Source organism: Oenanthe melanoleuca, chromosome 4A (genome assembly GCF_029582105.1).
Source record: "Oenanthe melanoleuca isolate GR-GAL-2019-014 chromosome 4A, OMel1.0, whole genome shotgun sequence".
NCBI classification, from domain to species: domain Eukaryota; kingdom Metazoa; phylum Chordata; class Aves; order Passeriformes; family Muscicapidae; genus Oenanthe; species Oenanthe melanoleuca.
The window spans coordinates 8,533,078-8,821,435 of record NC_079338.1 but is presented as its reverse complement, the minus strand read 5'-3'; the positions used below and the strand labels follow the sequence as shown (position 1 = coordinate 8,821,435).

The window sequence follows — 288,358 nt, the reverse complement described above, 5'->3', positions numbered from 1 at the left end:
GAAAGTTCCTCCCGAGGTATGTTACCAGCTCTGATCCCATCCGCCTCCCAGATAGCAAAATGCTGCACAGTAACCTACCAGCCATGCTGGGCTGGGCACTTACCAGTGAACCTGTCAGTATTTCTAGTATGTTTTCTATTCTGGCGATTGTTTAATGTCTCTGGATATGCATTACCTTCATTAAAAAACATGCAGTTCATTAAAACCCTCCAGATTTTCACTGGCCTCAGATTTTCACTAAGAAACTTGGATCCATATAAATAAAATACTATGTGAAAGTAATAAATATTCAGCTTTTCTCTTGCAAATGTACTGCCTCATGTTCATTCCAATAGAATATAATAACAGTAAGTACAGTAAGTCTGGGAAATGCATTGTTACATCTGCCAGATATGCAGGTGTATGAACTCCATGTGCTAAAGAGTATAACGGTCTTCTCTTGGAATACAAATTAAATTAGGCCGTTATCTCAGTAAAATTCTGATCCATAAATATGACTATTCTGGTAGCAAATATCACCACAGAAATAGTAAAAGCTGAAGACATGCCTAACTGTTCTAGACTAGAGCCTAAATTAGATTTCCAGATAGAATAACATATGCATTGAATGTTAAGTTCCCCCTGAAGTCAACACTATCTTTATGGACCACTTCGTTTCAGACTTCGCATCTTTTTAAGTAAATCAGAATTTAACACAACACAATCTCTCTTTTAGTCATTAAAACTTACAACCAAAAAAAAGAGCCCTAAAAATGAGTAAGCCTTGTGCCTTTCAATCACGAACTACTATTATCTCCAATTCATCCAGATGTTACTAATAATTTTCCCCATATGAAAAATATGTGTACATGGTAAGCACAAATATATTCTAGGACTACTTATCTCCATGATGTTTGATGCTCACAAAAAACTTGTAAGTGGTGAGGTCTCTGCAAAAGTCAGGAAGGCTACATAACAGGTTAGACTAAATTTGGACAGTTTACATGCAGAAAGAAGCCTGAAAAACATGAAGTGTATGTCTATAAAAAGAAATAGACCACATTTTATTGAAACTCTCTTCATAGTGAATAGTTGCAGACAGGACATCCCAGTGGACTTAACTTCTCCAGAATATATAGAAAGATATATTTACAATTGACTATGTCTACTTTCTTTTACATGCCTCTTTAGCTGGAGTAGAATCTAATTTATGCTATTGAGTGTTTGATCAAACATCACAATGTTTTCAGTTCCTTTCCTTCTCTGTTTTGTCTGAAAGGTGGAGTTCACCACTGTCCTAAGATAAAAATGGACCAGCTCTTCATCCAGCCTGTTAGTGCCCTGCAGACCAGTGAGCTAACTGAGAGCATTCAAACACAGACACAACTGCTTCTCTGCATTAACTTGGTAAGAAACAATATTAAAAAAAAAACCCCAAACATTTGTTGGTGGGAATGTGGAGGGTGAGAAGGACCAGCAACTTCAACAGGGGAAAGGGCAGTGCAGTAGGAACAAGGCACAGCCTCTGCTTGAGACTCCTATTCTCTCTCCTACTCCATTCTTCTCCCTTTCTGAGTGTAAGGAAGGAATGAGCCACAATCCTTCCATGCATGAACAACATTCAACTCATAGCTGGAAAAATCCATTGTAGTCCTTCAGTGTTTCAAGGAGAGAAAGCACAGAACATGAAAGGATGAATACATGCTAACAGAGAAATCTACAAAGTCACAAATGTAAGGTTTTTATTGACTTTTTAAAAGCATATTAATTTTTAAAAGCACACTGTAGATGAAAGATGCTAGCGACATGTTTCATTTTCAATAAACAAAATTAATTATCATTAAGTGAAATAATAAAAAATTGATTAATTTTGCACATCTCTAAAAAACCTTTTCTATTTTCAACTGTGTTTAAGTTTACAAGGACAAATCAGACCTTTGAAACCAACAATTTCATTTTTAAGGGCGTCCTTGAAAGACTGCAGCCACCTATAAGTTACAAGATACAAAAAAAAAAAGAGCCCAGTAAATAACAAAAACTCAGGTTGAATGTCAGAAATGGAAAACATACATGCAAGTGCTGCAAAATAAATTACTATAGTCAAAGCTGCTCCTTACACTCAAGAGCTCATATGGCAGTCTTTTAAAGGTCAACATTGAAGGCAGTCACATTAAAAATGAAGTTGAAGAATATGAAATCCAGTGTTCAAATGATTTCTTTGCCCAGGGTCCTTATTAGAAAGGTAATCTCTTTTCTATCACTGTTTAACAACATATCATTACTATGTGAAGTGTTTTAAATTACCTGGAGTACAAAAGATTATATTTAAAACAAATTCATTCTATTACATCCCAAACAATACATAAAAATGGGAAAGAAATTATAAAGATGTTAATTACTGATAATTTTGTAACACTACTTGAGAGAGAGAGAGAGAGCATACAGCCCTAACTCCAAAAATTACATTGCAACTAAAGGTCATTTTGCAGTGTGAAAATTACCAAGGGATGACTCTCTCATTGTCCTTCCCACTCTTTTTGCTATTAAAAACAACCTGTGAAGTTACCTCTCAGGTGAATTTTTCCAAATGCATGTCATTCCAGTGTTAGAACCATGCCTTGCATAACAGCAAGTTTACATGAAAAGTAAAGGTTTTGATGAATGTCACACTTGAAAGCCAATTAACTGGGCTGAAAGGAAGACACAGTTTCCCATTGTCTAATTGCCTCACAGCACCTTCAAGGTAATAAATTTGTCACATTGAATTATTAATGAGGAACGAATATTTGACTTGAAGCCTTGAATAGAAAGTAGTTCATTATCAGTTGGTGTTGTTCCTTCCAAATAAAAGAGGGGCACTGTGGGAGTTAAAGAAGGTTGTCAGAGAAAGCTTTCCCTCACATCACTGTCTCACACACAGAATGCACCTTTTACCTCCTGTTAACGTACCAATGAGGGGGAAAAATTATGATGCACTTAATTAGTAATTCTCTTTGGCCTTTGCAGCCTGACACATCAACTTCCATGGATTCCCCAAAACACACCATGGCGGTCATGGGAGTCAGAGAGACGACACGACATGCAGCAGAGAGAGCTTTAATGGCATGCACAGCTCTCATATCTGCTATTCAAAAGACTCCACATTCAAACCTGTTGGGCTATGATTTGGTTTTATGGTCACCACCCAGCTCACTGGCCAATAGCTACCTGCTTGGCTGGCTCTCTGTAGCCAATCTCATCTCAGTGCCCTCTCTAAGCTTATCAGGTTAAAGTCAGGAGTTTATGAGGCTCACAGCCCAGCTGTTCCCCATCATAACATGCATTAACTGTATAACTTCAGACACAGAAGTCAGAAAATTTTTAGAATTGGCCACATAAAAGTACAAGCAGCACAATAAAGCAGAGGCCAGTTTTAAGTTTATGTGGCTCTTACAGGCTTTCTGTTTTATCTCCTCTGTTCATACACCTGCTGAAGCTGGGGAGACAGGTAGATCAGTATATTTATCCTTAATCCACAGTTTCTAAAGCAAAGATGATGCACTTGAAAAGCATTCATTTCAGCACAGACCTTTCTAATGGAGAAGGAATCTCTTCTACACATCTTATGAACAATGAGAGAAGTCATAGAAAAAACCGAATACAGGTCCTTGGTTTGGTAATTTAACAAATTATGAAATTGAGTTCATTTGAGCATATCTTGGCTTTCTCAACAGGCCCGACTGGCCATGCAGTGTCTGGGACCCTGCCCTCCCCAAACCACATGGCTGTCAGCTCCTGGAAGGGTACACCCCACAGGCAACATCCGCCTTTGCTGCTGTAAATTGCAGCATCCTTCACTACATTCTTGGTGCTTCAGAACTTTATCATGGGGCACAGAAGAGCAATGGAGAAACCAAATGCCTGTTACCGAGCTTGCAGGGGAGCAGCTTTGGGCATTAACACTTGTGTGGGGGTGGCTTGTCTTCAGTAATGTATAAAGACCAAATCTCGTTCTCCTTGGGCAAAAGCTAAAGTGCTGTTAAGACTCTTCTGAGATGCAACATTTGCCAGAGAATTTTGTTGATCTAAAGAGGTGCTTAAAAGGCCTATTCCAAATACTAGTTTGAGTCCCTAGCAAGAAATCTCTCAGACACGGCATTTCTGGCACTCTATCAGGACTCTGCAGAGATGAGGATGCCTTGGGGCTTCAACAGCTTTAATTTTGCAATGAATCTGACTTGGTGTCTTTTGTGTATGTACCAGTAAGACCTGCAGTAGAGACCTTAGAAGTTAATGAATAAGATAAGGAGATTTAGGCATATAATTACTATAGCAACATGTGCTCGTTCTTGCACTTCCCCATAAGATCTATTAGGCATGCTACAGTAAACCAAATAAATCACAGGTCACAAAACACAGCAATAAATCCTACCCATATATAGTTGCAAAGTAATTAAAACTGGTATGATATTTACATTACAAATTCACTAATAAGATCAGAAAAAAATTTTGATTACAAGTGCTCCAAAGCAACCTCTGTAGTATTTCTTCAACTACTAACATGAAGCCCTGCTTTTTCCAGCAGGGCAGACATACTAAAGTTTTTAGATATGAAAATGTGCCACAGACTCTTCCTAAGGCTTCCTTTCTTGGTTAAATCCCTAATACCACTGAAATAATCTTATTCTAAAAGTAAATTCTACAAGAACACAACAAAATGGGCAACTTCAGCCAATTAAGATTTTGTAGAACACTGAACAGTACTATTTAAACTGCTTAATGACAGCTTGGGTTTCCATGTCCCAGTCTCACCTCCACCCAGGGTCAATTCAACAAACAACAACAAAAAGAAAAACAGATGCAGCCCTTAGTGCTCCAGTACAAGTATTGTTGAAGGGCCTGAGTGGAGCCTGACCTCTTGTTTCCACGTGCCTTGCAAATAGAGGATCTCAACCCTCAAAGGCCCCCAGGCCAGAACCTTTCAATAGTGCTGAAACAAGAGGCAAAACAAATGAATTCACTCATATAAAATCCGACAACAGTGTAACACTCACTATTACCCCTGACTTACAGGGCAAGTCAAGCCCTTAGTCATCCTGGTCAATATACTGCTACAGATAGCTAACAGTTTTCATCCCTTTTCGGAATAAAGCACCTACTGCAGACCATACTCTGAAATTAAATTCAAACTTTCATTATCCATGTGGTGGATTTTATTATTACTTTTTTTTTTTTCATTTTGGTCACCTGGCAGTAGTTACATGTCCTCCTGAGGATGTGGCAATTAGACATCTTGTGCTAGACACTGATATTGCTCAGTCCTGGGCTTGCACTCCATGCAGTGACTCCCAGTACATCATAAAGTCACTATAAACAGCAGCCAACACCTCCTGGCAACCTATGAATAATGTTCTATTCTGAAACAATTTTGCCTCTGCGTGATGTATGTTCTGTTTTTCCTTTCCCTTGCTCTTCATTACTAAGAACATTTGCATGAAAAATAGCATCTTTCTTTTTCAAAAAGTTCAGTTGTTCCTGCTGCTGCTATTTTTTTCCCTGCGCTTGAACTCATAATCTGCTCTTGGTGTAGCTACAGTGGAATGTCATGAAAATTACTGTGGTATCAGCAAAAAGAATAAAATGTAGCTCCTGATGAGTTCTCAGAAGGAAGACTGAGTGCTGATGTTGCCCTCAGTACTCAGCACAGAAACCAAATGGGCAGATGCCAACATCTAAAATTTTGCCACCTTCAGTAGCAGTTCTCTGACTGTCAGCCCTCACAGCTGTAAGTGGGGCTGTAATTTCTGCAAGCATGCAGCACATTCATCTCCACGGTGTGGCACACCACCTGGAGCCAGACAACCTCTGCCTCTTCCCTTCTACTTCCCTCCCAGGGACAGCACAGACAGCCAAAGTCTCTGGAGATGTCCCTCTGAAGTCACATGCAAGCAGGAAGCATCACAGATGTATGAGATAACCCTTGAAACACCTTTTCTTTTGCATCTTGGCTCAAATCCACTCAGCAGACTACAGCAGCAAGCATTTTCCTAACCCACTGCTTTCAGTCTGCAGAGGTTACTGACACTCAGCTCTCACCCCTTTCCTCTCTGTGTCACAGGCCACGTGCTACCGAAGACCTTCCTCCCATGCTGACCCTTGCACTCTGAAGGAACTCCCTGGAAAGCCATCCCAGAGCCCGCCTTGCTCTTGCCATCCATTTTTTAAGTACTCAGTGGCAACAAAGAACCTCACCACAAGCAAGTCACTTCTCCTGGCTCATCTCAGCTTGGGCTTCCCCTGTGCTGTGAGGACTGCATCCATCAGTTGGTTCATGCTCCAGCCTGTGTCTTCTCCCAGGAAAATCCAATCACTTTGTCCACTGGGATTTGGTGCATGGATAATGCTCCAGTTTGCTCTGGCACAAAAAACAGTACATGTACATAATAAGCAAGGATGTAATATGAAAAGCACAGGCATATTCTCATTTCACCCATTTTGCACGGGTTTGCTTCCTAAACATCAAGCCAAACAATGAAATAATGTTTATGGTGAAATAAGATCTATTGGACTCTGTCCAGTCATTTTTCCTGGTACAAAACTAAAACACAAAATGTTTTCTAGTTTAGAGCTGGAACATTCATTTCCAGGGAGAATATTTCTGCAAGAATGCAGCCAAGGAAATTTACCCTAGCAGAGAGGGAGCAAGAGCCACCTACGTGTGGGAGAAAATGAGGCCAGAGCAATGTAAGTGGTACACAGACATTGTGCTGGCCCTCCACAGGGCCTGAATTTTTCCCTGCATGCCTATTCCCATGCAAAGATACAAATCACATTGTTATCAAAGAGCCTGCCCCAGAGGGGGTTTTCACTGCAGCTGTCAAATTGCTACTTTCTACTTTCCTTTTCCAGGATGAAATTACTCAGATTACATTATGGCTCTAGAAGAAAATGAGGGGGGAAAGAAGTCAACAAGAGCTACCACATGCTGTAATTCCTCAAAAGATGCCTTCATCAGTCACACTGCACCTTTTCCTTTCTCAGGAGGAGTCAGTTGCTGACTGGTAACTTTTCTGTCCCTCCCACATTCTTATCAGGATTACTATAATCATTTGATTATTCCTTTCTATGCAGTGGACAAAAGCATCAATCACTTTAACCAAATGTTTTAGGAAGTTAAGTTTCACTTTCAAAAGGTGGCTATGGCTATCTGTATACTTAGTATTCATAATGCCTTTAAACAGAATCTGTTTTCTCTAAGTGCCTGAATACTAGTTGAGAGCTCTGTCATCTTCTGGTGATCACTGATTTTATTTTTTAAATGCATGGTGGCTATATTCATCCAATCTGAAAATAAAAGAGATTCATACATGATGAACCCAATTTACAGAGCAAGCGTAGTCTCCTCAAATCCAGTAAGAGATGAACACAGAGGTGCAGGGTAGAAAAGGGCAGCAGCTGAAAGCTAACCACCAGAAAAAGGTAAAATACTGCAAAGGCGGAGAGATGAAATGGCGGAAAGCCACAGTTCCACACATCTCTGTGGAAAGTAATTCAAAAAACTCTCCTTGCTTTGACAAAACCAGCTGGGATGGTGGGGGATGAAACTCCAATTCTGACCATGCCTTCCTACTAGTTTTCCTCTCCCTGGTTGATAATGCAATAGACACAAAGGCAGAAAAGATACTTTTAGGAAAATCAATGTTTTTAAGATGAAATATCATTGTAATTCAAACAGCCCAAGTCAACTGCCTATAGTAAATTAAGTTTAAAATTTTAACAAACTGTCATGTAAAACTGGTGGTGTCTGACAAATTCAATTACAATAGTAATATATCACTCACAAAAGTATTATTGATAGCAACAGGAAGATATTGAATTTAAATTATTCATTTTTATTGATTAAACAGTATCTCTTCACCAAGAATGGGGCAAAACATCTGACAAACATTCAAGATTCATATTTTAGCTCCTAAAATAAATAGCTGTCAATCCACCCATGCTGGGCTTTTGCATATTCCCCTGCAGTGGATCAAGTCAGCATTTAAACTTCATGCATGGAGAGCAATTGACCCACTCTTCTTGTAGCTAACACTGAGCTTCAAAACACTCTTTCCCCTCCCAGATGCCACTTTAAAAGCTGTTTCTGTGAAAATGCACACACTTGTGTGTCCCTGCAAGCAGCTGCCTTACCCACCTGCATTTTAGAGTAGACATCCCAGGCAGGTGGGACACTGTCTCAATACCAGCCACAAAATGCCATCCCTACTGCTAATTCTCTTGCCCAGGACCAGTCAGTAGACTTCAGCTGAAGTCTGGACCTTCAATTCATTCAATACAGCCAGTTTGAACTTCATTCCTTGCCAACAGCAGCAATATCCCAAACGAAATGAAAGGAGTAAGTACTTTCTGAGTTTAAAGACTGAACTGAGTCACACTGAGAATGCTGACCCTATGCAGCTCTAACACACGTACTCCAAGAAGAAAAATAATCAGGGAACAGAAAGTTGGGTTGCCTTCAATAACCAGTGTGCACTTCTTCTCCTCAAACTAGTACCTGTGAAAAGTCCTAGGGATTGTTATTTCATTTAAGTTCCTCGTTCCTTGCCCAAATCCTGTCCTTCGAGGTTTTCACTCTGATGGCACTGAACATCATACATATAATGGGAAAATAAGTCTACACCAGGAAAGTAGGTGGAAGTAAAAGAAAAAGAATTTTAAAACACCGAGCCCTAAACTAAATAACAATCTCATATGGGAAGGAGGCCCCTTGCATCCAGACCACATGCATTTAACTTTTTTTAGAGACTTTTGGCCATGGGAGCTCTGACACATCCATAAAATCCCAAGCTGTCTCCTACCATAAGTGAGGGAATGTCAGGCTGAGAGTTTGGATATTTTTGTGCTGTTAATATTTTTACTTATCTGCACAATCTAAGGGCTGAAGGAAAATAAATGAGCATGAGTGTACATTTGGATGATCTTCATGCACAATCAGGGTGGCAGAACTGGTGGATACAGTCTTCAGCTTCCTGTAGCAGCTCACTCTCACATTAAAGCATGTGGAATAAACAATTTTCCACATGAAGGGACAGGGTAACCCACTCAGGGACTGTGTACATCATTAACATGTACATGGAATGTCAATTAACCTTTCATCACCATAATGCATTTCTGGTGGATTTTTAGGAGAATATGAAGTTCTATTGCCTTTATCTATATCCAAATGTACTAATACGATACAATGCTACACTTTGGTCTGAGTAATCTTACTTGTTTATATCTGACTAGTTTTCTCTTGGAACATTAAATTTGAATCCTCATAGCTGAGCACTGTTATCAACGTAAGATAACTAACATTGATACTAACATAAGATTGCCATAAGAATATCATAAGATTAACCAGCCAATTAAAAAAAGTATATTGTTATTCCAGACTGGCAAAATTTGTGTGCCAGTGCCAAGGAAAACTTTGCACTCTCACAATGTTGGGTCTGTTTGATAAGTTCACACAGCAGACTGCACACGGTAGAGTTCAAGGCATGGGCAATTGATTAACTGGTCCCAGGACACACAGCCTAACATGGCCAAAACAAGCCTGAGCTCTCCCAATGGGAGAGCCACCATTGGCCAGTGGCTCTCCCGATGTTTAATGTTAGATTTTTAGTTCCAAAGGAGGTATTCATTCCTGCTCTGAATTTTCAAGAGGGAATGGAAAGGTAGTGCCACAGCTCTATGTCAATGAACATTGAAGTAGTTCAATTGAGTAGTACAATTTATTCTTTTCCCTGGTCTACAGAACAAGAGAGAAGTAAATAAGATTATACTAAAGAAAATTTCTACACAGTTAATAATCAAATTTATTTAGATAATAGGTTTATTTTTATAGGGTTTGGAGGTTTTTCAGAAAAAAAATTCCTCTCCCACCTCCAACTGACATTTTTATTTCTTTTATGTGAAGAAAAAGCCTTTCTTGTCTTTTGCTACAAGAAAATTCAGCCTAATACCTGTATTATTTCTGTCTACTTGAAATGAAAAGGAATTTGTTTTATATATTTGACCTTTGATAAACTACTAACCAGCAAATCCTTTTCATTTTCCTCTCCTTGCTGATGAGTTTTTGGTCCAGTGTAAATACAGCACCTTTTGGCTGCTCTGAGAAACTTCAACAAGGGACCATGGAAAATTAGTTTGTTCCTAGCATTACTATGCCCTTGTTTAAAAGCCCCGTGTGATCTATCAGAAAAATACATCAAATAAAGAACTTCAATGTTTAAGTGATTCACAGCCAGTCTACCAAAAAGTGGTGAATCCTAGATGTTTCAATATCTCTTAACACCTTAACATCTAATTTAAATGCCTATTTCATAAATGTCCTAGGTTTAACACATTTCAGCTACTCAACAGAAATATCCTGAACTGTTAAATGAAATGGAACTTTTCAATCCTAATTCCTTACTCGTATTTTCCAACTCATCCCCTTCATACCAAATACACAGTGGAAACCTATAGGAGAGGCTTTGGATCAATCCCCAAAGGTCTTCAACACTGGAATAAAAACTGGACATGATTTCTTGGTACCTATTTAAATCCAGAGGCTAGACTCTCTGTTTTTTGGGGAACACTGAATGAAATCTGAATCCCACTGACGTCCAGTCACGGCTGACTCCCATTAGAGAGCCTCCCACCAGAGAACTCACCACACACACCTGAGTTGCACCATCCTGTTGGCCATGGCACAATAGAACATGGACAGATAAGATGTTTTTCTGCTAACAGGTGAATAAGAGCCTGTAACTGCCAAGAGGGCTGCACAAAAAAACAGCTGGGATTTGGAAGGAAAACAAAAGTTTCTAACCATGCTTTTGACTGAGAGAAATCTTTATTTCCACATGGAAGAGTTTACAGGCCGTTCTCAATGATTTTCAGTAAACAAATTTTAAAAAGGAATCTATAATGTTAATAACCTCTCTTTTATCTTCTGCCTAGCCCAGAACTACCTTGTGCCAAGTCTCTGAGAAAAAAATTAGCGAGTTCTTCGTCTGCAAGATCATTTTGCTACTTGCTAGTTAGTATTTCTGGAATCTTTGTTCTTCAATGAAAAACAATGACTCTCACTAAAGAGACTAGCGGAAAAAGTTAAACAATTTTAAATAATTTTCTTAACTATTCAATAAACTCTGCTTTCCTTGTTTAGCTTTACTATTCTGCACATCTGTCCTATTATTCAGCAATTAATGCTAAAAGTAAAAGCTGCTTTTCAAATCCTCAGGAAGTAAGTCCTATGCCAAAAAACACCATTAAAAAGCCATAAAACTACTGGGTGCAGCTCTGAGATGTAGAAATCTCCAGCTGAAAACATTCAGATAGCCCAACTACTTCAGTGAGCCTCTAAATACACCAGTATAGACAAAATTTCTGAAACAATCTTGTGTTCAAATAAGTGGAAAAAGCATGTCATCATTGACCATGATTATTTCTGTGATGCTTTTCTTATGTACTATATGCTGTCCAGCCTCTGCAATAATAATCACATAGTTTTATCCATTTGCATATTAATAACAGGTGTAAGTTAAAGCAGAAAAAAAATGCAGCATATGATTTTGAAATGCAAATACCTAAATAGGCAGACTCTAATTGTAACAGCAGCATTTTGGTTTGCTCTGCCTTACCCCCTCAAGTTTCTTTAGTATAATCTGTTCTTTCTACATTTTTTTCCCCTGTTGATTAAAGGTTTTCCATCACACAGAGCTATTCCCTAGGCAGCAGCAGAGGCTCTGTCTTGCACTATGTGCTCTCTGCAAGGTCACCAGGAGCTGCAGGTCTCTGCATCAACTGGGGATTCATTTTCACCGGAAACCCCAGAGCTGCTTCTAGGCTACAACTCCATTTCTGTGGAGACTAGACCTGTCATTTGATCATAAGGAAAACTTAAAGGAGGGTGGACACAGCACTGGCCTCTCCCAACAAAGAGCAACCCCACCATGTCTCCATTAGGATGTTACAGCAGAGCAGCTGACACAAAGACAATGTGCCAGGGCACAGGTAAAGTAGGCAGCTGCCAGGATGCTGCCTGCAGGAAAGGCAGCCTGTTTGCTCTGCATTTGCCAGAAGATGCTGGGATGGATTGTTTCAAACCACTACAGCCTCCTGCTCTGGGAGAAGATGAAGACATGCAGGGTTGTCAGAGGAGGCAGCTCTGTCCTGTTACAGCCATCACATCCTACCCCAGCCCCTGGGACCCTTCTCACTAGAGTCCTCACCAGGGGGCCCAGTGCAGGTGGTGGGTACAGAGTGCCAGGGGTGCACATGGAGAGGATGGATTTACCAGCACACAACACTGGGGAACTGGGTTTGCTTTATAATTTCATCCTCAACAGCTGTGTTACAAAACATGTATTTCACCTGTAAGATAAAAGAAACCTGCATTCCAAATCACCATGAGCAGTCTGAGCTGGTGAAGTTGCAACACCCATTTTGCCAAACCAAGGGGAAGGACAATCACCGACAATGTCACCCCAGCCATGGTGGCCCCGCAGCACACCCTCGAATCCGTGGCAATGGTCTGTTCTGAGGCTGAGCAGCGCAGCCCAAACTGCTTCCTAGGTGAGCCTGCAACAATCCCACCAACTCTAGGGCTTCAGATTCAACTCAGCACAAAGACAAGAAAATCTTACAGTTTAGGCAAGTAGAAAAGTGTCTTTGCCTGAGTAGAAACAAAACTTAGTATTGTCTGGCCACAAGCTGGGTTTTGGCAATTAATAATTGGGAAAGTATAGTAAAATGCTTTGAAAGATAAAGTTTCTAAAGATTCCTCTTATTCTTTCGAAAACATCATGTGAAATTGCTCTTGATTCCACTCAGGTCTAAAGACAAAAGAATACCAAGCACTGCTAAGAAAACTAAAGGACAGCTCATGCACCTATAGCAGATTCTCACTGTTAATGGAGATACTCATGAATTTAATGAAAGTTATTTGCATATAATGTCTGTTTCAGAGGTTGTGGTGTTCACCATTGTCTCTCTTAATTATTTCTGACATACTCCATATTATTTATGGCCTTCAGTGACACTGAGAAATTAACTCTCAGTCTTCTTAAAAGCATATGTGCCAAGAAACAGAATTAAATGCTGCACATGTGTATTACAGCATTCAAGCATCTGAAATAATCAAGCCAGTGCATGCAATGACATTGTGGAAATAATGCTCATATAAATGCCTGTGAGGGCATCTATAGGCAGATTTTTGGTCTCTCCAGTGTCTTGTCTAAACTTGGTTGTTCAGGGAAATCCTTCCAAGAAGCTTAATCAGCCCGTGCTGATAGAAGACCAGTCCCAGCATGGCCTGCATGAGGGACTTACAGAGAGGAACAGAAACACTTCTCAAGGAACACTCACCCCAGAAATATCTATCAGCCTGGAGGTGTATGAAAGACGCAGCTCTCCCAAAATAGGAACACAAGATGCCAACCCTCATTCATCCTTCCCCCAGTATTTGTCCACACTCCCTGCAGCACAATGGCTACACAAAGTACTTTTTGGCCTATGAAAGAATTCTGTTTATGCAATCAGTAGCCTCTGAGAGGAGCATCCATGATGTACTTTGGAAAGTTAATGAAATCTGCCCACCAGAAAGGCTGAAAATTGTTGTCCTTCAGCTGTGTCTTATTAACTTTCCAGGGCTATTTCCTTTTCAAAACAGTATATGGGCAGAAATAGTTTTCCTTCTTGTGGCAGGTGCAGGTAAAAACTTACGATCTATGGGCAAATTTATAGCAGGAGTTTGGTACCAAAAGATAGAAACTGAAGATTAACTCTTACTGCCTTCAAATCCATTAAGTTCCTGGCTGCTCCTTCAGGTCTCTAAATCTTCTCATGATCTGCCCCTGGGGACCAGCCTGGGTTGGATGTGACAGTCTCTGCAGGGGAAAACAATAATAAAAGTTTGCTACTTAAGCCTTAACATTTTACTAGAGCTTAACATCAGCTGGGCAGCTTCTTTAGAGGTCCATCTTTACCCACAGAGAGCGGTAAAAAGATCAGTCAGAGCAGGATCCTAAAATACAGTAACTCTTCATGAGCATTTGAAGTCAGACTCTCTGATCCATTGTCTTATCTCCCTGTTTTATCTGCAGCTTGCAAATCTTTCCACGAGCAGATTCGTATGCTCACAGACGTCTGTGAAATAGTTGCTCTTCAGATGAATTTGGATGAAAACAAGGCAATATCATGCACAGATCAGAGTCTGAGTTCCTATTATCACTACGTAGGAAACTGCGGACAGACACACACGATGACAGTGCTGCAGGGCCAGAGCTGCACCACCACAATGGAGAGTGCACAGTGGGTATCTTGTGCTCTGCATCACGTGGTGAGACACAAGTAGTGGTTGGAGCAGGTTGGAGAAGGGTACAACATAAATGCAACACTGATATACTAATAAATCATTTTTAAAGATGTTATAACTAATGAAAATTAAAAGCGCTAAAGTCACAGAATGTTATGAATTGGTCTGATAGCACTTGAGGATACTAAACAAGCAAACTGGCCACATTAAAAAAAGATGAAGTCACTGTCAGAGAATTATAGAATTAGGTTGGAAAAGACCTCTAAGATTGTTGAGTCCAACTGTTATATCAGCACTGCCAAGCCTGTCAGAAAACCATATCCCCAAGTGCTGCATCAACACATCTTTTAAACCCCACCAGGACTAGTGACTCCACCACTGCCCTGCAGAGCCTGCTCAATGCTTGACAACCTTTTCAAGTGAAGAAATTGTCGTAATATCCAATCTGAACCTCTTCTGACACGTTTCCTTGTTATTTGAGGGAAACTCACCTGGCTACAGCCTCCTGTCAGGCAGTTATGGAGAGTGATGAGGTCCTCCTTGAGCCTCCTTTTCTCCAGGCTGAGCACCCCCAGCTCAGGTCCTCCTCATCAGCCTTGTGCTCCAGACCCTTCCCCAGCTCCATTCTCTTCTCTGGACATGCTCCAGCCCCACAATGTCCTTCTTGACATGAGGGGCCCAGAGCTGGACACAGGTTTTGAGGTGTGGCCTCAGCAGTGCCCAGCACGGGGGGATGGTCACTGCCCTGGTTCTGCTGCCACCATGGCTGGAACAGGCCAGGTGCCAGTGGCCTCTTGGCCACCTGGGCACACCTGGCTCATGTTCAGCCACTGCCAACCAGCACACCTAGGTCCTTCCCAGTCCCCTGCCCCAGCCTGGAGCACTGTTGTGACCCAAGGGCAGGACCCAGAACTTGCCCTTGTTGAACCTCATCCACCTCAGCCCATGGACCCAGCCTGTCCAGGTCCCTCTGCAGAGCCTTCCTACCCCCAGCAGATCAACACTCCCACACAACTTGGTATCATCTGCAAACTGACTGAGGGTGGCTTCAATCCCCTCATCCAGATCATCAGTCAAGATATTAAATTCCAGGACCCCAGTACTAAGCCCTGGAGAAGACCACTTGTGACCAACTGCCAAGTGGATTTAATTCTGTTCACCATTACTCTCTGGGATTGGACATCCAGATGTTTGTTCTCCCAGCAGCAACTGTTAAAGCAGATGATGTGGCAAGAGAATTCATGTTGATAACACTTCCATTTTCCATTATTAACTTGATGTTTTGATGTCCAGATCAAACCTATAAATGAGAGTCCTGACATGATTAACACAGCCAAGAAAAGATTAAGGGCTGCTTAATTATTTTACAATTCAGCTCAAGATTTAAGGGAAAAGTGTCACATATGAAAGATAGAAATTTGAAGATAGATGGAGTAAGGGTTAAGCTGAGCTTTTAATCAATATATCAGGCCCCAAAGACAAAGACTAGGTGCAGACATGAATCAGACACAGAAGCTTTCTGAGAAGATGAGATCCATAAGGGCCCTCCATAACCACTCTCCTATTAACTTTTATCTTTTTCATCTGGTTCTACATATGCAGTATTAAGGAGACAATTCCTTATCTACCTTTCCAATGCATTATTACCAAATTACCAAATGCAAACAACCACACAACCCTCAGGTAGGAGATGGCAGCAAACATCTCCAAAATATGAGTAACGGGCAAAATAAAGGCAGAGATTTTAGCAGTTTTAATTTATTGACTAGCAGGGAATGATCTTATGGGTGTCTGATGGCAGATGAAAAAGCTGCTCCAATTCATTGGTGTGAGTGTCAGCACTGAACCCAGGCAAAGCAGAAAATGTGACACCTTTCAACCAAACCTAATGGGAATATATATGGGCTGGAAAAGCATTGCAGTCAGATCTGCAATTGAAATGTTGAGGTGCTTAGAAAAAATTACTTATTGTAATAACAAAATAAGTGTTAAATGAATGAATAAGTCACTAAAATTGTCACTGCTTAGGAGATAATTTAAAAATACCGAGCTTTGCAGTTGTTAGAAAGTATATCATAGATTTTTTTTAATACACAATAGCCCGTACTTTGTGTAGACTCAGAGGAATTTGACATTTGCTTCTGACTCATTATCCGAAATAAATGAAAAGTATCATGCTGTTTATGTATCTAATGAGGAAGAGTGTGCATGTAAAATAAAAGACCAAATTGTACTTCAACAAATCAGCAATTGTTTTCTCTCTCTTGGTTTGAGTGAAAGCTTTCTACTGAATTATGATAAATCATAACATGATTATGTTAAATCATTAACAACATACCTGAAAATGAAAAAAATTTTTCCCCTCTGCAGAAGATCTTAGCACAGAGAAATTTCTTCAAATCAGGAGGGACACAACAAGCAGTAAAGCTAGAACGCACCTGAAATTAGTCATGTCTAACCCCTCATCCTTATCATAGAACCAACTAGAACATAATCATTCCTGACTCAACTTTGCCAAAATTTTATCCTAAAAAATCCTTCAGCATGTAGATTTCTTACCTAAGCAACCTGTTCCAATGATGTGCCAAAAAGTTTACCCCAGGTTGCCCAATTCAAATACTTGGAAGTCTTATGTCAAGCTTTAAGATTACTTTCCTTGAGTTCTTATACTTTTCAACTTGGTTTTTGAACCTTCAAAGTTTGCATTAGCCACTCTGAAATTTTTTTTTTTTTCCAGAAACTGATAGCTTTTCATAATCATTTGAGTCTAGATTCTGAAACTTGGGAAGCAAAAATATATACTTCTTCCAAGTGCTGACAGTATTAATTTAATTTCTTTCGACCAGGGTAGAGAGAATAATAGTTCATTGGCCTTTAACCTCCGAGGGCTCAAAAACTGCCAGACATGCTGCTCTTTGCACAGCAGTCATCTGGGCTCTGCTGAATGCCAAGGGAAGGTGCCTCTGGGTGCCCTGTGCCCCTCATCTTGTGCCCCCATGGCCCCCAGCCCTTGTTATCATCATCCCCTTGGCTCCCAGGGGCCACGCTGCAGCTGTTCTGCTCTTCTCTCTCCCTCCTGTCCTGTCACTTCCTCTAAGCATATTGATCCAGCAAGTATTTGTCTGGTTCTTTGCTCCATCTGCTGCTCAAACATTAAATGTAAAATAAGGCAGAGACTAAATCAGAAATGCTGTTTAGGTTATGATGCTACTGCAATTCACTTGCATATCAATTTGCAATAAAAGCAATATGTATTGCAGGGGATTTCAGATACTGGAGATTTAGCTTCCTTACATTTGGACAAAGAAAAGAAAAAAGAAAAAAGAAAAAAGAAAGAAAAAAGAAAAAAGAAAAAAGAAAAAAAAAAAAAGAAAAAAAAAAAAGAAAAAAAAAAGAAAAAAAGAAAAAAGAAAAAAAGAAAAAAGATACCCAAAAATAAAATTTCCTTTTACCATCTCCCAATTTTCCAGAAATTCTTTAATTCTAGCTAGACTACCTGTTATAGATTTACATTTATGGGGATATTTTTTCCTCTGCTTTGGATATATTTATTTTCTTCATTGATTCAAGAAATGAAATAGGAGCAAAACAAGACAGAAGAGATTTGCCTTTTCCTTTCCCGAATACAACCACAGTACCCACTGATCACTGGACATTTGGTTCAACATTGTTTGTGCAAGCCAACTTTATTTTTCCTAAGAAAATCTTAGGGATATTGCTTTGGTACTTATGGAAAGAAGGAGCTCTGTGCATGTACCACTTTTTTGTTTAACATGGTCCCAGAACACAGATTAATTTTAGCACTTTTGGGCACATGAATTTTAGTCGGAATTTTTGGACACATATGCTTCTTCTGCATGAAAGTCAATAACAATTTAGTCAGAGCCTCATTCTTCACTGGCCTGATCCAACTTAAACTGAAATCTGTGGGCACATCGCCACAAAACTGGACCCACATACCCAACAATTCTCCTCTGACCAGGCTAAAAATAACAGAGGTCTTGTATGAAGCTAGATACAAATGGATGCCAGACAATAAATCACTCTAATAAATAATATCAAGAGAAGAAAATGGGGATTTAAGTCAAGCTCTAGATTTATATACTTGAGAGGTAAAAGATCTAGCAGCTGCAACTAAAACAAATGGGTATGATTGACTGGTTTGTTCTGTTTGCAGATCAACTCTACAATTGCAGCTCCAGTTCGTAATCATACAGGAATCCTTAGCTGTAAGCACAAAGAGAACAATAAAACACCAAAACTCCAAAGTAATAATGTACAATAGAAGATGGAAGTTGATGCAGCAGGGCTTTGCCCTCCTCCTTCCTTTGGCAGTACTGTCAAAGTGGCATAATGACTCAGAAAATAAAGAATACATAACTAAAATTATGTCAGAATAAGCAAGAAGGGGAAAACCAGGGTTTGCTACCAGTCTCTCTCACTACTAATTGCTGGTTTTGATAGTTTTGTGCTTCTTAGCGGGCAACACACAGAAGGAGAGGGGGGAAATATTTTATTCATTGCTCAATAAATGCACTGCAGCTTCATACTGACATGGCACTCAAGACGAAAGTTTTTCATTGTACCATCATGCAGCTGAACTTCTAGTCCCGCCTGGCCTAAAAAAAGTGAGATGCCCCTTCTCCCAGTCAGATGACACATTAGTTGCTGTCGCTGCTGTCAAGCCTGAGTTATAGTGATAGCATTACTGCTCATATAGCCTGCAGGCAAACCAAACAGCATCAGACAGGAGGGCTGCCAGGAAGGTGCAATCACCACCTCATCTGCCTAGTGAGAGGAATTATGTTCTATGTGCAGCAGTGATCCTTGCAAACTACTCTGAGGAACACTCACACCTTTCTGACCAGCCTCCTTTTCATTCTATAGATACAATAAATCAACCTTCACATCCACAGCTGATAACAGTATTTTTCCTCATCAAGTTGAGACTCTTTCTGTCATACTCAGTCCCTAGCAGACCATCCTCCTGGTGTTGTATTTGGACACAGGTTTTGTGGAAGGTTTCTGACTTCCTCATGCTGCAATCCAGCTCTGATTATATGGCTGAAATGCGTGAGAGCTGCAATGTAGAAATTAGCACATGGCACAAAACAGTGACCTTTCAACCCAAACAAAGGCAGGGTTATGACCAAAAGGATTATTGGCCTGCCACGCATCTATCCTTGTGAAGAGTTTCATTTAAAGAGAGATAATTTAAAATTTTCACCTGAGAAGATAAAGAATTGGACACTTCACGTTTCAATATGAATCAAGCAAATGCCGCTTTATTACTCTCTTCTAACCCTAATATACAATTTCTCTATCCCTACAGTCTATCATGCAACTTATTATTGGTAGAAACCTTCTTGCATGAGGCGAACCTGGACTTTTCTACTTTTCATTGGCTTCAGTTTCTTGGCATTCACCTATCACCTTCAGCTCTTGTCTCGCCCCTTGTTTTCGCATTAAGCCGCAGCTGTTCTTCTTATCTCTCTTTTGCGGGAGGATGGTTTGTAAGGATAGTCCTGAAGGCAATTTTCCTCAATGAATTACAGCTGTACTGATTAGCAAGGAGTGGAAACAGCCTTGCCTGTCCAATGAGAATGGGTGTTATAAAAGAGTGGGCTAGCTGGTCATCGGAGAATTGGAGTCTGCTAGCTGCCTTGTGAAGAGGAAGGAACATGTGGTCGTGCAACAGACAGACAGGGTTAGGTGGCTGGGTAAGGGTTAGAATGGAGTTAACCTTTCATGCAGAAGGAAGAAGGAAACTTACAGAGAGAATAGGAAAAGGAGTCAGTGCTGTGTGGAGCTGCCTGTGAGAAGTCCACAGAGAAAAGGCATGAGAAGTTTTTAAGATAATAAGGGACTGATGATGGTGTCAGTTGTGTCCATTGTGATACAGTATATGCACTTTGTTCATTAAAACTCCTAGTAAGGAATAATGAATTTCAGCAGGAGGTGAGATGGGTGTGGACTTTGATCATGTAGTTTCAAATCACTGAGCATGGTATGCATAACTTATGCTAAAACCAGCGGCTGTTTAACCAGTTTTTAAGAGTTCTTCCATAGGTTAGGAGGAACTAGCAAGAGAGAATCTGGCGCCTCCCCCCGCTGCAACCATCAGGAGACAGATTACGCCCCCCCAGCAACAGGCCGCAGAGTACTCCAAGGAAGGACACGTCAGCTGAATAGAGCTGCATAAAAATGTGTGGGAGAGGGAACTGTTTGTGGAGCAGAGACTCCCCGGCCGCCCAGCGCTGTTTGCTTACTGTCGCTTGCTGAATAAACTCTAATTGATTAAGACTGACTTGATTTGGTTTTCATTCTCAGTCTACAACATCCATCTCAACTTTGACACTCTTTCAGGGTGATTTCAAGGGCAAAGCTACAGGCCTTGCTCAGGTTCATAGAAGCATTGACATCCTTTTCTGGGCTCGTTCACTACATGTCCATTTTCCTCTAAAAACATTCTCACATTCACCTGCTTCCCAACACTTGAAATTTCACCCAGCATTTACAATTCTTCCAGACTGTACTTCTGTTCGTGGGCTTCAATTTGTCTCCCCACTGCCAGGCAATGCACTCTCATTGATTGTTTGCTGACAAACTGGAGCTTGCCCTGGGGTTTCTGTGCCCCTAGCAAACAGCTGCACAGGTTCTGTCTCACCACCCATGAGCCAGTAGGTGTGGAACAGGCAGGGACCAGCCTCATATCTCAACATCACACTGAGCTGCTGCTGCAGCAACAACTCCTCGTCAGAGCATCTGTCCTACTAAAGCTCATTAGGGGGAAATAAGCAAGGAGTGCTGGGGAAGGATCTTGTCATCGTTAATAATGTCAGACCATTTTCTGCCTTGTCTTCTCATGTTAAAATTTTCAGAAGAACATGGGGAAGCCACACTTGACAGGTCCTAGAGTACCTTTGACACCCGGATCAAACTTGATACCTACTGCTTTATGTTGGGAGTAAATGATCTTTGGGGCTTGTGTACATGTCACGTACTAGCATACGTAGCTTTTTTTATACCTATTTGATATGTATTATTCTGTTTAGCTGCATATGGATATACAGCTACCTATTCCTTGGCCTATTCTGATATCCAAAGGGATTCTCAGGCAAATTCCCATTAGGCTGGCCTCAAGGATCATAATTTTCTGAACTGCACAGAGTCACAGCAGTCTGAACAGCTCATCAATCAAAGAAACATGTGACTCCTGATAGCCAGCTGCACAGACTGACTATTTTCCCTTTCCCCTTCTGACAGATAAATTATAGAACATATAACATGAAAATTTTCCTTTAATTCATTAACAGTTCATCCACACACTACAACAAGCTGTTATATTTGGATACCTTTCTCTCATAAGCCTCAGGCTGACTTCTCTTTCTTAAAAATCATTTCCCAGTGGATACCAACATCATTATGGTGGTGTATAATCTCCTCCCAAGCACAGTTCCCTGTGTTTTATCCCCAGTTCACATCTCTGGTCCAGTATGAGAAGCACCAAGCTCCTGAAAGATTCCAGAAGGCTCCTACCCTTGCTATTTTTACCCCAGACTCCCTGTGAGCCACATTAACTTCCTTATAGTTTGAAATTACACCTGTCTGACCCCACAATCTCACTGAATGCAGCAGCATGGTGACTGAAGCATGCCTTGCTCCAGCTGCAAACACCTAGCTGGGAATCTGTCTGCACCAGCCTGCAGCAGGTTTCTGATGAAGCACATGAAAGAAGTTCTTCAACAAAAACAGACAGCAAACCCTGCCTCACGGGTGCTAGCAATTCTAGCAGGTGCCACAGGTAGTCCCAGGTGTAACAACCTTCTTTCCCTCTCTAGGATGCCTGTACTCACCCTGACAAGCTGTTCTGCATCCCACGGCACACTATAAACAGACCTTCTATCTATCGTGCCAAGCATAAGAGAGAAGTTTTGGTGTCAATCTCCCATTATTTTTGCTGCAGATGTAAGGAAAGGTGGCCTGGTTTATTTAATGAGCAATACCAAAAGGCACCAGCCCTGCAGCCCCTGTCTCTCTGCAACAGCCCAGGCCAGTGGGGCACTGGAGGAGGTGCCTGCTCCCACAGCCACTGGAAGAGCTGTAACTGCTGCTTTTCTGGTGCTTTCCGTGACCCGACCTACACGAAGTTTCACTTCGGGATGTGCATTTCCTCAGCTTTGTCACTGGAGCTATCAAAACCTGCTGCACAGCGTTTTCCCTTGATGAAACTAATTGCCCACAGGGAATTCATCTGAAATTTTCTCCCAGACCCAAAACACCACGTAGCACCAGAGCTAGATTTAATTCAAAAGCCAAGAACTTCCTATGGCATAACCTGGGGGCTGGCAGCCCTTGCTGCTTCCCACACCCTCCCCCTCCAGCTGTCTCACCCTTGCTTGTTCTTTAACTATCAAGAATCCATAATTTCTAGCTGTCCAAAGTCTCACATAGAGAGGAACCATCTCCCCATCTTGCTTATATTACAAAACAAATTAGAGATATTGAAGTGTGTTAATCCTGTAATTATCATGGTTATAATGAGGCAGTTTAATGATCTTGCTAATTGTCTGTTCAGCAAGACTGGATTGGAAAACATTCCTTACCCCATCCACTCTTTTAATTCTGCTTAGATCAGATGTTTCCTGTAAGTGAACAGTTGTAGCTATGTTTATCACCACACCAACACCCCCAACACCAAATAAATGTTTAAAAATTGCTTCAGGTCTAACCAAAGGCCAAGTGCTATATTGTAAGCAATGTCTATGTGGCCACAGTCAATATCTATTCAGCTATATATTAGTTCATACAAGATTCCCAGAGGAAGCAAAAAGATAAATAATGCATCTCTGTGAGGGCTAAAATTTTGCTTATGGATTGCCTGTTAAATGCCTTAAAATTATCAGCTGAAATAAGCTGCCTGAAAGTTGTTTCTGCCTAATCAACTGCTTTCTTGTTTATTCTGCTGCAACAACACACGCTCAACCTGTGGCTGTGGCTAAATACAGGTGCTGTCCCAGAAATCACTTGCAATGTCCTAGGAAACCTTCTCCAACTCTTGCACACCTTGGGAGAAATTCAGGACCCCCTATGTGGGTCATCACAGACATTAAAAATCACTTTTACAAAAGAAAACAATCAAGAATGAGTACACAAGAAAGTGTTCACTGTCACATCCTGAGGTGTTTCCTTAGACTTGAGATCACCTCTGGTGGACATGCAGGTGGTTTGGAACCCAGCTCTTTCCAATGCCCGCCGATGAGAGACTGCAGGAGGCTGTTCTTAGAGCTTTTCATGGTTGTTTATTGTTGCTTATCTCAGGAATGCTTTGTCCAGCGAACAGCGGTCTGCTCGCCAGACGTCCATGGCAGAATCCGCCTGGCAGAGGCAGGACTTATCTTTTATAGTCTAAACTACGTACTAGGTATTTACAAATGACCCCCAATACAATACAATCTTGTTACATGGTCCAGATCTGTTCTCATCCAATCTAAAAGTGCCAGCGTGTCACCCAGCATGGATGACACGGAGGAGAAGGAGGAAGAGGTATCCACACCCCCAATTCTCCATCTTGGCCACGTGTCCCTTATCACAAACATTTTAGAAATCTGCTAATTCTACATTCTAACAGTCTAATTTACACTCTATTTATTTTTGTGGCTTGCATTTCTTCTCTCAATGTTGGTAAATTGTTCCAAGGAGCCAAATGCAGCCCCCGAGACACCTGGGTCCCATTCCAGGATCCTTGGGGACCCCGCCAGGGGGGTCTTAAACCTTCCAGGGAAGCCAGAGGAATACTTTGGACTCCCACAGTTCACTACTACAAAAAAACACACATGATTCCAGCACATCAGCTTCTCTGCAGGAGTTGTCATGCATATGCTAATCCTGGACTAAACTGCAAGTAATTCCAAGCAATGAAGCAGTAATTTACCCCATGTAAACAGCTGATATAGCCCTGCATTCCCTGTTACACCTTTTCAAAATCCCACATCTCATCCTTCCAGCTCTCTCAGCTGTAAAAAAGGTGAGCTAAGTGTTCCTGTAATAGGTGAAAGTTACCAAGCATCTCAATGTAGAACTCCCATTTTGAGACTGATACCTGTGTTTCCCCATCAAATGATTGCAGAAGAATTTAAAAAGAATGAAGAGTCTGTCCATTTAGCCAAACACACACCTCTGAGCTACAGAGATAATTGGAGAACTTTTTCTGAGTAACAACCACCTCTCTGAGATCCCTGCCTTACCTGCTGCTACAAAACAAAGGTAACTTGTCATCAAGCCTGGTAATAACAGTGCTGTGAGCAGCCACCCAAAACTCAGAGGTCAGATTTAAACTGATATTAAAACAGCAAAACTCCACCAGTCAGAAAATACAGTGATTCACAAGCAGCTGGGGACCCAACCTTTGTACCCAGCAATCTTCACATCACGTTGCACAGGCAAACATCCCAGCACACCTAGGCCAAGATGCCCAGAGCAGCAGAGAACAGACAAAAATCAGGAGTTATCTCTTACTGCAGCCAGATAGTAATGCTCAGCACCTACGAGATTTTGCTTCTAGTAAATTTGACACACTAGAGAAATAATGAATAGTAATTTGTATTAATCTTTGCAAGTTCCATTGCAATTAACAACAGTGGTTAGCATGCTAATTATTTATGAATACTGAAATGACATATGGATCAGCCCAAATGTTAAACTAACCCACTGTCCCATTTCCAACCTCTGTCGGTGGCAAATGCCTGCAAATGCATTTGAAAGGGCAAGGTAGGCATCAAAGCTTTCCCTGAACATTCTCCCAATCTCCAATGATTCATAGCTGAGAAATTTCCTGAGCCAAAGACTCCTGCCAGAGCTGTGCATCTGAGCAGCAGGCACCCAAGAGCACCCATAAACTCCTTTTGCTCTGCAGAACATCTCTGCCTCTGCCTCAAAGGCCAAGCCCCAGAGGGTATAGGCAAGTTCTGCACGTAGCACTATTTCTTTGCTTACTTGAGGCACAATTCTCTTAGCATCACTGCATGAGCTCAGGGTGTGCTAGGACTAGAGCACTCCTTTATCCAAGTGCTGACTGTTGCTTTGCTGAGAAAAGGGCTCACAACTGAGACAACAGCAGGCAATGCATCTACTACAGTCTAATGATTTCCCATAATTTTAAAAAACACAGTCACTGCAGCATTTGGCCATGATAACCAAAGGATGCAATCAGGAGATGATTTGTAGATAAGCATTAGATTTCATTAAAACCAACCAGCAGACACTAAAAATGAAAACAAGACAAGCTTATCAAGACACAAGTCCTCAGATCTATCAGCCCTCCTATTAAACTGTATCATCTCTCCCCAGAGACCTGCCTTGACTGAGCAGTACTCGGTGCAGGAACAACAGGGAGCAGGTCAGTTTAGTGCCATTGCCCCTGCTCCCCACCCTGCAGTAGCCACAGAAAGGATGGGCCTCATATGCCAAGCAAGACCTGGGAATTAAAGTTCATTTACCAGCAATGGGAAAAATATTCCCTCGGTGGGAAAAGGAGGGGTCAAGTTACAGTGGAATCTATTAAATGAGTCTGTTTCTCATCACTCTTCAGGAAATAGAGTGGAAACAGCAGAGTGATGGCATTAGGTGGAATCACCAGCAAGATGAGAATCAAGCACCAGGAAGACGGGTAGAAAAACCAAGGAGATATGGCTGAACTCATTTCTTTCAGACCTACACAGACATTTTTATTCTGTGCTTCACATTCCTGATAGCACAGACACAGCCACCCACAGGGGGTCGAACTGTGGGGTCCTCAAGTCATAGAAAAGTTATTTGATAACTTCAGGCAGGTTTTGGTGTAAGCTCCAAAAGCCCTTCCAATTCAGCTGGGCAGTAGCTGTGTGCAAGTCAGCTGTTGCACCTGAAAAAAATAGCCTAGTGTGAAATTTTAAATAAAATACATAATGGTTTTCAGACATGTTACAGTAAGGAAACCACTAGAGATAATGGAGAGCCTTGCCTGTTTTTTTGTCTTTTGGTTTTGTTCTGAAACAATTTTGCAATAACACCACTTCAAAACAAGCTGCTATATATGAAGTGGCAGAGTCAATATTACATTTTAAATAAAACACTCATTTCTCATCGCACCTTCAAAATTATAAGCTTCTTTATTGCAAACGTCTTTCTCAGAAAACCTCAGATTAAGAGGTATGGTGCTAGCAGCCAGGATTGTTACCAGTTTTGTATGATCCTCAGCAATACAGCCACAACTACAAATGAATTTGCATACCAGAGATATTTGGGGCCAAATATAGCAAAACTGCTCATTATTCCTGAGCTGTAACATGGCTCAAAACCATCCCTCTATCCATTTACCCCAGTCCATTAACCATTCCTATATTTATTGATCCAGCTCCAATATGAACCACTGGTGAAAAGTTTGGGGTAAAAACTCTGCAAAGATGAATTTAATCCAGAACCAATATTTATTCCAAGATTGTTTCTCTGTCCATTCTATCTACTCCCCAGCTCACCACAATAAATCACTTGGGCTCCCCATATACTGGAGCACATCAGATCTCAACAGCATAGATTAGAGTACACAGCTGTGTTTATGTGAAAGAGAAACCAATAAATGAAAAATTATGAGTGGAGATTGAATCTGCTAGACAAATGCTCAGCAATAGATTAACATATGCTGCATTTGCAAAAAAAAAAAAAAATACTTTAACTCCAGCTTATATTAAATATTGAAATCACCAAGTTTTCTTCAATATCTTGATATATTGTAAGCAAGCATATTTCATTAGTTGCATATATCCATATCTCTCTAATAACTTTCAAACTCCTGGACTCCTGTCATTTGGACTTATATTTGAAGAGACATTTGGGACCTATAAAAGAAGGGGAAAAACCCAAAACCCAATACTAAAAGCAATGTTTTTTCACTGTTTTTGTCAGTGGAAACTTTCTTTTGGGCTGCATAACTGAAAAACAGTGCAGTAGCACAAAATATTACATGAGATGAGGAATATTACAGTGGCAGCCTTGCAGTCCACAAATCAAAACATAATGCACTGTTTATCACAGATAATTGCAGACTTTCCATCCCATTTTAATCTTTCTGTTAGCTTTTAAACAAATACTCTGTTCCAATTTTAGAGACAGGAGTAAGAAAAAACATTTGCATTCACATCTGAAGAATATTCATTATTCAGGGTAACAGAGAGAATAAACTGGATTTTCTGCAGAATATACTACCCTGCTCATGGTAGCTACTCTTTGCATGATAAGATACAAGCCAGTGAACCATCACAACACATTTTCTTTATTTAACTTTTCAGAAGCTGTAACTATGCTGTAAGCTTCTCTGTTTCTATTCCTTGGATTTGAATTAATTTTCTCCCTTATTTTAATATTTTCTAAATTAAAAAAAAAAATCCCACCAAAGTAAAACTTTTTTCATGCAGATGAGGATGATTCATGCAGATGAGGAAATAATTCAGTAGCAGATTTATCTCTGAGAACATGAACACATTTAAAAAGTCATATCTCCATTTTTAATCATTTTTACAATTTAAGAGGGTGCATTTTTGTGAGATATTTTTCCTCCTGCCTGGACTGCTCTGAGGAGCAGCCACAGTCTGTGTTACATCTGAGGTGCTGAAAAATCCATGAGAAGGTCAAAAAATGTAATTGTGACACCAGTTAAATTCAGCATAATTCAGGCAAAGTCATTTAAGGGAGGGAAAACACTTAGTGGTCAATATGTAAAGTGAACTTTAGCCCACCCCTATGTTACCACCAATGTTGACGACTATTCTCATTTTCCTTACACATCTATCCACAGCCTGAATACTTGATGTATAACTGATACAACTCATCTCATGGAAGTCAGCAGAACTCCTAATGCTCACCCACTACTGCTGAATTAAAGCTCACTGCCTACCACTTGTTGATATCAGCTTCTCTCCTCAGGTGAACCAGATTGAACTCAATACCCATATTTTACAAAAACCCAGCTCCCTTCCAATGAGATACCAGTGTGCTATGTTAGTCATATCCTTCAAGGACAAGGGCCAACTAATACAGAAAAAACTGTGCAAAGTCAGGTCAGTTTGCTGACACCACCCAAATGTTGCTCATACCAGGTGCCTCCTCTAACAAGATGTGCAGCACATTTTTAAATAGAACACTTGGTTAAATTAGTATCTGCAAACTACAGTGCCACACATGCATAATGCAGTGTGGCAGCTCTGAAGATTTAGTAAGGCTGTACAGAGAAGCATCCATAGCGATAAATAAAAAATACAGGTTTTCACAATAACAAACTTTATGTCTCAAGATACCTGTTACTTGCTCAGAGAATGAATGGTAAACTACCAGAAATAAGAATATGTGTTCTCATTAGGCTGCTCATAATTTACTACTCTATTCTGCGTTGTCAGCCAACCAGACCTCTCTGGTTGGGCCAAAACTATTGCTGTCCCAAATTCAGTTAGTGGGAGAAAGCCAAGCAGACAGCAAAACCTGGAACCAATTCTTAACTTGGTCAAGGTGTAGGGATGTTTGAAGGATAGCTCAGAAGGTGATAAAGGACATTAAGTGTCTGAGTCACTGATGTGGCATTAAGGATAGTGCAAGGTGTAATGAAGTAAATTGGAATGCAGTGTTGGTCTCTAAAATCACTGCAGAAGTAGGAGGATTGAACTCACACCCTTGTTTTTAAAAAGGATGAAACTCCTGCTGCTGAAATGTTCTGCAGTTCTTAGTAATACTTAATGTAGCAAATTCTTCAAAAAGACCGAAAAGCAAAGAAAATAGCAATGCAGGAACACAGCAGGGTATGAAGGCACAGATTAATAGATTTCAGTATTAATCAAATTAAGGTAGAGCTTGCTATCAAGAGACTATTGCTCTTGAAGTTTTTTCTGTTCATATATTTATTAATTTGGATATTTTTACACATTTTCTGTGCAGGAAAAAAAAACATATAAATTGATTTTCGATTTCTGAACGCTGTTCTGTCCTACTTCACTATTTCCACGGAGTTCCGGAGTGAGTCTGCTCAAAATGTTAAGTAGGCATTTTGGCAATGAAGACCAATAAAAATGCACAACCAAGAATTCTACCTTGGTAACTAATAGACATTATGTGCTTCTGATTTGCATCTTGCTGTCTGGGAGCCCAAGGAAACAGCCCTGCCATCACTGGCGCTACAATACAGAGCCCTCTCCATAGCCCTTTCCCTAAGGCTCCCTATCTGCGTCACACAGGTGAATATTGTTCCCTCACACCAACTCTCTCACCCAGTTGACAATTCCCAAAAAAGGAGCATTTGAATAATCAACCAGCCATTTGCACAGCTGAAATAGAAATAAGTCAATATCAGCATCATAAACAACTATTCCAAGTTCTTTTTTATGATAAATTGCTTGCAAACATTTCTACTGGCTCTAGCATTGTGAGGTTGCAAGTCATGAGTGAGAAGAACAATTCCCACTGCAGTTGGAAAAACCCACCCTTCCCAATCTGTTACAGCTGCAACAAGATATACGTGGAGAAATAGTGTTGATCTAGGTGGAATAATATTTAGAGCAGAATGTCAGGTTCAGCCACAAATAGATTTGCTTGTGGAAGCAGCTGCTACACCCATCAGAATCTTTTAATAAACTGTTACGAAGATTGACACCTGGGAAGTAATTAAGTATAAGAATTTTTAAGTAATTACTGCAGCAATAACATAAGTTGTGCTCATTTTCAGAATGAGGAATTATCTGTAGCTCCCATTGCTGTGCTCCTTTTAAATTCATAATGGTTTGACACCAATGATTATTACTCCAGCTTTCCAACTTCCCAAACAAACTAATAGGAGCAAAAGAAACTGTTTACAGTCCAGGGGAAATCCCACAAATTTAACACAAGCTGGTTATATGGGACTTCTAGAGGAAAGCACACAGAAGGCATGATGCCAATGCACTGACAAACAGCAAAAGATCTACATGTAAATCAAATACCACTAAGTGAAGGTGCTGTGTAGAGTGACAGAAAAAATAGTACAGCAGCAAAAGTAGCCATGAGAAAATGATGTCTCATTAACAGACATGCTGCCACATTTGTAAGGACACTCACATGCTGACTGTGATCAGGAAGGGATGTTCTCATACAGTCTGTGCTCTTGGACCACCATCCAAACCATGCTCTCCACTTTCTCTTTTCCACTGACACCTGAACTTAGACTTGTTCCCCAAGCCCTTTAAAGGGCACAAGTTCATCCTGGATGTCAAATCACCTGCTTTTGCCAAGTGAGAAACTCTCTCATCAGAAACTCTCCTGGACCCACGCTCGTTCCATGTTCACACAGACAGCATATCTTCACAACTTCACAACAGAGCCAGACTCAGGCTTACGCTGCTTCCAAGCAGCATTTTATCTGCTAATTGCAAAAAATACAAGGCCAAAACTTCCCATAGGCACACTTGTTATTTTTGCTATGAATTGCCCAGTTAAACCACAACATGTTTCCTGTGTGGTAGTATTGATAGGATCTCAACATTCAAATGGGTTTTCTCAGTGCAGAAAAACTTAAGTGTGTTCCTTCTGCAGAGGAAGTGTGCCTATCCTGAAGCTCATTTTAAGAGCAGAGTGACCAGGCCAGACTTCAGTGCTGTCCCCCTCCTGCACAGTCACCACTCCAGAATTCAGTGTCCAGAATTCAGCAGTGTCCTTGATCCACCCAGTGCCAGTAGGCTGGTGTGACATTCTTCAGACCGTGACAGGTTGAGAAGAAACTGCTCTGCCATCCTAAAAGAAATTTTGAGAATGAAAAAGTAAATAAATACAGATACACATCACTTAGACAAGAAGGCCAAACCCTAGAAAATGTTAGTGAGTTAATAAAAAGATAGAACCAATAAAGATTAAAACAAAATGGTCTTATCGATAAAAAGTGCTTCAGTTGTTTTAAAACTACTTAAGAGTGGCTTTGGCCTTGTTACTTTCAGTAAATCTGGAGGTTTGTTTTGTATTTTAACTTAAATGTCAAGTTATAAATGCACTTTGAACTGAAAATACATTTTTTAAAAACCTTTTCAAAATGGGACATTCACTAATACTAACCATTTTCCCATAAACCGGCTTGGCTTTTACAGAAGAACATCAGCATAAAATATACCCACAACTCCATTCTGAACTGTGTGGCCCCTAATGAGAGGATATTTCTAATCTGGCCATCTGAAAACATCTCTCAGTGCCCTACCACCCAGGCATTCCTATACAGCCTTTTCCTACAGCATGGTCAGACCTGGTGCTGCTTCATCAGGATTTTTAGCTGCTGCCTCACTCTGCCCTCCTAGCAGAGGTGCTCATCAGGAAAGCTCAGAGTCCTTCTTTGCAAAGATGGGGATTGGGATGGATAGATATGGTTAGATTAACCCCCACTTCATCTTCATTTGCTCCCATCATAGCAAAGACAGAAGTATCTGGCACATACACAGATTCTGCCCAACCCCATTAACATTTGGTTAAAAGAGCCACCAAAGGAGAGATTAACAGCTCCTCATTTATTTTTAAGTGTTTCCTGGTTTGTTTTTGAAATGCACCATCTGTGCTTCTACCACTATGTGTTAATGATACCTGGCTCTTGGTTCTTTTAGGGCAGTGATTTTAAATGCACCAGTAGAACTTGAACCCAGAAGTTGCAGCTGTGACTGTGAGTTGAGTGTGGTAATGGCACATCCACCTTTCCACCTGGAAAAGCTCATCCCCACAGTTGCCAGGAGCTGTCTGAAGAAGGTTGTGAAAAACCCACCAGAAACATCCAGCTTCTCGCAATTCAGATGCAATGAGGCCAAAGAGATTCTAGCATCCATAAATTTCAAGTAATGATCAGATTCAAACAGCTGGAATTGAGACAGACTCTCACAGATGGTTGCTATGTTTGCTTTTGTTGTGGTTTAGCCAGTAGACATTGGGATAACTGTCTTCAGGATCCCAAAGCTCTAATAAAGTTTCATTTCCCATCAGCTCTATTTTTATTTGCATTGCTACAAGAGGCACCTTGGCATCTGCAAGACAAAACAGAAAGGCTTACAAAGTGGATCAAAGTGTGGATAAGGGCACAAATTGACTCCAGATAAATATACAAAACTTGCAACTAAACTGTCCTTTGAAGGGGAATTTTGAATTCTATCAAATCTATTTGGTGCTCTCTGACTGTGTACTCAAGACAGACACCCAAGACTTTTATCAAGCAGTAGTTAAATTCCATACAAATTCTCTCAGACCCCAAAGCACATTTCCACAGCAGATAACTCAGATTATGCCAACAAAGCAACAGATTAACTTTTTCTCTCTCAGATGGTAATGCTGTTAAAACACAAAGCCAAGTGACACTGTCCTGCCTAGAAAAAGCCCATGAGTTTTGTGCAAAGATTACTCTTATTAAATAGTAATATCTCCATCTGCTCAGAAATTACCATTGGCTGGGGGAGACAGAGAAGGAAGGAAAGGAGGAGGAGGAGGAAATAACAGAGGAACAGAGGTGTTAACCTCTGCCTTAAAGACATTGTTCTGTTTGGTAAAAGTAACATAGCTATGTTTCTAAAGAGATTAAAATCTGAGCCTAATATCAACTGTCTGCCTTTTCCTGAGGAACAACACCACAAATTTCAACATCTTGTACCCACAAGGTGAAGTGGTACCAGTTACCATGGGAGAAAAATAAATCATGTTTCATATCCAGACCAAAAATTAGGTAAACTCTGGAAAAGCGACAGTAAACCCTGAAAACAAAGTTTTATTCAGCATTAAATATTAAGCAAATCTACTAAAAATTGAGAAATTAAAAAAAAAAGTTTGAATTATGCCTGAAGAGACCTTGTCCATATGTGCTTCCATATTCAGATATTTCTTTCCAGGTTACTATGCCACTGTTCCATTTGTTAAATTATTTTAACGTTAGCTAGAATGATCAGGTTTCTTGTGCAGTTATTGGGACCCGAAAGGCAACTTTATTTACCTCATTTATCATATACAGCAGCATTCAGCTGAAGTGTAGAGGTAAACAATTTTAAATAGCAATATTCTTGCTAGAATGCAGTCATCTTGACCTCAGGAGCTTTGTAAAAATGCAGATTTAAATTGTTCACGTTACTATTTTATCTGCATTTCAGTCTGAATTACTAACTTATCATCAAGCTCAGCAATAAAGAAACATGGAGGGAAGATATTAAATATTTATGCCTACAGTACCTTACAAGTTTTCATTGAAATATTAATTGTAAAACAAAAGCACAACCGTTCCAGCTACCAGGAGTGGTAAAGGCAATACTTAAAGCCAGCTAACAGTACCATAGCCAATTTAGTTTGGTGTGCTGAAAGAATTGTTACCTCAATTTAAATTTGGCAAGGGAAATACTTTGAAAAGATATATTCAAATTATTTGTCAGTCACTTTGCAATCAGCACCTGCTGGAACTGTTAAATCGCTTGCATGTTACAGGATAACCATAACGTAGGGAAATATCTCCCTACCCTGACTCCCCAGGTTATGCTGAATTTCTGCCACAGGATTTCCTGCAGCTTTGCACACTCACGTGCTAGTCCTGGTCTCCAGAGCCTGGCATAGCCACGATGGTTATGGCAAAGCAGGTGCCACTTCATACCAGCCACAGGCAGCCTTTTGTCATGCCATTTTCTTAAAAGGTGGTCTCTTCAAACAGAGGATGTCTTTTACAGCAAGTTTCAATTATTTTTTACAACAAATAAAAGCTTTCTGCAATCTGAAAGAAATGAAATCTGGTCTTTGCTGAAAGAGCTTATTACAATAGGCAACCTGTGTGGGTGAGGAAAAAGCCAGCTAAAATGGCCTGAAGAGAAAAATGAAAGAGTAGTTGGGATAAATGAAAAGAAACTTCTTCTTCTCAGAGATTAAATTGTTAATTATCCTGTAGAAAGCCCTATGTTTGCCTCACACACATTCAGTGCCTTAACAAGGGCCACTATCAGCGCTACCTTGTAACAGCACAACACACACTGAGTGCTCAGCTTATTGCACTGCAGTGGATTTTAAACACTGCTGCTCCTCAACAGCAATGATATGGGGTCAAGAACATAATACCCATTGCAGAGAAATCTAATTCCAAAGCTGGGAAAGTAGTTTCCCACCCCAAAATGGCTTTAGGTATTGAAATGAATCCTGTATTACAGATAAGCTTTGGTCAAAGCAGAAATTCTGACGGATTTATTACTATGTTATCAAGTAACTTCATGGTTTCAAAAAATACATATATTCTTCTAAAATCCATTTATCTAGGCAGAATTTAATAATTGCAAGAAGTATGCTCATTTAATTGAAATTTGCTTCTAGCATGTTATTCTAGAGTCTCTCCATCTACAGCACCCCACCACAGCGTGCGTCTTTTTATTCCTGCTGTCTATCTCCCACATTCAGAGGCCCACCTAAAATCATGCTAAGGCACTTTCCTTTATGCCTTTGCATTTTCAGAAAATTGCTTTTTAACTTGGGTCAGCTTCAATATTAACTTTATTTTTTAGGAAATGTTTTTTAATCTGCAGCAGCTCAGCATTTATATACCTCATTTTACAGTGCTGCTCTGGAAGTGGCCTCATCACCCTAAAGCAGTGCACTGTGTTCATCAAATGTGCTGTGAGGCTCTGGGGGAGACAGGAAAAATAGGCTGTAATTCTGGCTCAGGCCCTCCCTGGCCTCCAGCATGAGGTAAAATCACTGCTGGGTGATGCTGGATGAAAGGACGTGCTCTGTGGCACGCACATATTCATGAGCAAATTGGACCATTACTATCTCAAAGCATTTCACTTCTACAAATTTGCTGATGAATGAAAAAATCTAAAAGCCCTTCCAAGAGCTAAGGACAGCCCTGGAGAACGGTAAGCAGAAATTATCACTCAGCTAAAAGCTTGCAGTTGCATTAGTACACATCTGGTATAACTTTTCAATTCAGGACCCCTCAAAACAAGCTGTCAGGATGCATGGAAGCCCCAGGTGAGCCTGCAGTCCTTGAGGAAGCTTTGCATGATCCCTCTCCAGCCACAGGAATGGTAACACTGGGGCTCTGGGAGCACTCACAGACAGCACAGACAGAAGAGAAAGTCAGAAGGGAAAGCAGAGAATGGTTGTAAATTAGAAACTAGGAAGATATTCTGGACTGTGGGGGAGGTGAGGCCCTGGCACAGGCTGTCCAGAGAAACTGTGGCCACCCCATCCAAGTGTTCAAGGCCAGGCTGGATGGGGCCCTGAGCAACCTGGTCTAGTGGAAGGTATCTATTCCCATGGCAGAGGGGTGGGACTAGGGGATCTTCAAAGTCCCTTCCACCCAAACCATTCTATGATTCTGTGATATTAGGAAAGCAGTGTTCCATATAATTGAGACTGTAAACATAAAACAAATTTTTGACTAATGCATATTAGAAAAGAAACTCCTAACCAATTAATGGATGTAGGCTACACACCGAGCTTCAAAAAGTTAACAAAGAAGCATTTCAAATACATATTCTACTGGGTTTGATTCCCATAATAAATTCTTAATGTAGAGGAGTTGATGCTTCATATTTCCTTTAGTCCACTTCCAGTCACAATGCCAAGTGCACTTATCTGAAAGACATTATTTTAATGAAGTCATTTGTGCCCTTAAAAATTAATATGTCAGAGCAGTTAAAGTCTAGTAACTGTAACCAAACCAAATAATGTATAATGGAGAAATGCAGTGAGAAAAGAATACAGCCTGAAATCAAGGTTAAAGTAGTTAACCTTAGGAAAAAGAGGGGAAACAAAAGCCAACACCAATTATATGTTCCCTTGAGACACCATAAAGAATACCATTACATTGTCATCACCCTACTGCATACAGTTGTGAATTGAGATTATTAACCATCACTGTGCTGTACAATGAAGGCACCATGAAATTTACCGTCATTTGAGGAGATAAAAATTATATTCTTGTGGTCTAGAGACACTTGATCTACGAGAAGCCCCTTTAGTGGCACGGTACCAGAGCTTCTCAGAGAGCCATGACTAAAGTAGTCATTTTGTTGTAAAGAGCTTCATGCAAGCCAAATACATTGCAAAAATATGATGCAAAATTCACTCTTCCAGTTCTTTAAGCCAAGTTATACAGAAACTGCCATCAGTTCAGGAAAATACTTCCCTCATTTTTGCATAAAGCCATGACAGACTGTATTGGCAGCAGCTCCTTAGATTAGAACAGCTCCAACTCAGGGTTTCCTGTCTTTAAATAATTCAGCTTTTCCCACATTCAGGTGAAAGTCAACCATGTACTATCTAAAATGCCAACAACATACAAGAAAACAAAGTGCACCTGTTGATGAGCTACTACTTCATCACTTTTCTTACCATAATATTTTCTCCAGTGAATGCCATCATTCCAATAAATATTGACAGAAGTAGAGCTGGTCCCCTGTGAAATGACAGGAAGTGTTCACATACAGAACTGAGGCTCCTTCCTTCAACATCCCAACAGATGTGCCACCCACAAATTCACTGCCCTTTAGGTGGTAGAAGGGGAGGATTTCTAGCTAAGCACACAGGGAGTTTAAACACATGAAGAGTTAATCCTCTGTCCAAGTTGCCTGATACCCAACACCCCCACCACACTTTTAACAAATGGACAGTTTTTCTCTTCTGCAGAGAAAGGCATGGCCACTGGAACTCAGCAATCTAACACCACAACAGTTCACTTAAACTGCTACTCACATAGGGGTTTTCTTCATTATTAGCTGCAAATGTTTCCAGAGAAGAAAAGCACAATCACATTTCCAGAACCCATCACAGATATTTATGTGTTCTTCTTCTTGGCCCATGGAATTTACCAGTTTGATAAACTCCCTCCTCCTTTTAACACAGCTTAGCAGTCTCCAAGGTGCACCTCCAAACTAGATTAATGTACCTCCAGAACATTCATAAGATAAAGAAATATAATTTAATTTGTGATTGCATAAACCAGTCACGGAAGCCTCCCAAGAAGCCCGAGTTTTCATTTCTTTCATAGTAGACATTTAATTATATGATAATTACTTACAGCTTGCAGCTCTGCTTCTACTTTTATGAAATATAAATTGCTCTTCACTCAAAAGTGCAGGATGAGCATTTTAAAGGCTTCATTAAGTAGGTTTTAAGATTTTTTTTTTGACGACTTTCTTTAAACTGTGGAATGGAAAGTAGATGTACCTGTAAACTGAAACTTGCTTCACAGAAGAACAAAGTAGAATTGCTAATGTAATACCAGGATGGATGAGCCTTTAAAAGAAAAAAAATATAAACTTTTAACAAACACATTTTTTTAAATAACGAACAAAACAGTTCTGTCAAGCTGCATGATAAAAGAGACCAGAAGGGAATAAGCAGCATTTCCAGATCTCAGACATGAACAACAAGGCTCTTTATTCTAAATTTCCAGAGCTTGGAAACCTGAGGTTGCCTCAGACTCACACCATTATTAAAGCAGCCTGAGCGAAAGCCCACCAACTCATTTGTGGCTTCCTAGAAGCCTAGAAAACAGGAATTATGAAAGCAGAAAGAGGATGACAAGAAAAATAACTTCACATGAATTTATGTATTGTAATTCTGTGACTGTTTTGACCTTGATTTTGATTTTGGACTGTTAGGAGATAGTGGTGCTGGTACTTCTGCCCTCTCATACCTTCACAGTGCTGCAAGACCAGAACTAGGAACAAACATACGAGGACACAAAATCACCAAAGGCTGAAGTCCTGGCTGCTGCAAAACATTGTGCAGGTGTTAGTGCTATCTGGTGGCCACACAAATATCTCACAGTGGTGGTAGAAAGATGCTGTTAGCTGCAAATCCTGAGGGAAATATGACCCAGGCAGGCAGCATGTTCTTCTGCCACAGGGTTGTTGCTCCCTCATCTCAGGCAGAAAAGGGGAGCTGAGAAAGGTTCTAAGGTGTGAACTCTACCTTTTGAGACTCCAACAGATAAGTTTTTCTGATTTTAGATTAGCAGTTGAGTATGTCCATACTATTAATTACATCTGAATTCATTCAACATGTATATACAAAATGGGACAATAAAACTAACACACACAACCTGCCTGTAAATTCTGCTTTGGCAGCTGTTATCTGCCACCCTCCAAGTCAGTACCTCAGAAAAGAAATTCTCTCTGAAGCAGAGGAACACATAACTTGAGATTTGCCAAGACCAGTGCACTGTTAAGGAAACTAAGCAGATCTAAAAAACACAGATTGAAAGGCTCAGTTAAACTGCATTAAGTTTTTGTATGGACACTATCACTCAGAATTAAACAGTACCCCTGATTCAAATGAGGCTTATTAATTCCCAAGGGAAAACAAAGCTTATTATGATTTTTTGACAATTTAATGCTGAAGTAACAAGTATACTGAGAATTTGATTATTTGGTTTAAAAGGTACTTTGGAATAATTTTCCTAAGGGCTCCCATCTAGAGCAGCATTTGCAGACTGCAGTGTCTTTTCAGACACTTTACAGACACGGCAGCACTGAGCACTCACATAACCCCTGAGCCACCTCTTTGCAGCTAGTGAATTCAGTTTACTCTTTTTCCTTCTTCTGGAGATGACACACCCCAAAGCAACACTTTTAATTGTGCCCATGGGCAAGCAGTCCCCCAGATATTGGTCTTTACACAGAGGCTGTGAACAATGCTCCTAACACACAGCTGGCTGGAGTCAGCCATGATCCAGGGTAAAATAAAGAGCCAACACCTTACAGCAAGCTGTGTCTTGGCTGAAACAAGTAGAAAAGTTCATCTTTATTTTATATAGTTTACAAAAGGGCAGAAAATGCCATGCCATTTCATTCTGAACAGCTTCTTCCATTACCTAGTGCAGCACAGCACTTAGCAGCTAAATAACAGCATAGGAAGGAAATTAAGAAGTATAAAGGAGCAAAAGGAGTTGTATTTCCAGCTGAGACGTGGAGAGAATTGAGAGATGGTGAGAGGCCGCTTTGTGTGTAAGACTGAACATATCTTCTGTACCCTTACTCACACCAGCACAATCTGCTGGGGTCAGGCTCTCAAATACTCTCATATTGATCAGCAATGTCTCAACCTGTGGAAATCAGCTAATGCTGAAACAAAAGCTACCTGGCAACACATAAAAAATTTAAGAGCAGTTTTTGAGCACAAGTTCTGAATGAAGGTGTGCCTGTGGGCTGCCCAGTGTAGAAGGGTCTCTCCCAAAGGGAAAAGGCTACTTAGAGCTACTGTGAGACCTGACAGGCTTTTGGACACACATTTTGCCTTGAAAGGGGACAATATTTTTTACAGCTGCTTTTCTGAAACTCATCTCATGTCCAGAGAGGGAAGAGGAGGGTTGGGAGACAAGGAGACATCACTGCCTTCTCTGTCCTAGCCTCTCTGTACTACACTTATTTCCATACTACACCAGGAGGATCATTCAGTGAAATGGTTTGAAGGCAATAGATAGGTAAGAAGAACACCTGATCACACAGTCATATAAAAAATAAAAGGTTTCTCTTTAAAGTTCCATTAAATCTGGCTGAAATTTTGCATTTGCAGGAACTGCACAATTAAGACTGCAAGAGATAAAGTTGTAATTTAAACCAATAATTAAAACAAAACTTCTAAAGAATAATCTTTTATTCTTTCCAATCTGTTCTTTTAACATTTTATCAGTTTAAGGCACTTTTAAAGCCACAGCAAGATTTAACACCATTCTCTTCCCAGAAAGTGAAGTAGCAGGGCCCTAGAAAACATCCACCATCAGGCAGGTGCACTTTGTACTTCAAGGAAGAATGTCCCATTTTTCATAGCTGGATACTGCTGGGAAACCTCATTAGAAACCAAATTACTACCTGCATCAGGTTTACACTAATGTATTGACATCTACAGCACTTGTTAAATGAACCATAAATCCAATACACTGAAGTCATTTTCAAGCGAATCAAATCACATTTCAGTCAAAAGGATTACAATTGTCATATATTTAAAGCTTTGCACTTTCCTGGTGTCTCCAGCTAGATCATTTCAGACAGAGAGAGAAAATTGTGAACCTATGAAAGAGCACAAGCTAAATTTGACACACAGCAAGCATACTAAACACAAGGTGAGGAGTTTAAGGATGATAATTGACTCTAATTGTCTACTTGGTAAAGCTACCCAGGCATCCACAGGCACACTCCTTACTAATCTGTTTTCAACAGATGCTATTTTCTTCTCCTTAGTTAATTTATACTTTCTTATTATAAACCAATTGTTTGTATTTCAGAGAATCTTTTCATTTTAAATCTTGACCTCCTAGTTCTCCTCTGAAGTAATGGCTTTGTGGGACTATGGGCCCTGCTGCAGTATGTAAGGACCAGGCAGCAGCACTATGCATAGCCCTTCTCAAAGTTCTTTCTTAAAAGGAAGAAAATACCTTCCAAGCCTAGGGAAGCAAATTCACTCATATGCTGTTTCTTCCCGTCACAGCCCCATCACTGGTGTTCGTTTAGTACTGGTCTAAAAAGCCTTGACCCACATGTGAGTGAGGACAGCATTAACTCCTGACTTTCTTTTCCCTTGGGATCGATGACTTCCCAGTAAATCCAGGTCTGTCATCCAGTGCCTGACCATGTGCACAGTACAAAAGGTGATGACAGCAGAGAGGACAAAGCCAGTTTCCCCCGTCCTGCTCCTCCAGATTACCTTTTCAGCTTTTTTAAACCAAGATATTTGTAAGGCCTAATTCAAATTCAGTACAGCTACAAATTTGAACTAGCAGATTTGTCCAGCCAGATTTTCCTCCAGCCTCACACAGACACTTTCCCTAAGTGGCGTTAGTTCTGCTTAGTTCATTTCCCAGAAACAGAAAAGAGCAAAATGTAAATTAAAAAGGAAATATATATGAGCCAACTCCTCTATCAACATAAATTGAACCTGGTACCAGTGAATTACTCTGACACTTAGTATCTGAGGAACTAGCTCCTTATCAAGAGTTTATATAGATTAAATTCATTTACTAGGCCCAACTGTAAACAATCTTTTTTGGCCTCTGCTATCTAAACCCCAGGCTATCTGTGCAAGACCTCCTCCTCCTCCCCTTTCCTTGGAGCAGTGCTGTTTCCATGATCTGTGCCAACAATAAAGAGATGCCCCTTGGAAGAAGTAGCCACAGAACAGAAGGCCACATCAAATTTATGCAGCCTGGAAGAAATTCTGCTGATCAGTCAAAAATAATTGGTGACATTCTAATATTAGAAGAAACCTCAGTAGAAGGGATGGAAACAACTAGCTTCCATTCATGCACAAAGCTGGAATGTTTGGAGAGCTGAGGCTGTCCAGTTGGATGGTACTCTCACTCCTTTGGCCACTTTCCATCCCCATTTACCATTTTCTACAGTCCCTGTGGTGTTTTCAGCTTGTTGCTGGAGGACTGTGGCAGGAAGTCATCCTGCTAAGTATTCAAGTGTATTTTGCAACACACTGTTACTCACCTGACATATTTATAGGCTGATGGTGAAAGTGAGGATCACCCACACAGTGCATCTCATTCCCATATTGTTGCTGAAATGCTGGATCTGGCCCTAGAACAGTGCTTTTGAACCTCTCAAGTCAGCCAGTTGGCAGGGAGTCAGCCTGTCCCCCGAACCCAGCACACAGGCAGGTCTTGGACCAGGACAAGCTGGCACAGCTCAGCAGAAGGCATTGGGCCATTTGCTCAGTGTGTTCGCTATCAAGTGAAAGGTCAGCAACTCATTGCAGAAAAACACAGGAAATGCTGGTAAACTGAGGTGAAAACACAGTCTCAAGCAGAGTGAAGATGGTTAGAGTGAAGATCACACCTTGGAACAGATTTATTTTCAGTTGCTTCTTCCTCCCAATTCTCAAATTCTTTTTTGTCCCATTCAGTTTTCTAGTATATTTTTGTTTCTTACTCCCTTGTGAACAAGCACCTTGCACACAAGTTTTATATAGGTGCAACTCCTTTCCATTGCTTCCTTGGACTGCTCTGTTTGTGTCAGTGTCCATCAGGAGATGGATGAGGATGCCATGCTGCTGGCATCAATTCACCTCAGCCATTTCTGCAGTGAGATGGGAAGGCTGCACCCTCCTTACCACATCAGTCCACTGTCAACTCTCCTACACTTTAACTACAGTCACTTTATCCCCCTCCACCCTGCAAAATAAGAGAGTAGGTATTAATTTAGCAGCTGTAAGGTTGCTTTACATCCTACAGAGCCAGCTGCCATGGGATATCTTCACTGGATGCTCACCAGACAACCAAAATACTGGTGAGGTAACCAGCACTGTGCCTGATGCAGGAGCTACAAACTGGAGATCTCTGTTACAAAATACATGAGAAAGAATAAAGTCTATCATTTCAATGTAGCTGAGTCTATAACACACACCCTCTGTGAACCACATATTCTTCAGGGGATTAGGGGACCACATGACTGCTCTGGGCTTCCCTTTATAGAAGACAAAAAACCTGCAGGGCAAGCAGGGAACAGAGTCAAAGAAAAGCCTGGTCCATTGGGTAAAGGGAAAGAGGTTCGAAATATGTACCAATGAAAGGGCAATACCAAGAAATTGAGGTTAGTTCAGAGCCACTTACAAAAGCTCAGAACAAAGAGTGACTACATGAGCCTTTAAAAACTAGTCGCAGATCCAGAAATAAAAGCCAATCTTAAAGTGAGTTGTAAAGGAGATATATGAAATCCCCAACATAGTAACAGGTCAGAAAGGTTGTTTCACTGTAGAGCTCTCTAAACACAACACAACAAACAAGCTTGCTAATGCTGAGAGAGTCAGGATAATTTTCTTTTAGTACAGAGTATGTGTGCAACTGTAGTGCAAACCAGACAGAGACAGTGCATCAAGTCACATAATCAGCATAGAAAGATCAAAACACCTTCCTCAGACATCTTTGATGAAGGCTTCTGACTCTTGAATTACCTGCTATGCTTCAATTTATTATTTTTGATGACAGTATTTTGTTTTCATTCAAACTAATTATGCCCAAATCAATGCTAATGATAGATTTGGCATCAATTATCCCTGTAGATGCTCTCAACTTAAATCATCCTTTTGCATACAGATAATTCCCTTGGCTACCTCAAGCCAGAGCATTGACACCTGAGTATTTATTTCACTAATTATTTTTATGCACATCACTGGCATTTGTTTTAAACTACAGGAATATAAACAGCTTCCCCTTCCTGTGCTGTCCAGAGACACCAGAAGATGGGCTACCTCAGCCCATCTGCTCAGAAACTGCACTGAAACTGAGCTGTGTTCACAAAATCTTCCTCAGTCACAGACTCCGTACCAGACAAGGTGTCCAAGCAGGTCATTTGTGGAGTCTTATCAGTACAAGACCAGATTAATTGACATTTTTTTCTGACATTCTGACTCAGAATGTAAAAATCATCTCAAATAGCCTATCTACACTTGAAAATTGTGTTTACTTCTGAGACAAGTAGGATTAGTCTCAGTGACAGATTAATTTGCTTTTTGATACAGAACCAGTTCTCTGTGGGACGAACACAAACACTGCAGGCTCCAGAAGATTCTAGGAGAGCATTCCACCTCAAAGTCACTGGTTCAGGTTCCATCTAGAGGTCGGGACAGAAGATTTTTCTAATGTATGATGTTCAATGGTCTACATGAAATGAGTTTTGTTGTTGTGCCTCCACTTCAAGTTGACACTACTAACTGCCTTAGTGGTGAGGCCAAGGACTGGGCAAGTGCAGGCAGCAGTGAACCCTCCTGAGTTTCCTTTCCATAAAGGAAAGTCTGTCCTTCAGCTGGCTGTAATGCAGTTGTTCAGTAACAAAACACAGGATTTCTTGACACTGGGGCTTATTAGCTCACTTCTTGTCACCAGAATTAAAATTGTTCCAAGTGAATGCTGAAGGCAGCATTTATAACCCAAAAGAACCAGTTAAAACTCAGATCTGATTCAGAGATGAATAGGCTGCTCTCCTCCAGAACTTCCTCCTTTTCTTCCTATTTGCAGATATGTTGCTTTCTCTAAAAGAAATATATACAGTCCCAAAAACCAGGAGAATGCAGTTTTGGAGCATTTCCAGAAGCACCAGATAAAACACTGTCCTGGTTTGAAGGACAAGTGTCTGCCAATAAAGGCAGAAGTTTTCCTTTGAAATAAAGACTTTAATTCCACTCCCTCCAAGTATTATAATTGTTTGAATCAAGGACTCTGAGGCAGAGATAAGGGGGTAGGAATAACAGCTCTTTTACTAATATATCTAACCGTACAAGCAGAAACAACAGCAGTTGTTAAAATGACCAACAAAACAGAACAGATAACTCGGTCCCAGTCCTTTCTTTAGCTGCAGGCAGGCTCTCTCTGCACTCGGTCCCGATGCTGCAGCCGGAGCAAAGCCCAGCAGCTGCAGAGAGCAGGTGGGAGCGGAGGCGGGAGGGGGCGGCAGCGGCCACGGCGGTCTCACAGGGGAGCGGCTGGAGGGGGCAGCTCCTCGCTCACCGTTTGTGTCCGGGTGATTCGCTGTGTCTGCAGAGGCAGGAGGCTGTAGCGGGGCAGATGCAGGGCAGGTGATCGCAGAGGGTCTGGCTCTCCTGCGTTCGGCTGCGTGGCTCCAGACGGGGGGTGTCCTCCGAGTTCCCAGAAACATGAGTCCCCTCCGGAAGCACAAGAGCCCCTCCTGAAGCCATTCCCACCTACCCCTTTTGTCTAGAGTCGTCAAAGGTCCTGGGTGTAACCGTCCAGCTCCATTGGCATGATAATGGGAAAAATTCTTTAAATTGAGACAGTAATAGAAAAACACTCAACCCCCAACAAACATATTGCACCTGGAAAGGTCTGCTGTGGACAAATGGAAATAAGCCATAAACCATTTTTACTTTATGTAATCCCACACCACCATAATACTGCCCAGAAGCCTCATTCCCTACCTGATATGCATAATGAGTTACTTTCACTCCTGTGACATAACACACTTAATGTATTTTAAGAGCAAAAGGCTACTTGAGATTTCCCAAATTGAAACACTATTTTAAAGGCCAGAACTTGAGACACTTTGCTTCAGGGAGAAGAGGACTGCGCCCAGGAAGGCTGCTCTGCTGGCCTCAGCAGAGCCACAGCAGCAATAAAAGCACTGCAGACTGTCACTGAGAACAGCTGCACTGAACACGGTGTCTGCGGGAAGGGGAGACACTGGAGAGGGAACGCAGAAAGGCTGCTGCATCCTCCCAGCCTCAGGGCCTCTTAAACCCACGCTGCAGATACCAATGTGATCCTGAAAGAATCAAGAGCTGCTCTGACAGCTGTTCCAGTCACCTTCTCCCACAAAGTGCATCCTTTCAGGATAGTTCTAGCCACACCTCTTCCCCCAGTCTATGCACATGAGATAGGAGAGCGGAAGATAAAGGCAACCTTGCACTTTGCCTGGAATGAGTAGGGGAAGCAAGAAATCAACTAATGTGTTTTCCAGATCTTGCTATGATGGTCTATAAAATAAAAACAGGTTCTTGCACCAGCTAGCCACCCACAACAATTTATAGCACCTGATTTGGGGGCATTAACCTGTGCACACAAAACGTGTCAGTTCTTATTATTCACTGTAAATATGTCATCAGCATGGAAATATGCTCCGAAAGGCTACTGAGGTTGGTCCTGAAATTGTAAACAGCCCATTAAATAGGAGCAGTAAATACTCCAAAGTGCTGTAGATCTTGGTCAGTTAAAAAGCACTAGACAGAATTTAAACCAGAAAAAAAAAATACTTGGCTCCATCTAAATCCCTTTCTTGCAATCCAACCTAATGCTCCACTGCAGAAAATTGAGGAGAAAGAAAGGGAGCAGGTAAAACCCACACAAGGACAAAAAATACAGGAGCACTTCATAGCTGCTGGCTGCTAGAACACCAACACCAGCATGACAAACACTTCTCTTAAAGAGAGGGATGAAACAGAGGCAGGGGATGCCTATGAGCACACATCCTTGTTCAGATCAAAGGTGCATCTGAGCCATGTCAGGCAACAGAAACAAGAACAGGCTGCACTGGTGGTAACTGGTGATTTTGCACCAGAACACAGAACTGTGGAGGAAGCAGAAACAAGATGTGGTATTTAGTTTACAGGAATATTTTTGCTAAGACAAAAACATCTAATGCAGCTGGTCCTATGTAACCTGGTCCCTGAATCGGTGCAGACACTGGACAGGATGGGGACCTGTGTCTTACCACCACAGAGGAAACACCTGAACTGATTTTTGCAGGGCTGGAACTCAGCTGATCCTCACAGCAATTTACACCGTTCTCAAGGATAGAAACCACACACTTCTTTCTTTTCCAAAGACCACAAAACTTAATTTACTCCCCTGATTGTGTTAACCAATATGAAACAAAGTAATTTTTAATAAAGTGTGCCATGGCAGAGAAAAATTGATACAATCACAGAGCTGGTATAATAGGATTTAATTCTGCTTCAGATGTGCTAGTTTTAATAAAAAAGGATTGAGCAAATCTAAAATAAATTACACTGAAAGGTCAGGCTTATTGCTTGTACAGTTATGTTAACTCTTCCACAGACATTTTTACAGACTGTATTTATGAGACCTTTTGATTTTTGGAAGAGGTATAAAATACATCTGCAATTTTCTCATTATTTGCAGCAATGTTTCTTCTACAAGTGTCATTTCTTGGTACTTCAATATAGATTTATTTAATGGACATCTATAAAAAATGATGAGTTATTTATCAGGTGGTTTTGTTGAATTAGTGGAACTGTAAGTCCCAACGGAAACTTTAAACCAACTAGAAAAAAATTTGTTAAGGGAATGATGATTTCCATTTGTGTGCCAGTGACATTCATGATTTCTTATTCATTAATCATTCCACTGGCATGTCATTTATTCAGTAGAAAGCAAATAAATTAATTATTTTTATATAGCTAAGGCCCTGATGCTGTGAACTACTCAGAACAGACATGAATTGGAAAGAACTGTAGACATTGAATCTTATTACAAGGCTCTTATTAATATTTCAGCAGCTCCTTGAAACCCAAATCACTTAGTGCTACTATAACCCAGAGATAAATATCCACCGTAAAGTAAATACACAGCATATACAGACTTTAACAGAGGATACAACAGAGAGTCTGCAGAGAAAGGAGCTTGCTGCAGTCCCAGAGGAGACACAGAACAGCTCAGAGTCCCAGGCATGCCGCCCTCCTGCACTGCTGATACAAATCCTGCAGACACAACCAGGGACTCCAACAAGCTGCAATTACACCATTTAATTCTTACCCAGTTCCTTGCCACTGCCATGGTTGCCCAAGTCCATAATGTATGAGCACAGATGTACTTGGCTGCTTCTCGGTGGTTTTACCCAACTTAGGTGAACATGAGACCTCACATTTGGAAAAAGAACTGTCAATCTTGATATAATATATAGACATAATAAGATCAATTCTCGACAGCCACACCTGAGAAATCCTGCTGAATTTGACCAAAGAAACTATTGGAAAGAAGAGAAAATCCAAGCCAGTCTTGGTATCTGTCTGTATCCACAATTTCAGGGAACCTAGGCACTAGACCACCAGCAGTGAGCACGGACAAAGTGGCCTGGACTGCATTACCACATTTAAAAGTAAAAGTAAAACCATGAGTTCTCTGTGAAGTTTTACTTAACACACACACCAGTAAAGAGTCTTTCCAGTATCAAGAAACTGCGCATAACCACCTCTGACAGCAGCAGGATAATAAAGACCTGACAGAGCAGCCAAGGACTTTCCCAGGGGGTCTTAGGTTATAAAAGCCACTTCAATTCCAAAACACTGATTTTTATTTCATTCTAATGAAATTAATAGCTACTAGGTGACTATGAAACTGGAAGAGAGTGTTGTCTTCATTTTTCTATTTGGAAAACACAGCAAAACTTAGAGATACCTCCACAAATCTGTCTCAACAGCTAAAACATCTAAAACATTAGAGCACCTTCCAAGCTCTAATATATCAGTTCATATACACTTTTCCTTCTGATACGACTTACTCTGTCAAGATATCTGTATCTATTTCCACCCATATAAGATAGACACAAACTATAGTGTTTCTACAAGCCCTGCTACATAAAACCTGCAGTTTCTGCTGCTGTGATTGATATAAATCATCTTATGTCCCACAAGAATGTGGTCTCCATTGGACAAAACTACCTATTTTGTCTTTTATTTTAATAGGTTTCCTGCCAGCTGGGGTCTGTAACCACTTGATCAAGTGAACTATGTCCTCAATCAATTCTTCTTAATTTTTTTCCTATTTTTAAAAGCAACAGCCCAAGATCATGAAAGCAGTCAAAAATATTGCTGTTTCTCAACTTTTATTACTGATTACTAACTTTTATTAATAACCTCTGATGAGAAAAACATTTCTATAGCAACCATTAAACAAAACCCTCAAAGTCCTTTAAATTAAAAATAATTTATTAATGCGGAGAAACTGGCAAGGTTGCTGATCTCAGGTCTTAGGCACCTTTGTTTAACCAAGAGCAACTCAGAATACCAAGGTACATAATCTACTACCAGAGTCTGGGCAACACACTCATCCTGCTGCACTGATTACCAAGGAGCCTCCTCTCAGGTCTCCCGCACACACGGGCAGGCTTGGACTGACAGCCTTCCCACACTGCTTCATCTGGCCCACGCCAGAACATCTAGTTCTGAGACAGGAATGGCACATCCACTCCAAACAGTGCAATCAATGGTTTCATTCCAATCCAGAAGACAGTACTGATTTGCATGGGGTGTATTAATAGGGTTGTGCTGGCTTTGCATGGAGGGGGATCGCCTGAGGAGCACGGGGCATGGAAACACAAGAGGGCTTTTTCCTCTGTCGGAGCTTCCTGTCTGGGATGCAGGGACCAATCGGAGGGCAGATTTGGTGGTTGACAGCCCGGGTAACCAATTAAAAAGTTATTTTGCTTTCATAAATTACACTGGTAAAGTTAATCTGCCTCTTTTTACTTCTGTCGAAGAAGACGGTAACAATCGTCCGTGTGTCCCCCCCCAGTGCGGCCTGGCCGGGCAGGGGTGGGGGAGCCCACCGAGGCTGGGGGCCCTGGTGGCCAGGGGAAAGGGAAACCTTTGCTGTCGTCCTAGGCCCTCCCCAGTATGGCCACAGCTCAGCCGGGGCTCTGCTGCCTTTTGGAAGCAGCTAGGGGGAGGAGAAGCCCCCCCAGCTGCCCACTCAGCGTGGGAAGTGCAGCTGGGCTTTGCATTTTCATCTCCTCTACCCAGCCTGTGCAGCCTGATAAGCCCTGGCATGTTTTCCAGCATGGCCTGGCCCAGCTCCTGGGTGCAATTTTAACCCTTCTAATGCGTGGATAAGACTGCAGCTCCCCTGAATGAGAGGAATAAAGCAGGGAATCTACTGAAGTCAGTGAAGTGAAAGCTAAGTTTCTAAACGGGAAGAGACGCTACTGATTAAGTTAGCTGAAAAACCTTTTTTTGTGGGCTGTGAGGGGACTGGACTACACTGAAATTCCTTTAAATTGTGGGAAACTACTTGTGGGGGGGGATTGAAGAGCTGGAGGATAAAGATCCTTTGTCTCACGGGAATGGGGCTCTATCTTCTGGAAACTGGAAAGATGGACAAAGACATTTGATGGGAAAAAAAAAAAAAGATAATTTTTTGTCTTTGAACAGCTTGCCCTTAAAAGTAATACCCCCATGTGTGTGACATAACCCGTAACACAGCTCTGGAAAGACTGTGAAGATGGGAGGAGGTTCACGATTTGTAGATTTTCCCCAGGCAGATGCAAATTGTGAAAGTGAAGACACCCCCTATTACCTAAACCAAAAACCTAAAAAAATTACCTAAACTTTTCTCCCTAGAGCGAATTGAAATTATTATTTAAGTAGAAAACTGAATGAAGTGTTCTATGTTGTTGATAGGAAATATGGAAGTTGGTGGGGAGTAGGGAATGATCTGGAAATCTTATTCTGAATTTCTTTTTTTTTTTTCTGTGTTATTAATATTTCTTCTAAATACCATTTTAAGTTTTAGGCCTGTCTTGTCTTTGCTCCTAAATCCTATCTCTAAAAGAAAGTGAATATATTAGAATTGGCAAACCCAAATCAAACCAAGACAAGCTGTTATTACTTAGCTCGGTTATTACTTTTAATTTTCTCTGCTGAGGAAAACTTTCTGCCTACCTCCAGATACACTGAACACTGCAAGGAGCCTTCTGTGCACAGACGTCGATATCTGAAGGGTGATGGGTGTGCCTGTGTACAGTATTCATGGATGGACACTGGGACCTGGGATCAGACAGCCAACCAATCCTTGCACCCTAGGTTTCTAAACAAACTTTTAAACCAGGATGCCCAACAGCCAGCATTTTAAGAAATTCCTGCACCACCCAAGAAATAAATAGACTAACATTACTCTTGTGTTTCTGATCTGCCTCAGGTTCACTACAAAGTAACTTCCAGCTCAATAAACTTTGACATGTTTTCATACCATAAAAACAAAGACAAAAATTTATTTATTCAGTTTTTACCTCATACATCCCAAATCAATAATTACATCTATTGATCAATGACAAATTCAAAACTTTTATTTACATTGAGAACCGTAACCTAATAAGACGGCAACAACTGAATTTGTTGAAACCGATTTTTATTTCTAACAGAAAATCTTCAGGTCCGTAGCATAATAAGATGCAGTACATGGAGCAGTTAATTACCAGTGAGCATCACAAAAAGCTAAAATTAAATTTCTTTTTGAATACTGAAAGAAAATGCTGAGTCTCCAAGGCTGACACTTAAGAAAAAGAAATTTCTTGTACCTCTTCCACATGTTCAGTCACATAACATTAATCAATCCTTTGTTAAATAAGTAATATTATTTCAGAGATGTGTATATAGAAGCCATAAATTAATGCTGACACATTTTGAAAGGTAAAGGGTAGGGGATTTTGTCTTTTTTTTTTTTTTTTTTTTTTTTTAATTACAGCAACATAATTATAATAGTAAGTCCATGAAGAGAAGTCGTACTTTTTGTGGTGTGGACATGCCTGCCTTCAAGCAGTCATTGAATGAGCTCTAATACAAAGCCAACACAGACCTTGCTGGCTGGCTCTGAACGTCACATCGAGTGCCACATTAACTATAGCTTAGTTTAAACTTAGTAGAGGCCTTTTAAGTTTAACATAATGGAATTTCTTGATGGGAAAACATCCTCAAATTACCTCCTACATGGCAACTAACCAGCCAGCCAGGCAGTTTGCATGTATGTTTGGAAAGGAATGGCAACTCTGAGGAGACAGCTGACTACAGCTCTGTCAACACAGAAACAAAGGAATTGCCTTGTTCACAGTGAATGGAGCTTCTCCATCTTCACTTTTCCTCCTTTCAGATCCAACACCACCACCTGGGGTCTGAATGGGTAACAACATGGGGGCACTGCAGGCAGGAAAGCCAGAGAGGAGCAAAGCCCAACCAACAGTGCCTTCACAAGCTGTGCTCCAGACAAGGCACATGGACAGCTCCAGTGCCTTTTTAAGTCCACTCACTCAGCAACAAGTTAGTGGCTTTACTTGCAATTTCCATTTAGTAGCAATAAATATAGATACATTCAGTCATCAATATCCAGTTAATTATACACAGATTTTCCCAGCCCAGCTCTCACCACTGCCGAATACAGTCAAAGGCTTAGTCCCAACAAAGAGTGCATCACTCTTTGTGATGTGCATCTTCCTGCTCCTTATTTCACAACCCTTCCATCCCAACACCAGTCAGAATTTAAAGCAGGTCATAATAACTGGCAACTTCTTGCCTCTCCTCCGTTTTCCAGCCTCGTGAGCACTGCTTAGCACCAGGCTCCAGGATGGTCCAATTAGTGTGTCCAGAGGACAGGCAGACTCTCCACAGCACAGCAACAAGTGCCTGGGTTTGCAGCCTCCAGCCAGGACACGGTAATCAAAGGCAGTCTCATACGGAGCAGAAGGCAACATCAGACAAGCCACAGCTCCCTTCATGCCGTGATACAGGACACTTAGTGAAAATAACAATCCATGTTTGTGTAATATTACAGGGCACTCAAGGCTTCCAAGCTAATAAATGGTCTTGTTCAGCTTAAGGACCAGGCACAAGTGTCACCTCCCAACAGAGAGAGACAGACGAACATCCCTGCCACCCAGAGCAGAAATTAGGCAAGGACAAAGCCATGTTAGGTTGAGGTTTTTTGAGAGGAATTGACTGAAGCAAGGGGAAGTGGGACAGACTAGGCAGGCAACACACAAGTGCTTGCACCAACACCTAGGCTAAAAAGGCCCTGTAGCATCAGGGCTCCTGAAGTGGACATCATCCCACACCTTCACCTAGGTTACACTTCCAGCTAAAACACCCTTCTAAGTCGATTAAAACAACAACAACAAAAAAATCCTGACCAACAGTCCTCCATGAACAAAGACATGAAAATCAAGGCATGTAGAAAATCAGGTCACTTTCAGAAAATGCAAGTGCTACAGTTGTAAGGAAACGGAAGTAACAAAAGCCTTACTGGACTCTAAACCCTCAATGTAAAGTCATCTCTCGAATAATATCCACCTGTTAAGCTAAAAAAAGAAAACACATAACAAATGCCAATTATCAAACTGATGGGTGGTACTTAATATTTTGTGGCCTTCAGCACTGTCTATGTAATTAACAAATATAATATATAAATGAAGATGACTTTTTAGTCTGTCTTCTTACAGCAAGAAACTGCCAGGAATCTACAGCCTGACCTTCCCCAAAACAGACTGCATGAGAACAATCATCCTGTGTCAACACCAAACCTCACAGCCACTGCGTAGCTCTGCAGACAGGATCACTGCTCCCATCCAAAAGTTCTGTTGTATGAACAGAGCATCTCCTCCAGGAGGGTTGGCAAGTACTGCTTCTAAGAAAATCCTGGAAATAGTAGACTTTGTTCTCGTAAGCCATCCATGAGACTATGCAAAAAGTAGAAACTAGTTATGGAATCCTGCTTAGCCTGACAGGAAGCAAATCTGTCTGGAAGAACTACAGCTCTTGTACTGAACCCAAAAATTATTTTGGCTGCTACTGAGGACCAGGTAAGGTAGTACCACATGTCTTTTCTCAGCTTCTCCATCCTGGTCTAGGTGCCTCACCTGAAAAAGAGTGAGGTCTATCAAAAGTTCACTGTGGAGCAGACAGAATTGCTACCAACCAACACCAGAAAAGCTGGTCCTCCAGCCTGTCTTTTTTTTTTTTCAGGTTATCCTGAGGAAAAAAAACATAGGAAACTAAGCATTCATTTAGGGCATGCACCTCTCTAAGCGCAGTATCTAGCAAGACTACTAGTGATCAAGTACAACAAAAAAATTCACGGCTCCTACCATTGTGTCAGTTGGACTTAAGATTAAAAGTATTTCATTTTAGGAACACGCCAGAGGTATGAAACAAAAGGGAACCAGCAATACACGTTAATATAGAATCAACATACATTGTGTAACGCTGTACTATGAGACAACACAGGCAAGGCTGTCACAAAAACATAGACAGTATAGCTTTAGATTACAAGAAACTAATTTGAAAGCAGACGTGGAAGAGCTACACACCCCCTTACATTCAGCACCATGGCCTGAAGGTTATGGGAGGCACAAGAGCAACAAAACCAAATCCAACTATCTTGAAAGTATCCAAGTAACAGACCCCTGTGTGTACCAGAATGACCAGAAGACATCAGATTCATATTAACTTTTATTTTCCTATATGTATAACTTAAGAAACAAATCCCAGATTGAAAAAGTTCAGAAGTTATCTTGAACAACACAACACTGACATACCTTTTGAGGCAGCAAATATTACTCCTTTTCTCATGAAAGGATGGATACCATGCAAATGCAATTAAAGAGTACACTACATTGCAAAATATGCAAACCAAGTTCAATTTGTAAGTCTTTCAGAAAAAGAACATATCAAACATTTGAACTATGAGCCATGAATGCATTTACATACATGCTTGAAGTTAAATGTGTGGACCAGATAAAATTAAGTAAAACGTAACAACTGCCAACCTCTCTTTAGTCAGATCAGAACTACAGTTGGTGATCAATCCCTTCCAGCATCACAAATGCCAATGTGTGCACCAACCTCATCATTTTGCATTTACATAAACCGGTATTGACTGCAAAATTCCATCTTTTTAAAACCTGCAATGCTTTGGCATTTATTTTTCATCACTGAAAATACTTAATCCCCCTACTGAATGTGGGCAGGAGACATGTACAGAGAGTGCCTGTAACACAGAAGCACACAGCAGGAACTGTAGGCACTGTACAATAAAGTTACTTCCATTGATGCCAAACTAATTTTTTCTGTTATAAATCCTTCATATAGCTACAAATATATATGAAAAATATATAAAAGCAAAAATCAGTTCAGCATCACCATCAGGCACTTAGATTCTGATAAATTTCTGTATACTGTACTCCTTGCTCATCATCTCAAAGAGTGATAGCTGCTTTTTTTTTTAAACCCTAACCAGCATTAGCACTAAATCAAACAAGCAATGCTAATCTACAAGAAAAAAAATTTTTAATGTTTTAGTACAGTAACACCACTTGTGCAAACCAGCATCTAAAGATGATCTAGTATTACCAGCAAGAACAAAGTTCATTTCTTCTCTGTGTCATTGTAATAAACTGAAATGACAAACAGTGAATGTGGCTAGCAGCATTACTTTTTTGGTGTCACCACTAACATAACTCAAAAACAAAAGAACTAATATCTGGAAATTATGAATAAGTAAAAAGGAAACCACCACAATTGCCATGACCTTTTCCAGGATGTTATGTGCACTGCCTGGTTAGTCAAAGGTGCTGGGTGACTTTCTTCAAGTCTCACGTTTGCACAATCAAATTTTACTTGTCCATTGAAAAGGAACTAAATTAATTTTCAAACTGTTTTATCTTGCAGCATTTTTGACAACTCTAAAATTGCCTAAAAGCCCAAACTTTTCAGAAGCTTTCTATCACATAACATTCAGCGCTTACTAATTTTTTACAAATAGTATTCCTCACCTAAGAAAACAGCAGTTAAAAGTAGGAAGATTCCTTCATTTCTGTCACCTAATTCTGAGTCAATGTAAGATGCTGCTAGGCACACACTGTGGATATATGCAACTGGAAGAATGAAAAAGGGAAAAGAAAGATTCATTTTCCTTTAATCCTGACTAGCAGCTGTTAGCAATTTTCCTTAGTTATCACTGTAGGACATGATGGATGGGAAGGCTCAATCCACTAGGAACTGGTTTATAGTGTCCAAATGCTCTCAAGGACTGTTCAACAGCACATTCAGTTTAACTAGGGACTACAGACTGCAAGAGGTAACAGAAAATTCCTGGGAGAATCTATCACTTTTCAGAGAAGCTGTCTGATCAAAGGATAATATCTGAAAGAACAACTGCATGATCTTTTGCTATATGGTTTGTGTATGATGTCAATGAGAAGAATGAACATTAACTTAAGTGGTTAACTCAAGAAATCTGCATAAAACAACATGTTGAGATACTACCATTTAAAGATATTCCATACACTTTGCAAGACAGAGAATCTGGATACACAAAAACATGCAAGTCAAACAAAGCTAATCCACAATAAACAAAACCAGAATACACTTATTTCAACACTTAAAACATTAAAATATTCATCCAATGCTAAATAGGACCAATAGAATAAGCTCTAAACCTAGCCATGTAATTCCATAAACATTTCAACTGGCTCTTTCAGCCTTTACTTCCCATCTCTTTTAACTTGTTCTTATCATTTCAGGCCATAAACTTAGTGAGTGGCACATGAGCTAAAATGCAAATGTAAATAAGGCATCTTCCTCTCTCTATTAATAGCAATGCTCCAGGGATTTGTGGTTATGTATACATGTAGCTGCACAACCTTTTTCCATAATTGCATGGGATGTCCTCCCAAGGATAATGCAGGATGTTAACTGCCCCAATATCAGAACTACATTCTGAGGAGACATGCGTCTTTCCTGAGCACACCTATACCTACATGGGCTGCACATACATTAAAAATCATGCACTGACTCCTATGACCAATCTCCTGCCTGGAAGCTGTGCCCCATCATTATCAGATGTACCCCTCAACTCATCAGATGAAGTTCGACAGACGAATATCAAGTCTTACAAATATAAGCCCAGTTAAATAATTAACATGGTCCCTGGACAAAAGCTACATTCCAAAATACAGAATCTAATCTTTTGAATTATCTTTTGAAATTCTCAATCACGACATCTGTTTTGCCTCAAACCTTTAACTACAAAAAAAAACTGGAAACTCCTCATCAAACTTAGAGATACTAATCTCAGAAAACTTCAAAGACATACCAATATATTTTAAATGATATAGAAGATATGCACAGAGCTCAAGAATTTTATTTTATAAAGTCCTATATTTTACAAACACAGAAGAAGATAGCCAATGCAAAGCACAAAATACAAAGAGTAAAGAGGTTTCTTTATCTCAAAACACCTCAAACCACTGAAGGAAGCAAACTGCACTAGAAGAAGTTTACAAGTAGTCTTCAAGGGAAGTACCAAGTAAAGCACACTGCATTAATCTAGACATTATAAGGGCAAGTCTCACTGTAGCAAGGTCTGTACTAAACACCAGATCAGAGACAGAACATTAAAGCAAAACATCAGATGTCACAGTCACTGTTCTACTGATCTGGGAAAGGCAGAGACTCCAAAGTGAGCAGGAACTGTGAACCTGCTTAATAAAGGCCATTCTTGCAAAGTCAAAAAATCATACATCCAACACTTTCATCCCTTCATTAAAATAGAAATACTAAAAAGGAGCACTCCATAACATATCCCCATTGCTTCTGACTGACATGTTGAATAAATAGTAAAAGGTAAAAGAAGAACTTTTGCAGAAATAATTAGAGCAACAAAGATCTTTCAGCATAAGGCAGCAGAGCTGAGGAGCCTACCAACCAGAAAAAGAATTATTTTGTTTGCTACTTAAACAACCAGAAGCTGTGAGCTGACTACTTCCTTTTATGAGGCACAGAAAAGTTTTCATCTAGAGGCCATTCTGAAAAACACCTCACCCTGTATTTAAGTGTGATGCCCAGCAGAAATCACTGATAAAGAAAAACAAAAAGTGTGTACTTGCTGGCTTTCCTTTTGAACATTTCAGAGAATATGTCCATTTTATGCAGAGAGCAAACAAGGATGTCAGTCTAATTAGATTTTGTTCTGTCATGCGACTGATCCGGTCCAAGTACTCCTCCAAAAAAAATCTGATTGATGATGAAGGCACAATTAGACAAACCTTAACATTCTCTCTAAATGTAGCTATGCAAAAAATGGGGAGAGGGTAGGGAAAACACAGGTGAAGTATATTTCTTTTCAAATAATTAAGTCAGTTTATTTTCCAACAGCCATATAAATTTAAAATATGAAACAACAATAATACAGCTATAGAATCTAGGTTTTCTTTCAAAGCAGCAGCATATAAAACATATAAAACCAAGGACTGAGTGAATTTTGCCAAAGACATGAAACTCACAAAATACAGTACCCAAAATACTGGAATGCATAAGACATAAAGCTACACATTTTAGGTAAAGAAAAGCATTGTAAAGGATACAAAATTTGCAAAATTAAAGCATGGGACTTGGGGAAGAATACCATGAATACGAAGAAGTTGGCAATTAATACATATAGATGGAGTGAAGAAAGTGGCAGCTTAATATTTAGCGTTCAGTTTTCAGGTTCATGACTTCACTTTCTTAGCATCTTTTTTTCCAGAGTTCTCAGCAGCCAAATCTGCTTTTCTCTTCTGTGACTAAAGTGAAAAAAAAAAGTATAAATTTAACAAGATGGTGCACTATCAAAAAAACCAAAATGTAACTATTCAAAAGGGAATGTATGACACCAGTGCATTCTGGATTTCAGTTCACCTTCACAGGACATAATGGAAAGGCAAACATTATTCCCTGATGTACATACTTAATTCTCCTACCCTTTTTATATTCTTAAATTCATTACATGGTCTCAGTGGTGCAGGCACCACACATACAATAAGTTGGGTGAAAAGACCAGGACCTTGACTTACACACAGTTCTGTTCTAAAGATGACAACCCTTCAAACTAGAAGAAGCACTTTCATTTCTTCTTCCAACAACTACTATGGAGGGGAGGAAAAAAAATCTCTGAGAAGAAATTGAAGCAAAATGTAATGTACATAAGTAGGCAGAAAGTAGGCAGTGCAACTTTCTAAAAAGAGTCTTCAGAGTCTTCCTCTGCTACTTAAAGAAAAGACTTCTCAAAAAAAAAAAAAAAAAAAAAAAAGACCCAAAACACTATGAATTACCTAAGCAAATATAGGAGAGCTGTAAATAGACAAATATTTCAGTTTAATCTCTCATCTCATGGTTTCTACTAATGCAATCAGTGCCTACAATTATCTTTTACATTTTCCAAAAAATTATATAATTGAATTCTACCCCACTGGAAGTAAAGTAAGTGCTGCTAAACATACTGCTGTAACTTTTGCTCCTCTTTTCTTCTTTTCAGCTCTTTCCTTTTCTTCAATTTCCATATTTTCTTTTTCTATTAATGATATGAGAGTATTGCAGCGTCTCTGAAACTCCTAAGGAAAGAGAACATATCCAATTCTTAAGTAATATATACAACTTCTCTTGCTTACATAAGTATGCTCAAAATTCTTTAATTTCAAAGCACTTACATTTTCCTAAAATATTCAGTAATACTAATCATTAACTAAGTTACTATTATCTGTCTTTCCCTCAGTGTAACCTTTAGAAGGATTTACAGTCCTCCTGACAAGGGGTTTTCAGGATTGTCTTCTAAACTGATATCACAAAGACTGATGTGATCTTTCATCTTGGTTAATGATGGAAATTACAGCCTGCCAGCATAGTATGCCAGATTTTAAGAAAGAGGCCTTAAGTAGATCTTTAAAGTAGAGAGAAAAGTAAGCAAAGTTACCTTAAGCAGTACTTTCCTGTGGCAAGCAGACTAGGGTGGTTTATTTTTGTGAAAGACACAGAGCTGCAAAATTGGCCAAAAATCTGTTCAGTCCCAAATTGTGAACTCATTTCTGTATTTTTATTCAAACAGGAACCAAGAGACAGTAGGTCCTAAATGCTCTTGGCATCAAGACTTGCAAGCCATCTGAAAGCTATCAGGACTAAATGCCATAGGGTTGTTTACACAGAAAAAAGTATTTCCAATAGAACTCAAAGTATTTGCATTGCTGTTACTAAAAGCTGGCTTGCTTAATAGAACACACTTGATTTGGACAGTTTCTTGTACCCCATATAAAAGAAAAAGGTCTCTTACAAAACACCTAACAGTGCCTATTTTCATTTTAATTATTCAGTATATTCTATGTACTGTTGAGAACACGATTCCATCGGCTTTTCTTTCCAACTCAAAATAGGAAGCTCTCTTCTGAGGAAAAAAAAAAAAAGTCCAAAAAACATGCCTCATCTCTGCTAAACTCAGTGAAGCCATTTTTGAAACATAGGCTATCCTAGAATTACCTAGTAGCATGTATCTTAACCAACAATGGGTCCATTTGCAATGAAGTGAACAGGTAACCTTTTTGCCCAGAAATTAAGTCTCTATTTTCTCAGCATCTGTAAATTGGATATTGCCTCAGCTATCATGGTCCATCATGGCAATGGATAAGCTGGCCTCTGTGCTTTCCTGATCCTGAATCTTCTCAAACAGGCAGACATGTGACTCATCTTTGAGACATTCAAACCCTCAAGCTTAACCACATTATTTAAATTCTACAGTTTCCACAGATCACTCTACACAGGATGCTCCATGGCCTTGGGTAAAAACTGTGTAATCAGAATGGACAGAGAAAATCCTACTACCACCTGAATTCTTTTTATCAGGCACGCACACAAAAAAAATCCTCAGGACATTTTTCTTTACAACCCCCTTCCAGAAATGTTCCAGTGTCATGCTTGTAGCTTCAAAACAGAGTAATGCAGTAAGTCACTTTTATCACATCCCTGTACCAATAACACCCTCCAGTAAAGGTTAAGTCATGAATTAGGGTGCCATGCTTGTGCCCTGGTATGTGACAGTCCTTCTGGAGCTAAAATACTCTCACTTTAATCAATAAACTCCCTCAATTTCCACCCAAACAACAACTTTTAGACAAAAAAGCAACAACTCTGAACAAATTTGAGTTCAAGCCATCCCAAAAGATATTGCAACCCCAAAGACAAGACAAAAAAGAGCTTCCCAAAAACCTACAATCTACAGATGAACAGAGATAAAAAAAGACCAAATTAGAATGATGATTGTCAATATGACAGAAGTATTTTACAACATTTAAATTTTTGTATATTTCACTCAGACTTCGGAGCTGAGGTAAAGACTGATGACAAGCTGCTTCATCATAAACATCAAAATCTGGATTTTTTTCTAGCATATGAGAAATGGGATTGTGTTAAACTCAAAACAAGCAACTAATCAGAAAAGACTAAGAAACAACCTTGATCCACTTGCCTAAGGCATTCAGAAAGATCCTCCTCTTTTCTGGGGACAAATGCTTGCGTAAGTACATACATTTATAAAGTGTTCATGTTCATGGTTAGACTTTCCAGATGGACTACTGCTCCAAAGCATCTGCTTTGGACAGAGGATGGACTAAAGAAAAATTTTCTCTGGAGAACCACAGAATCAGTTGACAGTAAGATGTGACACGCACACAGATTTATTGTACACCTACCATGAAAAAGAATCTGAGCGATAAATCCTGGACTAAGCTACTGAAATTTCAATATGAACTACTGCATTCCATTTTAGTACTACAAAAATGCACTTACTTAAAACGCCTTGCACTTTCAGAGATGAGTTTTTATTCTGTGTGGCCTGATACTTTTCTCTTTTGAATGGAAAGAGGGAAGATGTACTTTGTTCATCCTCTAACAGCTATAAAGACCTGGATTGCAATAAATAAGATGAGAGCACTGAACCATTGCCTTCCACATGGCTGGAGGCAGAGATGCTGACTTGGGAGCAAAGGCAGCCCTCAGTTCTGTCCATAGGCCTGGGTATTCCTGCATTTACTAAAGAGTAATTTGTCTTATGCTGGGGAGTGTTTGCAGAAAGCTAAAAGAGAATATGCATAATTTATTACTTCAGAGAATAGATACATGCTTCACTACTGGCATGATATTTTACATTCTTCCCACATGGACAGAAATTGAACCAAAAAAACAAACCTGTGCTCAATCTAAAAAGCAAAAAAGAAAAATTACTATCTTAGGCACAAATCTTTAAGAACTTACTTTTTGGGTAAACCATTTGATTTTGAAATAATTAAATGAAGCAGAAGAATTTGTTTTTCAACAAGAAATCTTCAGGAAAACAAATGGAAATAATGGAAGATAAATTAGCTATTTATATGGAATTCAAGAGACATCTAGTGGTTAGAACAAAAAACTCTCAAAGAGACTGCTAAGCACTTTTTCAGAATTATGCTCCCCTTTTTATCTTGTTTCATATGAGTTTAAATGACCATGTGAATTTCAGCATTTCAGGAAGCCTTCTCCACTTTCACTGAACTTATTTATTTCTCTACAAATATTTGTATTTACACTTCATTCGTTATTATTATAATGTGATTTCTCCAGCACATTTCTTTACCAAAAAAATTTAAAAAATCACGGAACTAGTGCAAAATGGACCCATAGAAATTAATACCTCCACAAATGTCAGGATATTAGACTATATCAGCTATATTACTAAACCATATAGAGAATTTAGAACATTTCAGAAAATTAAATGCACATTGAAAGTGAAAGATAAAGTGTGTATTTCCATAATAGTCTTTTTCAATCATGAAGAAGAATTTAGCAGGAAAACTAAAATTATTAATGGATAGGATTTTAAAAGAAAATCTAAACCAAAAGATTCACTATATTCCCAGTTTCATCATTAAGACACCACAGAACATTTTTCTACACTTGAGCTAATGATTTCTATCCCCTTTAAAAAAAGTATACTGAACATGAGGATCTGCAAGACTTAAACCAAGTATTTAACTCTACCCCTGACAACTATATATCAACTAATATTAAACGCTGAGCTACATTTTTAATTTCTAATACCCATTTCTATGATTTATTTAAATGGATTCCTGCATAGACAATTGAAAAGAAACTTCTTAATGTACTAAATATTGCATGCTTCTCTCTTTATGGACGTAATTTTAAAATCCAGTATTTCTTCAAACAGACATTTTAACAAGAAACGCTTGTAATACTTTTAAATTAAGGGCTAACTGCTGCTCTATCCAGAAACACTTCAATTGCTGAAATATCAAGTAAAAAATTTATTGCATAATTATAAGTAGTACTGAGAAAAGCAAATATACCTACCTGTTCAAATACACATTTTAAATATTTTATCCTATGTTTTATTTAATCTTAGTATAGTACTGAGAACTCTGAAAAGAACATTCTTTCAGATAAACAAATCCTAAAGTCAGGAAATGAAGACAAACAACAAGTAGAAAGAACTGAACAAAAATTTTGGGGCAGATCCAGCAGCTTTTTATCATTGAAAGAGTCCTGTATTGTGATGTTGGTACCTACATACCTTAATATTTGCAACCACCTAAGCTTCTTTTAGTGTTATCAACTCCTGCTTAATGATTAAATTAAAAATTAATGGCTCTGCTCTAAAATTCTGAGTACTAGTCTACTTGCTATTAACCTTGTATTATATTCTCTACATACAAACAGAATTTTCAGTAATGTATACCTACAGAAATTTAAGCACTTGTATGGGATAATCTATATTCACAACTACAAAGTGCATTTTAAACCTATTGCTTCAATGATAAATTTCTATGTGAATCACTAACTTTCTTCATGCTGTTAGAAATTAAATACTGTATTAGAAAAGTTGCTCCCTTCTCCAAGCATATTATTCAGATGTTTTCAGTCTTTAATATCATCCAACAACTCTAAAAAAGTCGTATTTTAAGAGACATTATTTGGTGAAACACTCATGTTGCAATAAAAGTAACAGGGATATTTGTAAACCTAGTCTACCTTTGCATTAATCCCTTTGGCTAACACAGGACTTCAGTTTGGCAGGTTTTCTAATCTGTTTCAGTTGTATTGTGTTTTTTCTGTACGAAGGAAAAAGGTTATTTTAAAAAAATAGAAATGAAAATAAAACCCAAAGTTATTCTTACAGCATTTGTTTCCTAAACAGATTTTATGTGGTGGTGCTTAAAAAAAGGAACATGATACCCCATGTCATGCCCTAGTCCCTGTAAGTGGTACCTACCATCGCAGTTCTGGATTTGATAAACCAGTCGAACCTGAACTGAGGAGCGTTGCGCACGCACTGCCTCAGCTCCTCATACACATTCTCCTTGTCAAAGCCCATTTTGTGTAACATACAGATCAAAAATCTGTCTTCTTCTTCCGTGTAATTTTTCCCTTTGTTCGTTCCATACTGAATACGCAGCTGATGAAAAGGTGCTTTGTACCTTGCAATCTGAACAAAAAACAAAAATATGGACTAATAAACATACAATGCTGCATCAAGGAATTATTACATGATACTGTAGATCACTGCTAGAATGTATACTACCTGCATAAAAAGACAGAACTCTCATCTCCAAATATTCCTTTTCTGAAGGAATTTTTGGAAGAAGTCAGCTGCAGAAAACAAAAAACCTGGAATAATTACTTTGGCATCAAGGGCTTTCTTGATACTGATCCTCCGCTGAATTCTTGCCTCTCCTCGTTCAATCTGAGCCATAATCCTCTCAATGTCCTGTAGTTCATTACAACGTTCCCAGAAAACAGCTAAAAATACAAAACATATTTGTTGAATACAATCTTTTCCTTTGCTCTTACAACTTTATTCTCAAGATACTCTGGCAAAAAAAAAAATAATTTAGCTTGTAGCCCATTAAATCTTGAACAGTGAGCTAATGCTCTCCAGCTTAGTATGCTAGCCAAAATATAAGGTTGCACTGACTCTTTAATTCAGTATCTTTAAAAGTTAACTGTAAGTAAAGGCTTAGTAAAAATTATAAAAATATTTACATGCAACATAATTAATTGCAAAATAAATTCAACACTTTGAAGGGAACTCTTGTGGAGCTCTCCTTTTTAACCACAAGAAGAACATCGCAAAGTTAATTTTATGAAGGTGTTTAGTAAAATTACATCCAAGGGTGAAAGAGGAAGAAATCTCAAGAGCACTGTGTAAATACAAAAGACAAAGATACAGTGTACTAGGTAAGATAGTAGAGATCCAGCATAAATAATTTCTATAAGGCAATAAATAGTTGGCACTATGAGGCAGATTCACAATTTCACAAGTCCATGTTTTCAGTGAGAATTAACTATGTCAAACTAAATCTTGACTAAGGAGGGCTAAAGGCAGCTGGAGTTATAGCATTAGTTATATCCTGCAAAATCAACCTTTTTAATAGAATTAAGTCTGCTGAAAAAAAGAAAATTGCATACTTTAACAAAAAAAATTCATAAATGCATCCAAATTCTCTAACTTGTAATTTTAAAAGCAAAAATCATGGTAATACTCTGGTATTAGAAAATAAGTACATTTCAAAATATCACAAACCTGAGTACTCAATGACCTCCTCAGGTGACTTTCCTTCCACCTCACGGGCAATATTGTCTATGTCATCACGACCATATTTCTCATTAGCTTTAATAAATTGGTTAAAATCTCTTTTATTCCAGTTTGTAAAACCCTGTAAGCAGCAAGAGATCAAAAAGGCATTATCAGGTCAAAGGGAAGAATTTTCCAAAATTTTGATTTATGTATGTACCATCTGCCTCTCTGCAACACCACATAATTACAGTGGCTAATGTCTTTCAGGATTGCCATAAACTTGCATTATCCAGGGCTTATTACTGAATCATTAAAAGTCTAAAGAGTTATTTTTGGGCATGACTCCATGTGCATTAGTAAGAGCTTTTTATCCTTCCTTTTAAAAGTTTTTGTGGTATTTCTCCGAAGAAACAAACTCAGTGACAGTCGTACTTCTGCAGGTACAAGCACCACACTTCAGAGGACTACAAGGTGCAGCAATGGAAATGTCATCACAAGTTCTCAGAGCAATGTAAAGTACCTAAAGCAAGAGCTCCTAATTCAGACATTTACAAACCTGGAACCAGACAAACAGCTGGATGAAAGCATAAGTATGTCAAGAAAAAAATCTCTAGTCTAAAAATATGCAATCAAATGGAAACTCCAAAGCACTGTCAAACAGAGAACTTGTTATGTACCAAAGAAATCAATCCAAAACTGAACAATCCAAAAATGCACAAAAAATTATCCAAGAAAGAGACATTACAATTTAAAGACAAGGAAAGCAGAAAATGCCAAGAACAAACAAGACAATCACATGCCTGGGCAATAATCTATATTGCACTGAGTTTCTTTCATCATAGAAATGTATTTTCAAGGAACTTTGTCAGTTTGCCAGCTGAATAAGTTCACTTCACAATTTGCATGTTCAGAGTGAGTCTAACATACACAACAATTGTGACCTTTTTGTCCCCAATTCTTTTACTGAAAATTTTCTGAATCAAAAAATCCTGTTACTTTATACCTTTCTCCTTAACAATCAGCTTTTAATAAGCCCACTCAGTAGAATAATCAGCCAAAAGGTCAAGAAACTAGTCAGTGACAGAAATTCAGTCCCAGTATAGAAAGAATATGCGTAACAACTCGACTGGGACAAAATTAACAGATGTGACATGCCTTAGACAACTGCATAAACACCATGTATGTTGACACAGGCTTGTCCTGATTCAAACCCTTTTTGATTAAAAAAAACCACACAAATGTTATGCATGTACAAGAAACCCACTCATTGGATTTCTGCATGTATTGCTGGGAAGTACATCTACTATACAAGCTGTTCCTCAGATATTTCAAGGACTTTGAAGGAAACAGTAGATGACGTAAACTTGTTCAAGGACAGAAAAGGTCCCTCAAAGCAAAACCAATCAAAATCTGTGCTTTCTTCTTTCAATAGCATCAGCACAGCTTTCCTGCGTGTATTTACTATTACTTATATTCCATACCAGCAATGTATGGAACTAACATGATGAAATAAACTAACTAATGATGAAATACTTCAGCTGATTTTATTATACCTGTGTTAGAAGCTTTTCTTTCTCTTCACTTTCCTCAGTATTCAGAGGCATAGAGTCATCTATCTTCTTCTGTTCCTCCTTTTGTACCTGAGCTGCATTTGGAAGGTCAGGATTCCTGGGGACCTAAAATCATGGGCATCAAAAAACAGTAGCACAGCAATGTTATTTCAAAGACGGCATTTTAAAAGCACTAATCTGTACAAGTTACCAAATGTGTTCTACCTAGATTCAGATCTTATTGTCTAAACCCCTCCTCACAAAAATAGGACTAGATTTATCTTGTAAGTTTATTATGCCCTGAATCCACCTCTCCTGCACACAATGACTTTTGGATATTGTGAAAGGCATAGCTGTCATAGATCACTGATTCTTACTAACAAAAACTGGCTTTCCTACATCCATTGATTTAGAATGTTTTATAACGACAGTGAAACACTAAGTCCTGCCAGGTTTACTGTAAAGCCACGCACGCTGCCCAAGTACCAGACACACCACAGGATGTAGACAAGAGTAAGCAACATTTTATCTGTCCCTCTCCACACTGATCAATTTAGTATTTGTGACCTTTAAACTGTACTCCAGTTCCACTGCACACAATAACAAACAAGCCAGAAATCTAGTAAAGGTTTAACAGACTTTACTTATTCCTGCAGCAAAAGGCAGTGTGTCTTGGGTTGCAATAGAAATGTGGATTCTATCACCATCTGTTGAAGCTGGGTGGGGCAGTGATCCTTATCTCTATGGGACATATTATCTTCTAATGGGCAATCTTTAAAACCAGGTGGGGCAGTCATCTTTATCTTTTCCACAACCCATCCTCCCTCCCTCCAGGAAGATATCACCTGCTGCTGGCCCATTAAGTCCCACTGTATGACTGATAAAGTTACATCATCCCATTGGGAGATGCTCCTGCCAGGGGGAGGAGCCAAGCCTTTCCTACTTAGGTGAAAACCAAGATTTTGTACACCAAGACAGTCTTCTTTCCACTGGATTCCAGAGGAAAGCTGGACCTCTCCACATCATCACTGGACCTTCAGATGAAAACTTCAGAGGCACCCTTCTACAGGAACACTGCTTCAACTGAACCACATCTGCCTCTGCAGGAGGACTGTAGCCACCATTTAACTGTACTGTTACCAACACCTTGACTGACGGGTGTCAGGTTGTATTCTGACTCTCTCAGTGTTTTACTGTATTTCTATTTTAATTTTCCCAGTAAAGAACTGTTATTCCTATTTCCCATATCTTTGCTCGAGAGCCCCTGAATTTCAAAATTATAATTTAGAGGGAGGGAGTTTACATTCTCCATTTCAAAGAGAAGCTCCTGCCTTTCTTGGCAGATGCCTGTCCTCCAAACCAGGACACAGTAGAAGAAATAAACTGTTAAGCTGGTTTTAATATGTAAGAAATCTTCTTGACTCTACTGGTTTAAATTAAGACTACCACATAAAGCTTGGTTTCTGCCTATTGGTTACCATCTGATATCGTTTATGGCAATTTTCAGTTTTAATAATAAATTCTCTTCAGATTGAAGTTATACTTCCATTTCAAAGCTAAACAAATTTAATTGTATTTATCACCTTCACCACCAATAAACAGTCATATTAACCTTTTAACATAAAACTATTCATGTTCAACCTTTCCAAGCTGACAGGTTTCCATAAAAGGTCTGAAAGACCTCTTTTTACATGCATATTGTCAACATTAACAATTCTCTCATCCTTTTTTGTTGGGAGCATTAATTAAGTAAGTTCTTTTCCTAACTAATTGCATACTTATCAAAATTCTATCCTGACATCCCCATGAAATTCTTTTGGCTGCAAGCAAGATTCTAAAAATCCTTCTGCTTTTTCTTAAAAATACATTTTGCTAATATTACTTCTACTACCTGGCAGCACCAATTTTCTATCTGTAGCTTTGTATGACAATTTTATGTTCTCCAACACATTTTATAGGTGCTTGTTTTTTTTTCTTGCTGCAACCTGCCATGAAACCCTTTTAAAGCAAGTTACTTTTTAAAGCAAGTTACAGACATGTCTGGCTGAAAGTAGAGAATCCATTTGGTTTACTCAATCAATACTGATCCAAGTAAGGATAATCAACATTAAAACAGAATCTGTTCACTGCTTGTCCAGTAATGTCAGCAGGGAAAAGGGAGACATTCAGCTAAGGCACAGAAGGAAGAAAAAAATAAAAGGAAAAGAGACAAGTCTGTTGTCTGGTTTCCTTTTTGTAGTAGTAATGCATTCAGACTTCTCCACACCTTTAACCCTTTTTAAATCCCACACAAATCCAAGGAAAGTTGATGTCATTTTACTTACCTTCATACGAACACAAAAAATATCTTAAGTTATTTCCTAAACAAGACACACCAAATTTTTACGAAAAAAATAATATTCTGGAAGGTGACTTTATATTAGCCGAATTTTCCTCACCTTAGACCACATGTCATACCTTTGGTTTTGAGTATAAGAAGCATCAGAACGGTCTTTTTTCTACTCTATTTTATTGTTATGAATCCACCACAAAACACAAAGCTACACAGATACAGAACTTCTAGTGAAGGAAAGAATGACAGATTATTTTTTCTGCTCCTCAGTGGAACAGAAACAGAAGAATAGAGGCTTTGAGCCATTTCTTTCACTAAAACTTAACAAGTCAAGGTTGCAGGTTGCAACAAACTTACAAACAGGAATACAATACATTACACTGATATGAAAAGAAAAAAAAAAAGCATTACCTTATATCCTATAGTTTTGCGGTAATACAGTATTTCTTTTTCCAGAAGTTCAAATAACCGTGGTGGGAAAAACTGAAAATCCTGAATATTCGGTTGTTTTGGAGGTCGTGGAGCCTTCAAAAATATACAGATATATCAACATCATAGAAGCTTAACTTTTCTGCAAGTAAGCTACCATAATTCAGCAACAGTGGCAATCTTTGACTTTGTAAATATACAGGGGTAGAGCAGGGGATGCAACATGGGAGAAGAGGAGAAAAAGAACAACATAAAATCCTTCCATACTTGCCAACTTGTTACCTTTGGGACTTTTGGTTCACTGACACGTAGGGCTTCTCTGAAATAAGCATCCACTGCATAATTGGCTTTGCGTTCTCTTTTTGGAGGCTCAATCCATTCCATCATGCTCAGCTATACACAGAACAGAATAAAAAAGCTACTTAAAGTAACTGTTTGCTTCCCTAAAGTCACAAGAATAGTGACTAATATGGCACTGCAAAACAGGAATGTATTTTTGCACAGCAAATCTAATGATTGTGCTCAATAATTTGGATACTACAATAGAGCTCAAAAATAAGCTAGAAATTATAGCTGATTGCAACATTTAAGTACTTAAAAGATAATACACAAGTAAGGCAGTTCAGTGGCAAGAACAGATTCTTTTACAGTATTCTAAGTATTTCAGACACCTGAGTAGGGTTATGATTCCATCCACCAAAACACAATGGAAGGGCTGAGGACTTGGGCTCTAAATTCTCTATTTTCTTGTGATATGCATAAATTGCTTCTCCTCTAAATCCCAATGAATTACCTTCATAAAGGCAGACACAGACAAAAAGTCCATTAGCTATCAATTAATCTTAACTAAATCCTTGAAGTTATTTCATACTATGCACTATTTAACTCACTTTTTGTAATGAAATTACCAATGCAAAGAATTTTATGTGTATACCCACACACTGTACTATATTCTCATCAAACTAATTATTTTTCTAAATGTTTCTTCAAAATCAATTAAAAAAACTGAGTTAGAAGGGTATTTTGTAGTTAACAAGTAAAAATTTACATATCTGATTCCAGGTATGACCTTAAGGATATCTTCACTATTCATCTCATACAAAACAGAGATCTAGAGGCTATACTGTGGGACTGAGTAATACCTCTCCATATGGATGATCCTTCTATTATTAGGTAAAATCAATGCGCAAACTAAAACCTTGTTAGGAGTTAGGTTTATTTCCTTTTCTTCCTTTTTACTTAGAGGATTTTATTCCCCATAAGTTGCTAGGAAACATTAAAGACTGGATACTTAAGAAAAACAAACTGGGAAGCTCACGGGAGAAAGGCATCTGGTTGCACTTCTCTTATCTGTGAGTTTCTCAGAGGAGCAAAGATACCTTGAGAATTGGGCTGTGGCAGCTGCTGGTGCTCTCTCATTCTCTCAGCCTTGGAGGAAGACAGTCAGAGATGCTGCTTGGGGAAAGGGAATTCACTGCTGCCAGAGGCCAGTCCAGAGCTGCTTCTTCTGCCTTGGGGTGAATCTCTGCTTGTGAGAGCAGCCACTGAACTGGGGCACCTACCTCACTAAAGGAGGGAGCTATAGCTATCACCATCTGCTCGGGTGCCCGGGATCCTGAGCTTGCCTCTTCCTGCCCTGCTGTGAGCCAGGCTGCCATTGCCCTGCCCTTGCTGCTTCTTCAGCACTGCTCCAAGTTTTCTCTGCACTGTAGCCCCGCACCCCGTGCCTGCCAATATATCTTGCTGGCCCAGCTTGCTGCTTCTGAGAGTCCTGCTGGGACACTGGGATTGACTGTCCCAGGGTTTTGGGAAGTGAAACCTCTTTTCCATCCCTTCCTGCCTTGGATACAGCTGCCATCACTGAGTGCTCCCCGAGCCCACGCCACAGCGCCCCCTGCAGCCGCGGGGGAATCATCGCACCTGCCCTGCCCACCGGGAGCCACCAGCGCCCCTGCTGGCTGTGACGGGAACTGCACCAGAGGGGAAAGTGCCTGTGGCACTGGGTTTGTGGCTTGGTTTGTCGTTAATACTGTAGTTGTTGTTTGTTTACTTTATTATACATACTAGTAAAGAACTCTTATTCCTATTCTCATATCTTTGCCTGAGAGCCCCTTAATTTCAAATTATAATAATTCCGAAAGAAGGGGTTTACATTTTCCATTCCAAGGGAGGCTCCTGCATTCACACAAAATCACTAGGTTGGAAGAGACCTTCAACATCATCGAGTCCAACCCATGCCCTAACGCCTCAACTAAACCATGGCACTGAGTGCCATATCCAGTCTTTTTTTAAACACATCTAAGGATGGTTTCTCTGCCACCTCCCCAGGCAGACAATTCCAGTACTTGATCATTCTCTCCATAAAACGCTTTTTCCTAATATCCAACCAATATGCAATCCTTGGCGCAGATTAAGACTGTCCTCTCATTCCGTCAGTTGCTGCCTGGTGAGATACCAACTCCCAGCTGACTAAAGCCACCTTTCAGGAAGTTGTAGAGAATGATAAGGTAACCACTAAGTCTCCTTTTCTCCAGGCTAAACAAACCCAGCTCCCTCAGTCATTCCTTAGCAAACATCTGTCTTTCAAACTAAGACAAACCTTCACTGCAAAAAGACTCAAGTCCAAAATCCATATAAAAACATCATTATCAGGCCTGCTTTTTCCCCTCAGTTATGCAACAGCAAAATAATACTGAGTGCAGCAGTAGCATGCAACACAGTGCTGCAGATTTTGCTGCAGAAGGGATACCATCTGAGCAATATTATGGGATTTTATCATGATAAAAACAGTGGGGCTGAAAGTTTGACAAAAATTCAGAATTTTAATGCTCAAGCAGAGTCAAATTAATTTTTCAATAGTTCCTTACTTCTCTAGAACCTAGAAACCTTCAGTCATAACATTTATAGTGTGGCTTTTATGCTTGCACCTCTAAACTGAAGTCTTAAATGCTATGAAAAATTACCTTTTGTTTTTCTCTATAATCTTCACCTTCAAAATTATATAAGCTCATCTCTGTGTCCATTGTGAAATTTCGTAGGGAGCTCTCTCCCATCTTCTGCAAACGTTCATTCATTTCAGCTGTCTAAAAAGAGAAGAAGATATTTTTAGGCTCACTCAAGCTATTTTATCTTGTCTGAAAAAACAGCTTTCATACTACAACATTTTCAACATCTTTTTCTGATTTTAACTTTTACTTACATTTTCTTCTAAAGAGAGATACCCATTGTCCTTTTCAGTTTAGAGCAATTTGACTTCAAGACTCTCCATTAAACTAAATTTATTATGCTGGGATGTAGTCCTACAACTGAAGAATTTAACTCTAAAATTTAAATTAAATTTATGCCCATCTCCCTGGAGCTGAAATAGCAGTTCATTTTTTCACAGAGCTATCTATTACCTAATGAAGTTCCATAAAGACTTTGCCTCTATCAGAATTGTTGGCATTCAACTCACATTTTTCTAAAAGACCACAAAATAAGCAGTGCTTAAGATATGATGCACATAGCATGAACCTTGAAAATAATTACAATCACTAATTCTACATCTTCAAAACTTACATAATATTTAAAATCTGCACAAATAGTAGAGTAAGGACAGGTTTATGTAATCAGTTTTCGATCCATTTTGTACATATGTATTTTGAATTCCGTATTAAACAGTTCTCTTACCTTCTTTTCACCTCTTTCTAAAATAGTGGTTATATCTTCCTCTGTCAGCTCACTATCTTTGGAAGCAAATACATGTGTGGCTCCGTGCCGGATCATCTGCAGCATTTCATCTTTTGCCAGTTTGTTGGACTGTTGGTCTATAAGCCTTCCTACAATCAACAAGGAATGTGTTGGAAGTTATAATATGGGAGTTCTAGTAGGACAATGCAAGCAGTGGGTTTTTTTACTTCACTGACCAAACAAGAAAAGAAAAACAGAACAACTATACAGAAAAACACATTTCACTTCAGATGAGAATAAATGGAAGTCAGGAACTTTGGTGGAAATTAAAAAAACAACTTTGACTCAATCCATAATAAAAAACGTTTCACATTCAGAAAATCTGAATTATATGTTCAAGATCTTATTCTTACAAAGTTAGCTGAACTTTTAAGATCACAATCTTATCTCAAGACAAAAGGTTACAAAGTATTTTATAACCACTAAGAAGTGCTTGACATTTTTAACATTCACATCCCTGATTTCAGCCCAATTTTCTAATTATTTTTCCCAAAATTCGAATTTCTGTCCCAAAATTTCACTTACCCTATCTCTTCTCATGCTATCAAAATTTTGAGCATCATCCTTTCAGTAGTCCACCCTTTAGTAAATACAACCAACCCTAAAACTTAGCTTGAGTACCTTAGTTTTGACAAACTATTCCCCTAAGTGCTTCTAATCAAAAATAGACAAAGGTGTTTATTGTTCAGTTAACTCTTTATGTGGTAAGAAGCATATGTATATAATTATTTCAACTGCCACGGAATATATCTGATTTTCTTTTTTTTCTTTTTAACATATCGCAAAACTAAGTAACATCTATTCAGCTGTAGTTTACTTTCCTCATTAAGACTCACTGTAAGTCTACGTCTACATTAACCAGGAAAACAATTCAAAAATAATTCAGCTGAACAAGTGAATACCTTGAACGTCACGTTGATTTAGTACACTGCTATTATACACAAGGCCTGCTTTCTCTTAACACTGTACATTTGTACAGTTATTTAACCATACATTAAGGGACTGAACAATTCTGTTGCAGACAAACATATATAGCAGTTGATACCTTGTTGTATAACTATAGAGTCCAGTCTCAGTTTTATTTCAGCTCTTTCTACAATCCTCTCTTCAACAGTATTATCAGTGATAAGTCGAAACACCCGTACTGGTTTCTTTTGACCAATACGATGCGCACGATCCTAACAAACATAAATCAATGAGTGTTCAGCAAGAAGAACTCACAAGCAATAGACAGTTAGCTTGCAGATATATAGCAGCCTCAAACTAGCATTGTACTTCTTGGTCCCTATTGGTCCCTATTCAAGAGCACAGATCACTATAAAACCAGTATTCTAATATTGACTTATACCTGGCTGTTACACTTTTGAGTCATTCCACAGCAATAAATGCATCTCCCTCGTTGTAAATGAAGATAACTGAACATCTGTCCAGACTGCAGCTGGGAAGTGGACATACAATAGTACATACATGCATACACTTGCATTGCTTTCAAATCAATTCTCTCACTTAACACAGGTATTAATATTCTGCATCCCTGGCTTAAGCACATTAATTCCATGTGCAGAATTTCTGCAGCCACAGCTCCAATAGCGTGCTTGTCCCAAGCACAAGCAAATGAGGTTTATGACTGACACACTATACTCATTTGTAACAAAACTTGTGCTTATCCTCTCTGGAAAACATGTCCTTCCAAAAAAAAAAAAAAATTTAACAGCTGTTGACACCAGAATTTTTTGACTGTCTTTAAACACAAGTTGTTAAATCTTTTACTCTCCTGCATAATATTCATTTCTTCCTGAAAACCCTACTGAAGTTCACAAATCACACTTACAGTCTCCAGGAAGTTGGTCAACTATTGGCAGTCAACATGCATATCTAAAGGATGAGCTATTCATATTAAATATTTGATGTGTTGAAGTGCATTATAAAAAAATTAAGAATTACAAACCACTGAACAAATACCCACCCTCCTAATCATGCAAGAAGGATCACATGAGTTTATTCCACATGAAACAAATTACATATTTGTAATTTGCATATTTTTTTTACATTCAGAACTCAGAAACAAAAGATTTTATTAAGTTTAACCCAAAGGTAACCCCTGGCATCACCATCAAATGCCTTTCTTCTTATGTAGAAACAAGAAGTAAAAGCATAAACTTTCCAAATGAGAGGAATCTAAGGCTGCTTGTTTTTAATCTGTTATTATTTTGGAAACAGTCCTCTATTTTTCATTTACTGTTCTCTTCTGAAAAGACAGAATTAAGAACATACTTCTATTAACAGTATTGACACAGTATTTTGATAGAAGTAATTTCCCATTATGAAAAGAATTAAGACAAATATTTACAGACAAAAATCTACAATTTTCTCCACAAATTCTGTTCATGCCCTTTTATTCAATTCCTTTGTTTCTTGGTATTGTCTTTGTGTATAAAAAAAATGAAGAAAAATAACAAAAACCCAAGTTCCGAAAGTTAACTCACCATGGCTTGCAGATCTACTTGAGGGTTCCAATCTGAATCATAGAGAATAACCACATCAGCAGTTGCCAAATTAATTCCAAGACCTCCAGCTCTGGTACTCAGCATGAAAATGAATTTACTGCTGTTGGGAGCATTAAATGTGTCAATTGCTTCCTGAAAGAAAAAAAAAAAAAAAAGGTGTCGCTAAAGTATCATATCTTTCAAACAAGTTTCCAGTATGTTGGTGACTTTGCAATTAATTTTTTTTTTAATTTCTGTAAAATTTACACAATTTTCGTATAAAAAATTATTGAAGTAAGAAACTGTTTTGGACAGGTGCGAGAATCTGTACCGACTCCACAATACACTGTATTTTTCATTTAGCTGAGGATCAAAGAAAACATGCTGTGGACTTTGGTTGGGAAAAACTTACCCTTAGCAGTCTTTTAAAAACTGTAGCATTTCTGCTTTACTTTAAACAATGATCTGGCTACATACATATATGTAAATAATAATGTACTAACTTAAATCAAAGGCTTTTCTCATTTGCATACATCCTTCCCACCTCTCTTTCCTCATGTGGTGTCTGCCCATCAAGCCTGCAGTACTCATAACCACGCCACATGCAATAGTCTTCCAAAATATCCAGCAAGCGAGTCATCTGACTGAAAAGCAGAACTCTGGAACCTGACAGAACACAGAAGGTTTTGACATTCATTTTATGTTTTCACATTGATCTTATCACAAAGCTACTACAGAAAATTTATGTGAAATACTCTGTATTATGTCTAACTTAAGTAAGTCTTTCTTCTGAAGCTACTTTTCTGGTAGTGATTTAGCCACTCAAGAATATTATTTGATAAATTGTACAAGAGAAACAGACAACCAAAGAAACAGAACACTTCAAGCCATTGTAAGGAAATCTCGTGCTGACTGACGTGCATAGATGAAGTAACCCCAACATCAGAAATTTTCTTACAGAAAGGAGAAGGGAGGCTCTACCCTTCCTTTCCTTCTGCTTTTCCATATCTTTAGTTTTACTTACCATTCCCATAAGATTTATTTCCCTTCATGTGTTAAGATCTACAGAAAATTAATTTTCAACAGAAACTTTACAGAAAGTGATGAATACATTTGCTGCAGGAAAGGTTAAACCTGTGTTATTTTTGAAAGCTACCTTAACTTACAAAGAGTATTCACATTACTGCTGTCCATAAAGAGTACTCACCCTGCTCTCTGAGTTTTGCCAGCAGTTTATCCAATACTAACATTTTACCACTGTTGGTGATGAGATGAGTATCAGTGGTGTAAGGAGGGCCTGGCTCAGCACCATCAAACAGGTAAGGATGGTTACAGCACTTCCGCAGCTGCATCAGAATATTCAGCAGACGCATCTTATCCATTTTGCCAGCTGAATTCAGGATATCAATATCTTTCATCAGGATTCTGGTATACCTGAGGTTTTAAGGGCAGTTTTGAACAACTTTCTGGTTTTTATTTGAATGAATGAATGAATGAATGAATGAATGAATGAATGAATGAATGAATGAAACCCTGCAGTATCCCAATTTCCAGATGTGGGAGATGGCTTTGTTTATATAACAATGAGCTGTACTATTATGACACTTGACAAAAACATCTGACTGATAATAAGGATTTCTAAATTCATACTTAAATATGACAGAAAGAGAATCTTTCTGCAAGTGACAACCATCTGTCATTCACTGGATTATTTTACACTTTCATTTTAGTAGTACAAAGTGGATTAAAAATACCACTTATTTGACAGAAACTGCTATACTGACCTGGCTCCTTGTCTCACATCTCTTTTGGGTATGTAGTTCCTCAAGGTTTTATTCTAATTTCAGGTAAGACTTTTTGCATACTTATTTGGATCAAAGGAAGAAGCTTAGGAGGCATTTGTTCTTTCAAATAAATTTAAGGAAGGAAAAAAGCTTTCTTCCTCCCAGCTCCTTTCATTACCCTTCCTGAGCTCCCTGAAAGTTGTGTATTTTTTACAAAAGCCCTAAGACAGCTATAATTAAGTTTCTATATCTAACTGTCTCAACATGCAACTGTAAGGGAAAAAACTAACAGAGTGAAGAGATATAGTGTTTATCAAAAAAGAATCTTACTTTGATGAAAATAACTCACCATTCTCTCTGCATTTTGCTGAGCCCAAGATAAATTTTTACTTCCTTCTTTGGAGGCAAACTCTTTTCTACTTCACCTTTTATGCGACGTAAGAGAAATGGCTTCAAAACCTACACAAATTAAGATGTTTCACACAGATAAATGTATAAAATTGTCTGCCACAAATACAAAATTAACAGATTCAATTATCTGATATTTATTCAGAACTGAACTATTGCTGTCATGGTGATTCCATGAGAATAATTCTGCTAAATTCTGCAAAACAAAGTTGTCCAGCAATGACTAAATTCACACAAAAATACGTGTATCCCTATATAAGGATTGCCATAATCATCTCAGGTGTTATCTTAAGGGGCCAAACCCGTAAGTTTATAAAATCTGATCCTCTTTAGCATAAGCCCTGTTTCATTTCCACTAGCAAGGACAAAACACACCAACATTTCAAGTACAAGCAATGCATGTTATAATTTCTCTGACCTCCTTCACTACTGCAAAAAAATGTCTTATCTCATGCACAGTAAAACAAAGGTAAAAGCATGCCTGTATTCAGACTAGGATTATGTGTATCAGTGTACTATCCACAATGACAAACAGTTTCAAAAAGATCTCAAAATTCTTCATTTTTATATTTTATGTTCAGATTTTGTCTGCTTCAAACAGTAACACACAAAAAGTAGTACCTATGATAGGAAGCTTAATTCATGAAACCTCTGCTAGGCATTCCTGTAACTAAATACCTTCAAGTTCATCTTTTCAGCTTTGAGATGAAGGGGAAAATAATCTGGTTTTCTTCTTTACAGCATGCATGCTAATGATGACATGTGATTACAGCTTTAATTACTTACAGCATGAAGTCTTTCTACAAGTTTCTGATCACCAAGACAATTTTTAGTGTCAAACCATGAGTCAAAATCCTGTGGTGAGAAACAGCACAATTGGTATGAAGTTTATCAACTGTACTTTTAACAAAAACATATTGACTCTCTCTCATCCCAGCTGAGAGTGGCATAAATCTTGAGACAAATTACTTCTGTGAAAGCAAAATCAGTCTGTAATTCTATGCCATCTCCCCTGGTATGTTGTAACATTCAAGTCAACTGCATCACTCTGCAGACTATTATGCTCTGCTTAATATAAAACAACTTTCCATGCTCATCACTACAGTGTCCAAGAGCTTCCCTTCAGTGCTTATGTGATGATAGGGCAAGAAGGTAAAAAAAATCAGCTTGAATCCTTGAGAAAATTAGATGGACAGCAGAGCAAAATAACCTAAGCACATAATACAAGCACAAAGAAACATTAACAGTAAAAGTGAAGAAAGATCACTTAAGTTCTAAATTTAAAATAAAAAAAAAAAGCTTATGCCTATTTGGATGCTTCATATTCTTGATATTTCATTGCTTTTTCAAATTTTGCATAATTTTTGAACTATTTAAAGTATTACATTTGCTATTTATCGTCTGAGGCCTCATCCACACCACCAGAATGCACAGTTTTAACTAGGCAGAGCAAAAGATGTAGTCTACAGTAAGCCACAGAGCTTTCCCTGAACCTGGTCATGCACAGTGTCCATCTCCTACTAGGCTGGTCATTCTTCTCCTCTACTGACAGCAGCCTGGGATCAAAATACTGTACTTCTAACCATCAACTTACATCTGCAGAATTGAAGACATCAGGTAAAAGGAAATTGAGTAATGCCCACAGCTCATGGAGGTTATTCTGTAAAGGAGTTCCTGTAAGCAGCAATCGATTTGTTGTCTTGAACTCACGTACAATCTCTGACAGCTGGAAACACAACAGAGTTATCAATACTATCTACACAAGGAATCAGTTTTTGAAACCTAAAACAATGTCAATTAAACTTAGAGACAGTGAGCTACCTATGAAATTCATATTAACCACCCAATAGCTTATTGCTTCTATTTCAAAAAACACCACACCTAATACTTAAAACCTGCTCAAATCAGATGCCTCTTTTTGTATCCAACTAACTTCAAAGTATCAAACAATTTAAAATTTACCTTAGACTTCTCATTCTTTATTCTGTGGGCTTCATCGATTACCAGGTATCTCCAGTTAAATTTCTTGAACACTGATTTCTCTTTAATTACCATTTCATATGATGTAACACAAACATCCCATTCACCAGGCATCATAACATCACGGATAAATGCAGCCTAAAGCAGAAGAACTGGATTAGTAAATATTCATAAATATGAACAATTTTTATGGCATTCAGGGAAAGCTATCTCTACCACCATAACCACCACTAAACTAGTATACAAAAGACAGAAACATCTTCTCAGTAACTGAAAGTTACTGTAACAAAAGCTTTCCATCCTTTGTACCTTCAGCACAGAGAAGGCTGGAGTTAAGCAAAACACAAATTAGTTTCTACTCAAAATTAATTATTTGCTCTTCAGCTTCATTTCTCTGTGATTCAAATAGAGTACATACAACCAAAAGGGGAAAAACTTTCTAAATTAACTTGTCCAAAGATACACTTTTGTGGATTGTATCAAAACAACTCACATAGCCCATTCCCAACTAACTTCTCTCTTCCCCAAATACCTCTCTCCTCTGTCCCATCTCTGTTTTGCAAGGCACACATCAAGGCATATAAATATTTCACATGAAATAACATCATCCCATAGGAAAGCCATGCAGACAGGTCTCCCCTGGTTAACCTGAGGCCATTTCCTCTTGTTCTACCACTTACAAAAACAAGTTCCCTCAGCTGCTCCTCCTAAGCTCTGTTCCCTTCTCTGAACACACTCCAGCACCATGTCACCAGTGCCCAGTACAGGGAGACAGTCACTGCCCTGGTCCTGCTGGGCAAGGATGCCACTGGCCATCCAGGCCACACTGGCAGCCCCTATTCCCTTTCTACACTTAAGCAATAACAGGCAGCCACGCAATCCATATGAGTAACCACAGAATTTGCAGAAACATCCTACTCGTTCATCCCCTTTGGTTAGAAAAACATTCCATATCTATTTTAAAGCCTTCACAATGAAATACGGAAAGCTCTACAACAGAATCCTAGTTACAAGGCCAGGCAGGCTTGTAAAATACAAGAGTGGGAAAAGTCACCTGAAAAAAGGTGAAGAAAAAGGTAAAAAAGTAAGTGCAACAAAGAAAAAGAGTACACACTGTCACATTACAAATATGGAAGAGAGATAAAAAATAAGTGCAAAAATCAAAAAGAAAGACAACAGAAAAACAGACAACTCAAAGAGCTGCACTTTTATCTCAGTCTATTATTTTATCTACTGATTTTCAATTTTCCTCATAGTCACAAGCACAACATTTTGCATTTTCAACATTAATATAGTTAAAGATTACTAAAATACACTGTAATTATGGAAATAGCTTAGGGAGAAATCCATGTACCCAACTGATATTTTTTGCCAAATAATGCATATATTTCAGACATGTAAAACACTTACTCTGGCATCTTTATCTCCAATAAGGCAAACAGCACGTAAAGATGGAACCCAGCGCTTAAATTCATTCATCCAGTTATGCAAAGTTGATTTTGGTACCAGTACCATGTGTGGCCCAGGAATGTTTCGGTAGTGCTTCAGATAGCCTAATAAAGCTATTGTTTGCAGAGTCTTACCAAGCCCCTGCATTGACAAAGGGGGGGGGAGGGGGAGGAAAGAAACTTACCATAAAGAAATACTTTCAAACTGTTTTCTTACTATATAATTCTGCCATTTGTTTAAAGCAAGTTACACAAAAAATGTCTGCGAGAGAATTTTTTTCATTACAATTTCTGATTTGAAAATCAGACTGCTGTAGAAAGGAGCATAATACTGCATATACATTAAATACTTCAATGCACTTCAATGTTGTATTTTGCTCAATAACTGTCACAAAAAAAATCCAAAAGATTACTGCTCACCATTTCATCTGCCAGAATGCCATTAACTCCATTTTCATACAATGAGATCATCCAGTTCAAACCTCTAACCTGATAATCTCTTAGTGTTCCTCCTTTCACATCTGTAAATGTAAGATTCCTCTAAGTAGAAATTTTAATTGTGATCTGCCCAGAACTTAATTACATCAAACCAATCAGAGAACTGTTAACTCCATACTTACATGAAGGAGACTCCTCAAACCGAATACACACATTGGACGTTTTCCGACTCTCAGACAAGAGCTCTTCATCCTCCTCCTGCTCTGTGCGCCGGTGGCGGTACCTAAAGAAAGGACCCAACACTGATGTGTGAAGAAAATCACTTCAAAACACTGCTACAAACTCCAAAGACAAATTACAACAGAAGCAATCACTGACCCACAGTGTGAATGTTCTGGTATCCTGACCAAACTCTCATCCTATTAATACATTACTCCAGCTTTAATTACAAAGGCTGATATGAAGCCCTCTCTTTCAGAGCCACAACTACAATCTGACAATATCTCTGAGGCATTTTTTAATGAGCAACACACAAATGTAAGACACATCACTGGTGGACTTAGACTCAATTACTTGGTAATTGCAAAGTTCAGAAAAATCACATATTCAAAATTCTAAAAAACTAAAATTTCTAAAATAGAATGTCATTTTGCAAACATTAAAAAGAATAGTTTGCTTTTTTTATTATTTGTTTTTTTATTTCAACACCTCTCAGAAGCACCACAGTCAGGCTCTGCTGCAATACCAACACAAGACAGACCGGTGGAGAGAGTTAGTTGGTGCTGAAGATCCAACATCCCCACTACATGGACACTGCCTTGCCATAATCTGGTCTTGCCCAACCCTGGTCCCAGTGACTGGTCCACTACCAGCTGGGTCACATCAACTGGACTTCTGGCGTACCCTTCAGCATCATGTAAAAGAAATTCAATTTGTGTGCTCCAAAGTCACCACACAATACAGACCAAAGCCTTTTTTACATAGCAAGAAACAGGCAACTTGCTTTAAAAGTGTATTTCTGATCCAAGGTCACACTTACGCAGATGTTTTCAAACCAACCAGATTTTAAAGAAATTGATACACCACTAATAGGAAATTATCTGGATTTACTGAAAGTACAATTTCTATGTACAATCTCTAAACAGATTATGTTAAAAAGTCTGAGTTGTTTGAATGTGTAAGAAGTTGGAAATAAGAATAAAACATACTCCCCAGCTGAAATCAAACTCTGTTTTTCATCTTTCTTCATCCGTGGCCGTCCCAGCTTGACTTTCAGTGGAGACGTTGGTGATTTTTGTGCTGCAGGTTGAATAAAATGTGCAAAAAGTTCTGTCTGCTTCAGGAGGAATTCAAACCTTTTTGCTCGATCTGCTTTCTAGTTTCCAAAGTGGAGAAAAGAATTAAAAAAAAAAAAAAAAAAAAGAAAAGAAAAGAAAAGTACATAACTTTTCATTAAAAAAAACAGTTTTTTTAAGAAACAAAATTGAGACACTCATGAGAACAACTTATATGAGCAAAGACTGACAAGACTATCTGTTAGACAACTCAGAGGGCTACAAGCATTGTAAAACAGAGCTGGAGCTGCTTCATGGCACACCAGCAGTGGTGAAGGGATGCTTTAATCTTTGTCTACAAAAGATAAAGACAAAACTAAAGTTATGACTTACAGTAAGGTATGAAATTGTAACCTTGTTCATTAGTGGCAGAACTTTTATCAGCTTCAAAGCTATCAAGATTTGATCAAAGACAACAATGTAGTAGCTTTGCTTTTAGAACTATTTCTGAAGTGATAGTTCTGTAGTATTTCTGCTTTCACTCAAGTTTGTGAATTTTCCTGCCAGATTTCAAATTCCAAGCATTTCAGTTTTGCCATCTCACGGCAATGGGGCATGTGCACTTCACTATGTCACCCAGCAAAACATGGCCTTCCTTATATTTAGAAAATAACATGCTAAAATATTTTTAAGAAAAATATGATAAAATCCAAATTCTATCTGAGAGACTACAATTGTTATCAGTTTCTCTATGAGAAATCTAAGCATCATGTAACACTGTATCATATAAGGCAATTTCCATGTGATCTCATTTACATACCATGATATAAACGACAGAAGTGAAATTGTAGTTCTGCACTACAACCTTTCCAAGAAATACTCGACCCTCAGAAAGCCTTTCTGCAGGTCACTTACAATAAGCAAGTCTCCCACAACAGCAAAACGGCCAACCAAAGAGAAGGGCAGCAAAAACGAACCTGACGTGCAATGCATGATCTCGCCACACGAGGGCACTGCGTTGCTTTAACAGCATCCCACTTACCAGCAAAGGAACATCTTTACTAAGATCTCATGCAAAAAAAAATTACCACTTTTTCCGCCCTTGAATTATTATACCATTTCTGTAAATAACTTGACACCGAATAAAATGTAAATATCAAGGAAAACCTTTATGAAACAGAAATGGGGAAGTAGAGATTGATGTTTATGATCATTGGTATAAAATCCATTCTGAGGATTCATAGTTAACACATAATACATGATCATTTTGGCAAAATAATCATTCTTGGTAAGGACCTATGTTTGATGACAAATATATTTGATGACACATTTGATTACCTACACTGAATGATACAATATAATTTTCTGCCTGCAATATTATTGGCTTAGTATAAGCAGTATGTTTTGATAAAACTGTAAAGGTCTAGCTCACAACTGCACAATTGATAAAAGGTGGATTTTTTGATATCTAATCCCTTTGTCTCTTAGGACAACTGAAATAACACTGTAATTTAGAAAAGCTGTAAAAGAAGTTTAGCTGTTTACTCAATTCATTCTTGAAAAACACATTCTCTGTGGCTCTTCTCTTTGGCTAAAAATTAGGTAGGCATACATGTAGGTACCAATTTTTCTATGTCTAACAGTTATATTCTTCCCTGACTTCTGTGATATCCAGACCTTTCAGATTCTATTGCAATTATCAGGTGTACAGTTAACTTTAAAGCTTTTAAAAGCAATACAAGATAGAGGTACCACCTTAAACCAAGAACTTACTAGAAATGTCATTCAAGGAGTCTTATAATGCCCTCCTGGCTTTTGTCTCTCTGTAACACAGAAGTTACATCTCCTCTCCAGCACTACAAGCTCCCAACACTGGTGTCATGATCCTCTTTTGTATTGTTATGGCACACATATTATACAGCATTTAAATATTTAAAACCTTTATGTTTTCATATGAGAGAAAATGGCAGCTTCAGTATTTCAGTTAAGTAAGAAGTTGCTTAAAGGTGCCTCTGATGACTCAAGGAGTCATCAAATAAAACTGGCAGAGACAGATTCAAAACGAAATGGGGAGTTCTAAATACAACATGTCATTGAATAGTAACTCCTCACCACAGATGGGTGTGGATAACTAAAAAAGAAACCACAAAACCAAAAATCCACTGACAACTACTGAGTATAAAAAACAGAGGTTACAACTCCAAAAATCATGCAAATGAAAATACTTGGAAGAATGGGACTATTTAACAGAACTACCACTACCCGACCTGTTAGTCACTGTGAGAAATACAAGATGGGCCTAGACATATAAATGAATCTACATTTGTTTTTCTTTTCTGACACATCCAGGCTGCAATAACTCCTTGTAACTGTGCTGATCCTGTTCCAACAATCAAGTGTCATAAAAAGCTGGAGTATGTTTTGTTGTGAAAGCACTTACCATCTTCTCTTCATATTCTGGGTCAACTTCTTTTTCAGGTCTAGCTGCCTTCGGAGGAAGCTTGAGTTGAAACGGGGGATCATTTTTCTGGAATTCAAAAGTTAAACATTTTATGAGTACCAGCTTATTTACTTCTTTAGCAAAGTGTATCAAACTGAACAAACCTTGAAACAGCAAGACAAGCATGCTACTTTTAAAAAATAATTATTTCAAAAGAAATGAGTCCATTAATCACATTATTTCACCCAAAGCAAAACCTCATGTCCACAATGAAACTGAAGATCCTCATATTTATGTCCAGAAACAGCACCCAAATTGAAAGAAATTACTAAAAGAGCACAAAGTTTAATCTTTCAGAGATCTCACTGTAAATGCATAATTAAGTTTAATATCTTGAAAATATATTTTTTAAAATTTAAAATTTTTGGTTTCTAAATGTCAAATGTCAAACTGTAAGTTCCTGACACTTGCATTTTGGTTGGTTTTTGTCTGTTTCCGCTTCTAGATGAATAGTCACAAGTTCAATTGGAAACACAGTTTAACTACTCTTAACCATAAACCTAGGAATCTACACAACCATCCAATTCAATCCATGCAGCAACAACTCCATGGTACACTCTCAGACAGCTGATTTACCTTATTTACTATATATGAAAGAAATCTAAGGAATTGTAACTAAAATGGCTGACTTTTTGTAGTTTTATGAGATTGATATCTGTCTTCAATTGTAAAGCTCAAAGCAGGTTTTCCACAACTATACTGTTAAAATGATTCCCCCTAATTTAGGAAAATTTTCCTAATTGGTCTTTGAAATATGCCAATAAAAAATAAATCTGTTTTGAAATGCATTAAATTATAAAAATGCTTTTGAAAAGCTCTGAATAAACTGAAAGGAGCTGCCAGAGTGCATGTCTGCATAAAATGTAAAAGTGCAGAGTATTAATCTACTTTAAGTACTTTGAGTTTCAGACTACTATTAAATACATTAAATTAAAATAATAATTACCCTACACTATTCAGGGTCCAGTAGCAAAACCAGGCCAAAATGGTACCATTTAAAAATCTGTCAAGCAACATTACATTTAAATTTTCGATCTGCTACTGATAAATACACATGCCAGCTTCTTCTTGAAGCACACTCATATAAATGGGAGGAATATTTTCTGAAGTCAGAGATCACTGTTCCAAGCCTGGCCCAAAGCCATAATTCTCTGCAGAGACAAACAGTACTAAGTGTATAATGGAATTGCTTGACAGCTTAACAATTTTATAAATGCTCCAGCTCTCCTTTGTAAGGCCAAATGTTGCAAATAGGTAGCATAAGAAATATTCTATTCACTTAAATGTTCTTCAATTATACAGGAAATCAGCCCATCTCAGAAAGCAAAGTTACTCCAACATGCCAAAGAGCAGGTAATACATATGTGTATATTCACACCTCCATTGTGTTACTATACAACGTACACTCCAAAAAGAGAGACTGACATTGTCAATATCAGCTTCAATCCTTCAACTGAAGTATCAAATTATTAAATGAAAACAAATTAACAGTAGACAATATCAGACATCTCCCTCACTTGCCCTAGAAAGAAATTAGATAGATATGTGTTACTGGAAAAAAGCTGTCTATCTCAGGTAAGTATGTTTCTTCAAGAAAAGCAACTCAACATTATGAGAATCCCTTAAAACTGAAAGTTTTCCAAGTAAATTGCAATGCAATATTATCTTTATAAGCCCCAAGGCAGATAGCTGCAATGCTAGTTCTGTTGTCACTCAGACTTTACCATAAGGATAAAACTTATGGTGGCATAGAAATCAAATTTATTCTGAAATAAGTATTTCTGAACACTCTGAGTTAAAATAGTAAATGAGCTGACACATTACTGCAGCCACAGCACAATAAAATCATACCATACAACTTACCCTTCAAAACACACAGTCCCTGCCCCTCCCCCCCACTTCTTATTGCAGTGTTTCTGTTGAATATTCATGGCTCAATAGTACCAGAAATAACAAACAGGAAATTATCAAAAGCCAGTGAATGAGACAAACAAGACACATGCATCCCTGTGTCCCTTCTCTTCCTCACAATTCACTATGGGGAAAATATGCTGCAAGTTCACTAAAATACTACTCTGTCCCAGTGGTACAGGCAGGCAGGGACAGGCATCATACCAAACTTGCTTCTGCATAATGCTCTGAATTACAAAAATCTACACCCTGACAATTACTAGATTTTTATATGAGTAAGAATACTTCCCCTTAACAACTGGACCATGTAACTTTATACAACACAGAAATATAAAATACTTCAGAAGTCTGAGAATTTTTCCCTAGAAACTTTACACAATGTATCTTCGACACTTAAAGGGCTGGCTTGTCAGGGACCATGGAAGTCTCAGTGCAATTCAGCACCACAAAAGTACTTTCATTTTTAACTCAGGAAACTCACCAGTAACAATTTGCCTCTACTCTAGAAACTATTTCCATTATAGATTAAACAGTCCCCTAAAAACTGGTGCCATTTAAACACCTTACAACATCCAGGAAGCACTTTCAAAAGATCCTGAGTATTCAAAGGATACAAAATACTCCCCTTAAAATATCTAATAACTACCCTAAACAGAGTTCCAGGCTGAGAGATTTCTATGCAGAAAGCATTTAACAGTCCCAAAGTAAGAAGGCCCCACGAAGACCTAAATAAACAAATGGGAACAAGAACTGCAGCTGCTTTAGTTGACTTTAATATTGCAACTTGTTCTACTGAAAACTCTGAACAGATGCACTAAGAATAATTAGGATTCCTTCTATGTTTAAGTCACATATACAAGGTAGAAATACATTTCCAAATAGTCACTAACACAGTTTTGGTAGTAAAACATAGACTATTTTTAAAGTAAAACACTGCGCAGAGCACAAGGCTGCATGACTGCCACTGTCATGCACACGCTGTAACTGTACAGATGACATGCATAAAATTTTGCAGAGTAAGTTGTGTACAATAGAGAAAGAGCCTTTAAACATTTTCCCTTGAGCAACCAAGTGAAGTTCAGGATTACACTGCACTGTGTCCCATAATTGGATACACAATAAAGCTTCAAGCATTCTTTATAGGCAAAATGGACTGTTAGTAACTGGGATAAAATATCTGACTACACTGTTATCAGCAGTTCCGCAATTTTCTCCAGTATCATAAATATATGATGCACGGTCCTCATTCTTACTAAGCTTTTATTAAGATTAATTTTTCGGGTTAAATCTTGTTCTGTTTCCAAAGATACCTGAATACGTCACTTTTTACATGCCTTGTGTCTTCTTCCCAAAAAACTAAGGAGAGGCGGCTGGCAGCCGGGAGTGTATTCTGCATCAGCACACAGTTCGAGCTGGGCGGGGGGGGCCCTGACCCCTGTCAGTCGCGAACTCTCCAGGCCGCCCCCCCGACAATACCACCCCGAGCACTCGGAGCTCCCGACTCCGGGATACCTTTCCCCGGGGCACGGGAAAGGAAACAGCAGGGCGGGGGGCTCCGGAAGACGGGCCCTGCAGGAGCGCGCAGGTCGCGAGGCTGGCAAGGTCCGCACGGGCTAAACGGCCGCAGCAGCAGGGCCGGGCCGGGGGCACCGCAGAGCCGCGCGGACGGCGGCCGCTGCCAGGGCGATGCCGAAGGGCTGGCACGGGAGGGGGGGTGTGACCGGGCGAGGCCGGACCGCAGGGGTCCTCGCGGGCCGCGGCGGAGGGGCCTGGACGGCCTCAGGGCCGAGGCGGCGCGGGCCGAGCAGCGGCTGCAGGAAGGGGCGACTAGGCCAAGCGCCACCACCCGCTGAGGCCCCCCGCAGCGGAGCGGTACCTCCTCAGCGCCGGGCTCCTGCGCAGCGGCCGTGGCGGAGGATGTGGAGGCGCGAGGCTCCTCGCCGGGGCCGGGGCCCGGGTCCATGTTGAGATCGGCGGGTGCCGGAGTCGGGGGGGCGGGGGCGGTACCACAGCCCCTCGCGCCGGGCGGCCCCGCCCCTCCGCCCGGCCCGCCCAGTACGGCTCTCGCGATACGTCTCGCGCCACCTGGACGGGCGGGAAAGGCTCGGCGAGCGGCCTCCGCTTGGTCGTACCCAGCGCCGCCGGGCGGTCAACGGAGCTCGGTGGATCTGGTACTCCCCTCCTCCCGAGTGACACCGCAGCTTTCAAGAGAGCGCGGCCAGGCCACTGCATAGCGCCACAGACTAGACCTTAAAGATAATCTTATTCCACCCCTCTGCTATGGGCAGAGACACTACACTATCCCAGGTTGCTCCATGCTCTAAACAGACTGGCCTTGAACACTTCTCGGGATTCAGGGGCAGCCACAGCTTCTCTGGGAAACCTGTGGCAGTTCTTCACCACCCTCACATTAAAGAATTTCTTACTAATAGTTAATCCAAATCTCTTCTCTTAGTTTGAAACCGTTTCTCCTCGTCCTATCTCCCCATGTAAAAATTTGCTGTCTCATGTTCATGAGCCCCGTTTAAGAACTGAAAGGCTACAAGGTCTTCCCCAGAGCCTTCTCTTCAGGCTGAGCAGCCTCATCTCAGCCTTCCCCCACATCAAAGGTGCTCCAGCCTCTGGACCTTCTCTCTGGAATTATGTTCAAGTCCATGCTGGGGACCCCCGAGCTGGGTGGGCATCTCACCACAGCAGGGCAGAGTGGCAGGACCTCACCTACTGCCCTCAGCACTTTGGATTCAGCCCAGCAGTTCCAAGCCGTGTTGCAAACAGCAAGTGTGTTTTCCTAAACTGTCCCAGGCAATACCAGAGAGAAAATAATCTGTTAACATCTGCAAGTCTAAGAGGTGCCAGTGGAGCTCTCTAAGCAAAAATAGCTTACAGAATTTTTTTTTTCCTGAGCGATTTTAAATTCATCCGTGTTTGCCTGTGTTGGGGGTTGGGTTTTCTTTTCATTGTTACCTGTGGAATTTTTCCCCTTGAGTTGCTAAGAAGTACTGACAGCTGGCTCCTTAAGATGGGGGAGGGGGAACTCCTCTGATTTTTGGAAGTTTCACTCAGAAGAACAGAGGCACCGCAAGATTAGAAGCAGGTAAAAGGAGCGCGGGGGGCAGTTGCTCTCTTGCTCGTTCTTGCCTTCAGAGGAGGAGGGTCGCCGCTACCACCGCCATAACCCAGCCAGAAGCTGCCTCTTCTGCTGCCGCTGGAATCTGCACGCTGTTGGGACGCCCTGCCATTTCAGTTTGCTGTTTCCGAGCATCCTGCTGGAGCACCGGGACCGACACTGCCCCGGGGTTCCTGAAGCAAAGCCTCTCTTTTCCATCCCCTCCAGTCTCAGACACAGCCGCCATCACCGCGTGCTCCCCGAGCCCGCGCCACAGCGCCCCCTGCAGCCGCGGGGGAATCATCGCACCTGCCCTGCCCACCGGGAGCCACCAGCGCCCCTGCTGGCTGTGACGGGAACTGCACCAGAGGGGAAAGTGCCTGCGGCCGAGAGGAGCGTTACTGGGTCCCTGTTCTGTTTGTTATTAATTCCATAGTTGTTGTTTTGCTTGCCTTGTTATACATACTAGTAAAGAACTGTTATTCCTGTCCTCATATCTTTGCCTGAAAGTCCCTTAATTTCAAAATTACAATAATTCAGAGGTCCAGGGGAGGTTTCTGCCTTCCCTAGCAGACACCTGTCTTTCAAATTGAGATAGATTTGTTTTGAAAATTGCAATAATGAAGCCACTCAGTTTAGTTACTGGCAATGCACATATTTCAGACTGTCTGTGCAAGACATTCAGATTTTCAGCTGCTGAGCTGTAACTTTGCTCATACTGCTAAAGAATCCCAAAACAGTCCTTGAGCTGTAGACTTTAAAAACATAGCTCCAAATTAGCTATGTTACCTGGTGATTACTTACAGAGGCAGTATCATGAGCATTTTGTTCAGTGGCAGAAATGAAACGTTAGCACAGTGGGCAGAATGAGCAAAAAATGCTACTTCAGTCCAGTAAAAAGCTCAGCAGCTATTTTTAAAATATTTTTGCATATCTCAACAACTAAGCTGAGCAAATGGGTTATTGCAGATCTCATATGCTACATTTAGAAAAACTTCTGAGACCTCTTTTACATCTATACATTGGTTCCATTGAAATGCCAGTAACATGTGTCTGAACTGTTTACATGACTGCCTGATTACTCTATGGTCCATCACAGAAGATTTGAGCTCCAAACTCCCCTTTTTCATGTTGTGAAAGAGCTGCAAAGTAGTAATAGTGCTGTTCCAAATTATTTAGCACCTTCTGTGTGTGCTACATGGTCCACAAAAAAATAGCAAGGCCCACAGCATCTGCAGTAGCACTTCCACGTGATTTATTTTTAAAAGCCTTGGGAAGTACATTTTTCATAGAGCAGTCGAGAAGAGTGGTGTGGCTGGTTTTGAAAGAGTACTCCAAATAGCTTTTCCAAGCAGCACTCTGTAGAAAATGAAGTTTACCGTTAGCTATGATAAAGTCTCTAAGGTGGAAAAATTCCAGTCCATGACGTGGTTGTTCTTAACCTTTAGAGCAAATAGCACACTAACCATTTTTAATATCTGACTTTCCTTCTCCACTTTCAAATGCTTGAAGCTTCTGTTCATGCAAAACACTCTCAAGTGTTTGTCACAGCTTGTTTTTTCCTTGAAATTCACAGGAACATTGCATGCTATACAAAACAATCGAGTTGCTGCTTTGATGAAATATCTCCTTTGGCTATTTTTTGCTTGTGTGCTTCACACTTGCATTTGACACTGCAGAGATGCTCTTAGCTGCTTCTCTTAGATTATGCTATGGATTCTTATGGGTTTACAGCAGTGGCTGAAAACAACAATACTACAACAGTAATATTATGTGATAATCTAATTAATTATTTTTAAAAAGTAGGAAGTGCTTTTTTGTACTTAGTTTATATAGATTTTGTAGTCACATTTGAAAAATTCTACTGAATGTATCCAATTGGTTTGGGTGTTTTTTTCATTGTTGGGATGCAAGGGGCTAGTTGTCCTGCTAACATTGTAGATTTAGCTCCTTGTTTTCCCAGGTTTATTACTCCATATTTTACGGTCTGCCAGATATAATCACCAGGGCTGAATGTGTGGTCTCCTGCAGACCAATTTAGCAGGCCTCCTCTGCCCCACTTAGAAAGATGCCACTTAACATACTGTATGATGAGAATTATGTTTTCTTGTCAGATTTAAAAAAAGAAATTGCATGCTCACTGTTATCCACTTGTATGTTTTAAACACCTGCTGAAATATGTAAAGAGCTGATAAGATATGGATCCAGTGATATTTCTATATACTATCCAGGAAATTCCATAAGATTTTAAAATTTTGGACAGTGATTATTCAACCTTTTCCAAACAGGAGACTAATTGTAGCAGTTTTCATTTCTCTAGCACAGATATAACTGGGTTTGGGTAACTTCTTAAATAAATCTTTGTGGAATTACTTTCTAGGTCAAGTTGCTATACAAGCCCCTTTGTGTGAGTTGGTAAGCACTGGACCAGTAAGCAGGCTGCTAAATTCACGAGAACAAATAAACTCAACACACCAAGAATCTGTCAAATCCATGCAAGGCCACCAGTAGCAACAGGCTTGTCACTCAGACCGCAGCTGAAGAGCAGTGGCTGTGGCTGCTGAAGTGAGAGGATTATGTAGGCACCTGCTGAAAAAAGAGAAGCCTTCAAAGACCTTCTGAGCCCTTTTGTAAGTAGGTGGGGTTTGCCTCCCAGCTGTCACACCAGCCAAGTAACTTACTGTTGGTGAAATGGAACCATGAGAATGCACCGTGGGGATGGTGATCTGCTGTCAGCAGTAAAACCTGGATTTTATAGAAAGCAACAGCTTAAATAATAAAATGTGCCTTAGATATCTGTTGTGATGTGTATCTGCTGACTTGAAAATCCGATCTCCGAGTGGCAGTGCCGCTGTCACATGCCACCAGGTGGCAACACCGACCTACATTCGTCCGCGGGATCCTGACTGGGGGATCCAGCAGCCTGAGGACTATTTGATGTGAATGCTGCTCGGCCTTGTAACTAATTTTATCAACAATAGAAAAAAATAATGAAAATTACTTTGTAAACCGTATTTTTCTTGCTGTTGTTTAATTAACTCTGTAATTGTATTGCGTACATATAGTACTTCCTCTTAGAATGGCGAAAGGGTTTTGTTAAGAAGGGCCTTGGGAAGGTAATATCCTGTTACTCTGGGATCTGTTCACTCCCACGTGCACATTCAGGAGGCTCTCTATTGAATGCCAGAGTCCAAAATCCATTTCTAGGACACTGGTCATTTCTAGCTTAATCGTAACAGCAATGAACTTAAACCACAGCTGTGCAATGCATGTTAACTGTAAGCAATAAACAGCTTTATAATTCAGAAACCAGCAGGATTGGAAGTAACACAGCTCTCTCTGGGATATTTGCAAGTTGTCTTGAATAGTTGCCACCTTTGTCTCCATGCCCACATCAGCTTCCAAGTGTGATCAACCACAGTAACCACGTTGCCCTGACTGCAGCAGTGTTACCATCTTGCTTACAATGCTTATATCTAGTGTTGCTATTTTTATATCGCTGTTACTAACAAGTTATTTCTCTACAAGTAGCCTCAGCTATGTCCAATACCACAGTTTTATGCATTCTTGTGCAGCCCTCTTTCATTCAGTTCCTTATTTCACAGGTTCCCTTCCAAGTTTACAGACTTCAAGGTTCCAGATTATTTTCTTGTTCATACGACTAGAAAGAAGCCTAGGACTCCTCCTCTAGATCTTACAGTAAAGAAGGTACTTCAAAACTGTGCTCTTGGCTTATGCGCCACTCATTTGTAAACTGGGATTTGCTGAAGATACCATTTCCAAGGATGTTCATGGCTGCAGGGCTTTGCAGCAGCCAAGCCGATGAGGGCAGCCCAGTTCATGGCTACAAATGCTTCCTAATTCTGCATCAGTAACAGGCAACAATATGCCCTAATAGACTTGACATTGAGCATTCTTATAGAAAACGGTTTGCTTTTTTTGTTGCTGTTGCTTGGGGGTTTTGTGAGGGTTGTTTGTTTGGGGTTTTTTTGCTTGCTTTTTTTTTTTTTTTCCTCTTGTTTGTAGGGGTTTCCAATTTTCTGTATCAAGTTTTCATTTCACCCAACAGAGAGTCTCTGGCATTACCAATAGGGTTTCCACATGCAAGACCACATTCACCATTGGGAACTATAACAAAATAGCTAATGTGTCCTTTGTATCTGGTTTAAAGAGTTGATAGCTGTACAAATACTCTTTGTTTTTACAGCTTTATCAAAATATTGCATTTTTAGTCCAGGCTTTAGTAGCCAGAGGTTTATTGTGGTACCAGAAAATGTTTCAATATCCCTGTATTTCCCAAACATGCAGGCTTTTTTTCTTTTTTTTTTTTTTTTCTTTTTTTTTTTTTTTTTTTTTTTCTTTATGGCTGTGAGTTCATTTTCATACTGGGACAGCCAGAAACTCTCACAGTTTGTGTTCCTGACCCCTTGCACTGTTACTGGGATTTCTGCAGTTGGGCAATGGGTTAGTTCAAGATTCTAAAAAATAAAATTGATCCTAATAAAGAGAGTGATCAGCACAGCAAAACAACTCAAATGCCCATTCACACAAGGGCTGGGGCCAATACAGCAGAAAAACAGATATAAGGCAAGATGAAGGGTGGGATTGCAGCCACACTAATTTGTATCAGTTTAAGCTACCACAACAATGCTTTAATAAACACAGTTTTACAGCTGCGTATTCTGTCCTGAGTGCCAGATTTTGCCCACCTACAAACAATGATGTCATCCAGATATAACAGTTATTGGTGATTCCTTTGGAGGTCGTAAAATATTTCCTGCTGTAATAAGCTACTACTTTGCCAAAATCTGAGCATTGTCTCAAGAAGATAGTCCCTGACCAAAAGAACATTTAGAAGGGATTTTAGATCAAAGCAAAAGCTGTCAAAAGTTTCCTCCAACTGAAATAAAGCTGAAGCATAATTTGCTACTCCCTGCAATGGCATCTTCTTCTCCCCTGACCTATGCAGTCATTTTGCAATATTGAAAACCTGTAAACAAGCTGCTTGTAACAACATATGTTATAAAATTTGGAATATCTGTGAGAATTCAGTGAGCAGGCTGGTGTAGTACAGCCTTTAACTCTCTTAAATGATGGTTGAGATTCTTTTTTCACAAAGAATTCTCTTACTTCTTTGCCCAAAACAAATTACCTCTCTCTTAACCAAAAGCCTGTGGTTTGGATTTCACACTGATCACAGATTATTTGTAAACACAACAGTTCTTGTTTAAAGGTTTTAGCACGTACCAGGATTTCCTTTAAATACAGGAAATGCACAAAAGGATGCTGCAAAGTACTGCCTGCCTTAGCTTTGCAAAAATGGCAGATTCATTCCATAAGCCAAAAGCCATCACTTCAGTTACCACAGACTTTACCCTGCTGTGAAAATACTTGTAAGCTTGTCATATTTTTACTTGTAAGCATTTCCACACTGTGAAAAACTAGACTGAAGGTATTATATTTTCCAGAGTATTATCCATTTCTGCTGAGGGGTCTGTTAGACAAAAGTAGTTTAGTTTATCCTAGTCCACATAGGATGTGTATCTGTTTTTCCCTTTGCTGTCCTTTTTTTAAATTTTTTTTTAAATTTTTTTTCTGTTATTTTGCTTCCCTGACTGCCTGGGCTTTCTTTCTTCCTCATCCTGTACTGATTCTTCATTTTTTGCAACAGCCTCAAACATACAGCTGCCATCAAAACAATCCCTCTTTTCCTGCATTTACATTCTTCACACAGAGCAACCTTTTACACAGAGTTCAGAAATCTGGTCTGTTTGCTGTATTTTGGTGTATTGCTTTATGCTCTACTTGCTGTATTTTGCTCTATTCAATAATAATTAAATGTAGTTAATTGCCTAGAAGGGGAATGTTCTGCCATCAGCATGAAAATTTCTCCCAATTAGCAAATAGGGTTCCTATTTATTCTTAGGCATTTTAGGGTAATCTAGAAAACAGAGGCAGGCAGTGTCCTCCATTAATTTTCCTGGGTTCATTTTCTTGTCACTCCACAGTGTTCTCTGGTCTCAGCAGGACTATTGGGGGGAAGATGAGACCCATCCTGCACTTCATGGTAAGTCTTCCACATTTATGAGTCTGAAAATAGCTAGATAGATTTTTTTTTCATCTAAAATAAAACTGCAGACTTCTTTTTCCATCTGTTCCTTCAGGCCTACCTGAGACCCTTCTTTAAGCTTTACATCCAAACTTCAGGCTGCTCCAGATAGTCTAGAGTAAACTGGTTTCAGCAAATACTCACTTTCAGGGTACTAAAATTGAAATAATGATTTGTTATTTCTGATCTGGAAGAGGCATAGCATAATCTAGATGTCAAATAGATTATTTTAGATTCCTTTAATAAAGAAAGTAAACTCCTCCAAAGTTCTGTATAAAGTAGACTTCACAAGTGAGGTGAGTACTGATCATTGTTGTGTATGAAAAATGAAGTAGATTTTTCTTAACTCATAAAATTAATTAGGACAATTAAGATATAAATTTTGGATCTATAAAAAAGCATTTTTATCTCATCCCTAAACTGCAAGGATTATTTGCTGACTTTAAAGGGCCAGTAATATCATTACCCCATGAGGAAATCCTCACAAAATGTTTGCTACTGATTCACATGTAGGAAGGAACAGCCATGACTTACTTCATCACCTATGTAGACATCATAAAATTCTTTACTAGTCTGCAAACAGAAGCTGAAAATTAGCAAATACACAATTTTTAGTGCATGCTTTTGTGGATGACAGAGAAGAGTGAATCCTCTCATCTGGCAAAAGAGCCAGGACAGAGGTTTGAACCAAAGTGAACCTGTTTGTTGCCACTCCCACTTCAGAAAAAGACAGTTTTACATTTGCAAATAAATGCACTATTCAGCAGAATTCCAGTCTTCCCCCAGTTGCTTTCCTAAACAGGAGAATTTCCTATGAGATGCTATATGTCTGCTGCTGTTTTGCAGAGGAGGTTAGTGCCAGAGGGCGTTGGTCTGTTTTCTGAAAGGGATTGACAGGGTTCTTCCTATGTGTCATGAGAGCTTTTGGTAAAATTAGATTCTGCCCTGTCCACAACAATAAAGGCCGTACTCACATGCAGCTTACATAGTTCAACGCTTCCTGGAGTAAAACCACAGCAACGTTCATCTGTTTTCTTTTTTTATTTTCACAATGGCTCCTGCTCTGAAATCGGGTGTCTGCCCATGGGGTGTCACTGCCACCAAGGTTTGGGAGTGATAGAGCATGAACCAGGCAGAATATAATCATCAATCAAACAGCCAATGCAGATGGGTCGGTATCACCCTGGGCCTGTGGTCAGGCTCCAATTCTGCTGGTTAATTGTTTAAACAACAGCAACAAATCATGTCTCTCTGAGGATCTGAGTGCATTCCTCCATTAGACCTGATTTGTATGGTGAGGACAGGCTGTTGAAAGGAAGAGCAGGGGCTGAATTATCCCATGACTTTGCTAAATTTGTCCTTGTGAATGGAGAGAGAGAGAGAGTGAAATGCTTTTCTGCAGGGGAGAGACGGGTGGTAACTGTCAGGAACAGCTGGAACGTATATACTGTGTCATGCCTTTTTGTAGAACTGGGCTTTTCTGTGTGCTGAGAGAATGCTGCAGAGGCATGTTAGCATTCTGCTGAGTAAGTGTGGTGTGAGTTCCATGCGTAAACAGGGATCAGTTGCTAGATGAGAGAAAAAGGCTGTTCTCCCAGGGCTATGGCTGTCTCTTGCATGCACCTCAACCTTCACAATGCCTGTGTGGTGTTATAAATTAAATGTGAGCCTAGATTCTCAGAAAACTGTCTGCTTGTGGAAATGTCAATTGAGATGACTGTGCCATCTCTTTCTCCTTCTATACCTATAAATTTGTGAATTAAATAAATCCCTCTGATTTTTTCCATCATCTCCACCAGGATTATCCATTCGTGCCCAAGGAAATAAGAACTTTCACTACTCTCAATATTAATAACAACATCACCAGTTGCTGTGCAACATGAAATGGATAAGCTTAAACAGCAGATTTGATTTCTATCAATGGTCTTCAAGTCATGAAGGAGTTTCCCATCAATGCGAGTAGCCATTTTGTTCTCTTCTGCTTTATTAGTAGTCAAGTGTTGTTTTCCTCTGAAACATAAGTAGCCTAAGTTAGGATATGAAAGGAGTACACCAGTACTTCTATGACAAGCAGAGAATTCTCCTAGGGTTCTGGCTGATATGAATTGCACACACATCCGGGGTCAAACTAATCATGGTTGCTCTGATCTTTGCTCGTGGCACATCTGAGGTTAGTCTGGTGAGGGCGGTTTGTGTGGCAAGGTTTTGACAGCAGCAGGGCTGCAGGGGTGGCATCTGTGAGAAGCTGCCAGATGCTTCCTCCATGTCTAACAGAGCCAAGACCAGCTGGCTCCAAGATGGACATGCAACTAACTGGCCAAGGCCAAGCTGATCCGTGACAATGGTAGTGCCTCTGGGATAATGTACTTAGGAAGGGGAAAACCTGTTCAGCAATAGAAGAGAGAAATGAGAATTTTCCATTCACCCTCTACATTTGTCTTCAACTAATTTTGTTGAAAAAATATAAGATTTTTAAAACAAAGATGCTGTCATTCACCATCATGATGATGGATTTAAGAAAATAATTTTGATTTAAATGTGGCTGAAAAATTTGTGCGTGGATCAGGACAAAAGTGAAATCGCACATCTTCCATCAGGATGAGATACCATTAATTTTTAAGCCTGTTATTTTCAAACATGTGTTAATGATACATTATCAGTACGATTAAAGTTGTCAGTGTAAGAAAATAACTTTATTTGCTCTTTTAATATTTGGAGCACAAATACCAAGAGGGCACAGCAGCTTTCATAACAAACACGTTAACCCCCACATGCTCTGCTTAATTATAGCTTCCTGTATTTCTCCTCAGGCTACTGGCACCATAAGTAAGCTGGCACAGATTTTATTTATTCTGGGTGTGCTCGGTGCAAGTGGCTGGGCAGGTGCTTCACAGGCAGCTGAGCCATTGCAGCAGTTCCAGAGGACAGGAACTGTCTGACAGAGGAGTGACACATCGAGCAGGGAACAGAATCACTGCACCCCTCTCTGTCACCATGGCTACCACTCAGCAGGCGTGTTTTGGGCAGAAGTGCCAGTTCAAGCAACTGCTGATTTCTTCTTATTGCCCCTGCATCGCCCCCTCCCTTGATAAGGTACATGCTATTGAAGGCCACAGCATTTATCAGATCAGGAAACTAGTCCTGATACAGCTGGAAAATAATGTCCCTCTTTTTTTGACTCATTCTTTTCCAAACAGTCGGGTTTGTGATTCAGTTCCTCATGCAGACACACAAATACACCATGTCTGCACAGTGGAGGAGATGGCAGAAGTGCAGGGACAAGGATGGGGACTGCTGGTGAATTAAGCAGTGTTATCACTGACCATAGCACTGACCATAGCAAAGACAGATCAAGAGCTCTCCTTAAGGCTTCTATTCAGAGTTTAAATTAATTTGGTAGCCCAGACTCCTTTTTCGCCTGTCCTGTCCCCTCCCCCATTCTCTCTGCTGCCTTTCTGCAAGTGGTTATACAGCTGCACAAGGGAAGCCATCTGTCTGAAGCATAATCCAGTAAAAAATGGATGTTGTTAGGACAGTGCAGGGATAGCACATGAAGTGTATCACAACTCATTTTATTTTGACATTTGGACTTTTTAAAGCCTTTAGTTTAAGGCTACTGTATCTGTCCGGGTGACACACGCAAGTCACACTTTCCTTCCCTAAATAAGTTCCATGGCTGGATATATCTCTCCAAGAAGTGTTGCAAAGCATTGTTCACAAACCTGCAATTAAACATGTGAAGTTGATAAAACATCACTGTGGATAAATGGAGCTGAGTGAAGGTGGTAGTAGAAGAGAAGGTTTGGAATTAAATAATACTGCAAGACTGCATGGAAACCATTCTCAAACAAAAATATATCTAGCAAAGTCAGAGCACATTTGAAATATGTTTATAGTTTATTCATCACAGTTTTCATTTATTATAGGATTCTTTTGAGACCAGTGAAAATGTAAAGCACTAGAAACAGGAATCTATTAGGTTGTACAGATTTATTTATATTTTTATCTTAGTTTGCATAGGGCCTATATTTATACCGTTATGCCTTTTATAGTTCATATTTTATTAAATATAATAAATGCATATTGCAATCATGTTTTTGCTTAAAAACTTGAAAAACACGTTTCTAGTTTGTGGGATTCCGGAAGTGATACTGCAAGCTGTATCTCTACCCTGCCAAAGAGTGCCAGCAGAGACCTGGAAAATTCTGTGAAAACATTAAACTCTTCCATGGGCCTGCTGGTGCTGATCACACCTTGCAGAGTCAGGCTGCACTGCGAGTGCTGTGCCTGGCCAGGGACACGTGGGGTTACTTCAGAGGAGTAACAGACTCGTGAAATCAGTGAAGAACTGCTGTGCCCACTTTAAATAAGTCAGAGTTTTAAAAGTCTTCTGAAAAATGAATGCAGATTGCCCTGTCCTTGAAAAGGCAAGAGTTTCCCACCCTAGAAAGAGGCACAAACTGCAAGGATATCAGCAATATTATGCACTCTGTGGGCATATTTTTAAGTTGTTACAGTGGAGTGGCAGAGTCCTTGAAGTCACTTTCTGAAAAAGTATGCTTCTAAAAAATCTGTGATGATGTGAGCAGAAAAATCAAGTTAATTCCTATTAAATTCATACAGGCAGCTAAATGCTACTGGAAAACCAATAACGAAGTTTATTAGATGTTGGAACCTGTAGTAGAGGTTTCAGTGGGGACTGACCCCACCAGCGCTGGTTTTGCCTCCCGCTCCGGCCAGAGCCGTTCTCGTCCCCACTGCACTTCACAGGGACCTCCGCTGTCACCGCTGCCTCCGGCTCTCCCACGGCTGAGCCGCGGTGCTCCCCCACCTCGCTCCGGCGGTGAGGGGCTGCCACCATCCGCCGGGCTCCGGGCAGGGATAGCCGGCATCCCCAAGGTGCGGGGCCGGGCTGTCCGGGGCGACGCGCGGCCGGGAGCGGGAGCCGCTGCCGCTGCCGCGTGTCGCAGCCGGCGGCGGCGAGACCCGGCCGCCCATCACGTGCTCGGTGTGTTGCATTGTGCTGGCAGCGGAGGGAGGGCTGGCCATGTCAGTGATCAATGTCATGACTTCTTCCGCGGGCTGGAGCCGCAGCAGAACGCAGCTGAAGGAAGCTGATTGCTGCGGGTGCGAACAGGCTGGGAACAATACACAAAGACGCACACCCGCACGGGCGGACACACGCCCGCACACACCGGCGCACACACGGGCGGACACGGCACGCACACACGCACATCCAGGCACACGCGTCCCAGCACGCACACACTCACGTCCCAGCACACACACGCTCGCGTCCCAGCACACATACACACACACACACATCCCAGCACACACAAGAGCACACACACACGGACGGACACACATCCGCGCACACACGCACATAACAAACAAACACGCACAGGCAGCCCGCACCCTGGCTCCCGCTCCGCCGCTCCGCGCCCGGGGGGAAGATGAGCTCGGGGGACGTGGTTTGCACTGGATGGCTCATCAAATCACCCCCCGAGAAGAAACTCAAGAGATACGTAAGTGCAGAGGCTTTTCTGATGTTTTTTTTCTCGCTAAAGGCATTTCGGCATGTGGTCGCTGTCTGGCTCTTCCTTTGAAATGTCTCGCAAGTTTCGACTTAACCTTGGACCAAAACAAAAAGACTTCCAAGTCCATGCGCTTATGGAGTATTTTAGTTTTCACCGACATTCTTGTGCCCTCTGGAATCTGAATTTCCCGGCTCGTAAGATTATAGTACTTCAGCTGTTATGCAACGTATTTTAGGTTAAAAACCACATTTCGGTTTTAGTTAACGTTGCCGTAACTAACAGAATTGTTGTAATAGAATTGCGGATGTCACTTTTCCAGGGACAGACAAGAACATCCTAAAAAGAAAGGGGGAAAAAAAAACCAAACCCACACAGCCAAAATTCTAATAATTTAAATTCTGAGGATTGGCTTTGTTAAGATGCTGTGTAATTTCTGTGACACTTGCTAAAGACAGCATGTACAATAGTTTTATTTACCAATGCCAGATGCAGTTGTTAGCAGAAAGCTTCAGAAAGCTTTTTGGTCTGTGATAAAGAGGTGCTGGAATATGCTGTGCTGTAAGGTTCCTGATAGCTGAAAGGTGAAGGGGGCTGGGGAGGAGAAGCAAGCCCTGCATGGAGATCTGCAACTGCACTATGGGCCCCCTTGTTTCATTCTCGATCTGCTTGCCTGTTTGTCTAAAAAAAAGCACTCCGGGTAGGAATAAATAAATAACCCTTAAAAATTTGCTTGGGATAGCATTAAAAATGTAAGACCCTCGTGGGCCATTTTGCATATTCATTTGTGATGGTTCTTCATTACGTACGTATATTGTATGTTGTTATGTTCTGCTGTGACACTTCTGGAATCGGTAATACCCGTTGAGTCATGCCCTTCTAACCTGACTTCCCCTATAGCTCTGCAACGTACTCGAAGGATGCCACTGGCCGTGTCTCTGGCTCTCCGAGCCTTATGCACAGCTTACATCATTTGTCGTATTCACTTCTGTTTATCAGCATTTTCTCTGGAGTGCTGATGTTAGCTTTTCCCAGTAAAATGAGGCATAACTGTCTTGTGGAAGAATATGGAGGATATCATTTGGTAGTGTGTTTTTTCTTTGGCTAAAAACTAGCAGAAATTATAATTTACTGATGTTGGAATTATTTTTAACTTTTATTGTAAATTAAGGTCTTACTGTAGACCACAGTATTTCATTGAAGTGGCTGAATATTTGCCTAGTTCAGTAGCATTTTCCAGTTCTGAAATAACCACTATGATGTGTCTCACTGAAGCTGCAAATAAATTTTGTGCATCTCATTTTTGCTATATTTTGTAATGAGTGTACTAATTAGCACTGTATGGCAGGCACAGTGTAAGAGCCACTGATTCACCTGGTATCATTAGTAACTCTGTCACTGAAGCTACTTTTGATGACTCAGTATTCAAAAAAGGGGAAAGTAGAGAAAACAGAATGTGATAAAGCTGGGGTTTGAAAAGCCCCCATTATACACTCAAGATAGTAGTCACAACAGGGGCTCTGATCAGCTCACAAGGCTACTTGCAGTGTGCTCTGCTCAGATTTTGCACTACAAAACCAGGAGAAATGCAGTCTTCATTATTATCCAAACATCAACCACTAGATTAGCCAGATCTATGCAGATTAAGCTTTGTTTTCTGCTTAGGAGGATAAGGTAGTCCTTTGTCCATAATAAAGCAGAAAGAAATCTGGTGCATGTACAGCAAAGCTTAATGTCCCTTCTTACATGACTGGTTACACAGTGGATGCTATAAATCAAATGGAGTGTTTCTCTCACCTTTTGCAAACTACTTTCCTCCTATTTTTCGTAGAATTTCTCCGGCATGGCAACTCGTGCATCTTGCTCTGGGGTAGCTGATAACTCAGGCTGAACCACAGTGATTGCTTAAAAACAACAGTTTTAAAACAGTGGCTGTTCAAACTGACTTCAGTAGGTGTCAAGTGTCAACCGCTTACAGGAGGATGGTGTTGGCTCTGGTTCTGAACTGACAACATACATAAATCCCCGAGTTCAACACCACCCTTTGTGCTCAGCTGGAAAAGCCCATGGTCTGAGCCGAGCTTCCAGGGAGCTTCAAGTGCCAGCTTGGCCTGCTGCTCACGGGACCTCTTGGACACTGCCCAGCCTCATTTGCTCTCATGCGGTTGTCTCCCAGTTTACATTTTCCTGAGTTCAGCATCTGGCTTTTGTAGGATTTGACTGGAGGGTCCAGTGTTTTTCACACAGATAAATTCTTAATCCTTCATCTATTAAATCTATCACTAAGAAAATCCATTTAATTTCAATGGAATGTGTGGTTAAACAATCAGACAAAGCAATGAATTCAGGTTGTGAGATTGGGAGCTGCAATAATTCTGCTGAAGCCACTGGGAATATTTACAGTGTTTATAAAATTAAACAAATTAATCTTTCCAAGACTAGAGCCTAAAGACCAAAGTATACCTTCATTTATATTTGTTCTCTGATGAAAGCAATTAGGTTTTCTATGCATAAACAAATCAGAATTTGCCTGTAGGTAAGCAGAACATTATTTTCAAAACTTTGAAAGTGAAAAGCAGGTGTTCACAGTCTATATTTTTCCTGTAATGTCTCACAAAGCCGATGCTCTTAGTAACACTATTCTTAGAAGTGTCTTATCATTCCCTAACAAAGGCTGCTCTCATGCATGTGCAGGAAACGAACATGAGATTAATTACCCAAGTGTAACTTTCTGTAAAAACAGAGAGCTTAATGCTAAACACAAAGAATTAATTAGAAAGCACAGGGAGCTTTGCTACAGCAGGAAAATAATAGTGATTTAATGGCAGGGACAATGCTTTTCTCTCAATATGATACTTGAACCATGAAACCACCACGTCAGCCTATCTATAGAGGCAGTTGTGCAAGGAGTCTCCCAGGAGAGTATTTGGTGTGTATTGCAGTTCTTTGTCCTCTAAGTGTGACCCGAAAGCTGTGCTGCTTTCATTTCCCCACTTGGTTCCAGCTTTTCTCACCAACCAGGTCTGCGTGGGCCTGAGGGGTGCCAGGGAACAGCCAGAGCTGGGGGGAAGCTGGGTATGGGGCAGGAGACAGAGAGGAAGAAGCTGCTAACAAAAACTAAGAAGTGGTGGTGATGGAGGTAAAGTCCATCCTGCTCTCGACCAAAAATATGAAAGTATCAGTCATAACTTGACATTCAGCCCCACAGGAGGAAAACCTACTGAAGATTTTTGCTGTTGATATTAGTGGATCAGTGAATGCCTCTGTTGGAAATTAGATGTAATGGGGGAATCTGCTTCAAATTTGATGGCTTTCACAGTTCCTTATATTGGTGGTGAGTGCATGCATCCCAATACTGTAATCTGGCATTGAATAGCTGTATCCTTGAGAGTTTTCATGTGGAAATATATCTGATCACAGACTGTTATTATTTGTTTATTTATTGGGGGAGGTGGAAGGAGGGAATGATTTCATGGCCTTGAAACAAAGGACTTAATACAGACAGTGCAAGAAGTCACAATGAAAGGAAAAACAATATAGAAGACAGCCCTGAAAATGTCTAAATAAATAAGAGACCAGTGCTGTCGAGAAGACACATTGCTCAGGGGCTGACAAGGAGGAGGAGATGGGACTTTTAGCACACAGCTAATTGCAACATCTCCTCAAATCCCTGTCCCATTGTTTGTCACACAAGTGTGGAACAGCAGCAGTAGCTCCTCTGAATGTCCTGCTGGTGTTTACTTGCTGTTAGTGTTAGGTTATGTGGTTTGCAGTAGTAAAGGGCCATACAGAGATGCTTGCTTGCAGTGAGTCACTGCAGCTCCATTTAAATCAACACTATGCAGCTGTACCCCAGCTGAAAAGCTATTTTTAAACTTCAGTACTATACAAATTGATTAGGGAAGACCACTTGCTCAAAAAAAAGCAAGTTTCCCACTTTACTTGAGTGACTGATTTCTTCAAGCATTGTTGGAAATCAAAATTCCTTGTCAGCATTTCTAGAACAAGAGTCCCAAAAGGACCCCATATTAGAAAATGTAGCTTTGTGCTTCCTACCGCACTTCTTCTTGGAATGTCTGGTCTAGGAAGACAAACAGAGGTGTAAATTAATGTATCCTATGGCAAAAGCTGGTGGAGCAGTGTTCTTTGCTGCTGTGTCTGTGTGTGGGGCAGGAAGTGCTGCCAGAAGGGTACAGCTGAGCCCAGCCCAGCATCTCTGACCGTTGGAGGATCTGCCAGGACCCAACCGCAGCACACCAAGGCTGGGGGTTTAGAAGATAAGAGAATCTAGACGACTTCTCCATTTTTAGCTGAAGTTCTGGTATTTATCAGGAGAACAAACAGGAAGTTACTAAGAAGAAAAAGTAAAGTAGAATTATGGAAGAGTTTGCTCAAGTAATACGAACAGGAGTCACAGAGCACTGCGATGGGCGTGTGAGATGGATAGCATCTGCACTCTGATCCAGCGTTGGGCTGTGGTCACCAGAGGACACTGCCACCTCCCCTGGAAGAAATACCCAAGTGCTTTGTGAGGTCAAGTACTTCTGCTGGTTTGGGGTTTGGGGGAAGTTTCTGAAAAATATTATCCAGAAGAAACCCGAATTTAATTTTTCTCTTTAAGTCTTTTTATTTCCAAACGCTTCTTAGAAAGCCTCACCTCTTGAGTGCTGTCCGTTTTGAGCAGAGAATTCTGACCACCTTTTATACTTTCCTGGGATAAATATCCAGAGTTCCCTGAGTTTATTTAACCAATTTGCACAGGTTTTGTAACTGTGGTTTGCAGGCTGGGTGGAAGTAGGAGTCACGTGGGGTGCAGAAAGTTGTCAGAGCCTTTAGCTAATTCCAGTTGTAAGTTTTGTTCCTATATTTTTTCCTGCTGTTTCTTCATTTTAAAATTCAGTGTATATTCTATCTGTCTGGTTTTTATATTGAAAAATAACTGAATTTTGAGAAAATTAAGGCTTTCAAACAGAAGCTCCTGTGTGGCAGCCTTCATGTTCCCTTCTTTGTGAAATAATGTAAAAATTGATACAATTGATCTCAAGGGAGGAGTTTCCATCACTGAAAATAAACATTTGTAATTAGCTATGTGCAAATCAGACCTTGTTTTGATAGGGTAAATGTGATGTTTATTCTAGACTGTTTTCTTCCATTTTAACAATGTTTTGATAGTTTAAATGCAATTTTTGAAGAGATAGGTTGACTTCTAAGAAAGAAATAATTTCCAAAAAACACTGCTATACTTGGCAGCCTGTGTATCAGAATAATTTCCCTTGAACTGTTTATTTGGGTGGAGCCATAATAGTTCTGAAGCCCCAGCTTAATCTTTGACTGCATGTTTTCAGTACAGAGAAATGTCCAGCTATTGGTTTCTATTCAAAACAGAAACCCACAAGTTATCAGGTCTTTGCATTCAAAAATAGAGCCTAAAGAAAATGCTAGTTTGAAATAGAGAAGGAAATGTTAACTCAAGTGGTAATTAAACAAGTGAGGCAGTCAAACATGGCTCAGAGGAAAATGCATTACAAGTCATACATTGGTGAAGTCATTGTTGTAGCATGAAATCTATGGAAATATGGATAAACACATTACTTCTACCAATGATGCATTAAAATGTTATGAGTATTTGTTATGAAATTTGATAGGTTTTTAAGGAAAGGGACAAATTTATGCCTAAAATGTTACTTGTTAGAAAAACAGTAATTTTATTTGGTTTTTTGTCCTTTTTATTTGATTTGGAAATGAATTAGTAATGTGATAAGACAAGGAAAAAATGCCGGTTTTGAAATAAAATTTGCATGTTAAAACATTACTTCCAGCCAGATAAAATACATTTTCTTCTCTCTCATTTAATTGTTAAATAAAATATAATACTTAAATTTTTTAATTGTTTTTCTGCTTTACAATAAGGTCCTTGACTTGTTTCAGTTTGTGTTACATCAGAAAAATAAACAAACAAACAAGGTAACAAACGCATATCCATGCAAAACTCAGTTTTAAAATGTGCTGCAGCTTAGTATTTGTTCTAAATAAACCCAAACTGGTGCCTAGTCTTTGTGCCAGAAGAATACTCCCTTTCTGAGGCTACTTCATTTATAGCTTTGTAATTGTTAGAATGAGACAACTGTTCTTAGAGATTTTGTTATTCCCTTCCCTCCTGATGCCAAAAACCCTACCTGACCCCTGCAGTCAAAACTGCATTGTAGCTTTCCACAAAAGCCCTGAACAGCACATTTCAATTATGCAGGATCCCTTTTCATAGAGTGTTTTACAAAAAGGCAGTAAAGTGTTGTTTTTAGTATGAATTTGAAATTACTTAAATGAGAGTGTTAATTTAAACTGAGCTTAGAATGTCATATGAAAGTTTTTGGCTCATTTTTGCCAATACTTTTTTTTTAAAAGACCATACTTTCTGTAAAGCCTGTTAGTGATAAATATCCATCCTGTGACTCTCAAGTCTTGAGACAGTGGGTTATGTATTCATATTTCTGTTGGACAGAATAATGGGTATAAGGGAATCCTTTCTAACTTTGCTACTGTTGTAATGTCAGCAGAGCACACAGTTAGTGAACAATCTATTTTTACATACAGACTTGCAAACTGTACAAGTTCAAGGTTTTTACAGTTGTGAAGCCATTTTTTCAAGCTGACACAAACTGGTCATGCCAAGGAGAAGCCAATAGCTCAGAACAAGCATGAACTGTGTTTTATTTGCAGATTTTACAAACCAGTAAAGCCGCAAACCTTTCCAAAGTCCTGGGTTTGTAAGCACTGGGAAAGCTGGCTTTGTGTGCCTGCTGTAAAGCTGCACTTCCAGGGGCTGCTGCCCGTTCCACAGAGAAGCCCCCAGCATTCAGAGGCGGCTGTGAGCTGATCAGATCACTATGGGAGGAGAAGAAACATCTGAAGAGATGCCAGCTGAGTTTACAGTAGCAGTGAAGAAACAGTTTCAGGAGAAGTGATACACTCCTTCACTAAGTGTTCGCTGCTGTTCCAGCTACGTCATCTGGATTTATAGTGGAAGCTCTGCAAGCTTAAGTTTTATTTTTGATAAGTTCAAAATTTTGAACGCATTCTAACAAAATAATTGCATTCTCACTGAGGCCTTAGGTTTAAAAATAAGAAGCACTCAAGTAGCTCAGGGAATTGGATTTTTTGAGATTTTTAAGTGCTTTGCTCCCACTGAAAAGTTTGCAACATGTTTTCACTGGGTCCTTCCCTGACTCCAGAGTTACTTTCACAGGTCTTCGCCAGTTTTCTTCACTTTTCCCAGTAAAACAGTGAGATTTAGAGTGTCAGCTGAAAATGGGACTGTTACTCCCATTACTCCTGTTACTGTTACACTTTATACTTTTTTCAAATATTCGTTATGGACACATAAATGAGTGCCACACTAGTCATAAAATAATGGTGAACTGTTTTTGAAAAGTGATGGAAAACCACTGGCAAAACCCCATCATTATTTCAGAATCCTCCCCAAACTCCTGCTTTCATCTGCTCTGAGCCTGATAAATAGCTAAAATGAAACATCATTAAGACAAACAAAGAGAAAGGTTAGGGGACAATCAGATTGGGATAGGAAAAGCAGGCTTCGTGGTGGTGGCTCTGCTTTGGTTCCCATGTGCATCCCTCTCCTTTGGATTTGGAGACTGGAAGCTTAATAATTCTGCTATTTAAGGGGAAAGAAACAAAACAAACATTTATTGAAGCGTTACTAGATGCCATGCTTTAAGAGTTTTAATATGTTCATATGTTCTTTTTGTTGCTTTGCTTTTTTTCAAAATTCACAACTGAAAGTACTGTTGCTATGTTACTGTTATGATGTGTGGGCTACTAAATAAATAGAAGGAGTTTAGTCCATGCCAGAAATAGAAAACCAGGTCAAAGGTGACATTTGGGACATGTTGGGGGAAAAAAAAAAAAAAAAAAAAAAAAAAAGAGGAGGCTAAATAATTATTTATTTTCTTCCTATTATTCTCTTCAGTCTTATTAACCCTCGACTACATAGAAGGAAATTACAATAGAATTTCTGAGCATTCCAGAGTGTAAAAAAAGACACCTTGGGAGTTCTAAGTCTGTTGGCTTTGTTCTTTGCAAGATCAAATTCACACAGTAAAACGGTGGCACCTCACACCACAGTGAACTGAGGAGGTATCAAAGGACACAGGGACTGCTGAAAATTCACTCTGCAAAGGCACACATGGAAGGGAAAATCTGTCAGAAGGAGCAAGCTTTAAGGGAAAAACAACAGGAAATTTGAGTCCATTGTCCTTTTTGGGGTAGTCTGGCAGGTTCCCAAAGACCAGATATACAAAATGTGCTGAGGCTCTTTGTGAGTAGCCCCAGGTACCTGCCTGGACCTTCAACTGCCTGAACATCTTTGTGAGCCTGTCTTGTGAACCTGTACAAGAGCAGGGTCATTTCATCTTCCTCTGGTGCCTCTGTGTGCTCCTGCTATACCTTGGCACCACGAGCTCTTGTTCAAGCTCCAGGGGCTGATTCAGTAAATGGGGCACACTGCAAATCACTTAGGTGAAAAGTAGAGCCCAGCCCTCCCTCCACCCATGTGAGCTCAGGCAGAAGCACCCTTGTCCCAGGAATGAGCCCAGCAGCCTATTTACTTGCAGAGGGAGGCCTCTGACTTTATTCCCAAGATGTTATGGCAGATGCTAGAAGCTCAGGGCTGTGTTCCTTGAGCACTAAACCCCTCACCCCTCCCAGCACTGCCATGGGCAGGCACTGTGCCCTAATGGGCTTTGCCTTGCCCTTGGCCCCACAGCTCCCAGGAGCATCAGTAGCTCTGAGCCCACAGCAGAGCAGCTGGAAGCTGCCAGACCTTCCTCTGGCAGGAGGTGGGACATGGAATGGCACTGAGCCATGAGTTAATTTAGCAGATTTGTAATTAATCTGGAAGAACTTTTTTTTTAAATATATATGTTTACTTATAAACAAATTATTCATGTGACACATGAATGTGACATATGTGGCCTCTAATTTCTTTGTGTGTTAGGGAAGAAGCCCACAGCAACAACCTCAACCAGTTCAGTGCATGCAATCTTATTAGAGATTTCTTGGTGTTATTTTTGTAGTTCCACAAATCTGTTACTTTTCTGCAAACAGACAAGTTCCCCCTACGCATGAGACCTTTGGATTTGAAGCATTCCAGAAAATTCCACATTTAGCAGAAAATTTATAGAAGAGGATTAAATTAGAGGTACAAAGAGAGCCAAAGATGCAGCAAGTCTTGATCCTAAATTGCACAAGGTTTAAAATTTTCTTTGTTAGCCCTCCTTGAATGAAGGCACGGACCTTGAATGACTAAGAGCATTTCCTAATACGATGGATATGAATAGCTGGTTTAATAAGATACTTTCCTAATTTTCAGCCCCAAGCCAGCCCTCTAGTGCCTTAGACCTTGGGGCGTGTCTGACTTTCTGTGTCAGAAAGCAAACAAATATTTTAGGACTCATCTGGATTGTTTATTTACTTTCACCACAAGTTTGCTGCTGCAATTGGTTGTTTTCTACCACAACCAGCATTCAGCCTCACACTGAAGGAGAGGGTGTTAGAGGATTTCTTGTCCCCTGTGGAGTTCAAACTCTCATTTGGACTCTGTCAAATTCTTTACCCTTGCCAGAGATTACATTTATCTCAAATCCTTAAGTGCAATTACTATGATTAATCTTTCTTTGGAGTGAATAAGATTTTAACAGGCATTTTCTCCACAGAAGTCTGCAGCTGGGAGAAGAGCAACCTACAGCCTGTCCTTTCCAGGGCAGTGTTGCATATGCTCAGCAAACTGCCCAGTTTTAACCAGCAACAGCAGCATTGCTAACTGGAATGAAGGATGAATTATGCCCTCTGCAGTTCCTCCTAAGGGACCTATTTGTGTTTCATAATATTTCCAGGTCCTTGAAATGATCTTCTAAAACTTCTAAGTAAGCTCATTTTGCTGGTTGGTAGATTAAAGCAGTTTACCCATTGAAGTAGTCCAGATGGGCTGCAGAGCTGTTTGCCTGTGCTCTTTGTTGGGGCAAACAGCTTGATTGTTAAACTGGATGAAATTATGCCAAGGCACAGAAGCTCCCAGAAGCTGCGAGACATGGACAGCTTTCAGATAAGATGTAGCTAGCTGGATGAAAATTAAGCATATTTACATTGCTTCTCTCAGACATTACGAACTCCCCTCACTGTAGCACTTACCTTGTTGTGGAGTCAGAGATGCTTTAGTGAAATTTGCCATTTGAGAACTGACGACACAAGTTTGGGAGGTGAAGAGTCAAGGGGAGCTTGTGCGAAGCTGTAGCTGTGCAGTCCTTTCCAGAACATAGTGATGGAGAGGGGTAGTCATAGAGATGCACTCCAGTGACAGGTCTAAGGAACGACTTGCCTGTAGTTTAGCAACCTCAGCTGTGTGAAGACATCAGCAGTGGTGGTTCTAATTTTAATATGCTCAGAATTCACCATGCAAACACAGACAGATTTCATTTTGACTTGTTTCTCAGGTTTACTGGATTCAGAAATGGAACTGGGATCTCTGTATGAGCATATTGTTGTAGATCTTAGTTCAGAGACGGGTTTTTTAAAGAAAGCAGGTATTTTATATGTCATCTCTGCATATGAATAAAAGATAAGGAGCAAATGAAAGCACTCAGATATAAGACCTTTTACTATTAATGGGCATAAAGCCTAAGATCAGTTTGTTGTAGGGCAGCTGGTCACTTCTGACTTCCAGCTCGGGTTGCTGCAGTCAGAGTACCTGTTTTGAGTGGAAACACGGTTGTGCAGAATCACTCCAGATTCAGATAGCGCACAATCTTCATGGCTCCTTGCTGGGATAACAAGAAAAGGCACATAAACCTGCACAGGAACAGCAGCAACGAAATATGGTGTTGTAGCACAACTGAGTCTGTACCATCTAGCATGGAACTTTTCCCTTCCAGAGTCAAGTGCACCTATAAAGAACAGAAAAGGCCAAGTAAGCACAGGCTTTAATAAGCTGCTGGAATTGGGCAGTTGCACAGTGGTACTGGAGGGTTACATGTGAAGGTTTCATTTGCCTTTATGAGTTTGCACAAATCTGTTTGGAATGTGTCTTTGTCCTCTCTGAAAAGGTTTCATGTACAAAGTACTTAGACTCATCAGAAAAAAAAACCCCTTGAAATAGAAATGGCACCTCATGTTCTTTAGTAAAACAGGAGCTTAGGAGAAACCAGCAGCTAAAAAAATGTAGTCTCAAATTCTAACCCATTATGACTATATTTATGGGGAACATTTAAATTATCTGTTTTCCTACATATTCCTTATTCCTGACTAGTAACAACAGTACCTTGTGACTGATGATGTTTCATTGCCTTTAAACACTGAACTTGAATGTAGGTTGAGCTCAAGGCTTTTTTTCTTTAGCTTTTCTATGAATTGGCTGAATGCAGATCAAGCACAGAGCCATGGTCCTCAGCAACAAGGGAGTGGGAAGAGAAAACCAGGTAGGAGGATTTTGCATCCCAGTGGAAATCCCCAGATCTGCCAGTATTATTAGAGCTCCTGGTAGCTCCAGTGACACTGGGAGAGATGGTACGTGGTACAGGAACTGCAGCATTTACCAGCTTGTGATTGGAAACTGGTGACAATGAATGGATATGAATATGTTCAAATGCACAGTTTCAGTTCGTCTTGTATTACATCTCACTCACAAAAAGATATTTCAGCCAGATAGAATTATGGTGAGAAATAAAAGCAGAGTTGCAGAGAAATTGGTAGCTTCTTAAAAAGAATAAATTCACTGAAATATCTCACTTTCTATTTGAGAGATTAAATCTAAGGATGGTGCAGCCATTTTTGCTTTGCCTGGCATAAGATTTGCATGACTCATGGCCAACAGTATGCTGGGACCTAGAAATATAGAATGCAAAAGCAACTGGCTGCTGGCTGCTGGCTGGGGGATTCCTGCACCATCTCCAAAATGATGACTCTTTTTGATGGGGTGTTGTAACCCAATAGGGCAGCACACAGAGTGAAGCCAAGTGCATGTAATGCTTCTCCCCAGGTGAGGGTATTGATCTGAGGGGTAAGGGACAATGCAAAGGCTGCCAAATGCCTTGTGTCCTAGCAGGCAGTCCCAGCTGATGAGGATGGATGATGGAATGGATCAAGCAGGACAAGAAGGTTTGCAGTGAAGAGGGTGTAAGATTTGAAAGGCTGCACATAGGAATGAGGAGTTGCAGTCCTAATTCTAGTACCAGGCAGCTCAGCAGATGGCCCAGCAGATGAGTTGCTATGCACCATGGCATGTGTGAGAACATAGAATCACAGAATGGCTTGGGCTGGAAGGGACCTTAAAGATCATCTCGTTCCAGCCCCCTGCCAGGATGTCACCCACTAGATCAGGTTGCTCAGGACCCCATCCAACTTGCCCTTGAACATTTCCAGAGAAGAGGCAGCCACAGCTCTCTGGGCAGCCTGTTCCAGTGCCTCACCACCCCCTGAGTAAAGAAATTCTTCCTAAAATCTAATCCTAACATGAGAGTGGTGGTGAGGCACCAGCAGACACAGAGCCCTGCCCTGTGCATGGTACAGGATACCATCAGATGTCAGATGTCATACTGTGCCCTCCATCCCCCATCAGGGTGCTTTCCTGGCTTGCACATCGAGCTTCCCACAACAGTATTTCATTTTTCTGTTCTGCATTACAGCCATTTCCTCCACAATGCGTTGTCTTCCCTCTCCAAACAGAGCAGAGCCCATCTCCAGCAGTGGAGGTCCTTGCCAGCCACAATGACACCATACTCACATCACTGACTTCTCCTGCCTGAGGCAGCAGCTCTCTTGCTGAGCTGGCACTTCTTGAGGAGGAAAACCTCATGCTTTGGGCTACAGAACAGCCTTGCTAGCATGTTTTGGGTTTTTTTCCTTCAATTCCAGTTCTTCCAGCAGTGAGGTCTAGCGGTCAGAGATATTTCATGTGCATCCTATGCGGCTTGCACCTTCCCTAACAACTTCAACTCTTTGGGAGTTTTAGGAAAAAACTTCAGAAAATCTTGAAAAATCTCTAAATCTCTTTGTTTAAGAACTGGACAGTTTCCAACTGACTTTCTCCAGAGGATCTGTTTTGCTATTTGCTGTTTGTGAGTCCTTAGGGCTCCATTTGCAAATCACCTAAGGACTTATGGCTAGATCTAGGAAAAAGCATCTTTACCCCTAATAGCTTAGAGTGGCCACATTGTGATCACATTGTGATGCCACTCAGCACACCAGTGTTAGAAGCTTCTTTTTTTTCAGACTGTTAATTCAGAGCAATATATTCCTGTGGGAAATTCCAATAATCCATGTTTAGTGATACAGCAAAAATCTACTTCAATAACCAGTTTGTGCGTAACATTGATAAAATTATTGTCACTGACTTGTTCTAAGAAACTCCATTTCCAATGTAATCTGCAGGAAACCCACATAGATGTATCATGATGCATAAATTCAAATCACTATAATTAGGCTGATAAACATCTTCTTGGATATTCTTGGGGTGAGCGACATCTTTTTCCTTTAACTGTTTCTAGAGCAATATAAACTAAACTGGAAACAATGTTCTTTTTATCAGTATCAGGGCATTCCCATGGCATACTTGCGCTAGCAGATACATGGCAGCTCAGCTATGCCAGTAAAAATGCAGACAGCCCTTTGATTCAAGCAGCAGCAACACAAGCAGTGGTAATCCCTGATTTCCCACACGCTATCCTGTCAGGTTCCTTTTGCTATCTCCAAGTCTTAAGTTCAGGTTTTGTGTCTCCTTTGCCCTTGGTGTATTTACTCAAATTGCAAACAAAGAGATTCTTTATTCCCTCCTATTTTTACTATGGTCCCTTGGAGCCTGCACTTAGACTTCCCAATTTACTAAGCTCATCCAAGGGTACTGTCGGCCCACCATTGGGACAGTAATTTTGTGAGTCCCCAGTGAAAATTCTTTGGACCAGGTGGTGGACTAGGTTTCTTGGTCGATGATATTTCCCTACTGGACCTGTAGAGAGTGTTTAGCAAAGAGAATGCTCTGATTTTCCATAATTAAATTCTGTATATACACAAGCCAACCAACAACAAAAAATCCAGGTCTCTATTCAGTGCTTGTACAATCGAACTCTCTGAAGTATCTCACCATAAGGACTATGAGATAAAGTAGAAAGTTTTAAACTAGTAAAGGGAAAACTTAAACATCATGATCATCTCTCTTATTATAAAGAAGCAGAAGGATATTAAAATCTATGCTATGCTGGCTCATTTTTTTTCAACAAAAATTATTTCTGGGGGCATTGTACATGCTTACAATAAAACTGTTAAATAAGAAAAAGTGAAATCCACTATGAGTTTTGCTAACTTTTTTGTTCATAACATGCTTGTGCAATAGTGTAGTCAGAATTCAATAATCAAACTATGTTTCGTCCATGCTTGACCATTAGTGGCTGTCTGGAAAACTGTACGTTCCTTGTATTCTCTCAGATCCAGAGCTGCCTGACTCATCCAGGGGCTGTCTACAAATAGCAATGGTGGAAGCAGGCCTGGCAGTCATGTTTCTGCTAAGGACATAGGAGGACCCTCCAGAGCAGCAAAGGGAAATGACGAAGGGCTGGAAAAAAATCTTATCCTTTTGTGGAAAGATCTTGTAGAAAGCACAAACTGCTTGTGGCAAGGGCTCTGCCAGTGCAGATACACTTTCTGCCTGTAGCAACTTAATTGAAAAACTGTTTAAAACCACCAGTTATCACTCTGCTGGTTCAGGGTGCTGCCTTATCTGTTCCCAGTAACAACTCTGAGCTGTGGCTGGGGTCTGTTCTGGGAACAGCTACAGGCACTCTCCTTCGTCAGCAAATACCAGAGCCCCAGGGCAGGGACTCCACATCAAGGAACAGGGAAACGGGGACATATCCAATGCCTGTTGGTAATCCAGTTGTTAAAAATAAATGTTGACTTGATGAACTTCTAACCAAGCACCTGTTAAGTCAGAAGGGAAGACTGACATGATAATTTACCTGTAGTAAATGCTGGGGAGATTTCAGCTGAGTGGAAAGAAGAGCTGAGGTAGTTATCTAAAAACAGGAGGCCTTGGCAACTTTGGTCCCTGTTCTTTTGAAATCCATGTCTCATAATGTAATACATTTGACTTACTGTTATTACTGTATTCGCTCTTTTTTTTTTGGTGAAAATACCATTAATTACTAATTTAGTTCAGTGGAATAGTCCAACCGTGTGTGTGTAGTGCATTTAGTGATTTCAATCCTGAGCCTGAAATTGCTCTTTCCTCTATATAATGCTGTTGGGAAAAATTCTTAGTTTCACAGTGTCAAGCCCTTAATTGATCCAGGACCAAGCCAGAAGCAGAGAACTCTGGAGAAGATTGTTAGGCATCAGTTAGGCATCACTGGTAGTAAATCTCTGTGGAAACAGTGCTCAGCTGCAGCTGGGGAACTTCCAGTTGCACCATCCCATGGTTGTAAATGCAGAACTGGTACTTTTTGCCTGTGCAAAGGCGAGGCAAAGCCACCAAATCTATGCTCAGGTACAATCCATACTCAGTTGTGTTTGACACAGGGAACTCTGGAGCTGTCAGGATAGAGGCAGCAGCTTTGTGGTATGGGAATGCAAGACACATACATGCAAAAAAAAAACCCAAAAGAGCCTTACGCTCAGTGCAGCCCAGGACTTGAATGTCTCTTCAGAGGCCTATGGCTCTCCTGCTTTTGACTCTATCCAGCCACCTCCACCCCTCCCACATTCCTCCTTTGGTGGTTTTCATGGCTAACCCTCAGCATCCATGGAAATACTTCCCTGGCCCCCTCGGGTGGCATGCTAGTGGCCCATGCTAGTCCACATAAAAGTGAAGTAGCTACAGGCTTAGGAAATGGCAAACAAGCAAAAAGATCTCTTCTTGCTGCTTCTGTCCCTTGAATGGCAGCTTCTTTAATCAGGGCTGTTAAGGGGGTCTTGGAACACGGTCCTATTCCTGTGAGTAGGCTGTGGTCCTGAAGCTCTAGAAGAGCTGAGCTGTCTCTCTCAGGAGGTTTTCTGAAACAAAGAGCACGTGACACATGTCACATAATGCTGTGAGAAAACAGTGTTTCTACCTCAGAGCTGAAGAAATGTGTGAAATTAATCATAGGTATATGTCATGGGTTCTGATTTAAATGTGGATTAGAAAGCATGCAAGCAACAGTCTGTCTCTAGAGACATTGATTCTTTGCAGCAAAAGAATGAAAGTGAAAATACCCTGAAAAACAATAAAGCATGCTCTGGCCTGCAAAAATACCTATTTTTCAAACTGGACGCAAGAAGTGGTACAGGGAAGGGACATGAGATGATTTCAGTACTTCATTCATCTTCAGCTTTAGTTGTACATTATGGGTCTGATTTTGTGCCCAAGAAAAGCTTTTGTCAAATAGGAAGAAACACAAAATGGAGAAGGAGCCTTGGATTAAACAAACACAAAGTCCTAATCCAGCTGGATTCAAGGCAATTGGATTGTTCTGCCTGATTTTAGTAAAAATTGAAATAAACCATTGTGGGGAGGAGACTGAAGTTACAGGATCAATATTAGTATTCAAAGAGATAGACAGAAATGTCCTATGGCATATCTAAAATATTTATTTTGGATTTATTGAAAGATGACTACTCAAAATTCCTAGATTGACTTTAAATTCTATTTTCACTTTTTTCAAAATCATTGTTTAAATTATGTATATTATAATCTCATGACAGCAGCAATGCAATAATATTAGTAAGCACTATCATTCTCAAATTTATTTTAAGTAATAAGGAAGTAACAGAATAAAATATGGACATCTGTGATGGGTTTAAAAATTAATTCAAACAATCGTTAAGACTAGAAGCTCTTTAAGTGCCAAATTATCGTTGCAGAAGTATTCTTTTTATCTATGGGTAATGATTTCCAAGAAACAAGTGATAAATGTAAACATTTCCAAGCATTTGTCCCTTTAGGCAGAGGGTGTATTAAAAAAATAACAAAAAATACTTCAGGGACTGAAAAGAAATGCTGGCCAGTGTGTTGTAGAAAGAAACCAATAATGCCTAACCTGGTGAACAAGGAGGAAAAAAAGCTTGCAAATGGTTTTATTATCTGATTCATGGAAGGTCTCCATTCAGCTGAGTTTTAAAATTAAGTTCCCTTTAAGTTTAAGGAAACTCATAGGAAGCCGTCTTCTGTACGAGAATTCAAAGCAGGAGATGGTTGTGGTAATTACTGGCAAGCAAATAGTAGATAGTCTCAGAGGTGAAAAACCACAGAGCTGGAAATTGTGCCTCTGCTAAGTTGGGTCAGATTCTATGCTTAATTACATTGCATGAATAAATTATTGGAAGACAGTTCAAACTCTTTTTCAGAAGTGAAAAGGATAATGCAAATTGTTACTTTTGCAAAGCAGGGTGAAGTGTGCAAAAGAGTGTAGCATCGTGACTCTGTTGCATTATTGGTTTAGAGGTGCCCCTTTGTGTAATATGGGCACAAATATGCCATTGCTCCCAGGCTAGGCTGTATAAGTTATTTAAGCATCTAAATTTTTAAATTTTTGTTTCCTGTGTGGGTTCCTTTGATGGTGATTTGATCCACAATAAAAAGGTAGTAGGAGTATCAAAGATAGTCTGAGTATCCATGCTGAGAGAAAGAAAGAAAATCAGCATCACACAGTCTTAATGTTCAATAATGTGAACATTAAATAATGGCACTAGCACTGTTTCATCTGAAACAAAAAGCACTTTGAAATTCCATAAAAGCCAGTATGGTGGATTTTTCTTAAAAATCTCCTGGAACCCAGGTGAGCAAATACTGTAAGTTTTGGAGCTGCCTGGGAAAATTAATGCTATGTATTTCTCCTCAAGTCTTCATCTGTCCACCTTCTCTGACTGCACACAAAAATAGCTATGGCAGCATCACAGGGAGGGCCCAAGTCAGAGCAAAATTCTTTGGGTTGTACTTTGCATAGATCATACTCATCAGAAACCACCAATTTCAGATAGTGTTGAGTGCAAAATCAGAAAGTGACCACTGTCTGAAATTTTTCTGTCTGTTGCAATCCTTGAAAATTCCCCAAACTTGTCATCAAAATCTTCCTTGCTTTCTTTGGAAGCTTTTTCATTATTCTTCTGTATCTTATAGTCAACCCATCAGCTTTCAGGGGTTAGATTGCTTTTCAACAAACTTCCCTGGTTTGAGACATCACATTGTATTCCTTATTTTTACCATGCACAGGACACATGACTTTTGTGTGCATGTGATTATTCTTGTAACCTGCTGAAGTCAGAAAAGAATTTTTTCTCCGTGTTTCTCTAAGACCAGGATGCCATTCATTTTCCCATGTGATACTGTTTTCTCTCTTTATGGTCTTCCCTCTAAATCAGAGTCTTTACTAATGGAAGAGGCACTTCCCTTGGCATATCCCTGGAAAGTAGCTCCCTGGATTCTGCAATGACTTTTAACATAGACATCAAGACAGCATCACCATATGATTCTTCCTGGGCATTGTAAAATAATAAAAAATATATTTTCTGCTGAGAAAAGGCTTTTCTATCAGAGAGGACTAAATCAATCATTAAATGCTCACAAGTTCACATTTATGCTTGTTTTGTGCCACTCTCTTAGCCTGCTTTTTAAAGCCTCCAAAAACCACCAGTTTTGGGCCAGTGCTCTCTGAATGGGCACATCGGCACTACAGCCACTTTTAACTTTGTGGCTGAGAAACCTCCATAATGTTAGGGTTTAGAATCCACTCACTTCTGTCTGGCTTAGCATCACTGTTGCTGTAACACAGATCTTTATCCTGACTGGGGGGTATTTACCCCCTAGCAGGCTTCAGTTATATCTATATCTATATCTATATCATCTATATCTATATCTATATCTATATCTATATCTATATCTATATCTACATCTATATCTATATCTATATCTATATCTATATCTATATCTATATCTATATCTATATCTATATCTATTTGCTTTAAATCTATATCATTAGTCTTAACTGTCAGTCACCACATCAGCAACACGCAGCCAGGTGGGGCTTCTGCCTACAGCACACACCACACATGCTTCTTCTTGAGCTGGACCCTCACAAGGAACATTTACAATCTCCTTCGCTGAAAAACATGGTGAGGAAAAGTCATAAGTGAAGGAGAAGAGTAGGAGTAATTCCGCATTCAGTTCTAAATTTGTGTCAAGTGTGGGATGAGGTTTAAAATAAGAAAAGATAATAGTTGGGGTTCTGTTGTTTCTTTCCACCTCTTAGTAAAGACCTTTTTCATCATACTCTTCACTTCTTTAAGAACGTAAAATCATGTGATGGATCTTCGCTAAAGTGTTTCATGAGTTAAAATTAAACTTGAAAGTTAGCAGGAGGTGTTACTTGCTCTTGCATTTATTTCTACATTATTTTTTTCATGTCTGACCAGAAAAGGGTAATATGCAAATGTCCCTTAGTGGTTTAAACAAATAAGCATGAAATCTAAAAAAGGAAAGCAGTTACTGCTTTCTGTGTACACCACTGCTTTCATAAGTCTCTTTTATATGTGCTGCCTGTGACTATGACTCCATTTTTACTCAACAATATTCTGCATTGTTGGAGTAGGAGAGATCAGGGGAAGGGATTTTACTGGCTTGGTTTTCTCCTTGAAGAGAACTCCTGGAAAACAACAAGGGCATGGGGAACGGCACAAGGGTAAACCTTGTCTTTCCCTATAGAATTCAAAACATTTATTATTCAAAATGTCAGTTAATGCACAGTAGAAATTTGTAAAGGTTCCACAGTGCCCACCCCTGAATGCTCCTGACAGCACCCATGGTTTTACAGTGTCTTTTCTGTGTACTGTTCCCTGCACTGTTTCCGTGAGCAGCACCCAGGCAACAAGGGCAACACCTTAAAAGAAAATCTCTCTTCTCATTCAGGGCCACACTTTTTGGGTATCGTGTGCAAGAATTATTTCAGCCTACGCAGAATTTCCCTCCTCTGTGCAACTCTGCCTTCATGTCTGTAGACAGTATTTTGCATTGGTGTGTTTTAATGAAAGCCAGAAGAAGAAACAAACACTTCATTATATTTTCCCCTTTTCCTCTCTAGTATATTAGGTTTGGGGTTTTTTTTAACCTTGAGATTTTGGATTTAATTTAATTTAGATCATGTTTGGTTAAGATGAGGCACACAGTTTTAGAGAACTAGGAGCTGTCTGCAAGTTAGCTTGGATGTTCCTGTTACACATTTTATTGCATTTGTTCTGCTGGAAGATTTGATGCTTCCAGAGTAGTGGTTTCTTCCTCATGGTTTACCAGTGAATCATAAGGTCTTGCTCCATTGTATTCTGATCTTTTTTATTTGCTGATAATAGATAATAATTTTCTGAGAATAATGATGCTTCATGGCCCTCCAGTTAACAAAATTTATTTTAAAGAAAATAAATAGAAGCACAACTGAAGGATCAATGACCATTGTCTATATTTAAAATATTTATTATCTTCTATAATATCCTAAATAATCAAAATAGATAGTAAATTTTGACTTGTATTAGAGAGGGAGAGGAGTTGAAGACCCCATTGTGGTGAAGCAGCAACACAATGCAGCCTTGCATCAGCAAATGCATTTTTGGTTAAAAATAAAATGTGATATTTTTGAGATGCAAGGTAATTAATTTGACTACATTATAGCTTCTTCTAGAAGGGGCCCTAGTCCTTCCAACATGAAGTTGCTAATTACTGACACAGCTGGGAGTGAACTGACCATTGTTGCAGGAACAGGAAGAACTGAAAGTGTAAAGGAGGTCTAGAGCTTGAACAGTCTTTCTCCTAACTTCAGAGCTCTGATCTTCAGAGCTCTCTGAAACATATAGATTGTGAATACCCAGAAGAAGAAAGATCACCCTCAGCCTCCAGTGGGTTTACAAAGTGTGTCTGATGAAGTTCTGCTTGGGGGCTACCTGTTGGTCAGGGAAGCTGTGCAGCACCCACCTCTCTGCATCTCCCATGGAGGGGATGAGCAGTCACAGCATCTGTGCTGAGCTTGTCTGGCTGAGCATCCCTGAGGTGGCTAGGAAATGAACTGCCCTGTTGTCCAGTTTATATTCCTTTTCATAACTATAGGTAAAAAATAAGTGTGTGATTCAGAGTTTGGCTTCAGCTGACCCATGGGTCAACTGCTGTTGTTTGTTTTTGTAATTACTATAGTTACCCTGGAAGCACTCTGGCCATTTAGGTATTTTGACTGCCAAAAGCCAGAAATAACTAGCTGGAATAAAAGTGTTAATAGTCTGATGGCTGTGTGTGGGTCAGAGCCACATTGGCCTTTAGACAAAAGAAAGATTGCTCTGAGTGCAGCAGCAGAGAAAGCCCTTCCTCTCTGCAGCCTTACACACTCATTTCAGGTCATATTTAAACTTCCTCACTTAGAGCACAAACAGCTCTTCCATTTACACAGTTTGAGCTCCCATAGGCCAAGATCCCTTATCACAGAACTACAGAATCATTTAACTTGGACAAAAACCTCCCAAATCATGGAGTCCAACCAGTTAACCCAGCACTTCCAAGCCCACCACTAAACCATGTCTCCAAGTACCACATCTACATGTCTTTTAAATACCTCCAGGGATAGTGACTCCACCACTTCCAAATACTTAAGGGATCATTGCAAGCCTTGCAGAAGCAAACTCTGCCTCTCTCTCTCTACTGAACCGGAAGACTTCTCCCAGAGGTTAATTGTGCTGCTGGTTTTGTATAGCCCATTTCCAAATCAAAATTATTAGATGTCAGACATTCAATACCCAAGAAGACTTTTGCATCCCTCTCATGCACATGTTCATGCATGGTGCTTGCTTTCCTCTTGGTACATGGCTTTTGCTTTAGAAGAGGAAGTGTCCCTTCAGTTTCCTACCATAAAAAATGTGTATGTGTTAAATACATCCTGTGAATAGCATTTTTCTGAATGCAAATCTTAACTCTAAAGAGAGAAGATGATTAAATAGGAGAACTTCACTTAATTGGAGTCAAGATACTCCTTTAATCTTGCCGGGTGCTGTTCACACTTTGGGCAGTGAAAATGGCAGGGAAAACTTGGAAAATGGCAAAAAAATAAGCAGGCTCAACTCCTCAAATTTTAGTTTAAATGAGATCCTGACTATTCCTGAGCTTGCTGTGAGGTATGTGCTAAGCACTTTCTGGAACAGGCACCTAAACTTGAAGGGTAAATTATTTGGTCATGCATGAGCGGACGTTTTTTGGTACCCTCAGAAAACAGCCTTTGACAAAAGAATTTCTGCCAGGCTGAATTTCAGAAGTTATCTTTTGGATGTGAGAGAAAGAGACTCTTCTAGATGTGCTAAGCTCACTGGAGTTGCAGGATCTATGTAGCGTGTTTGTTTGCTCTGTGCTCAAACAACCTTTATCTCACATCACTTTTTATGGGATTCAGTTAGCACTGTGAACTTCACACTTCTGCTTACAGCTCCTGCCACCATCTCTGCTCTGCAGGCAGGGCAGATCGTGTGGAGTTTGATTGTCAGGTGATAATACAGAGCTTCCTGCTCTGGGAACTGGGTCAGAAAATGACAGCAAGAGGTTGGTGAAGTATTAGAAGACATCTACCTTCAAGAATGGGCAGGAAGTTCTCAGCTCTGTAGCCAACCTGCTTTTTGCAAAGAATTCCAGAAACTTCATGAGAATGCACACAGACATTCAGGATGATGTAACATATTCTCTGATGTGAAATTTGTTTGTTACTTTGAGAGAGCCTCTCAGTGTAGAACCATGCAGGGCCATGGTGTGGGACACCATCTGGGTTTGTGTTGCAGTGCACAATGTATATCAGGATTGCTGTCAGTGGCCTAAGAGCAGTGGATGGAAAAACACTTGCTTTGTGATGGGTTGCAAAACTGTGAAGATCAAGATCTGCAGTCAGAACAGTCTGAGTAACAGGCATTCTCTTCTGGGTTTTGTTTCCCTGGTGTAGTAGAGAAAAGCCTAAGCTTACAGGAAGCTGAGCCACAGAGTTTTACACCTTTTTGTAGTGTTGTTTATTTGGGGGATTTCTTGTTGTTTTAGTTATGGTAGGACTTCTCTCACTTCTACACAGTTCATTCAGTCGTGCCTGGAAGACACCCTCAGTGATGACTTACTTCACATGTGCTCCTCAATGTGTGACCCGGTCTTTTTAATGATAAAGTGGCATCAGGCATATCTGCATGTTTGTTCTGGGATGAAACTCTAGGTGTGTCTGAATTGTGGCTGTAGTCACCAGCTCAGAGTCTGTGAACACTGAGACCCTGGAGAAAACCCACATGTATGAGAAGCTCCAAAGACTGTGAATGTGTATTATTCTCAGAGTCCTTGTGAAAACATGTGGTAGCTGCCTGCTGTACCGAAAAATAAAATAACTGAGTTCAATTGTTGGAAATAAGGTGTGGTGAGCCCTCAGTTACCTTTTAATCTGTGGGTTAACAGATGCCCTGTGTTGTGACAGTCCATCACTGTCTTTGTGTCATACATGATTGAGGGTAGAAAAAGAGCACTGCATGCAGCACCATGGCTCACAGGCTGCAAGTTTTGTTCAGTCTGGGAGCACTAGTACTTTTATTTTTAATTTCAACAACTCCCCCTCATGATACTTCCGCAATCTAGTCCAGTCATCCAGAGGAAACTTCCTTATAAAGAGCATTAATTCACATAGAGTAGCGTTAACACAGATTTTTAAAATAACTTAAATGAGAAGGTATAAATCTTTGAATTAAATTGTACTTGCTTAGTTTCATTTTTTGCCACAGGTATTTTTCCATTTATTTTCTTGAAATATAGTTTCATTAGTTGATGTGCAATGATTTACCACTAAGTGGAGTTTTTAGGATAAATGTAGTGCTTATTTCTGCTAACAGGCGTACTTTATCTTCATCCATAAATATCAAGGCATTGGTGTAGCTTAATACACAATTACTCATGTTCTTTATGTTACAATTTTTGTGTTAAAGAGGTATCACTGTGAAAAGCTTGCTTTCCCCAGCAAGAATTATTTTATGTGATTTGAAACAAGCTGCATTTGAATAGAATGGGGGAAATATACGTAAGCATTTAAACACTTTTTAAAAGGATTTAAAATTAATGAATTACACTAAATTACCTACAAATAAACTAGTGGGTTTTCTTTGTTAATTTATCACTGTTTGGGTTGCAGATTTTTTAAATAAAAACTTATTCAAAATTCCAGTTTGTTTGACACTTCCTATTTAGAAAGCAGTAAGTGATATGTTTGAGCCAGAATATGATGCAAACAGATAAACAATGCAGTCCAGCACTGCTTCCTCCTGCTGCCTAAGAGACCTGCTGTGCACTGAGGCTCAAAGGCTCAAGTGTTACCCTCTTACTGTATTATACAATTACATTATAAATCACTTTTGCTGATAGATATCACTAACACCCTGAATTCCCCTGAGGCTGAAAACTGTGAATGATGTTTTAGCACAGAAGTGTTAAGTATGTTGAACTTCTGTGCTAGGACTTATTTGCAACAGAAATGTGACTTGACTTTGGGACAGCTGTGCTTTTGCTGAGCAGGGAGATCCAAATTTTTATTTCTTATTCACTGTGAAACACTCATGCTTGGGAACAGCACAGATCCAACCACCAGCTGCAGAGGTGGGGAGAGCAGTTTTCCCTGTCCTGTCCAAGCAATATCAAGGAGGGAGGGCAGACACCTCCAGCAAGTGTCTGCGGAGACTGAGTCCAGGAGGAGAGGGGGCTTAGAGTTGGGCTGGGCTGAATATAGCCTGAGTGTTCCTTAGTATATGCCGGGAGATCTCCAGCTGGCATTGCTGTTGGACAGAAGAATACAAAATTACCATTTTTCAGTCAAGGATCCTGCCCACCAGGTGCTCTATGTTCAGTTGTTCAAAGGAGTATCAGTAAAGGGCCAAGACCATTCCTTACTCCAAACTTTAAGAAAGAGGAGTCAGAGGCAGCGACGCTGTGAGTGAGTCACACAGGAATACACTAGCACACATCCTGTACATAGTGATTTTGAATACTGATGAGTAAAATATAAGAAACAACTAAAAGCTTGCTTAGAAAAGGCTTTATTTGAAGAACATTTTCTTAATTCTTTGGGAATTAGTAAGATCTGTTGACTGTTGTGCTGAAAACATCTAACCTGTCAATGTCATCTGTAAAAGCTGCTAGAAGCCAATTTAAGACAGAACAAAAGAGATGCAGAAGGGCATCAAAAGATGCAGAAAACTTAGAGCAGCCCACACCTCAGATTCAGTGCTTGCCCCGTGTCACTGCCTGTGCTGGCAGCAGAGGCAGAGGAATGGTGGAGGAGGAGGGGGAGGCTTGCACAACTATTGCTTGCTCTCATCATCCAAAGGATCAATTTTCAGACCATTACCTAGTTTCCCACACATGCAGACACCATATATCACTGGTCCAGAGAGGATTTATAAGTTAACATCTGAGGAATCACTATCAAAACACAGACACCATTTGCTTTAGAGCTGTTTGTGGTTCTCCAGTAATGGCTAATGCCCGAACCCAGAAACAGCCCCGGCCCAGTTGTCCTACTGGGGACAATGTATAGTGCTCTCAGCTTATTTTTCTCTAAGGCACAGCTGTGTCTTTGGGCTCCTTTAAATCTGTCTTCAGCTTAGTCACGGAGCAGAGGCTTTCTTCATTTCTGAGCCAGCCCCGACAGACACAGCTATCTAGCAAGCCAGACTAGCCCTCTCCAGCACAATCGCAGGAAGTTATTCCAAGCCTCAGACAAATCCCATTTCTATCTCTGGAAGAGTAAAAGGTCAAAAAACATGAGGCTGTACCTCTGCCAGCAACACCAGCCCAGCCATGACAGCCCACGGCGGGGCTGAGCAGGGGGGACGCGAGCGCAGCGGCTGCCGCTCGGCGCAGCTCTGCCCGCCTGCAAGGACCCTGGATCCTGCCCACACGCCTCCAGAACGTGCGGGGGGCTCCGAAAGGGTTCACAGGTTGCGCCATTCCACAGGCAGCCCCAGGAGAGGGAAGAAAGAATGCATAAGGACCAGGTTAGCTAAGCAGACTTTCCCTAGGAGTCAGCGGAGCCCTCTGGTCCCGCCTACCATATTACTCTTGGCATACAGCCACATCCCCGTCCTCTCTCTAAGCAGGCAGCTTAATTAGCACAAGTCCTGAATAGCTCTTGCCCTCTGCTTGCAGGGTACTAGCGAAACAGGAGGTTTCTAGGGCTCTCTGCAATTCTTTAGTAGCAGCCAGAGGTGGCAGCTCTCTCAGCTGCCCTGGCCAGCCGTGCCTGTCGCACCATCCTGTGGACACTGTGCTGGGGCACCGGCAGCTCCTGCAGTGGAAGCAGGGACGTGAGGCAGTGTCTATCATCATTCATCGTTGTTCTCATAGGATTTCAGTAACGGCCTCCTCCCTCCTGTTGCGTTGCTGGCTTTTCTGCTTGGCTTTAGCGAAGGAGATACCTCATAACAACGCATACAATGGCCGGCCCACTGCCCGATAATTCAGAATATGATGTGGCTACTCCACCCCTAATAAAAACTAGGTCTAGTTTTGAGAAGCCCTTGCTGGAGGAGCTATGCCTTCTTCATGCCGGGACCAGGGGTCTGCTATCAGCCTTCTACAGGTTGTGCCGTGTGTGAGCTGCTGGGCATGAAGCTGCTCCTCTGTGACATTCTTCCTGTAGAGCTGCAGCACCCAGTCGTTTCTCTGCATGGTCCTCACAGTTCTTTTTTTAATTTGTCTGTCTTCCTTCAGCTTTCCTGCTCCTCCCATTCCTGTCTTTCCAATTTTCTTGCCCATTTGGGACTCCCCTACTCTCCCTTTTTAGCTCTTTTTTTAACTCTGCCTTTGAAAACACTTATTATTCTGTAGTCTTGCTTTGCTCCTAGAATATAAACACCCTTGAAATTACCTCTCTAAACAAAGCCTGCATGCCTTCTCCCATCACTACCTATAAGCACCAACAGGCCTGTTGATACCAACATGCTGTTGCTCCTAAAATAGCATCAGGCCAGAGCCTAAATGGCAGAGCCAAGGAGCAAAACATTGCCTGCTAAACAGGCAAGTGGATTTGAGACCTGTTATAAAAAGAATAATCTGCATGGCTCCCAAGCACCACATTTCAACTGAAGGTAGCCACAGGGAAAGTCTGCTTTGTTTTTCTGTAATAGGCTGAGCACTGTAGCTTCAGTGCAGGGTTGAGGATGTTGTACAGGATTTCTTTGTTGTGAATGTGCCCGTGTCCACACCCTCCCTAAGGTAAATGCTCTGAGCATGGCTTTCCTAGCCAGTGTGAAGGCACTGACTGTCCAAGATTTGCAGTCTTTCTAACTAGCCGAAAGCACATTGCTGGGCACAAACCTTCAGTTATTTAACTATTCCGTGTCTGGCCATCACTGGGAGGGGAGTGCAATTCCTCAGCACGGGAGAACCCTGTTTATCAACTCTGCTTGCACATTCAGCTGATCAGGAAACGGTCATATCTGTTAAGAGTTTTGAATTTTTATGTGTCTGCACTTTGGTTGCAGCAGATCTTAGCATGTAATGCTGTCTTGGCATTTCTGCTGCTACCTTCTCTGTCCTCATTAATCTTTCCTATAGGGTTAGAAGCCATAAAACCTACTTCAAAACTGAAAATTATTTCAAAATTCAGCAGAGGAATTCCAAAGCAGCTGGAATTTTACTTCAACTCCTGTTTTGCAATTCAAGTTGACAACATTCAAGCAGTTCAAGTATTAGCATCAACCACACTTATATTTGCTTCCTTCAGAAGGATCTGCAAGCACTGTAGACTATGCAGATGACTGTATACTTTTGGCTTTGAAGATTTATAGAATTTGGGCTGGTTTTAAAGCTGACAAGTCTTCCCATCAGAGGAAAGCAGAACACATCTTGGTCGTTTCCAAGGTCAGGTGGGGGTCTTTCATCCCAACATAGCAGCATGTTGGGATTGCATCATCCTGGGCAGCCCTCACTGCAGCCTCACTAGGGCTAGAGCCAGATGTGCTTCAGGTGCCCCAGATGTAATTCAGGTGCTCCCCAGACATCAGGATGCAGGGGGAACAAGTGTACAGATATTTCCTTCAGGGCAGAAGGTGCATAGGTAACTGTGCTCAAAGGTGGTGTCACTGACCTGCCATGACCAGCTGGGAGGGGCTGGGAGGGCACAGGTGCCCTGTGAATCAGGGGGAATGGTCAGTAAAGGGAATGGCCAAGGAGCTTGTGCAGTTCTTCATATTCCCCATTTGCTTGCAGCCTTGGCAAAGGAGAGGGTGGCTGGGTGGAGGTATGACAGACCCTTACAGCCACATGTTCATGGGACACAGCAGCCTATATGTGAGGGGTCCCTCATTCTTTAACTGCAGACATCAGGAGGGCACAAGAGGGCACCTCTCCATGAAGACATTCCATCTGTCTCTGCTGTTCCCCAGTGTCTGTTCAAACAGGACCAGCAGCAGAGGAAGTGGCACAACATCACACAGAATCAGTCCAGTCTCGATGCTTTCTCCTCCTTCCTTGTCCTTTCTCTGGCTGCTTCCAGGGAGCCCTGGTAAGACAGCCAGCAGCATGCACAGAGCAAATGATGCAGACAGAGTGTGAATCCACATCCTTACTGCTCCCTGGTGACCTCATTTTCTGGGTGTAGCTCAGAGTGTATAAACCACAAAAAAAAAAAAAAAAAAAGAAAAAAAAAAAAAAAGTGGGGGTATAAGGAAGAGAGAAGAGATAGAGAAGAAGTTGCAGAAAAGCAGAAATAAACATTGTAGTTTTGAAAATGCCTGTGGAAAAACCCAGCTGGATCATTGTCCTCACTTTTGTAACAGCAACATTGATACTACTTCACCATCTCACAAGCACATACTCTTCTGATAGCTTTAGTGTTTTAAAAAAACATAGACACAGATAGGCTGCACAGTATCACTGCCTTCAACCACATTTACCAGTTTACATTACTAAGAATCTGGATTTTGGTGTTTCATAGATTAGTGTGCTGACAGGTGGAAAAATGATAAAAAGGAAGCTATTATCCTTTTCCTACATTGCTCATATTTAAGACATTCCTGAGCACATTAATTGCAAAGTACATCAAGCTGAACTTTCATTTCTGAAATCTGTCTTTGCTCCAAATTGTTCCACTATTTGTGGAGTTTAGCAGTGAGTTTTACTCCTGCTGTACTCACAGAAAATCTGCATTACAAATTCCTGACAACTTGCTGAACATAACCCTAAAGAAAAGGAACCTGCTCAGGAAAGCAAGCCTGTCCTCTTGCTAGTGGCATCTTCATAATCTTGCAGCAATGAACCCTTCTGGGTGTGAAATCCATGGGGTTCTGCAGAAATGAGCACTTTTATTTCTCAGTCTTTCTTTCCTTTCTGTTTGGGGAGGCCCTGTTGCTCTCCCTGGCACCAGCAGCCCTCCCAGGATTTCACATGTGGGATCTGGCCTTCCACAGCACAGGGAGGACCACAGCCAGCTGGTGAGGAGCAGCCCAGCTCCTGCTCTTCCCCTTCCCCATGGCCAGAGTGGGGAAGCTCAGGTGTTCACACAGGGTAAAGCAGTGGGGAGGCAGAGGTGGGTACACAGTCAGGCAGGGCAACCCATGCATTACACCTCATCCTTTTAGTGCCACAATTAATTTGGGCCTTCTACACCACAGAAACAGCAGGACATTGCCCAGTACTGGGTTAGGCACATTCCTGAGTAGCACCAATCTGCTGCCCACTGGCCAGCAGTAGGAAGTTAATTTGGGGCATCCTGAAGTTACTGCCTGCATGTGTGGTCTAAAATCCTCAATGTCCAGGCAAAGCTGGGTTCGGCAAGTCTAGGGCATTTTCTATGAAATAAATCATGGTCCATAGCTGTTTTAATGCTGCTGTGATCAGAGTGCAAGCCTGTAAATATGCCAGGATACCAGAATTTGGAGTGCTAAAGTGCGCAGCATGCCAGAAGTAATTGTTTTCCTTCTAAAGCCTGTTATATTCAGATGTTGAGGAAATGATTTAATATTTCTGAACATGTTGTGATTTCATCATTTGGTTCAGCAAGGGAAGTTTGAGAAGTCATGGAAATGAAGATAAACTTTACATATGCTCTTAGGACCTTATTTGCCATGCTGAGTTTTTTCAATAGTAGTGCTATACAGCATATGCCAGCCCTGGCCACTTTCATGTCTCCACATCCAGGTAAAAGCTTCAGCAATAACAGGGGGCTGAAAAAGCTTAATCTATATGTGATTTGCCATGGGAAGGACTAGTCTTAGAAGATGAGAAGAGAAAGGGCTGATGATGAGGATGCTTCCTCATGAGGGGAAAAAGAGATGCAGACACTGATCTCCTACACTGATCTCCTGTCTGGTAACCAGTAAGAGGACAAAAGAACAACATGAAACTGTGTCAGGGTAGGTTTTGGCTGGATATCAGGAAAGACTTCTTCACCCAGAGGGTGGCTGGGCACTGTAACAGGCTCCCTAGGGAAGTGGTCACAGCACCAAGCCTGACAGAGATCAGGAAATGTTTGGACAACTCAGGCATAAGGTGTAACTTTTGGGGGTGGTGCTGTGCAGGGCAAGGAGCTGGACTCAATGATCCTTGTAGGACCTCTCTCCAGTGCTGGGTGTTCTGTGATTTTGTGAGCAGCACAGCTCAGGACCCAGGTGCAGTCCCAAGTCCATGCCAGAAACCATGGGTTTGTGTCCAGCTGCTCATTCCCAGTTCCACTGGAGCATTATGCTCCATGGGCCAGTGTGAAGTAGGCAGAGCACTGAGAAAAAAGTGCAGGTCTGCAGAATTTCACAGGCAGCATTGCCTTCCCAGAGAGGAGGAGAGGAACGCGCAGTTATCTCCTAAGCATGGGAAGTTTACACAAGCAATGTTTGGATACTTGAGCTGACTTTAACCAGCTGACTTTTTGAAACACACTTAAAACGTAAAGGAAAGCGGAGCTCACAGGGTACTGTTTCTTCAAACCCTTCATCCTGAAACCCTCTTTTCTTGGATGACACACAGGGCTCAAACAGCAACAGAAAAAGAAAGTTCTGACAACTCAGAGAGAATTCTTAAACAAAAAAAAAAAAAGGAAAACCTGGCACAAGAAGCATTGTTTATATGTTTCCTAACTTTTATGTATTTTAAAATAAAAAATGAGAGGCAGTGGATGCTGCATATTATGAGCCATGTGAGTGATGACCACTTCTACATGAACTAAGGAGAACAAAAAAATAAGTCTAAAAATATTTAAAAACTAGTTCTGCCTCCTGTCAAGTGTAAAGCAGATACTAATTTAAGACAGCTTTTAAAGAAATAAACCCAGGTCTGGAGATGTAACATGGCCTAGAGCATAATAAAAGGTTGAGCATCACAGTTTAGTTGATGAGAATACAGGTGAAAACTACATAACTTCAATTAAAATAGAATTATAAATTCCATAGCGTAGCTGGTTTTCTAGTAATGTACTTTGAAATGAACAAATGGGTGTAAAACCAGCTATTGAGTACTTTCAGCCACCTCCAGTGTTGTTGAGGTTCAGCTCAACTCACTGTAAAGGAAGCATGGGCCACCTAAATATACCCCCTTTAAAAAACATCAGTACTTGTATATATGCAATGTAAGGACTTCACCCAGCACATTCCACCGTCTGTTTTGGTTTGTGCCTTGCCCACACACTTGGTGTGCTCTTAAATACAATTATAATATTTACTAAGTAAGTATGACAAATAACTCTTAGTTTATAATTTGGTTTGTTTTCTGTAAATATTCACCAAGGGAATCTGGCCAGTGATGACTGGCTTTGACTGAGCATCTGAGTCACACAGCACTGATTCCTGTTGGAGGCTGCAGAGACCTGATTGCTCAAACCACATTTCTGGGACAAATACAGACCTTTCCAAACTTCACTTTATTCGTTTGTGTTCTGGTTGCATTCCAACAGCTCTCCCAGTGCACCAGATATCTCTGCTCCCGCAGGAGCCCTGGCAGCCCAGCGTGGTAGCTGGCTTGCCAGTCTGCCCGCGCTGCTGTAAGAGCTGGGTGCTTGTGCTGCACAGTGCCTTCCCTGTCCAGGTATGGCCAGGGTAAGACCTATGGGGGCAGCCTGCCTTCCCCTTAAGAGGGACTTTTACCATGCCTGAAGTCACCAGCAGATATTTGCACTTTGGCTGGAAAAAATCAGTTGAGGGCAGCCTGTGTGCCACCCACAGAACGCAGGCTAGACCCATGAAAGGACAGGTAATCTTCTGATGTGTTTTGTAGAAATGCTTCTCATGAGTCCAGAGGCAGATTTCCTTTATTCAGATAATTTCTTCATATCATGTTTCCATTTTTGGGAATCTCTGAATTTCTCAAAGTTTCCTGTCGAGAGGAGGACCTGGCCCCCTCAGAGCAAATGGGAGCTTTGCCATTTACATCAGTGGAGTTTAAATGTCACTGCAAAGGCCGGGTGGTTCCCACAGGACTGATTTCAAGCCAATGCATAGATCCCAGGGGAGATGTCTGAGTCTGTATACCTTGGAGCATGCAATTAAATCAATGCCCCCCTCCACATGCCTAAAACCAGAACTCATCTGGATACTATCTAGCTGCTGTTGTGAGATTGGACCAATTCCTATTTCTCTTTCTATCTTTGTCCATATGTGCGGAAAGGTTGATACTTATTTTCAACAAAAGTGACCTGTTCTCTATGGCAAGTCCTCCCACACATACGTGCCTCCTCCCTGTTTTTCTGCCTGTCTCCCGCACACTTCCTTTCTCCAGACAATTTCAGGAGTGAAATGAAGTGCAAAGGTCAAAGTCTTTGCAGCATGTAGCCATGAAGTCAATAAGGATGTAAAAAAGATCAGCCCAGATTTGGACCAAAGGGGATGTGGAGGATACAGCTCTTTACTCCATGTGTGCCCAGATCAGCTCAGCAGGACACTGAACATGGGGGCATTTCTTGAACCTCATTGTTATGATCAGGCAAAAGTGCTACAGCCTAAACATGTGCAGCTTTTATTCTGCTCCTGCCGGCTACTCTGCTTTTCTTCATTAGGTTTGAGAGCATGCCATTGAAGACCTTTTTTTAAAAAAAGGTGGTGGTGTGGTCCCCTACTAAAAGAGTCACTTTGCCCAATTTCCTGTTTATGCTGGAGCTGCAGCATCATGTGAGCACAGACAGTTGTAGATAGGCTGGTGGCTGTTGCTGACCTCACACCACATGTTCAGTTAACTAGGTGAAACAGCAAAATTTGCTCTGTTTGTGTAAAGAATACTGAGAAAACTGCGAGTTCCAAGTAAAACAGAGGGAGAGGGACTCCCGATAGCTTGAGGCAGGGTGCAATCTCCAGGCAGTTTTTTCTAGTTTTTAACTGCTTGGCACATCTGTATTCACAAGAAAGGGGATTAGCCCCCACTCCTTTCCTTAGCCCCTACTCCTTTCCCTACTCCTTTCCTCCTGACAAGAAAGGGGATTAGCCCCTACTCCTTTCTTTAGCAAAGCAGGTTTGGAGTCCTTCCATAAAAGCTATTAGCTTAGCAAATTTGCTCAAAATGTCCAAACTTCAGTCCCTTTGGTATATTCATTTTCCTATACTTGTTTCCAAAAATGACTGAAGACTCCTGTGACTTATCTAGATTCAGTTATTCGGCAGATGCTTATATCCAGAATTTTCAGAACTGCTGCTTCTTAAGCAACCTGGGGACAACTTATTCTTCATTAAGATCTCAAAGATCCATGCAGAGTCTTCTAAAAATCCTTTAATACTGTGCAAGGCCTTTTGAATAAAGCCATTCTAAGAAATCAAAATTTACCTCAGTTCAAGATTATGTCTTATTACTGAAGTTAGTATTAAAGATTTTATTGTGAACAAGTCAGGGGGATCTTAAGAGTTTTACACAAGCACTTTTTATGTAAAAGTAGGAATTCCTGTCAGGCAACTTAAAGCTTCAGCAGCATTTTTTCCACTTACAGAAAACAAAGTTAATGGCTAAATCCAGGAAGACCTGTGTCAGTGTATTAAGTTTCTCCTTTCTCTCTGTTTTCAACTTGTTCCTGTAAAAAGGCCAATCCTGCATCCTGAGAAATACAAATTTTGGTTTTTAACTGACCAGAGGTGTGTCATCAAGCCAGACCAGCAATTCTCTGTCCATCAACCTCTGCCACATTATGCAGCTAAAAAATGCAAAAGTGTAACTGCAGATGGGCTGAAGCCAAACACACAGATGGGAGTGCATCCTTGAGGGTGTGTGGAGAAGCAGCCCAATTATCAGGAACACAGTATAACTTCAGAGACAGGTGTATCCTGTGACAGATGAACAAATCACAACATATGGAGGCAGTAACCATGATGCACCAGTTGTCAAGTGCTTTAGGATTCAAAGGTGAAAAAAAGCACTCCAGAAACTTAAACTGCATTCAGGATGATAACAATGTCATTTTTAATGCTACATATAAACATGCTGTGAGGGAATATGGAACTAAAACTCTTGGCTAGAGTGTAAGGCTGTAAACATCCTCATGTAAAGAGTCCTGCCTGTAAGTCTTCACTGTCAGAGAGCTTAAATGCTTGCAAAATTGTAGCAGCAGTTAGAAGGTGTTTGAGGGACAGCTTAAAGGAATTACTTTATCACATTGCCTGCACTTGGGAAGGAAAATTGTCCTGGAGGAGTGGAGAGCTCTGGGTGGGAGGAGGTCCTTGAATGGCAATAATCACTGCAGTGCTGTCTTCTGCTGCTGGGAACCCTGCTCTGAGCTGTGACCTATTTTACATCCCCACTAAAAGTGAAAAAGGAAGACAAAATGAAACAGAAGATATGAGAAGGCTTATGAGTGTGCTCATGATGTGAGTCAAGATGCCCCAATATATTGATAATGTATGCTGCAGCATGCAGGGATACAAGTGGGACAGGGTCCACCTACCTGCCCAGGCAAGGTCAGCTGGCCAAAATCAGCTTCCCTCCACCCCAGGCTTTTGTTCACCCATTGCAGCATCCTCTTGATGAGAGCTGGAGGTGCATTAGAAGTGCTGGCAGCCCAGATGGAAGGTGGCCATCCTGAGGCCAAGACTGTTCCCAGACCTGTGGAGATATCATACTATAGCTGGCTTTCTTTTCCTTAGCCTGATTTTACATCAATTCTCCAGACCGCTTTGGGCACAGCTTTACATTGATGCTGAGTCACAAAAATTCCAGTTGTTCCCTGAAAGCGAGTGAGATCTTTACCATCTTGTTAGTCCCAATGAACAACAGCCAAGTACAGCTGGGGAGTTACTTCATTTTTTATTAATACCAACTGTGTCTTTTCCTGGTGCCCCACAGCTGTTGTCAGGTTTGTCAGCTGGCCCTGGTCCCTTGGTGATCCTGACAAATCCCTCTTGGCCACAAGCCTCTCCCTGGGAGGTGCAGCCCTCAGGGAACAGCTGGGCTTCTGTCCTGGGGTGGCAGCACTAATTTCATATTGATTGATCCTTATACTTTCTGTAAATGAGCTCAAAGTGGCCTGCATATGTTTGCAGGACAGCTGCTCACAAGGGAAGCTCCAAGCTTTCAACACCACTGCTGTCAAAATAGGAGGAAGAATAGAAGTGTGATGCTCTGCACTGGCAGTGGGGGAGGGAAGATCATTGACTCCATGCCTGTTGCAGGATGTCACTGTTAAAGAGATACACTGAAAATGAATTGCCATCCTGCCACCACCTCTCAGGTGTTTTGCTGCTGTAGGCAAGGCTTTATCAGCCCAGAGCCATCTCCATAGCCTCGGGACAGTGGTGAGCAGTGAGATCTGTCAAGCTTTGGGGCAACAGTGAGGTCCTGCCTGCCCTACAGATCTCAGGACAGGACCCTGTGAAGGCATTTGACATATTTCAGCCCCCTGGGTGAGGTGGAGCTGTGGTGGTTTTCTGCTGTGGCAGTGTTTGGTATAGCTGGGATCAGTCAGTAAGCTTTTCCCCACAGCAAGATCTTGTGGGATAAGATACTCCATCAGCATCTTCCCCTGCAAACTCCAGGGACCCATTTGGGAAGCATGACCACAGCACACCCATTTCTTCTCTGTGGGAGAGCCCCTTGACACCCACCTACCAGAAGCCATGGAGAAGTGAGTAGGGCACAGCACTGCTGATCCCCTTCAGCTCGCAGGGTCCTGTAAGCAATTCCTACCTGCATGAGGAGCAAATGGATGCTGTACCACCTTGCCAGTGTCCTCAAGGAAAACCTCTCATCAAAATGACTATGAGGAGCACAGTTTTTTATTGCTTTTATTGGAGAACAGGGCACATGAGTGAAATGATATTTCTTCATCCAAATGTCTGGTTTCTTTCTCCCTCTGCAAAATGAAGTGAATTTATTATTGATTTTACCGTCAGAACTTGTTTTCTTATTTCATGCAAGTATTTAAAGAACTTAAAATTCTCAAACTTTTGGGTCTCTAAGTCTTTGACCTTCCATGCCCGAACAAATCCATTAAAATAACAAGGAATCTTCATGTTTATTCGATATCAGTGACTCACTCCGATGCATTTTTGTTTATGTAAAGCACCATAAATATTATGGATTAGGATGCTGTCACAGTGTGACTTGGGTTTGTCAGTTTTAATATATTTAGTTTCCTTTAGAGATAGGATTCAGGAGCAGAGGCAAGGCAGGCTTAAAACTTAAAAGGGTATAAGAAGAAATTTATTAATAACACAAAAAGAATTCAGAATAAGATTTCTAGATTATTCCCTCCTCCCCCTCCCTTCATTCCACACTTCTTTGGTGCCTCCCCGATCTCCCTGCTCGGCCACGCCACGTGGAGAGGAGAGCTGAGCCGAGCGGGGCCGGGGCCACACGGAGGCGGGGGCCACCAGGCCAGGGCCAAGTCCGAGCCGTGGCCCCGCCGAGCCAAGCCGGGGCCGGGCCAGGGGTTTCCCGCAGAGCCGGTGCTGGGCCGGGCCCCCCGCCGAGCCAGGGCCGGGGTGCCGGGACGGAGGCCGGGCCGGGGTCCGGGGCCCTGGCCAGAGGCCACCGCACCTCCAGGGAGGCCGGAAGCCGAAAGAGCGGCCCCCTCCCCACCAATGTGATTTATGAAAACGAAACAACTCTCTCATTGGCCACCTGGGATGCCGACCACCAAATCTGCCCTCCGACTGGTCCCCGCATCCCAGAGGGGAAGCTCCCAGAGAGGGAACAGCCCCTGCGTTCCTCCCGGCAGCTCCGCCCCCCACCCTTCCACGTGGAACCAGCACAGATGTCCAGCAGGCAATGGGAATATGTGTAGGTTAGCAGGCAGCATATGACTGGGAGACTTTTTTCTACTTTTTAAAAATGTGTGTCATCTTTTCTTCACAAACGACAGATTTCTTCATGTAAAGAAATAGAAAAAAGGACACCTCTCTGCTTCTACAAGATATCCTCTAATGTGCTTTATGACAAAGCTCTCATTGCACTTAAAGTGCAGGAAATTTTCTGACTGGTGCTTTTAATCAATTAACTTATCTATATCACCTTGAAAGGAAGAAGGTATTTCCCCTTGCACTATGCGCCCATCACATCTCCTCCGAGGGCTCGTGCTGACTTTCTTGAAGCAAGGTTCATTTAGACTCATTCTGAAACTATCATGGTCAGAATGTAGCAGATGGAATTGTTAGGCTGTAGCCTGTCCTGAACTCGTGGTGTGATAGTCCTTTGCACAGGATGAGCCAGACCATTTGTGCCAGTCTGTGTGGAAAGTGGTTTCGTATAGAAACACTGGTTGGCTCAGAGCTTTTTCCCACCAGAGCTGAGCCCCAGCCTTGAGAAAGCAGAGGTGAAGTGGGCAAGAACAGGCAGGGAAAGGGAGGGTGAATACCCTTCCAGCACAATCGAGAATGCCCCTCAACTTCCAGGCAAGCAAGCAAAGGGAGAAAAATTACTGCAAAAAAATATCTTATTCTATTTTCTAGATTAAATAGAAGTACTTGCCTGTGGAGGCAGAGGAAGGGCCTAAGGAAGGAGTATCCCTGTCTGAAATTGATTTATCGATTTTCCTTTCCCAGTCATAAACCATGAGTTTCAGCCGCTCACTGCTGAAGACATTTGTGAGAGCTGAGTGGAAAATAAGGGAGACAAAATCCAAGAGAAGCATTAAACCAGTAAGAGATGGACAGTGATCTCATCCCTCTCAGAGTGCTCCACAGGGACAAACTGGAAGGGACAAGCATGCAGCCTCATCAGGGAGAGATTAATTATGGAGAGCTGGTAGGTGCTGCAGACCAACTGGCACAACTGAAACAGTAAAACCATAACTTCAATTGAGGGACAGACTGGGTGCTCTAAGACCACTTTTTCATCTGATTTCTGTGAGTAAATCAAGTGTTATAACCGAGCACTGCAGGCTGCCAAGGTGTGAGCCCTTCTGCAAGGGTCTGGCAGTCTGAGGAGCATGTGCTGGATGGCACTGGCCCTTTGCTCTGAAAAGAGTGTCATGAAGAGCTCCCAACAGTGTCCTCTTTGACCATGAGGACATTGTTTGCTGGGAGCTGGCCCTGATTCCTTGCCAATGCCCAAATACCTCTTGCAGGGATTGTGCTCTGCAGCCCCAACACCTCCTGCTCTGTGCAAGCAGGGAACCTCTGTTAACATACATGGTCTTAGTGGGCTTAGAATCAGCTACTTAAAAACCTGACTACATATAAATTTCAACTTCCTCTTTTGGGCTTTTTATAGGAAATGCTATGAAGTTCTGCTTAACTTCTTTTTTCCACAGGAATATATTTAAAAACTGTTCTTTAAAAAAGACTAGCTGTGAAAACTTGTCTCAAGTGCTGGCACTCCTCTGGGACTACCATCCTGCAGCTCTGCTAGTTCTCTTGCTCCAAGGGTGGTGACTTAAGTTGTGAACCCACAGTGAATGGCAGAAGGAGCACAGTGCACTGAAGATCCCAGCCCTCAAACAGCTGTGGGAGAGAAGCCAAGACAAAGCCTTCAATGATGGGATTTGCTGCTTTCTCCTCTGCGAGGGATTTTGTGGGATGAGAACAATTCCAAATAGTCAAGCCTTTTGCAGTCATCCCTATCAGTGAGCTCTCAAACTTTTCTTTGAGTGCTAGTGCCCCTGCGGCAGGTGTGGGGATCAGCACATGTCCTGTGCCATAAGCACAGCTGCAAGGCCACCAGGCAGGCAACAAACCAGCACACAACCACCCTTCTTTCTGCTTTGCCCTGCCATCTCCTTTGCTGCATTCTGTAAAATGAAGATTACCCTCAGTTGTAAGCATTAATATTGTTGGTCAAGAATTTCACATTTGTTGGTTTGTTGGTGGTTCTGTGTTTGGTTGTTAAAATCAGAAGAAAATCAAAACCCACAGGGCAAATTACATTTCAGGCCAATTTACCGCATTGAGCTTGTATGTCCTCTAATAAATTATTTAGATCTCACATGGTGGATATATGGTACAAACAAATGAGAACATGGTCCTCAGACAGAAGGTAAGTGATTAAGGCCCTTGGCTAAACCTTTTCAGCTTTCACTCTGCCTTGTTCACTAGCCAGTTGTTTTTCAGCTCAGAATAGATTTGCTCGAGTCTTGTTTTGTCTGACAGTGCTGAGGTAGATCAAATGCTCACATGTAAGAGCAGCCCTCTAAACCTCACACCACTCACTCAGCAGAAGCTGAGACGTCAGATTGTGGAAGGAGCAGCCTCTTTCTTAGAAACCCTACTGAGATAGAAACAGAGCTGTTCCTCTTTCTTTCAGATGTGACTCTGGAATTCCCAAAGTCAAAAATTCAGGAGCAAGACAAAAACACTGATAGCATGTGTTACACAAAGGAATGTGCTGGCAGCCAACCAATGCTAGTGCAAATTCTTTCTTTCTTTTGGTATCGAACTGTTTCACTTATGAAGGGCAGATGAAAATTGTTCTAGATTGATGTTGGTTCTTGTCTGATGGTAGTTGTGTTTCTCTGATACAGCCTTCTCTCTAGTGCCCACAAAGCTTTGGAGGACATGTAAACTTCTAATCATCCAATCACTCCCTCATCAAGAAAATAATAATTTGAGGAGGCCCCAAAATAAATGTAATAGTTTGGATGCAATAGCCTGGATGCATAGAGCCTTTCCATAGTGTGATTGAGGAGCCTAAGCTGAGTGCCAGGAATCAGTACCTATTGAAATACGTACTTCATCTCAGCCATCAGAGTGCAGTCCTTCACCCTTAAATTGATCCACATTCTCTTGTAAATTTGGCAGCATGTACGGCTGTAGACTAAATATTGGCAGATATTATTGGCTCTGACCAGCTGAAATAAATCTCTCCTCACCACGGCCCAGCCACTCTGGATTGCTGTCTCCTTGAGTGTCCCTGCTGGCCTCAAGCCACTGCAGGGGCTCACAGGGGCTCTCTTAGCCTGCTTCCAACACCCTCAGCAGACACAGGGACAGTCCTGTATCAAAGGAGGAGGCAGTCTTGTGACTGGTAAATGGCAAAAAGGAAACTACCGAGGATGAACAGCTGTGTATAACCCACCATGCTCTGCTGTGGGGTTGGGGTGGGCAATGGAGAGAGGCACAAGTCCCTGCCCTGTGGATGGGGACTATGAGGGGCCAAGCACCCTCTGCACCAGGGTGTATGAGCTGCTGAGGCCCTGAGAGATAGTAGCTGCTGCTGGTGACTGATCTGACCAGGGTTTGTCACTGCTGGGCTTCCAGTGACGCCAGTGTGCTGCATCCCCTTCCCCTGGGGAAAGGAGGTGTACAGCAGATTGCAGGCAAATACCAGGAAAATGAAGAGAGGATATTTGACTCAGAGATAAGAGACTCCTGCTGAAAGGTGTGCCAGAACCAAAACGCCTGCTTTGCCTATGCCATGGAACAGAGCAAGTCCTGTGTATTGACAATGGCAAAACTGTTCCAGTCCACTTGCAGGCACGCTGCAAGTAGCTTAAAAACCCTGTGCACTGTCACTCAACACTGCAGCATAAGAAAAAGGGTTTTGGAGCCAACATTTGTGGGTACAGGCATGTATAGGGGAAAGTTTTAGACTGGGGATACAGTGATGGGACTGGATATGTTAAATGTGAGTGATGTGCAAAAGATGGTCCTTCAACCCCACCCACACAGGTAACTGTGTCATATCAGCAGCTGGTGCCACTTTTTCCATAGAAAGTGGAGGAGAGAAAAAGGAGCCTAAAGAGCTGAAGTGTGTACAGATGCAGTTTGATGGTACAATGAAGCTGATGTTAAGAGCAAGCACCCAGGGAAGAGTTGGTCCCATCTCCTCCCACCCTTCTACACGCTCCCTGGTGCTGGCCTGCCTGTGTCCAGCCAAGACTGGGTGCAGGGGCACTGGGCTGGCTCCCATTGACTCCCCATTTCCCAGTGTTGGATGAAATGGTGTCTGCTGGTTTTGCTCTCTCAAATGACTGGTGTCAGGCATAGAACATCCCTGGCACAAGGCAATAGGTGAGCTCACCAGGCAGACTCCCTGTCATCCCATGCCACTGCCACTCTGCCATGGCACCGGATTTCAAGAGGGCTTGAGTACTTAAATATCTACGAAGATCTGAGTGTGCAAATGTTGATTCACCTGCACTGCTGGGTCAGGCTGCTGTCCCTCAGTGCCTCTGCCTCCCCTGTACTCCAGACTCAGCAGTGGATTGGCAGCACAGGCCGGTATTCACTTTGGTCCCTGTAGCTCCATGAGGCTGAAAGCACATTAATATTTGGGGCACTCCACAGTGGCAGCCAAGGCTGTTGACTTGTTTGAGCTCATGATATCACTAAAGGGCAGTTCCTCTGTCCATTCCACCCCCTCCCCTTTTCTGCATGTTTTTATAGTCTCTGTGTAACCCCCTCAAGAAAAATCTTGTTTTTCAGCTGGCCAGAGGCTGCCTGGCTGCATGGGCCCCACCACGGGCCTGGGGGAGGTGCTGAGGGCCACCCTGAAGGAGATGGAGCTGGGGGCCCACCCTTCCCAGGGGCAGTGCAGATTTGGGCAGCTATCTGGCATTGTTTCCCCTCAGCCTTGTTCTCACGGCTGCTCAGCTATGATAGCCAGTGTTTACTCTCAAAGACTCAGCCCTTCTCTCCTCTCCCATCATGAGCCACTCTGACTGGGCACCTCTCAATCTCCAGTCTTGCAGAGCCAGCCCGAAAGATAAACCTGATCAAATTCTGTATCCAAAGGGAAACAGGTTAGCAGGCAGCTTCTCAGAGACAGACCCAAACCAACAGAGCCACAGCCCCTCACAACACACAGCCAGCCTTTGCCTCCTAAATGTACACACCATGGCTTTTCCACAAAGCACAGCAGCAGTTTTCTCTCACCAGCTGCCCAGGTTGCGTTAAACACAACCTACACACTCCTTTAGAATCATGAAAATCAAAATGCTTGGATATGAAATCAGGTACTGACTGGGCTGTCCTGCCTCAGGGTGTTGTAGCAACCAGCAGGTAGCCCCGAGCTTCCACTTTTCCCCAGCTGACAGCTAGGGTAGGCAGACAATTGCTCCCCCATCCCCTCCCTCCTCAGCTTGCTCAGATACAAGGATTTCTATCTAATTTCCATCAGCAAGAGCCAGGTGTATTTAAGCTTCAAGGTTAGTAGCTTGGGGAGGGGAAAAGGGTTGTGTAGTAAAGTTGGTGAGGATGGCACCTTACTGCCTTAGTAGCCTGCTTCTCTGGGAGGTGAAGGAACAGCTCTTGTCTCATGCCTTCTGAAGCATATCTCTTTAGCTGTTTAGGAGTGAGAGCGTGTTAGGAGATGGGACCTTTCTGTCCTGATTTGTCTGTGGGGAGTACATTGAGCCTAAGTGGGACTTGAGTAGCAGGTGACAGAGGTTTGGGCTCCTTTTGGTAGTATACATGAGGTACTGCTGGTCTGTGTTCTAGTGTTGTATCTAGCAAGTCTAAAAGTTCCTTCTCCATTAAACATTTTTCTTTTGTTTCTATTTCCTGTGTATGTTTCTCCTTTTCCCTGGCTTCCACAAAATTATGCTTGTCTAAGATGTGTCAGTAATCTGTTATCTCTAGCTACTAGAGAACAAATCTAATAGGTCAAGCTGAGCAAGACTTAGTTTTCTTTGTGCAGTACACTTTGCACCTTGTCTCTGCTTCCTGTTTATTCCTGATGTAATGCCCCAGTCTGTAAGCCCCTCCTGTAAACAGGCTTGCTCAGCCTTGCAAGAGCTTTCTCCATGATATTTTGTTCTCTGTATATGAAGAATAATTTGCTTTCAAAATAGGCTGAGGTACTGCCAGGCTGAACAGACCCACTTCTTAAATAAATTTTTGGGTGAATTTTGACAGACTGTGAAAAGCTGGCTGCGCTGCAAAAAAAAAACCTAAAAAAATTTGTTTGGAGAACAAAAAAAAGAATGCTTTTTCCTGACATAATGATTGTTGATTTTTTTTATTGCTCATTTTTACTATCACCATGCCTGTGGGAACTCAGGATCAGCAAAATCTATAGTATCTTAAACTGTGCCAGTAAGGACACTTGCATCTTATTGAAAACAGCCTGCACTCAGTTATTTTGTCTTAAAATTGATTGGTTGTCTGTCTTTAAACTGACAGATCCACTATTTGCAAAATAAGTATGACTTTTACCTCAAGCAAAAGCTACCACCCAGATTTACATCATTGTGACAAAGTCCTCTTGCAAAGCATTCTTGGGTAAGATTCAGGTTGGAAGGTTGTAGTAATGGTTGTTCAGATGTTTCTTTCAATTCATTTGACTCAAATGAAGGTAGATAAAGCAGCCAGTGTCTGTGCAGTTGTTAGAGGTCTCTGGACAGTATGTGAGCCCCTGCAGCTTTCCCAGGTTTCCACTGGAGCTGAGGCAGCTGCAGCCTTAGCTTTGTCTGCTCCCTGACCTGGCTGGTTTGGCCATGACATATCCAAGAGTTTTTATGGAGTTTGGCAAGGGTGAAGGTTCTACTGTCTTATTTTGGCTTTTCTTTGTGGGACAGAGATCGGGACTGATTTCTTCTGGCCTTCAGAGTAGGTGTTGGTGACAAATATAACCAACACAGAAGTGCTTATACTGTTGATGAACAAAAACAGCTGCTGAAAAAAAAAAAAAAAAAAAAAAGGAAAGTATATTATTTTGCACCCAGAAACAGGGATGTGGCTTTATAGAGTGATGCTGCATCTGATGCTGTCAGAACTTCATTTAAGGCTTTATGGGACCTGTACCTTCAGTCACAAGGGTCAGAAAACATCAGTGCTTGCAAGGTTTGCTTTAGGTTGACAGTGCCTGTGTAAATAATTGTCCTTTTGTAAGATGGTGAAGTTTTCTGTTTAATTTTTAGCACTACAACTGCCTTAGGGTTTGTTCTAGGCTTTCAGAAGTACCTGGCAGCTCAATAACAGCCTTGTAATAGCACTGAAAACCATAGGAGGGAAGCTGCACAGGATATCTGGAGCCCTGGGCTTTGCAAAAGGCACTTGTTTCCAGGTATGTGCAGTTCTTGGTATTTTTGGTTTAGAAAGGAAAATGTGTTCTCTCCTCTATGGATGAGGTAGTGATGTATTGGATCATTTTGATTGCATCACATTGGCAGGGTGAGGGGAAGGGAGAATATTCATCTTGACCTCCCAGGGACAACCCTCTGCCTGTTTTCCTATCTCCAATGGAAGTTGATAGCAAGTACATAAAGTAAAAATCACAATTTGGCTAGCTTATCAAAACAGCTATAAAACCTGAAAGAAAATAAGCATGGAGCACAAGTCATATGAGGAGCAGCTAAAGGAACTCACGTTGTTCAGCCTGGAGAAGAGAGGCCTGAGGGAGGACCTTATTACTCTAGAACTACCTGAAATAAGGTTGTGGCCAGGTGGTGTTTGGGCTCTTCTCCTAGGTAATAATCAACAGGACAAGAGAAAACAGCCTCAGGCTGTTTCAGGGGAGGTTTCATTTGGACATTAGGAAAAATTTCTTCACTGAAAAGCATTGGAACAGGCTGCCCAGGGAATTGGCGGACTCACCATCCCTGGAATTCTTGAAAAAACATGCAGATGTGGTGTTTAGGGAGGTGGTTTAGTAATGGGCTTTGGCAGTGCTGAGTTGATGACTGGATTCAATGAGCTGAGGGGTCTTTTCAAACCCTGATGATTCTGTGTGTGGGCTGGTTGCTGCGGTAGGTGTTTGGCACTAAAGGCTGTGCTTGTGCCCCTTGCAGGCCTGGCGGAAGCGCTGGTTTGTGCTGCGTAGGGGCCGCATGAGTGGGAATCCGGACGTGCTGGAATACTACAGGAACAACCACTCCAAAAAGCCCATCCGCATCATAGACCTCAATGAATGTGAAGTGCTGAAGCACTCAGGGCCCAACTTCATCAAGAAGGAATTTCAGAACAACTTTGTGTTCATCGTGAGAACCACCTACCGCACCTTCTACCTGGTAGCCAAGACTGAGGAGGAGATGCAGATCTGGGTGCACAATATCAGCCAGATCTGTAACTTTGGACATCTAGAAGATGGCACAGGTAGGATCATGTTCATCTTGGAGGCTGGGAGAATGCCATGGGATGACAGGAGTCATGGACCTTGCTGTCAGGCTGGGCAGGTGGAAGAGGACTGTAGTTCCTTGTACTGGTTTGAAAGGCAGGTGCCTGCTAAGAAAGGCAGGAGACTCTTTGAAATACAGAGTGTAAACTCCCTCCCTCCAAATTGTTATAATTTTGAAATTAAGGGGCTCTCAGGCAAAGATATGGGAAATAGGAATAACAGTTCTTTACCAGGAAAATTAAAATAGAAATACAGTATTACAAAAAACTGACATAGTCAGAATACAACCTGACACCCCATCAGTCAGGGTGTTGGTAGCAGTCCAATTAAATTGTGGCTGCAGTGCTCCAGCAGAGGCAGATGTGGTTCTTTTGAAGCAGTGCTCCTGTAGAAGGGTGCAGTTTTCCTCTGAAAATCCAGTGATGATGTGGAAACTTCCAGTTTTCCTCTGGAATCCAGTGATGATATGGTAACGTCCAGTTTTCCTCTGGAATCCAGTGGAAAAAGGCTGCTTTTGTGTTCCAAATCTCAGGTTTTTTATCTAGGCAGGATAAAAACCTACCTCCCCCTGGTGGGAGCATCTCCCAATGGGATGATGTAATTTTATCAGTCATACAGTGAGACTCAATGGCCCATTAACAGAAGATATCTTCCTGGAGGCAGGATGGGTTGTGGAAAAGCTGCCCCACCCGGTTTTAACAGATTGCCCATTAGCAGAGGACATCTCCCACGGAGATGAGGATCACTGCCCCACCTGGTTTTAACAGATGATGATAGAACACAAACTTTTGGTCATATCCTGTATTGCAACCTAAGACTTTCCTGTATCCTTCCTGGTTGGAAATACTCAACTGTTTGGTCTCCCTGTGATGAAGCAATTCCTGCTTGAGCAAACAGCAGGTCCTTAATAAGAAAAGGTGCTGTTTATGTGAAAAGCTGACTATTCTCTTCTGGGGCCATTTACTTCATTACATGTCATGTATTTATTTAGTTAAATTTAATGTAAGACACCTGCTCCAGGAAAATATCCTGCACAACTCCCATTTTCTCAGGCTTTGTGGGATGTGGAGTGTGCACAGACTTGGGTGTATATGCATGTACATAAATCAATGACAGAAATAATATGCTGCCTTAGTCTGTTAATAAGAGAAAATAAATAAAAGGCAAAGGATAGTAGTGTTACAAGTGTGTGTATAGACTTGAGATGGTCCTGCCACTGAAGCATAAAGGCAGCTCTTTCGCCAGGCCCTACACCTGTATATACTCCTCAGAGTGAATTTCTTGAAAATCTGCCAAGAATTAACCACCCCAAGATGGATGTAGCTAGTAATTAAAATGGGGACCTGTACCATCATTAACTTACCTTTTAAATGAGACAATCAGGCCCAGATAACAGCAATCTGTCTTTCCCTTGACAATTCCAAGGGGCAGATACAGCAGCAATTTGAGCATTTCAGAGGAAGTGAGTCAGAACAAAGCCTTTCAATGTGATAAAAGGCAGTGCAAGAGTACAAAAGGGAGGCCATGGAGGGACATGAGCCCTAGAGCAGTAATGTGTTTTGGGGTATCGTAGTGTGGCCAGGCAGTTTATCCTTCCACTGTCTTTGTGCTGCTACACACAGAGTTCTGCTGGGGTCTGCAAGTGTTGCATGGCCACACCATTACCAAGCAACTTGATAGGAAACGAAAGGCTATGGGACAGGTTTTATTTTAATCTATCACTGTTCCTGGCATTGCTTAGCTGCCTTTTGAGTAGTGCCTTCTGAGGGAAATGGTAGTGGTAAGAACACTGTAGTGGTCCAGTTACAAATGTGATGTCTGTTATTTTCCCATTCTCTTCAGAAACTACCAGAAAACTTGCTGACAGATTGTGTCAGTACAAGCTGCCCATGAATACAAATTTCAAAGTAGGTCTGGTAGGCATTGGAGTTTACTGCTCTTTGGAGCTTGGATGGAATTAAGGATATTCAGTAACCACCTTCCTACTGTTCTGCCCTTGTTGAAGCTGAGTTGTTGCTCTTGGATTGTTATTTCTGGTGGAGGATTATTTTAGATATAGTTTTACCAATTACTCTGAAATTAAGATAAACACTTCTATGCAAAAGAGAAAAATACTTTTTGCCTCTAAAATGTGTAGGCAGCCTTCTCCTGGCACTGTGTGAGGATGTTCACAGGGGATGTGATCTCTGGCAGAGGAGCTAAGACAGTGGTTGTCCCAGACAAATCCATTTATAGTGGTAAATGCCTTGTCTGTTTTGCTGGTGCAGGGCACTATTGCTTGTAAGACTTGCACAATATGGACAATACTTGGAGTACTGCGTGTTGGTGTTTCTCTCCCAGCAAAGATTGCCTGTGTGGGCACTGATGGATGAGAAATGACAGCTCTTGCAGCAGCAGTTGGGAAAGCTGACACTCCAGCTTTCCAAGGTGGATATTACCTCCCAAGAAGTTCAGCAGTGCTGATCATTTGCCTTGGTTCAGTACCAAGTCTGGCACCTGAACTTGCAGCCCTCATCATGGGAGATGTGAGCTAATCCTCCAGACATGCACTTACTGTGTCTCTAAAGCCAAATAGCTCCTAAGAGCTTCTATTTATCCTGCAGCTCCTGCCAGTGAGCTCAGGTCTGGGGTGTATCCAGGTCAGGCTGCCAAGCACATCCAGATCCTCTGATTTAAATCTGCATAGGTCCAGAAGTTGCACATCACATTTCAAACACTTGCTAATTACTACAGCTTTTCAGGATTTCCTAAATTCTCAAAGAGCCGGTAGGGTTCAACTAATTACCCTTAAAATTAACATTAGAAGAGAAAAGCCCTGTTAAATGCCACATGCTTTTTTAACTTGAATGCTGCTGGTTTAAAAAAATACTAGTCCCTGCTATGAATCATATCACTCTTAATCTGTACATCACTGAAAATTTGCTGTGACAGAGGCCAAAACACAATCTGTTGCTTTCTCTGCTTAGTGCCCCAAATGTAGCCATAGGTTTATGCAGTGACTCAGCTTTAAGCACTGTCCTGTGGTTCCCACTTAGTCCCTTCCAGCAGCAAAGAAGCTGGATGGACAGCCAGGTCCACACACCAGAGGTGTCGGCAGCCAGATGTGAAGTTATGAAAGCCATGGCTCCTGTGAGCACAGCCCTGTAGTCAACAAGAAAGGGGACAGCTGAGAGGCAGAGATGACACGGCAGCTTCAGGCAGATGTCAGGAAGCACCTGGGAGGGCGGCTGTCAGGAAGGACTTGCCAGCAGCACTCATACACTGCTGCCACAAGAAAGTGCTGCTGGCTGTGCTGGAAATGACTGGGGAGCTGGCACCTTTGGGGACTCAGCTGGAGGAGAGAGGAAGAGGCCTTGCTCCTGGTTTTCCTGCTCTATCTAAACAAAATCCTGCTTCCATCTTTGGTGAAATATCCCAAAGAGCCATCATTCCCTAGCCCCATGGGACCCGTGGACACACAGGGGATTGAGAGGATGCTTGGCCCAAGTGTCTGGAGAAGGGGAGGGGATGAAATGAAGTGGCTGTGAGACATCAGGGACACAGTTTATTCCATGTGCAAGCTGAAGCCATGACTAATCGACACAGTCCAATGTAACAGCTTTTCACTGGAGAAAATAGTGGGAAGGTTGTTTAATCATTTTCATTAGGAAGCCTTACTTGGTATGTCAATGCACCATTGGGGGTGGTTGATGTAAGAATACCCCTATTCTGCCATGTCCCAGCTCTGCTGTTGCACCATAACAATTCTTGGGGAGGGGGTTGGGGTCTGTAGCAGAAGGGAAAAGCCCTCTGTTTCTCCAAGCAATGGTCCTTCATTAATGGGAGAAGTCACTGTGGAAGATGCTGCGCAGTCTCTGTGGTGACTTTCTCCATAATTGCAGGGCAGAAATGTTTTGTGTTAATACTCACCAAAGCAGTTATTTTGGCAGCTGAAGCCTCCTGCTGTCTCTCTGGCAAAGAGGATGGCAGGCACCAAACCTACTCTCTGCCTTCTTACTGTTGAAAGTACCCATGCATAATTTATTCTGCTCAGCTGCTGTTGTGATAGTTTTAATGCACATTATTTTGTTACCAGCAGAGCTGGCAGGGACAGGAACAGTCTGTGAGGAGCTGGTTGCAGGTCCCTGAGCCCCTGAAGGTCAGAAAAGGGCAGGTCTGCGCTGCCCCCATCCCTCCCTCCTGCTCACAACTGTTGCCATGTGGTCTGCAGCTCATAGCCTTTCCTGATGGGATAATCCGTGGCTAAACCCTCTGAGCACCAGACGGAGTTCAGGCCTGTTCATTCTCTGTGTTAATAACCCAGAATATCATTAATTTCTTATGCATTGTGGCAGTTCTAGTTATTGGTTTGTTGGGATTTTTTTTTTTTAATGTAGTCAGATGGTAAAGTGAACGTGCTTTTCTGAGATCCCTAGGGAGCTAGCCCAGTGTATATTTGATCATTGTCAACTTGCAAGACAGCTCTGAGTCCAAGATTTAAAAGCAGAATTACTGTCTGAGCCAGCATGATGAACAAAAGTTATTTTTCAGATGGGAAGGCTGCGGCCCTCAGCTCTGCTTTGCAAATGCGAAACCCTATAAAAGCCATTCCTTCCAGATGATCCCTGATGAAACCCTGCTGCTATAACCACCTGCTCAAAATTAAAGCAAATCCTTTGCTTGCATTTGAATTTAAGCATGTTCTTATATGCTTTGCTGACCTGAGGCCTACCACTGCCGAGATCTCTGAAGCTAATTGGAGAAAGCAGCAGGGAGTCTATACTGGTAGATGGGAAGGAAAGAGGCAGCTCCCTCCCAGGCTGAAAGGGATGAGATGAAGGATAGTGCAGGAGTGGGGTGGCAGCAGGGGGTGGGTAGATCAGCTGTTTTATTCTTCTGCTGCTATCAGTTGGAAGGGACCTGCAAGGATCATCAAGGCCTGGCCCTGTACAGGGTGGCCCCAAAAATTGCACCCTGTGCTTGAAAGGGTTTAGTTTGTGTTTAGTGATGTTGCTGTCTAACCACTCAAGTTTTGGCAGCCCTCTTCATCCCTCCTGGTCTGCTTGTGCATTTACCCACACCCCCCAGGACTGAGAAGTGACTGCAGCAACCTGGTACAGTGCCAAGCCTTGTGGCTCTGTTGGGGTTGGGACTAGATTGCACCTGCTGGAGGGTCTCAGGACCACATCACACAGTGCAGGACCTGGGCCACAGGATGCATGTAGCAGGTCAGAGGTTGGTTCCCAGCACTTCCATCAAGTTCTGGATACCAGCATTAGAGAAATCTGCTATCTTGCTGCACTTTGAAGGCATGTTAATTCTCAGTGAGGTTTTATCAGCAGTTGCTGGTTTCTTGTGTTTGTTTTGCTGTGGGGTTTTTCATTTTGGAGAAGGGTTTTGCAGCTTTGACTCAGGCAGTATCTGAGCCAGAGAGATGGGCATCTCCTTCTAAGCCCTGCAGGTGTCAGGGACCCAGTGATCACTGCCCCATCCCCAGAGAGCTCTGGTGAGGGAACTGCCATGCAGCAACCTGAAACTTCATTAGAAAAATATTCCCTTACTGAGGACTTGTGCTCTTGGTGCCACTGTTTGAGCTTGCTGCCAGGAGCAGATGCTTTTGGAGAGCTACTCTGTAAAGATATCCTTCCCATTCCACAGCTGCCCATTGTGGGATGTCTGGCTTGCACTTGACTTTTTGAGTTGAAATGTCCCAAAAGCTTTATTTTGTTTGACTCTGTGTGGCTCAGCCATCACTCCTTCTTCCCTTCTGTCCAGCTATCCAGCTGGGACAGAGTTTGGGAGAAGAACAGAACCAGACTTCTCTGCTGCCTGGTAGTGCTCAGGCCAGATGGTCTGAGTGTCACAGCTACACGCTGCCACTGAAGGGTGGCCTTGTGGTGTGAGCAGGCAGCCAGCTGTGGTGCAGCCCCACTGCCTGCAGCCCAGAGCCCCTCCTATCCCACTCCCATCCCACTCTGGGTTGGGGACATTGAAGTGTTATGCCCAGAGAAGGTGTCACTGAGCTGAGGCTCCCCATGCCTTGTGGCCTCCAGAAAAGTAGTGACACTTTTCTCAGCAAAGCCAAGAGCCCTCCAGCTGGGCAGTAGCAGCCACATCACTGCTCTTGTCATTTGGTGTCCAGCTGAGAGAGGCATAAAAATCTTGCAGACAAGTTCAGAGCTTGTCTGGCTACTCCATGAGCTGGAAAGCTGTTTTGTCTTCTGAGATCTAGAAAGTGGCAAGAAATCAATTCCTTTCCTTGTCACCATTAATTTGAGTTTTGGAGATGAATAATTAATTATTTGCATTAGATACTTTAAACATACTTGATAAAACAGGCTGCTGTGCTTTAGGTCTTCCTTCAGCAGAGTCTGTTCTTCATTGCTGGCTGCAGGATGGATGCCTTGGTCCTGCAGGAGAGGGGGACACAAGAGCAAGGGTGTAGCCTGGAGGACTTTCACAGCCTGGGCAGGGGGAATAAAATCAGGCTTCCCTCTACCCAGAACCAGTGTTTGCCTTGACTCACTGCTGCTCTGGTGTAAAACATCCCTGGTGCAAGAGCAAGGTGGTGACAGCCAGGACAATCAGAGGCCTCAGCCGTGCCATCCATTGCCATTGCAGGTTCTGTGGAGAGCCTGTCTCACACGACCTCGTCCCCACAGCCCTCGCCGGCTGCCTCCACCCACACCTCCCGCATCGCCGACCCCTCCTTCTCAGTCGATCACACAGCTGCTGATGCTGTCGCCGAGGAGACCCCCAGCGAGTCTGAGTCAGTCTTCCTCCCTGACTACCTGTTCCTGTCCAACTGTGAGTCAGGCAAGCTCAGCCACAGCAGGTGAGTCTAGGGTCTGCCAGATGTGTCAGACTGGGGCTCCCTCTGCCTGTCCAGGCATGAAACTGGGCACACATAGTCCCAGCGAGCTCTGCCACTCAGGGCTAGCTCCCAAACACAACAGGGGACCACCACCCTAATCCAATTTACAGGGCACTGATCTGTGCTATTTTCATAGCACAGGTCAGTGGCTGAGCATCATATGTTGGTCCTGTCCCTCTCCGAGGTGGGTGGCTGAGCATCTGACACACAACCTCCCTCCAGACACCTGCTGTTGCCCAAGGTGCTTTGCAAAGTGCCCCAACCTCCAGTCCACCTCAGAGGGAAGGGACAGATCTTGTCCCAAACTGTGTGGTTGGGTTTTTTTGTTTTCTATGTTCTTACAGCCAGGAGAAAAGGAAAGCTCAGGTACTGACCTCTGTCTCCTTGCAGGTGTGACAGCTGGTCAAATTCCGACAGATCTCTGGAGCAAACATCATCAGACGAGGTTTTTGTTGACTCCTTGCAATCCCAGCCCTCCTTGTACCTTGTACAGCCAACCAGTGCTGGCTCTGTGCACCAGGTTGGAGCGCCAGTGACAAATCCCAGCATTGTCTCCAGGAACATAGACATTGGTAGGCCATCCAGTGACGTTTCCTCCTCTTCTCCACTGCTGGGGATGCCACTAACACCAACATTTCAGATTGACAAGAGCCAAAATCCACTGCCCTATGGTGTAATGCAGCTGGATGTGCTGTCCAACACTCCCCCACCACGGCCACCCAAGCCAACCCACTTTTCAGACAGGAGAGGAGATGAGGTGGCCCTCCAGAATGGGCACACAGAGATCTGCCAGGCTCAGGGTGCTCTGGTGCCCAGAAGGATCTCATTGTCCAGCTTGGACAACATGAGGAACTGGAAAGGTGAGTGTACTTCCAATAGCCAGCAAAGCAGCACCAGTGGGAGGGGTGGAGCTGCCTGCACACAGTTTTGACTTCCTGTTGTGCTTCTCTGTCCTCCCCTCTGAAATCTTGCACTACACAGTGTAACACAAAATGCTGCTTTCAAATGAATTAGCAAGCAGGATTTCAGCCTGCCCCTTTGGTTCAGTTCCTGCAGTGTAGAAGCCTCTCAGTATGTGTACAGATGGGCAGCAATTTGGCTCTGATCCCTTCAAGGTGCCTCATGACTTGCTAATTTTCTCCCTCCCTCTTCAGAAGAGAAAGCAGTAGAAAACCCAAAATGAGGAGTCAGCCATTGAATTGGGCAATGCCAAAATCTTTATACAGGTCAAAGTGTGGGCTTTTATGTGGGAAATGCCTCTGGAGCTGTGCTGCTTTGCTACACCCAGTCCACTACAAGAGCTGTGTGTCTTTTTACAGCTTAGAGTAAAGACCAGGAAGTCAGGGAGACACTGGGGGTAGGATGTAATCCTGGTTGAACTAGGGGCTCTGCATGTCCTTGAACAAATTCCACTCTGTCCTTGCACTTCTGTCAGGGCAGTCTGAAAACCTGCTGATACAGAGCAAGGCAAGGCTGCAAAGCAAATTCCACTCTGAGCTGAGGTGGCTTTTCCACTTGCTCCTGAAATGCCATCATCACAAATAAGAGCAACAGTTAAAACCCAGAACATCATGGTGTCAGAAAAAAGCATAAGCAGTATGAGAGCTTTGATATGTGGAGCCACAGAACAGAGGAAGGCAGCTGGAATACCTGGCTAGAATCATCAAGTATATTGTAGCGATGTGAAAACCTTAATTTTTGGTGAAGAAAAAAAGTGTAGATTTTTAAGGATAAGCATCCTTTAGACTCCTACAGTTTGAATGACCAGACAATGTGTGGGGCTGTTAGATATTGCTCTTAAAGTTCAGAAGCTAAAGCAAGGAGCTCTCTGCTCAGACTGTTTATCAGTGTACAGACAATTCTTGGAAGGCTTCTGGAGAAACACCCATCAGTGGAATTGCTATTCTTAATTATCAGCTACATTTGGTTGCTCCCTGAGAGGTGCTGCTCTTGCTTCTGCACGTGTGGCTCCAATGCAGCTGGTTCATGATCCTACAACTTAATTTGCACCAAAATGTCGCTAAGATGATTAAGTGGCCAAATGTCATGTTGTGCTGCTGTGCTGCAGGGTTGTCTCTGCCTGATGGGGGCAGCAATGAATTAAGTGCTGCTAATTTTTCCTACTCTGAGTGTAGCTGAAACCATTTGAAGGGTTAAATCCTGAATTAAAATATGTTTAACAGGAAAGATCAGAAAAATCAACAGGGAGAAAGCAGCAGTTCCTCACCAGCTTCCCCAGTGACTGCACTCAAGTTGTAAACTTAATGTTCTGCCCTTGCTAACCTGCAAAAGGTGCACAGATGTAATTAGCCCAGGGCAAAAGCAGCATGAGCTGGTGGAAGTGCCATGAAGGAGGATGAACTGTAAGGCACCTGTATCCTGGCATCTGCCACAGCATTGTGCCTTAATGTCTTTTTGCCATTAAAAAAATGTAGCTGTCCCAGGACAGTGACTGTGTCTATCCAAATATGTATCTGCACTAACAGAATTGCTTTGCTCTTGTTTACCAAAAATGCCTCGAGTTGCAGTACTGACATCTCCACCATAAGAGTGGGTAATGGATTAACATGGTTGCAGGGATTTCAGGCATTCCTACAGAGAAGCCATTTTTTGCACAGAAAATCCTTTTTCAGAAAAGGATGGTGGTTGTAAGCATCTCTCACAGCTGATCTTCTTTGTGCTAAATGCTGGATTTTAGCGGGTTTTGGCTTTTGCTTGGAAAATAAAATTGACCTATACTAAGACAAAGGCCCACCTGCACAAGGAGACATGGAGACTTGTGGTTGTGTCTCTGGCTGTTCCTCCCCCATCGCCTTGAGCCTCTTGCACCACATCAGCACTTTTGGATGACAAAGCAAAGAATTTTTCTGCTGCCATTTAGTTCTCCCATGCACCACTTTCTGTACAATAACATATAATAAGTGCTTTGCCAGCACCTTAAAAGGCTCCTAAATAAATTTCCAAGAAATAATATTATCTGTAATAGTCCCTTTACATATAATTTACCCAGTTTGACAGACGGGAAAACAGAGAACAACTAGAGAAGGAATTGCATTTAAATTCTTGCTTGTTTGCTCCCACACCAGTCTTTTTTCCCCAATTGCTTATGTTACAGGAAGTGTAAGTTATAGCTGGATTAGACATGAACAGGTTCCTTGGTATCATCATACTTAAAACAGATGTAATCACTCTTGAAGTGCTGCTGAGTTTGATCTGGTTTTATGTGTCATTGTATTTCTTTATCATTATAAAACTCTAATTATTTTAGAGCCATATGTTTTACTCCAGAATTATCTCTTTAAGGTTGTACTGCCTTATCCCATTTTTAATCACTTTTTTTTTCCTTGCAGCAGACATGGAAGGCAGTTCCCTAAGAAGTCGAGATAAGAGGCTTAGCTTGAATTTGGTAAGTACTCTGTTTGCACAAATTTAAAATACTGGCACATAAACTTCAGAGTGAATCATTTCACATCCTGATATTTAATCACTCCCTTCCTCTGTTCAGCAGAAGAATTTTAAAAATTGAAAAAGTGCTTGGCTTTGAGGAACTTCTGTGCTGGCTGCTTTGTGGCCTCAGGCAGCCTTTGAGAGAAGAGGGAGGGTGAGGCCTCAATACTAAGCACCCTGTTTTTAAAGAAGATGAAGCTGGGTCTGTTATGAAAAAGGTTACCTGCAGCCTTAAGAATTAAACTATTGACCAAGAGCTCAGCCAGAGCAAATGGCTTATTCCTTGGAAAAAGGGTCTAAAGAAGCCTATCACTTCGTGGTGCTGAGTGATATCTCTTCTTTAGGACATTGTAAGATGTCTGCTCTCAAAGTGTCTGTGCTTGAAGGCTCTATCAGTCCACAGCTTCCTGCCTCAGCCTTTGACAGACACAGTTCTAAACAGCACCATCTCACACCACATAGACAGTCTTCTGCCTGATACTGAATGCTGTCTTCTGTGGGAGAGCCTTTGCTGGTGGTGGGCAACTTATATTTTTCTCCTTTTTGAAAGCTTGCAAGGGTTGTAATCATTCCTTCTCATCACTCAGCCAGCACTAACCTGCATGAAGTGATTTTCTAATACTAATTCTCAGTGATCTGAAGTGAATGGTAGACCTGTGTCAGCTCTCTTAGCTTCCACATTTGCCGAAGTCTAGTTCATAAGTGTTCCCCTTTCAGACTTTTTTGTCTGTTTTGAGGGTCCTCTCTCATTTTATAGGTCAGAATTACTTCTGTGAGAGGTAAGTGCAGCCTCACTGAAGTTGGAGAGTTTAACCAATCAATTTGGTTCTAGTTTCCACCAGTGACTCGCAAAGCTCAGAGTGAACTGCTCCAGAACGGGAGTGTTCATCTGAACTCATGTGTTTGTCTCTTGTCGCTCCATCTTGCTCCTCTCTGGAAGGCCCCCATCAGGACAATCCTGGCCTGGGCTCAGTCCAGGTGTGTTCCCACCTCACAGCAGCTCCTGTCTTGGAGGTGGCTGGTTGTGCATAAATTGAGCCGTTTCCCTTTCTGCTTCTCCTTTGCTTGTGCAGCCGTGCCGATTCTCCCCGCTGTACTCGACGGCTGCGGACAGCACGGAGGACAGCTACGTGCCCATGCGCCCCAGCACCTCTCCCTCCGCGCCCGGCTCCGACTGTTCCCCCGATGGCTACATCCCCATGAGCCCTGGCTCAGCCACCTTCACCTTCCCTGTCGTCAGCACTGAAAAACTCACCAGCCCATTGCCTGAGCTTCCCTCTGATGTGGAGCCCCCCCCAGTGAACCGAGATCTCAAGCCTCGTAGGAAGTGTGAGCCCAGACGTAAAGTGGAAAGCCTGGGGGTCCTGATGGTGGGGACATGGGTGACCTTCTTTGATAGTGTCCTTGGCATGTTTTAAAACAATTCTCCCTCTGGAGGATGGGTTGAAAAGCTGTGTGAGTGACTTACACAGTAACCTAGGATGTGCTTGTAGGGTGGTTGGTGAGTGGAGGAAGGGCTTCCATGGCTGATTTTGCAGTCAAAGCCCAAGCGGCTCCATAAGCACAGTGCCTGGCTTTTCACTGTGACAAATAGCCAAAGGGACATAGCCTGGGAGAGACAGCAGACTTAGTCTTGCTACTCAGAAGGACATGTACTCCTGTCTTACCAGCTTTCTGACCTGCCAGGAATAGGACACACAAACTCAAGTACTCAAACTTGATGTGTTGGCAGTTGGTTAAACCTCTGTTGGATAGGCAGGGCTGTCTTAGCTTAGTTAAGAATTTTCTGCAGATGTTTCTGCTGATGGTAGTTTTCTACTCCTGGTTTTCGTGGCATGTCCAAAATCTGGGCTGAGCTTCTAGAGAATATACTGGGGACAAAATTAAACTTTAAAGAGGATAAATTACCTAAATCTAGCCTAAAATAATGCTCTTAGGGCTGCAGAGCCACAGGGTTACTCGGAAATTGGTTCAGGCAGTGCTACTGTAAAGTGGAGGCAGACATTTAGACCATTGCCATGAAGAAAAGCAAACTTATAGCCTTTCTTAAAGGGTTTTGAAAATGATGGACACACACATATGGAGTGGTGACAGGAATGATCCTGATCCTTATATATAGGACTTTTTGTTTAGAACAGAATCCAGAACCTGTAGGCTGAACCAACCTCGCCAAGGTAGCATATACAGAGCATATTTGGGGTAAGCTTATGTATCTTGTGTGGCTTTTGGTCTCTTTATGCCCACTATGTTTATTCTGTTATTTTAGGGTGACTGGGGGACTTTGCTTTCGGGCACTGACCAAAGAGGTCATTTGTTACTGATTTCTGTCTTAGTTATGTTCTGTGAAATACTCTGTTAGTTTCTTCTGTTAATACAAAACTGCATTTTTCTAAACAGTCTGTACTTTTCCTTGAAAACATAGTTCCTTTTGTATTTACTTACAGCACGACCACCTCCTCTGGACTTGAGGAACCTCTCCACAATCCGAGAGCATGCTGCTGTGACCAGGATGTGGACTGTGCCTTAGTAAGTAAACAAGAAACCTGCCATTCCAATCTTCTGAGCATTAGCATGAAATAGAGTTAAAAATAACTTACGGCATTCCACAAGAGAGATTCCTGGCAAAGTCCACAAACAAAAGTTCCCCAAGGTTCCTTTCAGTATCTGCCAGGCTTTGCTGTCTCTAAAAAGCATGGGGCTCCCTTTGACAATAGGTGGCTCCAGAGAATTCAGTGTCATGATATGAAGGTTCCTTTTAAACAGCCTGGAGCTCATCTGCACTCTGGTGTGGCTGCTATGATGGCTAAAAACTTGGCATGCCTAAACTATGATAGAGCCATTTTTGCTCCTGGAAATTAATATAGCAAAGAAGAACCAGTTCAGATGAAGAGCTGCCTGGATTGTAGAATGGGTGTAGAATTCTGCACTGCCACACAGCTATCCAGACTTGAACTTTTGGCATAACCTTTTGTCACTAGAAATTAGCTCTTGGTAAAATAAATGCTTTTGATCCCAAAGCCCAGGTAATATGAAGAGATGACACCGCTGGGCTCCAAAGGGCAGCAGAAGACTCATCTTCAGGGAACTTGTGAGCAGGGGAGAACTCCAGCCTGCAGGCAGGGAGAGTCTTGGCATAAAAAAAGAAAAAGCAGCTGTGCTGAGGAGTGCATGCAAAAGCCAGAAATTCCCATCAACCTCCTCTGCACACCCCGGGCACTCCAGAAAATGTGGGGTTCTGCTGGCATGAGTGCCAGACAGGGCATTTCCACTCTCCCACTTCAGGTTGTCATGTGAAGGGCAAGAGAGTCACAAGATGAGCAGTTTCTCAGTTGTAGAGCTCTATCTCACATCCAGCCCAAGGCTGGTTAAGCCCCTTGGCACTGCCTGTTAGGGAAAGCCAATACCCTGTCTTCCAAGCATCCCTGCCAGAGCACTGAGGTTAATCAGTGCTGACACAGTGCAGACTCTTGAAGGATAACGAGCTTAGGGTGAGTTTGCATGTTTTACACTAACAAAAATAAAGAAACTAATACAGCAAAAGGAATTATGGTGTTCATGCTGCACAGAGAGGCCATCTAATTTCCTATTAACCAAGCAAATTGTGCTTGCCTGTGGTAATTTATTCACCATGCACTTCAGAGAGTTGTGTTCATGGGGGAGATTTCCTTGTGCAAGGGCTGAGTCACAGCCATCTCCACAGCATGAGTGGCAGGTGTTGACACTGTGTGCAAAGCCAGACTAAGTTCCTTTGCATGTACCCTCAGCAGCTGATTAATTCATATCAGTCTCCAAAATGTGGATACCTGCACAGCCAAGTAACTGTCCCAATTATTACCGAAATGAGTGATAGCTCTGTGCCCCTTGATAGATAATTGCTTCAATATTTTATGCTTTCTATTGTACCAGATAGCAAACTTTCATAAATCCCAGAGAAAAGAATCAACAAAATCAGTCAGCAATATAGCAGACTATTTCTAGAACTAAGGAGTGGCTTTGAGCATCCTTTCCATAAAGGCCACAGCCTTAATGTGAGTTTTTTCACCATATGGACTGTGTCAGGCTTTGGCTTCATTTCAGTGCATCTGTAAGATGCTTCCTTAACCTCTCCTGTGTTTTTCTTCATAGCAATCGAATGAGCTTTATCTCACCAGAAAGAGACGGTATTAATTCAGCGAGAATATTTGCCAATTCAGTTTCCGGAGAAGAGGAAGAAAGTTACATTCATATGGTAATGTCATTTTCACACAGCCATCCTTTGCTTTATTCTTCTCTGTCACATTGATGGAGAATGCAGAAGTTTGTTTTCTAAGAAAAAACGTTGAGGAGGTTTGTCCTCTGCCTTCTGGTTTGGGTTTTTTTTTTTTTTTTCAAATGATGGAATGGTTTTAAACCAAAGACACTGGGACCAGTTTACAGAGAGATAAGCAAAGGCCTTTTCCTGCTCTGCAGAACTCAGCTGTTCACCCACAAATGTTGCTGAGCAGTTCCAAGAGATCACAAAGATCAGCCATATTTACATGAGAATTCATTAAGACAAAGGAAATGAAATCTCTTCACCTTTTAAAAGTGTGCCTTGCAAAATTTCCAAGGAAATAACAGAAAGCCATTAGTGCACGTCCTAAAGAAACACACCAAATATTGTGCAGAAACAGAACTCCCATTAAAGTCTCATTGCTTCTGCTTTGGCTGATGGCACTAACCCCACTTCCCATCCCATGAAAAAGGAACATCTGGCTTTGTGGCTTCCTTTTTTTCGTTTATTTTTTACCCTTACCTTGCAGAGGACCAGAATCTTGTTTTACTTTGAATTTTAGGTGGAAATGGATCTCAAATCCATTAATCTGAGCCAACGTCTACAGATCTGCTCCATAGCCAAAGCCCAAAACCAATAGCTGTGAAAATATATTGTGAAACTGACCACAGTCTCCATGAACCATAGTTTCAAATTTTAACCCATTTCTACCAGACTGAAATCTGCTCAAGAGGGCAGTTTCAGTCTTAACCATTCCCCATTTGATTTTTCTAGTCTAGGAAAACCTGACATATGTCTGTGGTTATCTGTCATTTCATGAGAATAATTTTCAGTTTCTAGATTTGAATTGAATTTTCACAATTTCTTTAAATTTATTGAATGATGATGTTTAAGTGGGCACTGCTGCAAATCTGAGTGTTCCAAGGGCTTGGATTGAGAAGCTGCACACAAGTCCTTCCTCATAAAATTGAGTGTAAATCAGCTGTTTCGTTTGTTTTGCCAGAATTTTCAGAAGAAAAAGGATCTCATGGTTTCTTTATGCCATCTCAACAATTATCAGTGTTATGCTGCAGTTAGTAACCAAATGCACTCTTGGCACAAAAAATTATCTGGACCCTGACTGTTCTCATCCGTATTCTGCCAGGCCAATCTCCCACCTCACCATTGTGATCCTGTTTCCTTCTAGGATCATGTTTTTAGAGCATTAAAAGTTTTTCTTCTTTCCTGACAGGAACACAGACAGGCCACCTCTCCATACAGTGGTGTTTTTCCATGGACAAGGAAATCTAACCTTGATTACTTAGCACTGGATTTTAACTCTGCTTCCCCATCCCCTGTGCAGAAGGTATGAGTTATCTGAAAAACCCCACAGCCTCCTGCCTTTTTGTCTGCTGGGAGGAAACTGAGACTCAGGGTCACATTCTGCTAGGTGCCTAAGTGCCATGATGAAGCCAGTCATGTTTCCAGCTGACTGTATTAGTGTCAGGCCCAAGATTAATATGATAAAAGCATGATGAGGGTGCTGACAAGGTGTCCTTAGTGTGACTCATAGGGATGCTGCTTACCACAAGCTCAGCACAGGGTTTGAGACTGCACTGGGAAATGCAGCCATGAGGGCTTGTAGGCAAGTGGTGGTTTTATGCTTGCAGTATCTCTGCATGCTCCTTCATTTTCATCAAGTCTCCACAAAGCCTTTCCTGCTAGTTTTCCCAAAATCTCTTTGCAGTAACAAGTTTGCAGCCCATGATAAATTCATGGGGTAAAACTGTACTATCTCTTATAATCTGACAAAATGTGCATCTTTTTTTTGCATCACCAAATCTATTTCAATTTCCTTTTCAATGCTGAGAAAATACATTCCATGTTCCAAAGAACTTCTAACCTGTCTAGGTGGTGGGTAGATACCACTGCAAAGCAATGAACTGTTGTCAGTTTGGGTCATTTTATGTCCTATATATAATTTTCCCTATCAGCCAATACTCCCAGATGCAAAAGACTCAAGAATCTTAAGCTTTCTTATTTAAAACCTTCTTGTATCTAAAATCATTTAGGTTATTCCTGCAGCAGGATCACTCAGATGAGGACAGAATTATTTTCTTCATGGAAATAGCCAGTACAGCCCATTTCCCTAAAATAATTGGAGAATTATAGCTAAAGAAGGCTGTAAAGCAATGGTTTTTTGTCAACTGATGTCATTATGAGCTTCAAGGTGAAGTGAAGCAATCAAGGAATGAGGGAAAGGGAAAAGAGAAAATCAAGCTAAGTTTCACTAGCACCCTTTTTCAACCTGAAAATTAAAACATTGTTTTTTTTCCTCTCTGTCCCATAGAAACCTTTTCTGTCTGAGGAACAGAGAGTGGACTATGTCCAGGTAGATGAACAGAAGACTCAAGCTTTACAGAACACTAAGCAGGAATGGACAGATGAAAGACAATCAAAAGTGTAAAGGAAGAAGATTTGGGATCTGGAAGGGTTTTGTTTTTTTTGCACTGGAACCACAATGTAAATGATGCAGCTATCACAGTAGAGCTCAAAGGCAGAGAGAGTCGTAAGATGGTTTCAGTCTGTAGAGGCATTTTTACTGGAAACCTTTGATTTCAGCTGGAAAATGTATGTTGAGTGAATGTTTGACTGATGACTAAAGTAATGCATTAGACTTTTTTCCTGCCCTTACCAGTATGCTACATGGTACCATTTTCTGGCATGATTCTGCAACGAGTCATACACTTAACATTAACAAATCCACTACAAGTTGTATTAATCTAGTTCATCCTGCCTTCTTCTGTTGCATAATTCCTAGTTGCTAAAGCTATTTTTTGACATTCCTACAAATGCTGCAGGTGCTCAGAGTGCTTTTATGGCAGCAGGCATCTGACAGGTTTTGGTGACTAATCAACTAAGGGCTAAAATACTGAAACAATAAAAATAACTTTTTGAACATATAGTGCTTAAGCAAAGAGAATTTTGAAAAGTGTTTTTCCCCTAGGTTTAAAAGGTCTGGCTATGAGCTGATGCTGTCAGAACTCAAAACAGGACTATGTACCCATGGGACTGGAATGCATGGTCTTTGACCTTCTGGATGATGGTCATTGTATTAAGCTTCTTCCCTCCATTGTGGGTCATACTTGTCACTTTTCTGTCTGACTCCTACTTATGTTTTCTCCCCTGTCTTAGGAAGTGTCTTTGGCACAGTACAGCTTCTCTTCTAGTGGGAGGCTGCAGCCACCCATTTCTTGGCTGGCCGAAAAATAGAAAGGGAAGCAGTGAGCCTATTTCTGCAAGTCTTGAGAGAACTAGAAAAGGATCAAGACTGCTTTCATCTGAACAGCATAAGAAATTCCATTGGAATTTCTGGTAGCAGTCATCAATCTGATTGTTTCACTAGACCCAAACCCCCCCCCCCAAAATAAAAAAGAGCATTAGGAAGTACAGCATGCTCTGAGAGAGGCCAGGAGCCTGCAAAAACAGCACAGCACTGCACTCATGCAGCATGAGGACCTCTGAGCTCAGGAAGTTTCTCTACCTTGGGACTTGTTACAGGCACTATCTCAGGATGACATATGCGTATAGTTTATTAGATATTTAAACACTTGGCTGCAGTCTTTATTTTACAGTGGCACACAGCCACTTGGCTCGTGGAAGTAGGCAGTGATGCTGAGTGAGCCACACTGGATCTGGTATCACAGGCTTTGGTCCTGTATGTGAATCCAAATAGCCATAAGAGGTCTGATCCTGTCAACATGGGCAGACAGACAGGACCCTTCTTCTCTGATAATGCCAATTTGCTGGCCTCCTTTCATGTGCCTGTTGTTTACCATGTTGCATTGCTGTGACCTGACATCCTAAAAATTCTGATCTACAAAACAGAGGTCATAGAAATGCCATTGCAGAAACCACTGGCATTTCAAAGCTCCTACTCAACTTCCTCCCTACACCCTCTGCTCTGATCTTTCAGGCACTCTGGGAGGCCGAGCTGCATATCCTGTGGGAGAGGCAGCATAGCTAACAGAAAGAGTTTTCCTCCTACCTCAAGAGTACTGAAGGGCTTGCAAGTCTCACTGCTTCTTTAGCCCAGCCCCTGGGGATTTGTGGTGACCAGGATCTTACTAGGTTAAACTGCAAGGACAAGGTTCACCAGCGCCTTCACTGACTGGGGCAAGCTGGGCTCCCAGGCCTGTGGGCATGAGGTGCCCTGGAGTAGACCCACTTGGAAAACCAGGGTAGTCCTGACTACTAACAGCTGACTTGCTGTTCCCTCCTACTCTGCTCCTCCCCCCTCCTCACCAAAGCTCTTGAATGAAAATTAATGTTCATAAAATTTTGAAAATAATTCAAACTTTTCCATATCTTTCTTGTCTGTCTGGTGTGAAATTTACCTTGTTAAAACCCCCCTGTTTTGTCCTCTAACTGATTTTAGCAGAGCTGTGAGTACCCATGCCCTGGGAGTGTTTTGTGGCAGGGACAGGGCATTTGAGAAGAGGCAGCGGAGATCTGCACCTGCATGGAGGTGGCAGAGAGAGGGAAGCATGGAAGGGCCATGGATACTGAGACCTTTGCCTTTCTGCTCAAAAGAATTGCCTTTCTTTCAAAGTGCGTAAATAACGTGTTGCTGAAAGTTCTTGGCATGTGCTAACGTACTGAAAGGGTTAGAAGACCAGCTAAAAGGTGTTTTAAATTATGGAGGGACAGCCTCCACAAAGGGTGAATGAAGTTATCTTCTGCTACTGCAAATCCCAGGTTGTGGAGTGACGGCAGGGCAACCTCATGTGTATCAGAATCATATACAGATCAGCTCGTGTTTGACTGAAATGCTTCCTTTCATGCTGTCAGAAAATCCTCTGAAGCGGAAAACCACCAAGTTATTGAAGACAACTGACTCACTTGGTATTCTAGTTTATTGTAAAAATATTTAAACTTCAACAAACCTGGTTAACAGATCATTCAGAAGTTTAGAGAAGAAAGAGCTGTATTGGGATTTTTCCTCCCCTAAAAGGACATAAACTTAAAGCTTGGCAAGGACTGTCCTTAGATCAGAATGGCTGCTTTCAATTTCCCATGTCCCCTGTTTGCCCTCACTCTTATCTTGATCAAATACTGCTTACTGGTTTCTAACTTTCACTTTTAATTAAGAGCTGAGTTTGAGGGTTTATTCTGGTTTTTCATGTAACGTCTGTTTTTACCGGCTGCTCTAGGGCCCATGACATACATTCTTGTGCAAGTACAATACATGAAGCAGGAGCAATTTAAAGCTACTGGGGGGAAAATTTAAAAGCAAAGCAGTCCTTCTCAAAGGCTTTTTTCAAAAATTTTGTTTTGGTCAAATTCCACAATACTTCAAAGAGGATAAAGAGGAGCAAGATGGTGGGAAGATGGCAAAGGCCAAATCTGCTGTGGCCACCTCATCACTAAGGATTTGTGTGTTAAGGGAGCTGCAGTAGCCACGACTGACAAACCTGTGGGTCAGTACCCATAAAGCCAACCGGAGTGGAGGAGCAAAAAGCAGTTGCTGTTTAGTTAAGTCTGTTCTTACATCCTAATCCCTTGGCCAAGGAGGAAAGAAAACCTGAAAACTGAGTCAGCTTTTGACAGTGCCATGTCTGAAAACATAGCTCAGGCCAGAGCCCTTGGTTAGTATTGGCTCTGGGGCCAGCCAGGCACACTCCTGTTGGTGTCCTCTTTTTGCCATAAGTCTGTTACTTGCATGTATTTTTTTCAAAATTGTGGTGAGAGCTGATGCAGAGAGATGCCCTGCACCTAAATGAACATAGAGTGGCCAGTGGTCCCTTAGCAACCTGCTGAGGGAATTGGCATTGCCCAGCCCAGATATTGTAGTGCCTTCTCCAGCACTGCTCCCCATTAAAAATGGGGAGAGTGCTAAATGAACAGAACAGTTTTAGTTAAATTGGAAATGTCACCTTGTGTAGTTGCTGGATGAAGCTTGGTTGCGGGATAACATGGAAAACAACCAAGCTCAATGGTTTGAGTTGTGTGGTTATTGTTGGGACCATCAGCTGGTTCCCACCACTGATGTGTTTAATATGGCCTTACTCTCTCCTTCAATGACCACACATTTGACCAAGGTATAGCAGGTCCACAACTCATTTGCTTTTTGGACTAAACTACATTTTACATTTATAATTCCTTTATGACAGGAGGCAGCATTAATTTCCTTACTGGCAGAAATAAGCACTTAACGTGAGAAATGCCAGCAGCCATGTAACTGGAACAAGGTCTTTTCAGCCAGCTCACTTTGCCAGTAGTAGCACCTGCTTTCTTTGTTGTCACTAACTACATCCTAGATGTAGATTTTGGAGTTGTATTCACTTGCAGTAATTCAGAAGTTTAGTAATTCAAAGACCATCAGATGCTGTGATGAAAATGAAGTATAGGGCAATGCCTTCCCTTTGCCCTCTGTTCCACAAAACTTGCTCAGGTTTAAAAAAAATAAAAGCCACCAAAATAGCAGACATTTGCCATGTCAAAGCCAGGATATTTTTTGTTTTCAAATGAAAATAAACATTTTCTTGTGCAAAAGAAACATTATACTTTTTTTGTATCTGTAAATCTGTAGGGAGGCATTAAAGTCATCTCTGTTACAAAGGGACAAGTTGTTGCTAGAGGGAAGGGGCTCACCTTCCTCATGTTTCATTGTAATGTTTGGTGTATATATTTGCACATTAAACTGTATCTTTTTTCTAATAAATTAATATAAAAGGTAGCTGTGATCTTTAATTATTTTGGTAAGTGAAGGTGCTCATGGGATAAGCTCCCACATTTTTCATTTAAAGCTTTTTCTATTTTTTAATTCTCTTACTAGGCAGTGACTTGTTAATATAAAATTTTTGGATCCAAATTCAAACAAAATTGCAAGCAAATGTTGTACACCTGTGTATCAGGGAGATTATTTGCAGAATAGCTAAGAACTGTGAAGTTGTGGCTTGGACTCATATCTGTATCCTCCTGGGACAGAGTGAGCCGCAGTCCCCTAGTCCCAGCCCCAACTCCTGCTGCCACAGCCAAGGGGCAGGAAGGGGTCACAACTCCTGACTGGCTATGTAGAGCACAAGCACAAATTTATTCAGCACATGCTCTAGGCTTGGATACAAAGTTGTTATTTAACCTGGTCTTTTAATTGCTCTGTGCTGAAGAGTGTAGTTGCTGGTAATATAATTTCCACATGCAGCAAGCTAAGGACGTGGGATCCTTTCAATGTGCCCATCTCAGGATTTAGAAGATGAAACAAGGCAGTCCATGGGAGCAGAGCTGAGTAAGCCTTGCTGCTAACAAGCCAGGTAGTTCAGAAATAGCTTATTTATTGCTTCAGGCAAGTGCCATTTTTGGATCAGCATGCTTTGTAATCCTGTCTGGAGACCGACCGAGGTGGATTGAGGGAGGTGTAGTGCTTAGAGAGCCACTGATGGAAATTTGGCTGCACAACTCAAGACAAACAGTCACATGTGACTTAGATAAGCCTTTGCCTGCAGGCTTGATAGAAGGGAACTCTGTGACATTTTGTGTTTAGTCTTCAAGGGATGGCAGGTCAGAAAAATAAAAGGTCAGATAAAGTGACTGCCAGTTCACAGCTCCTTCATGTCTCTGCCCAGCAGAGATGGCAACAGCCCTTTCATCAGAGAGCACTTCCCAGAAAAGAGACCTCCCTCAATTTCACCTCCTCCCAGAGCCTTGGAGGGAAACAACTGTGTCAAAGCCACCATTAGCCCTTCCACCATTGAGTGACCCAGGAAGCTCTCAGACTTCTCACACCTCAGTGCAAAGTAATTTAGTGATTGGATAAAAATAATAATAATGATAATAACAATAACAACAACAACAACAACAACAACAACAACAACAACAACAACAATAATAATAATAATAATAATAATAATAATAATAATAATAATAATAAACTGACAGCAAAATGTCTGGATATGTAAGTACTTGGCTCTATAGAGGGAGGCCCCTCTAGTTGCATCTGCAATTGCAAACCACATCAAATACTTCCCTGACGCAAAAAGCCACAGAGCAGCCAGCAAGGTAGCAAAACCAGGTTATCTTCATGCGTCTTCAAAAAGGCAGTAATTCCCCATCATAGAATCATAGAATATACATTGAGCTGGAAGAGACCCACAACAAAGATTGAAGTCTAACTCCAGGTCCTACACAGCACAGCCCCAAGGATCGTATCATTTTCCTGAGAGCATTGTCCAAACTCTTGAACTCTGGCAGGCTGAGTACTTCCTTACAGGAAGTACTGTTCCTGTGCTCACCCTCTTGTGAGGAACCTTTTTCTAATATCCAACCTTTCAGCCCTGTGCTTTTTTTGTCTCTTTCACTCATTTGATTCAAGCACAATTTCTTCGGTCTTTTTTAGCCAGAGATGCTCAGGAGAGCATTTGCCTTAGATACAGGCTTTCCTTTGTAGTCCTTGGGCTCTGTATCTACTCAAGACACAGTGGTGACATCTCATTTCTCTCCAGGAGATCTTCAAGAGTTTTGGCAATGGAGCCATACTTTGCTTCAAAATTTTCATGAGGATTTGCAGGACAGTGACCCCCCAGACCAGTAGCAGAAACAGCACTGAATTTGTGGGGTCTTAGTCCTGCGCTTTTGCTAGCAACTTATGCAGACCTCACACTGTGTTTTGACCGGTCTTAAGATCTGCATTTCTCCATCAAACAGCATCTAAAGCTCCTTTTCCAGTTGTTCAGGGCAGAGAGTGCAGAGGGACTTAGCTATTGGGTTATACATATTTATTGGAGCACACTGGGAGCCAGGGGTACCACATCCAGTGCAAACAAAGGATGCACTGGCAGAAGCTCAGCCCAATCCCACCTGGGGAGCTGATCCCAGGCCCTGTTGTAATGCAGGAGCGAGCAGGAAGCAACCCAGCCTTTCATTCCCTCTCCTGTTTTGTTCTACTTTGGTTTTCTTTTCACATATGATTTTAGCATAAATTCATTGTTAAACAGTCCCAACATCCTGTTCTGACAGCTTTGGGATCTTGGCATTGGCATGTCCATCACTGTCTAAGAGCCTGAAAAGCCCTTCCTCTCTGAATGGCTCACACTGAGGGCTTTAAAGCTTTGAGCAATTTGAGGGGGGGTTTACATTACATGTGTTTGTGGTGGTTGTTGCAGTTCGGTTTGCTCCTTCATTCAGAAATGTTCCATTCTTTGTCCAGGAGCTCAGCTTCTTGGAATTGCCTCTGACTATGCTGCTATCTTCTGGGTTTGCTACTGCTGCTCTCATTTCTTTGCATCCTTCCCTATATGAGCAGCATGGGGGAGATCTGCTCTGTATTTTCTCCCAGAAGGCAAAAACCACAGATCCTTCCCATGAAGCATCCATTCTTCCACCTATTCCAGGAGACTATCACTCTGCCAGCATCTTGGTTTTCTCTAGGAGGGCACAGAGTGTTTTGTAGAGTTACACAATGAAAAGGACACATTATCAAATAGCAGCAGCTCTAACAGGTGTCTACAAGCGCTTGAGAAAGTGCCAGAAGGCAAATAGAGATTTTTCCTTTAAATTTTCAGATTAAAATTCAGGACAAGCTTTAAGTGGAACCTTTTATACAGCCTGAAAGTGAGAATTCAAAAAGAATTGAGGATTGAGCAATACAGAAATTCATAAAATCCCTGAGGTCTCCATAACTCTTCCATGTCTCTGTTTAGCATCAATGTAGCTTTGAGGAAGCAGCCAGGTTTGTCAGGCAAAAGGAGACAAACTTTCCAGAAGGAGTCCAAGCAGGGTTTGGGTGCCCCCACCACAGTGGCATTCAGCTGAGATCCCTGTAAATAACCCCAGTTTGAGATGCTGAACTGTTCCCATTCAAACCTGAAATGCCTTAGGACATGCCCAACCAGGGACTGGTAACACCAACAAAGCTGTGCAGGCAGCCCCAGGAAGGCTGCAGGGACAGACTGACCCTCTCCTGCCTCCTGCTGCTGCTTCTTCTCCTGTCAAGCAGTCTCACATCCACAGGGCTGTGCCCAGGCCCCTTGTAGCCCCAAAAATCCAGAGGCTGGGAGCTTTGCCCTTGGCCATAGGAGCAGGTGACTCAGCCAGTTATGTCTTAGGGTATGTACATTCTGACTACAAACAATTTATTTTAAAGCACCTAGCAAGCCCAATGTACTGACAGTGGCAAATGAAGTCCCCCCAAAATGATAAGGACTTCCCTGAAGAAAATTTATCTGGCTTTTGGTGTAAATTTCAACCATGAAGATAGGCAGGCAGCAGGGCAGCAAGGCATGCTGTTTAAAGTTCAAAATAAGAGATGTCTTTTTAAAGTGTTTTTTTAATAAAAAATAGAAGATTCATCATTTCTTTGGTTTTACTTCCTCCACAGTTAGTCAGAAATCATCAGGAAATGGCACCTAAAGAAATCCATCTAGTTCTGCCTGGTCAGCACAAAGAATGTGCTCATGCAGAGGACAGTGGCTGGGGTGGGGGGGGGGCTCTGCCTCTTCCCAGGCAAAGCTGAGCAACACACCAGAGACTGCTCAAGAGTGAACTTTCATGACATGTAAAAACAAAATGACAGGGAGAAAAAATAAAGATGGATTTCCACAATCAGCACACCCAGAATCTGACTTTTGCACCAAATTAAAATTTGGAATAACCAGAAATGTCAGTAATTCTTTTTTCCATGTTTATATATGAAGGGGGGGAGGGGGGGAGGGAAAAAATAAAACAAAAAAAAACCCAGAACAAACCACACACTTTACCATCCATCCATCTCTTAAGACTTTTCTCTAAACAGTTCTGGCTGTTAAGTGATACCCAAGGTTCAATGAATAGATTATTTTCTACTGCAGACCTGCCTATCTCTCTGTGCTCCTCTCACCATTAACCCTTCCACAATCCACAGCTGGACAGGACTGGCTCAAAAAGTGCTTGAATGTACTTTTTTTCCTTCAGCCTGTGTGGATCAAGTGGGAAGGGTGTTTTGGTGTTATTCCATCAGTTATGATTACCTGCACATTTGTGGCTGCAAAAACAGAGATGTGTAAGCGGAAGCACCATCCTTTTCCATTGGCAACATAAAGTTAGTCCTCCTAAAGAGCTCTTGCTAACTCTGCTGACCGCAGTTCACTGGATGAAACAGAGGGAGGAGCACATAAAGTGGCTGGGAGGAGGTGAGAAACAGGAAACAGATGTGCAGGAGCTGGTGGAGAAGACCAGCTGTATCCATGGGCTTTATTTCCATCCTGCGTATGAGACACTGCATAGAAAAAGTTGAGTAGGTGAAAAACCCTAAACCTCATTTATACAGGCTACTACAAAGTCTGTATCTTTTCTAGAAAGAGATCACAGAATCGCAAAATAATATGATCCACAAGGATCATTCAGTTAAACTCCTGTCCCTGCACAGGACCATCCCCAAGAGTCACCCATGTGCCCAAGAGCATTATCCATGTTTCTGTTCAGAACTGTACCTGCACTACATTACTCTAGATCAGTAATTTGGCCCTTCCACCACTCTAGCTCTCTCACTTGAGGAGACAGACACTGCCAGGCTCACCCTCTGGCCTTTTTGGTCAGAGAGCAGAGTCTGACCCATGCGGGCAGGTCCCCAGGCTGCTCCAAAACAGATATGAAAAATACTCTCTACAGACAGAAAATCAGGTATCTCCCAGCCTCCAGCATGGGGAGTTGGCATTGCTTGTGTGGAAGCTCTGTGCAAGTTCCTTTTGCTCTGTGGATCTAGAGAACACACCCAGCTGCTTACACCCTGGGGGAAAGTCTTGTACCTGGGGGAGGGAAACCCGCAGCCTCAGGAGGAGACAAAAAAGTTCATATTCCAGCAGAAGCCTTACCTACAAGTACTGTACCTTAGCAGCTGGTGGGATGTGCTTTCTCAACAATCTTTTAATTCTGAATAGTCAGAAAATACTTTAAAATGAGATTTTTTCAGATAACTTTGATATTTGCACTGCAGCCAAGCAGAGTCCTCTGCTCGGAAAACATTGACTCAGAGGCTTCCTGGTGTTGCAGAGCAGTGGTCAGTGCAAGATGGGATCAGTAACTCCAGCCCAGAGTTGAGCAACCTGTTTGTAAAATTGTGATGTGGCCGTTTCCCAGGGGAGGTGCTCACTTCCCCTCCCCACCAGCCTCCCAGTACAAAGGACCAAGGGCAGAGCAGACAGGGGAAACCCAGTGAGAAAAGCTGCAAGGTACTGGGTCAGACAGTGCTGAGCAAAATGCAAACCCTACCCTGCTGTGCCAAATGCCTCCCCTGGGAAATCACAGCCCAAGAGCCTCCAGTGCATTCAATCCCACTTTGGTGGGAGGTTGGCTGCAGCTTCAGGGTAGGCACAAGGTGTCCAAAGATGTCTGTGGCTAAGCGGGTAGGAGCTCAGGGGAACACAACTTACACATCCCAAAACATCACCTTTCATTTTGGCCTGGAAAGCATGCAAATATTTGTCCTTTAAAAGATCTAGAGATAATCCTTATCTGCTGTTCACATCATGCATGGCTGTCACCCCAAGCAGCAAAGACGGAAGAAAAAAAGAGAACTACTTTGGTGAAAGAAAGTGCTTGGTGCTGGCAAAGACTTTCAGTAGTCATGGAATATAATATGTGCTGTGATTGCTTTTTTTTTTTTAAATAACCAGCCATGGTGATGAACTCCCCCACTTTCTGCTTAAGCAATAGCCACCAGTGGTGGCTGTGATGGTTTTGGACTCTGGGAAGACAGATAACATCAATGGCTAAGGGCCATTAGTTTTGCTCAACAGCTGAGGGTTGCTTGAGCATGTGCCAACCAAAATACGGCTGGTATGTAAATATTACCATAAGTCAGTCATCTTACTCCATAAATAGTAGGCAGCTCAATGCCTGTTGAGCTCTCCTGCATGACAGCAGGCTGCAGGACTAGAGCTGCCCTTGAGCAGTAACATCTACTCCTCAAGGGTGAGAGAATCCTTGTCATATCAGATGAAGTGAATTAGGAATAAGTGTGCTGAAACTTTGAAATCTTAGCTAAGTGATACAAAAACTTGGTTGGGCCCTTACAGTCCTTCAGACATAAACCATTGACAAAGTCTGTGTCTGTGTCTGGATACAGCTGCACACAGACTCCCCTGAGAAAGAAGTTTAGAATGCAAGTAGTCCTTCTTGAATCTTGTGTCTCTACAGGAGAATCTTCCTGATACTTGTGGCTGATCTATCCTCTCTGCAGTAAGTAATCAAGCATACCTTGCCATATTGCTACTTTTCTCTTACAGGTGAAGTGTGTCATTCCATCTGTGACACAAATCTCAGAAAGCGTTACAAGGAAAAGCCAGAGAGGAGAGAGAGACAGTGGATTTCTTTAGGCCAGTATCTCTCTCTTGTCCTTGCAGCCAAGACCTGCGGGTGCAGGTAAGCCCAAATCCAACCTCTGCTGTTCCCAAGGCAGAGAAGAGGAACAGTCCACTGCCACCTTAAATGCCAGTCTTCCTTCTTAACTTGTGAAACCTTTCAGAGGGAAGTGGTTGATCTCAAGCCCTTGTTGGGACTCATTTTCATGGAAATGTCCAACTAGATGTTACACCTCAGTGCTGAAGACAGCATTTCTTAGAAAAATAAACAAAATGCTGTTACCACAGACCACATTTTGTTGATGATCGTACTGAAGTGGATGAAGTTCAGCTGTATTCCTCTTTCTCCCTGCACACACATGTGTGCCCACAGCAGAGGGAAACAAGTCCAGATGTAACTCGTGGAGCCACGGGCAAAGCTGAGGGGAAATCCAGGACTCAGGCCCTCAAGCTAAAGCAATTCACTTGGATTATTTCTCATAAAAGGGCATTTTTCATCAGCTGCTTGGTAATGAAATCAGTCAACATGCTGTTTTGCCTGATGTTAAATTGATTGTAGAATCACTGTTGCAGTTGCCTGCTCCACTGCCAAGGTCCAGTCTGCTACTACCAAGGCTGAGCAACCTGACTCTTGGATTTATCAAATCCAGAATTTCTGGTATGTGTTGTTTTTCGTGACACTAAATTAGATACACAGGACAGAGCCCAAGGACCACCATCAGGCAGCAGTTACCTCCTCCTTCCCCCCATGTCTTATGCTGTCAGGCGCCTTCCTTATAAGCTTCTTCTTCAATTCACAGCCCATCTGAAACACTCCCAGCCCTGAGGGGCTGCCAGTGAGCAGTACATACTGGAACTGAAAAGCAAGCAGACCTCTATCTGTATAAAAGATTTTTATCTTTATAATGTGTATATAAAAAAAAATAAAAATAAAAATAAAAATAAAAATAAAAATAAAAATAAAAATAAAAATTATATATATATATATATATATACATATATATATATATATATATATATATATATATATATATATATATATATATATATATATATTGAGGATACAACTGTGTGTATATTCTCAAGAAGCAGAAGATAACTGTTTCTTACACTGGGACACAGAGGCATGTCGGGGCCAGCCTGGAGCTGCTCTGTTCCTGTGGGAAGACCAGAGTTTCCATTTCTGTGTCTGCCTGGCCACCCAGTGCCTGCTTTGCTATGCCTGTACACACCAAAACCTTGGAGGCTGTGCCCACTCCAGCAGCTCCCTGTGTGGACTGTGGAAGGCACAGGAAAATGCCTGTTTTCCCTGTCACCGCCTCCCATGTAGAGCTGCACGGGAGCACTGTGACCACCACCCCCAGCTTGTGCTGTGACAGGGATGATGCAAAACACCAGCCATGGTGACTTCAGTTTTCAACTACTTTTATTGCTATGGGAAATGTGTTCTCTAATGCTTTCAGTATCTTGCAGGTCTGAGCCCGTGTTGCAGCTCCTAGGGTCAGGGTTTTAAGGGTTGGTTAAGACAAATGAGGTGCAGCCACTTGTAACAATTTTGGTCCTGTTCCCTGATCAGGTCAGTGATGGATGACTACAGCCAGGTTCACTCGTACCAGTTCCCATGTTGTCTGTGGGATTTATTGCAATATTGGTTATTAGTTTTGGTTTTCTAGAAATGGCCACTACAGCAGAATTTGGATGGGACTGGTGACACCAACTCTGCATCTCCTCAACACCAGCAGAGCCAGTGCAGCTGTCACGGTGTTCAGGCACACGAGAAGACAGAGGTGTGAACACTGCATGAGCTGGAAATGTCTTGGTACAAATATCTCCCTGGTGTCTTGGGCTCTTTGTCCCAGGGAGATAACCAGATATCAGCACAGGGCTGCTCTGAGTGTTGGTGCACCAGCCACAGGGTGGGAACCTGCCAACACCCAGAAGCTTTAAGGTGGAAGGGCCCCAAGCTGCACCACAGCTGTCCACTCTATTACAGTTTTGCATGTCAGAATCTTTGCAGTCCGTGTTTTTGCAGTTTCCCACCATGTTTTACCTTTGAAGCAGGCAGAAAACTGTCCATGTTAATGTGGTTGTTTTTACCCTCTAGCACTGGCAGTTCTGTGGCTGCTGGATGGTTCCCCAGACACCCCATGGCGGATGGTGTTCCTAGGCCCAGACTCGGACATATCTATTGACCCAGGAACGCAATACCCATCACAGCTAATCCTGGTCTGATGTTGGCCCATTGCCCCCCACTCCAAACCCAGACCTCCAGGGGTGAGTGGCACCCTGGTGAAGGATGGCCCAACTGGTGGTGTTTGCAATTAACACTCTGTCTGGCTGCCCTCACAGCCCCATGCCCTTCTCAGTTGCTGCCTGAAGAAGAAAGTGATGCCATTTCCTTCATGAGCCCAATTCACACATGGCCATGTGTGCTGTGGCCATGCTGCCACTATCAGTTCTCAAGTGGGGTTTTGTGTTCCCCCCATGCAGGGACACTGTGGCTTTCCTGGGGATGAAAGAGGGGGGACAGAAACTACCATCACCTTTCTCTAGTGCATCTTCTGTGCAGAAGAAGACTCTCTTTTCATGACACTGCAGAGCCCAGTGCCTATGACTGCGTTGCCCTGTAACACCAACCCCACCACTATGTGAGGAATGGAAGGCTCATCCATCACTAAGATGGTGTGTGTACTTGCATACTAAATCCCACACTTGCATTCATCAGAGAAAAAACTGTCAGAAGTAGGGATTCATGAGGGATTCACTCCCTTTCCATTTTCTCTTATTAACTTTATTCACAGAAGGGTAATTCTTGCAAAAAAACAGGACTGCGGTTGTGCTGTGATGTTTAAGGGCATAGGGATGATGAAACCCAGGGGAAGAGGGAATATTGTTGAATAGGCATGACAGTGTAGCTGGAAAACACAGCAAATGGCTTTTCAGCAAACAAATGTCTCTGTCACTGCCTGCACACTCTTTCAGCCTGCACAACCTTAACACCAAATAACAATAGCAGCCAAAGCAACTGGTTGTAATGCAAAAGTCAATTCATAGCTGTGAAGGTAATAACAATGGGCAGCTAATAAGCATTTTCATTTTAGCTGATCACAAAGAAAGATGAAATAAACCCATGCTTGCTGAAAGCAAAGCATGTGCACAGGCTTGTGCTGTTATGTCTATGCTCCATGCTTTGGAAATGTGCATGAAATTTGGTCACAGGGCTTTCAGCAGCCAGCAAAGCATTCTTGTGCCAGCTGCCTATGGGCGGCTATGGGAGCACAGGGCACTGTCCTGTGCTCAACATTCTTGTCCCCTGAAACATGTCCAGTCCTTGACATTTTTTTGCTTCCTAGGCAATGGGATGGATAACAAAACTTCACCTCTGTCGCAATGCTATTTAATGAAACCAACTATTTTAAAGCTGATACTTGGTACGCATATTCTCACCTCTGGGTTGATGATGGCTTATGTAAAAAGAAGGGAAGAGCACAGAAAGGAATGTGGCACAGTTTGCTTGGCTGACTTTCTAAAAATACCATGATCAGCTCTCTCATCTGCACGCTCAGCACAGCATCTTCTCCTGACTCTGCCAGGCTGATGGGATCTGATTTTCAATGTTTTCCCATAAGATCATGCTCCATCCATCCCCTCCCCAGTAATTCTTGAGCCCACTGCCCACCTAATTTTCAAAGAAGTAAATGTCTTTCTTACAAGTTTTGTGAGACCAGGTAATAAGGCTGAAAAAAACAAAAAGAGGCAAGAGAATTAATTAAATCCCAGGAAAAGAATTTGAATGGGAGTCGGTGGCTATTAGACACCAGAAAATCCACTCTTCACTTATGGTTTCTCACTCATGTGGATTCACTGGTGTTTAATAAAGCACGAATTTCCATTTGAGTTTTTCCTGTGGTTAGATCATTTGCAATGTGTGGCTTCTCTGATGTCTTTTAAGCAACAGAGTTGTGCTGCAGCCTTGGTGAACTCAGTCTGCCAGTCCCCAGTCATAAACCCAAAGAAAATTATCCATTAATTTATTTATTAGTTTATTTATTAGTTTATTTATTAGTTTATTTATTAGTTTATTTATTAGTTTATTTATTAGTTTATTTATTAGTTTATTTATTAGTTGTGTGGCACAAGGGGCTGCTTGTTAGATGTAGTATTTCCCATAAAAACAGGCAAAAGGACAAGTGGCAAAGGCAAGTTGTGTACAGTGAGAGCCACCCCATCTGATAGTAGGTGTTGCAACACCAGCTCAGACTCTTTTCTCCACTGTGACCAACCTCTCATCTGTCTCTAGATGCTCTCAGGTACCTCTGTGAACACCCCAGTTTCAGTTACATTCTTAGTGTTTGTGCTAAATGCAAAATTCAAGTATCTTTATTTTGTTTATTTTAGTTTGCCTAAAAAAAATTAATCCCACATTTAAAAAAAAATCCATCTCTTGGACAATTTTGAAACCTCTGTGTTTCAATAGCATTGAGTTGCTGCTCATTCTATCAGCAAGGTATTGCAAACAAGCATTTCAGTTTCAAAATACTTCTACAATTTGCATCTAATTCTTTTTCTCCCTTTCAGGATCATCTTTTCAGAGGCTTGTAAGTACCTAGTAACACAGTGAGATACCTTGATGGTATCTCACAAATGTCTAAGCTTATTTGTCCAAGCCCTTTTCAGGTTGGTTTGGGGGGTTTATTTGCTACTCTAGATAAAAGGTATGTGCTGGCTTGCCCTTATGTTCAATTTCACTGACACACTTATGGAACTGAAATGGAAGGCTTTCCTTTAGAAGTATCTGCAGCTTTGTCCCTATTTATTCCTGCTTAGCCAAATGTCTCATTTCTATTGTTATTTTTGTTCCCATTTATTTATTTGGTATGAAACAAATGCCTGATGGACTGTAATTTCCAGGAGTGCTTTAAACTGATTTTAATACAAGACTATTTCCATCGGCAGTGTTACATTTTTTTGGAGGCTGAGCTGCTGTCTCCTTCCTCTGTTGCCATGGCAAAGCCCCATCAGCCTCCCCCCCCTCCCCACCCCTCACTCTCCCCAAATCCTTTGTCCCTAAGCCAGGTATGCTTCTTTTCCTTGGCAGGGACGGAAACATTGTGAATCTGCTTTGGTCCACAATCTGGATAATTTTATTAAGCCAATGATTTTAGTTTTCTTGCTTCTGCAGATTTTATTGTGTCTATAGTTAAAATGATGAGTGTAAGGGCAGGGAATGGCTCTCCTGGTCCTGACCAAGGGTTCTCCAAGCTGCAATCTCTGATGTTTCCAAAACAGCTCCAGCACCTGCATCATACCTTGTCTTATCACCCCAAGTTGCATCTCACAGATGGGCCCCTGGAATAAATCCCAAGGTGATGGAAACAATGGATGAATACACTGGTTATCTGTGAACCCAAACTCTCTGAAATGTTTGAAGAAGGGCTAGCCATGCCATTTCCTCAGGTGCCAATTACATCTCCTTAAGTGTGTGCCAGCAGTGACTGTCTGTATTAGAACTGCTCAGTGCATACACACACACACACACACACACACAGACACACACACACACACACACACATATATATTGTTCTGGAAAACAAGCAAGGTTTGTCCCAAAGCGAAAACTGAGCCCTCCCCCCTTAAACCAAGACTAATCTTCCAAGCCTAAGCCTTGATCCTGAATTTGTATGAGATACCATATTCAGTTCCTGCTTTTGAAAACCCTCCTCATAAATCTACAAAGGAAGTAACAGACCAAACCAGGACATGCTGGAGTAATTATATTACACCAATTGCATCATATTGTAGTATTTATTTTGTTTTCCCTTTAAAAAAAACATGGAATCACAATGTTAAACAGAGAAGTCAGGCAAAGGAGACTTCCATTAACCTTGGTCAATTGCTCAGCAGGCAGAACCAGAACAGCTTCTTCACCAAAAAGAAACTCTTTCACAGGGAAGTATTTCAGAAATAAATCAGAACTCTTCTCAAATATGTTGTTATTGACAGCCATACACCTGCAAAGAACACGAGGAGCCTAAGGGCAAGAACAGCAACCAGCTGCTGCAATGGGAGCCACGGGAGTTCTGCCTTTCTGCCTCCCAGCAGTTTTTGCAACCGTGGCATAACTCCAGATTAGTTTATCCTTCCCTTTCTTTCTTTTACTCTTTCTTTTCTCTCTTCTCTATACAAAGCCAGCAATTTAGAAGTTCAATCTTCACCAGCAGTCAAGTTTGAGAGACAGAAGTTTGAGATGGCTGGGAAGAGGAGAGAGAGCTTTCAGAGCCAAGTCCTACCCCAGGTCACTGCTCCTCAGCAGGGGCTGAATGGAAGGGACAGAGAAAGTGTGACTTTCTTCCCTCATGTGACAGGAGAGGTGAAAACCAGGATGTGGCTTTTAGCACTCCTACACCGTTGAGCATAAATTTCATGTCTGCAGCACTCTCGGAAAAGGGGCTTAAACGCCCAGGGATTGTGTATTTTTTTTGCATCTTATAGGCTCCAAATACAGCCCTGAGGCAAAACTAGTCACTACTCAGGGTCTCTCGAGGTGACATCCTGAAGGAAGGAGCTCATGATCTGATCTTCTCATATTTTGCACTTATGAAAGGTTTGGATAAATCCAGCTATAGAGAGTTCCAGTTCTGGAGCTCAATTTCTTAGCAACATTTTATAACCCAGAGAGAGGGAAACAAAGATCTTTAAAACAGAGACTGGAAGAATATGATACTCATAAATCCAAGTTGGACAACCATGTGTGGAGTTTTTAGCTGTCTTGCCTCTGTTCATGTAAGAATTAGTTAACTAACATTGAAACTTCTTCTGGTTTAGGATATTTAGATGATGCTGATGACTTGTTTCTCTCCTAGAAACCTCCTCATCCAATTTTAATCACAACTGACAGCAGTAAAGATCCTCAAAACACTCTGCTTTGGCAAAACTCATGGAACATTGGGAGTCAAGAAGAAAGAACTCTTGGTTCTGCATGGAGAAAGGCTGGGGCAAGGATTCACTCATTGTTCGTGACTGGAGTGCCGGATGAGGAAATCAGCCTCAAACCCCCACCTCAGCCCTCAGGAATCCCAACTCTGCTGCTGCCATGGTTTGTTTCCTTCCCTTGCAGGCAACATGGAATCAAGGTGTTTCTCAGACACTTCAGTGATCTGAACTGTGAGAGAAGAAGCCTTGTTTACAGCTCACTCTTCCATGCAGATGTCTTACTGGCCACCAGGAAAAATGCTAATGACAACATTTTAACTCTCTCCTGGGTTTAAACTGGGATTGAACAAGCCTGAATAAATTTAGTTTTGTAATTTCAGATCACAGTCACAGTATTTAAAAAAATAATTTAGTTGTGATTTTTATTTCAACTCTATCAGCAAAACAACACCTTCCAGTAAGATAGGTTCTGCTATATTTTGGATTCAGTGCTACTGAGCAGATGGTATTTATTGAAAAACCTGCTGCTAAAATGTTTGCATACCCAGGGCTGTAGGTACAGTCAGCCCACAGCACATTCACTACTCATTGCTAAAATACTCATTTCCCTGGAAAACCATCTGTGTCATTCAGCCGTGGCAGAAGCCCAGAACCATCCATTCTCTCCACTGCCACTATCCCCAAGCACTATTTATATGCCTCCAAGCCTGGACCACATTTTCTTTCTGAAGCCTTCATTACCTTCCCAATAGTAAACACAGAGCAGCAAAATGAGTGAGATGCAAATTGGACATAAAATTTCCGCTTTTCATCTTTACTAAAATGGACTAAAGCATAGATACAGGAGAATGACCAAGAGGAAGGCTTTTTTCATTAGCCTGGGCAGACATCAGGGCCTGAATTTAGGGCAGTTTCCTCCTGCAAGCAACAACAGGCAGGACAAGCGAAAACAGCCTCAAGTTGTACCAGGGTAGGTTTAGGTTTGATATGAGGAAAAGTTTCTTCACAAAAAGGGTTGTCAAACATTGGAACAGGTTGCCCAGGGGTGTGGTGGAGGCATCATTCCTGGAGATATTTAAAAGCTGTGTAAATGTGGTACTTGGAGACATGGTTTAGTGATGGCTGCAGCAATACTGTGTTAATGGCTGGACTTAATGATCTTAAAGACTGTTTCCAACTTAAATTATTCTACGATTCTACCTGCAGCCATCCATGGGGTGCTCAGGATGGCCTGAACCCAGAGCAAGTGAAAGCACTGACTGAAGAGGGACACTTGAACTCAGATTTGGGCCTGACCAGCACATCAAGTAAAGACAGAGCCATGGCTATGGGAAACATTCAACTCAGACACTTTTATGTGGAATTTAGGTTTTCTAAAACAGAAAAAAATAAATGAGTCTCTGCTGGGGGAGGAGGTAGTATAGAATAGATGCTGTGCTTCAGCTCACACCCTCCCTTTTTGCAAAGGAGCTTCCCTGTTTAGATAGGCCCAAGGACATGTAGACGTTTGTAATGTGTATTTAATCTTCCTATATCTTTTCTTACTGTTTTGATGTTTCCTCAGGCTTTGAAGATTCAAGATCACTTTTTTCCAGAAACTATGAGACTTAAAACAAAAATAAGGCAGCTGGAAATTGCCTGCTGCCAGTTAGATTAAAGAGGTTTTAACTTTTCCTAGCACAGGAAATGTTCAATAATTTAATATCAGCGACCATGTATTAATGCATTTATGCCCTTAGGTCTATAGAAATCCTTCATTCACAACATTACACACCCTGGTTCATAGGATCAGTAATATTTGTTCAGTGTTATTGTGCTTTTCAATGGTATCAAAAGAGACTTCTTTGCTGCTGACCCTGCTTGCCTTTGTTGCTCTCTTTACACTTTATTGAGTCTGGCTAAAATGGAGTTGATCTTCCCCATAGCAGCCCTCATAGGGCTGTGCTGTGTACTGGTACTCCATTTTCATTTTCTCCCCATCCCTCCAGCTGAGGAGGGAGAGTGATACAGCAGCTTGGTGGGTATCTGGTGTCCAACCAATGTAACACACCACAGTCCATTTCAGTGCCAAAAACGGGCCCAAGACAAAAGCAGTTTTGTATGAAGCATGCTGTAGTTACAGCAGATAATCAATTACAAGGTTCTGTGTGGATCATGGAGTCTGTTGAGTCACTGAGCCCCTATTTTGCTAAGCCTAGGAACAAGCTCCACCCAACTGCACAGGTATCCTGGAACAGATCATGGACTGGCCAGAAGACAGAGAATTTGAAACATTGCCTAAGGAAGCAGATTGTGACCAAGAGGCACTACTACACTGATGAGTTATCAAAAGATGGAAAACTTTATGCTTTATTTACCAATGGAACCTGTCGTGTTGCAGGAAACCTTTGGAAGTAGAAAGTTGCTGTTGTGGAGTCCCACATGATAATTCATTGAAGCCACTGAAGGAGAAGGTAAGTCAAGTCAATTTGCAGAATTGAAAGCTACCCTATTGAGCCCTTGAGACTGCTGAATGAGAAAAGTGGCCGTACGCTCTCTCTACACTGACTCTTGGATGGTAGGTCATGATTGTGGGGGTCACTGCAGCAGTGGAAGAAGACAATGGGCAGCACAGGGTTAAACCCATCTGCTGCATCATGCCAGGACATGGCTGCATGGCCAGAAAACATCACTGGAGATATGTCATGTGCATGATCACATGCCCAAAAGCCACATCATTGAAGAACATGGAAACTATGAACAAATGGACAAAACAGTCAAAATTAAAGTAGGTCAGGTGGACCTGGACTAGGAGCATAAGCGTGAGCTATTTATGGGTCACTGGGCCCATGAAACATTTAGGGAGAGACCGAACATACAGATGGGCTCATGATTGAGAAGGGAACCTGACCATGGAGGCCATCACGCTGGTCATTCACGGATGTGAAATGTGTTGCAATCAAGCAAGTTAAATCCCCCTGCAAGAGAGGGTGGTGGCTGGGTTTTGATATGGCAAGTCCTGGCAATGGACTATTCTGGACATAGCCACAAAGATGCCAAGGCAAGCACTACATACTCACCACAATAGGAGCAATTACCAGGAATTAACTGGGCTGAAAAAGAGTGAGTTTTACAAGGAATTGAGTGACTGCGATGATGACACAAACCAAGCCAAGAACTTAACACACCGCTTCTCCTGTCCTGAGCATCTATCTTGAAAGATGGGCTCAAACTATAGCTTGTTCTCATGAACATTTGGACGAGTAGAGGAAAAGCACAGAATGGGAGTGTCTGTTAAAGGACAGAGGATAGTAGTTAAGGAGAATGTATAAACCTGTGTGCTGGGTATAAAGACGGTTGAAGTATGCAGCATAAGTTGGTAAGAAGATATTTCAGTAGTCCTTGTTCCCTGTAGTTATCTCACAGTCAATAAGGAATATGCTGAAGCACTTCAGAAATGCCCTCTATATCGTAAAAATATTATGAAAAGACAAAAGTTTTATGTACTAGTGAAATACACAGTACTATGCATGCAAGTGTTTCCTGCTTTATTACTTATATATGTTTACTGCAATAGCAAACAGTTGGTGTGTGGCAGTCTACCCACATATTTATAGAGTATTTCACTTTAGTGATAATGTAAGCAAGTACAGTTTTAATCAGCACCCTAAAATATGAGTTGACTGTCAGAAGCTGCTAGATTTTTGTTTATAACCTTTGTATTCAATTGCCTCATTTTACTCTCCTTACTTTTTGTATTTTTACTTCAAAGTAAAAATAACTATTGCTGTGTTCTATCTTCTGTTTGTATGTGTGTTCACACTTATATTAGTGTACTACAAATGCAGAAGTTAAAAATATACTCCTCTTGGAAAGGCCTGGGAAGAGTTCTTTCTCTGACTGAGCAGTAGTGATGCTACACTTTTTTTGTCACAGTACTGGGTCTGGCTGGGATGATTTCCCCCATGGCAGCCCTCACAGGGTTGTGCTGGGTATCAGTATGTGGAAAAGTTTTGAGAAGCCACCAGTAGTTTGGCTACATGTGAACAGTGCTCCACAGCATCCAGGCTGCAGCTCAGTCCCTTCTCCTAAGCAACAAGTGATATGACAAGAGCAATTAGCCCCCAGCTGTGCCAGGGGAGGTTTAGATTGGATATTATGAAAAATTTCTTCACCAAAAGAGTTGTCAAGCCCAGGAACAGGTTCTGCGGGACAGTGGTTGAGTCACTAACGCCAGAGAGATTTAAAAGACATGTAAAATGTGGCACCACTTGGTGACAGCTTTTAGTGGTGGGCTGGGCAGTGCCGGGTTAAGGGTTGGACTCGATGAATTAGGAGGCCTTTTCCAATTTAAATGCTTTTACAGTCCCTTGAAACAGGCTCAGCATGGGAGGTTGGGCTCTTTTTCTCCCTCCCCCCCACCCCCGAGAAAGTAAAGTCCGCAAGAGAAAACTCATCACCACAAAAACGAATGTAACCGCGTCTAGCAGATGTCCCTGCCCATGGCAGGTAGGTGGAACTAGACTATCTTTGAGGTCCCTTTCAACCCAAACCTTGTGAACTGCGATCTCATCTCGATCATTCCCCTCGTCCACCCCGCGACAGCATGGGCCCCGCTCCTCCGCCGGTGTTTCTCCCCCACTAACTCGCCGTGACGATGGCGGGTTTTATTTCTCATTCACACCCACCCACGAAACAAAGAGCCAGCGGGCAATTCCCTGGAAGGAGGCTGTAGCCAGCTGGGGAGTGGCCTCTTCTCCCAGGCACATAGCGACAGAACAAGAGATTATAATCTCGAGCTGCACCAGGGGAAGTCTAGCTTGAATACTAGGAGGAATTTCTTCCTATAAAAGGTGATTAGACACTGGAATGGGCTGCCCAGGGAAGTGGTGGAGTTATCGACCCTGGAGGTGTTGAAGAAAAGACTCAGTGCCGTGGTGTGTTTCACATGGTGGTGTTCGGTCACAGGTTGGGGTCAACGATCGCAGAGGTCTTTTCCACCCAAGTTGACTCTGTGATTCTGTGGTGCTGAGGGCGGCGAGTCACAGAGCGCCTCGGCGCTGTGGGGGTGGGTCCCCACCGCCCGCGGACACCTGAGGCCCGGCGTGGGTGTCGGCCTCTGCTCCTGCTCCTGCCCCGCTCCCGCTCCCGGCCCCGTTCCATCCCGCTCCCGATCCTCTCGCAGCCCCGATCCCGCCGGACCCGTGCCCCCTCGGCAGCGGCGGGGCGGGAGTGGGGCGGGCGCGCGGTCACCTGACGCCGCGGCCGCCGCCATTTTGTCTGTGAGCGTAATGTGAAAGGGAAAGCCGGGGCACACCCGCGGGTGGAGGCGCAGCGCCGAGCGGTGCTGGGAGCCGAGCCATCGTCGCCGCAGGTCCGCAGAGCAGCGGGGAGAGCCCCTGCAGCGGCCAAGAGGAGCCGCTGAGCGGAGCCCGGCGAGCTCTCCCGCAGGAGAGAGCCGCCGGCGCCCTTCCTCCGGGAGGCTGCGCTCGCTCCCGGCCGCGGCGGAGCCGCCGCCAGGGCCGCGGCGATGATGTCGGGGCAGTCGATCACCGACCGCATCACGGCAGCGCAGCACAGTGTGACCGGCTCGGCTGTCGCCAAGGCTGTGTGCAAGGCGACGACTCACGAGATGATGGGCCCCAAGAAGAAGCACCTGGACTGTGAGTAGGAGCTGGCGGCGGGGCTGGGTGGGCCCGGAGTTGGAGCTCCGAGCTCGGGGCAGCCCGTCAGCCGGGCCCTCCGGCCACGGGCGGGGTAGAGGGGAGAGCTGGCTGTTTGCACCTGCAGGGGTGTGTCGTGTAAATCCGGGTGGACCTCACTGGCAGGATCTCCAGAACTTACTTTCGACGTGGAGGGTGCGAGGTTTGTAACACCCTGTCGCGCCCGGGCAACAAAAATATTCCAACCTCATTATCTGTTCCTGGTGAGAGCTGCTTAGCTCTTGTGCTCTGGATACAGTGGTGCTTATTAATCCGGCACCTGGGGAAAAGGTGTGTTTACTGTTGCAAGCCAGCATTTAGTTTTTTAAGTACTCTTTCTTCCTCCCTTGTATCCCATGGACTACAGCCTTTAAATATTTCGAATATTTCCCGAAATATCATAGTTTTCTGTCTTACGGCTCGTGAAACGAGGTAGAGGATTAAAAGCGAAGGGAAGGGCGAGGTTGATCCGTCTGTTTCTTCTGATTGAGAGTATGTTGCCACTAATACGTTAAAACCTCTTTCTCTATAACAAAAGATGTAGAGCTACCCCTGAAATCTGCAGAAGTATCAATGGTGTTGCTCTGCTTCAGGATTTAGTAACAGAATAGCAATTGGAGTTCCTATCTGACTGCTCAAAAGTGCACAAACCTTCTAGGTTCCCCAGCTCCTGAAAGTGAAATAAGTGCATGTAAGGCCATTAAAGAGAGGAAAAAAGGCTTGAAGCCTTTTGCTGGTTTTTTTCAAAGACAGGCTGGTAGTTTTGCAGGATTTGTGCAGGTCGATGGTACTAAAGGGGCTGCTGGTTCAGGCTCTCGGCAGAAGCGTTCTGGGTTATACTGTTTGAGCATAGTTGGGATATGTGACCCTGTGACACTGATCTGCTCATGCTGGCTTGTGTGAGAGCTTTCAGTGTGGATCAAACAGTTAAAACCAGCCAAATACATATTTAATTTGTTATTGATCTGAATGGGTGGCATCCAGCTACAGTAGTGAACATTGCAGCTACTGTGTTGAAACTAAAAGCCTTAAAACTTGGTAACTGATAATTTGCTTTTTTAAAGTTGCCTTATTTCTTCTGGTCTTGTGTTCTGCCTGTGGTACAAGTTAAATGAGGTAACCTTTGAGTCCAGAAATGGCAGCATAACAGGAAGCCAGAAAGTGGTGACAGTTTGCTCAATACTTAGAAGGCTTCTGAATCCTAAAAGAAGTAGTATGTTGTTTGAAAATCTTATCGCAATAATGTCATCTGCTGTGAGTTACCCTTACAAAATAAGAAAATGGAACAGTTCTTAACTTGAGAATACCATAAACCGAGATGCCTTTTGACTAGCAAGTTCCTTTTGATCCCAGCTGTTTAGAGCTGTCAGTCAGTCTCCTGAGCAACTCCTTCTGTGCCAGATGAGTTCTGTATTCTGGTGTAATTCATTTGCTCAAACTTTGGCCTAAGGCAGACAAAAATCTTGTTGTCACTCGGTATCTGAAAGAGAGAAATGCTTTGGTGGGGTAGGGAAAAAAAGATGTCAAATATGGAACCTTAAATAGGTCTGTAAGGGGTTAAAAAATCCCAATGAACATGCTCCTGTCTTCACTGAACATACCCAGTCACTGCTTTTCAAACATCTGCAACCCTTTGAGTAGCACTTCTTATTTTTTCACTTGTACACAGTATTTACCTGTATTAAATGTGGGCAGGTAGATATGAAATACTGTAATCTCTGGGAAAAAAACAAACCATACAGTATGTTTTTCCAAGATACGGTACAAGTGCTTCCCAATTTAAGTACATTATGAATTTGAAAATATAGTTTGGATTTAATGTAAAACTCTGGTAGTTGTACTCTAGTTGCTACATGTGTGTGTCATTCAAAATGCTGCACCATCTGGTATTATTTGTAATTGCTGCTCAGGAAAAAGCTTTACCAGGAACAATTTTTTGAGAGTTGCTGCAGTTGTATCAGGGATTGTGGAGGAGTATCAGTTTGTGCCCTCTGTTCAGATTAATTCTTAAAATTCCCTTATTGCCAAGTTTCCTCAGCAAGAAAAACTGTAGTATTACAATACAGGTTTTTACAGAAAGGTGTTACATATGCAGTGTCTGAACTAGTATTTAAGAGTGTTGTGATTTGTCTGACTACTGAATGCTGAGTACTATAGTCATATTTTACTTTAAGAGTGAAAAAATATCCACAAAAAACCCACCCCAAAACCTAAGCAATGTCAGTGGGCATACTTGGGGACTTATCTTTTAAAGTAGGTCATGGTGTCATAAATAAGTAAACAAATCTATTTCTGTAGTATTTTGTGATATTTTCAGATAATACAAAATGTTATATAGGCAGATCATTCCTCTTAGTGGAGCACCAGAAGGTCTTGTCTCTTCTTTCCTAGTGTGTGTTCTGTCACTTCCTCAGCCTTCACAGTCTAGTTTGCAGCAGAGTGGGGCTTTTGGAGTTACGCTTTTGGAGGCAAACCTCGTCTTGTCTAACTACTGAAGATTTACCAGAAAAAAAAGAATAAAGCTGTAGCCAAGCTGGGAACTGGCAGAGTAGACTTGTGTGTAAACCAAAACTTGGAAAAAACAAACTCCTAAATTAATTGCAGCTTAAACTTTTAAATTAACACAGTAATGAAAAAACAGTTTCTGTTTAACTTGCATACACCCCACTTAAGAAGCACAGGGGAAGGGAGGGTAGTTAATGTTGCTAATCAAAACTTAAAACTCCCATATGTATACAAGATTTGGAAACCTTCTAAGAAGTGGTAATTCCGGCACTATAATTCTGGTACTGCCCATTCTTTCTTTTGGCAACCAAAGCTTTTGACTATTACATGAATGCTGATGCAATGTGGTTCTTGCAGAGATGTAAGTTGTGATACAGGACAAAGGCATTTTCTTGAACTCTTTACACAGACCAGTGGCTGTCATTAATTTGAAGTTCTTTAGCAATTTGTGAAATTTTTCAATACAATAATTGAGGAAACTTAAATTGAATGAAAAAAAATAGTTAATATTGTTGAGATCTATAAATGGGGATTGTATATAGCTTTTCTTAAAAATATTATGGGCTCTCTGTCCTGTATCCTTGTTTAGTTGGGGAGTGGGACTGTGAATTGCTTTGTTTGTGGTAAAGTAACTCAAAGTTCAGATTTAGCTGTTATTCTATAACTGAAATTTAAAAATTGCTCTCAAACATGTACTTTGAGCAAACATGGGCATAACAATATTTGTAACAGTTGACTGCTATCTTTTAAGTCTTCCAGCAAAAATTGTTGCATTTCTCAGTTACATTGAGAAAGTTGGCTGAAGTGGCTCTGATGTTATACATTTTTATAATGTGCCATCTATGATGCAACTTTCTAGAAGAAAATGTATTTTGTTAAGACTGCTGGGACTGAGGAAAATGGTCCAAATTCTTACATTTGTCTTAGAGAAGTTTCAGTCCTGTGACAAAATGTAAGAAATGCATTAATATTAAGCTATTATGTATTTACAGCTCTCTTTGAAATTCCTCACTCAAGAAAATTATGACTTCTCCTATTACTTAAAAGTATGTCAGTTTTTGTTGGTGTCTGGCTGAGAATTTTCCAAAAGCCTGATATATGTACATTTTATTTTGTTTTTAATATCTGGATTTATGCATGCTGTTCTCTGAATAGCTGTACAACTTCATATATGTGCCAGTATTTCAGATGAGTTGTGGAAAGGAAATACTCAGTATTCTACTAGGAAATAAGATTTCTAGCGCTCTTCCAGGCTGCTATGGTAGTCATCTGGCTTAAAGCTGTTAGATTTATTTTTTTTTCCTCTCCTTTTTTTTTTTATTGTGTGATGTTAACATGTTTCTAAATTCCATTCTAGAAATAGCACCTCAATTTTCACTTGCAGTTGAAATTATTCCTCTGGGTAATTGGCAGAATGCTTTGAGTTTGAAGTGTTTATATGTACTGTGATAAGAAAGTGAGCATCATTCACCCTGTGCATTTCATTCCAGTTTTTGCTGCCAACATCCATGTTACTGTTGCCCAGCTGTCAGTCTTTCAGGTGCTTGTGTTCCTTTATACTTCCAGATGTATGGGGCTAATAGCCTTTTCCTTCTGTGCCACCAGCTGTAATAGATCCCTGCAGTTGTCTCTATATAGATACTCCGGTTGCGGACTTAGAAGAATCATATTTGAGAAATGGCACTTGCATTTCTTTTTATGTATCTCAATTGTAGAATTAAAATATAATGCCAGCTTAATTTTTATTACCAGCTGTAAAATAATAATTTTTAAAATTACATCAAGCAGCTTTATTGAAGCCTTGAAGTAGCCTTATTTTTAAACTTGGTCTTTTGCAACATGCTCTTAAGAAAGTCCGCTTTGGTCTATAAAATGTACAGACATTTTTTGCTTAGTTTAGTATTTTGGAGATATTTTGTTTTTCCAAGCATGTGTTCTTTGATACTGGTAACTGTGACTTATGTGCTTGGGTTTTGAAGAACAATCAAAGACCATGCTGTGCTGAGTACTCCCTGTAAAAATTGTCTTCAGGGAAGCCAGTGAGTGCTGTCTTCAGGGTGTGTCTTGAGTCCATGGCAGCTCGCTCAGGCCCTCGAACCTCAGCCACATCTTGAATTAGACTTCTGGTGACCCTGCCTATGTGAAGTATTTCATTTTGGTTGCCTTTTGAAATGGACAGACACTTATCTTAAAAAGAAGTGCCCACACTTGAGAATAAAACAATAACAAAAGAGCTTCTCAAATACAGCAGAGCTCTGTCAGCTCCACTCACTTACTGATACTTGATAGAAGACATCTGAATGACTTCTTGTGGAAGTAAACCTTTATTCTGGCATAAGCCAGAATTTTTGTGGATGTGGGCCTTAAGGAGAGTTCACCAGTTAGAGCACTGCATGCAGGTGCTATCAATAGAATTCCTGTCACATTGTGCCCCAGCAGCACTGTAAGAACACTCAATAGCAGTTGCAGACATTAGAATGTGCGAAGGATCTCCCAGTGTTAGCACATCTTGAGGTCTGCTGGAACATCTACTGGCTGACCTTAGCTTGAAGGAAGGTGACAGGACAAAAATCTCTGTGGGGAGTGCTGGCAAAATACAAATGAAAATAGCTTGGTTAGATTGACTGGAGAGCCGCAAGATTTTGGTTTTTAATCTGGGTCTTACTTCCGAGTTTCATCTGTTACTTAATAAGCACATTTAATATTGAAAAAATTTCAGTAAAAAATGTGACTTGCTTACTGGTTATGTGAAGCAAAAGGACTTTGTGCTGAATTAATATTTTTGATAAGCTGTGTGGTCTTTGACCTCAGCAGATAATGGAATTTCTTTAACTGTTACCTAGTTTTATAGGTATTGCTCTTGAAAGAGTTTGTGAGATTTTTGTTGGTTGGGATTTTGTTGGTTGTTTGGTTTTTATAAACTGAGAGTAGGACTTGTAATAGTCCTGTAACATTTCTGTGTGGGGTACAGACACATCAGCTACTGCTCAGTATTTTCCATGTATTTCTATAATACTTGATTGCCCTAGTGTGTTTTGAGAGAACTGCTTAGAAATGTCACAACAAAATCCTCATTCAATTGATGAGGCTGTTGAATTATAATTTAATATTTTTCTATGTATAAATTTTGGGATTAGGACTTATTTCATTGTATGGGATAATAATTGTCAATAGACTGTTTGGACTTCTACATTAAAGTATTTCTTAATTTGACAGAGCATCTGATGATATAACCAGTAGAGAGCAGTAGCTAGCATATTACTTGGGTTTTGAGAAAGTTCACATTTGTAAGTACTTGAAGTATACTCAATATACAAGAATACTACTCGGCAATAAGGTTTTGATGTATAGCTTACTTAAAGCCTCTTTCTGGTGCTCTCCTTTTTGTGCAGTTATTTCAGCATTTTTGTGCGTTGCTAATAAGTGTGAAAATTTTCATCCCAGTTTCCATGTTCTGTACATATTTGGAAATCTCTGACATCTGAATGAAATTAGTAACTTATAACTTGCATTTTATAGCTTTTTGCCTTGATGAGATACTAAAATTCTTTACTCGATCAAATTACTCTGGTTATTAAACTATTTTAAACAGCAATCCTTAATCAAAGGACCTTTTCTTAATAAACTAGTCCTTAGTTAAAGTCCATCTGTAATATACTCTGTGCACTAGAAATATATACATTTTAAGTGCAATATTTTTGTGAAATATTTTGTCCTAAATTATCAGTGTATGAGCTTCTAAGTTGCCATTTAAAGTGCTTGTGATGACACAGTCTGTCCTCTCCGTGTTGCTGCTAAGGCAGAGCAGTTGGCTGTTTCAGTGGTGCCAACACTTCGGAACTCAGGTGCTGCCCGGCTTCCCAGGCACCTGCCCTTCTTCAGGTCCTTATCCAGACAAGCTGCACAAAACAGCAATGGGCTCTGCTACCAATGGGCTGCTCACAGGCTCAGCTTAAATGAGAGGCCACAAATGAAGCTTTTCAAACCAGATGTTTGTTTTATTGGCTTTGACCAGTCCTTAGGGTCTACTTTGTTCACGCTTGAGCCAAATGTAGCAGAGAGAGAATAAATGTCTGATGTGCATCTCTTGAGGGGGTTTAGAGTAGTCCTGGATTCAGTTCTCTGCTCTTTTCTCAGCAAGTACCTTCTTTAGCCTTCTCAGTCAAGCAAGCGCTCTTCCCATGTGTCTGCTAGAGCTTGGTCTGGTTTTGTACTAAATCTCAGGCAGAGTCTTGAACCTCTCTGTCTCTAACCTCTCAAGTTAGTGTTCTACTATTAAGTTTTTTGTCAGTCTGGGACACAAAATCTTTTTTATATGAAAGCCTGAGATCTATCAATGATCCATCAGAAAATACTCAGTCTTGTGACCAGGTGTTTTTAAGCTAAGGGGAAGAGTGGATGCATGCAAATTCTTGCTCTTAATTCTTAAAGAAAAGAGGCATATTTTACAGATTTGTAGCATCTCATTTGCCATCATGTGTGAGTACTCAGGCCTAGGTCAGAGTGGCAGGGTTGTGCTGCCTGTTGATCTCATCTGAGGTTGGGATGTCTCAGCGTTTCCTTGCTTCTCAGATTTTCTTTTTTTTAGTTAGATTGAGTGGCCTTGGGCATTGAGCATCCAGAAGGTTGCTCATACTAGCTTTTAGAGACTAATTTGGGCTCCATTTTAGTGAAACAGGTTATTTATTAATGAGATATTGGGACTCCATAACAATATTGAAATGCCTTTGAAGCTCATACTTGGAGTGTTTCAGTAAAATTTAGTAAATCTGAGCAAGAACAGTAAAGGAGCTCATTTATTTCTTAAAGAACTGAAGTTAATGCTTCCAGTATGAATTCTCAATGTAAAAACCACAAAATAACATGTTGATCCTCTGAGCATGTAACTCATTGTAATGCTTTGATTTTTTTCCTTTGATTTAGATCTAATACAGTGCACAAATGAAATGAATGTGAATATTCCACAGCTGGCAGATACACTCTTTGAGAGAACTGCAAGCAGTAGCTGGGTCGTAGTGTTCAAAGCTCTAATTACAACACACCACCTCATGATGTATGGAAACGAGGTAAGACATGATTCATTCTGTTAAAGCCTACTTGACAGCTTTTAAAAATTGTCTCAATCTGTAAAGCATTAGATATGTATTTCAGTTTTTCAAAGATGTCATTTTTCCTCTGCTGATGGCTCTAAAGTATTTGTCCAGAGGAAAGAAAATATTGCTTCATTATTTCAATACCAAAATATATCAGCGTTTGCAATTTACCTGCAGGTATTTGAGTTGGTTTGTGAGGAAATAGAATAAAGGCTTGAAAACTTCTGATGAGCTTTATTTCATTAGGGTTGTGCTTATCAGTAAGAGCACAGCAGAAGAGTGTTGTTAGCACTCTGTAAATGTGCAGCCAACCTAATAACAGATAAGAATAATTGCTAAAAAGGAGAGGAATATAGTGACTAGAATATTTGATCTTACAAGACATCATCTAATGGGCTGAGTCTTCATATGTTGTTGCTATTAACATATCTGAAACATCGTTCTACTGCATTTAATTCACTTAAGTTATTTCATCACAGCTTATCAACAACTTCCTAGTCAATAACATGGAGTTAGAAATGCAGCCTCTCTTGCACAAGCCTTATGTTAAAAGCTAAACTTTGGTCAAGTGACACCCCTGAACCCGTGTGGGGTCATTGACCTAAGAAATGATTGTTGACCACTGGTAACTTTGAAATGACAATTCTTAAAAGTGCTTTCCAGACATTAAACTGCTATGAAAGCTTGGTGTTCCTCCTCTCTGCAAAGCTCTGTGAACTTGATTGAAATGACCTGTAAAACATAGTGTGCTCTTCACACTACAGCAGTTGAACTAGGTCAAACTTCAAGAACTTGGATAATGCAAGTAGTATTTTTGTTTAGTGTTTTCCCGCTTGTCTGTTCTAAAGTACGAAGTTAACTAAGCAGCTTCCTTTAGGATTATTAGTGTATTAGTACTTTATTCATGAGCAGTGATGTGTCTTTGTTTAGTTTAAATTTATATTTTTGCCACATCTAGTTTTGGATTTCAGAGGCTTTGCTAGTAAGTATTTTCAAGTTTTCCTCTAAATTTTTCCCTTTTAACTAATTTCTATTGTAGATAGAGGTTGCTAGAAACAATTACAAGATAAGTGTAGTTTGCTTGTCATATGTTTCTATTCTGACTCTCATAACAACTACATCCTCAACTTTTTCTTCACCAACAGCGGTTTATCCAGTATCTTGCATCGCGGAACACTTTGTTCAACTTAAATAACTACCTGGACAAAAGTGCCATGCAGGGTAAGGATCTTGTTTTTTCTCTGTGATGGTGAATGTGTCAGTGCACACTAGGAGCTAAATGACATTTAAATGGAAGAGTGTTTTGATTTTTATTGCGTGAGACACCAAAGAAAGTCCAGCCAAGAATGTAGGCAACAGGTCAAGTGAGATTCTGAGTTACCTGGGTGAGTGCTAGAAATCTGTCTGTAATATATGTATTATTGCACACACAGCTGTAAATGTTTACAAAGTGAGCTCTTGATGCTCATTAGAATAAACCTGATGAATTGTCAAGACAATAATAATTTTCGTTCTTGCATTTTAAAGCCTCAGGAGTAAATATTTACTGTTAAGGTGCATGGAATGGTAACTAGGATGTGCTGTATGAATAGGGAGAATTTTTTCAAATCTCTGATACATCCTTTACTTGCTAGTGATAGAACACGTTTTTAGGTTTTAGTTTTGAGAGATGGCAGATAAGTTATCAAACTCTTCATCATTTTACTAAGAATACATTTTTATTCTAATTTCAATAACATCTTAACAAGAACTGCTTGGTGCTTGCCTAATCTTTTATGCTCAGTTCTTGTCTAATATTTTAATGTGTTTAGGTGCTTATTTTCGTAATTACAACAAATGCTTTCCTAATCTTAGCAACTTGGGAAGAAACTAATGTCATATCTTAAGATCCTGGAAAGTGCCTAGGAAGAACTTTTTATGCAAGCTGACATTAAACAGGCTGCTAGGAGAACAGTTCTTGAAAAGAACTGAAAAAGTGTACTCCTTCATAATGTCTAACTTACAAATGCTTAACTTTTAGGCTATGATATGTCTACCTTCATTAGGCGATACAGCAGATACTTGAATGAAAAAGCACTTTCATATAGACTTGTAGCAGTTGACTTCACCAAAATGAAAAGAGGGTAAGACTACTACTGCTACTTCTGTTTGATCCTTCCTGTTGCAGGGGGTGGGACAAGGAGGAACGCAGTTGTTCTTGAGCTTGTCATAGATTGGTGTTCTTTTGGCCCTTTGAAACAATATTGTATTGTTGAAACAATACAATGTGGGGTGAGATCTCCGTCTTGTGTAAATGTGTGTCTCCTACTCTGTAGGATAGATGGAGTGATGAGAACTATGAATCCTGAAAAGCTTCTGAAAACCCTTCCAATCATACAGAACCAGCTTGATGCACTCCTTGATTTTGATGTAAGTACTTTAAGCTCAGTGTTAAGTAACACTCTCTCATTTTGAAGTGAGAGTTTTATTATTTTGTTAAATACTAATTTACTTTCTCATTGCTTTCTACACAGGCAAATCCAAATGAACTAACAAATGGTGTTATAAATGCTGCCTTTATGCTCCTCTTTAAAGATTCCATTAGACTTTTTGCAGCATACAATGAGGGGATTATTAATCTTTTAGGTATGTGAGAATTTTTTTAGCTTTTGAATTTTGTGAAAGATATTGAGAAAACTAAAGAAGATCGATGATTTCTGACAGCGGTTTCTTTAAAAATTCTCTCTGCTCTATTGCTGTTAAATGAAGCCTATCTTAGTTTTAGTGACCAGGAGCATAGGGTTACACATCCACTTCTACCTGGAAGGATACGTCTTGAAACAAAGTGAAATGAGAGGGTGATTGGTGAGACTGAAACAAAAATACCATGAAAGTGCAATTGATAACCTTTGCAATTGGACTGTAAAGGTTTTGAGATGTGGTGTTTTGAGTATTTAATATACTCACAGTACAGCTGAATTCTGTTTTCCTGTACTTTCTTTAAAATGTGATTGGTACCTGAATCTGCCTGAGCTGATGAGATGAAATGTAGGATATTTCTTAAAAGGGTGATAACCTCCTAGGAAAGTCTTTTCATTACCATTTAAGCAAATTTATTAATGAAACCATCATTTTGTTCTGTTAATCCATTAGCTTCTACTCAGTGCCATATTTGTAAATATATAGGGCAAAACCATGAAAAGTGAAGGATGTGGTTGATGCTCCTTTTAGTAGTTCAGTTCAGTATATGTAGCCACTTCAGTATCAAAATGTATTAATACAGGGTCTAAAAAGGTAAATAAATGCCAAGAATATTTTCAAACTATAACATAATTTGCCTCATTGCCAGCTAATAAGCTGACTTTTTGAAAATATTCACCAAAATACCTAATTTAACAATTTGCATGGATTCACATCCATGTTTAATAAATTTTTGCATTATAGTCTAATACACTGAAACTGAAAAATTAGTGGTTTTGTATTGATGGACTTATACAAAATTTCAGGTATTCCTGTAAAATCTGAATAGTTTTGAGTTACTGCTGTCTGTTCTCTTATTGAAGCTTGTGTCAAACTTCTATAATACCATATCAGCTTTTTGCTGGGGAGAGTATTTATCTTACAAGAGTTTTATTTGCATCCTCAGAAAGATATTTTGATATGAAGAAGAACCAGTGCAAAGAAGGCTTGGATATTTACAAAAAATTTCTAGCCAAAATGACCAAATTGTCAGAGTTCCTCAAAGTAGCAGAGGTAAATAAATCTACATGTATGGAAAGGATATAACTTAGCTGTCTGTATTGGTACAGTATCAATGTTCATAGAATCACCTTTAAACAGATTGTTTGCTTAATTTTACTATACAAGGAAGTATTCTAGAGATTAGATATTTTAAAGATTGTATATGCCTATTAACATGGAGTGAGATTCTTATGTATCCTTTTTATTAGCCAGACCACATAGTAAACTTTCTGAAGTATCATTATAAATTTTATAAATGCTCCAGAATGTGTAAACTGATTATTACAATCTATTTAAAGATATTTATAGGGCTCTCCTTTACTGTAAGTACTTAAAAATTGATAACTAGTTTCATTAAGTAGTGTGGCTGTTTCTGATACTTCTAGCAGGCTTTTCTGCATGAAAGGCTGGATGAAAAGCTGAGTTTGCCTTGAGATGCTCTTTAATGCATTTGTGATTTTTAAGGTGCGTTCCTAGTGAAACTAGTATCAGTTCAGAAAGTTATGAATATCCCCTTTTAATATGCTAGCTTCTATGTAACATTCAGACACTGCTGTGTTATTTTCATTGCCACTGCATGTAGTAATGTACTATATTTTTCCTTCTCTTTTTGTAAACCCAGCAAGTTGGAATCGATCAGGGTGACATTCCAGATCTCACTCAGGTCAGTGTACATTGCATATAGATTATTTTGTTTGTCTTTTTAAAGGTTGGTATGTATCGTAGTAATCATTCTTCTCGAGACTGTATTCTCTTCTATTTATATGTGGGAAATATTTATAGTAGCTTCTCACATGGATTTAATGTATTCAATACTTAGACTTTGCAGTTCTTAATGAGATTTTTTTGATTGTTCAAAGCAATAAAACCCACAGAAAATACTATTTTTCAAGAACTTCTGGTTTTTATCACAGAACATTTCTTGGCAGGTAAGCCAGAAGTATCTTGCCATACCTAGAGGAAAACCTTCTCTTTAACTCTAACTTTGTCTTCCAACACATTTAAAGATGACAGTAAGCTGGTTCAGTTGGAATTTTTTTTCTCTCCCCTTAAGTCTGAAGAATAAACTTGGTATTTCTATACCAGCTGTTGATGTTGGCTTTGATTTTGCTCAGTAGTATGAGGGACATGTGCAATGCAGGTTGTGTGCTGGAAAACTCAGTCTGAAAGGTGGAATCAGGGAAACACCTTCCAGTGAGGATAAACTGAGGGGCAGAAGGGTGGTGACAAAATGGGTTGACCTGGTGCACAGGAAACACTGATAGTCCACAGAGGTCAACAAGGTTGTTCTGTGTGACTCCCTTCAGTTTATAGGGATGTTTTATTTCTCACCTAGGGCCAACCCAACAGAGCAGTGTTTGTCATTATTTCTCTAGCACCTGGCAACCTGCAGGGTACAATAAACAGCCTGAGGAGACTTGGGCAGAAACTGCAGTGCTTTAGAGCTCGGGTACTGGAGATGTTGGAGTGCAGTCAGTGAGAAACTAAAAATCTAATGTGTAACATTTGAACAGTCACATCTAATCCTACACTAGCTTCTTGAAATTAAATTTCATGGGTTAATCATGAAAAAAAAATCTAATGTGAAGATTTACCTAACCCTAATCTGTGTCTTTTTAAAATGGAAATCAAACCTAAGCCACAAACTTCCATTGTTAGTGGTGTTCATTACTGCCTACAGTATGAATTCCGTTTGAAATCATTCATGCTTCAAAGCACAGATCTCTAATGCTTGCTCCTAGCATTTAATATTAATCACTTTAAGAACTTGTCTTCATGGTATAAAAGAAATATGACTGAAACCATCAGGGTAAAAGCAGGTAATGATTGAAACAGTAGTTTGAGATTTTCTGTTGGTATTTGATCTTAGCATCATACTTTGTCTTTTGATTAGTACTGCAGTATTCAGCTGGGCTGTATTATGCTAATCACATTACACTTAAGACTGAAGTTATTTATACCTCACTGAGTTAGTGTGCACTTGTCTACTTGGGTCATTATAAGGCTCTGGAAAGCAAGTAGGGTTTTTTTATTTACTGGGAATAGGGTATTTAACTTCATTTTGCTGCTTTTTTTATCCGAAACTTTCAGTGAGACAATACTTAATATCTACTGTGCCCACAAAATTTTATTTCTAATAGCTCAGCTGTTTTATTGTAAGTGCACTTATATGAGAAATGCACTTCTGAGCTGGTGGTAGACCTCAGCATCCTGTGCATTTTGACAGTTTTAGTGCCACTATTAAACATTCTACTTAGAAAATTTCATGGCATTTAATATAAGTTGAATAATTGTACATCCATTTAGTGCCACTGCAAAAGGATTTGCTGGAATTTCTTAATACTGCCACTTTTGCCTGTTTCTGTGAAGAAAACATTTTCCTTTGTAGGTGCCCTGTTCCACAGTGATGTTGCTTTCTATTAATAGCTGTTCATATATTTCATGAACATAGCTGGGCTCTTTCCCTCTGTATGGATGTTAGTCTGTCATGTGTTTTAGGGGGTGGGGGGATGGAGGGGAATCGTGAAATGCAGCCTTTCTCAAGTCAGTGGCTGGATTAGCCCAGGTATAATTTCTGACATAAAACTACCCTGTTCAGTCCAAGTCTGATGTTTTGTTGGAGGATATCTGCAGTAGTGAGAAAGTTCAGAGGAGGTTACTGGATTGTTGGTTTAGTTCTTGTGGTTGAAGGGGGTTGTTCAGAGGTTTTAGAAAAAGTAAGTATAGAATATGCATTTCCATACAAATAAGTTTGAGTGGCTTTGGGAGAAAAAAAAGACAAGGAAAAGCTTTCTGGAATTAAGGCACAGTCTCCTGCTACTAAGATTATCTAAGTAGCTGTACCATGCAATGCCTTTTGCAAGCTATTGTGCCTCCTGAAAAGTAAAAGTATGGGGAGATTTGGTTTGATTGGGGATTTTTTTCTTTTGGTTTTTTGCTTGTTGTTTTTGGTTGTTTTTTTTTTGTTTGGTTTGGGGTTTTTTGTCCTTGGTACCTTTCCAAAAGGGTATTTTAAAATGTCCCCCTTGGGATTTAGCTGTCTGGGTCGAATGCTGAATTTATTCATGAGCTGTTGTTGAGGTAACTACACTGTCTTAGCTTACCTCGCTCTATTTAAGAAATATAAGCTCAGGTCTTCATTTTAAGACAAACAGTTTTATAGGGTTATTCTAATTGCCTTTTTTTTCTTTTTTTTTTTCACATCTCTTGATTCATCTAGCTTGAATTTGCCTTCAATGAAAGTGAGAAGCTAGAATTGTGCTCAGTATTTCAAAGGGAAGATTGCCTGCCAAAGCCTTGTGTGAATAATATTTTCCTCTTTTCAGGAAATGGCTTGTTCTAGCTTTTGGTACAGAAGGGCTAGCAAGGGCAAGTTTGTTTTTCCTCCTAACAATGGCTGTTATATCTGTTCTACCTTCTGAAAGTTGGCAAGTGGTAAGAGAGGCTTAATGTCTCTGAAACCCTGCCAGGTGAGGAGGACTGAGCTGGCAGATAGGTTTAAATTTTAGAGGTACATTCCCTTCATATAAATCTGCAGTACGATTTATTTCACTTAGAGTAATGGAGTTGGTTTATTGTACAGTTACATGTTGAATAGCTATTTAGTCTGCAGTAGTGTCCTTGAAATCAGATTGGATTTGATTCCCTGTCTTATCCAACCTAACATTCTGCTGTTGTCAGGTGTTTCTACTGTAAGCCTTTGACTGAAAATATTTGAATGGAGAGTGATTGGGATTTTGTTGTTATATGGGAAAGTAGATCAAAAATGCCATGTCTTTGTTTCAGGGCTTCTGTGAGTTTAAGGGAGTAGTGCTTCATCAACTTTGTTTTTTCAGTTGCTTCTAATGTAGCAAATACTGTTGCCAAAACCAAGAATCTAACTTGCATGCACAGAAGCAGAACCGCTCTGGGGAATCCTTCCTTCCTGCCTCTGTGGTCCCACTCCTTTTAAGGAACCACCTCTGAGTAGATGGAATTTGGGTGTGTAGGATGGCAACAAAACCCAAAAGCACTATTACTGATGTGTGAGATTTTGTTTGTTTTTAGTTGGTGACAAAACGAAACTGTGTACTAAACAATGATGTGTTGATAGAAGCAATGTTCTATAAATACTTTTAATTTTAGGCACCCAGCAGCTTGCTTGAGGCACTGGAACAGCATTTGGCTTCTGTGGAGGGAAAGAAAACAAAGGAAGTCTCTGCTGCCAGCAGGTGAGCACCCAGTGAATTACAACAATGCCTGTACTTAAGATTTGTCATTGTCATTCTAACAATTTTCAGGGTTCAGTCATGTGGTGTTGTTGATTTTTATTCACTTCTGAATGTATCATCCTAGAAATATAAATGAAACATATAGTGAGCAATAGTCTGATAGCTTAGCCACATTTGAAATGTAGGTATGTCTGCCTGTGTCTCTGATAGATTTCTGATTATGCTGTAATAAACCACTCAACTGAGACCTTGTATATTACTCTTTTCAGCTTTTACTTTTTTAAAGTCCTTTGGCTTGTAACATTTATAAGGTGTTTGGATTTTGATACTCTTCTTACCCAAGACAGGATGATATTTATCTGAATTATTATTTATATATTTATGATCTACCTCTAAGACCATGAATTTATCTTAACCTTCTTGTAAAAGTTCTTCAGCCCCTCTTCAGAATAGCCAAATTAGCTTAGATGTATTGTGCTGAAAAAATTGTGTTATTCTTTCTGTCAAGTACAGTATCAGTATGTATGAAAATACTTCTGACTGAATAGTGAGAGATCTCTTTTGGCACAGACATTCTCCCACAGAAACTTGGTAAATATTGATAAATGTATCAGGTGAATATTGATAAATGTTTCCGATTTTTTTCAAGAATCTAAGGATTCACTACCACAATATTCGGTATATGCAGAATATATATGTATAATGCTGTGCTTTCTTTGCTTGTACATAGTGTACAAACAAACTTTCTGTGCCTCTTCCATTTGAATAACATTCTAGTGTAGTCTAATAACTTTAAAGAGGAAAGACAACTGCTATGTTCCATATTTTCCAGTTCTTATCTGCTGAAACTCAAGGGAGTCACTCTGTGTACTTGTGTATCTTTTGTCACCAAACTGTTTTTGGGGTGTCTGTTCTTATCTTATGTACCAGAGAATAAGGGAAGAAGTGACTGGGGACGAGGGCGATGCATGACTAGAGTCATGATATTTAAACTGTGAGTGATGTATAACTGACTGTGGTTTTTTTAATAATGTTTTCTAAAATTATTGGTCTTTTTAGAGCCAGTGCCCTATCCAGTGCTGTTTCCACACTTGCCAATACAGGAATGTCATTCAGCCGGATGGATGAGAAAGAAAAGCAGCAGGCATTGGAGGAGGAACAAGTTAGACTGCAGGCGCTTAAGGTAGGATGTTTTTAACAAGTTTTGTATTCAAAGACTTTTTGTAACTGAATAGAATAGTCTATGGTGAGGAAGCTTGCAAGGTCACTCAGTGTTTTATGTGAGCTGTTGTCTTGGTTTGATTTGGGTTTGCCAATTTTAATATACTCAATTTTTTGTTGGAGATAGGATTTAGGAGCAAAAACAAGCCAGGCTTAAAACTTAGAAGGGTATAAAGAAGGAATTTATTAATAACACTATTAATATATTAATAATATTTATTAATAAGAGAAAGTAAGGAATTTGGAATCAGATTCCCAGATCACTTCCTCCTCCCTCCCACCTTCCAATTTCTTAACAACATACAGAGACACTTCAGTTAGTCATTCACTTAAATAATCATTTCAGTTCACTCTAGAGAGAGAAGCTCCTTCTTAGTTTAGCCATAGGGTTTGTCTTCACTTTCACAATTTTCATCTGCCCAGGAAAATCTGCAAATCATGAAATTCCTCCCATCTTCACAGTCTTCCCAGAGCTATGTTGTGAGTCATGTCAAAAAAACTCCTGGGGTATTACTTTTAAAGGCAAGCTGTTCCAAGGCAAAAAGTTCATTTCTTTTTCCATCAAATGTCTCTGTTCATCTTTCCAGTCTCCCGAAGAGAGACCCTATTCCTTTAGAGCAAAGGATCTTTTTTCTTAAGCACTTCAATCCCCCCAAGTAGGTCTCCACAATTTAAAGGAATTTTCAGTGTAGTCCAGTCCTCCATAATTTACAAAAAAAGGTTCTTTTCAGCCTATCTTTCCATGGCATCTCCTCAATCTCTTCCCATCTGGAAACTTGGCTCCCACTTGACTGACTTTAGTGTACTTCCTGCTTTATTCTTCTCATTCAAGGTAGGTCAGGAGATCTGCAGTCTCATCCAAGCTTTAGAAGGGTTAAAATTGCACACAGAAGGTGAAGGGAGCCGGGCAAGGCCCTGCTGGAGACGTGCCATGCCATGCAGGCTGCGTGGGGGAGACTGGGCTGGACTCTGTTCCAGCTGCATTTCTCCCAAGCTGTGTGGGCAGCTGAGGGGGGAAAACTAGGATCTTAGCAAAGGTTTCCCTTTCCCCTGGCCATCAGGGCCCCTAGTTGAAAATGGGGAGAGGTCTCAGTGGCTCCCCCAGCCCTGCCTGGCCAGGCTGCATGGGGAGGAGGGCCGGGCCGGGCCAGTTGTTACCTGCTTCACAGACAGAAGTGAAAAGAGCGATTTCAGTTTACTGATGTGATTCATGAAAGCAAAGTAACTTTTTACTTGGTTACCCAGGCTGTCAATTATTAAATCAACTTTCTAATTAGTTCCTGCAGCTCACAGAGTAAGTTCTCATAGAGGAAACAGCCCCTATGTGTGTCTGTGCTCTGTGCTGCTCCTCCTTTCATGCAAAACCAGCACAGCTGTGTAAAACATACACCCGTGCTTTGACAGTTGCCGTCAAAATGCAGTAAACATATCTAGAAGTAGTGAGGAATGTAAACCTGAAATTAATTTAAACAAGGGATGCTACCTTATTATTGGATTTCATGTTGTTACATTGATTTCTGAACGTCTGAATTGAACCATGAAGAGACTCGTTAAGTAGGGAGATGAGTCTTCCTGAAAAAAGGTCCATTGAGCTGTTTCTCTCAGTGACTTTGGAGGGAGTCTGGAATGTATAGCTTGACTAGAAGTGATTTACTTCTAGGCAGATACAGATTTTAAAAAAGTTATTTAAAACATCAAGTCTCACCTTGATTTTTACATGCTTTTTAGAACAAATACTCTTATCTCTAATTTCAATTATTTTTCTGGTGTTAGGGCTTTACAGAAGAAAAAGTGTTTTATTTATGAAGACTATAATTAACATTTTCTTCTTGGAAAAGGTCTCCAGGACTGAAATGTTAATAAATTAATAAGACTAAAATGCCAACTGTCTCTCTCATCTTTCAGGAGCAGCGATTAAGAGAAATTTCTGTAGTATCAAATTCCACTTCCACATCAGCATCCCCAAGCACTTTATCAGGAAAAAGTATAAATACCACTGTAGCTGTTGACCTCTTTGCTGCGCCAGCACCCACAACAAATAGGTGAGAGATATTTTGCTTTCTGAAATAAACAGAAAATACTGCACTGACCTGTAGTTCCACAATCAACTGCAAAACTGTGATCCTAGTTACCTCTCAGGTAACTTTTGCTGATGTTTTCTTGGTGTACCCACAGGAATTTTGTCAGTAAATGTTCAATTAGCAGTTTGTTGTATCACTGTTGTTGATGGGCTGCTAGCAAATACAAGAAAATGAGATTGGTACAAGTGTTCATAAAAGCAAGAATACAATGTCTGTTACATATCTTCATATTTCTCTTTCTCTCATTTCTTATTCAGCATGCCCAACCTTTCTAGTGATCTTTTTGATCTTCAGCCTGCATTTGTTCCAACTGTGCAAAGTACTCCAGCTATATCAACATCTGCAAGCAGTGCTTGGGGAGGTGAGCTCATTCCCTGATTTGACTGTCTAAATGATAACAGAATTCTTAGAATACAAGGTTCACACTTAATTGAATCTGCATCTTAAACCTTAACTATTTTGCATCCTAACATTCATAACAAAATATGAAATAAATTATCTGAAAGTTCTGACAAACTTTCTTGAACACATAACGTTAGTGTTGATGGAACAAAGGAGCAGAACTGTTCAATAAAGATGACAGGGGGAAGAAATATAACTAAAGATCAAAGTTGAAAAATACTGGAAAATAAAACCTAGCCAGGTATAACTGAAAAGATCCTAGACTAGTATTTCCATTTAATTAAGCAATATTTAATATACTTCTCACTTCAAAGGTGTTGGTAACTTCAGAGTTCTTGTAAAAAAGCTGTGGACCCCCGTTTCTTCACCCATCGTTCCAAAGAATGGTCAGGTTAGATATCAAAGAAATGGCTTAAATGTCTAAAGAAGGCAGTGTTAACACCATGGTAAATGTTAGTATTTAAATAGGTGGAATTGACACTCTTATATGCTATTTAAAAGGTAGATTACTGAAGCCAAAAATTTAGTATCTAAATTCTTTGATATATGTTCTGTCATTCTCGCCCTCCCACCCAATGTCAATACTAGAAGCCAAAAATTTAGTATCTAAATTCTTTGATATATGTTCTGTCATTCTCGCCCTCCCACCCAATGTCAATACTAGAAGCATTTTCCCTAAATCGAGAGCTGTTAGGATTTTTGTCTGAAACTAAAAATTTGTATCTAGATAATATCTATCTAAAATTTGTATCTAACTTTGACTATCCTTAGGTGGAATATTTACAATATGACTTTGTCTAGAGATTCTCATATTCAATCATTTCAGTCTGTTTTTCTTTTCCATTATTTGTATTCTGTATTCTTTCCTTTACTTCTGCATCTGAAAGGTTCTTTCTCGTCTTCAAATGGTTGTGTTGGTTCTCCACCTCATCTGGACATCTTTGACATGAAGCCAGTTGAAGAAGCTGTAAAATCTGCCACCCCTTTCACCAATTCTTCTTTTTCCTTCAAACAAAGAGTGGAACTGTTTAGTGGTAAAAAAAACATTCCCCATGTAGTTTATTTGCAGCTGGAGATGATAATGCTAATAATGTGGGCCATGTTTTGTAGTTTGGGCCAATCTTCTCTTTTTATTAATCAGTGAAAATGGTGCATTAATTCCAGATGTAGTTAATTATATGTTTCCTTAAATGTTTATTTCTATAGTTGAAATAAACTATTACTTTGTTCTGCTTGCCCAGTCTAGGCATCCTAAGACTTGCAGCTGATTTCTTTCAAACATCAGAAATCTACTGATTTCTTTCAAACTGGAACCTTCTTTCTCTTTTGTAATGGGGAATGCAGGAGTTACTTGGCTTTTCATATCTGTAAAATAAAAAAAAAACCTTTTCATAATAGTAAAATTCCCTAATATTTAGCTGCAGATTTAGTTGCTGGGTTCCCTCTTCCTTTCTCTTTAAAACTGATCTTATTTTCATCTCTCTTTTTGCAAAGATGATTTTAGTGGTCATAAACCAACATACACTTCTGTGTATCATCCTATGACTGTTGATGGTAATTTGATTTTTTGTTGTGTTTTTTGTTTTGTTTGGGTTTTTTGTTGTTTTTGTTATTGGTTTTGTTTTTGTTTTTTAAAACTTTCTGGTTTCACTGGAATGAGTGGTATTACTTCATGGATGTATTTCATTACTCAACTTATTTTTTAGGTTTTTCTCTTCATTCGGCCTCTCCAAGTACCACCTCTTCAACAATTAATGTGGATTTTGATGCTGTTTTTGGAGGAAAATCTACAGCACCAGAGTACAGGACTGCAAGTGGTAAAAACTCTCTTTTAACTAATTTATACCCTACAGGCAAAAACTGCTTAGCAGTTTAGCATAATTGCTATTGCAGTTGGAAATTTAATAACTTAATATATTTGCTAGGTGATTATGGTCTGATAAGAGGCAATCAGTTCAGTTGTTAGTTGTTATTTACTTTAAAATTAGCTTTGACTGATTTCATTCTCTGTGTAGTAACTGTTTCCTCTCTCTCTGGGGGAACAAACTTTGAACATGGCCCACTGGATGTCTCATAACGGGTAAGCTCATATTCATTTGTCTTTTGTGCTTTCTCTTGATACGTGGTGAGACTTCCCTCTGACTCAGAAGTGACATGCAGAAGTGCAGAACTAGTTTTGTGTGTTTCTTGAAGAATACCTGAGTTAGTCTTTCTCTTCGGTATAGCAAAGTATTGTTGAAGTAGAGTTAAAGATTCTTTTAGATTAGTAGGTACAATATAGTATTCCATAAAAAATAAGAAGTTAAACTATGCTTCTATCAAAGTCTTAAATACTTCCTTCATGTTGAACTTTCACACATAAATACTCAAATTAGTGTTCTATAAAGAAAATTCCTCCCTAGCCTATGGATGTCATTTATTAAATGCAATGGAACTATTTTGTTAACAGTTGCTTTTATTTTCTTTCTTTAGGTTTTAACTTTCTAGATGATGTATTGCAACCCACAGTACCACCACAAACTCAAGGAGCCACTGTAGCTAGCCAGCAAAGTAAAAAAATTTTGGCAAATGACCTTGATTCTTCACTTGCTAACCTAGTAGGAAGTAAGTGTGAAGCTTTTAAAATTAACTTTTTCATTTTTTACTGAAAGCAAAACAAGCTTTTTTTTGCCTCTCAAATTAAAATTCTTAAGGATTTTATCTGTTTCTTTTCCCCCACAGATCTTGGCTTTGGAGGAACTCCATCCAAAAAGTAAGTGCATATATGTACTTAGGATATTCTCACATGACTGTTTAATAGTATCTGGCACTAACATGGTAAGGATTTCATCTCTTGAAACAATATGAAATAACTGAGAAATGCATTGGAACAGTGTGTTTGTGGTCAGTCACCATAACATGGCCAAACTTAACTTTTAAAGCAGCTCACTTTAATTAGTTTTGCTGTATTTTTATTGAAGTATTTTTATTTTTTGAAACACTATAAAAGTTGCATCAAACTCCAGTTAATCATTATATGCACAGTGCAGTACTGATAGTTCACTTGTAACACAAACAGACCCCCAGACTTAACACTGGAGAAGAGATACATAAGTGATTACTGAAATTGAGTGTTTTGCATGTTTGGGTTTCTTGTTATGTTGTTTTACTCTAGCAGTTGCCTCTCCTTGAAAACTAACACCATGGTTTCATTTTAGATCAGATATGCAGTGGTCTCAGCCTACAGAGAAAAAACTTACTGGTGGAACAAACTGGCAAGCAAAAACAAGCACATCGACTACATGGAACCCAACTCCCTTACCCACTATTCCACACATGGTAATTTCTGTACTTTGAAATCACACTTCATTCTAACAAATGCTGCTTCCCTGCTTGTGTTAATTTATAAAGAACAGCAAAGGCATTTGATACAAGACTGGGGGTAGCAGGGAATGCTTACAGTATTATAGGATCTTACTGAATGAGGTAGAGGTTTTAGGATGCTTTATTTCCTCTCACTGAAAAGCTTGTCCGTTAAGGACTTACATCTCAAGTGAAAGGCTGATTACCTGTCTCAGTTCATAAATTCTTTTGGGATTGAAACAAATGATCCCAGTCCAGAAAATTCCAGATGTGCATTTTTGAGGTGCTTCTGCTCCCCCTCACACACACATATGCACACAAAAATTCACCTTTAAGAATTCAGAGAATGTGTTTTAAGGGCAAAACTGCTGTTCCTTCCAGTCTTTACTCCTTTTTCAGTTTTATCATGAAATACTGCTGCAACCCCTGCAAGGCACCTTAATAATGAGGCCAAGCAGCACTTTGGACTTTTGATAATGCTCAACAGCAATTTAATATTTTTAACACAGTACAAATCTTAAGTGTCCCTTTCATAGTTATTTAAAGGGAGAATTTCCATTTCTAGGAGGGATATTTGTAGGCAATTGATTTTTCTTTGCTTTTAAAAGAGATTTTTCAAGTGTATTGTATTCATAATATATTCATAGAAATATTAATCACTTCTAAAAAGCTGTCTTAGAGGGAAGTAGATGTTCATCTCAGTTACATAGACAACTAGAATAATTACCACATTTACTGTGAATTTTGGACTGCTGTTTGACTTAATTTTGCAATAAGCATAGTTTTGCCTCTAATGCCTATTTTCTTTGTCCTATATGACTATACTCATTTAGAATTAGAGAAGTTGAATACAGTATTAAATCCAGTATTGGACTCAAATGAGAATAAAAAATTTGATGAGAGGGCACAGTTGTATTGCACTTTTATCTGGGATTTTTTTGAGACCATACAATCTCTTTTGCCCTTCTAGGTGCTGTAGAATGTGTTGTTAGAGTGCTGATGCATTTTTATTTCTGTAACATAGAGGGTGCCTTAGTACCCCTTGATCACTATGGATTTAAAGATACGTTTTTATTTCACGTGTTCATCAGGTCTAAGCATTTGACTGTTTTATGCCAGGCGTCTGGCCATACATTTTCCTGGAACTCCCAGCAATTACTGATATGAAGATCTAGCTCAGCTATGAGCCTCTTTAAAATCTGTGCCCCAGAACTGCAAAGGTCTCAGTGTCCTGGGTGGCCTCTGGCACTCAGAACTAACCCTCCAATTCATGTACCACTGCATCCTATCCCATAGCCAAGTGTTTCATCCAGCACTTGGGTTTCAGTGTAATTAGCACTGCTTAACAAAGCATGGCTTTAGGAAGCAAGTGCATTGCTGTGCCTGTGAACATAACCTGATATAAGGCTTAAAATGCTCTTCATTTTTCTTTTTTCATATTGTGACATCAGATGTTAGTATGTGGGCAACATCACCCTGACTAAACATCTGTTGCTATTCACTTCTTAAGCTGAATGGTCACTGGCTTCCTTGGCATTCTTTTCTATGCCCTTCTCTAATGGGAGGAAGAAATAGCGTTGCATGCCATGCCCTCTAAAAGCTTCTCACACACATGCTTCTGCAAGCAATATACTCAAATCTGGCTAAGTGTAGTAAAATTTCTGATTTTGTTGTAAGTTGTACTAGTGGTAATTTTCTAAGCATAGTAACTGATGTTACTGTCCTTGCACTTTTTTTCCTCACACTTTAATTGTTTTAATAAGTGAGCATAGTTAAAAACTGTTACGTTACTGGACTTGAATCCATCCCTTAGTTAGAATTTCCAGCATGAATACCTATTAAGTAATTTTCTATCTTATCCTTTTGCTATGCCAGAATGGAGTACACTATCCTGGATATGTAAGTCAATTTCTTGTAAATACATTGGTTATTTTTAGTACTGAAAAATATGTGTTTTTCAAAATTATATATATATATATATATTACTAAGCATGCATGAGTCTCTAAAGTTTAATTTTTTTTTTATTAAAGGTACCTGCTCCTATCACATACCCATTGACCACACCTCAAGTGCCTATATATGGAATGGTAAGAAGCACGATTTGTTTTGTGTTCCTGAAAACTGAGTTGTCTCTACCAGTGGGTTTCATGTCATGAAGTACAATGTTCAAACCATACTGCAAATTAAATGTATTGGCAATAGCGTGTGAAATCTGGTACGTTTCTCATACTGCATTTGAAGAGGTGACCCTGAGGTTGATATAGTGGCAGTTTTTAAAAGTTTTGACTTTATTCTGTGTGTGTCTATATATTTCTTTTCTACTATACTTAATATGCAAAAAGCTGTATCTTGTGGAAATAGTTTGAATTTTATATATTTGTTTTTGTGGGGTTTTTGTTTTTCTCACAGGTATCTCCTCAGGTTGGAGCTGCTCCTTTGATGGCACCCCAGTCAATGATGTATACACAACCTGGTCTGAGGCCAACAAATCCTTTTGCACCTGTTTCTGAAACTCAGGTGAATGGTGCTCTTAAATCTTGTTGACATTGAAACTTCAGCCTTGGCAAACACAACCGAATGCTTAGTGAAATGCTGGTGTATTTCTGCATGTGAAAGTGAGGGGTTCCTCAGTCAAGGGCTGGTGAGGAGGCAAATTCATATGATGAAATTGCAGGAAGCAAGGAGGAAAGTAAAAATCAGATTGTTACCTCTCACTCTTTCAATATTAAGTAAACAGGAGTGGTGAAGGTATGTAGATTTTAGTATCCCTATGACATTAACTGGATACTTGGTTTAGTCATGCTGGCCAGACCTGTGTTGGAAGCTTCTTGAAGGATCAGGTGATGTGGGAGTGAAAAAAGCATGGACAAGAGATCATTCATGCTGAAGAAACTGTATTCCTGTCATCCAAATACATAGGTCTTAATATTCTTTGGGTTTTTTTTAAAGCGCCAAAGCCTATTGACTTAATTTATAAGTAACAAGGCAGCCAAATAGATTCTTTATTCTGAAACACTGGGAAACCATTTGTTATGTAAGTGGCATTAATATGTAATCTTTGTTTCACAGATACAGTTTATGTAGAGCCACCAAAGCAACAAGATGTGAGAACAACCAAATACTGGTAAAAAAATGAAAAGACTGAATTTCAATCTTTCCATGATGTATTCCTGAACAGGGCAACTGTTTATTCCCTGTATAATACAATATTATTTTGAACTGCAATGCTTTAGAGATTCTTGTTTATAACAGTCACTGCAGTGTGAAGTCATGTTTGTTTCCTGATTTCTTTTTTTTAACTGCTCAGCAGAAAACTGTATTTTTATTGAGGTTGACTCAAGGTGCATGCTGGATTATCTTGTTCAAAATCAAGGAGAAGGTTACACGATTGCTCTACAACCTTAGTCATCAGTAGATTACCTTAGGAATTGACTGAGAAATTCAAAGCTATTTATTTTATTCATAAATTCTGTGGCTGTTGTAACCAAGACACAACACGAAATCAAGTTGAGCAATAAAATTGTGTGTTTTAATAAATACTCTGATAGAGCAATGCTTGCATTATCATAAGGCCAACATTGTGTGAAATCAGACAGCTTTTTCACATTTGAATAGTTTATAGTAATTTGCAAGCTTTATAATGTGAATTTGAAATGCTGTGAATCAACAAGACACATATTGTATAGATAGATATAGTAAAAATAATAAATTGCTCCATTGGTATGTCAGTATTACAGGGCTAAGTAAAAAGAGCCAGCAGCTGCAAGGCTGCAAGTCTGTGATTGAGTAGGGGGAATGAGTGTGTTCCAGAATAGCTCATGCAGCCTCCAAGAGGTGCCAGCACCTGCACTTCCATAGGTACCTTCTCTGTAGGTGGCATCTCCCACCATGGGCTCAGGGAAGAGCAACCTTGGAAGCCAATGTCTGCCAGTGCCACAGCACATGGGAGCAGTCTGAGAGTCTTGTTGATAACTGCAGTAGAGTCAAGAGAGCCAATTCTTCTTTCTAAAGTCTATTAGATCAAAAGACTCAAACCTGGCAATCATGCTGACAATTGTGAACTATTTTGAAATTATCCAGCTATAGAGAACAGTTTGTGCTTCTTTTTTGAAATAAGAACCTAGTTGTAAACAATATAAAAATAATTATTTTTAAATATGTAAATACATGTAAACTGTTAGATAGTTGTTTCGTTGATGCTGCAGTAATCTTTTTCTTCTGTAGTAATTTCAAGGTAAAAATGCTACATTAAGAAATCCAGACTCTTTTTTGAGAGGAAAATCTTTAAAACCAACTAATTTATAAGTATTGCTGTTCACAATGGGTCAGATGTGTACAGACTTCTGGGACATATTTTGTACTTAAGAATCTTCCTCTGGAACTAAAATTGGCTATGAAAATGCCTTATCTTATATTTTTCACTGTCTGATAAAGAGTGATAGCATTAAAAAAACCCAGTTGTTATAACTAAGTAGATAGAAGTGGGAGCCCTTCCTCCAAAAGTTTTGAGGCAAAATGCAATGAAAAGCTCTGCTGCAAAATTGCTTCTAATAATAATTAATATTAAAGCTGAGTTTTCTATTGTTAAAATAAATAGACCTCCAGCATAGTATGTCTTTTATCCTTTGGAGAGTCTGTAATTGCAGAAATATCTCTCACTCTCACCACAAATTCAGATAGGTCTGAGAATCTTGTCAAACTCTCCTGCAGAGAACTTCTAATTCCTCAGAGTGAGAACAACCTTTCTATTTTTCCAAATGCTTAATTCTGTCCAAAGAGTGCAAAAGTAGTATTTAATGACCTTATGGTAAATACTTTTCCCAATAAATCAATACAAAAGAAACAAAATAACACTCTTCTTCCCAACCCTTGAAATTTGTAACTGCTAATTTCCTGGAAAACGAAACCTTGCAGAAATTTAAAACTCAGTGTTCCTTGACGTATATTGATTTTGAAAGAATTTGGACCAGTATATGGTAGTTTAATGTTCAGGTTTTAATTACAAAGGGCTTCAAGCTTTAATCCACCTTTATTGGGTTGAACAATTGTACAATTTTAAGCCAATGAGTTCTTCAGTGCCTATAGTTGCCCTCCACATGATGAGGGAATAGATGCCATTTAGAATGGGTCATTGTGTTGAGGGGACTGTTTATTTAAGAAATAGTGAATTCATTCAGTAATCAAAAGTCTTGTGTTCAAATTAGATCTGTCCATGTAGTTAGACATGTCTGGGCATTAATGGAAGAAGTGAGAGTGCTAGAAGCAGGCAGTTCCTAGCACTGTAAGCTGTTAGGTCTCTTTCTTATACTGAGTTGTATAAATAATAACACATTATTTTAATAAAATATGCAAATAAATGCCTGGCACACAGTATATATTTATTATAACTTTATTTCAGAACATTCTGGATATCTGGAATATACCTGGCTTAGAAATGGATTTAGTTCTGGATAATAGCTGGCACTACTTCCGATCTGCTCTGGATATTTTAATGGTTCTTTTGGTCTACTTTCTTGTAGCAAAGCTGTCTGATACCAATTTATTAGTATGAAAAAAGGAGAAACAGCCACAAAATAGGTTTTAAAATCTACCTTCTTTTGATGCTTTTAAACACAGCTTTGAGCTTGATCCTTGTGAAGCAAAGATTTCTTTGTACCTTCTCTCTGCACAATAGTGCACAGGACTGAATTTTGCCCACTTCTTCCTTGTGCATGTATTGGAACACATAAAATGGCAGAGTATGTGTTTAAATAACACACATGAGAAGTGAAAACCAAGGACTTAGGATGCTGTCAAGGTTTTTATGGCTATTTTTCACAAAAAAAACCCCACTTTGAACACCACGGTTGTTCTTGAGGGTGACTGTACGAGCCTGCAGAAGCTGCCAACAGTAGTTGTGATGAGTGAAGAGACATATATAAATGTGACTTTTCTTCCAACTCATTGGATCAAAATCATGTTCAGGAAGCTGATAACTAAGATGTCTCTCTGTTTGTCTGAGCAAGGAGAAAGATTTTGATGTATGCTGTATACTTTGCATTATTGTACTATAGTGGTTCAGTTGAGCCTCACTGTTGGGACTTGCTGCTGCTACAGGCAGGCTATCATAGAATACACCATAGGATGACTTCTGAGGGACTTTGGAAAGGTGGATTGTGTAAGGCCTCTTGGACTTGAACATGTACCTCTCTAAATAACTGAGGTTTTCTAATGTTCTCTAGATATAGTTTGACTTTGCCTCCAAGAAGTTACTGATTTTATTTTTTTTTAAATAAAATCTGGATGTGTACTAGAAAAAAAATCTCTGTTCTGTGCAGATAGTGGTGGAATATTTGTAGGTAAAATAACAAATGGACTTTCATTTAAGAAACAAACAAAACCAACGGCAAAAACCACACACACAAAAGTCACAACAACAAAACTTCTGACTACAAGATTGGATACAGGGTGTATCTATGCCCAGCTGGATATTTTGATGTGTGGCAGGGATGGGGGGGGTTACAAATAGAATAGTATGCACTGTGGATCGGTGCTTAATTTGTACATAAAAAGGAAAACTTTGTTCGGGGTAGTTTGTATTGTAAGGATAACATCTAAAGGCACTGTATCAGTCAGTTTTTTTTCCATTGAAAAGATTATATTTTTGAGCAATGGAAACTGTATGTGTTATCATTTATACATTACTGATAGAATATAAAAAACCTGTTGCTATGACTCTGAAGATGTATCTAACTTGTCATTGATCTGTGTGTTGCTGCATCACTACTTTATGCAGATTCTCATGATCATTTATTTAAAAAGATTGTAGTAACTGGTACAGTTACAACACGAATTGTAATGTTAAGTCTTTCAGTATATCTCAGATGCGTATCCTTGTGATTAAGCTTAATCCTTTGACAGATACTTGGCTGGAATCTCATCTTGGAGCAATGAAAATATAGGTGCTGGAACAGAGGTCCCTCACCCCATCCCACATTTTATTTATTTAATAGGTCTTGTTTTGTATGTTATGTTTTTCCCCATAACAGGTTTGTGCCTTTTATTGGATATTTATTTGAAAGGAGCTGTGATCATTTAGGTTGCTTTTTTTCAGATGTATTCTTGTACAGCTGTTCCTTTACGTGAGTTTCTTCGTTTTATAAGAATATAGAATGTGTGGAAAATATACTGGCCACAAACTGGAAAAAAATCTAAGGATTTATGTTCTATGAATATTTTTTTTAAATAAGCCTAAGCACAAGACTGGCTGTGTTGATATTTTAATTGTGGAATTTCACAATTTGTTAATATGCAAATTGTTCATTTTTTAAAAGACTGCTCATATCCACATCTTTGATGAAACAAATTTTGGAAAAAAATAAACTTTGGCATATGCAAAGAGTGTGTATTATGTGATCATTTTTTGCGTTCTCAGGCTTAAGGCTTTCTATAGTGCTGATAAGACACAGCTGGATTAGGATGCTTAATTGGCTTGTTCCTCCTCTCTTTACATTGGAAAAGGCTCCAGGGAGACTGAGTTTTGTTGAGTTTTCCTAGAGCTGGATTCATTCCGTAGCCATCATCATTGCAGCTGAGTATGGAGAGCCTGGAGCAGACAGGTTAAGGAAGCGTGGCTGCTGCAGGTGCTCCTTCTTTGTAAATCAGAAAATTCTCTTTTTAGTAATTGCATTTTTGTTTCTTTAGGTTTCAGAGATCAGTTTTCAGTTGTGAGCTTGGACTACTTAATAGTTCACTCGTGCTGGTCTTGGTCTTCCATCTCAGTGCTGAAGCACCGGGCAGCAGCAATGAGCTATGGGCTCCAGGGGCTCGGCCTGGCGCTGTCACAGCGGCGTCGCTCCGGCCCTCCCTGAAGAGGTAGCAGTTCAATAAACTGACTGAGAAGAACTGGGAGCAGCTTATGCGTGTGAATATAGGGCAAGCATTATTGGTGATCCTTTGGAAATGTTTAATGTAAATTGTTAAAGGTATTGCTCCTGTTTGCTCTATTTGGTTTGTCATCTACGCTGTGGGAAAGGCAAAGCAGCTGCGTTTAGAAACAATGGCGCTTCCTCCGTAGGCAGAAGCAGAGGGCAGGATAAGCAGCACCTCCTCCCCTGCACACGGCAAGCAAGGCACTGGCAGCTCCTGCCACGCCAGGCAGCCCCCGCTGCCGCCGCCTTCCCCCTCCTGTGCTCATCCGCATGGGCCAATGGGCGGTGCCCGGGGCTGCCACCGCCCCGCCCGCCCCGTCTCGCGTCCCCCTCGGCGCCGACGTGATGACGCACGGCCGCGGCGTCCTGGCGCACGCCGCGCATGCACCGTCCGTTCCCAAATGGCGGCGGCCGGAGGCAACGAGGCGGCGGCGGGTGGGAGGCGCGGCCCGCTCGGCATCCCTGAGGCGGCGTTCGTGGTGAGTGGGCTAGCGAGGGGGGCTGAGCAACCCCAGGGTGGTGTTCCTGGGGAGTGGGGCTGGGCATCCCGGAGGAGGCTTTCATGGGGAGTAGGGCCGGGCATCTCCGAGGCGGCGTTGATGGGGGGAGTGGGGCCTAGGAGTGGGGACTGTGTTCCGCCAGCCGGGCCTGGCGCCCATGAGGCGGCATCTCGGGGGCGCGGGTGGCAGAGCTCCTTTATGGCTTCAGTCCTGGGTCTTTTCCCGGGTGCGTTGCCCTGTTTCGATTCCGACTTAGTGCTTTACCTTACAAGAAGCTCCCCGCGTTAAGCAGTATCGTGTTATTGCACTGCCAGACTTATAAGGGGCAATGAGCAGCGTGTTGTGAGAGCCTTCCTGGCACTGTACGGAGCACGCCTTGCCGCTTCTGCTCTACGAGTAACGTGCCGTTCTCCAAGCACCTTTCCATACATCTTCCTCTCTTAATCAAGCTTTATACTGCTAAGTAGTTCCATTTCAGAAACGCCCATGTGTTCTTAAAAAACAGTAAATGTGTATCTTCTGGAAGACAGGCCAAACTTGTTGACCGAACTTTAAAAACTGATGTACCGAGTGTTTGATTGTTCTGTTGAGCGGTTGATAAGCAGGAATCAGTGACTTACGCCGTGACATAATCTCACCATCATCTGTTGTTCACTTCCAGCTGTGAACTCACTCTTAGTACTCGGTCTTGATTGAGGTTTTATTTCCTTTAATCGATAACTATTGATCGGAGTGGCTGTACTTAGCTGACTTCGTAGTCTTGGGAAGTGTTAGATGTCTGCCCCATCTGATACAATTGCTTTTATAGAAATTAATTGTTTTGTCTTCCATTTTGGTGTTTCTAGATGTAGTGCTTGTAGTGCTGATGTGTGTTGTCTGGGCATAAGGGCCTGACCAGACAGGTACAGTGCATTTGCTTTCAGTGATCCAGTTTCTCCTTTAAGATTTTTTAACAATAACTAGGATCTGGCAAATCCTTACTAAGCTGGAAAACCATTGCTACTTCCAGCTAACTTCCTTCCATGCCTCACGGGAGACCAGCATAGATGAAAGTGAGGGGGAAGGGCCATGTCTTCAAGCTGTCCTGTGAGACCTCATTGATACTGACAGGGGAGAACTTGTGGTCTGTGCTGACTCTGCAGTGCAGGTGGCCACTCTGGCAGGAAGCAGGACATAAACAGCTTCAGGAAACACTTTAAGAGCATCTGTCACATACCTCATTCCATGCTGGTGGCTGCCTTTGTAGCTGTTACATTTGGTTCGGTGTAGTTTCCTTTCAGTACCTGTGTCTGAAGTATCTTGCATGCTGTATCACCTGGCTCCAAGAGTTAGGGGGTTGTGCCTTAGTCCTGTGCTTCTCTTCAGTTCTTCATTACCTTATGGATCTTCATAACCTCTGGATCTAAACATCTTGGAAGCTTCCTAATTCTCAGTTTTGAGAGGTGCCTCTGATCAAATGCAGGTGTGTGCAGAAGAGATCTTTGATGGTGATCATAGAATACTTGGATGTAGATGTTAAGATAGACTTTCTTTTATTCAGAATAAGCCTGCACTGAGAAGTTGTAATGGTATTCTGCTCTACTGTCTTGAGGGTAGGTTTTACTAGAGCTTTTTTTATTTCAGAAAATAGGGTCTATTTCAAAAACATTTAAATACTTGCTGATCTCTTGCTTGGCGTATCCCTCCCACATGCTGCATGTGCAGTCTTACTGTTGATCTTGTCGTCAGAGATGTTTTCTTTGGGTGTCTTGTTTCAGTAGAGGCTCTACACACAATTTATGGCTCATGTCTTCTCTGAGGCAGTTGTTCTGTGAGCTTTTGTCTTGCTCCAGGTTTCAAATGTTGTTAAGCACTCAGAGTAAGTAATGTTAAGACACAGGGTTTTACTGGATAAGAGACTCTACAAACAGAACTTTCAGCTGTCATGGTTTTGAGCTGTTGCCCAGACATTTCCAAATAAAATGCCTTCTTTGTTCTGCAGGTTTGCAAAACAAATGCAGGTCTGCAAATACGTGTCTCTTGTCATGTTCTCTGCACATGCCCCCAGGTGATGAAGCTCTCTGCAGAGTGAATGCCTGCAGCTGTTTATTTGGGTCATCACTCAGAAGAGAACCGTAGGGACACCTGGGAATGTGCTATCCTGCTACATTTCATGGCTTCTACAGAACATTGGTGTGAAGTTTGCAAAACAATGCTTTGCCAGTGACTTTTCTTCCTAAAGAGATATAGATGTGTTTTGGCAGGTCTTTGCAGAACCTGTAAGTTTTAGGAATTCTGCGGTGGAGGTGCTGTGGAATAAACCACAAAGTGGGGATCCTAGTGGCTTTGTCAGCCAACTGTGCCTCAGATCTCTTGTGGTCAAGCCTAAAGAAGTGACTGCCTCAGACTTGCAGATGGCAAGGTGGGACAAGAGTCTGACCAGCAGGCTTGAAAGCTCAGCTGTAAAACCTTGGGGGTAAATCTGAGCTTACCTTGAACTGGGACATTATGTAGTAGAAGGACATCACCAGTATACACGGGGCCTGGATTTACTTCTGGATTCACTTCTCAGCATCTTTGTATCAGGAGGACATGGACTGTGTCCTGTCTGTGTGCACAGACAGACAGGAGCTGAGTCAGAGCTGGATGCCAGGCAGGGTGTGGGGGGAGCTGCTGCCCACCTGCTTTTGCTTTCTACCTCAGGTGGTTTAAATGAGCAGAGCTGCTTCCACAAGTGGGAGTTTCATTTCACAGTATCCTCAGGCCTCACTTCAACAGCACTTTCCTAAAACTAATCCGTGTTTTTCTTTGTTGAAGGCTTCTCTAGGAGCTTTATCCAGAGGCAGGAATGCTTCCTGGACTGTGAGGTAGCTCAAGGCATTTTTCAGGCAGTCTGAGGTGTGGTCTCTTGAGTTTGGATCCACTGCCTGGACAGTGCTGCCTGAACCGTGGAGTTCGTGTTCTGCTACAGATTTCCTTAATGATAAGGAAGGCAGGGATTTACCAGATTCAGTAATTTCCTAGTAAGTTTCTTTAGCCAAGGGAGTTAAGGCATCATAATGAGGGGGAGCAGCTCCATGTCTGATACCGCTTTAGTATTATATTACTGTCTTTGGTGTGAAACTTCTAGAATGGAGGCACCAAGTTCAAAAGGAGGAGCTGAAGAGGCCTGTCGTAGGACTTCCATCAGGTTTTACTTGCGTAGACAAGGGCAGAATTACCTGAGTGGGGAGTAGGTCATCTGGAATTGTGTGTGTAAATGGTGGCGAGGCCATTTGGCTGATCCCTGGCCTGATGTACCTTTCCAAAGTTGGGAACATTGTCCCTCAGCAGATGAGCTGCTTCCTGGGATTCTGAAGGAGGTACATGCCAAGGTTGATATCCTTGCTGGCTCAGGCCTTTCTTCTCTGGCAGCTTTTCCTGCAGTCCCGTGGCTCTCACTGTCGGTTGATGGTAGGACTGGCTGGAGTTGTTCTCTAGAGGTTTCTGCAGCTTCCTGCTAACTATAGAAGGAGCTTTTGAAACCAGGCTGTTCACTCCATGGTGCCTGTCTCAGCAGGTACCTCAGTTTTCCCCCCCTTTACATATTTCTTTGCCACAACATTCTTGATCAGGCTGGTCTTTTCCTTCACCAGTTTTATTCAAAGAAACTTCATAGTCTGGTTAGCCACAGAGAAGCATTATCCCTGCTTTACAGATAGGAAATCCAAGTTTTAGCCCTGCTCCATGAATACCCACTCCGTAAGGTGTCATTTGACGTCAGCCAGGACTGAAAGCACCACTAACCATGTACCCACAAATATGTTTATGAAATAATCCTTGCACCTATCCCTTAGTTCCCTATCAAAAAAAGCAGGGAGGGGGAAATGAAGAGATGACTAAGGAAAGAAATGCTTTTGTACTCCAGACCAGAAAAAAAGTTTGTTTACATTTGAAGCCTCCTCTAGATGTAGCTAAGTAAGATGATAGCATGTCTGTGTCTAGGATTTCCATAAAACCTCTTGTAACACTGAGGGTTTCTTTCTCCCCTTAAAGGAAGATGTAGATTCTTTTATGAAACAGCCTGGAAATGAGACAGCAGATGTAGTTCTTAAGAAGTTGGATGAGCAGTATCAGAAGTATAAATTTCTGGAACTTAATCTTGCTCAAAAGAAGAGGAGGTAAGTTGTAATTTTTGCAGAATTGGGAAATGTTTAGCACAGTTCTTTTTTTTTTTTTTTTTTTTTTTTTTTTTTTTTTAAATAATAAGTCTAGTGGCCACAAAGGCCCTGGAAATCCCAGTGCCTTTGCCAGGGCTGTCGGGGAATGTGATACCCTCAACTCTGGAGAGCTTTTGCTTAAACAGTGCAGAGTCCTGTGGCTCTCACTGTCAGAATAGTCCATGAACCTCAGAAGAAACACTGGTTCTGTTTTACTTGAAGTGGTTTCAACCTATATTTCTGCTGAGGTTTCCCTGTCCTCTGGGAGATTACAAATATGCAAAATGTACCATTTTAGTACAAGGGGGTCTGTTACTGTTACTGTGTGTTGTTCTGATGTGAAAGCTCAATGGATTGCTGTGCTTCCAAAGCCGGCAAACCTCAGTGTGGTGAGGGGCAGGTGAAGCTGGAGCTGAGCTGCCTTTATTTTTTGCCATGTCTTTCAAACCTGCATTTGTAAGCTGGAAAAAGCTGTTAACATGTTTTAAAATGGAGGGTGGACTGTATAATAAAACTGATCACTTGTTTAGGAAACTTCTTGTCTCTGTAAAATAATAAATTATGACTGTTGTTAATTCACAGGCTAAAAAGTCAGATTCCTGAAATTAAACAGACATTAGAAATTTTAAAACACATGCAGAAGAAAAAGGTAAATTATTTTGAATATCTAATGAGTATGAGAAAAGCTAACTATCTTTCCACCCTAACAGAACACATTGCAAGAAATGTTTTGCAGAGCACACTTAATATGCCTTTATAAATAACAATTGTTTTTAAAGGTATGTAGTACTTTTTGAAAGCTAGTTCAAAAAAATTAATGTTTGTATTGCCAACTTCATTTTTGATAGTGTATAGATTGCAGCTAAGCTTTGACTTCATCTCCATTCTTTATAGATTTCTGTATTGCTTTTAAATATATCTTTTTAAAATGCTCTAACTTTAATGTGGAAGTAAAGTTACATAGAATTCCACACAAGTTAATACCGTATCAGTGGCAGAAAGCAGAGAAGTGTGCTCTTTATTCTAAGTTTTATGTCATTAACATGTTTCCAGTGAAAAGAGCAATTATAAGTTTTATCATTTGTCTTAAGGATTCTACACATCCAATGGAAACCAGATTTTTATTGGCAGATAACCTCTACTGCAAAGCTTCAGTTCCTCCTACAGATAAAGTTTGTTTGTGGTTGGGGGTAAGTAAAATGGAACTTCCTCTGAAAGTGTTTCAATAACTTATAAAAGGCTTGCGAAATAGAGTTTTGGTTGCTGTCTCCTCTGGTTGTAGTGGGCATGATTCTGTTGATGGCATGGTGGTGCGGCGCCCTGGCAGCAGAGCACATCTAATCAGGCAACTTCAGTGTGTTAGTGAAGATTTCTTGTTCCATTTTATTTGGTTCCTGAACAGTAAAACTTCAGAGAATTGTCTTTTTGCTGGATTGTTCTTTCCAAAAAGCTTGTTTATGTTTCCCTTACAATTTCTGTCACTTTTTGGTTGAAATTAACATCCAGCATTGCCTGGCATGGGAATGTACCCAGCAAAATAGCTTAGTTTGGCAACTAGCTTCCCATCTTCTCTATGTTATTTGTATTCAGCATCTTGCGTTTCCTTTTCATGCACGTTTTTAGGGAAAGATGGGATTTCTGTTGCTCACAGGTATCTGCCAGTATTTACAGTGGACTTTGCACTAAAGCCTGGTGGGATCAGCATTCACAATTCAGATTCCTAAGTACTTAAGGAATATCAGGTTGGAGTATTTTGTATTTAAAGGCTTCATGGAGATTAACCTGCTGATGCTTATTTTGAGACTTTTAAATCATGGATGTTCCTAAATCCAGCGTTGGCTGCCAAACAGAACCTCTTGGTTGGAACAGAAACACTGTTGACACATGAACAATTGAGACTAACTGGACAGTTGCTCCCAACCTCTCCCACTTCTATCATAAAATGAAAAACAATTCCTGATACCTGTCTTCCGAATTCATAAACACTGACTTTCATGGAGCATCCCAGGTTTATTTTCTAACAGAACATCAGAGAAGGTTCACCTTACTGATATTTCACGCTGAAAAGCTATAATGAAATGTCATGCACAATTCATTTTATTTAGGTGTTCTTGGTCTTCTGCCTTTCTCCTGCTTGTTGCCTACAGTCTATGTTAGGCTGTGCATGTCACTATTGCTGGGGATTTCTCCCCTCCACTTGCTTTAAAGGAGAACTTACCTAGCTCTGGCAGCTCAATGTAGCCCTCCATGGGAAGCTGTCAGTCACAGACTGTGGCTCCCTTCAGGGCACAGTTCTTCAACAGGACAAAGCTTCATTGATGCATTTTCACCTGATACTGCTCTTTTATCTTGTCCTGTGGTAGCTTCTTCCAGAAACAACCATGTGTGGATTAAAAACCCCCACCACAGCATCAGAGAGGACTTTTATACCTGTGGTATCTTTAATACCTGTACTAGCTCTTGTTACTGACAGTGCCAGCTGTTTATCAGCATTCCACACAGAGCCTGAGGTTTATCCTGAATCCAGCAAAAAGTGTTTCTAGAGTTGTATGGCACCTGAAAGGTGCTGCTAAGAAACAAAAGGTCTCTCACTTTTCAGATACAGTGAGGATGAGATGCTAATATCTGAAAGGCTGAATGTGATCTGCAGGGGAAGAAATCCTTCCTTGCTTAGTTATAGGAAGAGAACTTAAAGCTAAGTCACTAGGGAGATTTATTACTCAGTTACTGAAGGGGTGGAGGCCTCAAGTGGATTTGAACATTGCCTGTCCTGAATCTTGTCTTGACCTTTCAGGACTGTCTGTTGCTAATGTGATCAGTTATGAACAACAGCCTAAAATCCGCTTAGTGTGGCTTAGTCTTTACAATGCAAGAGTAGGAGCTCTTATCAATCTTTCTTTTTTAGGCCAATGTGATGCTTGAATATGATATTGATGAAGCTCAGGCTCTTCTAGAGAAGAATTTGTCAACAGCCACAAAAAACCTCGATCTTCTAGAGGAAGATCTGGATTTTCTCAGAGATCAGTTCACCACTACAGAAGTCAGTATCCTTTTCATTAATGTGAGGGAGGAGATGTATGTGAAGGTCATCATCCAGGTAATGACCAAATTTCTGATGTGTTTTTATCTTAGACTGACTGCCTCAGAATTCTCTAGCACCTGTGAACTTTACTGTCCTAGCAATGAAATGGAATATTGTGTTTGCAGGGCTGAGTTGGAGGTTGGTGTATGAGAGGTAACAAAACTCGTGTTTGTGTCCTCATGAAATCTTCTTCAGTAGTTGCAACCCAGACTGACTCCATAGTAAGTTGGAAGTGTGGACTGATTCTCAGGTTATGACCTTAAAGCACAGTGAACCTTCCTTTAGAGCATATGAATATTGTTCATTGTTGCCCATCACACCCTTTGCAGCTGCCTCCAAGCAGCACAAGCCCTGCTGCAGCAAACTTGGGACTGGCTTGGGCTGTGCTCAGTGTTTTTTAAATTTCTTTATACTGTCATGAACCACCTCCTGGGTATGTGGGGTTGTTTTTTATACTTTATAGTTAAAAACTATTTTAATGAGTGTAGCCATTAACTGAAGCATTAGATTTAGTTTAATGAAGGCACAACTGCTTGTTCTTTTCACATTGACACTTGGGCTTAGTGCTGCAGGAGTTTGGAATGCCTGAAAGAGGCAAATATAGCTGATATGAGCAGCTTGACAAAATAGCAAAGAGTTAGGAAAAACTAAAATTGTGTTTCTGTGCAATATTTTTTTGTAGGTTTTTTAAGTAATGATATAAATACTGCAGTTTCCAACAGCTCCTGTTCCTGAGGCTGAAGCTTTTGCACCAAGTCAGCCCTTTAATGAAATGGTTTCTATACTGACTGTTGTAACTAAGTTGCCAACTCTGTAATCTGCTTTTTTTCCTTTTTTAAAAAATCTTTTTTCCCTCTCTTTTCTGGTAGCATGAACTGTTTCCTTAATTCCACATCCTCAGATATGGCTAGAGTTTATAATTGGGACGTAAAGAGAAGAAACAAGCAAGACCCTTCCAAAAACAAAGCATAGTTTTTCCAATTTTAAATGTGGTTTCAATTTCCAAGTATTTTTTATTTAAACACCCCCAAACTTCATTCAGGACTGAGTTACTTTCAGCATTTCAGTAAATGGTAAAATATATAAAAACTAATGGTGAGCACCATTTTATTTATTTGTAAACTCAAAATTTGGTTTCATGCATGCTTCATGAAATTAATTATTTGAAAAGGCACCACACAGTCCAGCAAAGGATGTAGTATTTTGATCAGACCAGTCTGTCATGGATAAATTTCTACCTGAAAGCCTGTCTGAAAAGCTGAGGGGCATGCAGGAAATGAAGCCTGACATGTTCACAGGCTAAGGCAATACAGGGTTTTTCTTTTTCATCTCTGTACAGCTGATGAAGTTAACTTTGCTTTGGGCTGGCAAGATCTGCAACTGTATTGCTCTAGGAAACAACAAAAAATTGAGTGGAATCTTGAGGTTTGTTTCAGTCAGTTAATAGCAGCACCAGTTTGCAGGCATTCCTGGATATGCGTTTTGGATAAACTTGTAGTAACTCTGGGTTAGCTTACTGCCTGATACTGAGCTCTCAGCACTTTAAATGCAGCAGTTTGTGATTTGTTCTCAGAGAGCAGTGGGAAAGGAGTGAGCAGCACAGGGGATGTCAAGGTCTCACCCCTTGTTTTTCATATGTGTGCATATGTTGGTTGTTTCCGCAAATGCATTGAACCCTTGTTCAACCCAGGAGCCCACAGCTTGTGAGAGCCTCCCATTTCCACCCCCTTGGCTCAGATGTCCAGTTGAAATGTCTGAACACAGCCTCCCAGGTGGTGAAGCCTATGTTAAATCTGAATGGTTGACTGGAACATAACTTCTGGTGGTACAGTTGGAGTATTTTTTTGGTCCTTACAAAGCCTTGCGAGATTGTTGCCTCTTACCTTTGCAGTTTCTTTCTAAAATGAAATGCTCAGTGGTGATGTCAGTGGCTAATAATTGCATTCTGTGACTGAGAGTAGAGGTTTCACTGCAAAGTAAATGCAGATGTTAACTGTTCAATCTTCATGTAAGAAACAATATACCTGTAAATTTTTTGTACTTTTATTTCATGATATTAAAATAGTAAAACTAAACAGTTGTGGCAAAAAGCTGTTTTTGTGCATCTTTCTTTGTGTGGAAGTCATGAATGTGATGTGTGATCTTCTGATAATGTTTCCCTCAACTGGGTGGAGGGGGTGAAAAATTCCATGGAAGCAGCAGACTTTGAAAAGTGTGGCTGCTGGATTCCGGCGTGAATGAAAGGGAGAGTGTGAGTCAGCATGAATTGATGACCATAAGCAAGTGATTTATCAGCACTGTGCCTGTCAAAAAGTGAGCTGCAGGAAAGGGCAGAGAGTAGGTAAACCCTTAGCACTGGTCACCAGTAAGTGCCTGGGCTCATCCTTCCCCCGGGCTATGCTGTTTGTTTCAGAGTCTCTGGCTGCAGCAGAGGAACGTGGAGATTTGCTGTATTCTCCAATAGATATCTGCTACAGCAGCAGGATGTGGTGCCAGTCAGGCTGCAGGCTGCTGCTTTCCATTTTCTTTTTCTAGCATCAGTAATGATGGAAAGGCAGCTGCAAACAGTCTGATTTCTCTTCCAGTTTTTTCTTCAATTTGGATTAATGAGATCCCAACAGGCTGCGCTTCCCCCCCCCCACCGCCCCCACCCGTGGCTGGTCCTAAGGCAGCAATTGCCTGCCTTTGTTGTGCACAACAAAACGACCAGTTAAGCATTTTTGCACAGTAAAAGCAGAACCGAGCAAAATCAACCCCACCACGTGCCAGTGCCAGGAACCTGCTGCTGTGTGTCAGAAGGGGTGACAGCCTTGGAGCTGAAATGGCCCCTATGTTCAAAGGTGTCTGGTGCGTGGGGGATGGGAGATGGCTGTGGCCATCATATCTCGGGGTTTGGCATTTGTGTGTTTGATCTGAGGTGAATAACTCCAAAACTTAAAGGTGAGCTCAATGACAATCCTTGCCTAGGTCTGCTCTGCCCTTTGCTGTTGTAGCTGCCGTGCCACCAGACCTGCATAGGCCTCCTGGAGGGACCAATGCTGCAATGTCTGCAACTGCTGGGAGCAGGGGCTGGTTTTTTCTCAAAGCAGCTGGTTTGGTTTTTCTCAACAAGGCAGAAGACAGGTTCTGCACAGTGAGGCAGACCCTGCAGGGAAGAGTGTCCAGTGGCTGTGAGGCAATGCCTGGGAATGGTGGATCCAGCCCAGGCTGGAATACAGAGCAGGGACAGGGAGCAGAGAACACACTAAGAGAGAATGGGCAGGGGGAAAGGGAAAAAGACAAAGCCACCAAGGTTTCTTTACAAGTTTTGAATTTCACATTATCACGTAGTAACCATTTTGCTAAATACAAGCATATTTTCAATCACATACAGACAGCTAAATACAGCATTATTTTCACATTTCGTTACAGTGCATAACAAAGCAAGGACAGTGTAAAGTACGCTTTTATTCTGGAGGTTCTGAGCAAGTTCAGTTTAACATGCAGATTTAATATGTGGTAGAAACCACAAAGTTAGCTTTTGCTTTTTTTTCCTCTTTTTTTCTCCTAGAGTATAAGAGCTCCTGACCTATAGCCTGTGAGAGGTATCACCTTCTGCCTTCTCAAAGTCTGTCGAAGTCAAAGCATTAAAACCAATTGTTAGAAAAGAATTCTTACTGTATCCAATAAGTTCTTCATCTTAGAAAAAACATTCCAAATTTTGTACAGCTGAATCTACATTTCCTATATCTTAATAAGCTGTCTAGAAAATGCAAGGAATTAGAAAAAGATGTAGATAATGATTTCTCTATCATTTAATATAACAATTTATTAACTCTAAGTAGTTAAGACCATGTACATTTTCTTCTGTACTGTTCCTCTTTAGAACACTTCTGTATTTAAATTGAAGATTTACTCTGAAGGCCTGAATGCACTTACTGGCTTAGGCTTTCTGGAATTTCTTCCTGGGAGAAGTAAAGGGGAATGTCCAAATCCCATTAAATAAAATATTGTCTGTCTCATGAAAAGTGATCTTTCCCCTCTGGCCAGGCTCTCGAATAGGGAATTATAGAATTTGACTATTGCTAAAATGCCTGATCCAACTCCTCACTGCCCCTCACATCACACTTCAGCTCAGCCCTTGGGGCTGCTGCTATCTTCATCCAGACACACCTAGTGTCCAGCTAGCCCCTGAAAAGCTGAAGCAGCTGTTTGGTGGACTTTCCATCCATGGAACAAAGAAACTGACCCTTTGGTACTGTGTGTCCCTACCTTTGTGAAATGCAACTGACTGAGCTGGTCTGAGCAAACCCCACACTCTGCCCTGACATCTGCCCAGTTCCTGGGGTGCTCCCTGCACCCACCTTTGCTCACCCAGAAACAGATTCTGTAAAGGGCATACTTTTCTTGTTTTTTTAATCTTCAGGGCACTCAACTCAACCACAGATGCCTGGCATTGACTGGCCTTTAGCACGAGGATACATTGACAGCCTACTCCAAGCAGTGACAAGCTCACCAAGAAGCACCAGACCAATGCCACTCCCCTTCCTGGCATTTGCTCCCTGTGCCCTCCCAGCAGGTGCAGTGCTGCTGCTCCCCTGCAGAGCCCAGGAACTGAAATTGTTCCTAGAACACCAAAACCAAAAGTGCTCAGGGCTTGGGTTGTTGGGTTGGGTTTGCTACAGGTTTGGGGTTTTCTACAGCTTCAATACAGAAACTGCACATTTTTTCTTAATATAGACCTGCCCATGTGCTGCTGCAAACTGTGAGAACGGGTTCAGAAGGAGAAACAGTCTGAACTCAACAGTAATCAAGACCTGTATTTCTGTAGATGGGGCAGATTAAAAAGCTGGAACAATTTTTTTTTTCTCTACTCAGAGGCCTAAAATAAATACTAGATGCTTCCTGTGGCTTTTTCCTAATCCCTTCCTCCTGCCCATTGCAGTTTGGTGTATAAAGCTTTCAAACAAAAGTAAAAAAGTCACTGTAGTTTTGTTTGTTCGCTTTCAATATGCTGAACTTTCCTAATTTGCTACAGGAGCACTGTCATCCCATTGCACTTCAAAAACTTGGGTTAGGATTTGGCAGAAGCAAAGCTTTTAAGTGGTGAATGGCATTCCCAGGAAACATCCACCTACGTACACCTTTTGTGACATGGCTGCCACCCCATGATGGCCAGCCTGAGATGGATCCTCTTTTGTCAGGAGGAAAACAAATTTTATTCTTGAGTGTATTTTGAGGCTTTCCTTTCCACCTGCTCAGACACTCCTGCTGTGTGTTCCACCTTCTCAGTGCCAGTTCTCTTCCACAGAGGTCAAGACAGAAAATTACACTTTAACAGCAGAAAGTACCAATGGAAGCTGTTGCTTTCAATGCTATTTAACTTCTTTAAGAGCAATTTACACCTTTTAGGATGTCTGATGCACCTGAGTTAAGCTTTTCAAGTTTCTTATTTTGTTGGTTTCTTTTTTCCCTCCCTCCTTTCCATTCCTTCTTGTGACCTGGCTGGTAAGGTCAGCACAGTGCTATTACTGAGACAGAAATGGTGTGTCCCACCTGGCTGCAACACCCCAGTCTTAAGACATAACACCTGAGGACATGGTTCTCTCTTTATGCTCTTGATCACTTAATTCTACTGGAAAGCCCTGAACTTGGGGTATTTTCAAGGTACTCACCCAGACAGTAAATGAGTAAAAATTACATTGAAAAATCTCTACTGCAGTAAGAGTTGCCACTTAGAGTCTTGATACAGCACAGCAAGAAAAACACTGTTAAGGAAGAAATAATTTAAATTTTAATTACCAATCAAATAACTACTGTTTTCCTCTTTAAATCCCACAAAATATTCTTTGCTATCGAACTAGGTTCAAGAACATAAGAAAGAAAACTTAGAAGTGTGCATACCATGTCAGTAAACTTCTCCTGTAGAACTGTCCGTATGAGGAAATGGTTTCTGTGCTGCCTTTAGACCTTCCTGGAAAGAAATAGCTGACACAAACCAAGATGTCCTCCTGCTTTCTCTCTGTCTGCCTGTTTGTCATATGCCTGAGTATCCATCCTGTGGCTTCAAAAGCCAGCAGGGAGCTATAGGTTTACTTAAAAGGTAACATGTACAGTAGCCTGGAATGTACCAACCATTCAGCTCTGTATACTCTCTCCTGTGTTGGGCAGCCCCTCATTTCTGCTTCCTGCGTCCTTACAACATCCACACGCATCCTCACTCATTCTCCTTCAGGTTTGTAGCCCCCAATTCTGAAAAGGTTATTTGGAACAGAACATTTCTTTCCAGGGTTTGTCCTGGTGTCCAAAACAATGTGGGAGGCTTTTCACAACGGGAGTGTTGCTCTCCCTTCTGTCACACTGAGTTCACTTAGTAAAGTACATTTGGTTAGTAGAGTTCATCACCACTCACCTCTCTAGAGGAGCTCAGCACAAGCACCGTCTATCTGATTTCACCACTTCTTCTGAAGAGTGCACTACATTTGGGACAAACCCACTCTTTACACCTTCCCATCCCTCCTGGATTGAAATGTCCCCCCTCTTCACCAGCTCGTATATATCACGAGTCAGATCAGTGAAGGCCTTCTCCACGTTAATGGCATCCCGAGCTGAGGTCTCAATGTACTTCATACCATAGGCAGCCGCCAGTTTTTCTGCCTCGTGCCTGGTCACTTGCCGCTGTGTGTCAAGGTCACACTTGTGACCTACCAGAACAAAGACGATCTGGTATGGCTGGACATGCACCTTGGTCTCCTCCAGCCACTCATGGACATTCTGGAAAGACCTGCGGTTTGTAATGTCAAAGAGGAGGAGTCCTCCAACCGAGTTCCTGTAGTAGGCTCTGGTGATGGACCTGCAAGCCAAGGAGCCACAAGAGTGTTAAGTTACAGCTATCTTAATATATGTTGTTTAAGAAAGCAGCATTACCACCACGCTGTCTACCCTGCAGAATTCTGGGCAAGAGAAGGCCATTCAGGCAATGTCTTAGGACTTTCTAGCTTGTGCTCTTTAGAACTTGTAATTTAAAAGGAAAATTTATTTTGCCTTCAAGATTTCTCACTTGGGTAACTGCCCCACTGACTTATTATGGCTCTCTTCAAAATCCCCACCACCACTTTTTACTCTCATGGATTTCTGTACGCCCCTGGCTGTTGAGTCCCACCCCCCCACCATGTCAGTTCTCTGGACACCTCATCCAACCCACTGGTTTAGAAGCACTGTGACAAATGAAAGGATTCAGCTGAAACCAACCCGTTCTCTGACAGCCACATCAAAGCAGGAGGTCAAAGATCTAGAAGGCTGACCATGGGGTTGTAGCTCCCCTCCATATATCTAGGGCCCTGGGATGGGGGCATCCACCCATCCATACATCTTCTTCCACTGCACAACTGGATTAAAGTGACATTGCAGTGACAGGACACTGTTACTGTTAGTGGCACTGGCAGGAGCAGCCCATCTGACCTCCCGAGAAACAGCACAATGATACAAGAGCCTCCAAGAAGAATCTGCGCTAACACTGGTCATGTTCCTGCCAAATACTGGTAACATTAAATAGTCACCAAAAAGACCCCAAAGCTGCAGGCTGGAAAATGGAGTACATCTCCCACAGCTCTTGCAAGCCAGGTCAGCCCAAGGCAGCCAGAAGCAGCACAAGAAATCAGCAAACACAGGGCAGTGGAGCAAAGCTGAGGCCATGAGGCTAAGCAGAGCTACAGTTCAGTGACTACTACACAAAGGAAAACCAAGAAGCTGATGAACGGTGGTGTTTCTGCAAGTCATGGATTCGCTCTAAATCCAGAAGCAATGATTGATTTCAGTCCCTGGAGGAATTCACAGTCAGGCCTGAACTCTCCTTGCTGGAGTAATATAAGCACTGCTACATTTTTACCTTAGGACAAGTCTTTTCTTGGCTATGCAAGACTGTTGTTAGGTGCAGTTTGGTCTTGTAGCCTGTGTAACTGTCAAGACTACCCCAAAAAAGGATGAACTAGATTTTTCAAGAACTGTTTTATCAACAAACATACAGTGATGGGTGAAAATTCACAGACAAAACTGAAGAAGCAGGGTAAAAAACATAGTTGGATAATTTCTCTTCAACTGTTTGGCTTAGGGACAACAGTCACTCTGCACATTTGGCACTGGGAATTAGATCTGCCTTTTGCTATCTGGCCAGCTGCAGATATTGGCACTTAGAATTCACCCCCACACTGTTACAGACATTTCTGCTTCTCCCTTGTGCTCTGTGCCATCAGCCCTGGCTCCTCCTGCCAGCAACAACAATGCCTCAGGTATTTCTGAAAGACATGATGGGGTCTAAGCTGAATGCTGCTTCAAGATAAAATAAGGTGAAGGTTTCAGTGCCTTTTCTTAAAGCCTTTTCCTCAACTCTTTCCCTCACTGATCTGCAGGAGGCAAAGCATATTGCCTTCATGCTGCACATCCCTCTCCAACTCCTTTCCAAGATTTCTACCTTCCCTCCTCTTGCCACACTCACACACTGACACAGAGCAGTACAGGGACTTGCACCTACTTTGACCAAATGTTAACATACAGGCAATGTCTCTGTCTGGGAACTGTCCCCTGCTCTGTATCCACGGTGGGGACTCCTGCACCCAGGGTCCATGCCTGTTTGTTTGAGTATTTCCTTCTCAGCTAAGGAAGAGCTACTGGCTGGAAAGAGACAGCTCTTCTGTAGGTGATGGGACACAGTTCCAGGGAGCGAGGGATGCACAGGCTTTTGCTTTTGCTAGAATTACACAACATCGCATTTCAGACAAGGAAGTAACAGTATTTGAGCAACAAGAGATGGGCAAAACCTGCTGGATGGAAAGAATTGGATCCTGCTCTTCAACAGCTCCAAAGCAGCCTCAGGCAGCATGTTTTGGGGCCTGGTCTGGCAAAACAGAGTGCCAACATGTTTAACTGTAAGCCTTGACTGCACAGAAATTGCTACTAATTTATGGAGAGTGAAACAGCTCACAACAGGGGGTCAGGAAGAGCAAAACTGTAACACAGCTGCTGCTCAGAGAAGGCCAAGGTGTTTTCAAAATAACTACAGTGGTTTGTCCTCGTGGGACGGCAGTTAAACTATGTGAAGCAGACTGGAAATAATCATATTGGAGAAAGGAGAGCTCATTCTTACAGATTTCCATCTTAAGAAATTCCCTGTGCTTGACAAATGACAAAAAAAGTTTCAGGTTTCTGGAGAGCACCTGCTCCATTGTGCTTCTTGCCTATGATAAATTCAAGGGGCTTTGGCTTATTCCAGTAACAGCTAATTCTTGTCTCTGGCTAAGAAACAAACCTTGTAGGAGGAACGCAAGAGTTGTCTTCATGGGGCACAATTTGTCACAGAACTTAGAGTGATTTGAAAGGGATAAACACAAACCAGATTTTGTCCTTGTGTTTTTGGGTTTTTTGGGGGTTTTTTTGGGGGGGGAGGGTTGTGTGTTTTTTGAGGTTTTTTTGTTGTTGTTGTTTGGTGGTTTGTAGGTTTTTTGGTTTGGTTTGGGTTTTTTTTCACATTTTAGAGTGCATTATAAAGACCCCTTTTTACAGTGGGAGTTCAAATCTGCACTTTGCCAAGGGCATTGCAAAATTGCACAATGAGGTTTTTTTTAATGTCACTGACCATTCCTGCCCCTTGCACTCTTCCTGCCTTTGCAGGCTGCTGCCCACCACAGCAGTGCAGCTGCCCTTGAGCTGAAGGTCACCTGCTCATCATGCTGACAACCCAAGTGCCTGGACAGGTCAGCACAAGCACCGAGGGCAAGCAGGGGCTCTGAACTTTCTAATGTTTAAAAGAAAGGAAATTGAAGCCATCCAACAGTTCTTGCTCTTCACAGCAACGGCAGGAACAGGGGATGTCACTCAGGTGACGTCTATAGAAAACTCAGGTTTTCTGTAGACCTCAGACAAACATCCAAAGCTGGAATCTGATGCAACTGCAAGCAAAAGCACCTCCTCTCTCAACAGATTAATGCACCAGCTCCTGGCCTGCAAGGCTTCAAGGTAGCAAAGAAAAAACTTTCAGTGGATAAGGACCAACTACTGCACATCCTGGGCCAGACACCCGTGCCACATATACAAGGGAAGGTGGTGAGAGGCGTGAGGGTAGAGGAGTTTTCAGCTACTGAATGAAACCAAAACATTCCTCAGGCAAGTCATTACAGGACAGAAGTAGAAGCTCTGTGATGCTACACAGAGATGTGGAACACAGGAAGTGATCCCAAAGAGAGCAGGATGGAAGAGTGTATTAGGGTTAAAGACAGATGAAAAATACAAGCAAACAGGAGGCCAGGAGCTGCGGGTATACTGACACTCCTTCAAAATGAGAGCTGTCTGAGCAGCAGGTCTGAGCCCCTCTTTGGCTGTGGCCACGCCTGCTCCAACCAGGGCTGCTGTTTTTCCCATACAGTCCTGTGGGAAACTTGGCACGGTCCCACATGCTTCCTTTACTTTACTTCATCGACTTGGTTACTGTTGCTTAAGCTCCCAAATTGTCTGTGCCCATGCAGCGCTCGGCGTGGCACTCTCCAGAAAGCACCTGTCATCCCTGCACAGCCACAGCCAAGGGTTTATCCCGACCTTTCTCTGTTCTACGGAAAGCTGAGCTCTGTTGTCGAAGCAGAGCACCAAAGCACATATTCCAGTGCGTTTCGTGAGTCTCAGCGTAAGTGTCCGTCTGTGAAACATCCTGGTCACTGCCTCCCCACCGGGGAGAAGCAAGCGCTTTCCCTGCCAGCTACATCCGCTGATGCACAGACACCTCCAGGCTGGTAAAACGCGGACTCAGCTCTGCCTCGGGCCTCGTACCCCTCCCCAGCGGCAGCGGGGCCGCTCCTCGACATCCACACCTGCACATCCTGCACATCTGCATTCGACCATTTGGGATGGCATCCCAGGGATATTGGGGGGGGGGGGGGGGGGGGGGGGGGATGGGCTACAGAAGGTGCCAATTTGACTTCTTTGTCTCATTTCCACACGCCTCACCCGGCCGCAGGTCCCCCGCCCAAGCCAGGGCCCGGCCCGCAGCCCCCGGCCTCGCGACGCGGGTCTCACCGGAACCGCTCCTGCCCGGCCGTGTCCCAGATCTGCAGCTTGATCCTCTTGCCAGGCTCGATCTCCACCAGCCTGGAGAAGAAATCCACGCCCACGGTGGGGTCGGAGATCTGGGCGAAGCGCCCCTCGGTGAAGCGGCGGATGAGGCAGGACTTGCCCACTGTGGAGTCGCCGATGACAATCAGGCGGAACTGGTACAGCCAGATCGCCTCCATCCTGCTGCCGCCGGCCCCTCAGTGCCCGCCCGCTGCCGCGCCGCCCATGCCCGGTCCGCGGGCCCTGGGGCGGCCGCGGCCGCGTCGCTCAGGCGGGGCCCATGGCGGGCGGCGCTGGCCCTGCGCGGCTGCCGCTCCCCGTCACCACCGGCGCATCCTGCCGAGCTCCCGCCGCCTCAGCGCAGCGCCGAACGCGGGGCCGGGGGGACGGCGGCGCTGCCGGCGCGGCCGCGGAGCCGCAGAACCGGCGCTGGAGCCCGGCCGCGAGTCGCGAGCCCGCTGCCGCGAGCCCGCGCTCGCCCCGCCGCTCCCAGCCGGAGCCGCAGCCGGAGCCGCTGCCGGAATGCGGGCTGCGGGCTGCCGGCGCGGCTGGCGCGGGTGCTGGTGATGCAATGGCGGCCGCGCGGTACCGCACTGCCGGGAGGAGCCGCCAGCCCCGGAACGCGGCGGTGCGGGAGCCGGGCGGGGCGGGGCGGGGCGGGACCGTGCGGGGCGGCCCGGGAGCCCGGGCCGAGGGGACCGGAGGCCGGAGGAATCCCCGGCACTGAAGAGATCCCCGGCGGCCGAGGGGAGCCCCGAGGCTGGGGAGGGGGGGAGCTCTGATAAGCCCATGGCCCGGGAAGAGTTCACCTTCCTCAGCGCTTCGCCAAGGGAAAGGGAGCGTCGAGCCGGGCGCGCAACACCTTCTCTCTGATTTAAACCCGAGACTCATTTCTGGAGAGATTCAGGCTCCTCACTACTGCATTGAGGCCTTCGTTCTCATTGAAATCTACCGGAGGAGCCAAGTGCTCCTGGCACTTCTGGAGAGCCTCCGCACTGCCCCAAGGTCACCTGCACCACACCAGCCTGTCTGGAAAGACACAATGGTAGCAGAAGACGTCTAACTCATGAAACCCAACAAATACACATGCTCACACATACATATGTGTCTCTATATATATACATATAGTGTATGTGTGTATATACGATATGTGTACAGTCTCAAAAATTAATAATTACAGACATCAAATACCCAGCAACTTAAATACCACAAGTCTTAAATCCATTTTCTCTCACTTTGCTTGAGTGGGTTTCAGGCTCCACAGGGTGAAGCGCAATGTTCAGGAGCCCAAGCGGCCGTGAACATCCAACAGCGCAAGCACAGACACCTCGGACTGCCAGTCCCAGTTTTGCCCAGCCTGTCCCAAACAGGGAGTGTCTCTGCCAGGGCAGCACACAGCCACTCTCCCCTGATTCCGTGGGATATGGCCGAGTTTGAGCACCTACTTTTAAATCTCTTGCCAGAGCAGAGTTTTGATCTCTGGAAGAGAAAATTGACATATATTTTATTTAAAAGAGTGAGTAAAATGCCTATATTCAGTCAGACACAGAAAGGAGGAATATTGACACTTTTGAAAATTTTATTCATATGTTGGTGTTTTTTTTTTTAAATAAAGATGCTCTCATTAAAAGCTTCTCCTTCACGACTACAATTGAAATAAATGCATTGAGAGTGGCTGTTATAATCATTAGGTCCTCAGAAAAAGGACATTTATATAGGCATGGGACAGCCACCTTGTAAATTGGACTAGGACATTAGAGAGACCACTTTGAGTCTTGAGGAATAAATGGCAAGGAAATTTTTCAATATTCTTTGAAATATAATCTATTTATTAAAAAATAACAACCCCAAAAGATCCTACTTTAACGTACCTCAGGACAGGAAAGAAAATTGATGAAGCAATCTACACAGCAACAGCAACAGCGCAACAGAAAAATATTAAACCTATAAATCCAAGTTAGTGGTACACTAACCAGTGACTCATTGCCAGTGAGGCTTTGTGGAGATCTGGTACACTTCACCAAATGGTTTCTGAGTATTCCATGCCCAGTAGTTGAAGCCCACAACCAGTTGTGGCTTCTCTTCACTGTTTTTCTCTCCTCCCCATATGCTTGCACACACAGTTGCCCTATTCCCTTTCTTCCACAGGTATGACCATGCTCAAGCAGGTATGGGGCACTCAGTAACATCCTGCAAGTCACCCACCAGCAGCATCTCCAGGAGTAGCTCAAGGCCCACTGACAGTGGACATTTCCTGGTGTGACAAGGAGCAGCTAGAGCACCTTGACTTGCAGGGCTGTGCAGAGCTGAGAAGACCATCAAGGTGCCCAGCAGATCCTGTCATAGCTAGAGGAATTCCTGAAGCATCAAGCACCTCTCTTCCCCAGCAAATCAACTTGCAGGACCCCATGATGCAGATAGTATGTACATCTTCTCTGAACACATGCATAAAGATGAACACCCACTGCATGACATTAATTAGCAGCAAGTGAGAAGGTAGGGGCAAATAAGAGCCTTTGTTCTGGTACCATTCTAGAAAATGGAAAATCTGTTCAGAAACAGTAACCCAGATTTGATGCAAAATTAGTTTTGTTGGCTGAGGACAGGACAGCAGGTGCTAGTGAGACACCATGAGAGTGTGTGCACTGATGGCCGCAGTGGGAGCAGCCCCCATGGGCTGATGGCAGCTCCAGACTGGGGACAACCCTTCAGCGCTCCTTCCCATGGCCCTGGGGGTGATTCCAGAGAAGCCCCTTTCCCCTCAGAGCCGATAGTGCTGGGGAGAGCTGCCTGAGAACCACCTGAGCACAGGTGAGGGCAGGGCTGATCTCAGAGCTTTCTCATCTGCTGGCAGCACCTCTGGGACTCCATAAGCAGGGTCCAATCCAGCAGCCAGCACCACGCTGGGAAGCCAAGGGGACTCTCGTGTAGGTAGTGCTAGCCTACACCCTATGCTGTGTACAGCCAAACATGGGTGACAGCCCTGCCCAAGGGCTTTCTGCACTCCTTGCACTAGGTGACAAACATCCACACATCAGCCACTGGAGCAAGTATTTCTTATTTAGTAAATTTATTTTAAGGCATAAAAGCTGAAACAAAATGAGGCAAAGGCTGGAGAACGACTCTGTGCTCTCTGGAGTCTCTATCCCAGAGGGATTACATTCACTCCCTTTTAGTGTTAGATGACGAAGCCCTAAGCAGATACTTGGGCTTTTTGCAAGTCCTGTTCCTCAGGGTGGTAGGTGGTGATTGCTGTGCATGCTCCAAGTGCAGGAACTCCACCTTAGGCCCAGCCCCAGCAGTCCCTATGGCTGGGGTGGGACGGTCTAGAGGCAGGCAACTTCTCTTGGACAGGAACTCTACTGAGAGAAACAAAACAGAGAAGGTACTGAGCCATGGTCAGCGATGTCTCAGAGCCAGACATCCTCCTGGACTTCAGCACTGCAATTCAAAGGTATTTCACAGAATCATGGAATGGTTTGGGTTGAAAGGGAGCCTCAGTTCCAAACCCCTGCCACCTTCCACTAGACCAGGTTGCTCAGAGGCCCATCCAACCTGGCCTTGGTTGGATTCCCTCTAAATAGTTTAGTGTTCAGTTGTAGCTTAGCTTTTCTCTCAAACCAGTGTCCTTTACAGCCTACAGCTGGAGACTGAAGACATCTCCAAGCTCAAAGCTGCACTACAAGGAGCAGAATGCATCAGCACTGCACACACCATGCAATTTTAATGCCCTTTCAGTTTCCAAGGATACAAAACACAATCAATCAGCCACAATCCCTCACTGCTGGTCTGGCTGCACAGGAGTTCTGTGAGGCAACCCATGTCTGTGCCCCAGCCTGGAATAGAGCAGTGATCACAACACACTGGTGAACTGGAGCACCCACATCCACATGCTGTCATCCCTGGCTGTTGCAGGTATCATATTCCAGCCACATGTACAATGGAGCTGCTCATTGTTGCAGAGATAAACTGCACTCAAGCAGAGCTCTGAATCCCTCCACAACCAAACAAGCCAGAGACCAGTCACTGAAAACAGTCACAGGCCACACACCAGGATGACAGGAGTGCTGAGAGCAGGCCTGGGAACAACATGGAGCAAACAATTTATTAGCTAGTTCTAAAAAGCATCGCTGTTAAATTAGGCCTGTCTAGATGTGACATGGAGACAGATTACACTTTTGACAGGGAAGTGATTGCACCCATGACCTATGGCTGGCTGTGTTGCAGTAAAACCCAGGACAGAGGGAAGGTATTAAGGCGAATTAGTGTTTATTATTTATACGATGCCGACTATTAGTCAGGGTGGTGCAGACAAGCATAAAGTCAAGGGCACCACACAGTGCTCTGGAACTGACAGCCCAGTTGACAGCAGGCACTGGGAGCATAATTTAGGACTTTGTGATGAGGTGACAGCCTTACAGCCTCTAGCAGCAGTAGCAGGAGGGGAGAGCAGGCAGGGCTGAGTGCCAGGAGGCACATGGTGTAGCTTCTGTTCCACCTTGGCTTTTGGCTGGCCTAAAGTGCCTTTTGGAGAGGTGGAGCTCTCTAGAAGATTGGCAGCCTCTGTCCCCAGGAAACTTGTCTGTTCTCCCTCCCCAAACAACCCCTGTCAGCAAAATATTTCTAGTGCACAAGGGAGTGAGCACTGCCCACCAAGGCAGTTCCAGCCATGCTGGCTTGGGCTCCAGGGGTGGCATCCTGCAGAACTATCACTGATTCTTCAGTGTGACACTGGAATCAAAACAAAAGCAGTAAAGCAGACACAGGATAAAGAGAGTCCTGGCTGAGAGATGCTGGCTGTTCCATTAATGGGCCCCCATCAATATAGGAGCCCATTACGTAAATGACTCTCTTACACTTGGTGCCCAGGCTCCTTCTGTACCCAGCTAAGAGAGGCAAGAACATCTTGAGAGCTATTTATCCCACTCAGCTTGATGGGAAGAGCTGTCCTCCACTACCTCCCTTGGCTGCAGAAGCACAAAGGGCCCAATACAGAGTAGCTGCCCAACTTCAGACAGCTTCATTTGCCCCATTCCCTGAGCAGAAGGCTCTGCCTCTTCATAAGGAGCTTAACAACAGCACAGACAGGGCTGCAAAACCAGCCAGGATCCATGACAGTGGGAGAATGTGAGAGAATGCGGAGAAACTTCAGAAATAACCAGAGAAGCCTTTTGAGTCAGTAGAAGTGCTCCAGGGCAGTGTTAGCATTTGCTTTGCAGGCAGAATGGACAGAGAAGATTAAACTTTCTTACAGTGTGATCCACTTGGGTGGATGTGTATGACGTGAGAATGAAATTGTCCCCACATCCCCGCAAGTGGCAGAGCCACCCTCTGGTGCTACTCAGCACCCATGACACAGCCTCTAGCCCCAAGAGCAGGCAAACACAAGCAAGTAAGCTGTGCTTTCTGAAGAGACATAAAACATTTGCAAAATGTTTCCTGGTAATAATAAACTAAACAGCAACTCCTTACCACGGGAAGGCTCACTCCAGATGCAGCTCCTAGTGTCTTATTTCAGATTATGATCACATTAAAATGGTCATGGGCTGGCTGACCGAAAAGGGGGCCTCCTATCAAGAGATCATTATATCTGCCTGCATCTGCTTGAATCCTAGCACAGATCCTCCACTGGGAATATTATGTCCTTGTAGCTGTTCTTCCCAGGAAGGGAACTGTTTCTGCTTAGAACAAATAGAAGCCATTACAATCAGGATAAATTAGTAATGGTGAGTGGGAGAGAGAGAGGAGGGAAGGGAAAGAGATTATTGTGATCTTTCTTGCTATAAAGTGGATGTCTGAGCTACTTATATTGCCAGAAAACAGCTCCCTGGCTTCCCCTCTGAGTCCAGAGTTCAGACTGCCTGCTTATAGCTCAAGAGTTACTTTGGTTTGTTAACAGCTACTATAATGGTATTATGGGTTGTTAGATGCATGGAGTCTGATTTCTGTTCCTGCTGGTAGTGTCTCAAGTTTAGCAGCTGCACAAGCTAGTCTGTAGAGAAAAGGCAAAATACGCTTGAAGTCATTCTGTTCAGCACCTTCTCATCACAAGCTGTTGAGGATTAACTGTGGGGGTCTTTAAGGTGCTGCAGTAGGTAAGATTTGTGGTTCTGAGGTATTGTACAGTTTCCATTTTGTAATATACAGGATGCCAAGTAATTCACTAAATCCTAACAGCAGTCCTGGAAAAAAAAAAAGGAAAATTGACCCACAGAAATGCCTTCATGCACAGGATTCCTTCCTTTCCTCCTAAAGCAACCTAAAGCAGGGATGGTTTAGCTACTTTGGGTCCACAACAGAGGCTGAATTACCACAGCCTAGAGACAAGTTCAACCATAACATGATTTTATAACATTTTAAAAAGCAAATATCTGCCTGCTTAAGCAAGCACGTATTTTAGGTCACTTACAGGGCAATGACTGTACATCAGTCCCTTTCCATCAGGAATATTTACTGGAGCCCTCAAGCATGAACCTGGTGAGACCAGCAAACATGGCATGCTCAGCCCCTGTTCCTGTTTGTGTTTTTCCACTCCTTCTAGGATGCTGCTGCCTGCTGACAGCTTCACCCTTCATTCACCCTTTACTATCTGAGATGAGGTGAATGGGAAATTAATGCAAAACAAAAAGGAGTTTGATTTGGGGCTGCCAGACTCCTGCAGAGCTCCTGAAGGAGACATATCCAGCTCTCCATCATTCCCATTGCTCTCTCAGAAGAAAGAGATGTTGCGTGACGACCTGATTCAAGCCCGGCACAGCGGCCCTAACCCCGGGCCACTCGGTCCATATGCTCCTGGACACCAACATGGTGGACAGCAAATGGCGTTTATTGAGGGGTCACAAGGGTCTTTATAGCTTGGGCAGTCAGTGTCACTTCCCTTTGCTCACGTCCGGCTGGGTGCAGCCAGGTCCGGAGCAAGGGTCTGACTGCGAGGGGGAGGGGGATCCTGACTGACCGTACAGCCCGATATCTTCCACATGCCTATCCCTAACTCTCCACAAAGAGATCTCATATAAACCATTTATAGTAACTGCTCCGTGGGTCTTCTGGAGATTTATGCTCAGTTTTTGCACTTTCAACCAACCAACCAACCAACCAACCAACCTGTTTAGAAGTGTGGGTGAAGGTGGCAAGCACCCCAAAAGTGAGAATGGCCACTCTGGAGTTGCCCACTGTTGGTCAAACCTCATTGCTTCAAATCAGCCATCTCCTGCTCAGGACAGGCCAGGAGATGGTCCTGCTGTCCCAAAACACTCTGAGTCCTCCTGTGGTCCCACTAACTTCACCCTGGCAGAGCTGCTCCTTCTGGCAAATCCACCATGTGTTGGGTTGATGTGGCCAGAAATGTGTATTCTATCACCATCTGTTGGAGCCGGGTGGGGTAGTGATTTCCTTATCTCTGTGGCACATACCATCTGCTAATTGTCCATCTTTTAGACAAGGTAAGGCAATCATCTTTATCTTTTCCACAAGCCATCCTCCCTCCAGGAAGATATCATCTGCTGCTGGTCCATTCAGTCCCACTGTATGACTGATAAAATGACATCATCCCATTGGAAGATGCTCTAGCCAGGGGGAGGAGCCAAGCCTTTCCCACTTAGATAAAATACTGAGATTTTGAACAGCAAGTTATCCGTCTTTCCACTGGATTTCAGAGGAAAGCTGGACCTTCTTCACATCATCCCTGGATCTTCAGAGGAAAACTGCACCCTTCTACAGGAGCACTGCTTCAGCTGAACCACATCTGCCACTGCAGGAGGATGCAGCCACTATTTAATGTCAGTCACCTGACAGGTTGCATTCTGACTCTGTCAGGGTTGGGATTCTTCTTTGTAATATTGTATTTCTATTTTAATTTTCCTAGTAAAGAATTGTTATTCCTATCTCCCATATCTTTGCCTGAGAGCCCCTTAATTTCAAAATTATAATAATAATTTGGAGGAAGGGAGTTTACATTCTCCATTTCAAAGAGAATCTTCTGCCTTTATTGGCAGACACCTGTCCTTCATACCAGGACACACCAGTACCAGGAACCTCCAAAAAATGGATCCCCTGGGAAGCAGTGGCTGCTCCTGGCTGACCTCATGGGAAGGGATTTCTGTTTCAAGGACTCTCCAGTGGTCAGTGGATCTTGTGCAGCAGCAATGCTGTTGGGAGCTCCAGGAATACATACCTTGCATATCTGTGCACTGATTTTGCATGGGCCTTCACAGTGAGCTTCCCAATTTCTGCTGACAACTTCTGTAACAGTGCTCAGAGAGGCATCTGTTTCCAGGCATCCCCTTTAGCATCTAAGGGGTGCAAAGTAAGGTGGAAAATAAAAAGGATTGAGCCATGAAAAATCTTCAGGTACAAACCAGACAGCTAAAACAAATAATCAAACCTCATGCTGAATACACTCATGCTTAGTTATCAGGATCAGAAATCCATTTATTCAATTTTTGATACACCAGTCTATTTGATACATTTTTGACTTAACAAGCCTGAAAAAATGCAGCCTTTTTAAATTTCAACAGATCACATTATTAGAAGGGTTTATTTAGCCAGCATTTTTTTATCTCCAAATCTCTACAGTACTTCAATTTTTCCCCTGCCTTGGAGAAGGATAAAGCTAGGCAAATATTTAGCAATGGATAATTAATTCAGCCACTTCTTTCCATCTCTGCTGAAACACTCATTCAGGATTCAAAAATTCTTTATTTCTCTTCTTTAGTTAGCTTCTAAATTATTTTCAATAGTTTCTGATACCTGTCATATGAATAATTTTGAATGGCCATAGGTCACACATTATATTTGCCAGATGAAGCAGAAATACGTTCTACAATTTTGCTTTTTCTCCATTTTTTTTAATCCTGGAAGACTTCCAAGAAAAAGTTATATAAATCAGACATAACCTGGAAGAAAGCACATTGACTCAGAAATGCAGAAGCCTCATGCCAGGTCTACTCTAGATGCTGACCTTTGTGTTTGATATTAAAAGGATGGTGCCCAAGGGTCCCAGGCTTTCAGCCAGTATTCCCTGGGTCCACTCAGACTCTGGGGTCACTTCTGTGTCCAGCAAGAGCCCAGGGGTTACAGTCAGCTCCCACTCTAGTGCTGGCACCAGCACTTTCATTTGCAGGGAAACGAGAGACACAAACCACATTCACTGGCAGCACAAAGTTTTACCTTTTAATGTAGCTTTGCTTGACCCATCCTACAACTAACTAGTAAATACAGTTAAAACTTTCCATCTGTTTTTTTGTTTTTTTTTTTTTTTTTCCTGTTACTGCCCCACTCTTGTTGCCATCAGCACACACCTACAGACCAGAGTTTCTATTAGGTTCAGCATTCACATCATAAACCACATGCAAACCGGCCATTAGCCGTATACCCACAAGATCCTCCACTTCTCCAGAGGACACTGGCAACAAATGTGCCTTAAACCATTTTATGATAAAGTGCTTTCTGCGCAGTAAGTGAAACAGAGCATAGAAAATTTTACTGCATCATAATCAGCTATGTGACAAAAGTGTGGGTGGTTTGGCAGTATAATCTTTTACTTTGATAAACTACTAAATGCCAAAGAAAGCTTCTTAAGTTAATCAGGGCTTAATTTAAATAAACAAGCCAGCAGAAGATTAACAAAAAATCCTCAATGGAATCTGTATACAAAAATAGTCTTACAAAGTCCCGTGCCAAGTTCATAAAAGTAACTCTGCTGGGATGAACTGGCCCACTTTTTCTCTTTTTTTAAAATTTTTTCCCTTATTGGCACCACCAGTGAAAAATATGTTAATTTTTCTGAAAGACCAACACAACCATTTCCAGCTCCATTGATGCAAACAGTACTTTTGGCAACATTGTACTAATGTACTAATGCTGCATGAGGAGGAGAAGGCGGGTTAACTCTGCTTTCATGATGGAGAGGAATCAGCCGAACACAACAGGAAAAGATCTGGATCTGAGACAGAGCACCTGGCATTACCAACCACTTCCCCTGCCACCAGAAGGTCTTCCCTCAGGAACATCCCTATCCGCAAGGATAGGGAAGCACCCAGGAGCAAAGTAGCAGTCCCGTGGGTAACTTCACTGCAACAAGCTACCACCCACCCCTGGGATCAGGGCTCCTCACAGTACGTAAGTTATACATATGCCTAAATATTCACAAGTTCAGCACCTAAGGTAAAGATAATATTTTTTAAAACACTCGACTTAGGCCCAGTATTGGTATTTTATCCCACATAGATAATAAATAACTGTAGGATCTGGGGTTATAATCGTTAAAGTGGTTAAGGCTTTTGCTCACCAGAAGGCCCTGTGGGAAAGGCACAGCCCCAGGCCGCACGGTTGGAAGTCGCTGAGGGGTGAGCAGCGGTTATGAGTGAGGAGAGTCAGCGACAGCTGCAAGTGAGATTGTGATTGGCTGGAGGAGCGCAGGGACCGTGTATGAGCGGGAAGCTGATTGGGTGGGAGGACGTGCGGACAGCAGCACGGCAGCTGAGCCAGCCAATGGGTGCCCTCCCTCTGTAGAGCTCTGTTAGGCCTCAGTTTGGTTTCAGTTATGTCAGGTGGAGATTAAAGGTATGAATTTCTATGATAAAGCGATCTCCTTCGGATGCATAAGGGAGTCTCTTGTCACTTTGTTCCCATTTGCTACAAATGATCAAATCTTGGTAAACAAAACATGTCAGGCTGGATCTCTACAAAGTATTTTGGGGCTGACGTTATGGATGCTTGCCCCTTCATTAGACAGTCATTGCTTAATTCTCTATGCTCTATGGACTTTCTCCTAGTGCTTTTATTTCTGCGTCTGGTGCATTTCCAAGTATTGTCTTTTTCTAACTGCAATACCACTTTAATTCTTTGTTTTTTCCCATGAAAGCTGCTGATTATCTCCCAAATGTTTCCATTTAAAGAAAAAGTCTTGCTACTCTTAAGTGTACATTTTTCCTTTAATTTATTTATAACCATCTTTTCTAAGCTGAAAAATCAGAATAGGCTTGAGTTAAATAAAATCAATCCATTAAAGAAGAATATCAAAATAATCAGAGAGCCAAAATCTAAAGAGGGATAGTTATAAAAATTTCTTCATGACGTTTCACTTGTCCTGTGGCAAAAATGCTTCATTTTGGCACAACAAAATTTAACACCTCTTTTGCATGATAAAAATAGGTACAAGACGACCAACTGATGACTACAGAAAAACATTCTATTTAATCACAATATGTACACCCAAAATAAAAATTACAAAGCTGCAATTCAAAATGCATTCACAACACCACTCCTCCATGGTCAATGTGCCAGATGCAAAGTTTTTTGCAAGCTACTGGCAAAAGGGAAATTCCAGCTGCAGACAACTCACTAACAGGCATCAGGTGAAAGGAAGACTAGAGGGGTGGCAGGAGATGCAGAGGCAGGACACCCCAAGGAAGTAGTTCTGCACTCTCTTCACATTTGCTCACTCCCTACTTACCTCTCCCACCAGCTCCCAGTATCTCCTGCGTTCCAGTGTGGTTTTGACCTTTCATCCCCAACCCCTGATGCCAGGCTAACATGAGACTGTCTCCTACTTCATTAGTTCATATTGAAATGTTTTGCACATAAAGCATTGCAAAGGTATGCTTAGGCCTGTTAGCAATGTAACAATATTTTGCATTTGGGCAAACATTTTAGTTTGCACTCACTCTCCTTTCACAAAGAAACTTGCCTGAGGGCACTGAGGAAGTCTCTGGGAAAGCCAGGGAAACAGCCCCTGCTTGCAAAATCCCACTATCTCTAAGAGCATCCCTGCACTCTTTCAGATTAAAAAAATAAGAAATTATCATTTCAAATTCCTCATTGCCATCCTCCTCAGGTTTCTCCATTTTCTGCTGCAAATAGTCCTCTCTTTCTTTAGATTCACCTTGGAACTCAATTTTCCTCATGTTAAAGAGGTGATATCACTGGTGACAAATGCAAAGCTCCCATTCTCAAACTGTGCTGGTGACTTGGAGCAATTGTACACTAAGTACAAAGCATACCCCTTGCAGGGAATATGAATAATACCATGCTGCTGCTTCAGTACAACTACATCTCTGCACAGAAGAATGGCACAAGAAATGGTAAAAAAAAAAAAAAGTATCTGTATCTCCTTTTCCTTCTGCCAACGTTCCCAGAGCTTAGTGGGATTCAAATATCCTGAATACATAAATGATTAAGCAAAAAGGCAAATTAAGTTTCTTCTTAGTCAAGATCACGTGTAGCATCAGTTTGGCATCTTCCATGTCCTCTGTGAGTGGATCAGTATTTAACATTGACACCTCCAAGGTGATATCCATTAATTGCCTTATTACCCTGACACTTGCAGCCTATCTCTTTGGTCTCTTTCTCTCTGGCACAGGAAGTTTCCTAATTCTAATGAACACATTGGGCATTTCTATGGTTCTATGGCACCAACAATGGGTTATTTCAATTTTTTCCCCCCTGTCAGTGAGCGCAGTGGCAGCAATCCCTCGATCCATTCATTGGCAGCCAACATCATCTCCTGCCAAAACGCCACCTCCTCCTGTGTGGAGTCCATCCAGTCCACAGAGATGCCATAGCTCAAACCTGAAAAGAATGAGAAAACTTTGGGAGCTACACAAACAAGTTCCCACTCCATGCAAAAATACTCAGTGGGATGTAACTGCTGCAGACAATGTCTTAACATAAAAGCTGCTGACTCCCCTTCAGCAAGCTGCACCGAGTACTCCTGTTTTCTTGTAATTGTCCATTCTATATCAGAGTTCAGAATGAAGTCACTGCAAAAGCCATAAAATGCAAGAGCCCTAAACACAACCTACCAAGGAAAGCAATATTGGACTCCAGCCCTTTCTGCATCTTTTTGAATGGTAAAGAAGGTCTTAAAGGCTTGTTTTTTCCCTTAAAAGATTTTATTGTGGATAAGGTGGAGGATTAATCAAAATTCTCGTTTCATTTTGATAGGAATCAAACATACCAAAGCAGAAAAGTGTGTACATCAATTCCAATTCAATCAAATTTTTAGGTGCCAAGTACTTGTTCATGAGTGAGAAGTCTAAATTTAGATCACAGCTAATCTTGGGTTTGGTATTTTTATGCCTTATTCTTGTTGCCCCTTCCCTCTGGAGAGTTCATAACCCGCATGGTGACATTAGGGGTGGAAAACAGAGAACGTACAGGCAAATCCAATAGCCACAGTGCACCTGAAAAGCAGACCTTCCACCTATTGTGAGCCTTGTCCCCCAAGGAACACTTATCCTTGACTGCAACATTGTGAAATCTCTCAGAGAGCACTTCAAGTCACCAGATGGTGCTGTCCTGTGTGACATGCCAGTCAATCCCTGAGCACTCTTCCCTAGGAGGAGCACCAATATAATATAATGTTGGTTTGTCATGCAGCCTGTTTTCCTGTAACAGCAGGGAAATTCTCTGAGGCACCCAAGGAGATTCTTGAGTTTTGCCAGACCTCAGATCTGATGCTGGCAGAAAATATGGGAACAGAGGGCTGTTGCCCAAGGCCCCCTCTATCCAAGACATAGTGGAGGTACCAGTTACTGAGACACTCCATCCCCGGTTTCTCTCCAATAGGAAAATAGTCTGTAACTTCCCACTTCACCTTGTGGCTCAGCACTATGGTAATTGAGTTAATATAAAGGAAAATACTCACCTGTCCCAAGGCCCAGCCTGATTCCTCCAAGAAAATGGTTGGTAAGCTTTTCATGATCCCACACAGTGAGTTCAACACAGGCATCTTTCAGATCTTCCGTATGAAAGCCATCATACACAATGGTATGATTGAAAACAGGGTTTGTGTCTCTCTTTATGACTCGGGTCTTTTGGTAGCTCTTCTTACTGGTGTCTGGAAGCACGTAGCTTTGAGAGGAGAAAACACACAGCATGAAGCACTGAACATTGACCAAGAGCTTTATCACAGCAAGGATTTTCCTAGTTTGGCCACAGGTGAATAACAAGGGCAATTCTCCCCTACAGTTCTCCTACTGCAACACAAAGGCTTTCCAGTATGCAGGCACAGCTTGGTGAACCTGAGAACAGAGTAGGAAACATAGCCCTTTGTAGGGGCAAAGAGCAGGAGCAGCACTGTGCTCATGCACTCACCACTTCACAAAGGAGTCAACTCCAGATGGACGCAACTGCAGCAGGTCCTTGACATCTTTGACCCAAATGTGAACTTCGCCAGAGGGAGGATTCTTGGGACCTGCCATTTATGAGAAGAGAAAAGCCAGTCATAGCTCCCAGAATGGCAGGCCTTCTCTCCAGGGACCCATGGGACCCACATGGTCCCTGTGAGCTCACTGCCCCTCTATATTGGTTTTGTACATTGATTGTACATTGGTTTTGGGAGCTGACAACCTGCTAAACCACTTAGAAAGTTGAACACGCTTCTGTGAACAGACAATGAACAAACCCCAGGAAATATTCTTCTTTCTTCCACCTGCATACAGGTAACAGGATGGCTGGGCAGGAGCTGCTGCAGGGCCAGGCCAGGCCCGCGCAGCCCATGGGCCTGGGTGAGGGGGAGGCCGAGCCAGGCCCTGCTTCTGCTGCAGTGCTGGCAGGACCGGGGTCCACTTCCCCCCAGGACAGCCAGACTGGGCCTGCAGCATGGCTGAAATGCTGCCACTGCTAACATTTAGCCAACATTAAGCCCTGCTGTGCCACCAGCCCGGACCAAGCCCAGGGTCTGCTGGGCCCCAGAAGCAGCTCCAGGCAGTGCCAGGCCCGCTCTGCTGTAGCCCACGTGGCCCAGCAGGGGCCGGGTTGGGCCCCCCTGCAATTTAATGCAGCAAAAGCCAGAAGATGTTCATGCCAGAGCAACCACAACCATTTCTTGCTATCCTGGTCCAGCCCCCAGCGCGGCCACCAAAAACTCTCCACCATAAACAGCTCTGGGCCGCCACCTGACAGGGATCACATGAGCATCTACAGGCCTCAGGCTAGATATTAACTCTTTCACTGCACAGATGAAACCTGCAAACATCCATTCTCTCTCTTGAGTGAAAGAAAAGGACAGAGATGAAGACATGCACAGAAACAGCTTGGAGACATTGAGGTCAGACAAGAAGGAAGAGTCAGGTCCCTGATGGAAGGAGATGGGGAGATGTCTTGGAAATTCTCTTGTAAGCTATGGAGAAGACATGATGGATATATTAGACTCTTTTTTCCCTGTAACTCATGAAAATGCATTTTGGGGGGATGAAGTGTTCTAACTACAGTTACGAGCAGAAGCACCAGTGCTGAAGTTAGCAGATGTTGAAGTAGCTGTGATCCCACGAGAAGTTTGAACAGAGGGAGAGAGGAGTGATGAAGACCCTTTGCTCCCAGCGAAGAAGACCTCTGTTCCAGAGCTGAAGATGATCTTAGAGTTAGATGAACAGAATTTGCACTTTTGAAGAGTTTCATCCTTAAAAATGGTACCCCATAAGTTGGCATGGTCATTGAAAACAGTTGTGAGGAAAACTATGAGTCATGGAAAGGGATTTCCATTCTCCCAGGTGGCTGATTCACTGAGACACTGAAGCAATGAAAGAAATGTTTCTTGTGGCTAAGTCTCCATAGACTGAAGAGAGAGACTCTCCTCCCTAAGTAAATTGGAGAAAGACTATTTTAGAGATAGTAAACTGGCTGATTTGTTTCTGAACGTTGTCAGTGTGAAAGAAAAGAGAGTATAGGAGGAGGAGAGTTGTTCTGAAGGTTTTATTCTGATACTTATTTTTTTTCTTTTAGGTTTTGTTAATAAAATTTTTCTTTATACCCTTTAAAGTTTGACTCGTCTCTTAACCCTATCTCACATCAATAAATGAGTAAATAATTCTATTGGGGGCAGTGGCAATTTGGCCAGCACTAAATCCACCACATAAATTGGTGCATTGGCCAGGAAATCTCAAACTGGCGAATCAAAACCACTACACTCTCTCTGGGGATCTCAGCCCTTCAGCCAGCTCTGTCACTCCTGCAGCTGCAGAGGCTCCTGACATAACCTGCCAGTGCTGTATCAGACAGGAAAAGAGAAGGAACTCCTGAGCCAAACCAACCTTGTCCCTGCCCCACAGTAACATGGGTTCTGTGCTTCTTCTACCACATCACATCACCCTACAGTGCCCACATGCTCATAACAGGTTATGAGTTGGAGGCTGTTGAGCCCTTTCTCTCTCCCCAGCACTTTCCCGGTACATTCAGATGTGGAAATCACATGTAGGCTACAGGCACTGCCTTTGTGCTGATCTCTAAGATCTTGCTCTAATTAGATTCCTCTTTAACCAGTCCCTAAGCAGATGAGGCATTGCAAGCTGTGTTTGCGCTTGGGCAGCAGCCCTTAGTGCATGAATCACACTTACCTAGGCTTCCAGGAGGGACATACTTAATGGACAAACTCATCACTCCTCGATGATCCACACCAGTAGCAGCAGAAAGGCTCTGAAACAGAAAGAGTTACGATTGACTAAATAGAGGATTGTGAAAACACAGCAAGACAAACACCTTTGACCTCAGTGGAGGAGCACAAATGGACAAACTGGTTCCATGGTTGGAGCAGCCCATTCTTAGGGCAGGTAATTTCTCTATGAGTTTGTTTTCAAACTCAAGTCTCTCAGAAGCAAAAGCCTGAGGATTCAGAGTACAAGTTTGCCCTTTCAGACATGCCCACCTGGATATAATTAAGCATCTTGATTCTGAATGATAAAGGTCCTCTATTTGCTTAAAAGGGACCACATATCAGACCTGTGAATTCAGAAGCATGTAGGAAGCTGTACAGACTTTACAAACAGTTGCACCTGAATATTTACCTCTCAAGGCACGTCAGCTGCTTCACCTAGTAGTCTGGTGTTTTTAAGGGATGGTCTCCATGTGAGTGGGGAGACTGGCAAAGTCATGTCAAAGTTGCTGTGATTAGTACCAGGTTGCATTTATGCAAGCGTCCCTACAGATCGATCACTAAAACAGACCTGAGAAGGCCATTGTTCCGAGCACTGAACTGCACTGAGGTGATTCAGGGGTTGTTCTCTAGTATGGTTCAGGTTGTTCTGCTCCACCATACCCAAAGACCTCAGAGGAGTCAGGAAGGATTTCTGCCACCCTCAGGGCTTCACAATTGGGCTAGAAAGCAGAACTGTAGATGAGACACACTTACCCGGGGCTTCAGCGTATACCAGTTGAGTTTCCTGTTGCTCCAGTCCCAGCTGGCCAAATCTATTTCAATCTCTCCCAAAAAACTGTTACGTCCCAATGGATCATTGTGCCAAACAGAGAGATTTAATTTTTGGATCAGCAATACCATTTTCTCTATTTTATACTGGAGGAAGAAAGAGAATTTGTTGTTCAAATTTTTCTTCTGTTTCTTTCACAAACAGAAAGCTTGAATAAGCTGTGAGACACTCAAACCCACCACACACATGTGCACTACCAATGGACCTGGCTTCAGTCTGAACATCTCTTTTTTTGTCCTGTAGCAATACTACCACCCTGACAAAGCTTTTCTGCTGAGCACAGAGAAACCTGGCATTCCATTCATCACTGGGCAAAACCAGTATTTTTTCAAGAATTATTAACACAGGCCTGGGCATTATTAAATAATCCTCTATGCTTTGATGAGTACGATCACATAATGCAGACCTTTCTTACCAGTCCTGTGCCTTGTGACTGCATGCCAAGAAGGGGAGGACAAATAGCCCTTGCTCTGACTGCAGGTCCCAATGGTATCCAAAGATCTGTGTGGTTTTGTCAGAGAAATCTTTGGTGGCACACAGATGGGTGCGGAGGAACCTTTAACATCCCAGACCTCTCAAATCCCAGGGAAGAGCAGTGCAACGCTGGCAGGAGGCAGGCAAAGAATCTGGCCAAGAAGGCAGGATCTTTCCAGACCTGCCTTATAGAGGAGCCTATTACAAAAGAGGTTTTCAGAGTGTGTATTTGTTCTTACCCGTAACACCTCATTGTAAATGGGGTTCACTGTCCTCTTCTTCACTGACGTCTTCCTCTTACCCATCCTAGCTTTGTCTGGGAGCAGGTAAGTTTTTACATACCTAGAAAACAAACTCCAGTTGGACATTGCCCAGCAGGAAGGAAGGAAGGAAGGAAGGAAGGAAGGAACTATTACATTTAAAGAAAAAAGAAAAATCCTCCAGAACACAGAATTCAGCAATGTAGAAGTCACAAGGCACTAAAACATCACTCACGGGTCAGATCTTCCTTTCTTCTCATCCACTACAGCCAAGTCCTTGCACTGGGATATGTGGACCTGGAACTCCCGGTTCTTCTCGTCGTAGTCTAGAGCAAATTCCACAGTTCCTTGGGCATCCAGACTCCCAAAATCACCGCTGTAGACACTGAGCACACTGCCACTCACCTGCCAGGGGGAAGAGCAAGGTCAGTGCCACTGAAAAAGGCACAGTCTGATTCAGTTCTGGACAAAGACGATAGTATGAGAAATATATTCCCAGAGGGAAAAAATTCTGGTGTTCCTGTCCTTGTGCCATGCAATATTCTTGACACAGAGATGGCTCACAGCTGTGGCTCTTCTCAAGCAAGCCACGCTAGGGAATCCAAATAAGGGTCTCACAAGGGTGTGCTATCCTAGACCAGGACTTGGAAGCACTGAATGCTCAAGAAATACAGAAGTTTTTTCACTCCTAAATCCCAAAACTTTGGGAAATGGACTCAGATATTCCTGGGGGGATCACATATGTCTCTTGTCTAGGCTTAGAGGGAATAAATAACTGATATCCTGACCCAATCTCATCACCAAGAAAGAAAGATATTAAGAGAACTTGAACTATATTATAAGAACTTGTTATTTCAGGTAGATATAGTCACACAATTCTCAATCCATTTATAAAACAGGTTAATAAGAATCCTATCAGTTTTTGTCTTACACTGGTAGAAAGTCACGAAGCACAAGCAAAGCTCAGCTACAGAAAGATGAGATGATTTTCTCTTGCACCAATCACTCATGATTCCTGACAGGATATCATAAAAGCTAATGCTGTTTACAAAGCAAATAACTAACCCTCTTGGCTGTTTCTGTGGTACCATCATGGACGTTTATCAAAAAACCTTCCTAGTAATTAACCCAATTCTTCTCTGTCTTTCCCTACTTTGGTTCTGAATTTCATTATAACCTCCAAAAACATGCTAAACATCTCCTGTCAGTCATTGGAGCCATATTTACCACCCCATCAGGATACTCACCCCAGCAGAGAATCCTGAAGGAGATTTTCAAGAACACCTGCATGACCTGGCCTCATTTTCAGCTCCCAGATGCTTCAGATTAGGAGAAGAATTCATGTGCACCAAAGTTTTTAACATATTTGATGGGGGTTGGTTTTTCCTTTTCTCTTTGCCTGTGGAATTTTTTCCAATTCACATGCTAAGAAGCACTGATGGCTACATCCTTGAGATGGGGGGAGGGGGAACTTCCCTGTTTTTTAGGGAGTTTCTCTTGGAGGGAGGATAGGGAGGGGGTACACCATGAGATTAAAAGGAGGGTGGGGAGGAGTTGCTCTCTTGCTTGCTCTTGCCTTCACAGGAGGAGGGTTGCTGCTACCACCACCACAACCCAGCCGGGAGCTGCCTCTTCTGCTGCTGGATCCACACCCCTGCTCTGCTAGGATACCCTGCCATTTCAGTTTGCTGTTTCCGAGCATCCTGCTGGAGCACCGGGACCGACACTGCCCCGGGGTTCCTGAAGCAAAGCCTCTCTTTTCCATCCCCTCCAGTCTCAGACACAGCCGCCATCACCGCGTGCTCCCCGAGCCCGCGCCACAGCGCCCCCTGCAGCCGCGGGGGAATCATCGCACCTGCCCTGCCCACCGGGAGCCACCAGCGCCCCTGCTGGCTGTGATGGGAACTGCACCAGAGGGGAAAGTGCCTGCGGCCGAGAGGAGCGTTACTGGGTCCCTGTTCTGTTTGTTATTAATTCCATAGTTGTTGTTTTGCTTGCCTTGCTATACATACTAGTAAAGAACTGTTATTCCTATCCTCATATCTTTGCCTGAGAGCCCCTTAATTTCAAAATTGTACTAAATTCAGAAGGAAGGGGTTTACTTTCTCCGTTTCAAGTGAGGGCCCTGCTTTCCCTAGCAGACACCTGCCTTTCAAACCTGGACAATATTTATTTACATTCATGATCTCTCCTTACCAGCTTTGCTTCAGATATATTCTGTAAATCTCTAATATAATCCTTGGAGAAATCCATAACAGTAATACAGCAAATTCAAGCACTTTTAAGCAGCTCCCTCCCCAAATACTGTCTCTAAGAAATCTTTTAAAAACACTCAACTAAACACATTCAGCTTTTTTCAGCTTTCCTTAGAAGCTGAAGCTCCAAAACAAGCTTTTGCTGTCTAACTCTCAGTTCCCTATCTGCTGATAAAGGATGAGTTGCAGAGGTCACCCATCTGCAGTCCTGAACCACAAACATGTCCCTTTATAGCTGTGTGCCTCATTTTCCCACCTAGAAACCCCCTTCCCCACCTTCTGCACTGCCAGGATTCAGGGTATCCACACCTGGGAGTGGGGGCTGTCACTTACAGGGAATTTGACCAAGGACAACTCAGTGGGTCTCTATTTTGAGGTGGTACCTGGATTCACTTCTTTAACCTGAGTAAGTAATTAATCACCCCCCTTCCTTTAATAACATACCCTGCCGAAACGAACAGGATACTCTGGAGGCCACATCAGCAGCAGCAGTCTAAAAGCAGTGTCACTGCATCCAACTGAGGAGCCCTGTCCAGGAGCTGCCAGCACTTGGTACCTACCGAGGAGACGGAAGCCATGTCGGACGAGTGGCTGCCAATGCTGGGTGTCTTTTTGTGCCTGTTAAACTGGAAGCTGATTTCCGAAGCCGTGTCTGATTCAGTCTGCTCAGAAAATAAGAAGAATCTTTAATCTCTGCCGAACGAGCACTTTGCAACACCAGAGAGAAAAAGGAATTGCTCAGCAGAGTCCCATTAAGCAGAGATCAGGTTAGGAGAGTGGAGGAGAGTGCAGGGAGCCTCCCCAGGGAATCCTCTCCAACCGGCACTGAACGTCATCATGAACTGCCTCCAAACAGAGCTGCATGCCTCTGGGAAAGGGCACAGAACAGCGTAGTTTGACACATAGGGCAACATCCTCCAGGATGGAACAGCTGCTCTGGGTTACTGGGTGCTTTTTTCTTCAGGCATTTCTCATTCATTCATGGCATAATCAAGGCATGCTCTAAAGCAAGTACTGTTGGTCTCCAGGAGAAACATTCTCATGATACTAACTGCCATTCAGGAGATGCTGTGGATACTATTTCAGCCATTTTTGGCATCAACCCACCTCAGACAACAGGAGAGGAGAGGATTTGCTCAGTTCTTTGACTCTTTCAGGTTCAAGAAATTGATGTGGTATCAAATGAGGTTTATTGTATGCTGCAGGTACAAAAAAAGCATCAAGATAGCTTGTCAGAATCAGGAAATTATAAGTCACACTTTTGTTAAAGAGCACAAGAAAGGAGGAAAAGCTTGTGGAAAGCACTGGAGTACCTACAGTTGCCTTGTCTGTCTCACCTGATATTGAAGCTGATCCTCCCCAAAAAACATCCTGGAGCTATTTTCAGTATGTTTTCATTCACTGTGTAGGAGTGTGGAACTCCCTCTAGTGGCTCATCTAATTCCTTTATCAGCACAAGGACATGGTTGTCACCTGCTTTTTACAGACTGAACTTACTCTAAAAATCTGCCTCCTTGTCAAAGAAAACAATCATGCTCACATTTTTATCTCATAGCACACTGCCCTGTAGAAAATAACACTAAAATATTTTTATCTACAATTTCACCATTGCATATACCTCTCAAATACTCTGCTAGACACAGAGGTGGACAATAGCCATATTATCTAAAAGAAAGTTAGAAAGTTTCCTATCAATAGAAAGATGGCTACTGGACTGCTTAGATGTCTAACTAAAACTTATTTTTTGTATCTTTATCTTCTCCCAATAACTCTCTTGAAGATCACTTTCTCCATCAAGATATACGTATACGAACATGCACGTTCATATACACACTTGTTTAGCATTTTAGGCATGATGATACATTCTTGGGTGCTGAAAACGCCCAAGAGATTCTGGATTTACCCTTCATTTGATATTTACTATTTTTATTTCCAAACTTGAATAAGTAATTGTATCTACCCCTCTCCACAGACTATTTGCTATCCTGCAAACATGAAACTGTAACTGTTACAGGAGGGTTTCCAAGGATGAGGTTTGGGGCTCTAGATAAGGGGATGCTGAAATCTTGGTTGTCTTGGTGAGGACCACCCTGAATAGAAATGTGAGTCTGGAGCTTTGAGCCAATATGCCCTGTGACATGTCGGCTACCACGTGATGGGACAGTGCTTGGCACTAGGTGCCAGCCAGAGTGGGCACAGCCAGAGGGATGTGCAGCGTGATGTGCCAGCAAGCTGCCTCCCTCCCATAACCAGTGCTGGACTTAAATTGGCTCAATCAAAGCCTCTAAGTGGCTTTACCTTTACCTTTCCTTGGGCATTGCCTTCCCATCCTTCTCATTTCAGTCCTGGCAGCTTTGGCCTCACCACTTTCCTTTGAGGCAAGCTCTTAGCTTTCTTTTTGGGCTTGCCAGGTTTCACTCTCTGGGGATTGTCATTGGCTTTCTTGGGCACAAAGGTTGCTGCTGCCTTCCCTCAGGTGCTTTTCATGGCTGCAGCTTTCTTGGGCTTCTTTAGGTAGGCTGCTGCTTCCCTGGTTGCCTTCTCCTCAGCTTCTCTGGATTTTTCACGGAGGGACTGTCACCATAAAACATGTCCCAGCTGGCAGCTGGAGACATCAGTACAACCACAGGCTCTGCTCTGGGTGAGGGAAGAGACCTCATAAGCAGGAGTGTGTTGCACAACTCACATGATGACAGCAGGTCTGGCACCTCGGACCAATCCACAGGCTGCCAGCAGATCCCACAGCCCTTGTGCAGGAACAGAAGAGATGAGCACCAGCTTCTTGGCAACCCTTTGAAGCCCTTGTGTTTTTTGCTGAAGTAACAAACCATCAATCTAGCTGCAATTCCCTGGCTCTGAATTTAATTTTGGGCAGTATAAACTCTTTAATTTGATGATTAAACAATATGTCATTTTACTAGCCCGGTACATGCATAGAAGCATGGTGATGAAAAATTGGCATAATATATTACCTTCAGCAAATGTCAACCAAAAAGAAGAAAGAAAGAAAGATGTTACTCACTCTCTGTGGTTGTGTAAATGTTCACCATGCTCTTCGCAAGATTAATGCTATTTGCTCGGGCCAGTGCTTGAGCAGCAGAAGAATGATCCCCATCTTCCTCTGGAATACACAGAAAGTCAAATCAACATGGTAAATAAATAAACACAAATGGGCAGTGCATCAACAAGCCCGTGTGTGTGTGTGTGTGTGTGTGTGTGTGTGTGTATGTGCCTCCCTTGGTCACCCTGCCTAGAGCACATTGCAGTTGCATTGCACAGGGCTGCTTCCCAAGCATCCAGGTGCTCTGACGTCTCCCCTGAGAAAACCTCTTTATACTGTGTCAGGAAATGTATTTAAATACTGGATTACCCCAAGACAGACCAACTCTTGTGAAGAGCTTCCAGTGAAATACTGCCATCTGCTAATATCATTCTGAAATTAATTAATTAATAAAGGAAAAAGCCCTGAGAAATACTAGAAAGATCTAGTGTATAAATGGTTGGACTTAATGATCTTAGATGTCTTTCACAACTCATAATATTCTGTAAAGAAAATATTTACAATGACCTGAAGCGCACCTCAGGATTTTCATAGGAATTTTATATTGCTATGCAGAGCTGTGGGTAATCAGAGCCTAAATGTAAAGTGAGTTGCAAATAACAATAATGTTTTCTTATAGTCACTCCAAGAGCCCATCAAACCCAGAGGAAGAGGCGGCTAAAATGGTGCTGCTATTGACACCGTCATGGTTGAGAACATGGTATCAGAACCCAGAAAGATGAGATTCCTTATTCAGTCCACTTTGCCTAAAGTTTAATATCAAAGTTCACTTGTGCATTCCAAAAAGACACAAAATGTCATTTAGGCACTGACAGCCAATGGCTACATCAAGGTACTCTAAGAGCCAGTGTATTTATTAAACATTTTGCTTCACATTTTATTTCCTCTACTTGTGTTAGACTTATCTCTACTACCACAAAGAGTTCCTCCAGTCCCATGTTTGAAGAAAATACAATCTTGCCAGTGAGTGAAATACAGTGAGTTCCTGTGATGTGCTGTCGGTAGCGCAGGGCTGTCCCAAGACGAGGTGCTTACAGGTAACGCACAGGGGCTGAGAGTGGGGAGGAAAGCAAGGGAACGCAGCACCGTCCCCTTCTACACTCGCACTAGGCTACACAAGATTTGTTTCCAGAGCTGTTGTGGAACACATTCTACACAAGCTAACTGCACAAATTGCAATATAGGATAAATGAAGAAAAGGTGCAAAATGCAAAAGGGTTAGGAAAGAAAACAGGCTTAGGGATGGCTTTCTATTTGGATTTTACAGGGTGCAGTCGCAGCCCTCAGTACCTGAGTAAACTACTCCGTCTGTCACCTGAACAGCTTGTCTCTCTCCAGATGGTTCAACAGGTGTTGGCTGGTCTGAAGACTTGAACATTTTTTCCTCAGGTAGCTCTCCATTTATTTCCATGTTGTTTTGCATGCCCAAATCAGATCTTTGCTCTTTCTCATCATCACTTTCACCATCTGTGAGTACAGGCTCGATCAGTATCTGCACCCTGCTTGCCAGGGACCTCGCTGTGGGCTTACGCCCTTCTACCACAACCAGGTCCTCCACAGGCATTCCTGGCTCCAGCGTGCTGCCAGACACATCCTTGGTAGGCAATTCAAGTTGGATGGAAGGTACTCTCACAGGCAGTCTGGATTTCTTGGAGCAGTGCTGCACCACCTTCTCTTCCTCTGGCATCAGCAGCTTCCCATTGCTTTCACTCAGCGAGTCATTTCTAGTAACCAGGTCACCTTTGCTCTTGGCATATGTGGATCTGGGAGTGACGCAAACCGAGCCCTTCCTTGCAGGACTGGCATAGCTTGGCTCTTCCTCACTAGAAGATAACACTACTGTCCTTTTGCAGGGGATCCTTGTTTTGGTGAAGGCACCAGGTTTTTCTTCAGCATCCTGGCCTTGCCCAGACTGCATGGAGAGCGAGCGGCACAGCTTGAACTGCCGGCCATCTGCCTCTGTCCAGCCCAGCTCTGTCACCGTACTCCCCACTGCCACAGAGTCTGCTCCCTTCTCCCAAAAGTTCTTCAAGTTCCTGAAGTGTTCACGGTCAAGGCCGATGTCCTCCTCTTTGTTACTCATTGATGAGATAGTGTAGTTCACACTTTGCTTACCAGCCCAGCTGCTTTCCCCTTCTGTGGGCAGAGCTCGGGGGCTTGCCCATGGCTCTTTCTTTGCAAGGCTATTTTCTGCTGGCCCCACGTGATTCACAAACTGCTCAGATCTGGGGAGGGTTCTGCCTGGTTTCTTCTTAACTGGTATTTTGCTGGGAGCATAAGTTTCTTCGGGTAGAGTTTTTGGTCCCTCTGTGGTGCCAGTGGCTCCATCAACAGCTTCTCCTCCAGCTGCAGTGGTGGGCTGAGGCACAGCATCCTCTGAAAGCTTGGTGGGCAATGGAGATACTCCATGACCTACAACAACAACAAATGCTCAGAGCCTGTCCCACTGCATCACATCCAGTCTCTTCAGAAGGTCTGGACTGCAATTTCTCAATGAGAAAACAGCGGGAATTTTCAGAAATCATCAATATATTCCTAGTTTTATTCCATATTCAGACTCTAGAAAGCTCTCTTCCATTTGAAGAAGGCCCTGAAAACCCCAGTCCTTCTCCCTGCAACAGGGCACAGAAAAAATCCACTGAGCTCTAAACTGTTCCTGCAAATTGTGGATTTGTTCCCAGGTTCTCTTTCAATTTGACAGCTTCCCTACTGGTTATTTGCAGAGTTCCAAAACTACACTATACAGTCAATGCCGGAAAGAGAGGGTAAGTCCTCTTCCGGATTAAAGAGCTGAGAGCCAAGCACTAAGTTCAATATGTACAGAGAGCCCCGGAGAAGTTTCAGTCATCAGATTGCTTTCTGCCTTGGTCCCTGCTGCCCTGCCTGTAATTCACAAAGTGTTGTCAGCCTATTCTTATATGCCAAGGTACTCTGTAGTTTATTTGTACACACATTGAAGAGCATCTTGTCCCTTGGAGCTTGATGTTGAGTAACAAAAACACCAATAGCTCACTGAACAAAATACTTACCTTTTCTATGCAAATGAAAGCTGTTTGTTGCAGTCACAAATGGACTTATTCCAGTGCCACTCTCTGAGGAAGAGACACCATGTATGCTGGATCTCTGAACAGAAAACAAATCTTATCAGTGTATAAATACTGGAAAAACTGGAACAAAAGTATTTTATTTGAGCAGAAACATCAGGGCAGGCAGCCTGCGGAGCCCCTGTCAGTAGGTATAGATTGTGTGAAGCTCCAAGGAGTAACATAACAAAGTGAGGGAGGGGGGGCTGGTTTTTCTTTCACTCTTTGCATCTGGAATTTTTCCCATTGACTTGCTAAAGAAGCATGATTGCTAAAGTACTTGAGACAGGGGAGGGGGGAACCTCTCTGGTTTTTAGGGAGTTTCTCTGGGGAGAGGGACAGAGACCCAGATTAGAAAGAGGTAAAAGGAGAGCAGGGGGCAGTTCCTTTCTCCCTCGCTCTTGGATTCACAGGAGGAGGGTTGCTGCTACCACCACCACAACCCAGCCGGGAGCTGCCTCTTCTGCTGCTGGATCCACACCCCTGCTCTGCTAGGATACCCTGCCATTTCAGTTTGCTGTTTCCGAGCATCCTGCTGGAGCACCGGGACCGACACTGCCCCGGGGTTCCTGAAGCAAAGCCTCTCTTTTCCATCCCCTCCAGTCTCAGACACAGCCGCCATCACCGCGTGCTCCCCGAGCCCGCGCCACAGCGCCCCCTGCAGCCGCGGGGGAATCATCGCACCTGCCCTGCCCACCGGGAGCCACCAGCGCCCCTGCTGGCTGTGACGGGAACTGCACCAGAGGGGAAAGTGCCTGCGGCCGAGAGGAGCGTTACTGGGTCCCTGTTCTGTTTGTTGTTAATTCCATAGTTGTTGTTTTGCTTGCCTTGCTATACATACTAGTAAAGAACTGTTATTCCTATCCTCATATCTTTGCCTGAGAGCCCCTTAATTTCAAAATTGTACTAAATTCAGAAGGAAGGGGTTTACTTTCTCCGTTTCAAGTGAGGGCCCTGCTTTCCCTAGCAGACACCTGCCTTTCAAACCGAGACCATGCCTGTACTACCTTGTATGATGCAGACAATTGGACAGGAAGTCTTGTCTTCAGTTTTGGCAAAATTTTCTGCTCTTTGGTTTCAAGAGTAGGTGTACTGGATCTGTGGGAGAGGAGAAGTGCCTGAACAAGGAGGTCTGTGGAAATGAAGTTTGGGTGCTCAGGCAGTCGTCAACATCACCTCAGTTCTGCTCAGATGTGGAACTTTCTCAATAAAAACAAAGTGTGGCAACTACTAGGTTTATTCAGACTTTTCCCTTCTTGGAAGTCCCAAAAGAGCCCAAGGGCCATGCAGAAGGGAGAGACATCTTTATGCTATGGCCCAGGAAGGAACAGGCCACACCTTGCTTAAGACTGAATGAGAAAAACAAAGCTAGCTTTTCAGGATTTAACCAACCTCTTCAAAAAAACCACTGAGTGTTGTGCCAGCAAAGCAGGAATACCCAGGGCCTCTGGATCCTTCATTAAACAACACCCACTAATCAGCTGCAAGAGGTTTCCAAGTGTTGTCAAGGCCAATATTTAATATTTAACTCGAGCAACCTGTGGCGAATGATTCCTCATTCTGCTGATAAAAAAGGTAAATTAGATGGGAACAACAATACATGAATATGTGAATATTTTAATTGCTTCTCCATAGTTCGTGGATATTGAGTGAGGTCACTGACTTGTGCATTGGAGTGCTTTTAATAGATGTTTCTACTCAGTCAGCACAATGTGAAATCCTACCAATCCTTGATGGAGAGTGGTGAGTGCCGGACACAGAGGTTGGCACCAGCAGGAAATGAGCAGTTTCCCCAAACAGTTCATTTCCTTAGTGTTGCTCCATAGCAAAAACTAAACAAATAAAACCATAATTACTTGAAAAACTAACCAGCATATCCTGACATTAGAGACAGCTTCCATTTTACTGATCCCTTATCAAATCATGCAGGAAAAGACCTTTGTGGGATGAGCGCATTAGCACTTGATTATTAGGGGTGGATTGATATTCTGACAATTACTGGAAGAAGAACTTTAAAATTATATGTACGTATTACTTATACAGTCTCAGAAACTCAGTTAGAGACCAGAGTTTAATGGATAGCATTCAATTTTCATTAGAAATAAGAGCAGCAGCCTGAGCATTGCAAACACAGTAGTGTTACCTTTCCTCTCCTGCATCAGCAACATCCTCAGGAAAGGCACAACTTGGGTCAGCTTTGCTTTCCACACTCATCTGAATGTGCTTGTTGGCTTCATCTGTAATATAACAGAGACAACTGAGAAATTTCATTTCAATAAACTTATAATGTTTGGTGTGTTTTGTTTGGCGTAAGATAATGCTTTGCCCAATGAAAAAGAGACCCACCAGCACTGTGACTCTTAATCCCTGGGAGTTTAAGAGGAGAGGGGTTCAGGGGTTCTGCCTGCTCTTCCCAGGGATGGGGAGGCCCCAGGGCAGCAAAAGCACTTCCAGACCACACAGGTCAAAAAGGATAAAGCTGCCCAATGCCCGACTGGTACCAGGAGCTGTCACATCACTGGAACCCTCCACAGGACACTGCTACTGACTGTCAATAAAGTTAATCTGTTCCAGGATTTATATTCAGCCATTTCCTGTTTTGACTCAAGTCATCCAATCTTGGCAAACAAAGGAGGAGGCCAATAGAGATAATAAGATCCCTGTTATTTTTACTGGCATGAGGCCCAGCTAGATCTTCTAAGCCCCCAAAGACCCCAAATTAAAAACAATAGAGGATGGTAACTTTTACAGCAGACTGCAGGGTACAACACTGCATTAGATATTTTGTTAGCAAATGAGTTTTCTTGCTACTGCAAAACCAAAAGGATTAAACTCTCAAACTGTGAATAAAAAGTAAGTTTAATCTGGTCAACAAGATCTGCACTTATTTACTCATGCAACTAGGTCTATTTTAAAGAGAAAATCTACCTCTTGCAAGAACTGCCACACCATTTCAGGATATATTTAACTGAAAAATACAATAGAAAATGAAGTTCAGAGGACTCAGAAGTAATATTAAATAGTATAGCCTTGCTTGTTATCTGGTTGGAAAACAACACGAGGCCCAAAAGCAGGGAAGTCCTATGGTGAGAAGACCCAAGACTCAACACTGCCTGCGTGGTGCCATCTAGCATTAGCACAATCAGCCTGCAAGTCACAGGAATATCCAAAGATTCACTCCCCCTTGCCTGTGCACTCCTATGGAGAAAAATGCTGCATTCCCAAACTTCCTGCCTGTCCAGCACCTGGCCCTGAGGTGCAGGGACACAGCAGCTGCTGCTCACAGCTGTCTGCATTAGGATTGAATGTCTGGCACACACGGGAGGTGGCAGCTGAGGGGCCCCATGGTTTCCACAGCAGCAGGATATCGGGGAGCTGCTCCTGCTGAAAAACAAGAGTCTGGTTGTGTCGGAACGAGCCAGTTTTAGAGAGCATGTTTTTGAGAGAGGGACTGTTTTGCCCATGCCAACACTGATGTGCACAAAGCATCACTGAACATTGTTTTAGGAGAGAGAAACCGAGGCATAGTTGGTGGCACGTGCAGGCCATGGCACGTGCAGGCACAGGAAGGCACGCTGAGGAGATGTATTGATACAGTGAGCCACATCTTCCTCTTCTGCCTCAGACCTGGGAGAGGGAGGTACCAGCAGGTAGCTGTGCTGGAAGTAAAGGAACCAAACACAGAGCTCCCCCGCTTTCCCTTTGCCTGTCATGATTGAAAAGACCTTGACAAGCAAAGACTGCATTCATTTCTCATCCCACTTGCAAAGGCACTGTGTCCTACTTGCTCTTCATTGACACTTCCCCCTCAGACAGAGCTCTTCATTCCTGCCTGGCAGAGGCAACAGGAAGCTTTCATCTCTACCCATCCAAATCCCTGCCCTGAAAAATGGCTCAGCCACTGACACAGCTACACCTGGCTCCTATCACCACAAACAGTTTAGTACATTATAATCCATCAAGACAAGCAATAAGCCTTTGTTAACTTTAAGATGAAACAATATAAGCAGCAAACACCAATATAAATCAGGAGTGGCCTGACCAGTTTAACTTGCCCATGCATGCATTTTTATACATGTGTATAAAACTGACAGGCACTCTTACTCTAACATTTTTACGCATTTCCTACCTCTCTAAAACAAAGATTCTTAGTGCATGGGATATTCATAACTAACTTGCCACAGCAGGTGGATAAAATGGTCTCTCTCAAAGGTGATTTTTACCCCTCAAGTATTGCACAAAAGCTCAGGGAGAAATTATCAAATTCATCTATCTGTGCTGCTCCACAGGCTTTAGTTTAAATATAGGGTATCTATCTGTTTATAGATTTGTATGACTGTCTATGACTAGTGTTTTCTACTACAATCAATACCAACTATGAAAAGCCTTAGGGATCCCCACAATCGTCCCTTCTGGAAGCTAAAACCCTCCCCTGGAAAAGATCACTGGGAATTTTTGCTAGCACAAATTTCCACCCCTCCTCAGCCCACTTACCTTGCAAAAGGAATGCCAGAAATTATCTCAGTGGGGCTTTTCCATGCAGGAATTTTCTCATTTCACTCTCTAACACAGATTTAAGTCTAAAGACTTAAATAAGGAGCTATGAACACAGATTTGACTAAATGAACATGCACCCCTGCATCACCTTGAAAGCCAGCAGAGGTGAATGACTGATCTTTCCAGGGTAAGGAAAAAAGGTGCCAATATGGCAAGCAAAGGCCCTTATCTAAGGTGAATATATTAGCTGCGGAATCTTAATGCAGAGCCAGTGATGTGGAACAGCAGTGGAAAATGTAAGAGGAAGGAATAAAGTCACATGTTATACCTGTGCTTTATCAAAATAAGTCTGAGAGGAAAAAGGGAAGAAAAAGAAGTTGAAAAAGGAATAAAGGCTAAATCTAGACATAATTATTATAGTAATTTAATAACATTTGCTTTTTCCTTCTTAAAACAGAAATGGTCAAGTAATAAATGTGCAATGACTATTTTGTGTAATACTGTTGCGCTAGTAAGGAGATTATTTTATATGATGACCTGAGACAACATCTGGTATGTGACCATCAACCCTATAAGTTAAATTTAAAATCAACAGTACTTCAAATTCTGCTTGCCTGAAGTGGGCAGAGAGTGAAGAGTGCAAGGCAAAGGGCAAACAATCCAATTCACTGCAGACTGGAAGCTGGGCTGCAGGTGACAGAGCATTTGCCTGACCTGGGCCCTGGCAGAGAAGCTCCTGAAGTTCTGCCCCTTCGTGCCAAGAGGGTGCAAGCACAAATGCACATCCTAAAAAAAAACATGCTCTGCAGAAAAGCCAGGCATCTCTGCCAAGATGGAAAAGGTTTTATATGTTTTAGAATTCTAGAGGTATGATAAAATAGTAAATTTAATGACATCATGAATTCATACCAAGGATAAAAGCAACCTCATATGATGGGCCAGTTCTGCATTAGAAGCTCCAACAAATCTTTGCTAAATTATGAGAGCTGTCAAGGGTAGGTAAAGAGCAAAACAAAAATGACTCTCAGTGAAGTCCCTAGTCAGCATTTAGCTTTCAGAATGTCTAAGTAACATGGGGCAAGGAGGGGTACCCTAAATCCAGGCAATTCCTGCTACAGAAACATCCTGGCCAAGGAGGCTCACCAAACAAAGGAGTGATCTATACTGCTGCTCCCCCTGGCAGGAATGGGAAGCTGGGCCCAGGAATGATGGCTGAACTGAACTGCTGGAGGTGACACTTGAGTGCTGGACAGATATCCCTCTGCCAGGGCAGTAGCCTTTATTGCAAAATAACAGAGCCCAACTATGAGGCCCTTGTGTTAGAGACAGTGACAGGATTTGCTTAGAGCTGCCTGTTAGGGCCAAGGCTCCCTCAGGGCAGCAGCACCCAGTAACTCCCCAGCCATGGCTGAGGATCTGTGACTGCCCACCTGACAAATCATCCAGGAGGATGTATGACACTGAGCTGCGGGGGTGGCTGGCCTGTCCTCATGTTGAGGACTGGATGTGAATCATCCCCAGTTCTGCTTTGCACAGATGTTCAGCACAAAGTTCCAGCTCCAGGCTAGTTACATTTGGACTCTAAGCATTGTCCTGCCTGTTTGGCACAGGACTGACCTCTTGCCCTGAGTTGACAGATTTTGATCTCTTTTACACAGCACCATGAAAGTTTATCTGCATGTCAAACACACAAAACATCTGCTTCTAATTAGCACAAGTGGGACACAGTCTGGGTACCATTCAGACTTGACCACAAAGCCCTTTTTACTTTGTAAACCACATTTTGCCTTGGAATTATTTCCATGTAAAAAGCGATGCATGGACCCTCTCAACTGGACAAATACATGCCAGAAGGAGAGAGGCACCCTCTCCCTTTGCAGAAATGTGACTGACCTCACCACTCCAGAGGTCTGTGAGAGCAGCTCTTGTCAGACCATTTCAGGAACTGCCAAGTTTGACCCATACATGTCAACTTGATGCCAGAAAGTATCCTACATCATCCCCTTCTCTTTTTACTTCTACGGTAAGAAATTACACCAATGACCTCTAGCAAATAGAAATTTTGGGAAAAAGAAGCAAAAAAAGAAAAAAGAAGCTGAAATGGGGAAAAGGCATTCACTGTACATGGCTTTTGCCTTGGTCCTCTGCCACACTGTAATTTTTTCTTTGGGTCCTGATTTTGACAACAAGGAATGTTTCTCTGGTACTGAAAACCAGAGATGAGAATTCCCTTATCACAACACAGGGATTGGCTCTCAGCAGACTCCCAGTACAGAGAGACTCCCATCCTGGACCAATTTTTTTCTGGTCCATCAAATTGTTTTCTTAAGATGTACACTAACATACTTACTTTCTAGCTTGCCCTTTTTCCTTCTAATTGATGCCCGAAGTAGATCCGGCCCCTCCAAGTCTTCTTGAAACCGTTTTGCCTTCACTTCCGAAAACCATTCACCTGTCACAAACTTCTTCTTCTTTTCATCCTTGATGGAGCCTTGTATCCGCCTGAAAGTCAGTGCAAGCATTACACACCAAAAAGATCTTCAAAGTTTCAACTTCCCCTGAGCTACCTTTGTAATATGTCCATGGGTTCACCTGTCTGACACTACAAAGGATCCAGAGATTATACTCTGCAATCACAAGAGCCAAACCAGCATTAAAACAGCAGCTGATATATTCTTTATCTGAAATGGGTACAGTAAAAACAGGCTTTCACCTCTTCCAAATTTCACAAATCCAAATCATTCACCTGCCAAGGAGATTTGCCCACTCACTTGGCTGCCCTGAGGGTTAAGGAAGGGGTGGGGCTGTTTGTCTATCTTGCGCTTCTCCATTTAATTTGTCTAATTACCTCTTTATGAGCAGCAAAACCTTTTGGATCAAATTTGCTGCAAACCATGGAAACAAACAATATTAAGGGAAGCAACCAGTCCCTGCAGCATTCTCCCTGGTCACCGCCCCTCTCCCTGCCATGCCTATTTTGGCACTCGGATGGTTAGCTCTTTCTCCAAAACATGACTTCTACTGCTCCTTGCTTGGGTACACCTAGGGCTGGTTTCTGACACCTAACCCTGTCAGTGCTCTGTTGCCAGCCTACTCTAATCCTCCTGACCATGGCTTGCTGAATTAGCTGCCTTTCAGCTGACACAACCTATCACAATTCAGGGTCCCTGTGAAACCTGGGAGGCCAGAGGAAGCTCCCATCTCGGCCCAGTTCTCAGCAGGAAAAGGGGGCAAATGCCCAGATAACCCTGGAGTCTTGAAGGGTCAAGGGTCACATTTGGCTGCCTAAAGGCCAGGAGGGAGCAGGAATAACTGGGCTCAAGCCTCTGCAGGCCATGCTGGGGACTCAACAGAAGCTCCCATCTAGACTAGGGCTGCACTGCCTCCATGAGGGTCTCAAAGTGCTGAGCCAGAGGAAATAGTTATTTTAATCTTGTGACAGCAGATCAAGGAAATGATTCAAATCATTGAATTCATTTTGCCCAGCAGGCAGCAGTGTTGAAACCAAACATGTCTTAATGCAGGTAGCCAAACTGACAGCAAGGGGCTCTGGGCAGCATCTAATTCACTTCACTCCCAAATCAAAGCTTCTTGTGCAACAGCTTTCAAAGAGAAGTGAAACAAAACCAAAAAAATCCAAATAGTCTTTTTACCTCCACTTCAGAGGAAAAACTGACTCCATTTCAGAAACAAACAAACAAAACTCAAAATAAATTAAAAACAAATCTTTTTGAAATTGTTTCAATTCAGAGCAGAGGCAAGAGCATGCAGACACATACATCACAAGTCCAGGCTTCTGGCTTCCTGTTGTTTCCTCAGCTCCCACCTTCAAGCAAAGGCCAGGGCACACAGGCTCCCAGGAGCCTGCTTCCTGCTTCTCCTTCAAGCCTTGGGCATCCTTTCTATACAGCGCTTACTCTTTTTTTGGCTCAACAGCAAATCGAAGATTCGCGTCCTTAGTTGGGGTAAACTGGCACAGTGCCATCCACACTCACTGAGTTACTAATTTCTTGCCATAAAGAATTTGGTGCCAGCTCCCTGAGCCTGGTGCATACTGTCAGCCCAGATGGTCTAATGGATGGCATTTAAATAGCGACAGCAGCAACAAGCAATCTTGATCAACCAGACCTGAGCTCCAGAATGGCCAGTGGCAGAGCAGTGAACTGAGCGAGAATCCCCAGCTCTGGAATGGCTCCCTGCAAACCTCTGGCAGATCATGTAGCCTCTAATCACTCCTCTGTATGACAGATGGCACACACACTCACCTCAAAAAGCAATGGGGCAATGTACAAACAGAGAAGGGGATATAAAATCTCATTTTGTAAAAATCTTATTTTAAAACACACTATGGTCTTTCTGTGCTACTGAGTGAGTAAAACAAGGTAGCAGCTACTCCCCTGCTCAGACCTCTACCACCAAGAAAGCAGCATCTTCCTTCATCTCTGAGAACCGATCATTAACCCAAAACACTCCCAGAGTGTTTTGGAGAGGACAGCAGCAACAGAATGATGGCTGAGAAAGGTGAGGTACAATGAAAAGATCTATCAGAATCTGAGCAAAAGGGACAGCACTGCTGCAACCCGCACCTCTCCTTGTTCACATACATACACACACACAAACATACTCCTCTCTCAAAGAAATGAAAAAAAAAATCTTCCCCAAGGAAAGCTCACATCCTGCTATCACATGCTCTCTCACCTGATGCGATCCACATCCTTCTTCTTCAGCTCTGCATCTCTCTGGAGAACCTTCATCAGCTTTTCATACTCCTCCTCAGTCAGGAAACTCAAGTCCAACATCTTCCCTACAATCTTCAGTTCTTCAGATGGCTCAAGCGAAGACAGAGCAGGCACTAATACAGTCCAGGCTGCTGCAGTGCCATGGGCAGCCTCTCACAGCCGCCCTGGTGCTAACAAGACATGGTTGGAGAGAAAGGATTCACCACAGCATGGTTTGGGTGGAACTCACCCTAGCACCTGGACTTGCACTTCCAGGCTCTTGGCTGGCATGTCTCTCTGCACTGCATGCCTTCCCCTGCCAGGAAAATTCTCTCAGCAAAATTAGGCTCCTTTGCTTTTCTTCAAGCACAGTTGCAGCGATCCGAATGCCAATGTCAATCACAGACTGAAGCACAGGAAGGAGCAAGCTCCTGCCGCCCACCAGAGCTGCCTCAACAGGCACAAAAGCTCATCTCACAAACGGCAACCCCAGCACCTCTGGCATGCACTCTCCTCAACAGGGAAGTCTGCTCTGGAGTTCAAGCATCCCTGCAAAGAAATAGCACCGAGATGCCTTTTATGATAAGCGTGACATATGGTAACCGAATGTGTACATTGGGGGTTTTTATTTGTTCTACAGCACAAGTTCTACAGCCCTACTTTTCTCCCCGACCAAGAGCTCCTCACACGGTATTAACCTAACCAAGACGTTTTGTTTTAGCCCTTTCCTACTAACAGGTAAACAATTGACTCAGCATGCTACAAACAAAATATGCATATAAATTACCAAATTGCTTGCTTGTTTTTTACCTCCATTCTTCTTATCCTCATTTCTTTGTGCCCTAAATGAGACCAAGGATAAGCAGCCAACCTTTGTAAAGCAATTGGAAGATGACGGAACAGCAACCAGGTAGCATTTCTGCTGCATGTTATGCTATGAAATACCAGGGGTTGCTCATTTTCTAATATGTGTGCCCTTTGCTTTATGCTGCACTGACATTTGCTATTCAAACACTACTGGTGCAGATCACTTTGTGTTTCAAAAGACAGTGAAAATGGCCAGAAGCTGCAGGGCATGAAGGAAAGGTAAATCAAGCACTGCCTTGCCACTTTATTCCTTTTCCACTCTCCTGGAAAACTTGAGGGCAGTAAGGCTGACCTTTGAAGGAGGAAAAGTACTGCTTCTGTCCGTGCAGGCAGTTTCTAGCTCACTCAATTTTTCTACTGTTTCCAAACCTTTCAAGTGATTGTGGTTTCATGATACTTTGCTATTTCGTCTAAAGCCACAGCCTTGGGAGTCAGATCATTAAAGATTAATAAATCCCAGCTTTCATGGCAAACATGATCTGAAGGTTATCAGGCCCATTCTCTAACCTCAAAGCTTGTATCATGGTTAGTCTCTAATCAGTGCCTTTGAGGATACCAACCTCAGCCCTTTCAGGTCACCTATTTCAGTGCTTTGCTGTCAGCAAGAAACTTCTTCCTATTGCCCATCCCAGATCTCCCTGACAGGTGTCAGCCCATCCTACTTAACACAGGAACTACCCCTTTGCAGCCATCTCCACTGGGCTTGACACCTCAGCCTCCATGTTAACCAATCACAGCTCCTTCAGATTCCAGAGCCAGCTTTTTCATAATTTTTGTCACTTCTTTGGACTGTCTACATGGTGCATCTCTTTCATCAAGTGACCCATCCAAAGCTGAGAACCAGAGCTTCAGCTGAAATTCGATCACTTGACATCATTTCACAGACTTACCTTATTTTACAGATGATACATTCACAAATGTTTGTCTTTTTTGTAATGGTGTAACAACATGTTAAAAGAAAGAACAGGCATCTGACCATACTGTTTGCAAACAAATACCACAGAACACTGCATTAAAAAGCTAATAAAAGGAATGGCATTGTCATAAAAACTCTTATCTTTTTGTAAAAAATTGTTGGAGGAAAGGAAACACTTCCTATTTCTTTAAGGTAAGAATGGCTGTTCTTGTCACACTACAATTATAGCCTTTACCATGTGAGAAACTATCAATACCACTCTAAATAGTTTAAATAGAAACAATTATAAAAAGCCCCAGTGAATCTCTACTGTTTAAACCTACATTTCATCCAACTTGGCCTGGCTCTTTCATGCTTAGCTCCATCCAACTCTTCTATGGCTCTCAAGCACAATCCTACTTCTACAAAGACACTCACAGAATTTTCTGGGGCAGACTTTATTTTTGAAAAGGTATCTAGGGACATTTCACAGTATTTGCTTCTCAAGAACTTTTATTTATTTTTAACAAGCCCCATGACATGTGGGCTGAAACTACTTCAGAAAATATTTTCAGTGAAGACTCATATTTATTCATCAGTATGGCAGTCAATTAAAAATAAGGGCTACTTCTTGAGAAAAAGGCTACTTCTTCGTAAAGAGCCTTTTTCTTTCTTTCCCATTAAAATGTTTTATCTTACTGAAATAGCTACATTAGAAGAAAGAGGTTAACAAAAACCAAACAGCCAACTCCTTCTTTTCTTTTATACAGTTAAAAATCAAACCACTTGATGCACCTGCTGTGGTAAAGTGAGCTGGTCTGCTCTGGAGGTGGAGGTTTTGCTGGAAGTGTCAGGAGCTGCAAAGCTGTTGACCCAGACCTGCAGGAATAAACAAGCCTATGAAATTATCTTCATCTACAGCATGGCCACAGGGCTGTCCCTGCTCCACTCAGCCTGGGCAGCCTTTGATGGGAGCCTCAAGTGTGTGTTGGGCAGTGCAGAGGCTCAAAAGGAGAAGCCCACCATGAACCGCTCAGGCGCAGAGCATTAAGGGAGAGTGTGCTAATTGTTTACCTGGGTCTATGAGCACAATGGATTAAGGATAAGAGTGACATGACAGGTACAGTACGTTATCAGGCAGGCACAGTGCTCGGAGCCCAACCATTGCCAGCTTGTCCGATTGCTTAATCCCTAAGGCAGGTTTACACTGCTGTAGCAGCACCACACAGCTTCGATTTGCTCAGTTAGATTGCACATAATCATCTCCACTGCCAAAGCCTTGTTAATAGACAGTTTGGACACAACAGGGGTGATGTAGTACAAATACCTAAATCAGCAGATCAATAGGAAAGTCAAGACCCCATGGGTCCCACAAAAATAGAAACAATTTCTGCATGTCCTGCCCAACCCTGGCCTTGTCATCTCTGCAAGCAGCCAGGAAGGGTAAGACAAAAGCCTTGCAGCTTTGTAGGGCAATGACAGGAGCCATTGCACAGAGCTGGGGCAGATTTTACCCCAGACTGAGACTTCTTCAGGGCAAGCACTTTATTTAGCTCACTGATGTAAGCTGTTTTTGGACAAACTGTGACAAACACAAAGAAGGTCTCCTCTCTCACCAGTGGGAGACCCTTCCTAGGTCACAATGACTCTCTGGTGACAGGAGCAAAATGGAGAGTCATAAAAAAAGTGAATTGTTTGTGTTTGGCAACTTCTGGCCAAAGCCTGTGGCCCATCATGCAGTACAAATCTGGGCTGCCCTCAGGTTCTGCACCACCACAACATCCCAAAGGAGCGGGTCCTGGCATTTCACAGCAAAGTAGAAAGGTAAAATATATTGTCATGGCTACAGGAAAGACCATAAATCTGAACAGAGAAGCACACTGGATGTCCAAAGGACCTTTTCTCCTCTAAATGCTTTTCTGGGGAAGATCACAAAGATCAACTCACATGCCCATCCATGTGGACAAACGCTGAGTGTGGAGGGGGTGAGGAGACACGCAGGAGCAGGACTCATCATATGGCATAACTGGCTGCATCTCCTACTGTGATAGCTTTTGATGTCTTGTGACCATCTCCCCAAGAAGAAGCCAATGCTTCCAGAAAAGAACTGTAATGATGTATGACACTACTGTGTAGCTCATAAACACAGAGCACAGGCATGGGTGGAGAATTGAGGCCTGCCCTGGCATGTGTGCATTTCATGTCCCAACAGACTGTCAGTAGCCAGTGCAGCACAGGGAAGGCCCTATACAGCTGGACTGAAGGACCCTGTAATGCACCAGCTGATTTTCAACAAGGGCTAACAGCATATAGCCAGAGCCATCCTGTGCTTCAGCTTCCTGCAAGGTACCAGGCAGGGATGCCTTGGAACAGGAGCACTGTCCCTGCATTTCACAGTTTTTCCAATTATTTTGTGAACTCACATTAATTTTAAGTGTTGCATTTTGGCTATAGGAGAGTGGCCAAAAGGATAATGCACCATAGTTCTTTGTGTAATGGAGAAACAAAAGAGAGAACTTTCTTTAAAGAAACACTACACATATATAGGGTACTACATGCAAAACAGACTAGAAAAGACTCATTGGTCCAAGAAGGCAACACCTCTCTGAAAACATACTTTCTGCAAAATATCACATAGGACACGTATGGCTCTGTGATCAACAACAGTGTTAATCATTGTTGTAATTTCTTGTCCTTGAGCAGGCTGAAAAACCCAAGGGTTCAAGGCTGCTTTTTCCCTTGTTCCCAGCAGTATCCAACGATAATTAAACATTCACAATATCCTCAAAGCCCCCAGTCACACACTTCACTACGTTTTAAACACGAAAGTACTTGTCCTTGATTTGTTCTGACCTGCTACTTGCTTGTTTCATTTTATATCCTCAAGTATTTTATTAGAAAACCCAGTAAGGATCACTCTGCAATCACCTGCTCCATCTGGCACATTTTGCAGACCTGTGGCACAGCCATGGCTTCTCTTTACAGACAAAGGAAGTTTATTGTTTGCTCATTCTAGGTGTTACTCAGGGAGCTTTTCTCATTCCTATACCCTTCTCAGCCCCACATCTAGTTTACTACAGAACTGCTTAGCAGTGTTCAGGTGCAAAAAGGATCTTTCCAACAGCTGCAGCCCTCAGGTTATTCACCTGTGGGACTGGTTTTGCAGTGCCAGGAGGGCTTGGTGTAAACTATGCCCAGCTGCAGCTCTGCAGCCAGGAGGGAGACAGGCAATGCCAGCCTTCACACAGGGCACAGCAAATGGCTCCGCCAAGCTCTCGGAGAGAGGAGAGCTCTGATCATTTGCGGAAAAGCTAAGAAGGTTACTAATAAAAGTAGTGGAGAAGGCTGTTGTTCTGGAAGCTGTTTGGGTTTTTTAAAGTAACTCGCTTTCAAATAGTTTGATCAGGGAAAAATTAAAAGCTTGCTTGGCCTAGCAGGTATGAAACATTCCCTTTTGGAAAGCCAGACGAAGGGGCTGGCACCGTCTTTTGCTGCATTTTCATTTTATTTCTGGGAGGTTTAACTGAGCTCCAGCTCAAAACAGAATTATGTTAATACTTTGCATAACTAACTCAAGCACGAACTGCCCAGCAACCCAGTACAGCTCAGTGCTCTTGCTGACATCTGCCTACAGACACAAGTTATTTGTAGGCCATCTGCAGGGCACTCCAATCTGGGTTCTGATTTCTCAGCATGTACCTTCCCTTCAAAATGCTGCACATCTTCCTCAGCCCTGGGACATGTAGATTCCATTGACTAGACACTGAGTGGCATGTAAAGGGAGAGGAGGAATTTAGGAACTGTAACCTGACAGATTGGTACTCAAGACCCCATTCCATCACCTAAGTGAGCATAGAACCATTTAGACCCACCTCACCCTTTAGACCTGGAGCTGCACATAAGTCCATGTAATAAAGACATGAAAACCTCCTAACAAAATCTGGAAGAGATAATACTGATCTCACAAGACTATTCATTGCCTAATGAAAATAGCAGCTATCTGAAAAGGCTGTTGCCCCTACCTCTTTATCACACAACAGGTCACAATGTAAGGAAATAACCTCAATTTGCTTTAAAATGTGTGGTCACTTCCCAGTACCGTCACTAGTCAAGACAGCCCTTGTAGAGCAGGTCAAAATCAAGAGTAGCATTGTATTAAGAATGATGGATGTGGTCCTGACACCCACAGTCATACTACAGTTCCCAGTATATGCTGTAGTTAACAGCACCAAAAAGATTTAGTGCCAAAACTGCCATACATGATCACCCATGTGCCTCTCATGCTGGAAAGTCCAACCACACTCTTCCTCCCATCTGATTTCTTCTGCAATCAGTGAAATATGCAGAGGCATTGCCATCATTATTTCACAGGCAAAACACTAACAGCCATTATAATGCTCACTGGCATAACACTTAATTTTTAATGGATGTCCTTCGCCAGCAGAGAAAAAATAAAAAGCAAACTGTAGGATGGTCTTTCTCTTTGGGAGGGATGGGCTGAAAACCAGCATAAAACCTCCTGTCTGTGGGGCTGGACTGTCTCTCCCTGCCTGGAGTCCAGTGCTGCAGCCACAGAGGGAGTGGTGTGATCCCAGTTTGTGCCCTGCATTTGTGCCCAATGCTGGCTGCAGCCAGCACTGGCCAGGGCCACCAAGACAAAGGGCAGTCCCAGCCTGGGAGGCTGAGAGTGATGGGGCAGCTGCAGCTGGAGAGGGCCAGGCACAAGTCCCACTTAGACCTGTGGCAGCTCAAGTGCTCCCTTTTACACACAGACAAGCCCTCAAGGTGCAGAAATACAGTTGGGAAAGGTATTGCACAAGCTTACAAACACTGCTCTTAAATAATTTAATTGCTGGGAAGTAGAATAGTGTTCCTAAGGCAGCCAAAGGTTGTCCCACTGAGAAGGCAGACACAGCAGACATCCCTACCCCCGTCTATTCTGCCTGTGGCCACACTCATGCCACTAACCCTCTTTCTCTTTCTCTGTGCTCACATCTCCCCTCTCACTGTGATGAAATGAATATATAAAATATCTGCCTTTTGTTTAGTTGTTGTGAAGCTCCACAGCATCATGAGAGCTCTTCCAGGGTTCATTATTTTATCCTAATTTGCAACAAACCACTTGCAGCTCTGAACTGCCTACTCCTCTGCAGACTAGGAACAGCTGTGAACTACAAGAACAGAGAATGTATTTAATTGCTTTCTGAAAAACTATCCCTCTATAAATGCTGTCACTGCACTGACTGCAATGATATTTTGTCTGACTCATCACAGAGAAATGAGAGAAAGAGGCCTACAGTTCCTACCCAAAAAACCTCCTAAGCAGCTATATAGAAATGGCCTTCAGATGAGAGACAGCCGATGAGATAAAGAATAACTTCCAACAAAGCAAGCAGTTGTGATCTTCAGAGCAGTCCCACATCTAAACACATCTGTTACCATCACACAGGAAATGTCAAGGCCAAATTCTGGCAATGCCAGGTACAAATGCCAGAATTGCTCAAGCTCAACTACTCACAGACTTTATACATCTTTTTCTCTATTCAGTGAGGCCTGTACATGACAAGGTGTCATTCCCATCTCAGACAGAATGATTCACAGCTCATGTTGACAACTCCCACTGAGGGCAGCTTCGGCAGGACCTGAGGGGAAGCTGGAAGAGAGCAGCTCTGACCCTAGAGATAGCTCTCCACTCCAGTGTGCATCCCAGAACAAAAAACTACTGCTCAGTTCATTCTGAGCACAGCCCTGGGTGGTTTCTCTCAGATAAAGTCATTGTTTCACATCACACTTTCCAATAATGTCCAGCATGATGGAGAATCTCTGCTGTTTTATTGAAATCTCTTCCCTTCCCTCCCCTTCGGCAGTTTTAGTTTAGGAGGACATCCACTGATCAAGAATGGCTCTGAGATGGCACAGAGGAATTGCAGGGATTTATCTAGCCCAGGCCCTCAAGTGCATCCAGCAGCAGATATTTTAGAACAACAATACAATGCTATGCCAAAAAAATGAGCGAACTGCCCTATTCAGTGCATGTGGGGAATGCATAACTGAGGAAATGGGTGAGTTCTGCTTATTTGCACTCAGCCTTAGAAATACCTTGGCTTCCAAAGAACATCCCAGACCCCGGACATTACAGAAGGTTCAATTAAGGATGCATAAGGATTTTTCCTCCCCTCTACATTTTCTACCCAATGCAATGTAATCACCACATGAACAATTATCCCCACTGAACTCTACTCATCTCCTTCTAACAAGCAACGGCATGGGTGGAATTTGCATTACACACAATTTACTTCCTTTTAGCCATTTTTAATTAAATTAATCATCCTACGGTTACCACCTAGGGTAAACAAAAGACTGAGCTTCTCAGTCTCTATCATTATTTCCTAGAACCAACATTGCCAAAATAAAAACACCCATCATAGGAGGTCTGACTCAGACTCCTTAAGGTCAACAAGTCCTTTTATTGGTAATAAACTGATAATGCAATGCTATAGTCTAAATATTTGAAAGCTCTGTTTATTTCATAGGTGGGAACTATTAGCAGAGCTTGCAGGATGTAGTTCATTGTAATTCTGCAGATTGCCAGTACATAAATAAACCAGCACAGCCACCTGGGATACCAAGAAATCCCCTCATATCCCAGTGAACAGGGATGGCTAGATCTCCAGAGACGATTCCAGTACTTCAGAGACTTTGCTCTGTCACCTGCTCTGCTTCCATTCATTCCCAACACAGGCATTCCACTCCCAAGAGCTTTGGGGGAGGTGAGAGGGAAGCACTCCCACACCTCCACTAAATGCACTTGGCTTTGGGGTGGGGGCAGGGGCTTATGCTGAGGTTTCCTCTAAATCTACACTTATGTCCTCAAGAAAATGAGTCCCAAAAGAATTTGCACTCTCTACTTATTAGTTTGTAACAACTCTTCACCCCTACAGCTTAGCTGTGAGACAGTTCAGGGTTTCTCATGGACATTGTGCTGCATTGTTGCTACACTGGCATTTCTGTCAGAGAAACATCCCGGTGTCCAGGCTTCCCTCTCAGCCAAGCGAGAACAGACATGTTTAAAAACTCATCTATCCTGCTAGCAGGGCTTCTAGATGCCACGTGGTATGATGGGTACTCCTAAAAGCATCTTGTCAGATGTTACGCTTGAAAAGGCAATGATAATTAAATGTATGGTATCTAAAACTGAGCAGTTAGCAGATTAAAGCTGCAACAGTGCAAGTATGTAATTACCTCCCTGTCCTCCTTAGTCACCCACTCATCCTCAGAACCCAGCTATTTTCAATACGAAAAATGGGAGGTGGAAAATAAGTTTTGGCTGAGTTCAAACAAAGAAACTGCAGAAATGGAAGATGAAGAAAGAAGCAACCACCCATGAGAACTTCTGTCTTTTATTTTTGACCCAGAAACATATTTGCTGACCTCAACTGTGCTTTCTTCCAAACATAATTTATCCATGTTTGCCTGCAGTGGTGACATGTCTTAAATTGCTTTCCTGACCCTGCTTGTTATGCCCCAATAATTGTGAGCTTGCAACACCTGCCCTAGTCAGGAGCCCTCCAGAGCAGAAGTCATTTTATTTTAAAAAACACAATGCTAAAACCACCTCATTTTGTAACATAGTGGAGAACTTAAAAACATGCAGGGCCCAATTCCTTTGTGAGGAAATTCCTGCTGAGCTCAACGGCATGAGGCGTGGTAATAAATCCCTAGGGAAAACAGTGCTGTTTGTTTAGGAAACTTTGCATACCGAGGGATCCTTCCTTCTGGTCACTGATTATTTTTAAGCCTCAGCCATGCCTGGATGATTCTGAAATACCTTCATTCCAGTTTTGAGTTTACTGTAAAACAGTGGGGTGCATCTCATTATTTGAGATATCTGGCAGGTAATAATTCCCTCCAACATCCAGGAAAAAGAGTTTTAGAAACACTCTTAGGAAGCAAGCGCCTGATCTGTAGTTTCTAGTTATCGATGCCAAAACAAATAGAGTCTACATCCAGAGGCTGGGGTCATCCCCCATATAATGGGAGGGGAGACAAATGATGCCCAAGTCCAGCCATGTCTGATCTGGGATCCACACCTTTTTCTCTTCTAATTCCCAAGCACATACTGACGCCTAGACTGATCTGTCCTGGGCCTAGTTCTAGTACAGAAATGCACTCCACTAAAATTTTAACTAAAGCTGTTTTACTTTGTCACCCTGACATACAGTGAAAGGAAACTCCAGGGGGAGTAAGCCCATTGCTGAATCTGCCACATCATCTGCTTTCACAGACCTTGTTCCATGAGAAAATAAATTCATACATGGGAATTTTTCTTTTTTTAAACTGGCCACTTTCCTTCCAGAAATAATGCAACTTTCCAATGCACACACACAGTCCAGTGAAGGGTGACACCCAACAGCCATGAAGAGGCTAATACTACCTGATGGGTAGTCTCAATTCACAAGCAGATTAAAAGTAAACCAGATGCTACACTAATTTCTGCACAAAACCATAGCTCTCATACTATTAGGTTCTGTTTACTGGAGAAAGTTGCAGTAGATTAATTAGCTACAAGCACAGCTATAAACAGATGTGCTTAAATTAGCACAAATCTGCATGTGGACATGGCCTGTCATTTAGTTTAGCTAAACATAAAAGTTTACACAAACTCGAGTGAGAAGTCCAAACACAGATTGCACTGATTTAATTAAATCACTAAAAATAAAATCAGTATCAGATGATCATCTGGTACCTCTTCCTTGCACAGACAAGGTGTTTCTTCCATCTGTGTAGCTCCATGAATACTTAGAAAATCTTGAAGGAAGGCAGAGGAAACAGGCTTTTTGGAAATAACAAGATCATCTGAACTGTTTGAACTATGTAGTTTTAGGTGCTTAAGCTGAATAAGATTGGGACCTTTTATATGAGCAGTGATGACTCTGATTCTGCCCAGACACAACTGTATGATGATGCTGTTATGTAAAATACACGTTATGCTGCAGAGGGTAGGATGCCTGTCCAGGGACACTCCACGCTGGTGATTGCTTTGTGGTGTCAGCCCTGTGAGCTGCAGGCCTGCAAGAAGGGAACACCTTGGGCTGAAGCTCTTGAAGCAATGGAGGCTCAGCCAAGCACCCACCCAGGGCAGTTACCAGCAGCATCCTCCCTGGGTAAGTTTCTAATCCCATTTGTTTCAGCACTCCAAGATGAACTGCACCAATAAGTTTAACTTGCAAAAAAAAGGTAACTTGGTTTTGAATCTAGTGTCACTAAGAAACCCTTATTTTTCTCAGGTTCTGATGCCTGTTTACAAGCCAGGACAGCCTTATACTCCTTTCAACTTAGTTGCAAACATTTGTTATTACTTTGTTTTTCTCACCCCCTAACGCACACACTCCCCTGCTACATCTCTGAATGCAGATAACAATATTGATTTAAATGCAATCAAAGTGAGCCTGATGTACAATGAACATTCTGTCCCATGTTGTGCCATACTGTGGCAGAGCTGCCCCTTTCCCAGGGATGGAGGCCCATTAAAGGAACACAATTTATAAGTTCAGGAGGAAAAAAAAAAACCAAATTGGCACTTCAATTACAGAACTGTGCAGAAAAGCAGAAACTTGGGTCACCATGTGGAGTTTCTCAGATACTCTGCCAAAGGTGGAACAGGGAGGGAGGTAAAGGAAATTGGTTCAGCTCTCAGAACCAAATAACTGCTCACACCCTCACAGAAGTTTCACAGGGACAGGTCAGTAGATCTCCACTATCTGACCACGCCCTGTGGTCTGTCCCAGGGCCAGAGAAGCAGGGGCCTAGAATGGTCTATAGCATCACTGGAGAGAATAAGCTCCACTGCAAACTATTTTATGTGAAAATGACTCACTGCCAGAGCAATCCAAGAAAGACATAAGAACCAAATAGGTCATAGGCCATGGGTTACCATGGCTTATAAAACATCATTGATCACACTGGAGAGATGGCTGCAAAGGGAGCAGAAATTAATAAATGCTGTTTTTATTGCCATTCCAAGCATTTACAACAATGAAGCATGAACACGGAAGTAAATAAAACCAGGATGGAAAGCAGAGACTAGGAAAATACAGAAAAAACAGCAGAAGTCACAGGAAAGTGACACATCAAGTTCCATGTTTTTACAAGCAATTTAGAATACAAAGTGGGGAAGCAATAACAAAAAAGTATAAATCACCAAAACTACCCCTTATTTTCTAGGGCTTTTAAAAAAGGAAAGTTTTTTATGTGAGATTTTTCTCTACAGAGAGTTGTGGATGCCCCATCCCTGGAAGTGTCTAAGGCCAGGTTGGGGCTTTGAGCAACCTGGTCTCGAGTAAGGAGTCCCTGCCCACGGCAGGGGGGTTGGAATGACATGATCTTCCAACCCGAACTATTCTGATTATATGATCTCTCCTCTGAAAACCAGTAGCTGCCTCACAAACTCAATTTTAATAGATGGGACAAAAACACTCTGTGACTAATTTCAAAAGTCTTTGATAACGCAATTCATCAATGCAAGATAATACACACTTTGATTTGAACAATCCAAAGTCCCGGCGAGACCCACGGGAATGATGCCCCATGCCGAGGCAGGGCCCGGCAGCCTGGTGTGTGGAACTAGCCCCGAGCCGTCACCTGCAGGCCTGCGAAAGGCACGGGCACCTCCGTGTCCCCGGCCCCGCCGGATGCCGCACTGTCGCTGTGCCAGGCGCTGTCCTGACTCCGAGCGCAGCCGCGGAGCACACGGGCACCTGTAACCCGTGTCCCCACCGGCACTGACGCCCCCGCCACGGCCGCCGAGGCTGTCCCCGTGTCCTGCCCACTGTCCTGCCCGGCAGCTGCTCCCGTGCAGTCACCCGACTCCACACTCCCACCCGCTGCCGGGCCACGCGTGCCCAGCGCACGGTGCCCCCAAGGCCAGACCCTGCCTGGAGGGGGAGTCCAGGACCCCTCCGCGGACACGCGCGGCTCGGCTGGCCTGGAGCGGGGGACAGGAGGGGAGTGGCACCTCCGCCCGCTCCAACGCCGCCCGACACTGCCGGCGAGCGAGGTCCTGCAGGCAACTTTCTGTCACGTTCGCCGGCTGAACCCGGCACACGGACATGGACATAGACACGGAGCGCTCGCACACAGCCCGGCCCGGGGCTGCGCTCCCGCCCCCCCACACACCAGAGCTGTACCCGGCACGGCGAATCCCCACAACCCTTACCTGCCCTCGGAGGCGCGGGGCAGGAGCGGGGAAACCATGCCGGGGCGGGGCCATCCAGGCCGGGGCGGGGCCACCCATCCCGGGGCGGGGCTATCCGTCCCTGGGCGGGGCTATCCACCTAAGGCGGGGCTATCCATGCTAAGGCGGGGCTATCCATCCCGGGGCGGGGCTATCTATCCCGGGGCGGGGCTATCCATCCCTGGGCGGGGCTACCCATCCTAAGGCGGGGCTATCTATCCTGGGGCGGGGCTATCCATCCCTGGGCGGGGCTACCCATCCTAAGGCGGGGCTATCTATCCTGGGGCGGGGCTATCCATTCCGGGGCGGGGCCGTGACCATCCCGCGCGGCAGCCACTCGGAAAACCCGGGCCGGAGCAGAGGTGGGGGTGAGGCAGGTCAGCGGGACCTGCGAGGGGTACAGTGGGGTTGGAGGCAGCCTGGGTTGGGGATCCTTTCAGTCTTACCGAATACTGTCATTGAATATAAGACAAAGTAATTAGTGCCACCCTTGTCTCAGCCAAGGTGTTAGGAGAGATGTAAGGTGTTAGAAGAGCAGATACAAGTTATTAGGTCTTCGGAGAGGAGGTGTAGGCAGGAAGGCCACCTTAGCCCCAGCGCTCTGTGTGAGGCACCCCCAGGGCTCGGAGCAGCCTTGGAGCAGGCAGAGCAGCCGCCCCATCTCCCCTCAGCATAGCAAAGTTTCTTCCTTCTGAAACAAAACCTGTCGCTCTCCCCTCGGTCTGTGCCTGGTGAAGAGGGATGCTGGGGGACAAGCGTTAACCAAGAGTGAACCCGCTCAGCCCCTGTTCTAACCCAAATCAGTAAAAACTTAAGCTTCGAGCTAGGATTTGAAGGTATATTTCCAGCAATTCCTGTTTATTGGGATTTCAGCTTCCTTTTATTTATCTCGGTAACTCAGGCTAGACGTATGACGCTGCCCCACTTCAGAGCCTCCGCGATTCCCTCGCAGAAGGACACTGTCCCCAAGAAGACACAGTAATGGATGCACCAGATAAATCTTAGATGGGGAGGAAAAATCAGGAGGCTCCGGGAGACCTAGGAATGTGCCTGCCTCGCTAATTCCCCAGGGGGAATTTATAATGTGCCAGTTCCACGTTAGGAGAAAAGCAGTGCATCCCTGAAAGGATGCAGCGCCCAGGCATGAAAAGCAACACGCAGCTGCTGACTATCCCTGCTGCCCTGACCCGCCGCAGACACGGCAGCTCCCCCGGTTTCTATCTTCTATAACAGAGAAGGCTGAAGCAAAACCAGTCACACTTTGACACCACTTGAATTGCTGGACAGTCCATGGGTGCTGGACAGTCCATACTTCTGCATCAAGTGGAGGCAGGAACAAGGGCTTAGTGTAGGGTTTATTTCTGGCCACTCCTGTTCAATGTTAGAAAACAACTTGGGAATGAGTAAATACAGTCAGGGGTGAAGAAATGTGTTTTATTACCACAGCCTGTGCCTCCCATGCTTTTCCCACATTTCAGTCTTTTAATATCTTCAGGAGAACAACTGGCAGAAATCACTTAAAACACTAAAATAGTAGGCAGAGGTGGGAAAAAAATTGGATTTACTTGCTGATTTCCTATTAGGCTTTCATGGTCCATATCCTAAAGTGAAACTGCTGATTCAAGTCTAAGACAGTCTATTAAGATTAAAGCCTCAGGAGGTCTTCTGAGTCTGACAGATGCTGATTGCTGCCTGCCCCTATGTCATTCATTATTATGACTTTTGTCTTCCAGAATAACTGGAAATAACTCTGTTCTGTTCAGAACAACTGTCAGTGTTTTTGGGTTTGTTTTTTTTCTATTTTAATATTTTTCTATTTTAATTTTTCCTAGTAAAGAATTGTTATTCCTATTCCCATATCTTTGTCTGAGAGCTCATTAATTTCAAAATTATAATCATTTGGTGGGAGGGAGTATACATTTTCCATTTCAAGAGAGGCTCCTGTCTTTCTTAGCAGACACCTGTCTTTCTAACCACGACAGGTCATTAAGTCAAAAATAAAAATAATATAAGTGTTAGCTCTTGGTTAGACAGTTTAGGTTTAAAAGACCTTGTAACAAAAGAAACACATTGCCATTTCACCATTTTTTAGCTTGTTAGCTAAAAGTGCTCTAGCACTCACTGTAGCAGATAAAAATTAATAAACATCTAAGTCCAAACATGAAATACCGTCTCTCAAGCTTTCAATCCCAACTCTAGCATAAGAAGAAAAAGATAAAACGTAATACCCAGCTACATGACTGCAGTGCTAAAATTACTGAAAGCACCAAGGGAAGAACATGGTACTTTGGAGATGCAATTTACTTCCCTCTTTCTTATCACAAAAATATTTTACTGAGAACAAACTACTTCTTAGTTTTGTTTACTAGGTGTTAAAATTTTGGTTTACAGCTTGCCAGAATAAAGAAACAGATAAAATTCCCACTCCATCAGGACAAATGCTCCACCAGCAAACCATAAACATAAATGCAGACACCAAAGGAGAAAAAAAGCCCTGATAAATGTGTGTATGAGCAGGGTTCTCCTTCTATCTGGAGGAAATAGGCATCTAGGACTAGATAGGAGCAGAATAGCAATATATCTCTTTAG

At 42.0% G+C, this 288,358-nt stretch overlaps 5 protein-coding genes across 17 annotated transcripts; 2 read left to right on the top strand and 3 right to left on the bottom strand.

Moving 5' to 3' along the window:
* Positions 1–51,245: 51,245 nt before the first annotated feature.
* Positions 51,246–89,275, bottom strand: SMARCA1 (SWI/SNF related, matrix associated, actin dependent regulator of chromatin, subfamily a, member 1). The gene is made up of 24 exons (XM_056491655.1): positions 89,098–89,275; positions 85,251–85,337; positions 82,745–82,911; positions 81,719–81,819; positions 81,519–81,619; positions 81,061–81,240; positions 79,633–79,788; positions 79,265–79,396; positions 78,457–78,525; positions 77,612–77,721; positions 76,686–76,912; positions 76,023–76,144; positions 75,479–75,631; positions 74,038–74,170; positions 72,933–73,081; positions 72,227–72,346; positions 69,546–69,656; positions 69,246–69,359; positions 66,506–66,628; positions 64,959–65,091; positions 64,056–64,174; positions 63,648–63,860; positions 58,840–58,950; positions 51,246–58,143 (listed from the first exon to the last, which is right to left on the bottom strand). The coding sequence occupies exons 1-24, from the start codon at positions 89,182–89,184 to the stop codon at positions 58,072–58,074; spliced, it is 3,090 nt and encodes a 1,029-aa protein (XP_056347630.1). The 5' UTR covers positions 89,185–89,275; the 3' UTR covers positions 51,246–58,071.
* A 12,183-nt stretch (positions 89,276–101,458) lies between these two features.
* GAB3 (GRB2 associated binding protein 3) lies at positions 101,459–182,598 on the top strand. 7 transcript variants are annotated; one of them, XR_008840532.1, is made up of 12 exons: positions 101,474–101,958; positions 147,096–147,399; positions 154,022–154,235; positions 154,665–155,134; positions 157,625–157,680; positions 158,795–159,050; positions 160,166–160,247; positions 161,847–161,949; positions 163,205–163,318; positions 175,212–175,347; positions 176,960–177,073; positions 182,150–182,598. XR_008840532.1 is itself a non-coding variant. In XM_056491653.1 (10 exons), exons 1-10 carry the CDS (start codon positions 101,887–101,889, stop codon positions 164,417–164,419), a joined length of 1,785 nt encoding a protein of 594 aa, XP_056347628.1. In that variant the 5' UTR covers positions 101,459–101,886; the 3' UTR covers positions 164,420–165,736. The 7 variants fall into 7 exon arrangements, 3 of the variants coding, with proteins under 3 accessions (XP_056347628.1, XP_056347629.1, XP_056347627.1); XR_008840533.1 differs by having other exon boundaries at positions 176,946–177,073; XR_008840530.1 differs by lacking the exon at positions 176,960–177,073 and adding an exon at positions 175,860–175,944.
* Positions 182,599–187,262: 4,664 nt separating this feature from the next.
* On the top strand, positions 187,263–228,221 carry VBP1 (VHL binding protein 1). 6 transcript variants are annotated; one of them, XM_056491651.1, is made up of 24 exons: positions 187,263–187,861; positions 195,329–195,471; positions 196,644–196,719; positions 197,519–197,621; positions 197,814–197,907; positions 198,012–198,123; positions 199,124–199,230; positions 199,841–199,882; positions 203,344–203,429; positions 204,489–204,612; positions 206,556–206,692; positions 206,989–207,092; positions 208,021–208,167; positions 208,840–208,950; positions 209,606–209,737; positions 209,855–209,885; positions 210,331–210,451; positions 212,507–212,563; positions 212,886–212,993; positions 222,901–223,025; positions 223,647–223,713; positions 224,156–224,254; positions 225,970–226,108; positions 227,048–228,221. In XM_056491651.1, the coding sequence occupies exons 1-24, from the start codon at positions 187,729–187,731 to the stop codon at positions 227,116–227,118; spliced, it is 2,469 nt and encodes an 822-aa protein (XP_056347626.1). In that variant the 5' UTR covers positions 187,263–187,728; the 3' UTR covers positions 227,119–228,221. The 6 variants fall into 6 exon arrangements, with proteins under 6 accessions (XP_056347626.1, XP_056347621.1, XP_056347620.1 ...); XM_056491646.1 differs by lacking the exons at positions 222,901–223,025; positions 223,647–223,713; positions 224,156–224,254; positions 225,970–226,108; positions 227,048–228,221 and adding an exon at positions 213,546–217,854 and having other exon boundaries at positions 209,621–209,737; XM_056491645.1 differs by lacking the exons at positions 222,901–223,025; positions 223,647–223,713; positions 224,156–224,254; positions 225,970–226,108; positions 227,048–228,221 and adding an exon at positions 213,546–217,854.
* Positions 228,222–229,438: 1,217 nt separating this feature from the next.
* RAB39B (RAB39B, member RAS oncogene family) lies at positions 229,439–237,813 on the bottom strand. The gene is made up of 2 exons (XM_056491644.1): positions 237,187–237,813; positions 229,439–232,978 (listed from the first exon to the last, which is right to left on the bottom strand). Exons 1-2 carry the CDS (start codon positions 237,399–237,401, stop codon positions 232,552–232,554), a joined length of 642 nt encoding a protein of 213 aa, XP_056347619.1. The 5' UTR covers positions 237,402–237,813; the 3' UTR covers positions 229,439–232,551.
* Positions 237,814–248,137: 10,324 nt separating this feature from the next.
* On the bottom strand, positions 248,138–285,817 carry LOC130253232 (synaptotagmin-like protein 2). 2 transcript variants are annotated; one of them, XM_056491642.1, is made up of 17 exons: positions 285,752–285,817; positions 272,755–273,323; positions 270,407–270,558; positions 265,703–265,796; positions 264,567–264,657; positions 263,506–263,599; positions 261,767–262,888; positions 260,438–260,536; positions 258,523–258,614; positions 257,976–258,077; positions 255,396–255,565; positions 255,140–255,242; positions 254,351–254,512; positions 253,560–253,638; positions 251,320–251,419; positions 250,871–251,076; positions 248,138–249,792 (listed from the first exon to the last, which is right to left on the bottom strand). In XM_056491642.1, exons 2-17 carry the CDS (start codon positions 272,853–272,855, stop codon positions 249,647–249,649), a joined length of 2,913 nt encoding a protein of 970 aa, XP_056347617.1. In that variant the 5' UTR covers positions 272,856–273,323; positions 285,752–285,817; the 3' UTR covers positions 248,138–249,646. The 2 variants fall into 2 exon arrangements, with proteins under 2 accessions (XP_056347617.1, XP_056347618.1); XM_056491643.1 differs by lacking the exons at positions 260,438–260,536; positions 261,767–262,888; positions 263,506–263,599; ... (3 more) ...; positions 272,755–273,323; positions 285,752–285,817 and adding an exon at positions 259,720–260,017.
* Between the last annotated feature and the right edge of the window lie 2,541 nt (positions 285,818–288,358).

Bases quoted from the DNA above. Each gene is read 5' to 3' on its own strand.
- SMARCA1 (XM_056491655.1), bottom strand. From the start codon at position 89,184: ATGGACCCGGGCCCCGGCCCCGGCGAGGAGCCTCGCGCCTCCACATCC. The intron at 74,171-75,478 runs GTGAGTTAACTT...TATGTTTGTTAG, and splicing joins AAGTAGATCTGCAAGCCATG to GATCGTGCGCATCGTATTGG. The intron at 72,347-72,932 runs GTAAGAGAACTG...TTCTCTTTTTAG, and splicing joins TAGAAAGAGGTGAAAAGAAG to ACAGCTGAAATGAATGAACG.
- GAB3 (XM_056491652.1), top strand. From the start codon at position 101,887: ATGAGCTCGGGGGACGTGGTTTGCACTGGATGGCTCATCAAATCACCC. The intron at 155,135-157,624 runs GTGAGTGTACTT...TTTTCCTTGCAG, and splicing joins CAACATGAGGAACTGGAAAG to CAGACATGGAAGGCAGTTCC. The intron at 161,950-163,204 runs GTAATGTCATTT...CTTTCCTGACAG, and splicing joins AAGAAAGTTACATTCATATG to GAACACAGACAGGCCACCTC.
- VBP1 (XM_056491651.1), top strand. From the start codon at position 187,729: ATGATGTCGGGGCAGTCGATCACCGACCGCATCACGGCAGCGCAGCAC. The intron at 199,231-199,840 runs GTAAATAAATCT...TTGTAAACCCAG, and splicing joins AGTTCCTCAAAGTAGCAGAG to CAAGTTGGAATCGATCAGGG. The intron at 223,714-224,155 runs GTAAATTATTTT...ATTTGTCTTAAG, and splicing joins AACACATGCAGAAGAAAAAG to GATTCTACACATCCAATGGA.
- RAB39B (XM_056491644.1), bottom strand. From the start codon at position 237,401: ATGGAGGCGATCTGGCTGTACCAGTTCCGCCTGATTGTCATCGGCGAC. The intron at 232,979-237,186 runs GTGAGACCCGCG...CTTGGCTTGCAG, and splicing joins GCCGGGCAGGAGCGGTTCCG to GTCCATCACCAGAGCCTACT.
- LOC130253232 (XM_056491642.1), bottom strand. From the start codon at position 272,855: ATGTTGGACTTGAGTTTCCTGACTGAGGAGGAGTATGAAAAGCTGATG. The intron at 258,078-258,522 runs GTGGGTTGATGC...TTTTCTGAGCAG, and splicing joins CTCCTCTCCTGTTGTCTGAG to ACTGAATCAGACACGGCTTC. The intron at 251,077-251,319 runs GTGAGTGCATGA...CTCCTCTCAAAG, and splicing joins GTTGACTCCTTTGTGAAGTG to CTACGTGCTTCCAGACACCA.